The sequence below is a fragment of the Ixodes scapularis genome, unplaced genomic scaffold (genome assembly GCF_016920785.2).
Source record: "Ixodes scapularis isolate PalLabHiFi unplaced genomic scaffold, ASM1692078v2 PGA_scaffold4__175_contigs__length_147842914, whole genome shotgun sequence".
In the NCBI taxonomy this organism is placed as follows: Eukaryota; Metazoa; Arthropoda; class Arachnida; order Ixodida; family Ixodidae; genus Ixodes; species Ixodes scapularis.
Window position 1 is genome coordinate 110,373,500 of NW_024609879.1, and position 268,600 is coordinate 110,642,099.

At 46.7% G+C, this 268,600-nt stretch overlaps 9 protein-coding genes across 13 annotated transcripts; 4 read left to right on the forward strand and 5 right to left on the reverse strand.

Moving 5' to 3' along the window:
• Positions 1-42,294: 42,294 nt before the first annotated feature.
• LOC120838743 (TAF6-like RNA polymerase II p300/CBP-associated factor-associated factor 65 kDa subunit 6L) lies at positions 42,295-73,420 on the reverse strand. Its single transcript, XM_040208784.3, has 12 exons — positions 73,018-73,420; positions 64,073-64,159; positions 59,960-60,110; positions 58,738-58,940; positions 57,061-57,138; positions 56,521-56,622; positions 53,763-53,887; positions 51,362-51,506; positions 48,542-48,658; positions 46,708-46,866; positions 44,863-45,187; positions 42,295-43,417 (listed from the first exon to the last, which is right to left on the reverse strand). Exons 1-12 carry the CDS (start codon positions 73,204-73,206, stop codon positions 43,248-43,250), a joined length of 1,851 nt encoding a protein of 616 aa, XP_040064718.1. The 5' UTR covers positions 73,207-73,420; the 3' UTR covers positions 42,295-43,247.
• Positions 73,421-73,643: 223 nt separating this feature from the next.
• LOC120838742 (polypeptide N-acetylgalactosaminyltransferase 2-like) lies at positions 73,644-96,097 on the forward strand. The gene is made up of 12 exons (XM_040208783.3): positions 73,644-74,246; positions 75,248-75,576; positions 83,520-83,587; positions 83,659-83,724; positions 84,575-84,784; positions 85,684-85,771; positions 87,036-87,139; positions 88,462-88,588; positions 88,656-88,748; positions 88,947-89,030; positions 91,319-91,574; positions 95,754-96,097. The coding sequence occupies exons 1-12, from the start codon at positions 74,148-74,150 to the stop codon at positions 95,883-95,885; spliced, it is 1,656 nt and encodes a 551-aa protein (XP_040064717.1). The 5' UTR covers positions 73,644-74,147; the 3' UTR covers positions 95,886-96,097.
• A 3,579-nt stretch (positions 96,098-99,676) lies between these two features.
• Positions 99,677-140,998, reverse strand: LOC120838740 (transcriptional-regulating factor 1). Its single transcript, XM_040208782.3, has 16 exons — positions 140,724-140,998; positions 136,324-136,529; positions 134,786-134,976; positions 133,625-133,879; positions 126,890-127,324; positions 124,219-124,416; positions 115,747-116,091; positions 114,375-114,806; positions 112,601-112,847; positions 110,771-110,897; positions 110,650-110,699; positions 110,453-110,533; positions 109,717-109,820; positions 108,527-108,691; positions 107,152-107,423; positions 99,677-102,144 (listed from the first exon to the last, which is right to left on the reverse strand). The coding sequence occupies exons 1-16, from the start codon at positions 140,960-140,962 to the stop codon at positions 102,057-102,059; spliced, it is 3,435 nt and encodes a 1,144-aa protein (XP_040064716.1). The 5' UTR covers positions 140,963-140,998; the 3' UTR covers positions 99,677-102,056.
• Positions 140,999-145,626: 4,628 nt separating this feature from the next.
• Positions 145,627-150,236, forward strand: LOC120838744 (WD repeat-containing protein 25). Of its 2 annotated transcripts, none has more exons than XM_040208785.2 (2): positions 145,627-147,096; positions 149,545-150,236. In XM_040208785.2, exons 1-2 carry the CDS (start codon positions 146,343-146,345, stop codon positions 150,132-150,134), a joined length of 1,344 nt encoding a protein of 447 aa, XP_040064719.1. In that variant the 5' UTR covers positions 145,627-146,342; the 3' UTR covers positions 150,135-150,236. The 2 variants fall into 2 exon arrangements, with proteins under 2 accessions (XP_040064719.1, XP_040356355.1); XM_040500421.2 differs by having other exon boundaries at positions 149,552-150,236.
• Positions 150,237-150,562: 326 nt separating this feature from the next.
• Positions 150,563-175,773, reverse strand: LOC120838746 (tight junction-associated protein 1). 3 transcript variants are annotated; one of them, XM_040208791.2, is made up of 8 exons: positions 175,679-175,773; positions 173,829-173,916; positions 167,685-167,810; positions 166,961-167,077; positions 162,126-162,269; positions 159,380-159,463; positions 157,429-157,638; positions 150,563-151,659 (listed from the first exon to the last, which is right to left on the reverse strand). In XM_040208791.2, the coding sequence occupies exons 2-8, from the start codon at positions 173,853-173,855 to the stop codon at positions 151,519-151,521; spliced, it is 849 nt and encodes a 282-aa protein (XP_040064725.1). In that variant the 5' UTR covers positions 173,856-173,916; positions 175,679-175,773; the 3' UTR covers positions 150,563-151,518. The 3 variants fall into 3 exon arrangements, with proteins under 3 accessions (XP_040064725.1, XP_040064723.1, XP_040064724.1); XM_040208789.2 differs by lacking the exon at positions 175,679-175,773 and adding an exon at positions 174,731-174,972; XM_040208790.2 differs by lacking the exon at positions 175,679-175,773 and adding an exon at positions 174,731-174,914 and having other exon boundaries at positions 173,829-173,943.
• LOC120838745 (protein FAM50 homolog) lies at positions 175,203-182,609 on the forward strand. Of its 2 annotated transcripts, none has more exons than XM_040208787.2 (7): positions 175,203-175,424; positions 176,981-177,253; positions 177,811-177,936; positions 178,867-179,070; positions 179,509-179,637; positions 180,403-180,531; positions 181,201-182,609. In XM_040208787.2, the coding sequence occupies exons 2-7, from the start codon at positions 177,035-177,037 to the stop codon at positions 181,417-181,419; spliced, it is 1,026 nt and encodes a 341-aa protein (XP_040064721.1). In that variant the 5' UTR covers positions 175,203-175,424; positions 176,981-177,034; the 3' UTR covers positions 181,420-182,609. The 2 variants fall into 2 exon arrangements, with proteins under 2 accessions (XP_040064721.1, XP_040064722.1); XM_040208788.1 differs by having other exon boundaries at positions 175,220-175,277.
• A 1,575-nt stretch (positions 182,610-184,184) lies between these two features.
• LOC120838739 (adenylyltransferase and sulfurtransferase MOCS3) lies at positions 184,185-207,175 on the reverse strand. The gene is made up of 12 exons (XM_040208781.3): positions 206,902-207,175; positions 199,626-199,713; positions 198,499-198,591; positions 196,706-196,826; positions 196,088-196,162; positions 193,669-193,895; positions 191,912-191,974; positions 190,021-190,184; positions 186,815-186,862; positions 186,365-186,461; positions 185,400-185,474; positions 184,185-184,722 (listed from the first exon to the last, which is right to left on the reverse strand). The coding sequence occupies exons 1-12, from the start codon at positions 206,995-206,997 to the stop codon at positions 184,562-184,564; spliced, it is 1,308 nt and encodes a 435-aa protein (XP_040064715.1). The 5' UTR covers positions 206,998-207,175; the 3' UTR covers positions 184,185-184,561.
• LOC120838738 (mannosyl-oligosaccharide glucosidase-like) lies at positions 206,632-212,062 on the forward strand. The gene is made up of 3 exons (XM_040208780.3): positions 206,632-206,908; positions 209,456-210,018; positions 210,083-212,062. Exons 2-3 carry the CDS (start codon positions 209,461-209,463, stop codon positions 211,979-211,981), a joined length of 2,457 nt encoding a protein of 818 aa, XP_040064714.1. The 5' UTR covers positions 206,632-206,908; positions 209,456-209,460; the 3' UTR covers positions 211,982-212,062.
• A 4,190-nt stretch (positions 212,063-216,252) lies between these two features.
• Positions 216,253-243,117, reverse strand: LOC120838747 (C-1-tetrahydrofolate synthase, cytoplasmic). The gene is made up of 14 exons (XM_040208792.3): positions 242,737-243,117; positions 239,844-239,928; positions 239,012-239,125; positions 238,236-238,372; positions 237,175-237,275; positions 236,115-236,251; positions 235,134-235,245; positions 233,193-233,365; position 231,650; positions 227,244-227,936; positions 224,917-224,993; positions 224,212-224,352; positions 218,426-218,606; positions 216,253-217,913 (listed from the first exon to the last, which is right to left on the reverse strand). Exons 1-14 carry the CDS (start codon positions 242,787-242,789, stop codon positions 217,099-217,101), a joined length of 2,820 nt encoding a protein of 939 aa, XP_040064726.1. The 5' UTR covers positions 242,790-243,117; the 3' UTR covers positions 216,253-217,098.
• Between the last annotated feature and the right edge of the window lie 25,483 nt (positions 243,118-268,600).

Consider the following 268,600-nt stretch of genomic DNA (forward strand, 5'->3'; position numbering starts at 1 on the left):
GGCACTGCGGTAAGTGAGCACGCCCGCATTCCACCGCGCCGCGGCGTACCTCCTAGGTATTCGCGACTCCAGCAAAACGGACGCCGCCAAGCGGGAAAACCGGGAACCAGTCGGTCCAGGTCGCTCCGCGCCCCGCCGCGTCTCTGATGGCTTTCGCGGACACGTGCTGTCGGCGCGGGGGCGAGCAATGTAATTTGACGAAGGTCCGAAAATTTTTTAAGTTTGCCAGAGCGTTCATTAGTGTAGAGGAGCCTCAGCAGATTGTTTCTTTCCATCACGTGTTTGAAAGCCCGTTTACTCCACGGCACACGGTCGAGTGCTTTCAATTTTTTGGATGGGGAGGAATCACGGAAAAACGTTTGATTTCTTATCTGTCTCTAATCACATTCAAATTGACGACTACTTGGTAACTGATAAGTGGTTTCTTTATAAGGATCTAGAACAGTGGACTGAGGTCGACAGACCGAAGTGTTTCACTGGAGGGAAAACCAATGTTGCAGTCAAGTGAATGGGAAGGTTCGATAGCTGTTTTTCTTCAGTTTGGTTGTGCTCGATTAGCTTCAAGTTTGAGCCACTAACGCCGGCCGGTGCATTGGCTATTCTTCTTGGCTGCTTTTCGCCGAACAAGACCACACTGAAGGAGTTGGGTTGATTTCGCAATTACTTGATTCAGAAAACCTGCTCGCTGCATAAGATTAAGGGAAATTATCTGTTTTCAAAAGGTGAGGGACGCGTCTCGCAAAGTTAGAAGCTGTCACGGCATTAGGATCTATCGCGCCCTTCAATATTTATATTATAACCCCTGTCGAAGCCAGCAGCATTATACGTCTGCATTGCTCAGGTTGACCGGCCACAAAAAATACTCATTTTATCCGTTCAGGATTCGAAGTCAAGTTCATTGCAGAGAGGTCTGAGTGAATCTCCGATGAAGACTCTCCTCAGTTTGTCCGCATTCGTCTCCGTTCTACCGGCTAGAACCATTTGGCTAAGTTTAAGTAGTATCTCTCTGTCTGTCAAATATACTTTTATTCAGCAGTTCACCTAATAGTTAGTCAACTAAGTTCATATTTCAACCCGAAGAATATACTAATATCGCTTTAGTGGGGCATTGTACGTAATATAATACATAATCCGCCTATTCGTCAAAATGACTTCTCGATTGCTACTGAAACCTGAATTTAAATACGAGTATCAGCTGCTTAGTGAAGCGCCAGCGGGTTAACATGCTCTTTGGCTCAAGAAGCGCTTGCTTAATTTTCGTAATTTTTCTGCAGCCTGTGTTCTCGACCGAGCACGCGACTGGAGCTGTTTCTTGAAACGCGGACACGCACAAAAGCTCAATTTCGCGGACAGATAAGTTGCATGGTCGAGGCATGCGAGTTAGGTAAAAATTACTCTCGGTGGAACAATTTTGTAGCCATCGCCGCTTTCCTCAGATAATCAAAACTAATTAGAGTCTATTACCGTTTCTCCGGAGCCCATAGTTTCGGTTTTGAACGAAATCTCCGAAACGAAAGTTTGACATGAAAAGAACAAAAAACACCGGCAAAACAAAACTATGCTCGGCAAGTTTATGCGCACCGGCTACACTTAACCGTCTCAGTTCAAATACCCATAAAATTGGGCATTAAACAAAAGAAAATCTGTTAAATTGAATGTGACACCCATTCAGGCGGCCCGGCCGAGCCGACGCGACCTGGACCCAGCCGCCATGTTTGTTTGGTGGTGGCGCCCCCTATAGGTCGCTGGAGTCGCGAATAAACGCCGTAGTGCTGAATGATATTGCGTCATCAGAGAAGGCCAACGCTGGGCACAGATTGGACACGACGATTGCGTCAACGTTTGGCTCAAACTTGACTCGAAGCCGAGCGCTGACGCAGCACTCGTTTTCAATCTGTGTCCAGCGTCGGCCTTCTCTGATGACCCAATCTCATTCAGTTTTGTTATCTAGGAGGTGTTGCGCCACCCTTCCTTCTCTTTGGCTCCGCACCAGCTGTGCGCGTGACTCTGCCGAAAACCAAAAGGCTCGTTTTGACAAAAACCGGGCGGTGTCTGTCAGTTTGTCAGCTACGGGGAGAGAGGGAGAAGTTGGAGAATAAATTGACGCGTGCCGACGTCAGCACTTCGGACTAATGGGAGCGTCGTATGGGTCACCTTCTCCCCCTCCTTCTCACTCTCTCTTCATGTAGCTGACAAACGACGGACACCGCTGGGGTTTTATCAAAACGAGCGTTTTAATGCTAATGCATTAAAAAGCATTTGATGCTTTAAAAACACGCCGTTCCCTGAAGAGACAGGAGGAAAAAATGATCTGCCGACACGGCCTCGGGAACGTTCATGGCCTGTTTTGCTCTTGACACATGTACGATTCGAACATGTTTGAACACGTTTATGTAATGAGCGACGTGGCGGAACCGTCGTTATACAAGGACCAAACACGCCCCACACAGCGTCTTCAGACTCCCCTTTGTATGACGCGCTAACACCGCGACTTAAGTGGCTGCCGCAGACTGTCTGAAGCACATGTGAATTTGACATCACCCGAATTATTTGTCAAACCTTTGAAAAGTTGTTCGCGAAAAGGTTTTTAGATCATGGTAATTATTGTCGCATTTCTGGGTCAATTTCTACAAAAAATTTTCGCCTCTATTTTTTTTGTGTTGCTTTTTTTAATAACTTTTTGCGCAAATAACTCTTATAACCCTCCCTGCCACAACTTGCATAAGAAGGTTAGCAGTATCTGTAAATAAAAAAATATATATTAATAAACTTGAAACCAGTATTTTTTTTTTTTTTTTGTTTGCCTACTTTATCTCAGCGATAATATCTGAGGAAAAAAAGGAGACTGCAGGAGGTACGTGCAAAAGGCAGAGACGGATGACTCACGTCTATTCGAACGAAAATTGGGCATCATTATATTCGCCCGGTCGGCGTGGGGATACAAACTGGCGCGAGCCCTGCACCGACGCGTGGTTGGGCATGCAAGAAAGAGCACTTGGACTCCATCCAATACGGGCAGAAACTGAAGGAGAGGAGGGGAGAAGAACACGCGGGAACCCCGGAGCGCCGAGATCCGACCGGAATAATTAGTGGGTTAGAAGCAAAGCTATGTCGTCTCTACTCACTTTTCGAGCACGTTTGAGTGTCGAAAACCAAATGCCGGCGTTCGGTGTTCGAGTGCGTTCGAAGATTGAGTAGAAACAAAGGCAGCTAGCTTTGCTTCCAACGCACGAATCATTGTAACTAAAGCTCGGTGTGCCTCAACGTCCACCCAGCGCGCTCTCATCTATTCTCCCTCAGTTATTATCGTTGCTAGTTCAAGTTGGTTACCATCCGACACCGGCGAACGGCAGAAACTCTTACTGCATGAACTAGCGCATAATTTGGTCCGAAACGAATGTGTCTACGGGAGGGTCGCACAAAAAAAAAAACTCGGGGACACTGACAGGAAAATTGGGCGGTTCGGAGAGCCGAGCCACGGACTAATGAGCCCGTTTCTACTAACGAACACCGTCTGTCGACATTCCGCACACTATACAAATGCAGTGTAAGCCTGGCACGTTTCTGCCTGTTGAGACACATTGAAGTCGTTCTGTTATTACGAAGTTCCTGTATTTTTGTGTTGTTGTCTATCTGTGACTTTTTTTTTTTTGTTATCTTTTGCGGCCATTTGCTTCGGAAAATACGCCCGACTTTTGGGCGACAGTAGTAGTTGAACATTTGATCTGTGTTGCCAATGCTGCCCTGACTTCCTAGTCATAGTACTATACTCTTCTCGATAATCATGGGCATACTGACTGGATTTAGAGTGGTTACATTCCATTTCACATTAAGTTCGACCACGGCGAACGCTAAGATGCAATGGTGTCAATCAAGCAGCTCAAAACAAAAATAAAAAAAAAACATCGTCATGGCGCTTGTTGTGTTTGTTCCTTTGCTCTCATCAGCTATTCCATAGCCTCCTCTGTACTCACAAAGCCTTGCAGTTCGATGACGGAGCCATAGAGCGCACGGTCGCAGATTGGAGCGCAAGGATCTGGTAGCTCAGAGTATCAAAGAGCCATCTCTCGGGGAACCTGGCGTCAGCGTCAGCGCACAGCTTTTGCAGCGGCGACGACCCGAAACACACTTGTTCGCTCCATGGCCTCCGAGATGTGGTTCGCTCGGGAGAAATGTGCTGTTTCGGGCGTCTCGCCGAAGCGGCGCGCCAGTCACGTGGCTCTCTTCTGATCCGTTGTCTGCCACTCCACCTTTTCCCTTTCGGCGGCCGCTTCTCGTGGCGATCTGCCAGGCTTTGTCAGTATATAAAAGGTTATGAGCGAGCTCACCCCATTGTTTTTGTGTGTGATCTCTTTGTGACAAGAGCGAGATAAAGCGAAGCGAAAGCCGACTGCACCATTCGCTGGCAATGAACCTTGGCTAATACTGCAGCGACCACGACGAATTTTCTCCGAAGCGACCGGAAAGGGCCCCAGGCGTTTTCTCGAATTTTGCGTTAGGTGCATTGGGTAAGGGGCGAGCGCCAACCCAAAACCCAAGACTCAGTTTGGGTTCGACGCATGCGCAGTGGGAGACCCCTATTTCCGTAGGGCCCCCAAGCTTTAAGGAGCCCTATTCTAATATTCTAAAAAAAAAATTAAAAAAGTATGTCGAGCGTTTGATCGTGCTTCTCAGTGAACTAACTTACAGGCCTTCTTTTACCACCATCAAACGTATTGTAATCAGTTAGGAACGTGGTTTACTCCCCACTTTGTAGCATTTCAGTCGTCACACTTCAGTGTTACCAGTAAGGGCTTTCGGTTTGGATAACACGATGAGATCGAAATTCAAAAATTGAAAACTTTGCGAATTTCTTTTTTTTTTTTTTTTCACAATACTTTGGGAGCCGGCAAACTTGGGAGGTAATCCGTTACAAGTAACGGATTACTTGTAATCTGTTACTTTTTAAGTAATTTTGTAATTGCCACATAGTTTTTTTTCGGACCTAATTTGTAATGTAATTTCGTTACAGAGTATTGGTAACAGATTACTTTAATTACTCGTTACTTTTTTTAAAAAATATGAGCAGAATTCAGTAACTGGAGCAATACGAGCAGAACATTCAGCACCATAAAGAAAGCAAGTTCAACAAAATAGAAAATATCAGGAAGGGGAAAATAGCCGGAAAGAAAACAGGATTTTTTGTTTGGCCGTTCACTAGAGAAATACGGGCAGGGCATGTACAAATATACGAAAGACAAAGACCAAGTAAGACAACGCCCAGTAGTCTCTCCGACGCCTTCCATCGTGTTTTTCTTCGTCTCCCGGGCAGGAAAAAGCTCTTCATGTTGATTTTTTTTTTTTTTTTTTTTTTTTACTTTGACATTGTTTTACCCTTTCCAACTTCTTCGACGTCTCCCGCCACCTGCACACACATCAAACGCGGGTTCGTACACCTTCGATTCACGGGTTCAAAACTACCGTAACAGACCTTGTAGCCTCGCGCGAGGGGGTCGAATTCTCTGTCTTTGATGTGCGCTACTGTGTTCTAGCACGCTCTTGAGGCACGGGTGAAAAGCTCCCGGCGCGAGGCTAAGAGCATCGTCTTCGAGGGTACGGACGACACTTCTTTTTGTTTACTTGTCTGGGCATGGTGGACGAGTCCACTCCTCACTTTACAGTCAACTGTCAACATAAAGGGAGAAAGGATTGGGGGGGGGGGGGGGGGGGGAGTTAGGCCATCTAAGGAGTGCTGACAGAGAGAGAGAGAGAGAACACGTAGAAGTGGTGTGATCCTCTATTGTTTTGTGAGACCGAGGGCCACCGCTTTTCTCGCTCTCTATGACTTACCCTCCCCTGGCTTCACGGATATTGGTATGAACGTGAGCACCGAATTACGATCGATAACCTGTAATAGCCACTTTTTCTCTTACTGGCCAAGTTTTCCGTCATGGAGTGCCCGTCGTCTCCATGGCCATCTCTTAATGAGATGTTCAAAATTCAGGGCATTAAGAAAAACGGAAAACTAGAGTTTCAGTGCATACTTTGCTTGCCAAAAAATACATTGTCACCAGCAAGAACAACAAACTCTAATCTACGGAAACACATCAAGGTAAGCTGGGACACCTGCATTCTGCATTGGCTTTACAATGTAACGTTAGAACGTATAAGAAATAAAAAAGTTACGTTGTAGAACATTTTTTTTTAAATATCAAAATTTTTTCTATAGTTTTTTTGGATATGTGTATAAAAAAGTAACGTGAAAGTAATTCGTAACGTAAGGAGTAAATCCGTTACTTTTCGGCGAAAGTAATTTGTAACGGCAATCCATTACATTTGAGGCTCGGTAATTTGTAATTGTAATCTATTACATTTTTCAAGTAACGAGCACAACTCTGGGGGCCGGTAGAGCCGTGTCTATAGGTGTGCTGAGTCAATTTTGAAGCAAATTAACCACCATAAAAAAATGTGCTGCAAAAAATCGCCAAATTTTGCCCGGTGGCATTTCTCTCTGCGCGTGACATCAGCGTCGCATAATTCGCTCCATTAAGTTCAGCCTTTCGGCAGCTTCTTTTTTCCATAAGAAGGTACGAGATTCTATATTCTAATTAAATTGTCCCATCCAAAGCACTACGCGTCGAACTAAAGACGCAGTCCCATTGCTCGTACGTCACACAAAAGATCCGCGGAGTTTCTCCGCAGAGATGTATGAGAAAATCAACCGCGGATACGCCTCAGAGAGCCTCTGCATACTGCCTTTTGTAAGAAGTATTCAGCAGTGTGATCACGGTTTAAAACTTTACGAGGTAATATATAGCGTGCTCGTCAAAAGCCTAATTACCTATTCTCGCGAGAAACCTTTTTTTTCTTACCTTGGTGATTTTTTTTTTCTTTTTGCTGGCTGTTTTTTGTTGCATGAAATGCGCTCCGGATGCCCGACTCAAGACATTTGACGAAGGCTCCCTACAACGGCTTATTCTCGGTGACAAATTGCCAACGGGTCAAGGGCCGCTGACGAAAGACTTCGCAACACGTATTGGTGGAATCTCAACTTCTTCTTGTTTTTCTGCTTTTTTTGCAAAAAAGCAAAAAAAAAACGCTTTAAAGGCAATAAAACGGGGTTTTCTGTGTGCGTGTGTGTGTTTTTTTTTTGTTTTTTTTTTTTGAGATGGTAAGTACGATCTTTTCGGAATGTCATCGAATAACCAACTCGACTGCAGTTTGATTTATGAAAATATGTATTGCTGCTGTAACTTATAAAAAGCGCTTTAGACGTGTCTGGAAGGCATTCCTCTAATATTGGCGAAAATTCAATGGAAACTTTAGGCTCATGCCCCCCTCCCCCCCCACACGTCTTTCCGATTAAACGCGGAACTTTATAAGCCGATGAATTCAATTCTTATTCAATATATTACAAACTATGTATATAGTTCATTTTTACACACATTTGGCAAGGTGTAATTTATGTTTGGGCGCTCAGAAAGGTCACCAGAAAATAAAATCGTTCTTTGAGCCGTCATTCAATACACCTTCGAGGGTTATTTTTCACTCGAAGCAGTACTAATTATGACTTTCCCGGGTGAAAGAGAAACCTGACTAGCGTTTACGAAGGTGACAAAATTAAAAATATATATATATATATGATTACGTAAATACAGTCGTTTAGTCAAAACACGCATCTACTCATTGGACCGTATAGTGCGTATACCAACACGGCAACGAATATTGTTCGCTTCATAAAACAAAATAATAAAAAAATTGGGCAGAAACCTTTGCCTCCAATGTCTTAAAATGCATGAAATGCATTATAGGGAATCGGAATTGGTGTGTGACGTGATGTGTATTTCCCCGCTAAAGTATAGAGGAGACACTGAACGGTCGTATGTGTCACGTGACCTCAGGATACATGACGTCAATTTCCCCCGCTAAATTTAGCGAGGAAACTGGATTAGTAGGGACTTTTTGTTGGTCGTTTCTTACGTACCGCAACGCACTCCGCCACCCGCTACAATATTCTGTACCATGCACTGAAGGCCAGCGCACCAAAGGCGTCCTCGTTGCGGAGAGCGTAGCGGAGGGGGGAAAACGATGCACGGAAACTCTATAGTGTCCGGGTCACGAGACGTGAATTTTTTCCGCTAAATTTAGCGGGGTAATGAATTGGTGTATAGGCCACGGGACGTCGATTTTCCGCTAAATTTAGAGGGGGAAACTGGGTTAACGTATAGATCACCTGCCGTCGATTTTCTCAAGTTGTATAGGTCACGCGACACCACTTTCCCCCCTAAATTTAGCGGAAAACACGCGGACGGACGGACGGACGGACAAAACTTTGGGTTCGGGAGGAGTAGCGTAAAAAAGCATTTTATGCTTTAAGGCGATGCGTTTGAGCGTATTTAGGTGTACAAAGGATAGTGTCCAAAGCAAAAAAAAAAAAAACGCAACATCGTTTTTTTTTTTTTTTTTAAGTTCTAATAACGCACGGGACAAATATGTCTTCTTGTGCGTCTGCTTTGGCAAGATCTTATTTAAGCTGCGGTCAGACTACTCGCACATCCCACAGAAGACACGGAGTTCTCTGAACAAAACACGACGACACAATTATGTGCGGGCATATTCCTCGTGCGTGTTCGAATCACGTTGGCTTCATGCACACGCTTTTTTCGGACATCTCAGCAGAGAGTTTTTTTTTTTTCTTTTTTTGCGATTTATGCGACAGTATTTCATACAAGAAAAGCATGGATGGATGGATGTTAATGGCTATACGCTTTGTAACGGGCGGTAGCTTGCGCCACCTAGCCTAAGTCTAAAAAGACAAACAGGCCTCAGAGGGTGTTTGCAGACTGTCTTTTGGATGATGTAAAATTTTCAGTGTACACGATGTCATTGATCTGCCGCGGTTAATAGGGCCAAAGAACGCGATTGTGCACGCGCGCGTTGCTGCGCACACCGGAAGTAAGTAAGACGTTTCTGGGGATTAATTTCCGGTGGCCCGGAAGAGGGGCCGACCGCTCTCGACCGTTGTTGGGATAGCCCTGAATTGCAAATCCGGAGGGCTTTCCTTTGAGGTAGGGTTTGACGCGTTGTCTATTTGAGCAAACTGCGCCTCTGCGGGGGAATATCTGAATATATATTTCGTCATTGTCCCGGCAAATTGAGATTTCCGAAGTGGAAGGTACACATCCGGGATCTCCAAAGGATATATGTTTATTTAAACTTTCTTCTTTCTTCTTTTTTTTAGAGCGCAGCTTTTAGGCGTTCGTTTCCGGTTTGAGCGGCGTCGGCGTCGCCTTCGGCGTAACCGTAATGCGTTGGCGTAACGCGTCGGCGTGGCGCGTCGGCGTCGCCGTAACCGTAACAGGTTTGCGTAATGTGTCTGCGTGACTTGTCGGCGTCGCCTTAACCCTAACCGCCTTAACCGTCGGCGTCTGGAGGGAGAAGGGGGAGGGGGAGGAGGAGAGGTACAAAAAAGGTGAGGAGGAGTATGAAGGAGGAGAAGGGAAGGGGAGAAGGAGGGGAGGATGGAGGAGGAGGAGCGGTGAGGAGGAGGGCTTGAGCGGCGAGGAGGCGGGGAGAAAGAGGGAGGAGGAGGAGGCGGATAAGGGAAGGGGAGGAAGTGGATGAGGGAAGGAGAGGAAGGGAGGAGGTTGAAGGATGAGGGTAGAAGGAGGAGGTGAAAGAGGAGAAGGAGGGCAGGAGTAAGAGGGGAGGAGGAGGGCACGGAGGAGAAGGAGGAAAGGTAGGGAGGAGGGGCGAAGGAGTAGCAGGGAGGATGAGGAGAGAAAAGTGGTATACCCTCCCCCTCCCTTCAGTACCCTTCCTTCCTCCTCCTCAAGAGCTGCGCTCTAATTCGGCGTTACAGGGAGTGGGAAGCGACTCTTTTTTTCTAGTTTCCCTTATATATATATATATATATATATATATATATAAGTATAAGATGAGTCATACGGCCTCCCTGGCCGTATGACTCATCTGCACGGACCACATATGGCTTTAAAAAAAAGAAGAGCCTGTGAAACCCAGAAAAAACAACTTATATATATATATATATATATATATATATATATATATATATATATATATAAGCTGTTTTTTCTGGGTTTCACAGGCTGTTCTTTTTTTTAAGCCATATGTGGTCCGTGCAGATGATTCATACGGCCAGGGAGGCATATACTAGTAGGCTAATCGTCAGGATAAGTCGGTGTTGTAACAATAAAAAGTTATTTACCTTTCTTTTTTTCTTTTTTGATGAGGGAAGATAAACACATGGTTTCAATTACAAGCTTGCTGGGCGTCATTGAAAACTGGTCAAACGGTCAATTTGGTAAAGGTTTTGGTGCTCATGGGAAGCGTGGGGCTGCACTAAGGTTACCACTCGTGCTGCAGGCACGAGGCCGCAAACGCAAAAACGCACCCGCGTTTTTTTTTTTTTTTCTATTATTTTTGTTTTGCACTACCAGCTTTGCGCCTGTTGCACGAGTAACTTCAGAGCACCACCGCGTGCCACTCACTTAGTAACTTTTTAAAGTTTACTGGTTTTCAATGACAGTCAGCAAGTTTCTAATAGACCGATCTCACCAGCCCGTCTGACTACGCCACCGCTGCCGCAATGCATCCAGGGAACTTCCGTCTTTTGGGCTCGTGCGACAATCTCGCTGGAGCTCTGCGCATGTAGAGCACGAGACGGCCCGAGCCCTCTCGTGCACTGCCGGCCCCCTCCTGTGAACTAGAGTTATGGCGGCGTCACGCGTGCGTCGAACGTGCGTCGAACGTGCGTCGAACGTTGAGATCGGTCTATTGGAACCATACATTTATTTTCACTAATTAAAAAGTTACACAGATTTCAGTTGAGTACCTGACTAACCTGACAGTTAGCCTGCAATATTATGTCCCCCTGTCCGTAAAGCTCACCAGCACAAACAACATTAATGCAGCTTTCGCGTTTTTTTTAAACAAATACGTAAGCCTAGAAATAAATACTTTGTATATATGCCTAAGATAATTTTTCTTTACTTATGAAAGTGACGGGCTTTTTATTTAGTTTCATTTTATTTATTTTTTATTTATTTATTTGTTACACTGCAGGCCTTTTTCAGGCCCTGGCAGGTTACATTACATTTGACACAATGCACAAATACACAACAACGAACAAAATAGTACTATATTCTTATGGCATTATATAAAATTTCAATCAAGCAATGATGCAGAAATTAAACACAGTTTAATCTCGTTCGACAAGGGTACTGTACACAAACACACGCTTGTATCAGCTTATATTCAACAAATGCTAATACAGTAAAAAAGAGTGAATGGTTTGAAGGAAAATCAACGATAGTGTGGATTATAAAATTTCCTGAAAGTGCTTAGTTAAGTTATCCAGGAACGACTGCGTTTCACAAATTGTGATTAATTCCTCCGGCAATAAGTTCCAATCTTCAATGCAATGAACGAAGAATGAATATTTGAACGTGTCCTAATTGCTGATGTACGGTCTGATCATCTTAGTATGGTTAGTTCGATTTTAGTGACTGTGTGTGTGTGCGTATGTATGTGCGTGCGTGTGTGCGCGTGTGTGTCTGTGTTTGTTTCAAATAATAATATTCAGCGCTCATTGTAAAGCTTTAAGCGCGGAATAATCTGTCTAACTCCAAGACCTTGCAATTTCGATTAATTAAGCGAATTGGACATGCTCTCTACGCGCCTATATTTGGAAAAAAATCGTAAGCCCCAGTTTTGAATAATTATCTAAATCGTACGATAGATATAATTGGTGAGGGTCCCAAACAACGCTCGCGTGTTCTAATGCAGGCCGAATTAATTTCTTATAGGCGGTTATCTTGCATTATAGTGTTGTATTTTAACTGTCTTTTCAGGAAGCCCAATTTTTTTAGAGCAATATTACATACATAATTAACATCTGTATCCCATTTTAAGTCCCGTGTTATTTGAACTGCCAGGTATTTAACTTGATCTGTTTTTATTAAGGGGTGGAACAGGTCTTATACGGAAATTCAAGGAGTTCTTTTTTGTGGGTTATTTTCATTGCTAGCAATTTCTGGTAATTAATATTCATTCCCCATTCCACGCACCATTGTGATAAGTATTTAATGACGAATTCAGATTTTTATGATCGTTCCGGTTGGTTATATTAGAACACAAAACGCAGTCGTCCGCGAAGGGTCCGACCTTTGTAGATGGTTAAAAAATAATCGCCTATGTCATTTAGATAGATGAGAAAAAGCACAGTCAAAGCTACGAGCCGATGAGACCAATCAAAGGGCACGAAATCGCAATGTCACAGCGTTATTCTTTGTACAGCGACAGCCGCGAAAACTTCCAGCGACGTCATCAGCTACGTCATCAATCACGTGATCACTTCCAGCCAAAGAACTCTGCAGCGTCTAGTTTCCCACAAAGGACTTTGGAGAACCAATCGCTGCAATCTACGAACAGAGCTTTTTGAGAACATGTTTAGGCCTTTAAAAAGAAAAACGGTTTTCGCATTCGCGTTGAACATGGTGAAACATCTTGGTCAATGACAAACCACAATCTTTCTTTTCTTTTTTTTTAAGCATATTTTTAGTTTTGTACAAGTAAACACAAACGTCGGGCGTCTCATAAAAAAAGAAAAACTAAAGTTGACAAGAACTACTTCCAATCAGCGGGTTGCGTCAAAACCAACGCGCCTAATGTGCAATACTCGTTTTCATTTTATGTTTTTTTTTTTTCGTTCGTTGCTTTTTTTATTTATATTTTTTTTTCGGGACCACCGATTTCAGCGCTAACGACATGCCAGGCTCCACGCCCGTCTTTAGCCAACTGGGATGTAGACTGATGCTCCCTCGATGGCGTCTGCGTGAGTGCTCCCTCATGTTCGACCCACGCGTTTCGCAAAGCAAAAGCCGGGTGTTCCGCCAGTGATTGCATGTGACTATGGCTCCTGCACTAAGTTACTTCTACTCCATATGCATACAGCGAATTTTTATTTTCTTTGAAACTCATTTATCAGCCGTTTGCAAATCGTCAACCATGCACCACAAGTTACGTTCATGTTTATTTATTGATGAAGAAATGCTGTCGGGTTCAGAAAGCTGTAGTGTACAGCTTGACAAGCCTTCGTAACCTTACTGTAATCAACAACAAGCAAACAAAAATACACAAAAAAAAAAACGCGAGGAGACTAAAAGCAAAATCGTGTGCACACAGCAGTCGAAGTCGCGCTCCAGGCTGTGTAGTTGTACCCGTAGCCTGGACACAGCAGACTTCTGACATCAGCAGGCGTCTGTGCCCACGATAGGAGGTATCCATTGGACGCCATATTTGAGGGTGCTGTTTAGAGCGCATGCTCAGAACGAGCCCACATTAATAGGCTGCTAAGACGGGCAACCTTGATGGTGTTAAATGCACGCTCCAAAAAAACTGCGGAAGCTCGCCGTAAGCACGCGCTCAGCAGCAGCGCACACGGATATGGCCGCCAATATGTTGCGTCTTGCGTTGCGGTGGTCGTTTTATTGCGCCGGTCGCTGGTTTGGGACGTGATCACCACTTTCCTTTCAGATTCTTGAGGTATTTGCTGGCGATATTGCCTACACTCTTGAACGCATTCTTCCCCTAAACAGTTGGCAATCTACGGTTGCTGAGAGCAAAAGGCACGGAATTCGTCCAAGAAATAGTCGAAAGAATGCCCTTTTGCCAAAGCTTATTTTGTTGCTGGTTTTTTGTTTCCCTGATTTGCTGCCAACATTGTTTTTTTTTTTTTTTTTTTTATGTTCTCTGAACCATTTTGTTTACTTCGTCGCAAGTACTGTCCCACTCGAGAAAAAAAGAAGCCAAAAGACGTGTCGCTACCGAACGTTATAGTAAATCCAACTATTAATGTTCTATCTTTTCCCTTCTTTTTTCTATTTCTTGTTCATTTTCCTTCTGATTTTTTTAAGCGCTTGTTATTTTAGCGAGGCGGACGCCTTGGTCCCAAGACATCCGAACGCTCCACATTAAAAAATTACAATTTTTTTTTTTTTGAGACAGACATTTAGTTGATTCCATTTAGTGGACTCATTCTCACAGCGAGATGTCGTCAGGACATAGACGTTCGCTGGTTGTCTCGCAATACTATTTCGACTCCCCAACCGGCTACTTTTGTGCAGAGACGGAGTAGATATTTCGTGGAGAGAAACAAAACAAAAGCGAAGAGTGGAGACGAAGAAAGTTTTGACAGATACTTTGACGCTTATTTGTTTTCCGCCATGGACCCGCCCAGTTTCTGAAAGGAAAGATGGAGTATAAGCGCCATACATAGCGACGTTGTAGACCAGATTACTTTTGCGACGCAGATATAGCTAAATGATCCGCAGTCGGCACGGCATTGTCGTACAAGCAACTGCTGTGGTAAACTAATTCCAAGATAAATAATATTTTAAGGACACAACGGCCTACGAGTTGAATAAAACAAAAAAGATATCGGTGTTTTTCAAAGGGCGTTTAGAGGCGAACATTGGACGACGCTGAAGTTCAAACACAGGAAGTCAATCTGCTCATGAAATGTTGGCGCTACCGGTGCCCCTTTTGTGAAGAAGCAGGTTATTCGGTGCAGTGTAACTGCTAAGTTAGGGATAAATTTCAAGGGCACGCATCGACCGCGTTCACTGCGACTGCCGTGACAGCGGGTTGCGAATTCGGCAACCGCACGTCGCGCACCCTATACGCACTTGTTCCTTGCAAGCGGAGCAAAGAGTAGATTCAGTCCGCATAATTTGCCGATTGTCCAGTCAATAATTAAACGGAAACTGAAGCGGTTCCAAATCTGAGGAACAACCCTTCAATCGTCTTTATTTGGCCTCCAAGAACACGAATAGCGAGATTAATTTTCAGTTTGGTGCACGAAGGCTGCATAAAATCGTTATCAATGTACCACCGAAGCTCCTCCTTCCTGCAGCGTGACGTCATGTCCAGAGTTTTCGATATCTCCCCTCTCGGACATCTTCGGGGCTTATCAAAGCTATGTACGCGCACTCTGGCTATTTCCAAAAAAAGCCACAGGCGCAACACGCGCTTCGCGACCGAAGGATCTGGGTATGACGCAACGATTAGTCAGAGGTTTTTCGTGCTTTCTCGCGTTTAGTTACATCTACGAGGAAAACGAACGTGATATTCAGATTCAAGGGATAAAAAAATACACTTCGGGAAGATAATCGTCTTAGTGCTCCTCCTCTCGTAAGCTCCGAGGGGAGCCAAGATAAGGTTGACGGTAAACAGCGGAGATGATATAGAAAGGGAGGAGGTGAGCACGAGAGAGTACGTCAGCTTAGAAGAGGGGCAGCGCCAAGAGGATTGGCTTCCCTGCAGAAAACCGAAGTTTTTATACGTCGGCCTTTAAGAGCATGTTAACCAAGTCCTTTTTCAACTTTTTTTTTTTTTTTTTTGCCCCGCAAGAACGGTGTTGGTTTGACATTGGGCCAAATGATAGCAATTACGCAGTTAACATTTCCTCTGCTCCGTTTCCACCGCGGCCAACGCTAGGATCCGATAGGGCCAATCAGTCAGCGCCAACGGTACACGGCGCTTGTCGTCTTTGAGCGTCTTGTATCACCGGCTAGACCAATCACTCACAGTGAAGGCGCCGCGATCGTGCACTTGATCCTGTGCGTGATTGGCTGAGCCGGTGACATAGAGAAATATAGTACTGCGTTAAGAGCGGACACTTCCATAGGCCCCAGCGGCCCAATTCAGCGTCAGCGAGCGCACCCAGCGGGCAGTAAAGTCCCTAGTTGAGTGTTGAATGGATGGATACACGTAGTAACAGCTGGTCAGATGAATAAGTGGATTCAAGGCGAATTCTGGCGGTATTTTTGTATCGGGCAGTAGCATACGCCCTCTAGTTTAACGAGTCAGTGTTATTCTGACTAGCATGGTTTTCGTTTAAAATAGAATTGTTTTATATGCGTATCTTAATTGTACTGCAGAAGAAAAGTCATCCAGCGCTACATATAATTTAAACTGACCGCACACCGAGAAGGATATTTTCACATTTGTGCTAACTCTCTTGAAGGGACGACATGGGACGACACCAGGGATTGACACACAAAAATATTAATTCTTGTAACAATAACAAGCAAAGCAAACATCAACTCTGAAGACAAGCAGCGATGTATGTTATTCATACATTACAAAAATAAGAATACACTTGCAAAATGTATGAATAACGCGTCAGCAGTTGTACACTAAAGAAAAAAAGTACTGTATTACAGCGAGACCTACAAAGACAAATGCAATATGATGGAGGGCATTTAAAAAAATTACCGTCCAAGTTCCATGAAAGGCGCTTGCACATATGACTGGCCCACTGGCTTCTAAATTCAGTGACCGAATGCAAATGTCCGTCAACAAAAAAAAAAAACTACAGTCGCAATACTTCTTACGCATACCGTATACCATGACCGCAACGCAAGAATGACTAGAAACCCGCACGAGACAACAAGCTGCGGAACCAACTCAACCCAGACAACGAGGCAAGAGACACAAACCAAGCAGCCGTAGCAGCGGAAGCAGCCGAATCCGCCCTCCGTCGAGTCCACGACTTCAAAGCCAACCGTCGTGCCGCAGCCATAGCCACAGCCGTTGAAGTCGTTTTTGAAAGTTTTCAAAGTTCGTAATAATTTTAAAAGTTTACTCTATACAACGAAGTTATTTATTAATATTATATATCTGACAAATGTTCAAAATTAGTGTCACTGTTGCGCCTACTAACGGCCAGTAGAGTCCCTAACTCCGGGGCCGCGAAACGGCTTGAGTGGCCACTCTTGACGTAGTATTTCTCTACGCCAGTGATACCAAACGCAAGACAAACGACGAGCGATGCGACGGTGCACGTTTGCTGCTTCCTGATTGGCTCCACCAGGTTTGATAATCTGATTGGGTGCAAGCGTCGTTCCTCGCTAGATTAGTGAAATCCAATCGGGGTGTCCACGATTGGATTACACACTCGATGCGAAGAACGACGCAGCGCTCGCGCCAAACCGGTTTATCGAAATCGGGCAAAGTGAACTGATTCTTCTTTTTCTCTTTTGCGTTTAGAGCTGAAGAATTTAAAAATCTTGCGTTCTAGATGGCATTGGTATCGCTCCCTTTTTTTTTTTTTTTTTGCCATCAACCTGGCGGCGTCATTTCTTTGGGACAGGCCCTCGTGCATTGATTACGCATTACAACGGACGATGACTATTCATATTCACCAAATGAGTACGCCGCATTATCTACACAATGACGTCACCGCTCAATGACGTGATTTCGTGAGAAACAAAATGGCGTATTTTTCAGGGGCACTATAAATTCTTAACGAGAAAAATAATCGAAATCCACGTTGTTGGTTGGTTTTGTTTCCCGAGAAACATGCAGAGTTACGCATACTCTTTAATCGAGTCGGTGTTTTGGGGCATCTAATAAAATCCCCCCCCCCCCCCCTCCTTTACCACAGTTTGTAGAGACCCTCCGCAACTTATGAGAAACTTTGAGCACTGCCTGTTGGTGAACAAAGATGTATATTCCACAACCTTTATTTATTCTCTCTCTATATATCTTAAATCCATCCCCGTTAAAGCTGTCGTCGGTCTTTTGTATGTCGGCAGAAACCGTCAGCCAGCTGCCGTTTTAACAAGATGCGAGTTTTCAATAGAAAACACGTACGAACGGGAGAACACGCGAAAGTCGGTTGGATATACATGTCTACAAGAAAGTCCGTCCACAATCGCGTGACGTTTTCAGGACTCGTCGATCCTGTTCGCGGACGTCGATGAGACTGTTCTTCTTCCGAGTAGGAAACAATAGAGCCGCGTTGACAATATTGAAAGGGAACCGTTCAAAGGGTAGTGATGAATGGTTTGGACTCGGCAAGTTCGGTTCGACATACGGAGCTTTTGTTTCAACTCGTAGTGCACTCGGTGATGCTCCCGTAATTTTACGCCGACGCCCTATTTACAGACAAGCCCGCGTTTTTCCACAGTGCAGTGCGTGGGACGTGTCAAATGGTGCGTTTTGCGACCTATCTCGTCCATAGATCAAAACAGGGTGTCAAGAAATGACGTCACAGAAACCGGCGTGCAACGTCACTATAGTCCGTTGTAACTCAAGAAGGTAGGGCGAGAAAAAGGAAGGCCGGGGAGGAGGAAATAGACGAAACGCTAGAGAGAGGAGAAGGTTTTCCCCTCTCTTCTCCAGCTTTCCTTTTGCTTCCTCCTCCCCGGCCTTCCATTTCATCGCCCTAGCTTCTTGAGTTGCAACGAAGGCGAATTCTACTGGTCGTTTTGGAACGCGCCGGGATCGATTTCTTTGTGGTCCGCCAATTTCATGGGCCATCAGGATCGAGACGGACGTGTTCCACTTGTCGTTTAAGATCAGCTCTCGCTCCAGATCACGATCCGAATCCTAGAAAAGTCGCCCCTCCAATTTCAGCGGATTCAATCGGAAGCCATTCTGGCCAGCCTGGGCCAGTCCTCGGCGCGCACATGTGACTTCCTTTCTCGCCGGGCATCTCGCCTCGGAAGAGTTCGTAATGGCCGCTCGCGAAAGGCCGCCCGCTTTACTACTGCTGCTTCTTGATGACAGGTCGTCGTCAAGTTGCTCGAGCAGCTCATCCAGGAGCAGCGGCGCGAGTAGCAGCGACGATAAGGACTGCTCGTACGTCCCGCATGGATTCAACTGCCGTTTCGGACCTCCGCATAAGAGGCCGAAAATCGAGACGTACTTGGACACCGTTCACGAGTATTCCTATGAAAAGACAAGTGCGCTGCGCTGATGCACGCCACTTAAAGACACGCATCTTTCACATCATGATTAACTTCGCTCCTGCGTTGAACACGTGTTATTACCGCCGCGATTGTGAAAACATGTGCTTCGACCTCCGGGACCGCGAAATGGGATTCCCGGGAGGGTGAATGACGTGAAGGCATCCGCCGATCTGGCAGGAGTGGTCATGTTCTACTGGGGATCCGGAGGCGGAGCGACTCCGCGGTTCAGATCGCGTGCTCCATCTCGGATCTGGTCTACTGATCCCGACGCGCTTCAAAACGACCAGAGGAGTTCGCCATCAGTTGTGGAACTCCCGCGAAGGGGAGTTCCTTACTCACTTTAGTCCGCCTCGCGTCGTTTGAAGCGCCATCTAGATTTTCGTTTCAAAACAGTGTGCAGGGCCGACCCTAGGAGTGGGCGACATGGGCGGTCGCCCAGACCGCCATCAAAAGGGGCGCACTGCCGCACCCCTATTTAAATGCTTTATAGTTTTTTTGGTTTATTCAAAACATGGCGCCCGACACGACGCTATATGCTTGATCGCCGTCGTTTTTAGGATGCGGTTCTCGTCTGACAAAACACTCGTGTTCGGCCACTACTTACAAGTTTGCTAACAACGGTATGTCGTACCTATACTCCGTGTCACTAGTTGCGTGCAGCACAGGTGAAGGCAGCACCGGACGAGGGGAGAAAGGGCAACCACTAGAAAGGCCGAGAAAAAGGAGAGAAACCTCTTCCCTCTAACGTTCCTAGCGCTGTAAAAGGGTCGCAGCGCTCTGTGTGCGCACACCTTCTCTGTCCGTGTCGTTTTTCGCGGCTTTTTTTTTTTTTTTGCCTTTTTACAATGCTACACCAACTATCCCAACTTACCACTGCTACATTTCCTAGTGCTCTCCCTTTCTCCTCTCGCCCTTCATCGTCCTCCTCTCCCGTCCCGCCTTCCTTGTACTTGCCCTTTCTCTCTTGGCCTAACGTTGCCTTCACCTGCACTGCACACAACTAGTGACGTATAAAAGGGGCGTGGGGGAGAGGGGGGAGGGGGCGTCACTGCCGGGGTTTTCCCTGGGCGTTTGATGGTGTAGGGCCGGCCCTGAGACAGTGCGTTCTATAGAGTACAGTGGACCGCCATCTAGACGCTGTGCTTCGAAATGTACGCATTTCATAAAATACACTGCCAAAACCCCCTCCACAATCATCTTTTTGTCCTATTGGGAGTAGAGCCGTCATACTTAACTGAAGCAAATCCTCAACCTGCCCTCGGCTATTTTAGTATTTTGTTTGTTTTTCCCCACGTGGTCGTACATAATTCGACGCCAGTGTCTTTTTTTATTTGTGTTCATCGTGCCTTACTGCATCCGTGCTATATATTGGTTCACATAAATGTGACGCAGTGCTTTTATATTGTACTTGTTTTCAACATAATTCACTCTTATATTCTAGCTAAGTGTGACGGGGACTGTGCTTTTGTGCAAATAAGGCGCTAGATGAAACCACGCGCTCGCACCAGTAGCTTTGATAGAATTGTAGCCTAAGAGTGAAACAGGATAGGCAACAAGCCGATATAGGGCATAGATGATGCACGGCCGACATTCTTGCACTATTTTTCAAATTTCATCAGATATGAGTTGAGCTCTAAAACAAAATGGCATTTAACTTTAAAAAGCGACGTTCAAGTTCCCTTTTTCAGGTATCAAGGTTTGAAATAAAATTTCGCTAGGCGTGTCGAATGTGCTGTTTTTTGGGGGGGCTGCATCCTTTACAATCGAGAACGTATTTGTCATGCTTAAACCCGAACTCACTCCGATTTTTATTGTTGTGTTTCTATGTTGTTGTTTTTTTGTTTTTCTTGCAACCACCCGACGGCGTCTTCCATGGCCATTTTGCTAGCCGACGAGCCGACGTCTCCAGCGCCGGCTCGTCTGAAGTCCTAATATAGACAGGAATGTATAAAACCCGAGCCCCAGCCAAAGTTCCCTCACGTTTCCGACCACCTTGGCCGGCGCAGTCGATCTCACGACGCGAAAGAACTCGAGCGATCTTGAAAACACTGTTTCCGGGCATTAAAAGACAAAACGGACAAAGGACGAAAGCAGACGACTGTCACCGACATGAATTCTGGGGGAGATTTCAAGCTGGGTGCGTATTTGAATCGTGGTTCCGTGCAACTTGCAAGCATCCTATAATATAAATCAAATAGTTCTTAATTAAATCGAAAATCCTAACGGTGTTTTTTTTTTCTATTTCGAACGTTTATTTTTGACCAATATTAATTTAGTATCTACACTCTAAGAAAAGCTCGTGCGTCTACTTTCCCGAACAACACTCGGAGAGCCAATCTCCGCAACTTCCGGAGGCAACAAGCGAATGACGATGCCGAAAGATGTTTAGACCAAAAAACGCAGTCTGAGTTGTGACATTAAGCAATGCCAGCATGACGTTTTGCATTGCTTAATGTCACAACACAGCCTGCGTTTTTTTTAGTATAAACATATGTTTCGGTGCCGTCATTCGCTGAGCTGCCTCCGTAAGTTGCGGTGATTGGCTCTCCGAGTGTTCTGCGGGAAAGTAGACGCACGGGATTTTTTTAGGGTGTATGTTTTATTATTTATTGTCATTTTTTTTTTTGCAGATACGTGCACCGCCATTATTCACACACACCCAAAAAGTTAAAAATCGAGATCAATACAAAAAGTGTATATTGGAATTAATTATAGGAAATAAAATTAATCTCTTCGTGATCTGTAAGCACGCATATTTCTGATATGCTAATTAACAAACGATATTAACAAAACGAGAACAGCTAGTATGTGTGTTTCGAGACAAGAATCGGGTCGCGGATCCGAATCCCGGCCATGAAACACATTGTTTTTATATGGTTTTTTTATGTCGTCTGACTGACACTGTTTACGAATCCACATATCCAGATTCGTCGCTTTATATATATATAGATGTTTGATTTATATTATTTGTTTTGTTTTATATGAGGGTAGGTCAGAGAGGACGAGGAGGGTACGCTGGTGGGAGCCCCAGAATGCAACGCTGTGAAGCCACATCTGGTGAATTATTTATATATATATATATATATATATATATATATATATATATATATATATATATATATATATATATATATATATATATATATATATATATATATATATATATATATAATCTGGATATGGCCTTTTGTACGGATCACATTAAACTCCGAAATATAAATAAAAATGTGGGCAACCCGGCGCTGCTTACGTGGTTCAAATTGAATGCAGCAAAATAATATATATATATATCAGGGTGTCGAACCGGAACCGAACCGAACCGAAAACCGGAACCGAACCGGTATTTTTTCCGGAACTGAACCCGAACCCGAACCGTTATATTGTTATCGCGATGAACCCGAACCGGAACTGAACCGGAAAAAAAATAACGGTTACCGGCTCATGTCAAAACGGTTCGGCCACGCGCTGTTGACAATGAATGTGCTATCAATGCCATTTGTTTTTTAAGTGCGTATAGGCACTTAGAAGCTAACATATTTGTGAGACAGCGAACTCTTCTATTTTAATATTTATCCTATTACGTCCTTCTGGCGTTGCGTTCGGTGAAGTGTTTTTCATATTCCGTATCTTGTTTAATGAAAACTTCTTTAAGGGTCTAATTTGAGTTACCGAAGGCTAGTTCAAATAAAGAAAGCTGCATTTTCTCCCCCACTATTGCTTCAATTGCTCACACGCCGAGGTGGCGGGATAGTTAGCAAGTTCTACTTGTAAGTGGGTTTGTAAGGAGGTCGCGGATTTTACAGCTACTGCGTCGGACCCAATTAGATGAAGTCCGAATGCGTAAACGTCGGTGAGGTAACCTTTGAGTGCACATAAAGAAACCATTCCTGGTAGAAATCCCTGAGCCTTACACTAAGATGTACCCTGTTTCGTATGTGCTGATTTCAGATGTTTTATTTGTAATTTATTTTGATGTTGCAATTTGTCATTTATAATTTCCGAACCGGTTCGCGGATCGAATTAATCGAACCGGAACTGAACCGGAACAAAATAAATTTACCTGAACCTGAACCGTAACCGAACCCGTATTTTTTTCGGTTCGACACACTGATATATTTATATATATATATATATATATATATATATATATATATTCAATACACATTTGGTGGCGTCTTAGGCTTTGCTCTTCTAAGTACAGTTATTATTTAGTTTTACCTCCGTAGTAGGCATTGTTAAAGGGGCGATGCAACGATTTTTGTATTTTGCGCAAATACCGCTTAGAACGGATCTTTGACGTTAATGACCTGTGAAATACCCGTTCGTTTTTCACTACACGCAATCGAAGTTGCAGAAAAAAATTAAGAAAAACGAGCAGAGTTCACCCCCTCAACTCGCACCCAGAACAAGCGGCCACGTGATCTGGAGCCGATTATATGCCGCCAATGTGGATCATAGCCATGCGCTGGGGTTATCAAGGCACAGGACACGTGCTGAGTTCCAGACATTGTTATGGTTCGGCTGTTGTCGTCATTGCAGCGATTGGACACAGGACACTACCCGAATGCTTCTCGAGCTATCGGTTATCACGAGCCCAAATCGAGTGTCCACGCCATGCTCGGGTCCAATCTATGAGCCGCATTCAAATATCGTCACTGGGCGGTACTTCTACCGCCCAGTTACGTCATCAGGTTCTGCGAAGGAGAGATTGAATGGAAACACTCGGTTTTGTCCTTGAAATTGCACCGCAACAAAGGAGTTTCTTGGTCAGTGGCGTTGCGTGCGAGTATCCTTGAGTCCCACTAGTGCCAGTAAGCTCGTGTAGAGTGAAAAACATTCCAATTGAATATCGTTGCGCCGCCCCTTTAAAACACAAACCTATAAAACGGACACCCTGCAGTCAGCTTCCCCGCACTATACGTCGTACAGTGGGAAAGCACGCTTTACAGAACGCTTTCGGTTACTTGTGAAAACACTGTATTTATTCTGATTTCTTGCGTAATTATACGCGCTGAATCCGAATATTAAGCTCATTCGTTGCGTAGAGGTTAGCTTACCGGAGCACAAAAAAATGGCTGTCAATTCCCATCGCCAACTGTGAAACTTCCGGTAATTCCAAAGCCGCCATCGCACTCTAATATATAATAAACACAATTTCAATACCACCAGGACCATATAAATAACCAAACGAACAAAAAAAATTGCAGACACCCCTGATGCGTGTTTATTTCTTGTACGAGGGCCCTAGCCAGATTGATCTTAAAAAAAAAACGCACTGCAGTAATGTTCAAAGCACACTTATGTACTTACGAAAGCTTCGGAAATGCCCGAGTCGTTTCCGCAGGTAATTCTCTCATGCATCTCTGCAGAGAACTCCGCGGGTCTTTTGTATCTGCTCTTTCTCTTTTCTTTGTTTCCCTTCTCCATTTTTGCTCATTAAACAATGACGTTGCTTAAATAAAAAAAACTTTCCTTGAACACAGTTGGACGCCAAATTACAAACAAGATTTTAATGATCGGGGAGCCACCCTGGAAAACCGGAAGATAATCTTGTCGTTTTTTACTGACAAATTCAGTTTGCCCGCTAAATTTGGCGGAAAAATTGACAGGCTGTCGCGTGACCTCTGCTCACGTGACACGATGTCACTGACAACTGAAGAAATACAGCCAATGAGGTTTCGTTCCTTGAGCTCCGCGGCCAACGAGGTTGCGACGTTGGCCAATTAGAACCGCTTAACAACCAATCTCCAAGCAAGACGCTTCGTGACTTGCTTCGCCACACTCAGTATTAGAAAGAGGGAAAAAAGATGATAGCCATTTTTTGTGACTTCTAAAAAACAGCAATTACGTTGACTGAAAAAAGCAAATGTTGCGTAGAGAACCGGAAGCGCTCTGTGCTTTAACTGCGCAATTCTCTGCATAGCGACGAATCGCGGAAGTCGCGGGCTGGACGGCTGAACGAAGCGGACGCTGCGGACGACGGGCGTGCCTCTACTTCAAAACTGTCGTTCGCGGTACCGGCGAATCTGTCAGGCTTCGAAAGATAAATCATTTACCGATCAAAACAATTAGGATTTATAGGAGCCTTCCCGACCACCAAGCTGATGCGCACGAAGACGTCGCCGAGTCGTCGCCCATCCTTCTGGCTGGAAACATCGCTCGCCTTAGACTCATATTTTGATGAATCTACGGCTAGATGCCTTAAGGTCTGCCCACTATATATATATATTTTTTTTTCAGTCAGCCAATAAGAGTTTGGAATTCTGACATCATCGCAACCCCTCTGCAAGAGGCAGACGAACTTGCGCTCCATGCTACGACCAGATCCTGGGAAGGAAATTGAAACCGGACGAAGATGCCGTTCGGAGGTCATTAAGAGTAATTTCGCAATATGTTTTGAGCGCGTGTTTGCGTAATATGTCAAGAGATTTGCATCATTGTGACTCGCGAATCTCATGTGTTATAAGCACCCATAAACAAAAAATTCAACTTTGCTTGGAGTGCTGATTTCGCTGGCTCGCGTGTCATACCTTACAAGAATGTCTGAACGTCGCTATTTACAGGGCGTTAGCAATCTAGGGGTTCGCTCTCATATGAGTCTCAACAATTGACGCCTGCGTTTCACAAGCTCAAATGTTCGCTAAGGTCGTACTGTGTGTTGTATACTAGTCAACGCTTCGATCCCGCTTTGGACGGTCCCCGAAAAAGTGGTTTCTCAACGTATCGCGCTGGGAATTTCTGCAGAGGTGTCCGGAGGTGGTGCATTCATTAATTGAGAGTATGAATACAAGAAACCTCAAGGAGTCAAAAGAAAGATAATAGAAACTGGTTTTATCTATGAAAAAATTATCGTCAAGCCTTTTTAGAGAGCAGCACTTCGGCGCCCGTTTCCGGGTCGAGCGGCGTCGGCGTCGGCGAAACCGCACGCGTTGCATTGTGGGACGTTTCCCCGTTAAATCTAGCGGGAAAATTTTCCCGCTAAATTTAGTGGGGGAAATTTCTTCGCTAACTTTAGCGGATTAAGTTTCCCCGCTAAATTTAGCGGAGAAATTGACGTCACGTGACCTCAACATCAATTCAGTTTCCCCGCTAAATTTAGCGGGGATGAGGACGCCACGACTTCGTGTCACGTCACCCATGAAGAAATTAGCGGCAGGAGGAGGGGGAGGGGGGGATGAGGGGAAGATGAGGAGAGGAAAGGAGAAGGAAAGGAGGAGGAGGAGAGAAGGAGGGGTATACCCTCCCCTCCACCTCCTCAAGAGCTGCGCTCTAGTTTCGCATTACAGAGATTTATTTATTTATTTATTTATTTCAATACCTTCAAGGCCACACGGCATTACAGAAGGGAGTGGGGGAAAAACAAAAGTACAAAAAATAGAATTCAACACATATTAGTTAACATAATAGTTTTCAATGGCAGACTTGAATGCAGGAGCGTCTGTGATTGTGGCGATGGAGGTGGGCAGGTGGTTCCAGTCATTAGTAGTTCTTGGGATAAAAGAATCAAAAAAGAGCTTCGTGCGACTGAAAGGAACGTTGACTTTATGGTGATGATCATTTCGATGGGATACATACGATGGTTCAGAAAAAAGCTCTTCACTTAGATGCTGGTTGTGATGATAAATTTTGTGAAATAAGGACAAACGAGATAATTTTCTACGCAATGAAAGATTCGGAAGATGTAAAGTTAGTTTCATGGATGATACACTGGAAAAACGCGAGAAATTAGACAATATAAAACGTGCGCCACGATTTTGTACGGATTCAATTTGATTAATTAGAAATTCATGGCCTGGGTCCCACACCGAACTCGCATACTCAAGCTTGGATCTAACGACGGTCTTGTACAGTAGTAGTTTTAATGATGAAGGAGCTCTTGAAAGTTGCGGCGTAAGTAACCTAGCATGCGATTAGCGTTGTTAGCAATAAAATTAATGTGAGTTTGCCAGGAGAGGTCAGATGTTATATGGACACCTAGGTACTTGTACGATGTCACCTGCTCAAGAACAGAACCAATGTTGTATTGAGGAAAGTTAGTACAGGCAGCTTTCCGTGAAATTCTCATTACTTTACATTTACTGGCATTAAGGCGCATTTTCCAGACGTCACACCAGTTAGTAATGGAATTTAGGTCAGTCTGAAGAAAAGACGTATCAGTATCAGAATAGATTACACGATAAATGACACAATCATCTGCAAACAACCTTATGGATGACTGGACATTGTTAACGAGGTCATTTATGTATATGAGGAAAAGAAGGGGGCCGAGGACGGAACCTTGCGGCACACCCGAAGTAACAGGGCAGGGAAGAGAGTCTGAGTCGTTTGCAGTTACAAACTGTGTTCTGTTAGAGAGAAAATTTTCGATCCATGCAAGGATGTTAGAGTCAATGTTGAGTTTTTTTTTAATTTTAAGCAGAGCAGTTGGTGAGGGACTAAATCAAAGGCTTTCGAAAAATCAAGAAATATGCAGTCGATTGAAAGGTTATTGTCTAGCGCAGAGAGAACATCGTTCGTGAAACAAACCAGTTGCGTTTCACATGAGAATGATTTACGAAAACCATGCTGACGATATGTGAAAAATGAGTTGGATTCAAGAAAGTTAACTAGGTTAGAATAGATGATATGCTCCAACATTTTACATGGGACACTAGTTAAAGATATAGGCCTGTAATTAAGAGGAGAGTGAGCATCACCTGATTTAAACAAAGGTACCACCTTACCCACCTTCCAATCGCTGGGCAACAAACAAAGATCTAGGGACTGCGAGAAAAGTTTAGACAGTATTACAGAAGAGAGCATTTCAGTGTTCTTCAGAAATTTAGAATTAATCCCGTCAGTTCCAGATGAAGAAGAAACTTTTAAATTTTTTATTATGCTAAGCACACCAATGCAATCAATTATAACAGGATCCATAAGTGGAAAGGCTGCAAGATTATATTCAGGGCAAGAAACAAAAGACTGTGGCATAAAAGACTGAGAAAACACATCATTTAGTAAATATGAACATTCCGACCTTGGAACTGAGACTCCATTATCGTTGATTAGCGATATCACACTCTCTTTTTGTCCACCAATTATTTTCCAAAATGTCTTAGTGTCATTTGTCAATAAGGATGGTAGGGTATCATTAAAAAATATGTTTTTGGCTTTTACCACTTCATTCTTAAAGAGGGTTGCAACATTCTGATACGCACACAACAAGTCCGGTTTATTGAACTGCTTTGCTTTGCGGAACAGTCGTTTCTTTTTATTTCGCAGGTGCTTTAAAGAAACAGTAAACCAAGGGGACCTGTTCTTGTACGGTATAATTCGTAGGGGTACGTATTTGTTTACAAGATAATTAACTTTGACTTTAAAAATAGACCAATTGGATTCTATAGTGCGATTAGAAAAATTCTGCATATATTCGTCCAGAAATTGCGCCAATTCATCATTGATGGCAGGGTAGTTAGCTTTGCTGTAATCACGTATACGTTTAGGCATACTCTTAATTTAGGCATACTCTTAAGATTTGTAAACGTCTTTCATTTTTCTCAAAATTATCTACAAATCGTTCTGGGCTATTTTGTCGTTTATTACGACCGAAAAAAAAAGGTGAAATAGAAAGAAAATCTAATTGGCTTCCCTATTTTTCACTTCATTTGGTCCATATAAGCGCAACAATGACAAAAAATATTAAGTGTACAAGCATAGTATAAGGAAAACATCGTTCTTTTTAAATTTCGTAATTTACTCAGGTGAGCCAATCTTTACACAATTTTAGCGAAAAGTTCCACTTCCCTCGGTCACCCCTATAGTAAATCCCAGCGCGATACGATAAGAACCCGATTTACGCGGCCCATCCAAAGTGGGATCGGAGCATTAGTGTACACGCTGTATTTCAGAAGTGAGACATCACCAAGAAGTAGAGGCTGGACAAGTCGTTCTAACTTCCGCTGCCCCGATGCCCAGGCCCATATTCAACCCCCCTCCCAAGCTCCCCCATCTCTTGTGGACGCGCAAGGCCCATAAAGACCACTGGCCCGATGCCATCCCAGCCCTTAATCCAGAGGACGGTCCTACCATGCCCGAAGACCCCTATAGCCGACGGGGGACACCAACCGGAAGAAACAGGGACCGTGCTCGAGTATTTGAGGCTGACCGGACTCAATACCTACCTCCGAGTCGGGGTTCTTTCTGCAAACCCCGCCGAAGCGCGATAGTTTGACTCCTACGTATGATAATAAAAGTTTGTTTGTTTGTTTACCCACTTCGCTCCCGGAGTCCCGGAGCACGTTTGCCGGAGCACGGCCGATTTTCGAGTGAACAGTTTTCAGGCGGCGGCAACGGCAGTCCCGAGAGTAAGGCACGGAAACACGCCATCGTCGCTCGCGAGGTGCTCTGACGCCACTGCCGTGGTGGTTTGCCTGGCGCCATCTGGTGAAGATGAAAGGCAACAATACGGGAAGCGCGCCCGTCTCGAACGAAAGGTAACAAGTGGTAGTCTCATCGAAGAAGCTTTGCTCACGTCATCTTCCAGACAACAACAACAACACTGGGAAAATTGCCCCGTGACGCCCCGCTGCTTTTGTTTCCAGTGCGCAAAAAGACGTTAGCGCTTATCGATATTACCGGGTCAACGTTTGGTCTACGGGCTGCCGTCGTCTAAACGAGTAGACGCCAACAGGCAGAAACGTTTGAAAGAGCGGACGACACTTCGAATGATCAGGCAGCCGTCTGAACTTGAAAATGCACTGAACGCAGTCCGCAGGTGGTCCGTACAACTTGGCGGCATTCCCGCGTTCGTGTTGGAACAAGACAAAGAAGTATCCGTGAATTCAACCCAAAGTGCTTCCCACGCAAGCCGTCAACGGGCGCGTTAAGTCGGCGCTCCTTTACTCCTACTCCGGCGCTCCGAGTTTCATACTCCGAGCGCAGCAACTGAACGGAGCACAATGTACAGAGGCGCGACACACCGAAAGGCTCACTGAAGAAAATGTTGGTTTCGGGGAGCTTTTTATCGTTTGGGTGTGACGTCTAAGTCAATCACGTGACCTGTGACTCTTCATGGAACGATGACTGGCAAGGCGACAGGTTGACATGTGAAGCCACGGAACAGCAACGTTGCACCGCCAGTTTAATTGTCCCCCGACGTACTCCTGAACGGAATCGTTGACGTGCCGCGGTTGCCGACTAAGCAGGACCAAGCTTCCGTCGGTAGCGTCAGAAAGGCTGTCGAAGAATGGCAGGAGGCAGGCAAGAAATGTCGCCTGCACGAAAGGCGATGCCAATGAAGCGGAGCCATCGCTGTCGTGCCGCCCAGCCCAGTGATATGACAATACTGGCTCTAATTGGGTATTACTTAGGAGATAGTTAGGAGAGCCATGAAATTGGCGAGACACCCGCATGGCCTTGCCTTTGTTAGCGTTAATACTCATAGACCATGCATTGCACCGTTGGTAGACAGCGTTAACGTCTGATTTGACTCTAATTGGGCATTACTTAGGAGATAGTTAGGAGAGTCATGCAATTGGCGAGACACCCGCATGGCCTTGCCTTTGTTAGCGTTAAGACTCATAGACCATGCATGGCACCGTTGGTAGACAGCGTTATCGTCTGATTGGAGTTTAGAAGTATCATTATGGTCTAGAATTTCACGATAAATAACGCAGTCATCAGCGAACAAACAGATAGATGAGGAGACATTAGTGGGAAGGTCGTTAATATATATTAAAAAAAGTACGGGTTCTTAAGACTGATTTCTGTGGAACCCCGGAAGCAACAGTGACGAAGGAGGAGTTACTATTATTGACAACAACACATTGCGTGACCTTTGAATTAGGAAATATTCAATCCATGCAAGAACGTTAGCGCATATATTAAGTTTGGAGAGTTTTAATAGCAACAGTTTGTGAGAGACTTCATCGAAGGACCTTGCGACATCCAGAAAAATGCAGTCCGCCTGGGATCCTCGGTCTAGAATGCTGTGAAGATCATGAGTGAATGATAATAGCTGCGTCTCACATTAACACTTTTTTTTTTAAACCATGTTGGGCAGTGCTAAAAAAGTTGTTGGATTCTAAAAAATTGACAAGGTTAGAGATGACATGCTCCAGAAGTTTACAAGTGTCAGCGGTGGCCGGGTGCTGACGTTCCGATATTTAATAATGCGACGTTGAGTGAAAAAAATGAAATAGCGTTTATTATACTAGATTAACTTCTGATTACATGGTCTCCTTTGCGTGCGTATACGTGGCGTGCCTCCGGTCGTTCTGTCTAGCGGTTTCTGCCCACGCAAGCACAAGCGGTCTCTTCTTCCCAGGCAGGCGCTATGGGCGAAGTTCAGTTCACGCTCTCTCGAAGCGTAAACAAGCTGGGCCCGCAACCCCGTGCGCTCGCTGCGCTCGCAAAAGTCACGTATTGAGGATCCATTACAGATCCCGCCGAGGCAAGACAAACAAGTATAGACAAACGAGCTGGGCCAAGCTAACACAAGGAACACATGCTATAAAAATCGGACAGTAACTGAGAGGGAAATGTTTGTCGCCAGCCTTGTGAATGGGTACTACCTTTCTACCTTCCAGTCTAGACGAAGAATAGTTTGTTGAATAGATTGCTTAAATAATTTTGTTACAACAATAGAAGAGTAATGATCCCGGCCGAGGTGCCCGCAATCTGACGGAGGCTTATTGAGGAGGAGGCGTCGTGTTACCGAGCTTTCGGTGGCACGTCAAAAGATCCCCAGGTGGTCGAAATTAATCCTCAGTCCTCCGCTGGGGCGTGCCAGATGCCCGTCGTAGGTTTGGCACGTAAAACCCCCAAATTTGATTTAGAAGAGTAATGTTTAGAGTTCTTCAAAAACTTCTATGAAATCCGTCCATTCCTGCTGAAGATGGCAATCTGAGCTTTTCGACGATACGTACAGTTCCAACATAATCGAGAAAAATAGGTTCCATAGGCAGATAATCAACAGAGTCTAGCAGTGGAAAGTCCTGCACGTGGGTGACAAGAAAAATGATTCCGCGAAAGTAGCATTTAATAAACTAGCAGACATATTACTGGGCGTATGATCGCCATTTGTATCTTTTAGTGTAAGAGATCAATGCTTTTTATGGTTCATTATGTTCCAAAATTGTTTAGGATTGCTGATTAACATAGTGGGAAGGGTGTAAGACATGAGTTCTGCCTTGGCGTTATCAATTGCTTTTTTATACTCCTCAGCAGCAGTGTGATAACGAAACCCATCCTCCTCACGCGTAGATAACTTTGCAATGCAAAAAATGACGCTTTTGAAAAAAAGAGAGAGACGTTTTAGAGGTCTGGTAAACCAGAGTGACTGCGAGTTTCCTATTACAGTTCTTAAAGGAAGGTGCTGATTTAGTAGTCTATGTACTTCGATTTTGAACATTTGCCAGTTTTTTTTTTTTTTTTTTTTTTTTCCACTGTACGACTCGAGAAGCGTGCTAAATATTCACCAAGAAAAATAGCCAGATCATGGTTAATATTTTCGAAGTCAGCCCTAGCGTACTCACGAATTTGTTTGGTATGCGTTGATGGTTTAGGCACTGCTGTTTTAACATTAAAATGCAATGCGGAATGTTCACTAATTCCCGGCAGATACGATATGGGTGAAACATGTTCAGGATGAGTTGACAAAATAAAATCCAACACGTTTGCTGTCAAAGAGACTCTTGACGAATTGGGTAAAGTTAAAATCTGGACAAAGGCTTACAAAATCATGGCATTCAGATGAAGACGTACTTGCAACTGCGGTAATGTCATTCCGACGCTATAGCAGGATAATTCAAATCACCCAATAGAAAAATCGGCGGACTGGGGGAGCGAATGACGACTGCATTTATTAAGTCCTGCAAGGCTTTGACGAAATATGAAGAACTTGAGGATGGTCTATAACAAACTCCCATAATCCACTTCTTGTGGTTAGAACCAATACACAGTCAAATAATCTGTAAATCGATCATTATGTTTATACAAAAAGAATCAATATGGCTTGCAACAGCAAGCAGACAGCTTGCTGTTGCAAGCTGTCTGCTGCTGCTGCTGTAGCTTGCAACAGCAGACAAAATAGATGCGGCGGAGGTGCCTTAAGGCACCTCCGCCGCATTCATTATGTCTATCGTTCCTGCAGATGCTAAACTTTTTAAGTCCTAAAAAAAGTTCACTGTCGCGCACCCTCGCAGAGAGCCGAGTCTCCGTTAAAACTATTACACCAGCGTCTGCAGAATCAATGACTGACGACAAAACGTCTCTCTAATTAAACTTCTAATATTTGTGAAAAGTACAGACAGGCGAGCTAAACGTTCCTGCAGCTGAGAAGCACCAACGGCAGTTTGGGAGTCACGTGTCACAGGAGCAGTAGCCACCAAGATGGCCGGAGGGACCAACCTCATACACATTTTCGCTCACTGGATAGTAAACGCAGCATATATTGTTAATGTGAATTATGTTATGTCGCAGTCTAAAAGTGGCGTTTTTCTTTTTTTTTTTTTTTTTTATTCGCGAAATCAATTTGTTTTTCCGTATAATACGCGTGCCATTTTAATAGTCCTCGCTTATACGGTTATGCGGTCAGATTTAAGTAAATTCCTAGAGAGCAAGATTTTGTCTTGTATTTTGTAAGATGTAAGTTTCACAATGACTAGACGGCATTTATTTTGACAAAACCTGCCGATTCTATGGGCCCGAAATATAGCTCCTTCCGATATGTGTAGGTTAAAGAGGCCCTGCAACAACCTTATGACTTTTTTTTTTTTTTAATTTGCGTCGAACTTGAGCGCACTGAATGAAACTTTTCTTTTCTCGAATTTCGCCTTATTTTAGGAGTTATAGGGAACTTAAAATTACAAAAACAAGCAAAAAATAACCTCCCTCATGACGTCCTTGGTCCTGGCTTGAGTGGCCGTTAAAGGGATACTTCAACAAATTTTGAAATATTCCCGTCGTGTTCAAAAATAGGTTGAATATGATCCACAATATCCGTAAATGACAATCGCACGTTTGAGCCTGGCGGCTGTATTTTTCGTTATAAACGGCCCACTCTGGCAAGCGCTCGGAGAAGGCCCAGCGGAGACCACGTGACATCCAACGCAATCGTGACGTAGGTCGTCTCAGGACGAGCAAACTACGGCGAGGCTGACGTCGAGAGGATGGCCTAGTCATTCCAGCCACCGAAGCGGCTGCTTTTGTACTAATTTTGAGTGACGGGTTAATCTTCTGTAATCTTGTAGGGCGACAATAGCGACCTCTGCGACACACAAAAGGCATTCTCGGGAAGAGGGGAGTTCCTCCTGCCGCTCTTCTCTCGTCGTGGCCGGAGGCGAGACAACCTCCGTCACTAGCTGTCAAGGTTCGTAGACGGGTATTACAAGCGAGGCGTTAGCGACATCCACCAGGTACTCTTTGCTAATCGTCTTATTCGTTTTAAAAATCCTTTTGTGACTTTTTTTTTAAATATTGGTATGTTCGGATGTGGTGCTGCTTTTAGAGCGCAGCTCTTAGGGGCCCGTTCCCGGCTTGACCGACGTCGGCGTAACCAAGGTCACCTCAAGGTCACCCCAAGGTCACGTGACCCCCCACCCGAGGTCACGTGACCCCCCCCCCCCCCAGGGTCACGTGACCCCACCCGCCGAGGTCACGTGATCACACCCCGATGACGCCATCGTCACTGATGACGTCACCGGCATCCGCATCGTCATCATCACTGATGACGTCACCAGTGACGTCACTGATGACGCCACCGGCATCCGCATCATCACTGATGACGTCATCAGTGACGTCACTGATGACGTCCCCAGCATCCGCATCGTCATCGCCATCACCACTGATGACGTCATCAGTGACGTCACCGGCATCCGCATCGTCATCATCACAGATGACGTCATCAGTGACGTCACTGATGACGTCACTGACATTTGCATCGTCATCGTCATCATCGCTGATGACGTCATCAGTGACGTCACTGATGGCATCATCGGCATCGTCACGTGACCCCCAAGGTCACGTGACCTCCCCCCCCAGTACCCTTCCCCCCTCCTCCTCAAGAGCTGCGCTCTAATTCGGTGTTACAGGGAGTTGTAAACGGCTTCCACTTTTTTTTTTCAATTCCGCGATAGTGGTTACATGATTTACAGGCCGTGTACCACGTACGTGACTCACTGCTCCAGTGCTGCAAGCGTACCGCGTACGTGACTCACTGCTCCCCTACAGAACGTCATTAGATTGGCTGAGATGACCCCCTCCATCATAAGGAGCTGGAACCTGAAGCGATGCCAACGCTGCCCTTGACGAGCTCAAAGTACCTGGCGCCAGGAACACTGGACCAGTTTGCAAAGGTGTCCAAGTCTCTGATACTGTTTCCTCGGCATGTCTCCCATCTCCATAGTTTCGTATGTTCATCTTCGCCCCGTAATCGCAGTGCAGGGTAGCCAGCTCTGTGTCATTCCAGTGAACCGACGGGGTTCTTGCAAAGAGCGTGCGCTCAGCCCCGTGTCGGTCTCTACCTCGCAGCTGCAGCAAAAGCTGCACCGGGTGCAAGAGGAGATCCAGAGGGTGCGTCAGCAGCTGGACGCCCTACAGCTGGAGCAGGGTGAGCCCAGGGCGCCCCAGGCCCCGCCCAGTCCCGAACAGGCGGCCCTCTCCATCCGCCTCCGAGAACTCCAGGAGACTGGGCATCAGGCGCCGCAAGTCTCTCGCCACCGACGGGACGCTGCTGGACGTTGAGGTACTCCATCTTACAGTAGCTTAGCAAACGGGCAAAGGTGCGATCGTGTCGGAACGAGAAACAGGGTCGGTGGCAAATTGATGCTCATTGATTTTTTATAAAATTGTAACCCTGTACTAAATATCCGCCCGTGAGTATGTCTACAAAATATTTAATCAAAATATTAATTGACTCGAGAGAATGAATTTCGAAGTCTACGCGTGCACCTCCAAATTACTTTCTGCCGCTCTACTGGCAACAACAAGCAGGGACACTCGTGACGTGACATGTTGTATCCGAAAGCAGACGACGCTCCCTGCTCCTCGGCGTTGTGCGTTCTATTGATAGTGATCATCTGTGGTTTTGCGAATGGCGTCTGGTTTAGGCTGTTTGCGGCATGCGATGGAGGGTGGGAGATTTGGTGATTGGCTGTGGGGTGCAATAACACCACGAAGAAATGCAGCAGAGTGGCATCTTATTGGTATTAAACCGAGAAGTCTCTGCGACGGAAGGGGGTCCGAGCAGTCCGACGTGAACGCTGGCTCCTAGCGTCCGCGTCGTGCTAGAAAACAGTTCACACCTTGCGAGGAAATAAATCTTTTTTGAACACATATAGACTAAAAAATGAGCGCCGAAATTTCGTTGTAGTATCCCTTTAAAGACCGACGGCCAGTTCGCGCTTTCCACTTTTCCCCGGCTTCCTCCTCTACCCCCCCCCCCCCCCTTCCGCCCTGTCCACCGTCGCCTGTTTCCTCCTCCCCCATGGTGAGAAGGATCTTCTGCCTTGCATAATCTCGGGTCTGGTCGTCGGCCTTTAACTAGCGAGCTCCGCGAGCGCTCACGGCTACCGCACTCCGTGTCGACGGCTCGATAGGGCGCCACTAAACCATGTGCTGGATAGGCTGGATCATAGACTCACGAAGCCGGGCAGCTCGACGACGGAGCCATAGGGTGCCCGGTCGCAGATTTGGAGCGCGAGATCTGGTAGCACAGAGCATTTCTCGGGGAGCCTGTAGTCAGCGCACAGCTTTTGCAGCGGCGAGGACCCGAGACATGGTTTTCAAACCCGACGAGAAAAGAAGCGGTAGCCCGAGGCGAGGAACGCGAGCACGAGCGGACATTTCATCGGTCAGGAAAAGTGTGCTTCGGCGTCTCGCCGCAGCGGGGCGCCCCACCCCCCCATCCAAAACTAGGTATTTTCTTATCCACTGATGGCAAGGGGGTTTCATAGCCTCACTTTCTTTGCACTGCGGAGTGAATATAGATTTCACATTTAAATATTCTAAGCTTAAATGGTAAAACAAAATGGCTAGGTGGCGTAAGCTACCGCCCGATCCAAAGGGCTCAGCCGTATTCATCCATCCATCCATCCAAGGTAGCGCAAACCATTGTCTGAAATGGGGAAGAGAAATTTCTCCTCGCCGATGCCCTTCCCCTCTCAAAAGCTCTCTTTCCCCTCGCTTTAATTGTATCTCGCGCGACACGTCACCCTTGTCTTCCCATGATCCCGCGCGATTCGGTCGTCTGCTCGAAACCAACGCTAGGGTGTACTCCTTCTAGTACACCCTACCAACGCCATCACTGGGCCAGGCGTAGCGGCGACTCCGTTGTTCGCGGCCCGGCCGTAGGTTTTTTATATAATTTACCAGAACCTCGGCGGGCAACGCGATGCCATCATGCTGCGCTGCATATTGCACAAACAGCGTTATGAAAGGAAAGAAGCATTTTTGCCATCCCGACGGGAAAGGAAAATCTTCAACGGCGAAGACAATGGCTCCACCGGATCGGTCGGAAAAGTTTCGAGTGCCTTCGAGGGAGACTTTGCGAGGTAAGTCATTGTCAAACTCTGAATCGTATTACGTGTCTCTTTCGGTCTCGCCGATGAATATCGCGTAGTACGGCCATGTGACGAGACAAACACGGAAGGACTTAGACACGTCCTTCCGCGCGTGTTTGAGCATAAAAACTGACTCGCTCACTCTTAGCTCGCTTGCATTGAGTCGGCCGAGTTTGGAACGATGCACGAGAGGGTGCCACTAAAATAAAAAAAAGTTGTAGTGTTACCTCGTGCATCTTGCGTCAGTGAAGGGAGAGTCACCAACGATCGAGCCCCTCACGATTTTGTTTGTGCAAAATATTTCCGCGATTGGTGCTTCACAAATGGCAACTAAAAATATGCGATGCTGCATTTATTTTTCAGGATCACTTCACGAACGATCAGTTCGTGCCAGTGATCTTGGCAAAGACTGGCCTCAAGAAACTCAAGCCATATGCAGATCCTTCTATTTTTTCGCGCCGACCTCTTCCGAATGTGCAATATATTGCCTTGTAGCAATAAATATTTTCTTGTCTTTATCTTTGTATGTGATTTGTCTTGTGATTAATAAAACATCAATTATTGACAATAAAAAGATTCTCTCGTATTTAAAAGGCTTTGCTGAAGGATCTCTCTGTGTTCGTTTTGTAAATTACACAGTAAGGTACGCCCGCGGGTGTGCGGCAAAGCTTATGCGCTTTGAGAGGGAACTCAGGGTGTACTTTGCGCGTGAGAACGTCAAAGCACTAATATATGTGATAAATGAGAAACGTGCTGGCGAGGCAACCGAGCACACGCCACTTTTCATTTTAACGGAGGGGATACAAGCGAGTGTATTTGATTATTTGACGGGTAGTTTTATGCACGAGGCGCGTAAACAGCAGACGTCGCATGTGCGCGTGTGCACAGCTGCAGGTAGTATTCGACGCTTATAAAATGTGTATGAAGTAAACCAAGCTCCTGGATTGACAAAACGATCGGTGATGCTAAAAATTACCGAAAAGTCCTGTTTTACACGCATAGTGGTGTCATTTATTTGCCTAACTCCAGCGATGCCGATTCTCCAAATGCACTTCGTTCAAGATACTAAAACGTTTTCGTAGAGCGTACGCTAAGGATTGCGAGCCTTGCGGGGGCATGCCCAATTGATGCTCAAAGCGACGGCACGAGCTCCCGCTAGCAACGCAGTCCTTGTCCACGAAACTATTTAGACACAAGGAAAGGTTCATTCTATCGTGTGCCAGGTCTCAGCTTTTGCTGCAGTAAACGAAATATATTTTCGCAGTGCATGCCGATGATCCAAAAAACTCAACTTTTTTTTTTTTTTTTTTTTTTTTGTAATTGTTTGCGTTTAGCGGAATAGGCGAAAGCTCGTCTTCACGCCCGAGCAATTCCAACTCTGCTCGTGCTATTATATTTGCCGATAGTGACATCTTTCCGTACTTTATAACTCCAATAAAGATTAACAAACGCTAGTTTCCTCATGTTAGAAAAGAAAACTCTATATTTGAAAAAAAAAAAAAAAAACTAGTCCGCCGTATTAGTAACATGTCGATGCATAAAGTGTCTCACAACATTAAAAAGATAGCTAGTAGATACGATGTAAATGTTGTTTTTTCAGCCCCTTGCAAGCTCTCAAAAATCTGTTCGATGCTTACACGGCAGAAAAAAAGCACTCTGTTCTAAAAAGCACGCTGTACAGTACACTGAATGTGTGACCTAGAGTGCCTTCATGTGCGCTTTGCATAAGGTGATGCCAACTGCCTGTTTCCCTTTCCCACACCCTCTTCCACCGCCATTTTGTTTCTCTCATTGTTTCCCCGTGCGCCGGAAAGTGACCTTTGTGTCCATCGGTAATCCCATCCGAGGGGGAAATGCTAATCCTCCCTCCGTGGGTTCCACAACGCTGCTCCGAACTTCTGAGATAATGTGCTTGTTTCCGGGAGGGTTATAAGCCCCACGGATTATCGCCGAGGAACAAAATGGCTGCTGGTTTGTCGGCGAGTGGTATTACAAAGGGTGGCATCACCCTAGCAAAGCGCACAGGAAGGCTCCCTAGTGTGACCAATGTTGTCTATGAGATTCCATTAAGATGTGGAAAAGTTTATATTGGACAAACCGGGCGCTGTTTTAACGATAGGGCGCGTGAGCATAATCTTTCTGTGCAGAACAACGCGGGGGACACCTGGCAGACCACTGCAGGCGATGTGCTGACTGTAAGCCTCTTTTGGCTGAAACAAAGTTTTTACAGAAATCAAAAGATAAGACCGAGAGAGAGATTATAGAGGCGTTTTATATCAAAAGGAAGATGACAAATCCGTTAGCGTGCCTTCTCTCTTTTTGCTTCAGAAAGAAGTAATGTTTCTAGATAGCTGCTTGTGAGGGTGGTGATTGGTTGCAGTGTGGGTTTGGCATACGATCTTGTGTATAAAAGTGACAGTGTTGTTTCTAATAAAATCAGTTGTGAGTTAGCGCCCGTCCTGTCGTCTTTGTGTCTTTATTGTCCTTGTTGTGTTGCGCGTTTTAACCTTTTAAATCAGTATGAACCAACTCGCCCAAACACAAGTTTGGAGGATCCCGAAGCCCCACGTGACCATAGCGGTCATTTTTCCGGGGGCTTCCTCGGACGCAAACTACAGATTCGTTTCGAGCTGTAAATATAGCTCTAAAATTTGTTTTTTGTTGTAAATTCGTTTTATGACATCTTTTTTCCATCCAGGCTGTTAAAAAAAAAAAGTTTTTTTGTTATTTGACGGATTCCCAATCCCAAAATTCTGCCCTTTCATGCATTTCCTGCTACATTTGACGGGTAAATTTATGTCCCGAGACCTAGAGTCACTAAATACCGTGACTTATACACCAATTCGGTGTCGACGCTAAATTTAGCAGAGAAACTGATGTCGCTTGACCTATACATCAATTCAGTTTCCCCGCTAAATTTAGCTGGAAAGTTCACGTCATGACCTATGAACCAATCGAGTCCCCCGTTAAATTTAGTGGGGAAATATAAAAAAATATGGCTTCTGCTCCGCTCCCCAAAACAGCTGTTTAAGGGGTAGGGAAACGAAATTTCAGCGCTCATTTTCTAGCTTGAATGTGTTGCATGTTGCACCCTAACCTCAAAAACACCAGTTTTCCGTTGAAAGGCACAAGAAAACTAATTTTAAAGCTAAATAAACGATATTTCAATATGCACCTGGTGGATGCATGCGGAGCCTATTTGGGAGGTAATCTAGCAACGTTGGGGAACTTGCTACGTATTGTGACATAGCAGATTCCTTCGGAGCAGCGCCGCCTTTTGGAATTTCAACGTTTTCCTTCTTGGCTTTCCTCCTAGCTGAAATCACAACTCGCGCATTCTACCGAACGGTCCAAGAAGACGGAAAGGAAGGACTCCCCTCTTTCTCAGACCCTCCTTCGTGCAACCGGAAACAGCCATTCTCCTCCTAGAAGATTAACCCGTCGCTCAAAACTCGAACAAAAGTTGCTCCCGTTCGGCCCTAAGCTGACAGTGTTGTGGAAGCTATGTGCTCCTTGGGCCAGCCACACGCTCGTCACCCCACGGGTACTTCGAACGGCTCGGTTGTAACGCGCTCCATTAAGGTCATAGCAGAGAGGGTAAAAAGAGAAAAAAAAAAAAAAAAGCCCTCCCCCTCTCACCCGCATCCGCCGAGTGGGGTGTACCGCCGAGTGGGGTGCACTCCGCTCCGCCGAGTGGGCTGTACCTAGCATCCGGCTGGCGCACAAACTCTGTTTAAAATGGCGTCATTTTGGAAATTTGAAGCGCAGATGCGCAAATTTCGGTATGCCAGTTATCGTGCAATACTATGCTAGATAAAAACTAACAGGGTCCAATTACGCAATTACCTGCGTGCAAATAAAAAAAAGAAATAGGGAAAACTGTGTCAGATTGGCCGGTCTCTCCGGCGAAAAGTGAATCCGGTTGCTGAACCTTTTTTACTATACAAAGTTTGTACTGGTGTAGGCCTTTAGCAACTATGAGTGGACGTCTGAACTAATAAATAAAAACGTGCTCCCCTGCCGCAACACACACAGTAGTTGAGGGTAGCACTGCCCGCTGACTCAACTGCTATTTAAGTAACGGAAAAAATATATGCTAGTTGATCATTTACCAAAATAGAACAACAAAGAACTCTAAGCTGATTTTGGAGCAGCCATAACTATTCTCAGCACGCGAACCACTTCACAACGGGAGCCACGAGCGAGAGTTTGATGTTCCGTACAGCCCGCCGGTACACCCCAAAGATGGAGAATGGCAACCTCCCGGTTTGTCGTCTGGTAGCGGAGTCGGGCGTCGGGCCGAACCCGCTGAATTTCCTGGATGTATGGAAAGGACGCTGCTGTCGAACAAAATGGTTCCGCCCAGAGAGCGCTAAATGGAATGACCACACAGCGCTGACAACCCCACCAAGGGCAAAGCTCATAACCACGCTAGCCTTGCTACGTCACGAATGCGGAAAATCTTTTCTTTCTGTTTTCATTTGCACCGGATATTGCATGACGCACTGCGCTCTTCGTTCGCTTCTCTTCGAGCGCTTGCTCGAGTGCACTGTTTGGAACGAAAAATATAGCCAGCCGTTCAAAATACAAACGTGCGATTATCATTTACGGTTATTATCCGTCATGCTTGACTTATTTTCGAACAAAATTTGAATATTTCGATTTTTGTTTCCGTACCCCCTTTAATGTCTTCCTAACAAATTCAAACAATCGCTCCTTTGACAGTACATTTTACGCATTATAGGACCTTAAAGATACAGGTCGCTGCCAATATTTTTTTAGCAAATACTATTGGTCGAGTGTGTTTTTTCGGCAATGCATCGACAAACCTCTACCTTGATTCACCATATTTTATTAACTGTATACAAGCCATGAACATGGTGAGAACATAACTTCTTTATACACAAATCTCACAATACCATTGCAGAAAATGCTGATGCAGCATACCCCTAATGGGAGGACTGATAAGAAAACAGATCACCTCAACATTCATCTAGAAAAAAAAAAAGAGATAAAAGACATAAAAGATCAGCATACACAATACCATCTCCTAACTAGACACAGTTGTGGATTCTCGAATAACCATGACATGGTAAACTGAAAAAAGATGCTAGTAAATCTCCCCGGAGTTTCTCCGGCCGTTAACTCTGTTTTACACCACACCATGCCAATGTTGTATCCACAGGCACACTGCCTTTTTGAACCTATATCTTAACGCATCTTATACCACTTTTGGCACTAAAGAAACTGAAGTTAGAATAACCTATAGACATCTACGAGACCATCTTTACAAGAAGCCTACAAGTCGTCTTGCCAAAATAAGACATCTTAATGTCTTACAATTGGGAAGTTTTATAGATGTCTTAGAGTTGAATGGCTCAGTTGAGCTGAAGTTTGAAGTCCATAGGTAGTCTCTAAGATGTCTAAGGCTTATTAGATATCTTGCCAATACGTCTCATAAATGTCACTTTGACATCTTAGAGAAGTCATGTAGGCATATTAGTATTTAGCAGTCTCACACTTATTAAATCTAGAAGTAGTCACACTCTAAGATGTTGTCTATAAGATACCTGCCAGAACATCTTATAGATGTCTTAAAACTATTGCTTAACTGATGTTTTATGGAAGTCTTGTAGGTTTCTTAGAGTTCAGCAGGCTCAGTCTTGCCGAAGTTAGAAGTCTAGATGCCTAAAGTCTATAGTCTCAATATGTCTAAAGTCTTTAAGACATCTTGCCAAGACATCTAATAAACGTCTCACAGATGTCCTGTAAATGCCCAAATGACATTTTAAGAGGTCTTGCAGACGTTTTAGCGTTCAACCTGCTCACTGCCTTGCCAAAGTCTGACACTGAAAGTTCGCAGATCCTGCTGGCTGGAAACCATCGCTGCTGGAAGCACAGGATCCATTGAGAAAAAGCACCAAAGTGTCTACACACTACACGGCTCACTTCAGAGAAGCGAGTCAATGCCAGCGCCCAGGTGTCGGGAGCGGAAGGGTGCCACCTTGCGTCTTCGGCTTCGACCCACCCTGCCCATGCGGCGGCTGAGCTGCGCCATCCTGCATTCGGGCACTGGCACAACGGGCTCTTCCTTGGCACGGGGAAGCAAGGGTGTCGCACCTTCGAGAATAAAAAAGCGATTGGCCAGGTTCGTAATGAGAGTCTCTCAGACTTTTAAAAAATTTCACCGAATCATGCCACAGCATACAGTCGCAAACCAATTATTTGGATTCTATCGGGATCGTGCAGAAGTCCAAACATAATCAATCAATCCGAAAGAATTAATTCACTAGAAAAACCTCTGTATTGGCACATTATATATGAAACGGCTGGAGAAACAGGTCGATGGTTTGCTGGACTGTGTTTCGCCTCCACAAGATCAGATAGTTTCGCATTTCAGCAATCTGCGTTGGACGGCCGCACGATAATCGGCACGGAGCAAGTGCACTGTCCATGTCCGCGAAATTCTTGAAACTCACGACAGCGTCAGTCAAGTTGCACGTAAATGAAACCATGAACCCTAAGAATCCCCTAAGAATACCACACATCAAATATTACAACCTAGTTCTGTCTAAATGTTTCTTAAACGGTGCGGCACACTTCGGAACGTGCCAAGTTGCCAAAATCGGCCGACTCTAGCGGGCGAATTGAAGTGCAATCAACAGCACAATCAAGACTACAGTGTTGGTGTAGCCAGCATTGATCTAAATGTCATCAACATTGCTGCTTTTTGTTTGTTTGTACTTCTCCGGGCAAGCATAACAGGTGACGTCAGCACCGTCACCTCTCGGCGCTCAGTGGTGTCCACGTGATTTGAGTAATGTGCCTGTGCAGCGGGCTTCTCAGCCTTTAAAAGTGTCCCGCCTGCCACCGCCGTTTCCCGCATCACAATCGCCGTCGCTGTCTCGCTGTTTTTCATTACTGTCTCTCGAAGTTCCGTTCACACTATCTGAACGAACTGACGGCGCAGTTGTGCTGACGTCGTTGAATATCGTAGACACCAAAACATGGTGAAGGCTGCGATGCGGACGACACTTGCGCCTAGCACATGCCTATCCCAATGGTGGCCCGCCCCGATCCCGCCCATCGTCGTTTAGAGGATCACATAAACCACACGGTCGCCATGTTTTTTGCGGCCCGAGTGTTGCCGAAGTTTCGGTTTCGGTTTCTGCTCATGTTGAAAGTAAGATTTCACAAAATATATTATTTTTCGTAAAGCAAATGACGTCGTGCCTTTTATTAGTACCTCTTAACGTGAAATCACTCATAATCCCCAAGTTTCTGAGATGAGCAGAGTTGCCCGGTAAACAAATTTTTGACGATTTCCCCGACCATTCACTAACTTTACCATGGGCTTTGAAAATTCCCGACAATCACAGGTAATCACAGGTTTTCTAGGTAGGCAGACAGCCTAAACTCAAACGGAAGGCACACACACAGAATCACAGCTTCAGCGGTTTTGCATGAACATCAACTCGATAGCTCGACACGACTCGGGCAGCTCGCCCCAAAAGTGACGACATCAATCGCGTGACACGGACAAACGCGTCGTCGCCGGCACTCACCCTCGAAGCAGATGACCACGTGCCCGCGCTTCCGCGGCAGCACGAGCGGCACCGCCTCGAAGGGCGGCTCCCTGGGATCCGGCGTCCGCTTGCGCTTTGCCTTGGGCGGATCCGCGGTGGGCCTCCGCAGGGCGATGGTGAGCCGGATGCCCCTGGCTGGATCCGAGATGGTACTCTTGACCTGCGGGTGCAGCGCTCCCGGCGGCGGGCCGCTCAGTCCACTGTCCTCCGAGTTGTTGTCCTCGTCCGCCGACATGCTGTGCTCGTCTTCGTAGAACGCCTCCAGCAGCTGCTCTCCGGTGGGACTCGACGTGCCAGCTGGCTCCTGCGGGCCGAGCAAGCTCCATCATGAACCACTCGTTGGGAAACTGGTTCTGCAAATCATGCGAGTCCTGCCAAGGCATCTTCCGTAAAGCTCTAGCTCGTCCGTCAAAAATAAGATTACTACCTTCGGTTTGAATAGGGAATGTGTCGGATATTGAGATTGTAAGAAGATTGGCTCTATTTCAAATAAATGGGTAGTCACCGCTTTGCTTGCTATGTTGCACCAGGTTTTTTCCACTCATCTTATCAGGGCATTTTATTTCTAAATACAAGTAGATGCGTCAAATATTTCTCACGAACTAAAACCCACCCTTTTCGTTCATATGCTTTTAAAAAAGCTTCCAGCTTTTCCACTCTGGTGAAGAAGGAAGACCAGCGAAGCTTTACTATGGTGGGACGACCTCAAGGAAGACTTTTTGGACGACATCAAGGATGACACCCAGAGGACGACGTCTAGGACGACTTCAAGAACGACGTCTAGAATGACTTCTAGGACGACCTCAAGGACGACGCTTAGAGGATGACGCCTAGGACGACCTCAGGGACGATGTCTAGGATGACCTCAAGGACGACACCTAGGACAACCTCAGGAACGACGTCTAGGACGACCTTAAGGACAACCTCAAGGACGACTTCTAGGACGACCTCGAGGACGACCTCGAGGACGACCTCAAGGATGACTTCTAGGATGATTCCTACTCCTAAGGACGGCTTTCTAGACTGTCATTCGAAGTGGATCAATGTTTCCGTAGACTAAATATATTGGGAGAGGCTTAGAGCTACCGAGGCCAGCGGGGAGGAATGAGTAGTCTCCCACAACATGAAAGATCCACTGGGAGCGTGTACGTGCCAATCGCATAAGCTCCGTTGGCGTAAGCGCCGGTCACGTAAGCTCCATTCAGACAAGCTCTGTTTGCGCAAGCGCCACTCGCGTAAGCTTCGTTCGTGTAAGCTCCGGATACTTAAGCGGCATTAGCTGAAGCTGACGTGACCTGACATCCTTGACATCGTCCTAGAAGTCATTCTTGAGGTTGCCCTACACGTTGTTCTTCACGTAATCCTTAAGGTCATCCTAGATGTCGTCCTCGACAATTTCCTTTCCTATGTTTTTACTCACGACGTTCTTGTAAACCTACTGCACTTCATCACATTTGGTCGAATAAACAAAGCTGCAACCAATTTTTGCGAGTTCAAGACCCCTTTTGATGCACGGGCAGAATAGGTCGCTAAATACGCCAGCTGGAGTCGCGTTACAGGCACCATACTTACGTTAAAGGCTGACGTACAACCTCATTTTTCCACAGGGAAGATAATCCTCTTAGCGCTCCCCTCTCCTAAGCTTCAAGGGGAGCCAAGTTGAGGCAAGGTAAAAAATGGAGAGGACATAGCAAAGGAAGAGACGGGCAAAAGTGGACAGCACGAAGTGTACGTCAGCCTTTCAAAATACATTCTCCATTAAAAAAAGATGAGGTAGGTGGCGTATTTAAAAAAAAAAAAAAAGAGGCCGCAGGCATTGCTCACTTTCCGTGCCGTGTACATCAGGTGCGACACCTGCAGGGTGGGTAGCCTCGTGGCCAGGGCGTCACCAAAGCACTCGTAGAGCTGGGCGTAGCTTGCAAGTCCCGCCTCGCTCCGCGGCAACTCCTTGTGGCGCTGAAGGAGTAATAGCTCCGCCGCCAGCTGCGGTAATGACAGCATTTTGAGGTGGGCCGAGAACTCTGCCTTTGAAGCTCGCAAGACACGCCATTCGCGGAGTTGGCGAGGACCGATACCGAAATCACCATAATGTCTCGTACGAACACCCACCCCCAAGAGATCGCCCATCCCGTACGTAAAAATGAGAAAACATCGCCCACCCCACAATTTCCACTGGATATTGAATGTCCAACGTGAACCCCGTTGATAGCTTGACCTGCAGTGCCGGTACATATGACAGGCAAGTTTAAAACTATTTCCCGCATGTTTGTCGTACCACAAAATGCGAATCTGCTGCGTCTGCAATCTGCGGTATCCGTTGCCATGACGTGCGAGCATGTGGCAGGTTTCTCGTTTTTTATTAAATTTTGCAGTCGCATCCCCAAGGATCGTCCACCCCATATTTTTCATCACTTATCTCTTCATTTTGGATAAGCATTTTTACCAGATCTTACTGGGCTCATAGGCACATTGTTTACGAACAAAACCTGTGGGTCCGGTTTCCCATAGAGCGGACGGGTAGCCAATCGCCGCGATCGACAAGATGCCAGCGATTTACGGTACAGGGTTAATGTCTTCCTGCAAAAAGACTATCTGCTCAGATTGCATTTTTGCAAGAAACAGTTATCCCAACCTCGTTACTGACTATATTTCTCATGAACAGAATGCGATGACTGGCGGTAGGCATGTCCTGCAGGAAAGTAGACCCAAGGGCCTCGTTCGTAAGTAGTGCATTTATAACTCAAGTAAATACGGTGAATCACTCGGGGTTTGCATAATGTGGCTAATGTAGAGCTTCTGCCTTGTATCGATTAGCTTCTTTTACAAATGATCGTTTTAAACACGTTGGCACTGGCTGTGCAGTGCCAGTTACTCCATTAGCTGCAAGCTGTTTTTTTTTTTTTTTTTTTGTAAATATACACATTTTATGAAAGGAAATGCAGTTATCCTGGCTGAGGAGACATCAGCTTGTTGCGCAAAAAGGTAGATCCAGTCTCCATACCATCAACTGATATAGCGATGGTATGAATGTAGTGAAGCAAAACTGAAGCATACTTGTATAACACTTCAAATATATTGGTAAGTGCAGGTATTTTAATGTTAAAGAAACTAACTTCAGGTGGATCCACTTCTATAAACATTTAAAAAAATATGTAAATAAGATACGGAACACCTCGGACACAGACAGATCGCAACACTTTGAGTTTGGTGGGATCACACTGCTGCACCAACCTCGAAATTGGTGAAATGTTGTAACAACATGCACTCTTCTTCCTTTTCTTTTTTTTTTTTGTAATGATGATAATGATGTATTTCACACACCTCATAGCCAGATTGCAACACACTACATACCCAAAAGTCTTTGTTACACGGCGACGTCGCTTCTATGCAAACGTCCTCATGTCTTATCACAGATTTATTGACAATACAGTAAAACCTCGTTATAACAAAATGGGATATAACAAACTAATGGATATAACAAAGCAATCATAATTCCCCTTGCCTGCTATAGTGGGAAGAAATGGACATTGGCTATAACAAACTAATGGTTATAACAAAATAATTATGACCGCTCCTTCAACTTTGTTATAACGAGGTTTTACTGTAGTAGACAAATAAATTGGAACGGCTTCGTACGCGATACGATGGCCAGACCTACCAGCATTGCACCATGAACCTTTGTGGCGTCGCTCTGCATCTGGGTGCTGGAGGGGCGGCTGTCGGCCAACACTGCCTCGAGCTGTGGCCAGTAGGTGGTGAGTGCCGGACAGAACACCTGAGAGACAAAGCAACAGACGGAAGCAAGGTCCCGCAAGAGCGGAAGGTGAGGCATGAAAGAATCACGAGCGCTGCTCCTACATACTGCACGGCACTAATTCAGCGTCGAAAAAAAAATTGGGGTTGTGTGTGTGTTTATACAGCCTAGAACTTGGTCTGCCTCACAGGGGCGACGAGTCTCCCAGCTGTAGATGAGAAATTTAGCCAGTGCGGTACAGCCGCTAGCCTGGGGTCTTTAACGTGCATCACGCAGTAGTGATACACGACCGCACGCCGGTACGATGCTCATCCAGATCGAAACGGGCAGGGGTGGGGCTCGAACCCAGGATCCCTGGGTTCTGCAGCGCGAGCTTTCGCTCCACGTGCTCCGAGTTGGTGTGCGCTAGACCACTCGGCCACCGATCCCCCCTAGCGTCGAAAACCATGTGGATTAGTACTGACGAAGCACCGATTAAGTGCTGAATTTCCACGAGTTAAGGCAACAAAGTAAACAGTGAGAGGAGAAAAAGAGACCAGCGATTTCGGTTCAGTTTTGGGCACTCCATACCTGGGACGTTGCATGAGATGGAAGAAGAAAAAGAACAAAATCACAACAAAGAAAAAAAAAGTTTTTAGAGCTATATTTACGGCACGAAACGAATTTGTAGTTGGCACCCGTGGGAGCCACCGCTGGTCACATCCTAGACCTGTGCGCCGCCGCGCTGTATCAAATTCCTGTGCGCTGCCTCAAATTCACGCCACCGCCGCACACTGAGCGTGGTGCGCCGACGGTTAAATGTGTTTCTCCACGCCGCCGCCGCCGCCGCCGAAAGGGAACACTGTGGCGCACCACCAACATCAATTTCTGGCTGGCGCAGAGGTTTATTACGTGGTGCTTATGCTCTTTCAGAAGCTTGCTTTAGGCTCTAAAAGTTACTTATTCATCTTTGTTTATTGTTGCACTTCAAACAAAGATGAATAAGTAACTTTTAGAGACCATAGGAAGCCTCCGCGGGAGTGCAAGCACCACGTAATAAATAGCGGCCAGTCACATGATAAATAGCAACCACTTTTCCGCGGGCGCCCAGAGGCACCAACTACCTATAAATATGTTTCATGACGTAAATATAGGTTAAAATATTTTTACAGTTTGTTGTAAATTCGTTTTACAACTTCCTTTTCCCAGCCAGCTGTTTAAAAATTTTTTTCCTCCCCTCTGCATGTGTTTTAGTGGGGCACTGACAGGTCAAAATCATTTTTTTTTATTATCGGAAAAAATTTAAAATGATGCCTGGACATTACCCTCAAAATTCGAAGATTGAGAACTCAGTATTTGTGAAGTCAAAAAAACAATTTCCAAAAGCCAAACTTGAAGTTCCCGCACGATCCGCTCCAGTGCAGCGACGTCAAAAATTGAGTTGTCCTGTAACTCGAGTGTTTCTCCCGCCTCCAAAACGTGCTCACCCGCGACCGCGCCTGCCACCTATCGCTGTGAGCAGACAACGCTTCGCTTTCGAGTTTAAAGTTCTTTTAGAACTCTTTCAGCAATCTCAAATCCTTTGAAACGGTGCGGGGTCGAAGGTGACACGCACAGGTTCCCGAAGTGAGTGACTTGAGGGGCCATGTCACACCGGCGCTGTGTAAAAGGCTGCCCCGCCGCGGAATCACAACCGCAAGTATGCTGCACAGGTTCCCAAAGAATGGATGAGAGGAGGCAGCCTAGCTAAAACCGATTCCTGAAAGACCCCTGGAGGTTTTCGGATCGAAGTCCTTTACTTGTTCTCGACACTCTGTCAACGAAGGTTATGAGGTCAGCCCAAGCGTCTCCAGAGCGTTGGGGGCTCTAACTTCAAGTGGTTCCTTGGTTGAGGCTTTGTGTCATTCCAACAAACTTCCCGCAGCAGGTCACATCACGCAAATCAAAACATCCAAGGCCAGAGGTAAGTCTAACAAACATAGAGAATTTGGACCAATTCCTTGACTCCCTGATAACCCTCACTGCTACAAGTGCTGAGCACCGCCACGTTTTCCAAGGAAGGATAAATAGCCAGGAGGCGACATCACTTCCGGACTCCGATTTGAGATATTTTGATATTGTGAACGCACTTGCGTTCACAATTGCGTTAAAAAACCATGTTTTACGAATGCCGTTACTAAATATTATAGCAATCTCGCTTACAAAGCTTCTAAATTTGATGTTCGATTATGTCACAAATGAAAAGAAGCAAGGAGGTAAAAAAAAGACGAGAAAAGCAAAAAAAAAAAAAAAAAAAGCGCACATGCGCATAAAATATTTTTTTTTTCGTTGTGGTATTTTTTGTTTGTCTATGACTACAATTTGCATCGTATTAGACGGCAAAAAGATAATTCAACCTTTAGGGTGCCAGTGTCCCTGGCTGGTTTAGCTCCGAATAAACATAGGCAGAGTAAGGCCGCTCCAAAGAGTGAGCTTGGTGTGCAAGATTGAGGTGCAACTGCGTAGTACCGTGTCTCAAAAGTACAATACGAGAAATCTGTCGTAGGTTAAAGGCGCGCAGACGTCAATTAACTTTTCGCCCACAAAATAGTGCATCCTTTATAAGTAAATATTCTTCACAGAGCACGCTACGGTGCTACCGTGACCAAAGTCTGCGTTTGGCAAGCAGGAAAAACAAATCCCGGCACAAACAATTTAGCGGGCTAAATTGCGAGAGTAAGGGGGCGGAAGAGACGTGCCACGCACCTGACGAAGCACCGGAACGCCCAGCGCGATGAGGCCGGACACGGCACCGTACTGGGCACACAGCGGCTTGGACGGTTCTCTCAGGCACTCTCCGAGGGCTTCGAGCACCTGGGTGTGGAGGCTGTAGGCACGGTCGCCCCACTTCCTGCGGATGAAACTCTTTACAGACGGCTCAGAGCCCCATTGCAGACGTGCCTGCAAAAATCTCAAAGGGTGGGGCGAGTAGTGATTTAGAAGAGACTTTCGAAGAGTTTGTAGACAGTTCTTTTGTGATGGCAACCATGTCGAATCTTGATGTAGTCGAGTTGGGGAAAAATAGCACATCGCTTTATTTGCCGAATGGAAGGCACTAGAATTCGAGGAGTTTGTACCAATAATTCTACTTTTTCCTTGACTATACAGCGTAGACCGCATATAACGTATGTCGCGAGGGTCGTGAAAATCCGCACTATAAGCGGTACCGCGTTATAACCAAAACATCAATTTTTCAGGCCAAAATACATGCCATGAGACAACTTATCTTTGTAAAACAAATTTATTTTATATTAGACGAAGAGGAGTCTTTATTTCACCAGACTAGTACAGTTCTCTTTTAAGTGTGTCAATTTTGAAAGAAATGAGTGACTTTTGCCTGGCGCAGCCTTTTAACAGCGTCGCTGGTTGCGGACGGACGATGCGAGCGTTCAGGATTGCTAACCCTAATCACTTTTCTCCGGTGATGAAGACGCGTGAACATTCGCATCCTTTATACGATACGCGCCAGTAATACTTTCAACTTTAGCACAGGCGTGAAATGCTCCAAATAAGAAATCCGAGCGATGTTCGAAAACACAAATGCTTAGAAAGCACCACTGTAGTCGAAGTAAACAAACACGACGACACGGGCGTCTCTGCCGTCTTGAGAGTGCCGCCACGACGTCGCCGCACGAGTAGGTGGATCTTTCCCTTCTAGTACGTGCTGGGTTATCATAGCGGCACAAAACGAAAATTCACAGTCAAGGATAGCGCTTTTACGCGGAACGATCGCAACCGACGCCATGTTTGCGGATAGAAGCCGGCCCGCGACCGGCATGCAACGTGCTCGAACCCTTCTCCTAGACCTGCGATTGGTCTGTCGTTGCAGTTGTTTCCAACGCCAACGCAGCGGAGGCGGCGGAGGGACGCACGCACGTGAACGACACGTGCGTGCGTCCCTCCGTCGGTATGGCAACTGAAGCCTCTCTCTTCGCTTCTCTCCGCTTCTTGGAGCCATGACTTCGAGCAACTCCTTACCCCGCGAGCGCCGCTTGCGGCTAGCCAGGCTAGCGCCGTTATCTAGTGTCGCACAGGGAAGCATGCTGGCTGCGCCGGTCAATTGGTGCGCTCAGCGCGCTGTTTTAGAAACCACACTATAACCGGTATTTCCCTTCGCGCGCCTGCATTTTAAGCGGTATGTAATTACATGGAGTTCTATGGGAGGCGAACCGGTGGTTTAAAAAAGCCGCGTTATACCCGGTCCTGCACTATAAGCGGCTACGTTGTAAGTGGTCTATACTGTACTCTTTTTATTGCAGTTACGCTTAAACGTTGCTCAACCCAACTAGGTCGTGTCTCAGCATGGTAACGATCACACGAAAACAGTCTACGCTATAAGTTTGGACCCCGTCTGGGGGTGGACTGGAGGGTATTAGGGGGTGTGTCTCTAAATTGCTAGCCCTAAATGCCCTTTTAAACGAGAACTTAAAAGATATCTGTAACACGTTTGCGAAGTGCAGACGTAACCTGGACAGCACGGATGTTTTTAGATAGGTGCACTCCGCATACGAATCAGCTAGTGTGCGTGTTTGTAGTCGTTGACGGGACAAGAAGGGCAAGGTCTCTCTTTCAGAAAGTCCGGAATCCGGCCCGCATCCACTGCCCTACGTCGTGCCTCGGCTGACCACGCAAACACATGGCTTACGAGACGCTCAAGTGTTATTGGAGGTAGGAAGCTGCCGCTGGAGGCGGGACAACCGACAGACCTCCCTGCCGTTTTCATCCTGTCAGGAACTAGAACAATTTTTCCAAATTTCTATGAAATAAATTGCAGAAAATTGGCCCCAGAACTGCAATTGGTTAAATATCCAGCAGTGGCCAGAGGCCAGACTGGCAGTGCACTATAATTGAGCTATCCCGCTTTAGCAAAACCCAGCAATTCGACTCACGAATATTTCTTCGGAAGTTGTTGAGGCTGACCTACTGAATGCCAGTAGCCACGCGGACGTTCTCGAATCTGTTCCCTAGCATCCATGTCCGTAAATCGCTTCCAGTCTTGAGGTACACTTCTGCACCACCGTCGTGCTTGAGCAGGCGTATTTGAGATGACTCGAAACAGCGCCCTCCTAACTAATTCTGAAAACTCGCACGACTGTTCAAGACTCACTTGAGAAGGGAGGCGAGAAGTCTCGCCGCACTGTCCCTGAGAGCCCAGTGGTCGTTGACGGGGTTGATGGCGGCTGCCAGCGGCTCCAGCAAGCAGAACAGCAGCGCCTGCACCAGCAGGGTCGGCTGCGAGAACGAGACGAAACACTGACCCCTGCCTCACCGTTGCCAAACTGGCTGCCTCACTGCAAACAAACTGTCGGCGTCTTCCGCAGAACTACACTGGTCGTCTGCTCTTGTGGGCACGCCAAGCGAAACAACGGTGATCCGAGCCAAATGCGACTTCTTCGCAACAAACTCCACTGTTACGCGAATGGCGTTTGCAATGTAGATACCGTATTTACTCGCAGAATTAACGCACTTTTTTTTCCGAAAAATCGATGCAAAGTTGGGGGGGGGGGGGGGGGGGGGGGGGGGGGGCGGCGTTCATTACGCGAAGTAAAATTTTTGCGTCCGTATTCGTATTTACTCTATTTACTCGCATAATGAACAACCTTTTATCCCCAAAAATGGAAGTAACTTCTTATCTCTTTGCCCGCCGCACGCGGTCCAGTAAACAAACTAAGCTGTGCAAAAAAAAAACTGCTTTTGCCTTTTCTTAGTTTCTTAGGTTGTTTTTTGTTTTTTTTTCGTTCGCAAGCTGTTTTGTTTGCTTGGGCGTTGCTTAGGCGAGGGCTCTCCGCTTATCTTTCTTATCTCCTTGCGCGCGGCGCGGGAACGCACGACCCTCCGTAACCAAACTGCGCTGTGCAAAAAAAAAAAAAAAAAAAGGTTGTTTTGATTGCTTTAAGGGCTTCTCCGCTCCTTTTTCTTACCTTCTTGCGCGCGGCGCGTGACCCCCCGTAACCAAACTGCGCTGTGCAAAAAAAGAGAAAAAAAAAAAAAAAAGCTCCTCTTTGTTTTTGTTTTTTCTTAATTCCGTAATGTTTTTTTTTTTTTTTTTTTTTTTTGCAGGCTGTTTCGTTCGCTTAGAGCGCTTCTCTTTCTTACCTCCTTGCGCGCGGTCGCGCGCGAACCCAAAGTGCAGACTGCGCTGTGCACAAAAAAAAAAAAAAAAACTCCTCTCCATGTTTTTTTTTTTCTTGCTTCCGTTGGATCTTTGCGAATTTTTTTAACGCGTTTTGCAAGGCGTTTTGTTCGCCCACGCTGCCCATGCATGCGCGACCTCGCTGCACCAGGATAAAAAAAGTGCGTTCATTTCGCGCGCGTGGGGGGAGGGGGTCAAAATTTTGACGTCCGAGTTGGGGGTGCGTTTATTACGCGAGTGAAAAAAAGTCAAAATTTTGAGAGCCGACTTGGGGGGTGCGCTCATTACGCGGGTGCGTTCATTGTGCGAGTAAATACGGTAGTAGTATGTTTGTCTAAGTCGACTGCCATTCACACGTGGCTAGCCTTACTATAAATTTGGCGCTTTCTCCCTGAGCATTTGTTATATCACATGTTATGAAAGATGATAATTGTTGCTTTTTTTCCCTTAGCTAACCCATGTCCCCAGATTTCCTGTGTCCTAAAAAGTGCCCGTTCCATATTTTTTGCAGCGATAGATACTATTATGCGCTCTTCCCACTCACTACTGGAAATAACATCCGTTGTTGATGTTGTAGTTGTAGTAGTTCTTTACGTTTTAGTTGGCATTGTAGGACGTCTGTTTTCGATGTTGCTAAGTCCTTAAAGAAGACTGCCCGCCGCCCGCGGTAATTGAACCTCGGTCCGCTGTGTGCGAAGCAGACGTGTCACCACTGAGCTACGTTGCAGCGTTAAAAACCCGCTCCATACTTGGGGTTTTTGTAGTACACAATGTCCACTGCACACGCTTTCTGACAGAAAAAAAATTGCCGATAACAAAATGTTGTTGTAGCACTGTCAATGCCAAGAGCTTGTACCGGGAGACGAGCTTTCACGCACTTCGGAAAAAAAAAAAGAAACAAACGCATTTGGAAAAGAATGGTCAGATGTCTATTTTGTTCCAAACGTTTGTGTTTAGCCCACCGACTTCACTGTGACTTGTCGCAGCTGTGACTGCACCGTGAATTAACACGGAACTGCTCAATTTTTTTTTTGTAGAACCCCGCACTTTGAACGACCGCTGCGTCCTAAAAGATTGGCACACGCAGCCCTATTCGTCGTTAAAACGGAAAGTGTGGACAACAAACGCCTGTCCGTTGTCCACACTATTCGTTACCACAACCTGAACCGAACAATTGATGTGCCAAAATGCTAAGTTTCGGTCGTCCGAACAGAAACGTAAAAAAAAGTGCGCGACCAGTCGACGCCTTCCCCAAATACTTCCAGACTCCCACGACTTTTCGGCCAAACCTGGAGCGAATTCCCCGAATTTTTTCCATCCGACCGGACATCGCTGACCGCTCCCTGTCTTCCAGGTTCTTTCCCCCGTCGGTAACGTAGTCACACCTTGATCGGGCACACACACTAAACCGACGCAACTACGTAAAGAAAAATGGGCTCTCTTTAGCATTTCCCAAAAGCACTGCAAATGCTTAGCCTTCAGAGTGCCTCGAACCTTTGCGAAACCGCAGTCGGTCGAACGCATCGCACACTACACCGAACCGATTGTCGGTGAGCCAGTAACGACAACTGCACACTCGGCAACTGCACACCCTATCGAGACTACATTCCGCACTCGGACATTAAATTGCCAAGAGCTGGTTCCATAAATGCCGTACGTTTAAGACTGAATCGGACGAGGAGGGAACGATCTTTGGTTATAACAAGCAAGAAAGCGACGTCTCCGCACGTACGTAGGGCCTGGTGTTGAGGAAGAGATTCGGGTTGTGAGCGAGGGCGTGCACAGTCCGCAGCAGACGATCCAGATTGGCCAGGTCGTGGCTCAGCTTCCGGACCTGGGACACAGAATGGGACGGTGCGTCGGCGACTTGCCCGACTTGGTTGAACGGCCATGGCAGACACCCAAAGTGCCGTCGGCGGTCTCTCGTGCACTCAAACTGCCTTCACGACCCACCCCAAGTGAAAGCTTCCAACCAAGCTGGTTCGCACATTTGCAGGTCACCGACTACTACTTTGCCCCCACTTGCGACTGCTTACGCATTCATGTGCGTAGTATCATACCATTTTGGACTTTTGCGAGTACTGAAAACGAACTAAAAGTTAACAGATGCTCATTCTAGTCAATTAATACATTAGCAGTTGCTTTCAAAAGAACTTCTACTTGTACATCGAATATTATCCGTTAGGGTCTGTATGCAACTTGCGTTGTAAACGTTTTAACTTGGCTCGACGTGATCGCGCATGCCCGCGGCGGGTTTGTTGGCGATGCTTACCCCGAGCGAGATGAAATGAACCAGGTATGGCAGCAGGGGACTGAGGCACGGATTGCTCGCCAGGTCTTCCAGAGATGCCTGGGTGGTCGTCAACAACATCAACACATCACTCTATCGTGAATCATTGGCAAAGCTCGCAAAAGCAAAATTGCAGTTGTATTTCGATCTGTCAATCAAACCGTCTTACGCAGAATTTATGCATTTCTACGACGCGTCCTCTCCTTGTCCTTTCCTGCCGCTGAACACGCAGTCTTGGGAAGTACCAAATTACTGTAACACTGTTACTTTATTGGTAGCTTTTAAGTGTAATGAGTTCATTTCTTTAAATGTAACTCTAACTGTATTTCTATAACTTTTTCTGAAGTAACAGTGAAAGTAACTGTCTTACTTTTGTCATCACTTTTCACAGTTTCATGAGGATTAAGATTAATTGAATAAGTCCAATCCAGCCGTTCCTTGCACTTTCCAAATGACATGTTCTGACATTTCGAGTATCGTGTACGCCGTGCACAAAAGTGAAACCCGTGTAGAACAAACCCATGTTTTATAACAAGCAACATATTCGCTATATCAAACTTTTTCCTTCCGGGAAGGCTTCCAAAAACGCTCGAACAATCGTCTTCTAACCTGTCCCTTCCTCCAAAAAAGAAGTAAGAAAGAAAGAAAGTCCCAAAACCTGAAGTTGCGAACAAAATTGAGCGAAGAGAAGCGATTCAGAAGGGGAGAAAGCTAAAATACAGTAAAACCTCGTTATAACAAAATGGGATATAACAAACTAATGGATATAACAAAGCAATCATAATTCCCCTTGTTGCTAATAGTGGGAAGAAATGGACATTGGCTATAACGAACTAATGGTTATAACGAAATAATTACGACTGCTCCTTCAACTTTGTTATAACGAGGTTTTACTGTATACTCTGCACACACGAACAGGAAAAAAAATGTTTCATCCCAAAGCGTCTGCTTACGAAGAGAAACGATTCAGAACGGGAGATAAGCTAAAAGAACAAACTCTGCACGCATGCAAAAAAACGTAAAAATCTTTTTAGCACGTTACAAGTTACAAGGCGGAAGCGGAGAGAGGAGAAAGAAAGAGAAGCTCTCGCCTTACAACGAACTCATCCTGGAAGTTTGTTGTATATGCTTTCTGCTATATCGAACTACTTGCTATATCGAACTGATAGTAGCATTTCCGGCTGTTCGTTATAAACGGGTTTGACTGTACTTGTGAATATGTAGTTTCTCACGAGTCACTACCTGGCCACGTGTGAATGTGACGCAAAAAAACCTCGTTATATTTACATGAAGTAATGCACATACTTGTATACTTCATGCAATAAATGTTAGTATCTGTGTGGGGGGGGGGCAACATTTGGTATCTACTTTTGATTTCTTTGTGTTGTGAAAAAGTAACTTCAAAGTAATGCCTTTACTTTTTTAAGGTAACCGTAACGAGTTAGTTTTTCGTTACAGTAGCTTCAACAGCAGCTTTGCTACTTTTTTTTAAGTAATTGCAACTGTAGTAAACTACTTTTTGAAAGCAACTTACCCAAGACTGTGTACATGTACGACAGTGACCACCAGAAGGGTTAACTCGTTCAAACACTTTTAGGGAACCACCCTTGTGCTTTGAGACGCCGAGTGCTATGATAATGCGCAGCCCGTACGACTCACCTCCACCAGCTGTTCATCACTACCGAGGAGAGCGACAGTCACCTCCTCGTAGTATTGCATGTGCGACGGCGTCACCTGCGTCTGCACCGCGTTCTGGCCAGTGCTGGCAACGCCGCTGTCGCGGTTCAGACTGGAGGCACTGCCCTTGACTGCTCCCGTTGGCTCGGCACCTATCGCGACGCCTTCCACGACGAGCCACCGACCTGAAAGCATGACCCGATCACAATCACGACCTAATCACAATCATAATCCAATCCCAACAGCCTCGTCCTGTCGTATTTGTTTCCACACTTCGTCCTCATTCGTTTGTGCAGTTTAGATCCCTGAAAGCATGACCCAATCACCAGTCAGTCACAACAAATCCATGAAAGCGACCCGATCACGATCATGATACAATCACAATCATGAGCTGATAAGTAAAAAATCTTTGAAAATGGCACCCAATCACGATCATGACTCAATCCCAATCACGAGCCGATTTCAAAAGATCCTTTCTATAATTCAGACTCACCTTTTTTATATTTTATCAAGGTCAATGCATATGGTGCCAATACCCAAGCGGGTGGCACGAGCCCTGGTCATTCACCTAAGATGACAATATGCCCACCTCAGACGGGGCAATTTTCCCCACTATTCCGGGGCTGCTGACGAGTTGTTGGAATTGATCTGGGTGGAAGCCGATGACAACTCAACGGCTGCAACTCGGGAACGCTTGGGGATGCAGCAGCCGATCAGCAATGCAATATTTTCGTGTAGTGGCGGCGGCAATGGCGAAAGACGAGATGCTACTTTGTTCTAGCTTGCTATGAATCATTTTTGCTAGCTTGTGGTCTCGGGGGCAGGATCGGCATGCACAATGTTATTATTTAAAGCTATAAAGTATGTTAATCTTAGGCAATGTCTTAACTAAATACTGAAAGAGAATTGCAATTTCAACGAGAATCACAACGTATTGCACGCTGGAACAGTTGTTGCTGCATGCGAATGCAGGAGACAGGAATCGATTTTCTGTCTCGTTCACGCGGAGCACCTTTTCTCGGCAGTGTCGAGAAAAGTTGCTCCCCGTGAAACCAGCCTCACAAGGCTCCTCCCGGGCCTCTAAACATTGCAAGCACAAAGATGCACGAAAACCGTGACATTTGTGACTTCGCAAAGTGACCTGCTAAACGACCAATGGCAGATGAAGAAAAATCTCGTGGATAGAGAGATCGAGACGACTTGCCTTGGAGGCTGGGCTGCCGAGGAATCTGCAGCTGCAGGGGCGACTCCAGTTCCTCCAGCAGGTCGACCGTGTGGTCGTCGGTGCAGTAGACCTCAGCCTCCCTGACGTGGCGGAAGGGCAGGGGGTCCGGGCCACTGCAGCCGTAGACGGGCTGCAGAATGGCACAGTCAGTCCCCAGATGCTGAGTCAGGTGAGTTTGGCAACCAACAACGCTAAGCCATACTCTGCAGATACATTTGTCCCACCCGACTCGCCGCAGGGGGATTGAAAACCGAGCGCGTTGACATGCCGCAGCGTGGACTACGTAGAGAGAAAGCTTGCACTCAGAACCCCAAGGTTCTGAATTCTATCCCCTCCTGTGCCCAATTTCGACCTAGACTAACGTTGTGCCGACGCGCATTCATGAATCGCTATCGCGTAATGCATGTGGAAACCTCCAGGCGGCTAGCGGTCGTACTGCACTGGCTGAATTTCTCGTCTAAAGCGGAGATGCCAGACGCCCACTGGGGCTGACTTCGTGCACTCTAAACACATTAACAACATAATTACTGGATCACCGCAATTCATGTTGCTCAACATTTCAGGCGCTACCCCATTTCCCCATGCGTAAGTCGTAGTCTTTTTCTGAAATTTCCATCACACATCCTAACGCTGGCGCGAGTAATATCAGTTCCTTTATGAGCATGGATTTTAACTGTGCGAAATGCAGGTCGCACCGACATTTACAACAGAGGAGGAATGCCAGAGGACCCAAAAATGGCCTGCTCTTCTGGCAGTCCAAAGACATTCCGAATCGAGGTGGCACCGACAGTACGAAGAAGTGCAACTACGTACCAACTTTTTCCTGAAAATGATAACTTGCGACTAAAACATTGCGGCTTATAGACAGCAAAATATGGTACTCGGGCATCTAACAGTCTCAAATACCACAACGCAAACACCCGAGACTGTGGTGCGAAGAAATTATGGAACTTTCTAGTCAAAGCTAATGACAATGATTCTCCTACTGTTGTCTTTTTCTTTGATGGATGGATGGATGGGTATTGGCTGTTCCTTTTATATCGGGTGGTAGCCTGCGCCACCTAGCCTTAAATTATTAATTAAGAAATTTGTTTTTCCTTTTTTCTTATATTCTTTTTTTCCCTTTACCTCTCTGCAAACATCACCGGGCAGGTAGAGTACTTTCCAGAAAGACCTTTGGGGGATCGGGAAAAAAAAATTAAACACCACCCCCCTCTCCCTCCCCCGGGCGAGGGAGCTGCCAATTTTCCTCTGGTCAACCTCGTCAGTGTTCCTCCTTAAACCACACCCACTGGGGGTCAGGTGTGAGACTTTGGGCAGGAGCCACGCCGGAGGGAGTCCCAATATTCCTTTGTCCCTCCTGACCCCCAGCTGTGCTAATTGTTCGTCCTTGTTTCATTTTCCCTAGACTGTATCCACCAGTTTTCCAATCTCCTTTTTGTGATGGTAACCCTTTTTTTCTCCATACCTCCATCCTCGTCCGCAAAACCGAGCACCCCCGCCAAATCCGCCGACCCCTCCGGGAGAGCAGGACGAAGCCTCGTACATTCTAAAATAAGATATTCTATTGTTTCGTTCTCATTTTGGCAAATGGCACATAATCTGTCCATTTTCTCGAATTTAGCCCTATACGTTTTGGTTCTTAAAACCCCCGTTCTAGCCTCAAACAGTAGGGAACTACCCAGTGAATTATCAAAAACCTGTTCTTTTCTTATTTCCTTCTTATGTGACCTATAAATTGTTAAAGCTGATTTTCCTTGCATCCTACCACTCCACATTTTTCTTTCGGCTTCTTTTACGCCCTTTTTTATCGTTGTGTTCCGCTCAGTCTCCTCCCTAGATGACAGATATTTAAATTTTAGTTTTCTCGTTCGGTTCGTCCATTTTGTATTCAAACTCTTCATGTATAAATACTTGTACACCTTCCTCGCTCATCGTACGTCCTCCATTTTTGTTAGTCTTTGATCAAATTTCAATTTGCTGATTGTCTCTCTACTCTCAAAAGACGACCAGCCCATGTCCCCTTGTACCCCTTCATTTGGCGTGTTCCCATGCGCACCCAGTGCCAACCTGTCTACACTTCTCTGTCTGACCTCCAATCCTGTCTGAACCTCTGAACGCATGCACAACACTGCATTACCAAACGACAAACCTGGCACCATGACTCCTTTCCAAATGCCTCGAACTACTTCATATCTATTATAATTCCATAGTGCTCTATGCTTCATAATAGCCGAATTTCTTTTCCCCTTTTTTATTATATTTTCCTCATGTTTCTCTAAATATTTCTTTCCCTGTTTCATCCAGACCCCCAGATATTTGTACTTATCTACATAGTCTATTTCAAAGTTCTGAATTATCAGTGGCTCCCCCTTTTCGTCATTAAAAACAATCACTCCAGATTTTTCTCTACTGAAATTCAGACCAAGCTTGTCGCCCTCTCCTCCACATATCCCAATTAGTTTGTCCAATATTTCCCGGCTATCTGCTATAAGTATGATGTCGTCTGCATACATCAGTCCAGGTATGTCTTGGTTTACTTTACTCCCTCCCTCCATATACATCAGATCAAATCCCAAGTTGCTCTGCTCTAATTTGTTTTCCAATTCGCTTAGGTATACCATGAAGAGCAGTGGTGACAGGGGACAACCCTGTCTAAGCCCTCTTTTTATTGCTGCTGGTCTTGTAGTTTCTGCCTCCCACTTTATAACCACCTCATTATTTGTATACAATTCTTGCGAGAATCTAATCAAATATGCATCTAGCTCATACCTCCTCAGCAGTTCCCAGAGTTTTTCCTGACCCACATTGTCGTATGCCCCCTTGATATCTAAAAATGCTACCCATAATGGTCTATGGTTTGTCGCTGCAATTTCTATGCACTGGGTGGCTATAAATAAATTACCTTCAAGCCTTCTATCCCTTCGGAAACCATTTTGGGGCTCACCCAGAATCTGCGTGCTTTCTGCCCACTCTTCCATTCTTCTCTTCACTATCTGCATAGCTAGCCTGTATATGACCAAAGTTACTATTATTGGGCGATATGATTTAATACTATCTTTATTACCTTTGCCTTTATATATTAGTCTCATCTTGCTTAGTTTCCAATCATTGGGCACATCCCCCCCCTTTAATTATTTGGTCTATCACCTGTTTTAGCTTCCATTTGCTTGCTTTACCTAGAGCCTTTATTAGTCTGATTGGAATGTCATCTGGACCTGTTGCTGTTCCTCCTGGAATCTTACTTTCCGCTCTGCCCCATTCTCCTATAGTAGTTCCCATTGTTTTGGCTCTCTCTTCCTCCTGCACGTTACTGTGATTGGTGCTCTCCAGTTTTTCATCTGGTTCTAACTCCAAAAAAGCTTCTTCAATTGTCCTCCTGATGTATTCTCGAGCCTCTTTCCCCTCAACGTTTATCCCTTCCTGCAAGGTGAGTGAGTGCTGGCACAACTCCGTCTTTTTTCCCTGTGCCTTAATGTGCTCCCAAAATCTTTTTGTTGCATTTCTGTCGTTCTGATTTATCTCCATCATCCACTGAGCCCCTGAGCTGCCAATTTTAGTCTGTATGAGAGCTGATGCCTCCCTTTTTCAGCTTTGGGGACATGAGGCAATAGTCTATTGTTGAGTGAGAGGCGTTTCTCTCCCACATGATTTTTCCATCGCATTTTACTTGAGCATTAACTTAAAGTTCCTTAATTGTTGCATGCCAGACTCTCGGGCATTACATTATGATTAACTATCACTGGCTCACCTGCACACCCACTGTTTATTCGATTATTAAATCAAATGTTTGCCCGACTGGTTCATACGGGGCCAGATGAGTGACTGTTCCAATATCTTTGTGACGTTGCTCATGCTTTCCCACGGACGGTCTGTACAATGCTGGCAGAAAGCTTACAATATATGGTGAAACCACCCTTTAAATTTTAATGCTTGTGTAAAAAGATGTTTAAAAAAAATGTCACTCCGGTAAAAACAAAAAAGCAATACAGAATGCCTTTTTTACATCATCATAACTCTGCTCTAAGAGAGATGTGTTCATTAGGTATTCATATCTCTACAAAGTCAAGTTAGGGATGGGCAAAATGTCACCTCGGTATCGCTCCAACGCATGGCCCTTTGGACGTCCTCGCACATCAGCTTCCTCCGTTTGGAGTGTCGCATGAACTGGCCGCTGTTCTGCAAGCGGGGGAACGACGCTTGTAATTTGTCGATGTACATCACTGCAGCGCCACGTATTGGCTGTAAACAGAACCAATCTTCCTCGTGGCAGTAACAATGCGAATGAACAGGTGTCGCATTCGTTTGAGTTCCGAGTTACGTTGTAAACCCGCAGCTCACACACGAATCTACCCAATTGGCCCGTGATAAGAAGTTCACAGTTGACACATAAGCGCACACCACTCAGTAATTGCACAAAATGGTGACTGCTACTGTATTCGCTGACACGAGACTGGCCAGGCGTCTCTTTCAGATGCCCGGCCTCCAGAACGCGCTTGCCGCCATCCACCGTGCCTTGGCTGCGTGTGCAAGCTTGAGGCTCGTGTAAGAAACTGAAGCATTATCGAAGATGGAAAGCTCACGCTGAATGGAGGAAACTGAAGGATCCCAGAGCCGTGTATATAGAGGGTTTGGTCAATGGGAGGTGCGGGCAGAGCCAGGGCATGCACCAGACTCGGAAAGAGGGCTTGGCATGCTCTCTTGACCAACCAGGAGCCGAAAAGAATTCCTTATCGGTGGTAGCGAGAAACAGTTCTGATCAAAGGTATATGTTCGTAAATGGTTTTAATAAGCGCATAAGAGTGAAGTGTAGTAACTCTTTGTGGTTGAAAATAGGGTGCATGTGTTGTTTTAATCATGATCATGCAGAAAGATGTAAGAAACGAATGCGCCGCTCAGCTCTGTTTTGCTCAGACAGTGTGTGACCGCTCGGACGGCAGATTCCCGGCCCTCGGCGCTTGGCGTACGGATTATGTCGATCGTTCCTCTAGTCGCACTTTTCCACCATCATTTTAGATGAGCGTATATTTTCAGTCACCGAGAGTCACTCCGATGCAGTTATCAAATTTGTTTCTCGCGACCACCGCCAGGGTATTATTTCCGGCTTCTGGTTGGTCACATTCGAATTTCTGATGTCGCCCTGGAATATGCCCAGCCCGCTTTCGGCCAATGGCGCCTCCTTATTTGTCTCCTATACTTCTTAACGAATGGCCAAACTCTCTACATATACGGCTCTGAAGGACCCCCCTGCCGGTGACTATACCTGTAGTTACATTACTGGCACTACCTGTGACCACATTAACGGCTTAGCTTGGTGCACCATAAGCCCATTTCTCTCAGTCAGCAGGAGCAAGCGCGTCCTCGAGACGTGCCTACGTAGTGCTGGCTGTGGCGTCTGCAAGACACAACCGTGAAGCTGGCACTGTAGCATCCGATAACGCACGGTTCAAACACAAGCATTTGTGCTGTCAGCTCTAACAGAACGCCTATAAAAAAAAGTATGCAGCTCATGGCCTCAAGGTTTCCTTGGAATGCCACAAACACATTCTTTTTAGCCGTCTTGTTTCTTTTCTTCCTTTGTTTCATAGCACCCGTTAGCAACAAAAAAGGCCTGTCCAAACGGGAAACTTCAAAGCGCGTGGGTCCACACAACTACGCCATATAGCGCATGCTGATCTGCTTTTTTTTTTCTTTTTTTTTTTTTTTGGGGGGGGGGGGGGGAGTTCTTTTTTGTTCTCGTCGTCGAAGGAGGCCCAGAGCGTGCTCATCACGTGGGTCCGGATAGCCACCCACATGCTCTGTTGGCTATTGGACAAGGCCCCCGCTGTTATTCACGTCCAAGCTTCCTGAAATTGGGAAAGGGAAGGATACGAGGGCAAGGAGGTCAAGCCTCTTCGCACAAGCCAAACCCTGAATGGCCCGACGCAACAACGGTCACGGGTTGCGGTGCAACAGATGGGCAGCACGCCATTGGTAGGTCGCATGTGACATCAAGCCCAATGAGAACTGAAGTCACTGAAGGGCAGCGGAGGTGAGGAGAAAAGCCGTGCTGCTGGAGCGGTTGATGTCCAAGCAGAAGACAGACAGCCGGACTTCAACTTTAACTTCATATGCTGGTGAAGTGTCGCTTCGCACGTTCTGAAGTATCCTGTTAGGACCAGTGTTGTGGAATGGGCAACCCCATTCCATTCCAGTTCCATTTCGGGGAATTAGAGTTTTTGATAATTCCATTCCTTTCAACTCCTAGGAATGGGGACACTGGGCCCATTCCCACTCCTGGAATGGCTGAGTCGCTCCATTCCATTCCTCTAATTCCTAAACGTTAAAAGTGTCACTTGACAGTTGCATTACGTTGCAGGGTTGGGCAGAAATAGTCAGAAATGTATTTGGAAATACAAATACTGGGATAGATGACAATAGTTGCTAAGATACTGATACTCAAGTCTCAAATATATCTATAAAAATGTACCATGATAAGTATCAGAAATACATTTTAAAAAGAGGCAAAAAGTCTTTGGAAATACAAATACAAGAATACATTTTAGGGACGGCAGAAATATAAATACTGATAATACAATACATTTTTCAAATTTCTTTGAGATGCCAACTGAGATGAGGCTTTAAGTTTGAAGTGGAAGTTTCTTTTTTTTGGTCCCGAAATTACTTTTCCGCAGGCTTGGCACTTCGCCTTGAAGGTAGTGGTTCCGGACGAAGAGTCCTAAATGGGTTTAAAAAACGTTCCATCGAGGATTGACCGCGGTCCCTTCCCTGGCATACTGCCTGACTGACCAGTGATGCGAAAAGACTTCGACCTCTAAAATAAATTCCATCAAGAAATCAACACTTCCCTGTCCAATAAGGGCGCCCCTGTCAGCACTGCATGACGTCACGGTGGGATGAACCAGTATTCTTGAATCTGTAGGTGTTGCCTTGAACATGAAACTTTACCCACACTGCTGTATGAAAGGTCAATACATCCTTTCGTTGTATCTGACCTCGTTGAAGACCATGCAGGCAGTTGCATTTGGAATTTTCGAGAAAAATGGACCACCTGAAGCATCCTGAAGCACATGTATTATCTTCTGTTACGGTTGAAAAATCGATACGGTGGCCCCTGTTGTGACGGTCTTTCCTCCCGACTCTCCGCCTCCAATGCACAAGTGGCAGTCTTCAAGTTTCGCCTAGCATCATTCAAACAGGGACCTCGTGGATTGCGACCTGAGATGGCCGGCACAGGTGCGAGCTCTTTGAGAAACAGCGCGCTCGAGACGAGTCGAAAGTGTACAAAGTCTGGGTCCGCACAGCGAGGCCACGTCTGGCCTCCTTCCTGGGTATCGGATCACCAGAGCAGCAGGTCCCGTTCACGTCGGCTGATGACGTACCAGCCGTGTAATATAACAGGCGCAGACGCATTCGGATATGTGTCGAACTTCACTAGTGAAAGCCGCCACCGCCGCCCCCCCCCCCCCCCTTTCCCCCCTCTGTTTGTTGCTTTGACACTTGCTTTTTCCATTGCATTTTTTTCTTCTGCGCATAGTCTGCTAGGGCCTTACGCGGGTTCGCAGTTTCCCGCTCATTTTATTTCTGAACAACCGACTGACTCCCTGACTGGCTCAATATAGCTGAACGTAAAAAAAAAAATAAAAAAAATAAATAGATAAATAAATAGATAAATAAATAGATAAATAAATAAATAAAATATAAAGAACCTGGCCCATTCCATTCCCATTCCATTCCGGGCAAAAGGCATCTAATTCCATTCCTATTCCATTCCCCTGAACGTTGCCGCCATTCCATTCCCATTCCATTCCGGGGTCGTGAAAATGCGGAATGATTCCAGAATCATTCCAACTCCGGAGTGGCAACTCCGCAACACTGGTAGGACACCCCTTAAAGGGCGGCTCTCAGAAATATCTCCTGTCTTGCGGAAGTTTCCCTCCCTCTTCCTTCTTCCCCCTTCCTCTTCCTCGCTTTTCACATCCTTATCGCACGACTGCTAAGGGGCTTGGCGGTCCCCGGACAAAACCTTTGTAACTCTTGAAGGTTCTCTGCCTCAACACCAAAAAAAAGGGATTAGTTAGGCAGGCCGGACATGAGCTCGGAAGGGGCCAGGCTACAGACTGGCTCGCTTTTCTTATTTTTCTTTGACTTGCTCCCAGCAGTTCTAGAACACACTCACATTCCCCCCCCTACGGCCACATACGCTACGACATCCCATATTTCTCCCGAGCGAATGAAACTTAAACACGGACAATTCGAGGACTGCCAAGCTACTTTTAGTGTCCGCAAAACGCACGTTAGCAGTCAAGCCTGGAAACAAAATTTTAATGTTTCGTATTACTGACCACAAGCATCCAACTTCTGGGTGATTTCTTTCAGCAAATGCAACTGAGAAAAGTCTACTTCACACTAGCACTCAGCAAACAAAAATTTCCTTTGACGCATCCATAATCACCCAATACGTTCCCCCTTCCCCTCATCATGGATGGGGTCCTCCATCACCTCCGCCGTTTCCCGAAACGTCAATGGTTTATAACCACCAGCTTATAGAAAGCTATCCTTTAAATAGCAAAAAAAGCCGCTCATACTTTCCGCTGTCTCGGCATCCATGCCACGAATTCGCCTAAACAACAAAAGATGCCATGTGAGAGATTCAGAACAAAATAGATAGTTCAGTGACTACCTTTTTTGAACAGAACAACCTGTTACCGATATTCTTACTCCTACTCTAAAAATAAAAGTTCCTTATCAATCAAGGCCCCCCCCCCCCCCCATTGACGGCTCTGGCTCACTTACAGACTTATCAGGACCCCTTGTTTTTATCTCATATGCCTCAGGAATTTATCTGGTAGTTTTCTCACTGCGTTACCCCAGAACATGCAGCCTCCTTAAAGCAGTCACCTCGAGGGTGACTGCTTTAAGGAGGCTGCATGTTCTCTAGAGCGGTCATTCATATGACGCCCAGTTCAGTCCACATAGGAGCGCCCGCAGAAAACTGGAATGTCATAGAGACGCTTTAAACATGCGGCAGACTGAGCGACCATTGCCGACCTTCTCTTGTCTTACCGAGATTTTGAGCCTCTGAAGTGGGCAATGACGAGCCTCCGCAAAGGCCTAGGCTAAGGAGAAGGAAACAGTAGCACCTGAAGTGGCAATGACCTGTCCTGCTGTGGCAATAATGAAGCAAAGCGAACGGAATAAGAGGTAACAATAACTGAAGGTCGCTTATGGCGGTGCCCATGCACAGTTGCCTGAAAGCGTCTATACAACCCTAGTTTTGCATTCCAAAACCTTGTTTCTGTGCTTGGTCTTACAATCATCTCTCTCTTCTTCTGGGACATTAATTTTTTTGCATAACTCGGAGAGCTCGTAAGGGGCCGAAAAGACAACCAGAACGTTCTAACGTTCTGCAACTGTCTACAAGTTGCGAGAGGTTTTTTTGGTGGTGAAGTTTTTTTTGCAGAAACAAGGTATCTGCATTGGCTAAAACGAATTGTAAAATTCGTTTTAGCCAATGACATATTTCCAGATATGTCAATAATTACTTCGTCATTGTCCGCCCACGTGATGAGCTCACGGATAAGATGGTGCATGACTTGAAGGACCTGTTTGCGTCCTGCTCTAATGGTTTGAAGTTTACATATGGGAGGACCTTGGGGGGCAGTTTACAGTTCTTGGATTTAAAACCTAAATTCTTGGACCACATCTGCCAGGCTTACGAACCCCTCCCTAAGAAAGGTGCGTTTCCTTTCAACTCCACACACACAGAGTTAGTTAAACGAACCATTGCCTCATTGTGCCTAGGAGCTGCTTTGGAAAAGAGCTGTCCAGATAAAATGGGCAGGAACTTTCTCAAACAAGTTGATCGGCTCATGAATGCAGGTTTTCCGCAGAAGTCCTTAGTAGAAGCTGCGGAGGACCTAAACAAAAAACATAGAGGCACAGAGAGAAATGCTGGTGAATGCCAGAAAATAAGGCCTGCAGTAATTTCTTATATTCACGCGATCTCCCACAACTTGAAAAAAGTTAAGGAACATTACAACGATCTGGTCGTCTTTTCGACCCTTTCCAAGCTCTCCGCGCTATGTAAAAAAATCAATGCACCAGAGGACGAGTGTGATGATGGCAAGACGAAGCATAGAAACAAGATTATGAAATGCAAAACTAGGGTTGCATATGACATTCCACTTTTCTACAGATGCTCGTAAGTGGGCCAAACAGGGTGTTGTATGAATGACTGCTCTAGAAAACGTGCAGCCATTTTAAAGCAGTTACCTTCAGGACATATAGCAGTTCACTGCAACCCATGAGAATGCACTCCATGTTTTCCTGACACAACGACTCTGGAGCGACAGCAAAAAGAACTACGAGAGAAATCCATGAGGCATACGTAATAAAAACGAGGGGTCTTGATAAGTATGTTGGCAAGTTGTCATTGGCCTTGATTGATAAGGAACTGTTATTTAAAGTGCGCGGGTGGGCATCTTGTAAATGACCTTTTTTTTTAACGCGGTGTTTAGCATTACATTCGACGGAACCCGAAATAAAAAGTTACGTCCGACATAACTTAATGTGAAAATTAAAGTTATGTACGTCAGAACTCAAAATAATAACTAAAGTTACGTCCGACGTAACTTTACCCCAAGGTTTCGAGTTATGTCTGACGGAAATGAAATTAAGTTATGTCCTGTGTAACCTACGCAACCTTAATGAATGTTACACTTTACGGCCGATACATGACGTAAACACAAACATATCATGAATTATAACTATGTTACGTCCGATGCAGCATTCTTTAATTGGTTCAAATCGTGACTCCATCTCTACCTTCAGGCAGAGCCGTGCATACAGAGAGTTTGGTCAATGGGAGGCGCGGGCAGAGCCAGGGCATGCACCAGACGCAGAAGAGGGTTTGGCCTGCTCTCTTGGCCAACCAGAAGCCTGAGAGAATGCCCTAGAGGTGGTAGCGAGAAACAGTTTTAATCGTATGAATATGTTGGTATATATTTTTTGGGTTTTAATCAGCAAATAAGAGTGAAGTGTAGTAACCCTTAATGGTTGAAAATAGGGTGCACATGATGAGTGGTTGTTTGGGCGAGTTGGTTTGACATCTTATACAATCGTGTGCGCAACAAAGACGAGGACAAAAGCAGAGAAGGGGACACAACAAGGCGCAACTTTCAACTGAATTTTCAATAAAATTCAGTTGAAAGTTGCGCCTTGTTGTGTCCCCTTCTCTGCTTTTGTCCTCGTCTTTGTTGCGCACACGATTGTATAAGGTGCACATGATGTTTCGATCATGATCATGCAGAAAGACGTAAGAAACGAATGTGTCGCTCAACTCTGATTTGCTCGGACAGAGTGTGACCACTCGGACGGCAGATTCCCAACCATCGGCGCCTGGCATACAGATTATGTTGATTGTCCCGCTAGTCGTACCCTTCCACCATGATTTTGGATGACCGTGATTGGAACATCACGTGCACCATATTTTCAATCACCGAGAGTTACTCCGACGCACTTGCTAAGTTTGTTTCTTGCGACCACCGCCAAGGTATTATTTCCGGCTACTGGCTGGCCACATTTGAATTTTCGAAGGTGCCCTGGAACACACCCAGCCCACTTCCGGCCAATGGTGCCGCCTCATTTGTCTCCTATACTTCCCAACGAATGGCCACACTCTGTACATATACGACTCCTTTTCAGGTACAGATGCCCAGCACAATCACATACCACTCAAGTCGCCACGCACGCTACCTTTGGCAGTGTTTTGTTCCAGACTGCCTTAAATCAACTGCTGCTTCGAGGGTGCCACACGGGTGTGAGAATGACAATAGACCTTCGGCCCTTAGCCATATCAACTCTGCTCTCAGCACGAGCCAGCAAAGGCTACAAGCAGGTATAACAAACACGGCAAGGATAACAAAAAGTGTTTTTGTATCGAAAAAAAAAAAGAAATGCAATCAATTGTCTTAAAGGAGGAGAAATAAGAGAGAGAAAAAAAATTATATGTGACGAGCATCGAACCCACCCAGCTTCAGCAGCCTTGATGTGCGAGGATCACACTCCAGCCCCCTCAACAAAGTTGGAGGTATGGATAGAGCCGAGATTTTAACCTATTCACGAATGCTGCATCGGACGTAACGCAGTAATACACAATATTTTTGTATTGATGTGTTTACGTCATGTATCGGCCATAAAGCGAAACATAGGTTGCGTAAGTTACACAAGACATAACTTTAACCTCTATTTCAGGTTCCGGCCAACGTAAATCTAATTTTCATATTGGGTTACGTCTAACAGACGCAACTTTAATTTTTGTATTGGGTTACGCCGGACGTAACTCGAAACCTTAAAATGAAGTTACATGGGACGTAAGTTTAATTTTTATTTCGGGTTCCGTCAGACGTGACGCTAGACACTGCATTTTTTTAAATGGTATTTAAGCCACTGTATTTCAAATCAAATTTCAGCTGCGAGTGCGCCTTGTATTGTCGCCATTCTTGACTCTGTCCTTGTTCTTTGGCGCTGAAATGCGAGTTCGGGGGAAGCTCCTCCCACCTCCTTCACCTTTATCAGTGAACACTTGAGAGGAGGCGACCTCCTCTCGAGCATTCGCTCCGCTAAAGCGGGAAGAGGTGCGAGGAGCTTCCCCTGAACTCTTAACCTGTCACCGAGTATAATCACCATCGCATCACTGGCACTACCCGTAACCCCATTACATAAAGCACTAACAGCTCCTGGCAGGATGAGAACAGCAGGGAGGTGTTTTCCGTCTCCAGCGAGAACTTCCTACCTGGGATAACGCTTCGGTGTCTCGCGAGCCTCGAGCGAGCATGCACAGCCAAAGCAATGCGGGATGGAAACCGGCTGTTCGAAAGAGACGCCCGCCGTTCTCATTCTATCAGTGACTACAGGTAATGGCGTGAAAGAGTAACTTGAACTACTAATATCTGTAACCGCATTGCGTAGGTCATCACATAAAGCAGCTGTCAGCAACGTTTGAAGCCATAAGCGCGACGGTTGTTTTGAGCTACCTGTGCCAGTTCCCGAAGCCTGTAGTTGAGATCTTCCGTGAGGACGGCCAAGGCCTGCTGCGAGACGTCGGAGATGCCGTACGACTCGGCGAAGAGAAGGATCGAGTCCCTTGAGAACTGGCTGTATCGCTTTTCTTCCACTTTCTTGCCGTCGGAGTTCTGACCGGCGGTGCGTCGGGTAGTCGCCATTTCAAAGACGCCGACAAACCCTCAAATTCGTCTGCACGCAAAAACGAGAAGGGCTTAAAATCCCACAAAATTTCCACACACGGTAAACTGCTAGACGAGGCTCGTGCAAGTGCCGTTCATCGTCTGACATTTTGGCGGACATTCAAAAAGGTTTTCTGTCCAGCGCGCGATTTGAGAGCTGTCCATCGTGCACCTTGTTTTGGTTGCTATCTATTATTTCCCACCACTGTCCATACGCTCAAATACTGCGTTGAGAAGTAAAAAGGCGGATCAATCGCCTACGCATAAGAATTAAGTTCATAACTTTATTCGCTAAAAAGATTTTGTGGACGGTGTTATAAAACTTTACGTGCAGAAACAATGTCACGTAAGGCTTTTCAGTATATACGGTGGACTAGATTTGTTTTTCTTAGTTTTGGAACAAACGGTAACGTTTCAGTCACGTGTCACATCCGGGGCTTGCAACAAGCATCGCGGCGCTACTCGCGTGGAGCTGTCTGCTACGTGGTGTACTACGCCTAAAACAAACAATCGCCTTCTAGTCCAGCGAGCTTCCAAGCGCTTGTTCAAGTTTACTCAACTTTTGGAGTCTTTTCTTGCAAACCTGAAACGCCGGTGGTGTTACAGAAGTCGCGATCGCACGACGGAAACTATACGCCGAGTTGTGACCTCCGTGAATGAAACGAGAGATCTTGATCACACACTTCGCAGCTGGACATAAACATTTGCGACTGCATGACTCTGCTCAACGCTTTGCGGTGATGTTTCGAGTGATTCACTAGTAATCGCGCCTGGCTGTTAACTTAGCCCACCCTCGCGGGATGTTTCGCGACGCCAACGATGTTGTGGCGGCTGTGCCACGGCGCAGTTGTGTGGAAGCTTCTACGGCTATGACCCCTGCCGATGCTCTGAGGCCGACAGCACTCGGCTGCTAAGAGGAGATGCTGCCAAAGAAAAAACTCAAATGGCTCCTTCTAGTTGCCATCGTGTGGGTCGGAGGGGTCGGTTACTACGCCTACAGGAGCGGACACTTTAAACAGGTAAACAGGACGCCTGCTTATCTGCCTTTAGATATCCGGCCCATACCCCTACCATGCAGATTGTTCAACTTTGCTGCACATACACCGATCTCTGCTGGAAATGTGTGTGTATATATATATATATATATATATATATATATATATATATATATATATATATATATATATATATATATATATATTCTGAACAAAAATGGGAGAAACTGATGTTATTCAATTTATTGCATGGTTAGGCGAAGGGAAAGGGAAAGAGCTGGCGAAAAATTGGGCCTGGATATATATGTATATACCTATATATATCATAGGAAACCAGTAAAGCAGATTCGTTTGCTTGGTTTCTGTTCATAAAAAGCGTGAAATATTCGTGTATGGACAACTGCTTGTTACAACAACCTTTCCGGCTACAGTTAAGATACTAGTCTGACATTTGCAAGCCAGTCACGTGTTGCACAGCCTTACTGGCCCCTACGTCTCTTTAGTTCAAATTAACGCTCATCAGGCATGCAATCACACGTGCCATCTCGGAATGTTCAGTGTTTGTAAAGTTTTCAGTCTTTTGAATTCAGACTAGCCATTTTCAGAAAACAACAAGTTACGATGGTACCAACGTGATGATTGACCCCCGGCGTAAAAATAGAACCCCTTGCGGAGTCCAATCTCTTAAATCATTAGGTTCGTCAATTTCAGAAAACAGCAAGTCACCACTTGGCATGGAGATCGAACCACAGCGTGGTCATAGAACCCTTGCAAAGTTTTCAGTCTCTCAAAAATTTTGAATCCATCAATTAAAAAAAAACAAAAAAACAGGAAGTCACAGTTACTGCTTAGCATCGGGATAGAAGCCGAGTCTGGTGTTGGAACCCTCACGCCTTCAGTCTCCTAAACAACTATAGCCATCAATTTCAGAGACCAGCGAGTCGTGGGCACCGGTGATGGTTGAACCCCAGTGTGGGAACTAAAACCCAGCATGGTGATAGAACCTTGCTTCACCATCCTTGCAGTCGGAAACTGGCAACGAAGCGCTGAGGCTGAAACCCTCAGCCACCGCGGCACTGCAGCACTACCCCGGCCGCCAAGTGTCGTGGCGCTACTTCGACGAGAAGGCCTACGTGGCGCAGTCGCAGGTGCCAGGCAGCGACCCTTATCAGCGTCACAAGTTCAACCAGGAGGCCAGCGATGCTCTGGCCAGCAACAGGGCCATCCCCGACACACGCCACCCTCAGTGCGCCAAGGAGGGACTCCTCAAGCCACAGGAGGAGTTACCTGCCACCAGCGTGGTCATCACCTTCCACAACGAAGCACGCTCAGCTCTCCTCCGGACCATCGTCAGGTGAGGAAGCACGCTGGTCACGCCGCAGAAGTCTCAAGAGACCATTAATTCAAGCTCCAGGAAACCACGCATTTTGTTTGAATTAATCAAAAAGTCTTCTAAATATGATGCAAGATAAAATTAGGATTTGTTATATGGACCAAAGCCGAACCCAAAGCCAGAGCGAGACCTTTATTTTTGATTGAACCGGAACGAAACCATAACCGAAATCAAACATGCGATATTCAACCCGAACCGGAACGAAATTGTAATTTCATGTATCGGTCACATGGTTCATTAGGAAACGGTTCGGCGTAATAAAATGTGAGCCCCGCATGCTTTTTGCAGGCGGCGGCATGAAGTCAAATATTCGCGATGGTGGCATCGGCAGCACAGTGTTGTCTGAACAAACGGCAGCAACGTGGAGATGGTACGATAACAATGAAACAAATTTCCCGTCTGTGTGCAGCATGACCCAGCATCGGTGCAGAGGTGTACACTTTACTCCGTTTCCCCTTATAATGGATCGCGACCCATACATTTCTATAGTTTCACACACCACCACCTGTGCCCTTCTACGTGTAAATAAAATTATTATATTAATATTATTACTCGTTATTTCAACCTTGAAATATAAAATATTGGTTCATTCGACCTAGAGAGTATTGGCGGTGAGCAAATTACAAGCGTGGTCGGCTGCGCCCGTTGGCTAAAAAACCCGTTTTCAAACTTTGAAGCGTGCGCCGAATGAAGAGAGAGAAAAAGGGAGCACATGTTGAGACACGGGACACGGCCGGGTCTTAACACAAAATCATTGCAGCACTGCTGCAGAGCAACGAGTGCTACTTTGCAGTAGGGATGTCGCGAACCACCCTAGGTTCGATTTCAAAAGGTTTCGATATTTTCGAAGCGAACTGAGGTTCGAATTTGCAAAATTTCAATATTTTCCTACCGACCGAGATTCGAACCTGAAAAATTCGCAACTTTCGATCACACTGCAGTTTCGAATTCGATCACACTGCAGTTTCGAATTCGAAGCTTTCACGGTTTCTAAAATTTCGGGTTTGAATATTTTGAATATATTTTTACTTGAGGTTCGATAAATTCGAAGATTTCTAACTTTCCTAACTTGAAACTCAAGATATTAGAAAATTTAGAATTTCTTGAGGTCTGAATATGAAAAATTCTAAATTCTTTGGATATAAAATTCAAAAATTTCGAACGCTTCAAATTTTTAAAGACATAAAGTTCGAAAAATTCGAAGATTTTGAACTTTTCCTACATAAAGTTCGAAGGTTTCGATTCTCTCTTAAAACTAAATTCAAAAAAAAAAAAAAAAAAAAAAAAAAACTTTAAAGATGTCAAATTTCTTTTAGGTCCAAGTTTTCAAAGTTTGAAGTCCAGTTTCCATGTTCCTCCACAGTTTCAGTTTCAAATAACGTTTTCACGACTCATTGGTTTTCACGAAATCAGGTGTAGAAAAGTTAGGGTGTGATATTTAGACTCCGCACAGTTGGGTCAGGCAATGAAATGAGACGACGAGTGTCCCGGATGTGCTGGAATATTTGCCAGTGCAGTGTGACATGTGACCATAGATCAGTAATTGTGACCGCCAGCCCGGGGGGAGGGGGGGGTGTCTTTAACGTGCATCACACAGTAGTGATCACACAAACGCACTGTTTTACGATACTCATCCCGTTCGAAACAGGCAGGGGCGGACAGGAGGTTGTAGCTCAGAAAAACCTTGAAGCGACCTGGCAAACTACCTCCCTACCCTTTGCACGCTGGGAGTAACCCGATCAAAGGCCACTCGAGTGACGCTGGCACATAGTAAATTAAGTTTGTAATTGTCCTGGAGGTTTATTTTCCGGGACGGAGGAAACGCCTTGCAAAAAGCACAGAAGCCGACACAACTCGAGTTCGAGGAGTGTTCTACAATACCAGTAGCGTCGGAAAAGGAAAAACGGGGGGGGGGGGGGGGGGGGGGGGGGAGGGGGGGAGGGGGGAGGGGGGAGGGAGGAGGGAGGGTTCCAGCCTCCCTTTTTCCCTTCCAGATATTTCGGACTGTTAAAGAAAACAATATGGGGAAAGAGGGCATGGTCGAGGTTATTTTAATCTGAAATTATTACGCATATGTATAGCTACTGTTGCTCTTCACTGCATAAAAGATAGTGTAGATCAGGGGTCTCAAACACACGGGCCACATGCGGCCTGCGACTCACTGAGAAGCGGCCCACGGGCAAACGGCTGTAAGTCCCGGTTTCCATGTCTCGAGCGCTAAAAATGACATGTGTCATAGTGATTTCATCGCGTCAATTCATTTTCGCTCGGAAAGTAGCTCCGCTTTTTTCACCTCTTTATATAGTTTATACTAATCTGTCTTCATTTGCTCTTTGTTTCGCTTTATTCCTTGCTTCCCAGCCTTTTTGTAATGTACAACAATTCCGCTACTTGTCTGCAACCTCGAGCTATTCGTTGAAGGAAGCATGTCGGCTGCGCAAACTCTCGCTTAGTAGGAGTAAGTGCCAAAGATTAAGCTATAAGCTCAAAATTCCCATCCTAAAAAAAAAAAAAAAAAAAAAATGTCACATTTAAAAGACGAGTATTTGTTCAGAGTGTTATAATAAAAATTGTGAGTAATTCAAGAACTGCCAAATTAAATTATTGTTTTTAAAGCTATGTTGAGCTGGGAATGATAGATTACTTGCTCTCCCATTCCACTAAAAAGGCCAACACGTTGGCGGGGGCAGTGTAATTTTAATTTCTGTTATCACATCAGGTCAGGGCCCAAAGTTGTCATGTATACAAATCAAATTTAAAAATGTCACTGGCAAAACTGTGAGTTTACGAAAAGCATAGGGCACGGGGTCTCTTCTCATCCATCCATTCCCCCCCCCCCCCATCCCCGTCTCACGGTGGCTCTCAAACTTTCCGGTATGAGCTATCTGGCCCCCAAACTCAGATGAGTTTGAGACCACTGGCGTAGATGGTCATTCTCGAAAACTCGTTGTCAGAAGGCACTACTTGTCACATGCTTAGTGGTTTGGAAGTTCACAGCTATGTCTTTTCGACCTAAATAACTGTGCCATTGATAAAAAAAATAAAATTAAAATAAACATAATAATAACTGCGGGGATAAAAAGCTACAGAAAAAAAAAAAAAAACTATCAAGAATTCGCCGGAAATGTTGTGTTCTTGCATATTCACGGGCTCAGAACTTCGAAACAAGTTTCTCCTACCAAAATGCGTACAGGCTAAAAGAAACTCAACCCAAGAACGTAAAATGTGAAAAAACAAATGTTTATTTTTTAATGACATGCTGAACTTGAACAATATTAGATATCTTCTCCCATGAGTTAATTTATTCCTGAACGTGAAAAAAAAATAAATGCATTATTTTGTATTCTGCAGATGGCAATGATAAGTACTGTCTGTAGTGTTAATTTAAATGCGATACCTCGAACAACTTAGACGAAAAAAAAGTAATACCAAGTTTAGGGCATAATTACCCGTAGATACATGTTTGGACATTTCTTCGAAACTTATCTTGAATAAGAATAATCACATCTTAAGACGACACTTACCTAAGCTATACATAGATCATTCTTAAGAAGTTTAACATCTCTGCCATAAATAGCTTCGACTAAAGCGCGCTTCAAACATGGCACAAACGACAATCGTCAAAAAACCGTCGTCCTTCCTCACCCCTTCGGGAATTTTTTTTTTTTTTTGCTAAGCATGCTAGAACATTAAAATAAACGGCATTGTCTTTCGTAAGGAACGCAGCACCGCATGTAAAAATTCGAGAAATAAATTACGAATGTACCTCACTACTTGAATTCAAATGAAACCGTCCGCCGGTCTTTCGAAGTTCGATGAATGTCGAACTTTTACCCTAAAAGTTTGAAGTTCGTCGAACTTTTGACATTTTAGGATTCGAAAGTTCGAAACTTTTCGAATTCTCTTGATAAATAGGTTCGAGAGTTCGAAAATTATTGAATTTCTTAGCGTAGGAAATTCGGAAAGCTGCAAACTTTTTAATGCAAGAAGTTCAAAAGTTCGAAAATCATCGATTTTTTTGTCTATCAAGTTTGAAAGTTGGACAAGCATTGAATTTTGCAGCATAATAAGTTTGAAAGTTCGAAAAGAATCAAATTTTTTTAAGGTCATAAGTTCGACGGCGTCAAACTTCTTAGTTTAACAAGTTCGAAAACTCGACTTCCGTCGAATTTTACAATATAGAAAGTTCGAAAAATTGAAATCTTTCGAACCTTTCGAACCGCTTGATTCGATAGTCGAAACTTCGGTTCGAAAAAAGTTTGCGGCATCCCGACTCTGCAGAAGTGGTCCCGGCCACCGGTCACCACTGCTGTCACCACACCAAGCACGCAAAGGACATACCCAGTTGCTGCCATTGCAATACAGCATTATACGGCAGCTCATTATAGAAATGTTAGCCCACCTGATCTAAAGCGTTGGATATTAAGAATTTTGCACGCATCTTTTAATTGGACTTTCGGATAATTCGACCCAATTTCACATGTCCCGTCTAGGTCGAATTAACAAAGTCGACTTACTTCAAAACAGAAAGCAAACATAAAAATATGAAAAGGTCCAATGTCTGTCAGTGTTCGCTTCGGTTGTTCCGCAGTGGCAAAAACTAGAACCGCCACTGGAGAGGCGAAGTGACGTAAAAGAAATGCTATCCCATTTAAAAACAAAATTAAGCATTAACCATATTGAATCAACCTGAGACTGGGGTAGAGGAGAAACATCAAAATGTGGAAGGGACAGAAAATAGATGACATCTTGTCTATTTTCTGTCCCTTCTACGTTTTGATGTTTCTCTTCTACCCCAGTCTCAGGTTAATTCAACAGGGTTAATATTCACCAGCTCGCCTGCACCCTTACTATATTTTCTCTGAAATTATGCATCTCTTTGTTTTTATTTCTAATATTGAGTGTGTGTCCTCAATGACCCACCCCTTTGATTATCTTTGGTGGTTGTGTCTAAACCATAAAAAATGGCACGTGACCACAGAGAAGAGAGTGAGCGCAACTCAAACCAACCAGTTCTCGATTAGCAGTTTTCAGGCAAAAAGAAAACGAATTTCGAACCGCAAATTTTGTTCTGGGTAGTTGGGCTCTCGTATGTCATGTACAAATAAAAACCTTGGTGAGCATAAATACCCTGTCAGTGTCTCTTTAACTACTGGGAGATTTGAATTTTGTGTTTTCTTTAGCACAGAAAATCCACGGGAAAGCGGGGGTGGGGGGAGATCACCTAAGATAGAGTTATGAACCGGTTCGATCCAGTTTACTCTTGTTGAAACCGGTAACAGAAGCGATACCAAAGCAATATTTCAAATGCATCACTGAACCAGAGCCAAATTGGAACAAAATGCAATGTTACTGAACCCGAACCTGAACCGAACCGGAATATTACCGGTTCGACATCCTGGGTAAAATGTAGGAAATAAGTTTATTCATCCCTTGAAAATGTTGTATATCATGGACTGTTTAGACAGCGCATGACACCTCAAAATAAAATTTAAGTTTGTTCCCCGTGGAGTGCGCTTCTTTTCGAGCCCCGGTGCACTGCGGAGAGGAAACACCCCCGAAAGCGAGCTCTTCGAGTGTTGCTTTTCCGCAGCGCACAGGTGCTCGGAAAGAAGTGAGCTCAACGGGTCGCGAGAGTTGAGCTCGCGAGAACAGAAGTTTATGACTTATACGAAAACGTCGTTTGCATTAAGTGGCTTATAAATACATAAAAAACATAGCAGAACAACCAAAATTTTGAAATTTGTTTGAATTAACTGAAAGTATGAAATATCCCAGTTTGAATTACAATCTCAAGCTTACGGTAGTAAAGTCAATAAAAGTACCAGAGAACGGGACAAGAAAGGACACAAGACGCTTTGTCGTCTTTTCTTTTGTAGCACTTTGTCTCTTTCTTGAGGATTTTGTTGCACCGCAGAAGTCTCAAGAAACAACCTATGGTACTATAAACGCTTTGCAGAAGCTGTGCATAGGTGCTGCCATAACTAACCTTAAATTTTTGTTTCCTCTTATCATCTTTATTTCACTTCATCATGACCATAGAAGGGCAAGTTATTGCCATTTTAGATTCTACTGTGTCCTTCTCCCCAGCATTGGCCTTTGTGGAAGCTCGTCAACGTCTGCTTCACGGGTGCTCCATCTGGGTAAGACAAAAGAATGTCAGCAATGGCGGCTGTAATCTGGCACATGTGCAGAGCGTCTAAGGTCATCAGCCATTAAAGCACCAGAAAACGGGACAAGAAGGGACGCAAACAAAGCACTTTGCTGTCCCCCTTCTTGTTCTGTTCTCTGGCATTTTTATTGTTGATGGAACATACTAACTGGGACCTCTTCCCATTCTACTGCTAGTAAGGTCAGTTGAAGGCTTACGGAAATTCTGAAAATGAATTTACCGTAACAACAGTGGCCGAACGTGCATCCTTTTCTTGCCAAATTTAGAAGGAAAATTTGCCACGTCATATGACGGGCATTTTTTTTAGCAGTTAAAGGTGCGGTGAGGCTACCATTGTCTTTCTCCCAATTTTTGTTGTTTTCCTAAACACTTACACGTGGCTACCTGTCACATGGGGACAGAGACTTCAGTTCCACGGAAGTTGAGGTGCTTTGCGAAACTTCCAATAATATAATCTAAACATGATTGAAAGAACCAGACATTCTCGATGAAAGTGAAGAAACACAGGCAAGCTGGTGAACTAACCCCATAACGATAAACTGGGGACTGGGAACCAATTAAAAAAAGGCTTGATTTACACCTAAGCTCTTCTTATGAGTTATGAATGCAAAAGCATGCTTGTCATTTTTTCGCTCCCTTGTTTCATCTGTGGCGTATGTGCTTTGGGCAAGCACGCACTATCCCAGCTCTCCTCGCCGCTCTGACCTTGGACGCTTCGTGTTACCGGCACGCTCGTGGCACAGACACGCAGCACCATGAGGTGGCTGTCGTTGAAACTGACGCGCAGCGGCCAATGGGAGCCTCGTTCGTTGAAACTGTGACACGCCAGCCAATGGGACCAAAGCCGAAATCAGCTTCACTCCGCTCCTTTGGAATCGGGGAAACTAGGTGCCGTTTGGCTAGGCTTTTCGCATGGTTTCAAAGCTGGGAGATTGCGGCTTTACTCGGCAAAAGAAGTTGAGGTGCCGTTTGGCGCAGCTTCAAAGCTGATGATATCGGCTCTCTCCATGGGACAGTTAATGCTTTCGCATAAAAAAACTGACAACCACACGCACCATCTCAAACATTCTCCTTTCTTTTCTTTTTGATTGGATGGGTTTTCACCACATTGGTGTACAATAACAATACACAATAAATAACATGGTCATTTTCCCCCACAGACACTGCTGCACTGCTGATAAAGCTTTGTGAGGTAAAAATGTGCTTGCTCCTCAGCACAAATTAATCTTGTTGAGTATTATAGCAATATGCCCCCCACCCCAAAGATAGACTTGCTGCCAAATTAAAGTGGATTTCAAACAGCATAGGCAATGTTCACAATGTTCGGGAGGGTTGTTGCCAAACCAGAAACATGCTTGCTCTGGTGTCCTCTTGAAAGTGTATAATAGTTCTAAGTGGCACCACTTTGAAACTTGGACATAGACTACAAATGACAAGTTCTTAAACTGTGCTGTTTCTTAAAATGTTCTCTTTCTGAAGCTGTATTTTCCCCTTAATTTAAGCACATCTCGCTCGACTACCCATCACTGCCAAGTCATCGAACCTTGTGCAGCTAACATTAGCTTGCCACGGGTTTCCTTATGGGTGTCACTCCAATGAAGAAAGGTGGTGGGAACGATTGTAGCGTTTTGTGTCGAGGCAGCAAAGTTATATGTCTGTCGTAAAGATTACAGTGAATGAAAAGTCGTTCGTCTAACGCTTTCGGTACTCCGTTTCTGGTTTCACGCTGCAGTGTGCTAAACCGGAGCCCCGCGGAGCTCATTGAGGAAATCATTCTGGTCGACGACTTCAGCGACGATCGTGAGTTCCCGTGATGTTTTAGGACCACAAGCGGGGGTGGCCAGATGCTCAACTTCCTTCGTTTTTCGCAGCTTCCGACGGTGAAGAGCTGGCGAAAATCCAGAAGATCCGCCTGTTGCGCAACACTCAGAGAGAGGGTGAGCTGTGACTAAACTTTGAGCTTTACGGTAGATGGACCACCATAATGCTCCTATACTATCATATGCAGATGGGGCAAATCATTCCTACTGTATGATTTGCCCCATATGCTTTCTGCTCTTTCACCTGACCTTTTCACTCTTTGACGGGTTTTTTCACGATCATCTCTCACTTTTGGGCGGGCGCTTATTCGGTATCTTATGGTAACTAAAGTATTTAGTTTACCATAATTAGTTACGATTTCAGTACAAATTCATACTTTTGATGTTACGACAAGATCACACGTCCCTTAGTCACATTTTCGAAGTGACTAGAAACTTGGTTCATTAACAGCTACTTATTAAAATGATGTTGACAAATACAATACACAAATTTGCCACAATTTAGTTTCAACTTCAACGCCACGTGTTGTCACTACCTCAAGCGCTTCCTCAGGTAGAACGCCAATCAAAAGTTGACTGTTGAAAACCGAATCGTTGGTTAGTACGCACCCGACGTCGCGGGATATCGTAAAAGTGCCATCGGAATGGAACCTAGTCACCTTTTGCAAGTAATCATAACTATGAGGGATTTGTAAAAATGTAATGACCTGTAACTTAGCTACACTAGAGCACGAGTGAGCACAAAAGCTTTTTCGCGCATTTGCAATGGATGTGACCAACCGCATCGCAACTTTTTGTGACTGCTCACAACATGGTAACAACCCAGCGCCATGCATCGGGTCGCTTCGGGACCACCTTTAATGCCTGGGCAGAACGGGGCACCAAACATACCAGTCAGAGAAGTGGTCCGGGCACCATAGGGCCGCCGTCCCTGTTCACTGCATAAACGGCCATCTCCGATTGGCAGGGCTGGTGCGGAGTCGCGTGCGTGGAGCCAGGGCGGCCAAGGCCCCGGTGCTGACGTTCCTCGACAGCCACTGCGAGTGCAACCAGGGTTGGCTGCCTCCGCTGCTCCGCCGAGTGAAGGAGGACCCCCGGCGAGTCGTCTGCCCCGTCATCGACGTCATCAACCTCGAGAGCTTCAAGTACTTCGGCGCCTCATCTGACCTCAGAGGCGGTGTGTAAAGCTGGCCGCCAGTCCTCCTTTTTGTTTGTTTATGTTTTGATTAAGGTTCCACGTTACAGGGTCAACTCTGTTGTGGAACTCCCATGGAGAAGCAAACCCGCCTCCCGAAGCATCTGGGATGTCCTTAATGATAATAATAATAATAATAATAATAATTGCGACAGTGTGATGTCTTTGTGATTGCCCTCTTCCAGGGTTCAACATGCAACAAAAGAGATCTTAGATTGGCCTTCGGGGGACATCTGTGTCCTTTCTATGATCGGGCTTAGTGTGTCAAGTTCCCGGTCCTAAAAGACAAGTTCTGATGTGGGCTAGTATAATATTTCTCGCTTTATGCCCTTCGGAGGACATCGAGGAAAGCTGTTAATACCTTTCCTAACAGTCTTTCTCAAACTTCCTTTTGGTTCAGAACATAAATACAATGGATTTTTTTTGCCCTTTTTTGGGGGAAATAAATATACACCGAAAAAAAAATTGAATTTTAAAGTAAACACCGAAAAAGTATGCTGAATTTTGAAAAAATAAAAACCGAAAACGCGGAACCCTAGTCATACCTTACATTTGTGGCTCACTGACGAAATGCTGTTGGCCACCCAGATTTCGGTGCAGGACTGTTGGCCGCTAAGCGTAAAGCTCCTCAATGTGTTTGTGCTTGTCTTACAAGTAGAGTCAAATGTGCCAATGCACAAGACCCATGCTTCGTGCGGCCCTTGAAAGCAAGTGATGCAGCAGTGCTCGCTCGTGGCACGTGCCTCAAGTATTTGCACAACAATGTTGTCAGTACTTGTAAAAAACATGTGAAGAGTGAATTTCATCTAGAGACTTTAGCTGAACGAACTGTTGCTGTTCGTTCGGCGGCACGCGCTTGATTTCAGTGACTGATTGTGCAGGGTTCAACTGGAACTTGGTCTTCAAGTGGGAATTTTTGTCTAACAAGGAACGGGAGGAGCGGGCTAACAATCCAACACTGCCCATCAGGTGATTTTTTTATATTTTTTAAATTTTTTTTTCTCTTGACAAAGAAATGTTGCGAACAACTCGAAGTTTGAGTGCAAAAAGGTTCGACGCTCGCCGGCCTCGCTGAGATTCAGACTCGCAGAGTTCGAAGAGAACGTACCTCGCCTGGGTTTGAATTTTCGGATTCCGAGGCTTTCGAGGTTTCGGAAAGTTGTAGGTTATAGTGTACTAGCACGGCCCAAAGATAAATTCTGGCATCTAAGAACGGAATACTTTTGCCATCGTCGCCAAACAAGTGCCTGCATTCATGCAATACCTTATTCGTAGTGAAATTAATAAAAAAAGAACAAACACAGAGCAATCAATGAATAGATGTCATGCTACATTCTTGTTCGAGTATTGTCTTTTCCGGCCTATGTCACAGACCCTTTAAAAATAGCTGTTTTTGGAAAAAAGGTTGGTACATAAGTCGCACCCATGTCATTTGTACGGTCGACGCAGCGAAACTGCATTAAAAAGCTCGCATCTGTCTATTATGATCGCAACACATTCACTAGCAAGAGCAAACCTCAATATTCTCGTAAACGAATCACGATACACAACACCCGTGGCAAATTTTCGCAGCAAGGGTTCATACTCTTAGAAAATAAATGCGTACAAGGAACTCGCCAACCTCATAGAGACGCGCGTGTTTGTCCCTCGTCCCCTTTTTGTCCGTCGTCTTCGGTTAGAATCTCGTATAGTCAATGGAAATTTCGGGAAAACGTTGCGACTTATTCGCTGGAAACTATGGTACGCTATTTTCGCAGGTTAGATATTCATTGAATCCAGCAATAACATAAAAGAACACAAAACAGACTCGCATTCCGGGTTTGTCATATTTGATTCCTAGCCGTAACAAGCTAAACAATTCCGGGCTTTCTAACTCGTTAGTTCATTATTCCAACATCCCACTCTAAACCAAACAGGCAGTCTTTTTGGTATGTATCCCAAAGCACTCTAAACGCAGAGCATTTAGAGTCGACCGTGTCACATAAAATGGCATGACCCGAGAGTTTCTTCTATTAGGTCTCGTCACTGTTCTAGCACCACAGTCATACACCGATTGTCGTGAGTGCCCCGACATCATCAGAGTGACGTCACCATCAAGGCTGCATGTGAGCATGAACACGAAGACCCTAGGAGCCGGCTCTGTCAATGCTATGCATTTAAAACAAACGTACGACTTTGGCGGGGGAACCGGTCAAAGTGTCGAGATCCTCACGGGATACGTCTTTCTCCGCAGGACCCCCATGATAGCGGGCGGCCTATTCGTGGTAGATCGAGCCCAGTTCGAGCGCCTCGGTGCCTACGACACAGCCATGGACATCTGGGGTGGCGAGAACCTTGGTGAGGTTGCGTCACACCCTTTCAGTGACCGGGTTTTCACTTTTTGACGGATGTTATTTTTTGCATACAGAGAGCGGCCAACCACAAAGACTAGTGCGTTTGGCATGCCATGCAAAATTTGAATTCCAAACATACCTGAAATTTGGCATGCAGGTCTAGTTTTTAGAGGTCAACTTGGGTGGTGAAATACTAAAAATACTGGAGCAAAAACGGTGGGCTTGCATTTACTGTCGTATATCAGCCTTCTTGTCATCTGCACACTGGTTTTGAAGCTCGCTTCCAGGTGACTTGCTGAGCACAAAAACGCTGAGAACGCCATAATAGCTAGAGGCTGGTGGCTAGCAAAATAATCTAGGTAAGTAATTTAACAAATCATATGAACGACGACCATCTGGGAGCAAGCCAGTGTGCAGACGACAGACATTCAGTATAAGAAGTGGGAAATGTGTGGCTGCCATTTTTGCTTTCTTTTTTATACTTCACCAACTCCGAGTTGATGTCGAGATAAAATACACATAAAACATTTGCGAAATGACGTTTGTGTGTCTAATTTCAGGTACGTACGCTTAGAATTTGAATTTCGCAAGTCGTGCCAAATGTGCCGGTTCTTGCAACTGCCCCCACACATTTCTGATTGTGGGGAAACACTCGAGGTTAGACAGGAGTTTGATGCTCTCAGGCTTCGTATCTTTTCTCTAATTGAGCGGTAAAAGCTAGCTTGTTATTTTTTTTATTTTTTTGTTACCGGAAAACTTGGGGAGAAAACTCAATTCTCACTTTTTGGGGTCAATCAACCGAGTAAGCATTTTGAAAAAGGTATCCTTAGGGAATTCATTTGCATGAAAAGTGGAGCAATAAAACCTTAGCTTCTTTCTTTTTATTTTTTTTTACTTACCCACTTTGCGCATCCTAGTCTCGTGTCATTGAGCGATATCCTGGACTCATTTGATTCACCTGGACCAGCTTCACTCGGTGCACACCTCCGTATTCGATTTACGAGTGCAGCCTGTCTCAAAACACTACCAGAAGTAGACTGCCTCACATTTTCCTTCACCGCACTACACCTTTCTACACCGGTGCAAGCCGCTGCAGGTAAATCGAACGAGCCCACCATTTCTTGGTCCGCAAACCAAAGAAAAAAGTCGGCCCGTGTCCGGATTCCCAAATTTGGAGTGCTAACAAAGTCGCAACCCCAATTTCCTCAGTAACGTATTTGGGCATGCAGACTGCATGGCCAGCCACCGTCCCGTCACCTCCACCACCGGCGTCAAGACCAATTTCTCGCATCGCGAACTACGACGTGGACTCGCATCCTGTTGCAGAGCTCTCGTTCCGAGCGTGGCAGTGCGGCGGCAGCCTCGAGATCCTGCCGTGCAGCCGAGTTGGCCACGTCTTCCGCAAGCAGCACCCCTACTCCTTCCCCGGAGGGAGCGGCAACGTCTTCGCCAGGCAAGCGTTTCCCCCCCAGACGTCGCTTGTTCGCACGACACGCGACTAACTGCTGCCGCCCTCGCAGGAACACGCGTCGGGCTGCCGAAGTTTGGATGGACGACTACAAGAAGTACTACTATGCCACAGTGCCCGTCGCCCGCAACGTGCCCATGGGCAGGTGAAGCTTTCTCCTTCGTTTGGGAGTTAAAAAACTTTTGGGTGGCCTTGATGGCACAAAACCGCTCGTGGGAATGCATGCCCCATCAAACCAGGCTTCATCACACTGCGTACCTGTCGCACGGTGTGGCTGTCGCTTTGCGTCGCTCCGTGGTGTCCCTACCTCGGACTCAATGCGTGTTTTCGACTCCGCTTTCAGCGTTGAAGAACGGCTGAACCTACGTAAAAGCTTGGGATGCCACTCTTTCCAGTGGTACCTGGACAACGTTTACCCGGAACTCAAGTGAGTCGAAGTTGCATGGAAGTTGGCTTTGTGGCAAGGCGTTGTTGTGGAGCTGGAAAGCTCGGGGCTACTTCGAATATTTGCATTCTAATGCTACTGGCTGCGTTACGACTTCTTGTACTCCGCTAAGGTGCTTTGAGCAGACCTAGGTTGTCATAGCAACGACCTCCTCGTCGGCAGCGAGGCGGTTGGTCAAATTCGAATGCAAATGTCTGAAGCATCCTTCACTCGCTCAGAAGTTTCTCGTGCTTTGATTCACGGGACAGTGCGACTGCAGAGCACTGCATTACTTTCCTGACATTGGTGCTATAATATTCCACACGATAGCAAAAGTTTTCACGATAGCATGAGCTTTTGTATGCATGCAGGAGCCCAAAGATCCGTGTGACTGGAATACAATAAACTAATCATTAAAATAAAGCGTGTTCTTCTTAAGGTGCACGTCATCTGGTCATACTGCACCACGTCTTGCATTTTGTGAAGCCGGATTGAGAGGTTAAAATTTGAGCTCGTCTTGGCGCTGATGTCTCCACTGTGAAATGCCAAACCTCTTCTCTGTTGCCCTAAGCTCCAGAAAGAGCTTCTGGACTTTGTGCATTAAAAGTAAGGGTCAAGTTCTGCTTTTTGATCTGGACGAGGAGTTGCAGCAACGAAAATAGTCACTGCTAGGCTCGTTTTTCAACCTGCCAACCTTGGCATGCAGAGATGTCACTTGAGCTAAGCACATTTTATAATATGAAGCATTTTTTTTTTTTATATGAAAGCATTAATTATTTCATGGAGCGAACCGGCGTTATCAGCTTTTGAAGCCGTGCCAAACGGCACCTAAATTCCCCTGTCTCATGGAGCGGAGCCTGTAGTCAGTAGCAGCCACCCGATTGGCTGGCGTGCGCCATAGTTCCAAGGAGCGCCATGGCGCAGCGGCCCAGCCGCCGGAAAAGCACGGAACACATGAGCGGTGAAAGTGGGCATCATGCTGCACTTGCAGCTCAGCGCGCCACAGGTGCACTGCGCCACTTTATCTGTATTGACCAGATCCAAGCGACGCCGCGCCACACGGAAGTGTCATTAGGAGGCCAGCACCGGTTGCTATGATACTACCGCTCGACGCCCGTTTTCATCACTCATGTGTCCCTTGTATAAGAGGGAGTGGCTGGCCGCAGAGCAAGCAGAGCCCACCCAGGCAGACTCCGGAGAGGCCACACGGCCGAGCTCAGTGCGACGCGCAGCTTGTAGCAATACGCTAGATATACGAATGCCTTTGCATTCCGACACATTAGCAGTCTTAAGTGTTTTTGTAGGTTTTTCTAAACTTGATCCCTTAAAATGCTCACCACGAGTTACGTTTGTATTCACATTATAAGGATAAAAGTGCACGGGAAATTGCTAGGCAATTGTGTTGCATACGTGAATCGTTCTAGCATCACAAACATTTATACCGTCGTTTAGCAACACGTCTAGTTCGCTGAGCCAGACACCTACATTCACAGTGCTCTTCATTGGATAATTTAACTCGTGGCACGCATACACTTGAAACGATAAACCTGGTGATGTCCTCCTCTCCCACCTTGCTTACCTCTCCTCACTTTGCCCCTGGTCACACGACCTCCCTGTTAACCTATCGGCGTCGAGCACCTTGCCCCTCCTCTTCCAATTGTCACCCAATCGGCTTCGAGCCTCGCGGCCACGCTTTTATCTGGGCTTCACTTTTGGACTTCACGAAGTGTGGAACACCTAGCCAAAGAACACTTCACGGAAGTAATTGTTTTCCACGTTTGTTTCGACAACTGAAAGTTAGTCAGTCCCAATGGCTGCCAGGTGTCTGCGCTGTGTCTCCTCTGTAGATGAGAAATCTATTGAGTGCAGTAGGACAGCCGGCCCGAGGGTCTCCAACATGCAGTAATACACAAACGCTAGCTGGTATGGTGTTCGTCCAGATCGAAATGGACAGGGGTGGGAAATGAAGCTGGGATTCCCACATTCCGCAGCAAGAGCTTTTGCTCTGGACGTCTCGAGCCAGCCACCAATCCCCCTTACACGCCTGCCAAAAAAGTGAAATGGCTGTCGTCACTGACAAAATGAGGACAGTAGGGAGGAGCTTCACTTGTTCTGCCTGCAGCGCGAGCCTCCTAGCTTGGCAGCGCCGAAGGCGGGGCATTCAAAAGGGACGTCCCGTCATCCTCGCTGTCTTCGATCATAACTACAAACGCGAGGAGATTATTTGAACGCTCTACTGACGGCGGGATCGGTGTCGTCGTAACCTGCAACGGTGCTCGTTCGACACGCAGGGTGCCGGCGGCCGGGGGTGAACGCCTCGCGTCCTTGCGTCAGGGCCAGATGTGCCTGGACACCCTCGGAGGCAGCGAGGGAAACCCCGTAGGGCTCTTCACCTGCCACGGGTCTGGGGGCAACCAGCAGTGGAGCTTGGCCTCGCGACTCATAGCTCACGGTGGTCTCTGCATCACAGTCGACACGGAGGCGCCTTCCGGCGCGGCGCGAAGTCACCCCCTGGTCTTGCGGCCGTGCGGCGGACACCCCTCACAGGTAAAACTTGTCGTTCAGTCCCATAATTCTTTTTACAGCGGAGCTGTTAACCCCTTAACTGGGGAGCGCGTCTTTCGACACGCATCAATTTTGACTGCAGATTGGGGGGCGCGTCTATAGATGCGCTACACTTCCTTTGCTGTTGGGAAGCGCCATCTATCCTTGTGTATCGGAAACATTTTTAGCTTTAAAAATAATGCATACATGGCAGCACAAAAAAAGGTTGAAGACTCCCGTATGACACCTTTGACTGTCTGTTTGAAAAATGGCATCCAGCAAACGCCAGCGTGTCCTTTGACCGACGAAGAAATCGCTGAGGTACTGCAAAATGCTCGCAAGGACAGCGACTGCGATGTTGATTTCTCGAGTTCGATGGAATGCTCCCCGGGATCAGACACGAAATTTCAAAATGACTCAGCGGAATAATTGTTTATAAAAACAGCATCAATTTCGGCGTCTGCTGCTACCTCGCAAGACGCCAGCATCTATTTCGGATTGTAGAAAGTGCAGGGTGTACATCCAACTTGATATACCAAATAAATTTGTTTTATTTTTTGAGATAATTGTTATACCTTCGGGGGCTAGAAGCAAATTAAAAAAAACTCTCCATTTTACAGATATTTTTAGTAAAAACAGTCCCTAGTTAAGGGGTTAACAAGGGCTAGTTTTTCCAGGATTGTGTCTGGTACCAAACAAATGTCGACACCCGTGGTCGACACAACACCCTGGTTGCCGCCGTTGCTTGTTGATGGCGGCAACATTTCTTCGGAGGAAGAAGAGCTGGAACGGAACAAGTAGCGATGTGCGCATTAGCGCGAATAGTTCCGCAACCGCCGCGAGGCTGCTATCGCCTAAAGTTCCGCTGCGTCAAGTGCTTCAGATTCCCTTGCGAAAGAAGAGCAGATTGTTAGTCCGGAAAGCCACCGCCGAGAACAGAAGCTACAGCTCTGCCGTTCTTCCTTCTTCACTAAAATGAAAAAGCTGAAAGTTTTATTTTTTTTTATTTTATTTTTTTTTCACATCTTGCATGTATGGGTTTAAATAGAGATGAAACATTAATCACTCAAATTGTCACTTCTGGTTTCACCCTGTGGTGCATGTTTTCATCTTGGTTGGTGTTTAAGCTGGTTCGCACACTTGCAACTTTCAGTTTCTGTATTCAGTCGCCGACTGATTTTTCGGACTTCGCAGGGAGTGAAAAAATGTCCGAATAATACAACAGTCCGAAAAATCAGCAGATTAAAAAACTTGCTTTTATTACATCTAAGTGGGCTTAAAGGTGCGACGCAAAGATTTTTAGACTTTGTCCATTTAAACTGCAGAAATGAATCTGTGTCACCTATGAAACAAAGAACAGAAAATCGTATTTTCTTGCGAGCGCTAGTTTTTATTTTAAAAAATGAAACAAATCGAAAGTCAAGGTGCCTCTCAACTCCGCGTCGCCTTTTGAGGGACGTACTCTGGGGGGGATCACATAGTTTCCCCTTGGGTTCTCTCTTCAGAGACCCCAGCCACTTCCTCCGCGACTGTCTACTTTTAAAGGATTAGCATCGTCGAGGATTAGCATCGTCGAAGGTCGTGGCAAGCGATCGACACAGAAGACGGTTTGCCACGGCGCTGACGGGAAGTGTAGCAGCGAAGGGGGATAGGTTTTTGTTGACTTCCGCGTATCCCCCAGAGACGCTGCCACCGTAGTTCCTGTAACCATCACATGTGGCTGCTTATCAACAAATAGTTTTTTTTTTTTTTTTTTTGTGATTACGCTGTGGAATAGCAGTTTTTCGGGGCAAGGTGACGTGTTTTTGGTCACTTGTGCTTGGATAAACAATATAAAAAATACAAACTGCCAATTCTTGCAACATTAAAATTGTTGCACTACCCCTTTAAAAAAAGTCATCAATAGTGCCTTGCTTTAGGTTACGCCTCCGCTTGCATTTGGCCGCTTTCTATTAGCTTGAGGATCGCCGCCTTCTTTTCTAGCGTTAAGGTCGAGTACTTTCCGCGCTTGCATTTCGCCGCGGCAGAGGAACAGATAGGGCCATGACGTTCCAGCCAGCGTAGCCTGAAGACATGATTCACCGAGACGAGATGAGAGGCACGAGTCCACAACTGCAGAATGACAAATGAACAAAACAAAATGGTAACAGTGGTGATGTTAATGACGCGTAGCTAGAGAAAAAAGAAGCTGTGGCATAGCATCACCTAGCGGTAGGACTTAGCAGAACTGAAGTAGCGCTGCCAAACCAAGCGAATCCATGCTCAAGAGAACATAGAATCTAAAATGGTGGCTTCTCGGTGGTGTTTCCTGCTGATCGCTCGCAACAATTTTGGCCGAAAAATTTCACTTTCATACTTCAAGCTTGAAACATTGGTCGTGAACATGCACTCTTTCTATCCTCCCTTAGGTCCAAAACATCAAACAAGTTCGAATTATCGGTGTCCGAAAAATCGGTCGGAGTGTATTTCCTATTTTTTCGTGCATCAATATCTTTTTTTAGGCTCGAAAAACTTTTGACGATGTTATAAGTAGGGTTCGGAGTTTTCGGTTTAAACCGATAAAACCCGATAAAAGTACGCCGAATTCATTTTCGGAAATTCGGTTTTAACCGAAAAGGTCAGTTTTTAGGTTCGGCATTTTCAATTTAAACCAATAAAAACCGATAAAAGTACGTCGAATCCATTTTCTAAAAGTCAGTTTTAACCGGAAAAGGTCACTTCAACCTTCCAGTCGTACCGCAGAGCTGTGGCGAAAAAGTGGAACGACAGTGTCTATCGAAAAGTGTCCGAATGTATGGGATACACGGATGCCATCACGAAATTTTGGTTTAATGTGCGCATCATCGATCGGAACGTGAAGTCCGAAAGGCCCCATGACTTCGCCATGTACGAGCGTGTTTTCAAACTCGTTGTAAGGAAGAATGACTTGATGCGAGCTCTGCATGTTGTGTTGTCCTTTAAAACGTCGCACCGTGTCTCTTTTGGCGGTCACAATTGGTTGATTGGCTGATTTTGGCTCAGGCAGCGCTTCATCTCCTCAGTTTGCAGTGTCCAGTGTTAGCGTTGAGAGGGCATTCTCGAAGCTCAGGGTCATATTAACACGAAGGAAAGAGTGCGGATCAACGAGGAAAACCTGGAAAGTATATGTGTGTGTACTATAATAAGATCAGGTAATCCTGATTTACAGAAGGTAAAGTTCCATTTTTTTTTTTTTTTGGGGGGGGGGGGGGGGGGGGGGCATAGTTTTCATATATGAATAGTTTGTACAGCTGTGTTTTTTCTTGATTCTTTTTCAGTTGCACACGTTTGCCAAAGAAAGTGTCCATTTCTTTTTCAATGTATTTGTGCCGTTATTCTTTGAGTGATCACAAATATCAGAGCTACAAGGATTATCTGATCCGGTGTCCGTTGGTGTTGATTTTATATTCACCGAAAAAAGCTGATAAACTTTTGTGGGCATAAATATACGCCGAAAAAAAACGAAATTTGAATTTCAAAATAAGCACCGAAAAAAGTACGCCGAATTTTGAAAAAATAGAAACCGAAAACGCGGAACCCTAGTTATAAGCAACCACATGTTATAGATAGTATGTACATTTTGCAAGGAGCTAGTGGTGGCGGTGACGACCGGAGCCATGCAGGGACTCCGCAGGCTCTGCACGATACCCAGAGAGGGCGCGGGCGTTCCCTTTTGGAGTTCCCAGGAGAGACTCGAGAGGGCCTCAAGTCTTGAAGGGGGGGTTGAGGTGAGGGATTGACGGGACAAGAGGGGAACGCAGCATGTGGCAGCCGCAGCGAGTTTGAAAGTAAAGGAGCGCTTTTACTTTACGACGTCGGTCCTTGTGTATCGAAGGCTTCGGTGCCGTCACGTCGTGCGGGGACGTCACACGGGGACGTGCGTTCTTGTCTCCTCCTTTCCCTCAGTTTTCTATTCGTATAGCCATTCCCTTTTGTGGTGTCTTGACTGCATCATTGAGGGCAGAGAGCTTGTGTTGCCAGTGGCACAGCAACCGAAAGAACTCCATTGTTTCATGAAAACGTTTGTGGCTACGGTAGAAATGTCTTGCCGGCTTGGCGCTGCTCAACGGGGTCACCCCATTAACACGAGTTTATAGAGTCGAAATCTATGTTCACGACATTGCCCATGTTTCTTGCTCATCTTCGTTGCTGATGTCGTTGCAGAGATGGCTGTGGCGCGACCAGCGTCTGGAACAGCCCGGCGGAAAGCTCTGCCTCGACGGTGGCGGAGACCAAGTGGCGGCGAGACCGTGCCGACGTGGCGCCACCTCGCAGCTCTGGGCGCTATCCAACTGAACGGCTCGGAACGGTCGGCGTGCCAAAACACAAACTAAGAAAAACAATGCCTCGGTAAACAGACGTGCCGCGGCAGCGTTGGTGCTGCGTTGAAGGCTTTACAGGAAAAGAGAAGACGAACGGCTAGCACTTAAGACAAGGTATCGATTCATATCCCACGTGCAATCCCGCAAATATTTAATGGTACAAATAAATGAATGGTTCTAAACCGATCTGTAACTCTATGGCGTTTTTTATTGGACCTTCGCTGTATGTCAGTGGATAGAGCTGTTAAGGAGCGACAGAAAACGTGACCCAGAAAGAGTAATTTGTTAATCCGTTCAAATGATGTCGGCCTTCATCATTGGAGGCACCGTTCCAATTTAGACACAATTTAGATAATTGAAGAAAAGTCCCTCCTGGAAGCCTCGGAATGGCAAAAAGTCTCCCCTTGGCCCCCCTCCCCAAAGCTTGTTTCCTAGTTTTTTTTTTTGTTTTTTTTTTTTAATTTTTGATAATGTGTGGTCAAAAAGTGCAGGACCAGTGTCCCTTTCTGCGGTACAAATCGGCATCCGTCACACCAGAAAGTTCCGGACATGTTTCAAGGCTCGTTTGAGGTGCACAAGATGTTGAAGCATTGTCAAAGGTAGGAGGTTCGCATGAAGACGGGACTATCAAAACTCCTCCCTGCCGCTCTCACCTCATCAGTGGCTAGAGAGACCCTTAACCCTTCGACGATTATACATTTGAAAGTGCCCACCTAAATGCAAAACTGCAGGCATCGCAGAAGATGTTGCTATTTGTTGCCTTTGGAGAACTGTACAGTATAACCCCATTGCAACAAATCTTGTTTCAGCAGAGATTCGGTCATAACATACCAATTTGTTAAGTTTGGTTAGTCTTCCTATTTATGCCATTGATTTAGCTTTGCTTACTACTGTAACATAGGTACATTTGGATATAATGGACTATATTGAGGAGTTTTGTTAGTTCACCATTCCGTTATAGCAGACTTTTTTAAGCTAGCAGGTATCTGCTAGCTTAATATTTTGAAAAACTAAAGTCACCTGTAACTGCCAAAAAAGAAACTACCTATAAATTCTTTATTATATAGTGGATTAACCCCACTGCTGTCTTAAATTATGATCTTGTTCAGGGACTGATTCATTGTAAAAGTTGAAATAGCAAGAACCAAACATGTTAGTCTAAGCTCATTACAGCAGATATTTGGATATAACATACCAATTTGTGAAGTTTAGTTGGTTTTCCTCTATGTACCATTGACTTAACTTTATATCTGCATACAACATACTCCTTTTACAATGGACCGAAATGTTTGTCAAAATCAAGGTCTTTTACAACGAGCTTACACTGTAATATTGATTATTGCGAGTCAGTTTCTCAAATTATCCAGATTCACTACTGTAAACAACACAATGTCTTATAAAAAATCTATGTTAATTTAAAGGCACACTAAGTTCCTTTTAAATATTTTTCTAATTTTGTAAATTAATGACGAAGTAATGGCATTACTTTAGTGAAGTAACTGTAACAAGTTACTCTTTCAACCTTACAACTGTAGCAGGGTTACTTTTTCCCCGTAACTGTTACTGTAACACTGTTACATTTTAGCAGTAACGTGCCCATGACTGAGTATACGTTATACTCCGTTCACCTCCAAGCCGAGACTGTGGTGGAAGCTACGAGCACGTTGGACCAGTCATACGTCGATCCTTCGCCACGTGATCACGCCCTCGCCCACATTCTTTCACAGAGCTGGGCCAGGTGAGGGAAGGGAGGCCGTTTATTGGTCCAGTTAAAGCATAGCTCCCACCGCTGCCTCAGCTTAGGGGTGAACAGAGTGTAGGTTGCGACGTCTTGACAACCCACTTTCACCAATCGTGCTTGTTTTTATTTTTACAGCGGAGCTCTTAAGGGCTGGGTTCCCCAGGATTGTGTCCGGTGTCAAACGCCCGTCGACACAAACCTACCTGGACACCTACCGCCATCTATAAGCGACGGCAGCAAGCACACAACCAGTCTGCTTGCCGCTGTCGCTCGTAGATGGCGGCAACCTTTCCAGCTATCGTAGAAGAATGGATAGTTGGGCGCGTTAGTGGGAATTCATCGTAGGAAACAGCGCAAAAAACAGACGACTACAAAGAAAAATCGCATGCAACGAGCGCAGCGCTCGTCACATGTGTTTCTTCATCCTCATCTGTTTTGCGCGCTGTTTCCTACGCTCTTATCAGTTTCGGTTGGACTTGGGATGGGTCGGCCGCGCGCCCTTTCGGGGGAAGAAGACTGGCTGCGGAAGGAGCGGCGACGTACGCAGCAGCGCGAATGGGGCTGCAACCGCCGCAAAGCCGCTGTTGTCTCGACTTCCACAGCATCGAGCGCTTCAGATTCCCTTGCCAAAGAAGAGCACATCGCTCGCCTGGAAAGCCGCCGCCGAGAACAGAACCAGCAATGTAAAGGGCGTCGGCGGGCCAACGCCATGGACGATGATTGCACCACGGAGGCCAAGCGCAAGCGCGAGGCCCGGCGACGACTGCACTCCACGCCGGCTGAACAGTTCCCGGGCACAACGGCAAGGTTCCCACGATCACTGCATCATAGTTCTGCTCTCGCAGACATCACCGTTCAAGACTAACGCATCAAATTGAAACTGTCGGTTGGAAACGACGTAATAAAGTTGCGATGTGAGGCTACTTTCTTGAAGAAACTTAATTATCACACGTTAGGCGAGATATCGTCTGAAAATTCAAGCAATGTTGGCGATCAATCCGCCAGTGCATCAATCGGCCAGTGCGGTTGACGAGTAATCTCTGTACTTCATTTCACCTTAATTTAAAGAGCAGTCGGCACTAGGAGCCATTGGGACCAACCAAACAGCGTCAAAGCGCGACATAATATCAATCGTTCATTTTCCTGTAAGTGTTTTATTGACTAAACCAATTAGTGAAGCGAATGTCCTGCGATTTGCTCTTTTAGAATGTGTTTGTGCTTGTGTGTTCCAGCCTTCGACTGTGCTCCGACCCAAGATGAAACTAACCATGTGGTGATTAGAGACGCTGTGAAATACATATTCCTACCATTTTTCTTTCCTCCTAATTTTCTGAATATTAAGGTTGACCAACAATGAAATATTTTTATTACTTCGATTAATCCCTTTTCAGCACAGGTGTGATGCAATTCTTAGCCAAAATGGCACTTTGGCACAAGTTGTAGGAGACTTTCGTTCATGGCGCAGCACTTTCGTCACTGAACTATTAAGCAAAGGACACATGAACGATTAAAATGGGCACCGCACGGCAGTTTTCATAGCAACTTGTGCGGACGCTGTGACATGGACCTATGCCATGCCGCCATGTCACAGCGTCTGCGCAAGCTGCTATGAAATTTCAGAGTGGTGCCTGTTTTCATAGCTCACGGTGCCCTGCTTGAGCCCCGTTGAGTGCGCTTTTCACCCAGCACCGGTGTACTGCAGAGTATCAACACCCGTGAAAGCAAGCTTCACGGGTGTTGCCTCTCTGAAGTGCACCGGTGCTCGGAAAGAAGCGCACTCAACGGGGCCGCAAAAACAAAATGTATTACACGGAAACGCCGTTGGAATTAAGCGGCCTTATGAATACATAAAAAACATACCGGGACAACCAAAATTTTTAAATTTGTTTGAATTAGCCAGAAGTATGAAATATCCGAGCTTGAATTATTGCGAGCCTGATGTAGCATTTCTTTGAAAACAAAACCCGACCACTAAGAAACATCTTTTGGGGAAAAAAGCTCGACCGTCAAAGGGTTAAAAATTGGCGTCGACAGAGAACACATGAGACAGTGGTGTCCAACAGCCGTTTAATCGATGACGCACCTCGCGAGTACAAAAATACGACGGCCCATCGCACGGCCGGCTCGAGAACAAGAAAAAGGGCCAATGAAAAATCAACCTAGTATTTACAGTCATGTACACAAAAACATGCAGACGTACACATGTGCGCACGCACGCTTGAGCAATTGCAGCCTTGGCAAAAAAACTACCGCCACGTGGAAGGGGACGCGGGCTCTGAGAAATGCCATTTGCCGCCGAGCAATAAGTTCTACTCCAGCTCCCCGGCCCCCTCGTGCGCGGGATGCTGCTTGCCAGTCCGTAAACTGAAACATAGTTTGACACAGCCGACGCGTCTAGACTCCTCGACTTTTTATGTACATACACGTCACTTGCCGGGCCGCCTCTTGGCTCGTAAAGTGCGCCCGACGCGTTGACATCCATAACCGTAAGGTACTTTGCACGCCGAGCCAGCTTAGCGCTTTGGATTAAGCGGTACGCAGGTTGAAACCTGCGCAATCAGGTTTTGTGCTCTGCTCGCACGGGCGGTCTAGAGATAGTCGTGGACGAAACAAACCAGAAGACATAACCGCTTCGTCCGTCGCGTTGACGCAGTTGGGTGGTGGCACATCTAACTGTGCAGCCAAGTGTCGAGCGTGTGATCCCTCGTTTGGACGAACGTCGCTCCTAACGCCACGTGTCGGCACATTCGAGTTTCTCGTGTCCGTGGCTGTACCCTCTAATTCAGGAAATCGGTCTGCACCTCAAAGCAGACCATTTTTCAGTTTAGGTCTTGGGTTGCACTATGGTGCCTGGGACAAGCGTCCAAATGATCTGTTTGCCATGTCCCTCATTCTTATCTCCTTAATTTCCTGCCAATGACATTTTGTGTAATGCTGCTGTTCGCCACGATTCCGGAGGTGGCACAGCAGCGAAACTGGATACAGCGGACGCTTGTTCTGCTGTAGCTTGCTCCGCAGCCCGACAGTCGACGGAAACTATGGGAACCACGAGCTGGGATGCCGCAATGACGGCGACGCTCACCTCTTTGGCCAGCACTCCTGCAACCAACCGACAGAATTGTGACAACCGACGACATGACACGTCGGCTCCCACGCCTCTTGCGCTGCTTTTTGTTGCCACTTCAGAACCGCTCCTGTCGCACGGGCGATGTAGGACGCTAAGCACGCCAGTCGGAGACACATTCCAGACACTAGCTATGCCGCACATGGGACTTGCCATAACATACATGAGCCTAGATCTTGGCATGTCGGCTTAGCGAGTCTCGGCTTGGGCTAAGCTGTATATTGGATGAAAACCGTCGGCCTCAACCCTAGGATGTGCCTGTTAGCCCTTTGAACCTGTCGGTCTCTTTTGAAAATGATTGTGTCCATAGATATACACACGTGCTGCGAGACCATTACGCACACGCATTATTAGATCAATACACCGATGGACAGCATCGACGGAATAGGCTAAAAGCTTTTGTCTATCAAAATTTTCGTAAAGGGAGGCTATTCGCGCAAGATGTCGTCTGCCAGTCTAAATTTTAAGCTGGTCGACACCTGACATGCGGCACGCCGGTCCAGGTTTTCAGCTGCTCTCGCATGGGCAACAGAGCAGCTGAGCAGTCTGCAAACCTTAAATGCCAAGCCATGCTGTGTACAGGCCTACTGTCGGACTTCTTGCTCCTCAGCTGGCAAGTTTGTTAGCCTTGGTCTCTGTACAAAGAATGCCATTCGCCAACTCGAATCTCTGTGCCCACTACATGGCATGGCTGTAGGTGACATTCGGCGCAAGAAGTCGTCCGCCGGCCTCGGGTTTCACCGCGAGCACACCGTCGTCCGCATGCTTGGAAGTTAGAACCGCCTCACGTACCGCATACCGTCAACCCTGGGCAATCCCGCGCACTGTATTTGTTCCAAAGGCTTAGGCCCTGGTACGTCCCACGCAGAATTAGCAACCTGCCAGTCGTGCTCGTAGCCTACGATAGTTGGGCATGTTCTCTTGTACATACGGTGTCCCTCGCTAGACAGGATTACGGTGTCTGGTACGTGTCTCCGACTGGTGCAGTTGGGACGTCGCTTCATTTGGGCAGTTGGGACGATGCAGCAGCTTCAGTCGTGTCATTTGTTGCCACTTCGGGACTACTTCTGACGTGTGGGCAGGACGGGACGCTGAATGCACCGGACGAAGTCACGTTCCCGGCACCGTACACGTGGACGTTGGCTGATCCGGTCGCCGGTAGTCATCGGCCGGCCCGGCTCGTAGACGCCGTCCGTAGCGACACGGTTGGCAGGACCTCCAGCTCTGCGAGCGGGATCGACGGCGAGTCCTTGGGAAAGTTTCACGTCCTTACGTGCGTCTCAGAACTCGAACCGGCTACTTCCGACGGCGCGTGATGCACCGTGGCTCTTCATATGGGCGTTTCGGCTCTTCACCTTGGCAAACACCCTGCAAGTGAAACCGAGCATTAATTGGAAGCGAGTGGCATCAATAAAAAGATTTGTTTACTTCTTTTTTTTTTTCAAAGTGTGCAGGAAAGTTGATCAGCGCCGCCAAATATTGCCACAGTGTATGTACCGCACTCTAGAAGACTAAGAAAGGTAAAAGAATAAAGCTTCCTACGTCTGTTCCTTGTGCTGCAATTTATTTATACACTTATTTATGTATTTCAGCATACCGCGACCTCAGTTGAGGTCTTTGCAGGCAGGAGTGGAATACACAGGTGAAAACAGACAAGTAGTACTAACAATAAACGAGAACATATACAAAAAAAATTATTCACCAGTCACGCATGAAACAAAATAAAGTTTCACAATTTCTAAAACAAAGTCGTCGTACTGAAGCATACATGTAGATCCATTAATACCAATCCACAACTCAACCGTGCGCGGAAAGGAATTTTTAAAACAATATGAGACTGAAGGGGATCGCCTAGTGGGTGACCCATCCTTTATTGCAACATCCCGCAGTGCCACTATCTTCATTAACAATTCTAATAATAATAATAATAATAATAATAATAATAATAATAATAATCTTTATTTGCACAGACAGGTGTTTTCCTGGGGGCGTGCGAGGCGAAACAGAAAGGCGGAAGCCCGTACGCTGGTGCGTCTGTTGGCCCAACCCCCAGGAAACGAAAACAAAGTTCAACATAACAAACAAAACAACGCACAATACTAAAAAAAAAAAAAATAATAATAATAACAATAATAAAAGGGGGGGGGGGGGGGGGGGGGGAGTTACGAAATCGGTCGCATTTACGAGGCCCTAGCACGGCCCGAGTGTCCTCAGAGGGCGTCCAAACCGAAATCGCGAAGCGCGCGCGACTCCCATCGCCGCGACGGGGGGCCCTGCCAGGAGGGAGAGACCGAGAAAGGCCCAACACCTTGGGAGGGCGAGCCAGGTCCCGATCCCAATCACCCCCTCCCCCGCGACAGGGCCCCCCATCACGGCAACAGTCGAGGGCAACGCGCGTCCCGCAATCCCGGGTTGAACGCAACTTCCCCACACAATCAATTCCGCGCCCGCGAAAAGGCTCGGCACAGAAGCGCGGATCCCGCCCGGTCTTCTGGGATGGGGAAGCGCACATCCAGGGGTGCCGAGAGGAAGGCCTCGATCGCAGCTGGAAGAAACGTGCGGCTATGGCGAACTGTGCGAGCCCGTAGCTGCTCGGGTTGTCCGGACCGCTTACTAATGCGGAGGACCGAGTTGAGATAAGTGTTCTCTAGTGAACCGTCCAGGAGGCGACACAACAGTCTCACACGCGCAACGACCCGTCGATGGTCTAATGTCTGCCAGCTGAGGCGCCTCAGTCGATCCTCATAGGTCTGGGGGGTGACCAGCGTCCGGTCCGTCCGCGACAGGAGAGTTCGTGTTGCGCGACGCTGGACCCCCTCCAGACGCTGAGAGAGGTGGGCTTGGTAGGGGCTCCAGATGGAAGCGCAGTATTCTAAACGCGGGAGCACCAGAGCGGTATAGAGGATCCGAAAGGCCTCCGGACCGCAGGAGCGCGACACCCTTGTGACGAACCCGAGGGTTCGACGTGCCTTTGCCACGATGTTGGAAATATGTAAGGTAAAATCCAAAGTAGGTGCAAGGGTCACCCCCAGAATTTGAAGGTGTGTGGCGACGGACACAGGAGTGCCAGAGAAAGAATAGCAAGGGGGGTCAACACTCTTCTTCTTACTGAAGCGCATAGCAGCACTTTTGGTGAGGCTAAGTCGTAGATAGTTGGCAGCAGACAAGTCTGCAATCAGGGAGATGTGGTCTTGAAGGCGGGAGCTAGAAGAAGGGTGGTTCAAACGGGACAAAATGGTTGTGTCGTCGGCGTATTGGATAAGCAGGGTGTTCTCCGTCTTCGGCATGCCATTAACATACACTGAGAAAAGAGTGGGTCCCAGCACAGAGCCTTGTGGCACACCCGAGGAAATGGAGAAGTCCTCAGACGAAGACCCGTGGAACACCACCTTGTGAGAGCGACCAATAAGGAAGCGAGCTATCCAACGTAGCAGGGAGCCATGTACACCAACCCCTGCGAGCTTCTGGAGAAGAAGGTGATGGTCCAGCGTGTCAAACGCATTGCTATAGTCTAGTTGGATGAGGTCCGTGGAAGTGTGGTCATCCAGCGCATCGCTTATGTAGTGCGTGATGGTGGCCAGGGCAGTTTCGCAACTTCTTCCTGGCCTAAATCCATGCTGCGACGAGGAGAGTATGTTGCTGGCGGACAGATAATCTAGAAGGGTACGATTTAGCATCCGCTCAAAAGTTCTGCACAGGATCGAAGTGACTGAGACTGGCCGATACGATGAGACGTCATTCACAGGCTTGCCTTTCCCTTTGTGGATAGGCTTCACCAAGGCCCGCTTCCAGAGGTCTGGAACAGCAGCCGTGTCCAGGAAAGACTGGAATATTGATAACAAAGATGGGGATACCCGCGGGCAGAGCCGTTTATACTGAGAGAGTTTGGCCGATGGGCGGAGCTTGTTGGCCGCTAGAACCAGCGGATTTCGCGATAACACAATATGGCGTTACTTCTTTGTCTTGTTCATTCCTGTGAAATCGCGTAGAGTTCCTATGAGTCAGATCCACAATATGGCGGACGGAAGTAGTCATCCCCCGGTTGTCAGACTACGCTGCTGTGGTTGTCAGACTGCCAAAATCTCCTTAAGAAGGCCAAACTCTCTCAGTATAAACGGCTCTGCCCGCGGGCAGAGCAGCCTGAGGAATGCCGGTGGGAAGTTGTCAGGGCCTGGTGAGAGCGAGGGCTTAATTTGTCGAAAAGCTTCATGAAGGTGCTCGAGTGACAGAGTTATGTCAGGCATCAGGAGGCTAGGGCATGGCGTGTTCTCCTCAATGTTTTGCACAAGGCGGTCAATGTCTGGTGTGGGCTCAGCAGCGTTGAAAACACCGGCGAAGTGCTGGGCGAACGACTGTGCAATATCCCGTGGGGATGTGAGAGGGACGCTGTTGTTCACGAAGGTTGGCTTGTTGCTACTGGTCTGTAACCTGCTCATGTACGACCAGAACAGCTTTGGGTCATCCCTGGCCTTGAGTGCGACGTTGCGGGCATAGCTGATGTGAGAAGTGTGGATGGCAGCTTTCAGCGTTCTCTGAAGGTCCTTTGCTGCCCGGAGTGTCTCTGCACACTGCAGCCGCGCTGCCTTCTTGAAAAGCGCTCTTTTCTGACTGGCCGCTTTTATAATCTCGTGCGTAATCCAGGGAGCCCTCTTCCTCCGGGTAGAACGAAGTGAATGAGGAATGGACTCGCGCTGGATGGCACTCGCAAAATCACACCATAAGTCAAAGTCTGAAACACAGTCACTTCCCCCAGTGGTCATGCACCAAGGCGCGAGATGAGCTAGATTAGCAAGGTGAGAATGGTCGGTTTCATGAAATCTCCAAGTAGTACGAGCAAAGTGGCCCTTTCTGGGCAAGGAGGTTGCGAAAGACACCTCCACAGCCATATGGTCGCTACCACTAAGGCCGGGATAAACATCACAGGAGAGGACCTTTGTGATGTCCGTAGTGAAGACCAAGTCGAGGAAACTGCTCCGAGGCAGGTAAGTGGGGCTGTGGCAGACTTGCAGAAGCTATGTAGCATTTTCAACCGCTCAACAGTTTGCATAAAAGACAGAGTCTCTAGCCCTAATGTTGGCATAGTGGATAAAGGTGAAAAGTGTCAATCATATATATTGGAAATAAATCGGACCACTTAGGCCTGAATAGAGCCGTTCAGGCCAAAGGAATCGTTTATCTTAGAACGTTGGAAAGAGTTGATTGTAGGGTTGCGCGAATATTCGAAATTTCGAATATAGTAGTTTCCAATAACACACTATTCGATATTCGCTTCAAGAAGAACTGCGCTATTCACATTTTTGAAAGTGCTGATTGAGTGCGCTTCTTACCGAGCACCGGTGCTGCGGAGAAGCAACACCCACGGAAGCAAGCTTTGCGGGTGTTGCTTCTCCGCATTACGTCGATACTCGGTAAGAAGCGCACTCAACGGGGTAACCCAATGCGATGAACACTTGGAAAAGTATGAATATCTGCAATTGCGTGCTTGAAAGAAAACCATACATTCAAAGCGGGATGGCCCACGCATGTCGGCTGTATATGAAAATAAATGGAAACTTCATGGATGTGTATACTGTAAAACCCTTCATTTTTGCGGCCCCTATTTTTTGCGAATCGGTCACAGACGACATAGTCGCAGACACTAAATTTCGCAAATTCCAGAGACCTGCATTGAAATTCTTAAGGACCGAAATTTTCGCGTACCTTTAAATTTCGCGAATTTTGCAATTGGCGATATTTGCGAAATTTAAGGGCTCGCAAACATCAAGGATTTCACAGTACCTACATTATAGTAGAAGTTTCAAAATTAAACTGACTGTTTTGCAAATGTCAATGAGTAGGTATAGCTGGGCATCTCAAGGTTAAATTTTATGTCAAATGTGTGAGTTACTAGCTATCCCACTGTAGGCATTAGACTTTCTGAGGCTACATCTATAAATGTAGTTGGATTACAGTTAGCTTAAAAATGGACAGGTGCAAGCTCGAGAACAGCCTTGTCAGGTTTATCTGGGTTTTTTGAGACTTTGTTGTGCTTGTCCCTTCCTTTTCCCTTGTCTCTGGATTTTTTCAAGTAGATCTGATGATTTCACCGAACACTCCCACCCTCCTCCAAGGACCAAGAACCGCACACGCAAGTAGATAGAACGATCGGCAATGCCAGAAGGCTCGCCGCATACCACAATTCCTGTCCAGCTCCGCTTAGACGCTAACTCCACCGTTACAATGCACAGAAGCAGTCCCATTTTCGGAATTCTCGAATACATGGCTAATTCTCCCCAGTTCTGTGCAAATTTAGTGCCTGGTACACATCTGTGCGAAACCCGGAGACACACTCCGGGTACCGCACTGCAGCGATATGACCCGCCTCTCCGAGCTCACCTGCCGCACAGTCGACAGGGAAACTCCTGCGGGGGCTCGCAATGCTGTGGGAGCTCCGGCGGTGGGGGCTGGGCGGCGAGGGGGCTGTTGGGTGGTGCGTCCTGGCTCCCGCCCTCCTCTCCTTCTTCGTCGTCCGGCAACACTGTGTCGGGCGCCACGGCTTCGAGCTCCCTCCGCCGGCGCGTGCAGCACAGCCGCCGGTACTCCTCGGGCGCCACCTTCTTCCAGACATAGTACAGCTCCACGCATTGCTGCACGCTCTTGCTGCCCACCTGCGATGTGACGAGAAAAACGGGTTGGGCGGGTGGCATCTCACCAACACCGCGTAGAATAATCAAGGCCCGCGTACTAGCATTTCGACGTCGTCGCGGCGAGATAGAGTGTAGGCGCAGATTGGACACAAGTGCTGCGTTGGCATTCGACTGTCAAAGGACGCTCGGCGTAGGGCTCAGGCCCAATTGTTGGCACCATCCGAGTGGCACCATCCGAGTGCGATTACTTTACGAGGAGGTACAGAAGGCTTTTCACGGGCTCGGACTACTCTAGGTGATGTTGGCCCGACGCGGCTGTGCTTCCGAAATCTCCGACTCTTTGGCCAGACCGCAGCCAGACCCACTCATTTATGTCGACGGTATGTTTTAGGTGAACTGGCACGCATGGCAAGGCTGCTCCTAAAGCCTGCTCGAAAATTCCAGTTTGTAAATGTGTTCATTTCAGCCACATTTGCTGAAGTCTCTGCGTAGGAAGACTGCTTCAAACTTTGACGGGAGTTCGTCGCAGTAACGCTCAACAGTTACTGCAAGCAGGTTCAACTGTGTTTCAACGAGACACCTTTTCCAAATTTACACATCTAGAACAATCTACCGTGGAAATTATGCGTCAAACTTCACATTACAAAGTTCACAAAGATTAATTCGTAATCATAGTCAGCGACAATAGAAAAATGTTTTGTCAGTTAGTGGCCTGTTGTGCCCTATATAACTAACGCCCCTCAGCCCCCTCCCACGCCCCATCGAAATGCAGTCAATCCTAACATGTATCCAAATAAAATTCTATTCAAATTCAATTTGTATTCAAATCATTCTATTCAAACTCAATTGTGCTTAAATCAAATTTTATTTGAATTGAGTATGTTTTCCAATCAAATTCTATTCAAATTAAATCTGGAATTGATAAAACTTACATCTGAATATACTGATATCTACACACTCCTACTATATCCTCTGGGATAACGTAAAGCGAAGTCATACTTAGCGGTAGCCCCTGAAGAGCTATTGCGTGAAAAAGTAATTGGGGTCAGGGAAAAAAACAAGTTCCCTCAAGCTGAAAAGGCAGCGACAATATACCGCAGTACCGCCCATGACTAGCGTCCCACCTTGGAAGCGACATGAAGGAAGTCCTTGTCGAAGGTTGCCAGCGCGTCTTGGAAGCGTTCCACTTCCTCCCTACTCCAGCGGTGACACTCGGCGTAGCGGTATGTGAGGAGCGGATGGCCACCTGGCAACATTGGCTGGCGGTCCATGAGCCGCAGTGTTGCCTCCTAAAAGGAAGAAGAAATGTACCATCGGCTCAAACCGGCTCAAACCAGCTTCTTGTTCAGACGAGTAAAAATAGTGAGGAATAACATACCATAGTTACGTGGATATAAGTCAACATTTTTTGGCACCATTCTTTAAAATGAAGGATCAACCTATAGTCGTTACCACACAATTTATGGCAGTACTTTGGTCGTATGTGACAAAAATGTCACAAGTATACTCAGTCTCACGGTAACTTAGCAAACGGCAACGGCTACAATCCCGGTCAGCTAGTCAGCACGTTGGAGAAAGATGCATGACTATACTCTACTTCACTACAGTAGGCTAACGATAATTCAAACTCGGGTATTTCATACTTCCGGTTATTTCAGACAGATTTTAAAATGTTAGTTGTCCTTCTATGTTTTTGCGTATTTATCTGATTAGTTTGAACGGCACTTTCATGGAAGCACTGGAGAACCTTCCAGAACCCCAAAGCGACAGAGAAACTGCTGCTGCATAGGCGGCGGCAAAAGGGGGGGGGGGGAAGAGGGAGCGATAGCACGTCTTGCCATAGATGACGTGACTGTGCAAGGGGCAACAGCGACGATACGGCATGTGGGCTTTTGTGTACAGACGTTGCCGGATTTCGCCGGAAAGGGGCGAAATCCGCTGCCGCTGTAAAACACTGCTGGGCACAGTAGCACAAAAATGTAGTGTGCAGCCCTCGAGCCAAGTAAAAATCCAGAAGACACAAACAAAAAGGCCAGGCAACATAAAAGAGCAGATCAATGCATTGCACAAGACGAAGGCTACAAATCAAGAACCACGGGAAAAACGCACCTCTGGCAGGACTCTCAGTCCACAACCCCAAAATGTATGCAGTAATCGAGAGGCAGAGCTGCTGGGTCGTTTTCCTCAGCCCAGGGTTGCGCTTGTAATTTCAATATTTCAAGCTCTTGGTGCCTTATGGTCTTGGACACTGGTGCGCCATCAACCCCCAATCAATCGAACAATCAATACCTCGGCCCCAAGGTTTGGACCTCACCTGCAGGTTCCCTTGGCACAGCGCCAGGAGGTGAAAGGCGTATTCGCGGTTCCGACCGCCACCCGGCACCACCGCAGAGCTCGCAAGCTCCAGGTATGCGTCGACTGCACAGAGAGCCAAGCTAAGACACTTATGAATCTCTAGGCAGGTGGTCAGGGCATCTCTAGGCAGAGATGCCCTGACAACCTACATTCATCATTCGTGATTCTTTCTTTATCAAATTCGAGACTGAAGGGTATTTGCATACTGCAAGGTTTGTACATCCACTCAATTAAGTACAGCTGGGTATGTCGATAGGTTTAACTTTATATCAAATCCATCATTTACTCGCCATCCCATGGCATCGGATTTTTCGAGGTCACAGTATATGAATATAGTTATATTAAAATTGGCTTATAAATGGACAAATAAAGGCTTGGGAACAACCTTCACAAGTTCAGCTGTGATTTTGTTGTTTAAGCATGGTGCAATAGTAGTGAAAGGCTCGGAGAAGTTATTCAATATTCAATTCAGAAATATTCGGCCAAAACCCTCTTATTCGCTTCGGGTTCGCTTCAAACTCAAAACCCACCATTCGCACACGACTAACATTTAGCCTGATACTAAAAATTCTGTAACAACTCTAGTACAAGTACTTCTGGCCAAAACTCCGGCCAAATGATGTTAGCTTAATTCCAGCAAACAAGCGACAGGGAATAAACATAAAGAAACGCGCACGGAGACGCTCTGCACTCACGCTCGTCGTCGCAGAGGTGATCGCAGTTTCGCGGGTCCCAAACCATGTCGGCCTTGTGCTCGGCCTCCAGGGCTGATTTTACTGCAAAGCACAAGCAGACCCCAAGAAAAGAACACGCCAATCAGAGACGCGTTCCAAGCGCCACGACTCCATCAAAACTTCAATCGAGGTTCGGAGAAAGTGACCCCTTTTCTTACCGTCTAAGGGTGGAAGCCTCGCTTGAAACTGGGGCCCCACGTTGACGTGACTGCAAAGGAACGATGCCCCTCAACGATCGACTAGAAGTCTGAGCGGACATTACGACGGTCCAAAACTCACGGGAGGATGTCCGTCTCGGGTGCGAGCTCTTCTTCTTCGTCCGAGAGGGGAGCTTCACCCAGAGCCTCGACGGGCGACGGAGAAACGCCGGCGGTCATGCCGGCAACGTGCACCGTGGCAGTTCGGTCTGCAGTGAAGACGTGGTTAGTGCTGCTGTTAGGCATGTGCTTTGGAGGCTCTCGGGGTTCGTCAAACCTCCTTTGCCGGGGGACCTTTGTGCGTCGGTTGACCAAGCGTCTGCGCTATGGGCTAAGCATAGCCCACTTGGAATCGTCAAATGATGCGGCGGGACAGTGTGGCATTTGTTTTGGCAAAATGAGCGGGACAAAATGCGAGCCAATTTTGTGACTTTTTCTTCCCATCCGTATGTTTCCCAAAGTAGTCAATGTCACAACGGCCCACACTGCCATTCGATTATTTCACGACGAAGACTCATCTGGGCGCCGGTCTATAGGAACAATAATGTTTGTCTTCTATGTTTTTGGCTTGGAGGAGCTCATACCTTTCTGCTTTGAAGCGATAAACGCACCACCAACAGGCACCTCTGCGGTAGGTTGTGGCGCGACATGTCGAGAAACCAATTTGTGTGGTTCCTAGAGAGGGCCAACACATCCTCTGATCTACGCTGCAAAAATGCAGAACACCCTGTCGGACGGCCGACGGATAGACAGACGGACGCACGCAGCCGAGCCCTTTGAATTGGGTGGTGGCTTGGGCAACCTAGCCGACAGTTTGAAAGTGCGACAAAATGCCACGGAAACCATTACAAAACGTGTACATGTACTTTGAAGGACAATCTGTACAGAAGAGCATTACATTGAGAAGAGAGAAGTAAATTCCAAATGCGCCCCAATGGGAATCAAACCCACGACCACATGGCTGCACGCTCGACATTCTACCACCGCCCTAATCGGTGGGTAGACGCAAAGCCAGCTGGCTTTGCCTCACGACGGTGGTCTCTACTACCCGCTTGAAAGCAAACTCCAATCACAGGATGCTGGCATTACGTAGTAAGGTGAACTCTGTAAAAATTTACGGGAAGAGACGAGAAGTTCGAGGGGGCACCCCTCACATAAGAAAGGACAGAGTTTAGAATAAAATAACCAGAGAAAAATCTAAAAAAAAGACCGCAACGTCCATCGCAAGCGCTAAAGACTGCCGCGAAAACAGATTTTGTGCATGCCGACTCTATCCGCAGGATCGAGATAAATCTATTTTAGTAAAATTTATGGCAAATTGCTAGCCATTCTGTTGCATACAGGAAACGTTTCAGCACCACTAACGTTTAGCGGTACTCCGAGTTGCCAGACGCCTACGTTCACAACGCTCTTCATGAGAGTTTAACGCTTGCCGCGTGTACACTTTATAGTTGTTCCTCGAATAGAGCGATACTACCGCGAATCGGGCCGATAAACCTGGCGATCTTTCAGAGTCTTTCAAACTCTCGAGCTCCTCTCCCTCAGTGTACACAGGTAGTCGAGCTCCTCCTCGCCTACCTCACTCCTTGCCCACCCCTCAGCGTCGAACACCTCACTCCTCCTCTCCCATCCGTCAACCAGTCATTGTCGAGGCTTGCGGCCACGCTTTTGTCCGGGCTTCACAAAATGCCAAACGCCTATAGCCTGTTGCAACTCAAGAAGGTAGGACGAGGGAAAGAAAGGCTAAGGAGAAGCAGACGGAACGCTGGAGAAGAGAGGGGGAAACCTCCTCCCCTCTTTGGTGTTTCGTCTGCTTCCTCCTCCCCCAGCCTTCCTTTCCCTCACTTTACCTTCTTGACTTGCAGCGGACTATAGCCAAAGAATGTTTCGCGTTTACAAGGTGCGCACCCACCTCTGGGCGTCCCAGTGTGGGGGGTGGCAGGTCCCGCCGATCGGGGCCCCGGGTACACGTGCCAGAAGAGCCCTGAGCCCGACCGGAGGGGGCTCAGCATGGGCGGAGGGGTGTAGGGCGGGGGCGACGCACCGGTGCCCCCCACGGCGCTCTTGTGGCCTGCCTCGGCGCAGGGGTCCCACAGGCGCGGGGAGCGCAGCCGGCTCGGGAACCCGATGGCGTTCACGTGCGGGGGTATGTACAGGGGCTGCACAAGAGGTCAGTGGAAGACGTTAAATGCCGTTACTAGGGCTGGGACAACACTTAGGACAACCTCTAGGACAACCTCGAGGACGATCTCAAGAAGGACTTCTAGGATGACCTCTAGAACAACTACTCGGACGACCTCAAGGACAACCTCAAGGACGGCGTCTAGGATGACCTCAAGGAATTTGTCTAAGACGACCTCAGGGACGACTTCTAGAAAAATTTAGCCTTTACACTCTGCTCAGAACCAGAGTCGAAAGGCTGGAAAGGTTGCTGCCATCTATGAGCAACAGTGACAACCAGACAATCGGCAAGATGGCTGTCTGGCTGCCACCGTCACTTATAGATGGCAATAGCTGTCCAGAGCTTTGTGTTAACATTTATTTGGTGACGGACACGAAAATGGAGAAACTAGCCTTCGACAGCTCCGCTGTATTGATGTCCTACTGCAAGAAAATAAGAACGCAAAAAGAAGGCAATAAAGCTTTTTCCCTAACTAAGATTTCAAGCTGTTTTTGTCCTACTATAGTGGGGTTTACTCAATAAGTTGTTAATTAAACTGTACCAATTTACTGTAGTTCATTCCTCTGCAATGTTTTCAGTGATTGGATGAATTGACCGATCAATATCTCATGTTTAAAAATACGTCTAGTCATTAAGAAGCATTATTTCGTAGCTACAGTCATTTAAATAAAATAAATTTGATTTACCTTACTTAATTTTTTTAATCATGTTTTTTTTATTTTGTTGTGGAGTTCCATGTGACATCATGTGACACTGATATAATTTGACACTGATACATAATGTACACTGTGGCATAATGCGATACTGTCTTGTGACAGTGTGAGATCATGTCACACCAAGTAATGTGACCACGTGACACAACGCCGTCATGTCATATGATGCCAGGTTAGGTGACGCATGTGAGGTCACTTCCACATTAAGCGAGCCGACATCACCCCTGTTGTCCGTCAAGATGTGTATCACTTACGGTGTACACTGTTCAAGAATCAAAGCACAAGTTTCAGCAAGAAGCATATAATACGGCATAGTTTTTTTTCAATAAAAAGCCAGCATTCTGTCAAGAAAGGACGCGGCACGGTGGCAACGGCACACAACTACCACGGGACCAAAATGTGGCAAAAATGTCCCCGCGTCCAGAATTTTTTGACCCCTTCCCTCGACTCGTGCAATCTTTTCTTTCCCTTTCCTCGAGGGCAGTTCGACAGGAAACAAGTGGCTTTCGAAGTCACCATGCTGCAAGCATGCAGCTGATTGGCCGGTCACCTCATACCCATCGTTAAATGCTCACACGTTTCCCAGAAACGTCACAAAACTTAATTTTCATTTCCCTATTTCTAAACTGAACCTGTCCACAACTTTTTATAAAGAACAAATTTCTTGAAAGTGTTCCTCTCACATGTTACCATCTTCCTAGAGACCCGTTGCTGCATAAACTCGAGAAAGCAATCCAACATTCCGACATGGACACAGTCAAAGACATAACTATGGCACATCGCCACCCTACCTCGGGCCGATGCTTCCGCCGGCTCCGCAGCGGACTCGTGGGAATCGGGCTCAGGAAAACGTCGTCGTCATCAAAGTCCGGCGCCTTGCAGACGGGCGCCTCCGTCGCGATCGCATCTTCCGACGGATCGTGCATACTCCTGGGTGGACTGTCGTCGATGCCTTGCTGGCCGCTCGGCGAAGGCGGCGGTGAGGAACTGTCGACGGGTGGCGACGCAGGTACCATGATTACGTCGTCGTCTTGCTCGACAATTTGAAGCTCGTTCGGTGGCGAGGGGCTTTCGACGAAAGTGCATGATTCATGCTGCGGCTGCGATTTCTCTTCGAACGTTTCGTCGAGACCCGAGAATGGGTCATCCTCTTGCGGATCTTCGTACGGGATGGCGTCGGGCGGCGAGGGTACTAGGGAGCTCCGGCCAGACGTTACCAAACCCTGCAAGCAACCCCGGCCCCAACGAATGGTATATGTCGGTCCCTGTCGGCACAGCCTCGATCCTAACGATCCCTGTGAGCACAGACTCAAACTTGATGATTGCTTTCCAAGGTACGGCAAGCTCAGAACTCGAAACCCTAGGTGCTCCCGATGCTGCGGTTTAAGTGTGACGAGGCCACCTCTGCGTTTCTTCAAGCAAAACCCTCACCTTTTTTTTTTTGTCTGTGTGTAGGATTTAACGTTTATAGTCAACGCAATCAGTATTTTGAATGCTGTGAAGTACATATGTGGGGCATGACACAGTTGCACAAACAAGGAGTAGCCAATTTTTGTAGCATTCATCTTATAACTAAAAGGCTGCCATCGCAACTACCAGATGGTGGAATGCACTTGTCCTAAACAACTCGGGCAATGGAACTTAAACTTGGCATTAATTCTTTTGTCTTCTCTTGTCAAAGCAGGCTTAGTTTCCCCAGTCAGTGGCACCAGAACAAGGCAGAGGAGGGGGGGGTCAGTCACCCGTTAGACGTTTTAGATTTTCCCATTAAACAATCCAGGAGAAGGGGAGGAAAATCACCCTCAACCTCCTGTCGCCCCCTACCTCCCAAACACTTCCGACGTCCCTGTTTACAGTGCTGCTGCCCCGCACTGCACGCTACTCGAGCACGTGGCCTTGTCTTGCATTTCATTTGCCTGCACTCACACAAGCAGCTTTGACAACGCTGCAGAAACTAGGCTAGCCTCGACAACATCATAACACAAAATGGTTGACATCAACCGTAGTGCTCGTCTCTGCCCGCGAAAAAGGAAGACAAAAAAGTGCCGATGCGATGCAAACTTACGTATAGTTGCAAGGACAGAACACGGAGGAGCAAAGATGTCTTTCCTGCCTTTCCATCCATCCCCCGAACCTCCGCGTCTACAAAAAACATTGCCTCACCTGCAAGTGTGCAAAGGACGGCAGTGGTTCCAACCCCGGATCTGAGCCGACGCGCGCCGTCCGCCGCGGACCCAGCAGCAGGTCTGCCAACAGTCCGCCGCTGCCCCTCTCAAACGCCAAGTGATCCGAATCAGAGTGCCGCCGCCGCTCGCTGCCAACGCTCGGACGAAGGACGCGCGCGGCCGACCAGGCACTCAGCGGCGGCAGTGGCGCCCTCGGCTGGTTCGCCATCATTTCCTCCTCTTCCTCTTCCTCCGACAGGGTGGGCACCCTCGGATTCGCAGTGGCGCATCGGGGTGGCTCCGCCCGCAGCGGCTGGCACGGCACCGGTTCGCTTTTTATGTCCTGCGATCGTCAGAAAAGTGGCCATCGTCGTCACAGCTAGTGGGTGGCGTTGCAAGTGGCGTGCAACCAAACGGCCACAACAAAACTACAGAGCAATCTCCTTATAACGGTAACAAGAAACTCAGAAATTTCAATCGTTATAACTAATTATCGTTGTATTGGAACTACAAACTGATTGTTTGTAGTCTATCAACTCTGGAAACTGATCATTATATTAAAACTGGGGTTTGGGCTAGTTGGTCCATTACTGAATAAAAGGTTAAAAAGCGCAAACAAATGAGGACAATAAAAAAACACAAACGACCAGGACAGGCGCTTCACTCTCAACTCCACTCTCAACTGAGAGTGGAGTTGTCTCAGCTTCGCTCTCAACTCAATTGAGAGTGAAGTGTCTCGCGGGGAAGGAGCGACCAGCCACACCGGAGCCCGGAACCCAAGAATTTCATTATCACTTCTCTCGAACTGAAGATAACCCCGAGCATGCGCACTAGCATGGACGCGTTGCTGCGGGGCACGCAAGTGAGAACTGTCGTGTCATCACTACATCCCCCCTTCTAAGTTTTACAAGTCCAAACGTATGGGTCGCCTAACTTGGCGGCCCGACCGAGTCAATCTTATCGGCGTATTGTCCGTCGACGTTGATGTTGAAGGGGAGTTTGTCAAGTTCGTCGGCGCTGCTGTTGGTGCAGGCTCAACTGCGGTCGGCTGTTGTTGGCTCCCTGCACCCAAACTTGCTCTTGCCGTTGAGACCGCCGGACTGGCTGGAGCCGTAGCAGTAATCTCATCGGTCAAACTGCCGGGATCCGAAGCGTCGGAGACCGCCGGAGACGCATCGAATGGTACCAGGTGCCGGCGGTTGCGTAGCAGGACTCCTGTCCCGGTCTCGACTACGTAGGAGCGCGGCCGCTTCGCTGGACTGAGGACTGTTGCTCGGCACCGCACGTCTTGTACCCACACGTCCTCTCCTACAAACAGTGGGCAAAGTTAATGAGCGGCGTGACGGCGATTGAAGTCCTTTCGCTGGCGTCTTCGGGCCTCCCCGTCTTTTCTTTTGAAGTCCCGTCGTGATGGCCACCCCAGCTGCAACGTCTCTGGCATCTCCGGTACCTTTGTCTGCAACCGTCTGCCCATTAGCAGTTGGGACGGGCTGTAGCCGGTCACTCCAGGGGTGTCTCGATACACCAGGAGGGCCATGTGCGGGTCCCTTGACTTGTAGAACAACTCTTTCAGGGTCCGCACCATACGCTCCGCTTCCCCATTCGCCTGCGGGTAGCGTGGGCTGCTCGTGACATGGTGGAAACTGTAGCTCTGGGCGAACTCGGCGAACTCTCTTGAAGAGAACTGCGGCCCATTGTCCGATACCAGCACGTCGGAGATCCTAAACCGGGCGAATGTGCTCTTGACTGCTGCGACAACGGACGTTGAAGTCGTCGACGTCAAGCTGATGACCTCTGGGAAGCGGGAATAATAGTCCACGACGAGCACGTACTGTCTCCACTCGAGCTTGAACAGATCCGCACCGACCCTCTGCCACGGACGACTGCGAGTCGGTGTGCTGATGAGTGGCTCGGAGCGCTGTACTCTTGTTTGGGCGCACCGCTCGCAGGCTGTCACAAGTTGCTCTATTTCGCTGTTTAGAGTAGGCCACCAAACTGCGTCCCTTGCTCTTGCCTCGCAGCGTCCGATGCCCTATGACCTTCATGTATCAGCTGCAGTATCTCGTGTCGCAGCAAGCGCGGAATGAAGATGCGGCGGTCTTTGAGTAATAAGCCATCGCACACGTTGATGTTCCCACGTTCCTTCCAGTACTCTCGTAGATGAACAGGAACTCTGGACACATGTTCTGGCCATCCCTTTTTACAGAAGCATTGCAAGCCCGAGCAGATGCAGTCTTCCGCTTGGTGCTTTCGTAGGGCTTCCAGGTGGGATGACACGAAATCAGCGGCTGCTGAAACCACTTCGCCAACGAGGAGTTTTATGGAGTCCACCCGACGTTGGCAGTACCGATCCAGTTCCTGCACCGGGGCCCTTGACAGGGTGTTTGCCGTAGCTAAAAGTTTGCCGGGGACATAAAGAACGGTGAACTGGTAGCGCATGAGGCGGATGCATAGTCGCTGAATTCAAGATGGCATCAGATCCAACTCCGCAGATCCCAAGAGCGTGACGAGGGGGCGATGATCCGTTTCGACTTGGAAGTCGATGCCTCTCAAAAACTGATCGAGGCGCTCGACCGCCCACGTTACAGCCAGGGCTTCTTTTTCGGTCTGGCTGTAGCGAGCTTCAGCGGTTGTGAGAGCCCTTGATACGTAGGCCACTGCCATCTCTCGTCAGAAGGCTGATCTTGAAGCATGACAGCCCCGAGTCCGTAAGAGCTTGCATTAGCTGAAACTACTGTTAGGTAGGACGGGTCGTACTTGGCCAAGCAGATATGAGAGCTAAGCATGTTCTTTAGCTTCTGAAAGGCAGCTTGCTTGCTTGGTCCCCAGCCAAAAGGCAGCCTGCGGAAACAGAACCTTCCCATCGGGGTTATGAACGTCGCCAGCTCCCGACTTTCTTCGGAAAGCCTCACTTGGTGGAAGCTTGCAGTGGCGTCCAGCTTCGAGAAAACCTTCGCTTGCCTGGGACGTCTGAGGATGTTCTCAACCGAAGGTAAAATGTGACGCTCCCTCAGTACGACTTTGTTGAGGCGCGTGAGGTTTACGCAGATGCGGTAGCCTCCTCCTTTCTTCGGAACGACGACCATGCCCGTGCACCAGTCTGTGGGGCGGTCAACCTTGCGGATGACTCCTTCAGACTCTAGCTTCTTGAGCTCACCACCAACAACGTCGTGCAGCGAGATCGGGACCCTCCTCGGCACGCTTAGAGCAAAGGGCTTGAAGCCAGGTCGAAGCCGGATGACGTACTCCTCCTCTTTAGCTCCCCCAGACCGTCGAAAAGCCTGTCTCTCCGCAGCACCGCTGGTGTCGCCGCATTGTCGACAAACTGAATGACTCCCAGCGCTTGTATTGCTGGGAAGCCGAGAAAAGGGGGGTGTTGTGATGGCATGACGTAAATGTCCTGTCCGGTCGACTTGCCCCTCAATTGCAGCGTTGCGGGAAACGTGCCCAGTACTTTTAGGGGGTGATTTCCGGGGCCCGTGAGCTCACCTGGTGCACGAAGCTTTTTGCGGTACTCCAGGGAATGAACTCGACACCACGGTCACCTCCGCTCCAGAGTCCACTTTGAAGTTCACGTTGTGTCCGTTGACAGCCACAGTTGCGAACTTGGCTCTGGTACGGGTGCCTGCCGCAACTGTGTGCAGCTCAACAGATGCCATGGCTTTTTTTCTCGCAGACGGTTTCGAAGTGTCCAACTTTCTTGCACCACCCGCATCTTGCCTCTTTTGCAGGACAGTCGGAGCAGGGGTGAGATGCCCTGCCGCAGAACCTGCAGCGTCCGTTGCTAGTGCAAGGCTTGGAAGTCCTTGCTGCGCCCTCCCCCGCCGAGTCGGAACGCCGTTGTGACTTCGGAACACGTTTTCAGACTTTTGCTTCGGAGACCACAATGCCAGGATTTGGTTCCTTCTGGAAAACTTCAGAACGGGCCTTCACGGCGTCTTCGTGAATACGGGCCTGAAGTCTCGCGTCTTCGAGCGCGAGCCTTGGCATGCGACATAGCTTGTCTACCAGCTTAGAGTCCAGAAAACCGACGACGAATCTATCGCGGACGAGGCGTTCTTCGACTTTCGCGGAGGCGCAAACGCACTTTGTGACGAGCGTACGTAGTGCGGTGTAAAAGTACTCTACTGACTTGCCTTCAGCCTGGACGCGACGGTGAAAGCGCTTGCTTTCGTAGACTTCGTTGACCGGGTGGATGAAGTGGTCGGTGAGCTTCGTCTTCACCGCTTCAAAACAATGTGAAGTGTTGGGCTAGTTGATTTTAGGTGAACACCTTAAGAAGAAAAAGCAGCAAAAAACACTTGGACAATAGTAAAGAAACATACGCGACAGGACAGTGCCATGCTGTCGTGCATGTTTCTTTACTATTGTCCATATTTTTTTTTGCCACTGTTTCTTCCTAAGATGTTCACCTCAATAAAACACGTTAACTAAACAGAAAATTCATAAAACCGATTATTTGTCGAACAATCTCAGCTACATGTCATCTGCTTTTTGCGTGACCAGGCAGTAGGCTTGAGCCAGGGCCACTGCCACCATTGTCAGCTGTCGCAACAGTCAGAGGGTGCGAGGATAGCAGACGGGCGCCCCAGGCAGGAAAAGTCAGTTGTTTTTTTACTTTTCACTCGGGTAAGTTTGTTCTTTGAAATTTTCATGCGACGCTTCCACCACCTTCGGGCGGCTCTGTGGTAAATTGTAGCACGATACGTTACCGAGCTGATTTATACGGTCACTTTAAAGGCTTCATCTGGATTCGTGGGCAGGCTGTATGTTTATTGAGTGTAGCTTCAGAAAGCCAAATGCCTACATTAATATTAAACCTAGATATGCCCAGCTATTCCTATTCATTTTTCTTAAATCTAGAATATGATAAAAGAAAAAAAAAAGAGAATTATGAATTATGAATGCAGGTTGTCAGGACACCTCTGCCTAACATATACACTTGTATAATAGCCAGTTTAATTTGGAAAATTTAAATGTAGCCTAGATATCATCATTCACCAAGTTCTTGTTTTTTTTAAGGAGCGCCAGACAACTGCATGCGCCATCCCACTTTAAAGGCGTGCTTTCATTCTGAGCACGCACAACTGCAATACAGAAGTTCCTCATTATAACGAAATCACTCTTTTCAAATTATTGCTCCTATCAAAGTTCAACGTAGTCCCGACAGAAATGCACGTATTCTTAACCAGATTCTTGTAAGTGTATCGGCAGGCAACCACGCTTATTACGAAGGCTGTGGTGCCGACAGCACGCGAAACTACACAGGGGCGCACAGTGACCCTCGCGTTTCCTCCCCCTTCTCCATCAAAAAAACACGGCAAACTGGGAAAACAGCAAACAAGAAAACGGAGTAAACAGGTGACGGAGGGCAGAGCTCCGCTTCCGACGTAGGCAGGGAGCAGTGGCGCATAGGGAACAGCGTTCACGTTCAGACGCTACTCACGACGCCAGCGGCAGACGCTGCCCGACTTTTGTCACAATCGGGTGAAGGGAGCTATGGAGCCCGGAAGAGATCATCCTTTCAACTTCCCCCGACGCAAGCGCCTGTGGCGTACTACATGCACTGGTGCGTCGTATGGGAGATTGACAGTGTCTACCGCAAGGCGCTTAGATCTTCGAGGTTGAGAAAAGTGGCTGGCCCAAGTTCAAAAGCGCCAAAGAATTCGACATTTCGGCATCGACTGTTCGACACTGCCCACCCTTTTGCACTACAAGCAAGGTATTGGACGGGTTCGAGAAGTTTCTCATGCAAGAGAATGCGCACCTGCGAGTGAAAGATGAAAGATCGTCAACTGCTTTGAGACCGTCGGATTTTCTCTCGCAAGCATCTGAGAATCTCTCGCAAGCTCTGAGAATCGAGCTGGCGCGCGATTCTCAGAGCTGCAACGATCTCGATACACGTCTGTGAAAACATGTTGGCAGAGCCACCGAGGATAACTTTGATTTGTTTGTGCTTGTCGATGCAGACGTTCCCGTCGTTGCTCCTGCCACAGATGTTGCGATGGTAGACCTTGCGTGCAGCCAAGGTAAACACAAAGCGATGTCGGAGAGGCACCTCGGGGAAACGCCGACGACTGCAGGGACGCGAAACATTCTATGGCTGCTTCGAAACAAAGTGGAGTGCAGCGGCGGTGACTGTGTTCTTGCAATGCCTGGAGGAGGTCGAGAACTGATGCCCGGATGAAATCATTGGAAAACTCCACTTAATTATTTTTTTACTCGATAAAGCTTTTGCGAGTTGTTCATAACTAGGGTGTGTACTTTCCGGTGTTTATTTGTGAGAAAAATCGGCGGATGTTTTTCGGTGTTTATTTATTTTCAAAACACCGGTGTATTTCGGTGGAACGTCTCACGACGAGGCTAAAATCGGTGATTATCGGTGAAAAAACAAAGCGATTGATCACAGACAGGGAGTTCCAATTTTATTCACATAGTTCATATACTTCTTCTCTAGGAAGCCACTATTTCTCACACTTGGTTATTATAGTAGATGCAAGCATACTTTCATGCTTGCATCTACACGCAAGGAACGTGCTGCCGTCATGGCAGCACGTTCCTTGCGGTTCGCAACCCGCAATTATGAAAACGCACGCTCTTGTATGACACGGACCTTGGCATTGTCTTCCAGGAACCACAGCAACCTCTGAATACATGGCTTGCACCGACATCACTTGGCCAGACACAATGAGGAAAAGGCACGTGAGAGCCTACCCTCCACTGCGTTAATTTTTCCCCAAAAGGGGGCTATCGGAGACACAATGGGGGAAAGGCGTATGAGAGCTTAGCTTCCACTGCGTTCACTAGACGCTTTTGACCCCCAGAAAGGAGGGCGGACTGACGCCACCTGCAAGCCATGTATAAACACTGGAAGAATGCAGGATCCACGAGATAACACGTTTGACGAACCTCTACGGGGAAAGGGTTTCGCTAGGTCGCAAACTAGCAACAACCGGTGTTTTTCGGTTTTAACCAGGGCGAACATGTCCAACCACCGGTGTTTTTCGGTTTTAACCGATTTTATATTTTCGTCACCGACGGATGTTTATCGGTGTTTTTCGGTTAAAACCGGAAAATGCACACCCTATTCATAACCAAGGTTTGTTTGATTAAATATATGGTCAGAGTGTACCATAGTTTCCCCATCCACCTTCAAGGCTGCTGGCACTTTTTTTCGCACTGTCGCTTTTATCAAATTACCGCTTATATAAAATTTTTTTGCCGTCCCGTTGACTTCGTTATAACAATGAATTACTGTATTTGTACTTTTAGAAATGATGATCGTAGTGCACTGCATCGGTGCTCTGCAAGCACAGCGAGCTCCGCAGGTGTTGCTTCTCTGCAGTGCTCCCTTGCTCATTGAGAAGCGTGCTCAATGGGTCCAGCCCACTCTGATCAACACTCCGAAAAATAAAAATATTGCAGTTTGTCTCGAAGCAAATATCAAATAGCGTATTATTTGAAACAACTACTTGAAAATTCTAATATTCGCGCAGCACACGTAGCTTGCATTGATGTGACATCAGCGTGGCCTTGCAGCTGGGCACGCTATGCATTTCACGCCACCATATTTGTTCTTCGTGGCAAGAACAAGTTGAAATGACCTCCAACATGGTACAATAAGTCACGTGCAAGCTATGCAAAGGTACTGTCTTCTTTGTCCAAACTAAACAGAAATTTTGACACATTTTTGGAACTTTCCAGTTTATCTGCCTTCATTTCAAGGTGCACTGACATCTTCCCTCTATGTAACTTCAAGACATAAAAGAAAAGATTGATAGCTGTAGAAAAGTAGAGTACAAAAAACATGGAACTCTCAGCAGAGAGAAGTACCTCCAACTTTTCAGCGTGTCGGTTGGACCCACAACCGCGTTGTACTGTACCACTATCTCAAGCTGCTTCCATGCCATGGCTGCTGAAGGTGACAGCACTTTTTATAGTAGCTTTGAAGAATGACCCCTTCAATATCGGGAACCCACTTTGTGGAGAAGGTGTAGAGGAGTGCGGAGGTGTACAGAAAGTGTAGAGTTTAGAGAATGTGTAGAGGAGTGTAGAAAAGTGTAAAGAGAAGTGTAGAGAAGCTTAAAGTCTAGAGAACGTGTAGAGAAAGTGTAGGGAGATGTAAAGTATGGAAAAGGTGTAAAAAAAAGTGTAGAGAAGTGTAAAAAAAAAGTGTAGAGAAAGTCTAGAGAAGTGTGAGGAGAAATGAGGAGTGTAAAAGAAGAGTAGAGGGGGTTGTAGACAGGGCGTAGATAAGGTGTCAAGAAAGTGTAGACAAGTATAAAGGGGTAATATACCAGGTGCTCTATTCCTCAGGCTCTTCATTTTGCATCACAAGGCTCATGAGAAGTGTAAAGTGCAGAGAAGAACACATGGAGGAGTGTAAAGCTAAAGAGCTCCACTCAATTAATGAGAGCCCGAGTTGCAATGCACAGAGCCGATTCGAGCAAGGAAAGCCAGAGAGTCCCACCTCCTGGAAGACAGTGCCACTCTCGGCCATGCCGTGGCTGTGGTGCAACCGCACGTGGGCCTCGAGTTCGGCCAACCCCCGGAACTTGCGGCGGCAGAGGGTGCACTCCGAGAGGGTGGCCTCCAGGGCCGCCTCCACCTCCATGCCTCCGGGCGAGAGATCGCCCAGGTTGCTCAGAGAATCCGTCGAGTAAGTCACCTGCAGGCACGGAACTCTCTCTGAGCCTGGGCACAGGCCTCCCCCACACTTTTGCTTCAATCCCACGTTCGGGCTAATTGCTCGTTTGGGCTAATCTTGTTCTGGCTAATCGTCCATTCGGGCTAATTGAGCATATAGGCTAATGCCAGTCTGGGCTAATTCCATTCAGACTAATTCAGTACATAGGCACAGCAAATGCCACACCTGGGCTAATTCTATTCAGGCAAATCCCTCAGCCAGGTTATTTTGACATATGGGATAATGCTACGTCTGGGCTAATCTTTTACTTTTCTAATCTCTCATTCAGGCTAGCTCGGCATATGGCCTGATGCCACATCAGAGCTAATCCTATTCAGGCTAATTCAAAATATAGTTTTTTTTTTTTTTTTTTTTTTACTAAAATTACTTTTTTTTTTTTTTTCTTTTTTTTAAGGGGAACTTTTACGAGGTTTTTTAAAGCCCTTGGGATAGGTTCGGGTCTCCGAGGGCAAGTAGAAAAGAGGCAAAGTTGGTTAATTAGTTAGCTACGTAATTACCTAAAAAAGTTTTTATCAACTTTTTAAATTTTCATTCCTTGGATCATAGTGTAGTTGAAGAATTGTGACGCTCGACCTCATCATGGCCCAACCGTGAATCAAACGTTCTATTAAAAGATTCATAGCGAGCATTATGGGGCGAGAAATCTCATCCTTGAAAACGACTTCAAGCTAAAACTCGGCCAGTGAAGAGTGCCCACGACGTTCATCCTCTGCCCTGCACTGCTTCTGCAGCCCGCATGCCCATGCCGCAGTAACTTGAGCAGTGCAATGCAAGCGCAGGACGGAGCAATCAATGTCACGGGTCTTCTCACAAGCCGAGTGTCAGTTTGTGGCTGTGAACAAGGATTACATTCTTCACCCTGCAGTGCCTACAGCTAATTCTTTAGTCGAAGTTTCCTGTCATGACCACACTATAACGAGGTCGAGCATCGATTCTCCGACTAATCTATACTCCCCATGTCACAAGACATCGTGATGTCAAGGTGTCATATGATGCAATCACATGACACCGTGACATCATGTGACATCACGTGACATATTGATGTCACATGGCACCAACAATATTAGACCAACTCAGTTGTGGAACTCCCGTCATTGATTGATTTTCCAACACGCCCTCACTCAAGAAAAATCCTCCTCGTCCTCTTCAAAGTTCTCCTTTCCACTGAGCGGCCGTCCAGTTTCAGTTCGCCACTTCCATCTGCCATTTGTGCACAACCGTGTCGCGACCTCGCATTCTCCGGCGGCGAGCATACGTATGCATACTACATTGCCGGCTGCCCATCGAAGCTTTTTTTATCGGCAGAGCGTATGCCGCATGTTGTGCTTTTGGAAACACCGTACGAATTGCTGCCAAGACGCGGCGTAACTACATAAATCCTTTGCGCGTGTTTGGGAATCAATCATTCTCGTTGTCGTCATCACTTCGGCGTGCAAAGGCAGAAATAAAAAGGCGCAAGCAGTGATAATATTTGCTGTCGACTGTTTTGGAAGCGAGCGAGTCGGGGACACAGAAACTACAGTGTGCTTTGCTCCGTACACAGCATACAGATCGCGGCTTCGCATTCGTAACAGAAACGTGTGCGCACTTGTCACATTGGCACCCCGTCTGCCGAAAAGAAATAGGATTAGAGCGATCTGTCTCACAGTTCAATTTTATCGTAAAAATGTTTATAAGGCCGAATAATGCATCCGATCTCGAACTGAATGATCCAAGCAGCCACACAGCCGAAGCCTCAACAAAAGTCGCACGCCCGCTCTACATACTTGAAGCAATGAAAAAACATAACCAGTAGCTAACATGTCAGGGACTACGGCAACTCACATCCTAGCAAAAACACGAAAGCTGAGAGTCAAAATACTGCAGAAAAGCCCCGTCTAGCGAGGGTTTGCCAGCAGTCACCTGTCGCGGCGCTCAGCGGAAAGACAGCCTGGGAGGCACCGGCGTCAAAACGAGAGAAGAAGAAACTCGCAGAGAGGAGGCAAGAGCGAAAGATTCTCGAGGCAAAGAGGTCTTGGCACTACTTTCAGTATAGAGGGGCTTTAGCCAGTCGTCGTCTGAAGCGCCATTTAGAGGCTGCTTTTCAAGGCTGCATCCTTCGAAGACGCTATGGTGAAGCACCTTCTAGACACCATGCTCCGAAACGTGCGTAACTGTAGCTACCGTAGCAGCCGTCCTCCCAAGAAACAGCGGCGCAGCCAACCATGGCAGGTGTACATCAAGGGGAAAGGGGGGGTGTACTGCCGGTGGAAGCAGCGTCCATGGGCAGTTCCGCAACTGATTTGATGTAATAACGTTGCGTGGCACTATGGCATCACGCGGCACTGTAATGTCATGATGTAACATGATCGCAAGACGCTATGACGTCGAGGATCTGTAAATGCTACGCGTTAGGGAAGCCCTTCAGTTATTTTTACGCATTGAGTTTCCCCACCTGCACATGGGCACGTTCAATCACGGTTGTGGGCAGGGCCTGCCAGGACTTGCTGGGCTCCAGTAGCTGCTGAAGAAGCGGAGGAGGTGCAGCCCCGTCCTGTAACTGGTGCTGCTGATGAAGTTGCTGCTGTTGCTGTTGCTGTTGCTGCTGTTGCTGTTGCCGCTGTTGCTGTTGCTGCTGCTGCTGCTGCTGCTGCTGCTGTTGCTGTTGCTGCTGCTGCTGTTGCTGTTGCTGTTGCTGTTGCTGTTGCTGTTGCTGTTGCTGCTGCTGCTGCTGCGGCTGGGGAGACGGCCGGGGGGGCGTGGGATTCCGGGAGGGGACCAGCCCTTCCTGGGGGGCCACCAGCAGGGACCCCGGCTGGGACGCCCAGAAGGGGCCCCTCTCGTCCGAGGGGAAGGAGACCAGCTGCAGCTGGGGAGGGAGAGGGATGGCCTGCGCACCAGGCAGTAACAATATGTATACGCCGGAATCAGTCAATAGGAAACACAGTATTGTCTTTTCTGGTGTATAAAATGAATTTTTTTTTCCCAATTTTTCGTTGGTGCGCTTTGTGGAACTGTGTGACTCTTAGGCATTTTTTCCATAAGTATGGACCTTAAAGCAATACTGAGGCACTTTCTTCTGAAACTTCTGAAACTTGAAAAACACACTAAGAAACATCGCTGAAATAATAAATCAAATATTGGGCCAAAATATTTTTTTTTTCAGAGATATTGTATTTAGAGTTTTAGACCTCACCAAGTTTCTTAAAGCGAAAGTCTCAACTGGCAACAACGAAAAAGTGACGTCAGCAAAAGGCAGGGGTTCACTCTTTAGACTACAGACTGTTCCCCACTGCTTACAGGCGGTTCACGGTGTCAAATGAGTGCTTTGGAAGCCCACTCCAGCACTCCCGCAGCAGCACGAAACAAATGCTCGGCATAGTCCATTTTTAGACCGCCTGCTTGACCTGCAAGCTTGCCTTCCACTGACGTCACATGGCAGCGAAAAGCGCGGGTATATTTGGATGTTGGTTTTGGCATTGTCTTCACTTGCCGATTTCACAATAACTATTCTGAATTTGGCGATACTAAATAACATACTGAAAAGAGTAAAGGCCAGTGATTCCAAAAATAAAGTTAGATGGGGTAGCTGGAAGAATCGCCGGAGTGCCCCTTTTAACTTCGCAAGACGTAGGCGCATCGGCTTTCAAGACACAAGAGGAAAGGCAGAGCAACCTACTGTGGTCAGCCCTTCTGGCATTCGCAGCTACACCGCCGACCATACAAAGAAGTGTGACCTATACAATGGCACGACTACATGACAACTTTCTTCTGAAAACGGATGTTTATAGTGGGGTGCGACTTACGCAACAGTGCAACATAGACCGAAAAATAAGGTAGCATACATGCACGAAAAGGCATCTTTCCTGTCTGTACCAACGAAAACTCGAGACTGAGGAACACATAGAAAAGAGGACAAAACAGCCTGCACAGGCTCGTCCCCTTCTCCTCAGGACTTATTTTACGAACTCTACGCATTAAATTTACCCCTTTCCTACACTATCGTGGCAAAAGCAGTGGGTAACACAGAAGGTATAGTGCGTTGCTTTGCAACAATGTTGCGAACACACTACGCATCTCGTGCCACGACGGCGCAAACATTGTCGCGCGTGGCGTCTCTGAATGCGGGGGCATCGGAATATGAAAACAATTGCCCTCACAGATATTTAAAAATTTTTTTGTAAAACATACGGAAGAGGGAGCGGAAAATTGCTGCCACCTCACTCCGTCCCGTCCCGTCCCGTCCCGTCCCGTCCCGTCCCGTCCCGTCCCGTCCCGTCCCGTCCCGTCCCGTCCCGTCCCGTCCCGTCCCGTCCCGTCCCGTCCCGTCCCGTCCCGTCCCGTCCCGTCCCGTCCCGTCCCGTCCCGTCCCGTCCCGTCCCGTCCCGTCCCGTCCCGTCCCGTCCCGTCCCGTCCCGTCCCGTCCCGTCCCGTCCCGTCCCGTCCCGTCCCGTCCCGTCCCGTCCCGTCCCGTCCCGTCCCGTCCCGTCCCGTCCCGTCCCGTCCCGTCCCGTCCCGTCCCGTCCCGTCCCGTCCCGTCCCGTCCCGTCCCGTCCCGTCCCGTCCCGTCCCGTCCCGTCCCGTCCCGTCCCGTCCCGTCCCGTCCCGTCCCGTCCCGTCCCGTCCCGTCCCGTCCCGTCCCGTCCCGTCCCGTCCCGTCCCGTCCCGTCCCGTCCCGTCCCTACGAATGGTTCCGACACCTCCGTCCGAAAAAAAGCCCTTGCCAAAGCCGGTGCTTCGCGGAACATGAAGTTTGCGTCTCTCTCAGTCAAAGGGTGCTTGTTCCTGTATTCCTCGCCTCCCACACACCGTCCCGCTATTTGCGCGAGTGCGCTCGCTCCACGCCTCCCGGACAACGGGGTTGTAGCACGAGACTTTCTATGTCACCCACCCGAGGCCAGCACATGGCACAAACAGGGCACGAGCGCTGCGCCGCCGTTCCGTTGCGACTCGTGTTCCTCTAGCGCGGGCACTCCGGTAACGCTCCTCCGTTACTATAGTCGGATGCAAGCTGAGAACAATCTTTTAGCTCCACCCACAAGCGCAATGCGCCCATCTGAAGTGCCTCCGCCGTCGAGAAAGTAGTTCGCTAGCAACGTTGCTTTTTCTTTCTCCAGGAAACATGTCTTAAACTACTACAATATTTAATTCATTCAGGACATTTAAATAAGTTAAAATATGTTTTTGTCAACGAAATAGCTGTTTAGTAAAGAAAGAAAGTCATGTCCAATGTACCGTCTTCCCAATTCATTTTCTGTCCAAGATACTGTCTAACATATCGTCTTCCAGCGCCTTCGATTGAGGGAGAGCGAAGCACTTATAGTTTCTGCAAATAATAAATATTTAGGAATTTACTTAGTCTTGTGGGCTTTGCGCACGAAATGTGTGCCTTTATTTTGTTGGATGAATAGAAAACAAGAATAATTATACTTTTCGGGTTTTGACAAACCGGCACCCTCCCAAGTCATCGACACCTGCCCCGCTCTCTTTGTCTTCCGTCATTGATCCCACTGAGGTGACATCGGAAAGCGAATTGAAGCAGCGGTGCCGGTACTATGTTGAGTAGCAACGTGGGGCAGAGGCGACAGAAATCCAACGAAGCAGACAACGTCCGGCGTAGCTTCTCACCTCTCAGCAGTGCTAAGCCTCGCGCCCGCTTCGAAATTTTCGTTGGCGATAGCGTTGCTGGATTCTCACGTTGTCGTGCAAAAACTGCTGCAAACGCAAGCCGATAGCATTAAGATTTCGTGGCGTAATCTCGGGCACGTAAAACACAGTGCAAAAAAGCAGAATAATTGTCACGAGAAACTAGCATCGCGTTGCTAAAGCCAGCAGCCATGTTGAGCTTTTTTTTTTTTTCAAAAGGATCGCGATTGGTCCACGGAATCGTGACGTCATGAAAACATTTGGCTGGCGTTTCTCGGCGTAGGATTACATTTTCCTCTGAAAGGCATTTCCGGTTTTTTTCTTAGCTTGCAACCGACTATAGAGTGCGTCGCAGCGTGGGTTCTCAAACCGAGTTTCTGGAAACCCTCCCCAGAGTACCACCACGGGTTCCCTGAGAGTGCCCTTTGTCCACCGCCCTTTGGCAACAGGTTCCTCTAGTTCGGAGGTTCCCAAGCTTTTCAATCTCGGGGAGCCCTTAATCACCGACATAGGTAGCTGAGGGACCCTCCCCGTTTTCGACGGTGGTGTGCCGAAGCAGTTTGGGAGCCTACAGACCTTGTAAACAGCAATTCATTCACTAAGAGGTGTTTGCCCCACGGTTCTGCATCAAAGGCCCCAAGGCAGTGAACAGGAGGCACCTCAGTCGGCTGGTAGTCAGCGTGGCTGGTGACCAAAACGGCAGCTTTGGCAATGCCAAAGCAACTTTGGCAAGGCAACTTTGGCAAGGCCATGTCACCAAGCGGTTGGACACGAGCACTACATCACAGTTCGCAATGGCGCTCGGAGATTCGAGCTCGAGATTGGGTCCAAAGATTGCAACCACGGGCCGTCTCAGAGTCTCAAAAATTTCCCATAGGATGGCGCCGCTTGTCGAATCAAACTTCATTGCCCGGTGGGTACGGATGGCTTAGATCTGCTAAAGCAACGCTTAAACTGGGAAAACCACTATATTTAGGGACTGTCGAGGAAATTTGGCTGTGTGGGGAACCCACCCCAGGGAATACCAGTGTTCCTAGAAACCCAGTTTGAGAACCTGAGTTCTGGTTTAAAGTTTTATTTTACCATATTTAAGTCACCCCCTTAAGGCATAACTATGAGCTAACGCTCCCTAGTATGCGCAGTATTGTCAGCACACTCCAAAGCCTTCTGCGATGCTTCGCCACATAGATGCCGAAGCCGGGTCATGTTCCTCGACTGTCAATCCAGAAGGATGGGGATCCTCAATACGAAAAAGAGTTCCAGAACCTCCACATTAAAGGAAGCGGCTAGGAGTCAGCCATCAAAGTCAAACTTGGGGGCTTCACGTGCCAAACCGACAAAGGGCAAGTGGCACGCCCCAGTGGAAGACTGAGAGTTAATTTTTACCACCTGGGTATCTTTTGAAGTGCAACCAAAATCTCGGTTACCTCTCCACAGTGAGCCTCCGTCAGACTGCAGGCACCTCGGCAAGGATTCGAACCTGTCACCCAGGGATATGTAGGCCGACACTTCGCCTTGGAGCCACCGAGGCAGTCTAAGAGTCGGCCGTTTGATGCATTTCTTGAGGTGGGATAAAAGGAGACCTATCCACATTCTTCGACTCATTCCATCCCAGCAGTACAGTCGAATCTCGTTAGTTCGAACTCCCTTAATTCAAACTGGCGGATAATTCAAACAAACATGCAGGTCCTGTCCTATGGGTTTCTAGGAAGAAAACTCTTGGTAATTCAAACTTCTCATTATTCAAACAAAGTTTTGGTCCCCCTCAGGTTCAAATTAACGAGACTTCACTGTACGCAATACAAGCTTTGTCGTGGCTCTTGTAAAACACCACGGTCAAGGACGAACTATGGAACGCATCAATTGGCATGCTTAATACCCAATTTTCAAAACTAACGTCCAGCCATCTTAGAAGTTATGCGCAACGGTGGCTCGAGGCGCAGCTTTAAAAATACTAATCTTAAAAACCACCCTTCTATCGTGCCACATGAATTAAATATGTTAACGTGTCTTGACTTTGTCTTCTTGATTGCCGAGATGAACCCCTATGCTTGAATTCTGTATAATCTCGTACACTTTTTTTGAGTGACCATTGCACGAGGTATGTTATTACGTTTTTGTTACAAACTCATGGTAATAAAAACCCGAGACTCAGGAACATAGAAGGGGACGAACACAAAACAATTGAGACGTTGTGTTGTGTTCCTCCCCTTCTGTGTTCCTGAGTCTCGGGTTTTTATCACCATGAATCATCACCAGCTCGCTTGTTTCTTAAAGGACACATGCAAAGGAAAAAAAACATTTTTTTTTAAATAGCTTAGATGGAAAAAGGATGTCATAAAACAATATTACAACGAAGAAAAAATATTTTAGAGCTATATTTACGGCGCTATATGAATTTGTAGTTGGCGCCCGTGGGCTAAGCGGAAAAGTGGCTCTAATTTATCATGTGACTGGCCCTTATTTATCACGTGGTGCTTGCGCTCTTTCGGAAGCTTTGTATGGCATCTAAAAGTAACTTATATTAATTTTTGTTTGAAGCATAACCAAAAAACTAAGACTAATAGGTAACTTTTAGAGCCCAAAGGAAACTCCTGAAAAAGCGCAAGCAGACATGATAGACCTGTGCGCCGGTCAGACGACGGCAGCGGCGCCCCGAAGCAGACGAACTTGTGCGGCGGCGGCGACGAAGCGCGGCGGCGCGCGGACCTATTACGTGACCAGCAGCGGCTCCCATGGGCGCCAACTACAAATTTGTATAGCGCCGTAAATATAGCTCTAAAAATGTTTTTTCTTCGTTGTAAAATCGCTGACATCCTTTTTCCATCTAAGCTGTTTAAAAAAAATGTTTTTTTCCTTTGCATGTGTCCTTTAAGTATTATTGTTGTTACAAACTGTTGTTTTACTGGGGTTTTTTTGCATTTCTTATTGGTCTTTTCCTTTTCCTCTGATGTTGTTTTGTTGTTGACCGCTGAGAAGTGTAAACGGGTAGCAAGACCTAGTCAGGCAGAGGAAATCTGCCTTTTGCCTTGCTACCCTTGACCTTCTGTCTGGATAAAAAAAAACATTATGGCAAATTGGTAAACAATTATGTTGCACACACAAATATTCTGGCATCACAAACGTTTATATCATCGTTTAGCAGCACGTCTAATTTATTTAGCCAGACGCCTATGTTCACGACACTCTTTGTCGGATAATTTAAACGTGACATGAGTACACTTGGAATAACCCACATGGTAATTTTCCAGAACCTTCTAACCCACTTATTCTTTCCCATTTCACCTCCTCACCTACCTCTCCTCACTCCACCCCTGGTCACGTGACCTCCCCGTTAACCAATCAGCTTTGAGCACCTCTCTCCTCCTCTCCCACCCGTCAACCAATCAGCGTTGAGCCTCTTGGCCCCGCTTTTATCCGGGCTTCACTTTTGGGCTTCACAAAATGCCGAACACCTAACCAAAAAACGTCCCACGTTAACAAAAAAGAAGAAGATGGTTGACCCAGGTTTTTGAATTAGCAGCAGCAGAGGGGGTGGTCTCACCTGAAAGGGCAGCACGGTGAGCGCCACGGAGGCATGGTGGTTCTCCTTGTGGCGCCGGAGGGACCGGGCGTCGCAGTAGCTCTTATCGCAGCCGTCCACATCGCACTGGTATGGCTTCTTGTTGCGGTGCGTGAGCAGGTGCCCGTTGAGGTGGTCCTGCCGTTTGAACGCCTTGTTGCACTGCTGGCAGACGTACTTGCGCTCATCCGAGTGAGTGAGCTTGTGCTTGGTCAGTGCGCTGGAGCTGCTGAAAACCTGTGGCGCAGGAAGCATGCGCGGCAAAAGTGGCTATCAGAAACGAGCCGGCAACACCTACGGCTCTCGTGCTCGGTGTTGCCGCCGTCCTCTAAGACTAGAAGAAACCACCGATATGGCAACAGGGACGGTTCCTGCGTACAGTGCTGCCGCCGTCTTTCCGAAGCAAAAAAAAGTAACCGACCCGGCGACACTGGCGGCTCCTGTGCCCAGTGTTGCCGCTGTCCTCCCAAAGTAAAAAAAGCCACCAAGCCAGCAACATTCACAGCTCCCGCACCCAGTGCTGCTGCTGTCGTTCCACAAAAAAAAAAATAAAAATAAATCATCAAGAAGTTAAGAAGTTTTCCATCTAACCAAGACAACAAATGAAGGCGAGGCGGTCGTTCTGGCTTTGCAGCCTTTCTCTGTCTATGCGTTTTGCTTTTGACAAGAAAAAAACATATATTCTTACGTTCAAACTTCCAATTTCTTAATCGATTCAATCTAATGCACTTTTACCGAATGAGTGGCCCACCTACCATGAAATGTTGAGCACGCACCCATGTGGCAAAGATTGCCTACCCCCCATTACTTCCACATTCAATTTAGCGGAGAAACTAAGTTGAAGTATAAGTCATGTCAGGTCACGTGACAAAAATTTTCCCACTAGATTTAGCAGGGAAACTGAAGGTTTAGGCTACATGACGTAAATTTATTCACTAAATTAAACAGGGAAACTGACGGTGTATAGGTCATGTGACATCAATTACCTCCACCAAATTTAGGGAGAAATGAATTAGTTGTATAGGTCATATAACATTGGTTTCCCCACTAAATTTAGAGCAAAATGCACAGACTGATCGACGGACAAAGTTGTGGGATGGGTGGGGTTCCCTTAAAAAGCATGCTTAAGAAAAAGCGGCTCACTTTTCCGCAGACGGGGCAGGGCTGGGCAGAGGGCGCCCTCCCGTTGCCGCCAACCTTGAGCAGAGTCCTGGCTGGGGGCTCAGCCATCGGCTGCGCCACCAGGGGCGACATGCGGTCCACCTCCTGCTTGATCAGGAGACCGCCCCCGCACGACAGAGGGCCGCTCGTCCCCGGGTCGTGACCCCCAACCCCTGCGTGACCCCAGACACGGGCGTCAACAGACCCTCTCCGAAATTCGGCCCCGTCACTTCGACTGCTATCATTGTCGATCGAGTGCAAGGCATCTCTGCCCCACCATGCTCCGTTCACCCCTGAAAAGTTTAACTTGGGTTTTGCGAGCCAAACCAACGAGGGGCATCTGGCACGCCCCAGAGGAGGACTGACGATTCATTTCTAACAACTGAGGATCCTTTGACATGCAACCGAAATCATGGTTACACGGTGCCTTCTTAACAATAAGCCTTCGTCGGACTGCGGGCAGGCACCTCAGTCAAGATTCGAACCCACCACCTAGGGATCTGTAGACCGGCGCTTTGCCTCGGACTTACCGAGACTGCAGTAAGCTTATGGGTGAACAGAGTGTGATGGCAGCCTCGAGATTGCTCATGAAGGACAAAGTTGAAAATGGGCGCCGAAGGATCCGGGACACTAGCATAATGTGACGTATGAATTAGATGCAAGCACTACGTCAGTGGTCACTTCGAACTCGAGTGTAGTTTACTTGTCGGCCAACACTCTGCTCCAAAGAGCTATCTTTATCACATTCCGTATACAGGTCTGTACGACGCTTTGTACAGAGCTTTTGTTCCCATGTCACTGCCAAAATTAAAATGAATAGAATAATTGCCGCACAGTAAACAACAGGAATTTGTGTGCTGTTGATGTACGAAAGTGACGTCCAGCAACAGAACAGTACGGTGCCATTATTGCAGTTAGTACGATGAGACTCGATGACGGGACCGATTGCCGCACTTTATGCCAAGCGTCGCAATCAATTCAACAAGCGGCGTGGCACACTGCATACAAAACACAGATGCGTCGGTAACTCGGTCGTACCATCTCGACAACTCGACGCAACACAGACAAAAATGGTCAGATGCCACTGCGCAAGCGAGCCTCAAGGGCTCAATCGTGCGCTCCCAAATGCCCGTAACACACTTGCTTTTCCTTACGACCGAGTTCTTGCAATCTCTTATGATGAGAGGACACGCTGGCACCACCTATGAGCTGACACTGGGACTACATTTCACTTGAGCAAAGGTTTCTGCAGCATTTTCAAGATCAAATGTATGTACTATTTATGAGAAATGATTGTTAATGATATTGCCGAAATTTCTTCGAGCCAAGAAAGAATGATGCGTGGAAGAAATGGGAAATGTACGGAAATTCCAAGCGTTCCACAGCTGCCCAATAGATGGTGCCAGCCTGTTCTATCGTCGCAAGAGATCCCAAGAGGTTTTACGGCGCTCCGTAGGAAGCAGTCAAAGGCGCATGAACCAGCCTTTACGATTGAATCCGAAGACGTCAGTGACGCTCACCCGTGTCGCTTCCGTGGCCGCCGAGTGATCCAACGGCGTCCGCGGCCGTTCCAAAGGACTGCGGTGACAGCTGAAGCTCCGTGTCGCCGAGGAGATCGAAAGGGGACGGATCGGCCGGAGCCGTGGCCGGCCGAGGGGGTAGCCGGAGCAAGCCGTCCAGTGAGCCAAAGGGGACCTCGAAGCCCTCTTGGAGGACCTCATCCTCCCTGAAAATTCACCAAGTGGGACCACTATTTCCCGGGCACCACTGGCAGTCTCGTCAACAAACCAGAAGAGCTAGATCCACATAAGAGAGTTGAGAGAGATATCCAGCCACCACACATACAGCACGTTCGCTAACACATCAAAACCCACTTCAAGACGGTCCACAAAAAATATGTTTCTCATTGTATCGCCCTGCGATTTACTGCGAAGGTGAAGCCAGGTGGTGGAAGCTTGGAGTAATAATATCAATGGATAAACTTACCTCGTTCAGAAAAAAAAAAAGAATAACCTGTTTCAGAAAATCTATGGCGACATTCGCAGACATTGCATGCTGTCTGCTCAATGCTGCCGACAGACGTCGGGAGCATCCAGGATGCTTGGCACTGAGCTTAGCAGACTATCTTCCGAACGTTTTGACTACGCTTCTTCAACCAGCACGTCTCTGTAATGTATGATTCTCAAAGTGCAATAATTTTATTTTTTTTTAGCTAAATATAAAAAGAGGTATTTAAATCCCCCTCTTGTACTGAGACGATCGAATGAGGCACCACATCCTCTTGTACTTCATGTTGCACCATATAATGGCAGCACTTACAAGTCGGCGAGCACCACTACAATACCGTCTGCAAGTGCCATTGTAGAATGCCCAAAACAGGTTTTTCGTTCTTTTTGAAAGAGCTAAATTTATCTGTTGATATTTTCACTCTAAACTTCCCCCACCTAGCCCCACCTCTAAAGTAAATCACAGAGTGATATGTGGAGAAACCAAATTTGCGGTTAATTTAAAGTGCATGCTGTTTACAGCATGCGCACACTGTTTACAGCATGCACTGTAAAAGGGGCATGCTGTAAATAGGCTCCAATTTTCCTTAGAAATGTGTCCGCATGGACAGCTACCATGCACAACAATATAAAAAAACAAAACGCAATAATGTTTGATTAACCTAGAGGAAAACCATGCTAAACTGTCCCAATCAAAGAAAAAATGCAGTTAGTTGGATTCAGTCTGCCTGAAAAGGTCAGCCTGATATGTTAAAATAAATATTCCGACAATAATTACTCCGAAGTGGTCATTGAAACTCCTGTGCCCCACTTGCCAGAGGAATCAGAAAAGTTTAGCAGGCAATGCACATGACACCAGATTTTTATAGGTGCTCTTTGTTTGTTTGTTTTTGCACAGAATGTGTTACATGGCTGGCACCTAACCATATCCGGTAAGGTGCCAGCGATGGGAGTCGGCAGGCCGACTGCTAGCCAGAACCCTGATGCAGCGCTCGTCTCCTCACTGATTGGAAACTACTAGTGCCAGCCAAACCCCTTTGCTCGAGTGCCTCTGTGTTACTCCCGGTGGGGGAAAAACATAACGTGTTCAGACATACAGGGGCTCTCTGCTCCGTGAAACGAGCACGCTCCAGACTTTCACAAAGAAAGAGTGTAAAAGAGAACAACAAAAGAGCGGAGAGAAAGAAAGCAGACCCCTTTGCCGCAACGGGTTGAAGTAGTTCCGAGTATTTGGTTCTCTTTTGCCGCAAGCTGATGCCAAAGCTCTGCTCGGCGCTGCCGCATTCCAATCATTCTGTTTGCCGCATGCTCCGTCTACTGCGTCTCACATTCAAGAGGCCCTGAGAAAGTCGCATTTACTCCGCAACCGCAGGTGGCACCCATAAGTAAGACATCCACGGAGCGCTCACATGCTTACTTTGAACAACAGCTTCGTGCCATTCTGTCTCCCCATCTTACCCACCTCATAGCCTGGCAAAGGATGTCTTACCGCTTCCTTTTCCAGGCTATAATCTGATAAAACACAAGAAAGACAGTGCAAGGGGGAAAAGGGCAGGAGCTAGGAGAGCTGAAGTGGATAGGAGCAACCTCCTTTCCCCAATGGCTTTTCTTGTGCGTGCCCTTTCCCCCTTGCACTGTCTTTCTTATGTTGTATCTGACTATAGTGTGGCGGAGGGGCGACTTTTTGCTTCGATTATTGCACGTACAAGTATTGAAAGTACACTGATCCCACTTTTAAATCCTCCTGGCAATCATGACATAACATGTAGGTGCCCTTTTTTTTATATATATTTACACCCGGCTCTTTCCACCTATCTTTCTGTAATCCTCACCCCCGCCCACCTCCTTGCAGACCCCAGCAATACGCGACACCGATCATGCCGCGTCAACTTTCAGTTTTGAGAATAAGTGGATATATGACACTACTGTTTCGCAACGCAATTGTTTTCAGGCAGAGAAAGAAAAGATTATGAAACATATCCCACGTGTAGCCCCCAAATTCCTAAGAAAAAGCCACTGGAATTACCCTTTTTGATTAACGAAAATGGCAATCAGAAAAGCTGAAGGATGTGTCCCCAGTACATTGTCGCCCCTTAAAAGCTGTCAAAGCATACCTCCTGCTGGAGCATGCAAAAACCAGTCACTAGGACTGACAAAACTAAACATTGTTTCAGCACGGAGTGCCTTGTTTCCTGGTCAAAACACTTGTTTCGTTGACCTCATTGTTTCTTCGATATCCCTTTGTCGATTTTGGGGAACATCTCTCAGCATTCTCTTGCCAAAGGCCAATCAACTGAGTGATTGGCTAGTCAACAATTGGCTCTTGGCATTCCTCACCAGGAGTCAAGCATTCTTGACAGGGGACACCTGTCAAGAGCAATCGGACAGTCACTGATCGGTTAGTCAGTGATCGGCTCTAGGCGTCCTCTGCTGAGAAGTAGCCAGACACGCAGGCAAATTCTGAGAAATAAGCAGGGGGCCGCAGCGCCAATCATTCTTGGCAGGGAACACCTGTCAAGAGAAATCAGCCAGCCATTGATCAGCTAGTCAGTGACTGGCTCATGGTAGGAATGTCTACCAAGGGCAATCAGCCAGTCAGTTATCAGCTAGTCTGTGATCGGCTGTACGCATTCCCTGCCGGTAAGTAGCCAAAAGCGCAGGCAGATAGACCCTTTTCAAAAGTCGATCAGCAGTCGCCATTTCGTGGCACGAAGTGTGTGACTGAACCTGAGTCTTGGCCGAACGCTGGCACAGCCCTCATTTACAATATGAGCCGAGCTGCATTCACTCCGAATGCAGACGCGACTCTCATGTCCAATGCCAGTGCCTTCTATAAACTTTCAGTGCCTGCTAAAACGGCCCACTGAGGCCATCGCGTGACCGCTTGTGGTTCCTCCATGAGGGCGCTGTGTTAACAGGATCTGCCTGGAGGAACCAAAATTAAGAGGGAACAACTGAAACCTTGGAGGACGTTAGCAATTGAATGGCGGAAACCTCTTATGCAGACTTTTCCTAACTGCACATGCGCTACATTGTCCCATGGTAAGAAAGAAAGCAGGCGGAAGGGTGGACATGCTTGCAAACGATTGACGCTTTCCTCAACCTGCTCGCAGAAAACGCGGCCCATAAACCAGGATCCAGATCGGGCCCATTGGAAACACTCTGAAATCCAGGCATGCTAGGAGGGGCCTGTGTGACCGCGTCACTGCGACGCCTGGCACTCGACATGGTTGGCGCGATTTCGCCGTGAAGATACGTTGAAACAACACACTTTCCAAGTGCTCCGATAGAAGTCGGACGAATAAGAGCCAAAAAGGATTTCTTTCATAAAGTCCCTGCTGACACTGACCCAAGAAAAGAGTGAACTTTTACTATCCGACGAAGAAGCTGCACACCAAAATTCGACGTCGTGTTACTCAAAGGTATGCAATCTGCATTTAAAGAATCAAGACAGAACATTGTCCTGGGAAGAAACCGGCGGGGACTCTGAAAAGATGCCCGTCTTTGGTGCAAACAGCGTAACAGTATATAAAAAAATTAAGTAATGATGTCAAATAATGTTACGATTTCGACACAGAGTCGAGGCGATCGCTCGCCGCCACTGCCGTGCGTGTGCAGTGGCACAGCCGTGGAAAAACAGTGGCGGCGACTGGCGACGACCAACGACCTTGTTTCAACGGCGTGCCTAGCGGCGAAATGTTTCACCCGCGCCGACGGCAGCGGCACATTGTTTTTTTTACTTTTTTGCCAGGCACTGAAAGTGTATAGGAGACACTGCCAATACATGTTCAGAGTACATGCCCAAACAACGGTGGAATTGGATAATTGACGCAGTGGCCACCAGATGGCACACACTTTGAAAAGGGTCTAATCCGAGAGCATTAGCAGGAGCACGTCACTTTTCCGCCACCCACCCGTAGTTGATGGCGCTGAGCATGGCGTCTCCGGCGTGGTCGTAGGTGGCGCGACCGTGCCTCTGCGGAGAGGAGCCCTTGTCCTTGGGGGAGAAGGGGGCCTCGGGGAAGAGGTAGAGGCCCTGGGGCCCATCCCCAAAGGGCAGCCCGAAGGCCGAGAAGTCCACCGTCATGGCCGACGAGGAGGGAGGGGGCGCCGGGGGAGGCGACTGGGGTGATGGCGCCTCCAGACCGGACATGCCCTAGAGCGGGGCACGCCTCGCTGCTCCCATCTGCAGACGGCATGCGGTCACAGGGGGAAGTTAAGGGAAATGAGGGAAGACGAGGTCGAGGCAACACCACCTTGAACTGCGCATTACGTGGTCGTTAGTGGATTCCCGGGCTGCACCAAGCAGCAAACACGTCGGAGATTGACAAGAGTGTGACGCAAAGCGGCAGACGCGTCCGCTCTGCCGTCGCCGCGTGTTAGTGTCACGCTTGTTGCAAGATGCTCTACGACACGTTGGCGGCAATGATGAAGCAAGATGGGCGGATACACCAGTGACAACGCTTGGAGATCAAAGGTGCACGTCTTGTCTTCTAGGTATTAGTCAAGGGGGCACCAGTACCAAAGTGCCGAGAGCCGAGTAGAGAGTTTGGTAAACAGAGCTTTTCCAAACGGACGTCGCCATTTTGAATGGCGGAACTGTTGGCACGTGCAGAGCCGTATATGTAGAGAGTTTGGTCAATGGGAGGCGCGGGCAGAGCTAGGGCGTGCGGCAGACTCGGAAGTAGGGCTTGGCATGCTCTCTTGACCAACCAGAAGCCGAAAAGAATCCCCTAGTGGTGGTAGCGAGAAACAGTTCTGATCAAAGGTCTATGTTCGTAAATGGTTTTAATATGCGCGTAAGAGTGAAGTAGAGTAACTCTTTGTGGTTGAAAATAGGGTGCACGTGTTGTTTGATTATGATCATGCAGGAAGATGTAAGAAACGAATGCGCCGCTCAACTCCGTTTTGCGCGGACAGAGTGTGACCGCTCGGACGGCGGATTCCCGGCCCTCGGCGTACGGATTATGTCGATTGTTTCGCTAGTCGCACTCTTCCACCATCATTTTTGATGAGCGTGATTGAAACATCCCCAAAGGGCAGCCCATCCCCAAAGGGCAGCCCGAAGGCCGAGAAGTCCACCGTCATGGCCGACGAGGAGGGAGGGGGCGCCGGGGGAGGCGACTGGGGTGATGGCGCCTCCAGACCGGACATGCCCTAGAGCGGGGCACGCCTCGCTGCTCCCATCTGCAGACGGCATGCGGTCACAGGGGGAAGTTAAGGGAAATGAGGGAAGACGAGGTCGAGGCAACACCACCTTGAACTGCGCATTACGTGGTCGTTAGTGGATTCCCGGGCTGCACCAAGCAGCAAACACGTCGGAGATTGACAAGAGTGTGACGCAAAGCGGCAGACGCGTCCGCTCTGCCGTCGCCGCGTGTTAGTGTCACGCTTGTTGCAAGATGCTCTACGACACGTTGGCGGCAATGATGAAGCAAGATGGGCGGATACACCAGTGACAACGCTTGGAGATCAAAGGTGCACGTCTTGTCTTCTAGGTATTAGTCAAGGGGGCACCAGTACCAAAGTGCCGAGAGCCGAGTAGAGAGTTTGGTAAACAGAGCTTTTCCAAACGGACGTCGCCATTTTGAATGGCGGAACTGTTGGCACGTGCAGAGCCGTATATGTAGAGAGTTTGGTCAATGGGAGGCGCGGGCAGAGCTAGGGCGTGCGGCAGACTCGGAAGTAGGGCTTGGCATGCTCTCTTGACCAACCAGAAGCCGAAAAGAATCCCCTAGTGGTGGTAGCGAGAAACAGTTCTGATCAAAGGTCTATGTTCGTAAATGGTTTTAATATGCGCGTAAGAGTGAAGTAGAGTAACTCTTTGTGGTTGAAAATAGGGTGCACGTGTTGTTTGATTATGATCATGCAGGAAGATGTAAGAAACGAATGCGCCGCTCAACTCCGTTTTGCGCGGACAGAGTGTGACCGCTCGGACGGCGGATTCCCGGCCCTCGGCGTACGGATTATGTCGATTGTTTCGCTAGTCGCACTCTTCCACCATCATTTTTGATGAGCGTGATTGAAACATCACGTGTACCATATTTTCAGCCATCGAGAGTTACTTTAATGCAGCTATCAGGTTTGTTTCTCGCGACCACCGCCAGGGTATTATTTCCAGCTTCTGGTTGGTCACATTCGAATTTCTGAAGACGCCCTGGAACACGCTCAGCCCACTTTCGGCCAATGGCGCCTTCTCATTTGTCTCCTATACTTCCCAACGAATGGCCAAACTCTCTACATATACGGTTCTGGGCACGTGGCAAAGCATCTACAGTAAACGACCTTAATTGCACAAGCTCAATATTTCGTGAATTGTGCAAAGTGTGGGTTAAGGAACATACTGCAGGCACAAAATTTCTCGATTCGAAGTGATATGCTATGTATATTTTTATGTATTTAGGTAGTCAATTTTTTTTTTATTGTTATTACTATTATTCAAGTTGAGAAATTTGCGAAAATTAGGTCTTCCTGAAAATGAAGCCGTCTACAGTATTTTTTCTCACCACGCCACTGGAACGCTCTTCCCACGCCACCGGAAGGTGTTTACATTTTAATTGAGACTGTAAGTGATTCTCGTTGTACTCTTCGACACTACATTTTACCTGCCCAAAATTGTAACATTGTTTTCTTTTTCGTCCTGCGCACCCATACATGACCTATGTGACTGAGGATAGAAGGTACTTGGAAAAAGTATGTGGACCTTTTCTGTGTGGGCATCGCCATGATAAACGGCGGAACTTTCCTGTATGCGGGAAAACAACTATTTACTCTCGCCACACCACTGGAAGGTGCTCACGCGGCAATAATGACAGTCCCACTCTGGTATTTGCCTATTTCATACCACTTTACTTGTTCCACATTGTAACGTCTTGCTTTCTTTTTTTTCGTCCCGTTTACCAGATAAGTGAACTACGTGACTGGAGATGAAGGTAAAACTAAAACGGTCCGTAGGAGGAGCAACATTTCTGCCACCAGAGCAACATATCCCTCACTCCCTCCTTTTCTGCTGTTATGGTGCACGCTAGGTATAATCCAAACAACCCATTATCTAAAACTGAAAGTAGGGCTTTCTGCAATGTCCTTTGAGGGGAAAAAGATTAACCTAAACCTTGCTTTTCTTGTGGGCACTACAATTTTGTGGTTGACCTTAGATGTTCTGAACGTTCTGTATTTCAGTACATAGCAACCTTTGCATCATGATTCTTGGTTTGTGCTACGATTAGGCGTATAAACAAAAAAATGAATGCGACATTAAAAAGACAAACGCATATGGTTTCCCATGCAAAATTGGTGCCGAGTGTTTGCACTGTTATACCCCGTCTCAGCATAACTTGGAAAAGAAGAAAAGCTACAACCATCGCAAGCCAGTTAGGACACCGGAGTGAAGTTGGCGGTTTTTCAGACGACATGCACATTGAGAGTATGTTGTTATGTACATACATGTCTCGCTCTAAAGCTCCGATTGGCTCACTGACACTGTAGTTTTCATTGTTTTCCAAGTTACGCTGAAACAAAATATAATCTGTGAGTAGACTTCTTAGCCTTAATCTTGAGACATTTAGGGACTGAAGTTCCCATTGAGTCTGTCTAAGGTCAGCAAAAAGATTAATTTCCAGCATTATCTTATTTTTATTTTTTTTTCTAAAGATAGCTGACTCTGATAGGTTGGGATTGTGCATGTACTACTGGGTCCGTGCCAGCAACGCGTAAAAGTGAGTGAAAAGGTTCCCTTCCCCGCCAAAAGTACGTGAGCACGGACGCACCAAGTTTGGTGCGCACCTAACCCCCTCGCTCGGCAATCGACATCACCTTGCTTCAAAGCGCGCAACAGTCCCAGCTGCACAAAACAGCTGCACAGCGGACCAACTACCAAGCGCACACTTTTTTTTTTTTTTTTTAATACCAATTCATTCGCAACGCAGCATCACTAACCAACGCCATGCACGAGCTTGAGGTGTATGCTGCGAGCTGGATGTATTACGGAACTGAGCAACCCGCACGCACGTACCAAATGGTCGTGCTTCCGTAAAATGCGCCGGTACTTTAAATGCACACGGCATTTTCCACCCATTATACCCGACACAGAAGCGGAAAATAACGCAGATATGACTCAGTAGGTCGTGCAAGTTGCATGGGTAGGCGCAGCTACGCGATGCATGAGATCGCAGCGAACGAGAGTCACAGCTGAGCAGTCGGCACGACGCTCTTTTAAAGGATTCGGCGCAGTAAACTCGCGGGATTCGCTGCATACGCGGCTGTCTCAAAACGTGTTGGGTTAAAATAGAAGGCGCTAGGCCAACCTTGAGAGCAATCTGTGCAGCGCGCGATAGGAGCCACCGAAGGCACCCCACCACCTCCCTTCCCCCTTGGAGACCCAGCTCCAAATATGTTTTCGCGTCGGCGCATCCCAAGGTCCGATACAGTCGGCAATGAGTGCACATCGTCGAAAACTTACCGGAGACGATTTGTGCAGGGTCGCCAATCCTAGGGCGCCGGTTGACGGGCTACAGTAACCAGAAAGTGACGGCTGTGCTTGTCAACTTTCCGCCATAGAGCTTACTTTTCCTTTATTTACTCTTTCGCGTTTCTTTTTTTGCTTGCGCGCAATTTCGATGAGCAATATGTTACCTCCATCGCGAGAAATAGTGCCAAGGCCAGTTGGGTTTTTGACGCTGCATCAAACTCGTTCTTTGAGTTATTTGGAGACTGGATGAGTTTATGACCTCTTAAAGGGGTAACTGGAGAATTCAAAGCGCAGTGGCGCGATAATTTGGGAAACGCGAGTCAATGCGCAACGCGTAGGAACATGCCGTGCATCAGAGAATGTAGTTCGTCATGTGGTGGGGTCCAGAACGGCGGCGAGAGGGCGAGAGCGATCGCCGACCTGCCGATTTTAATTAATATTATGGTTCACTGATCGGACGCATTATCACCTGTGGAAGCAGCGCGTGGGTTCATTTACTCGTTAGAAAATAATTGTTGCGTTAAAGTTACTGCACAGAGCTCGAGCGCAACCCATGACACACCGGTATTGCCGAATCGTAGCTAGACGACGTTCACAAGTGAGGAATAGTAACTTCTACCGCTTTAATTGCACCCAGTTCGGGACGCTTTTCTTCTTCGTTGCCGGTGCAACCGCACAGCTTTGCACTCTGCCCTTTAGGAACTTCGGTTCACTGCCTATGCGCGAATTTGGCGTAAATACAACCATCGTTCAGCGGTTAAAGGAAAAGGGAGAGAAAAGACGAAACCTCTCAACGCAACAGTATCCGTGTGGTAATATAGTTCTAAACTTTTAACACGCTTAAACGTTTTTGTTTTGTTTTTCAGTTGACATTCTATTTGATCCTTGTACATTTAAAAATTTGTAATAAATATTTAAAGGTCAGTGTTTACGTATATAAGTTGCAAATTATAAACTTTAGAACAGTGGAAGACTACGCGGAACAGGCGCGTGGGAAAACGGTATTAATCCGCAGATAGCGGTTGTTTGCAGTAATATTTGTTCAAGAGGCTGGGTAAACAACGCCATGTGCGCGTCCGAGTCGTCCAGCGACGACGATACAACGCTGTCGTCAGCCGATTACTTCAACTTAAACGACACGGACTGGGACGAAAGACTGCAAGAATCCGCCGATCGCGAGTACGATCAGTTACGTAGTAACCTTATGTTAAGCGAATCGGCGACAACGCTAGGAACCCGCAAGCACGGTGCTGCGCGCAAGCCTTCGCCCCAGCCCGTTGTAAAACGTTTCCGATCCCAATACTTAACTGCCGACCCAGTCAGAAAATTCCCCGAAAGTGTTGCATCATCAGCATCATCGCCGCCTCATAGGCCGCCTATTGAGACAACGAAATCAGAACAGAAAACAGTCCGCTTCGAACCTGCGCTGGCTTTCAGTGAACACGTCGTTTCGGAGAAATACGTCAGTAGAACGGCGTATAGGCCATTCTTTAAGATTACTGCACACAGTAAACCCATCACTGCCTCCTTCTGGGCTCCAGCCCCTTTCGGAGAACTGCTCCTAAGCTCGTCTCTTGACGGCTGCGTCAAGTTGTGGCACACGACCACGGGGCGTTGTCTGTACATCCGTCAGGCTGGACAGAGTATCCGCTGCGCTCGTTTCACGCTCTGCGGTCGCAAGGTGTTCCGTTGTGGATGGGACGGTCAGTTGGTGCTCTTGGACCCTGTCGGGGACGGCGCGGTCTTCGCGTGCACGCCGGATGGAGGCCCTCCTTCGTGCCTAAGGCCGGACCCCTCCAATGAAGCTCAAGTATTCGTAGGTAAATGTCAATCACGCGAATGAATATTTCGGTCTGGAAACAATGAATACTCGACTGACAGGGTACGGCGAAACAGAGAGCACATATATTCGTACATTGTAAATTCAATGGAGGCAATGCCACCCGGTGGAGATGTGAATTTACGAAATGAGGAACTGCATGCATAAACATATGTGCAATGAAAACTGGCGCCGGGAAGATACTGTGGCGGATGAGTTGTACTCCGTTACAGCTACCAGAGACTTCCTTCATTTTAAAGTGTCGAAATCTCGCGAATATCATACCACTGCCCTAAGGCAAACGTCACGGACACATGAGGGAATCTTGTTCAATGGTGCTTTTGCTTCCATTAAACTTTTTTTCCGGCAACTCTAAACATTCTATAAAAATCTGTGGCAAAAGCATAACATACAATCTCAAACATCATGAAAAAATGAGACATTTACAAATCCCTGCGATACAATATTGGACTCTTGAGGTGGAGGGGAGGGCATGCACCTCCTCCTCCATACCCTCCCCTCCTCCCAGTTTCCCCGCTAAATTAAGCGGCAAAATTGATGTTGCTTGACCTCAACACCAATTCAGTTTCCCCGCTAAATTTAGCGGGGAAACGTCACAAATGATGTCACGTCACCTGTGAACAAATTCAGTATCTCCGCTGGATTTACCTAAATCTAGCATAGAAACTGAATTTGTTCATAAGTGACGTGACATCAAGTCTCATGCGACCTCATATTCCCCGCTAAAAACCTAGCGGAGAAACTGAATTTCCCCGCTATGGCGACGCTGGCGACGCCGCAAAACCCGGAAACGGATGCCCAAGAGCTGCGCTATAAAAGAAGAAAAAATTACCCCTTTTCTTACGTTATTGTGGCCATGGCAGTGGTACCATGGAATGTGTTGCGCATCGCTTTGTGGTGATGTCGCACATGAATGCCCTTGGTGCACATTCCCGATAGCGCGACCATTGTTGTGCGTAGCATCTCTGAAAGCCCTACCAAGGTTGGCGCTCGAGGGGAACGTGAAGTTTACGTCTCTTGCAGTTGCACACTTCTGCTTTGACCCCGATATTTTAACGTGAAACATTTTTTGGCTAGGTGCTCGGCACTTCGTGAAGCCCAAAAGTGAAGTCTGGATGAAAGCGTGGCCACGAGGTTCGACACCGATTAATTGACGGGAGGGAGAGGAAGAGCGAGGTGCTCGAAGCTGATTGGTTAACGGGAAAGTCATGTGACCAAGGGTGGAGTGAGGAGAGGCAGACAAGGTGGGAGAGGAGGGGTGGGTTAGAAGGTTCTGAAGGATCACCAGGTTTCATTTCAAGTGTACACGTGCCATACGTTAAATTATCTGACGAAGAGCATTTTGAACATAGGTTGGTTGGTTAGGCATCTGACCAAACGGGCTGTAGTTGACAGGTTAAGAGTAAAGTGGAAGCTCCTCCCATCCTTTTCCACTTTAGCAGAGCGAACGTTGGAGAGGAGGCAACCTCCCCTCCAGTGTTTGCTATGCCAAAGGAAAGAGGGGTGGGAGGAGCTTCCACTTTACTTTAGACCCGTCACCAGCTGTAGACGTGCTGCTAAACGAACTTCACAAAGCGTTTACGATACCTGAACGAACGCCACTGGCCAGTGGAAGACACGACACAAGCGCCGGCATTGGCTGAAACTCGTGTCGAGGATGCGAGTTCCAGCCGAACGCTGACAATGCTCGTGTCCAATCAAGTTTCCTGCAATGCTCTTTCGTTACACGAGTGCATCTGCTGCTAGGAGTCAGCCTCTAACACTTTCTGTGTTAGAAAAAGCCATTTAACCTAAAGGCCGGCTCACAGATGCATCCCAGCACCGAGGTAATGCAGTCAGTGCTGCATCAGCACCACCGACAGTGCTGACTTGGCACGGAGTTAGAAAGTGTGCAAGATAAAGGGGGCGCATGCAGTGGGAGCACCGACATAGTGCCAAAACAATGCCGACGTAGCGCCGATGCAGCGCAAATATAGTGCCAACATAGGGCGATGTCACCGCCGTGTCTATTGCACCGAGTTAGCTCTCCAGCGTACATGTGAAGAGGCCTCAACTCTGAACCTGCCACATTCCATTCTCTATATTAATTCTTCTGTCAATTTTTGCTCTACCAGACATTTAATTTTTTTTTTTTTTTTCATATTCGTTTATTACGTAACGTTTCAGTTTTTTCTTGGAGCCAGTTACTTTGCAACGGTGTCGCCATCCCAGATCTCGACATCCGTGGGTTGGCCTGTGTTTTGCCGCCTGTCGAGCAATTCACTTTTTAGGAATTTCCATTTTTGTTTTGTACTTTTTTTTTTTCATGTCTTGAGTATGATCATGCATATTTCTGTTTCTTGCTTAGTGTTTTTGTGCAGGTGCACTAATTTAAAGACCATTGCGGTCGTTTTGGGGCACTTTAATGATCATTTATTATTATAATAAGGTTGCAGGGATGTGGCGCAACTCTGGGACACGCGCCGACCCGCCGACGCCGGCCCTGTCCGCTGCTTCCAAGCCCGCTGCGGCGACATGCTCGACCTCCTCCCCCTCCACGGCGGACTCGAGCTTGCGTGCAGCGGAGACCTCGTGGCGAGAGACTCGTGCTGCGCCGCGCTCTCAGTCTGGGACGTGGCCTCGGGGGCTCCACTTTCCGCGCAGCTCTACCAGGAACGCTACACCCTACCCTGCCTCGAAGAACTGCCTCCGGGGAACGCGTTCCTGGCGCAGTCCAACGGCAACTACGTTGCCATGTTCGACGCAGCGCGCCCGTACCGCCTCCACAAGAAGCTGCGCTATGAGGGACACACTGTAGGCGGACACGCGGTGAGGTGTAGCACATCATTGGACGGTGTTTTGCTGTGCAGCGGAGACGCAGAGGGTGTGGCACATGTGTACAAGGTACGGTCAGGTGTGGTTGCCAGTGTGGTGGCAGTGCCAGGAGGCCCGGCAGTCACACACCCGCACTGGCACCCGAGCCGGCCAGGACTGTTGGCTCTTGGCTGCGCGGACGGCTCCGTCCACTTGTGTAGGTGATCGGTCGTTTGGGCACCCGCAAACGCCAGAGTTTGTGCCTGTGAACACGACTTCTAGTTGCCTGAGTGTATATAGTGACAGTAAAAGATTTCCATTCGTCTACTGCAACATCTCCTTCCAGAAATACAAGATGAAACCCTAATGCTCCCCGAATGGTGGAGGTGTTGGCACAAGCAAACAAAACCGCATTCCAAAAACCCTACCCGACGAAAGTTGAAGCAGAACACCCCATTCTATAAGCACAAAAAAATGTTTTGTGTATTAAAAAAGATTTCTAGGGCGTTTCTAGTTCACTCGCAGTTCAAAATGGCCTCAGTTTTACAATGTTAGGAGCCAAAATTCCACATAAATACCTCCCGGATACCACAGTCACGCCTTAACTCTGGACTGGCTTCTAGTGCCGACAAAGCCAAATACAAGAGTCTCGGGGTGTTTTCATTTCTTTATGTCACTAAAACACTCATTTTTACACTGTTGTCGCTGCCGATGGCCCTTCGTGGCTTAGCACGGTGTTCGGTCTTCCTCGGTGTGTCGACCCACTAGCCGGCCGACACGGGCACAACAAAGTACACCAGAGACGCAGTGACAAAGCAGATTTTCGATCGGCCACGCATCTCTTCCGAGCTAATCAAGCTTAACCTCGACGCTCCTCAAAAGGTGGCGACGACGCGTGTCTGTCATCTCGGAAATGAGTCGTTGCACCGGTGTCGACTAGGGCCAATAAACAAGCCACGCTTCCGAGTAGCGACACGTCCGCCACCATGGTGCCTAATATCAGTCATTAGTTGTCTGAAGCTTTACCTCAAATTGCAGGAAACGATCTTCCATCCTCCAGAGATGCCGAAACGATTCGCAACGGAGAAAACCGCTGCCGTCCGAGATTCCTGATGCCGTGTTTAAAGTTCGGAGTGTCGCACTTTCAAAAGGCAACGATCGCCAATGGCCATTTCTCCAGTAAGCTTCTGTGCATGCATACGCCCTCTTTCCCGGCCCTGCTTCCCGCCGTCATTTTCGGAGGGCACCGTCCCGCCCGACCAACATATTCGGCACCTGTCTTCACACGTGTTGCATCTTCGCACTTCTTTGTTGGAGTGTCGGCAGATGTGGCATAAAAAGCAACAAAAACCGATGCAACGGCACGATGCCAATGCCTTCTGGCGGGCGGAGGCACGTTGGGCTGCCCTTCCTTTGTTCCCCAGACAATTTAGGAATTTTGGGGAGTGGAGTGTCGATGCTCTAAGCGTGGCTTTTTCAGCAGCTCTAGCGTCGGTCGGCCTCGAAGGATGGCGGCCCGTGTGCCCGGTTTTTTGGCATGAATGCCCGACGTGCGTCTTTATTGCGGCAATAAGTTAGGTGGTTGGAACAGGAACGCGTCCGCCCGCGTTCAGATGAGGGTCTCCGTTGATCGTGACGTGTCTCCCGAACTGAGTCGCACCGCCACGGGCCGTCCCGAGCAGCAGAGGCAGGCCTGGGTGCCCTTGGAAGGGTGTGACCGCCGACGCTCCCTCGCTCGTTCTTCCAGGACCTGTAAGAAAATGCGACACAAGGGGCTCGTGAAGTCGTTTTATTAACGTCTTTGGCTAAGTGTTCGGCATTTCTTGAAGCCCAAAAGTAAAGCCTGGATAAAAGTGTGGCCGTGAGGCTTGACACTGATTGGTTTTGAGAAGAGAAAGGCCATCGCACTAGAAGAGCGTTTGCACTAGGTGGGAATCAAACCCAGACCATTTAGATTAATAAAAAAACACTAACAACCTCAAAAAAAAAAAATTTTTTTGTTTTGCGATTTAGTATGGTTTCAGGAGACTACCCAACCAATATTTTGCTAAAATCGCATATATTTTTAATAAAGCAAAAAAATCTCAACTGCTTGAAACTGAAACACGAGCACCGAAGCTCATGCTGGAAGTCACGTGGTTACACTCGACTGTTTTTCTTTTCCTCCACTTCTTCGACATATAAAGCAGACGACGAAGTTGCGTGCACATTTGTTGTGCGATTGTTTCGCAGTTACGTCCCTTCCGCTTTATGATTCGCGCTTGACGATCGATTGGCCATTACCGCGAATGACAGTTCCGAAGTAGTGGCCCCATGTACGTCGCAACGTTGTTCCGTCATCCAGACCGTGGTACGTCGGCATATTGAGAATGATGTGCATGTGTGCTTCCTACAATCTGTGACACATTATTTTTCTATCAACATATTTGCAGCTTCTTGGAGGCCAGAAAAATGGGGTTTGTGTTCTTTTCTATTTTTAATATTGGATGTGTGCCTTAGATGACCCACGACTTTGAATATATCGGGACCCCATAGTTTGAATGCCACATGACCATGAAAAAGAGTGAGCACGACGTAAACGGACTAATTCTCGAACAGCTGTTTTTCGGCGGAAGAAAACATTAATTTCGAGCCGCTAATTGTGTTTTGGGTAGTTGGGCTCTTATGGGTCATATTCAAATAAAATTCTCGTCAAGCATAAATACCCTCTCAGTGTCCCTTCAACACCTTGAAGAGAGATGTGGATTTCACAAAATAGGGTAGCAGGAGTGTTCAACGGGGCGCCACAAACCCCAAAACACCACTCATAAAGCGATATCCCAAACGGATGGCCGTATTTTTGTAAAATAAGGATGCAATTGAGCGAGAATCACGACACCATGTTTCCTGCAGAATTGTTGAGGAGGAGAGGAAACGGCCTTGCTTCCTTCGCTCTTCGCAGAGCCAAAGTGAGAATAGCGACATCACGGGCTTTTTAGGCCTTGTTCAAGCGCGCTCTTCTTTCACCAAAATATGAACTTCCACTGAAGATATCGCTTTATGAAAATGCTTTCAGGTTTGTAGCGCCCCACCTAGCACTTTTGCGTTGTTTTTTAAACCAAAATTTTATTTCACCATCCTTTTAAGGGAGGACACTATCCAAAAGGGTCAACTTTTGAACCTTCGGGTTAATACAAATGAAATTTACAGTATATACTCGCAGCAAGACAGAATGCAGGGCAAAGTTCAATTTGTCTCCATGAATTGTGAAAGAAATTATAGTTTTTTTTTTTATCAGGAACACACTGACATTGTTTAGGAAAACTATGGTTAGTAAACTAATGTAATTCCCAACATTTTTCTTCACTAGATACACAGCAGAATGCCCGGAGAGTGCAAGTGTGAAAACAAATTTCCAAAAAGTAATTTATTTTATGTTAACATCGCACTAAAAATCAATTGTTCGCTTTTTTATGTTGTCAAAAGAAATTTTAACATCTTTTATAAAAGACATCCACTAAGCAAAAAAGAAACAATTCCACAGTTGCATTGCACATTAAATTCCAGCCTTTCCTTTTGTCCAGTTACCAAACGATAGTTTTCCTAAAGTGAAATTTATACTAAAAAGTGGAACGGAGAAAAACGCATTTCAAAGTGCTCGCACCTTTACCTTTTATTTAGCATCAGTGGACCGGAAATAATTTATAAAACAATAACTATGCAGTGTAAACAAATCAAACTTTCTGGGAATACTCTCTCTAGATGTTGGCAGATGCAAATATGGAATTTCACTTTTTTTTGTAGATTTTTTTTATTTTTTTGGGTAGTGTTTTCCTTTAAGTGAGTGTCTTTACAGCATGTCACAACACATCGCCTTGAATTGAGGTGCCATTTGACGAGAAAGTCCTGAAGGGCACCCTCTCTGCGTCCGGCAGATAGCAACTTAACACCCTGTCACGTTTTTAAACCCGGGTTGGTGCCGGTATCTCCATTCCAGCAACTGCTAACGAGTGTACATGCCACGCGTTAAGCCAGTCGCTAAATTAACCGATCAAGAGCATAGACACCATGCATATCATGTACAACACAATTGCCCAGCAATTCGCAATACAATTTTATGTAAGACATTGGCTTATTGTTGCCTGTGATGCCACTGCCGCATGTCTCGACCACTAAACTTCGAAAAAGTGCTTCGGGTTTGAGATGCAATAAAACACATAATGGAGAGATATACGATGTCCCATCCAAAGCTGTGAGCAAATCTATATTGTCGATATTGCATCAAAGATTTAATGAGAGCATAGCCTGAACAGCTTCAAAAATTCTCCCACGACCGATGGTGTGCACTTCCTGCTCCGTCGCTTCTCTGCGTCGCAGCAATGTACAGGGAACCTCAAGCTAAAACTTTGATTTGTTTGCTAAAACTTTGATTTGTTTACGAATGCAAACGTAATAACACCAAAAATAAACAGAAAAATCCTATCTCGAAAGTTTTAACGAAATGAAAGAAAATGTGCCAGGCCAGCATATAACATCAAAAAGCCAGGCCAATCTTTCTGTGAGTGTGAGTCTTCTGCTCTGCTGCTTCTCTGCGATGAAGTGGTGTTGGCAAGGAATGGCAATCTACTTGGAAACACTGGCTCGGAATGTTAAGATTTGCTTTTGTACATAAACAGATGACAGCAAGAAGGGTAGCAAAAATGTCTCAAGAAACAGCTCATCTGAAAGTCTTGGATGGAAAATGTGGCAGTTCAGAATGTAATTTTAGAAAATAAGGCTCCAATTTCTGCAAATAGTATGTGTGCCTGCTGTTTTGGTGCAATGCTGCAGTTAACTGTAAGGGAGCACCCTCAAGGCAGTCTGCCTTAGCATGTGCACAAGTGCCTGCCTTGTAGAGATGCCACCAGACCGCTTTGTAAAACAATGTCTCGAAAACTTTGGAGAAAGAATTATGCTCCTGCACGACCACTTGACTGCACTGCAATGGAATTTGGGGACAAAGCATTACTTCAAAACAACTGTTGCACCAGAAAAAGTTGACTTTATCTGCGGAAAGACTTGTATCTGGCAATATTGTAATATCCCCAGATATAATGCTGATACGAAAATCAAAGCAACATTATGTGAAAACATTTTGCCAAGTAAAATTTAGCCAGTGGGCTCAAAAGTTGAGGTGTGCAAATATCTAAAACTTCAAATAATTAGCAAGCAGTGTTGGCTACTTGATCTCAGCACAATTTTACTGTTTGAGGTATTCAAGTTTTTTTGTTTTTTTTAATATATTAAAAAATTATTAACGTCTTCACGATTCTCCAATTTGCTTGCATCAAGCGTCGCTGCATCGAACCAGGCTCTGGAATCAAGCTGCACCGCTTCACACTGGTGCACAGACGTGAAACTTCACTGTTTTCCACTGGCATACTAAGAGAATAGACTAACATGCCGGATCATCTCAGTTGGCTCCACGGTCTCGGAAAGTTTGCTTACTATTGTAGGCCAGCCTTCTTTGGGTGTAGGTAATTATAGTTCGACCCCTGGTTTTAAAGGACAGTGCCGAAAAATAAAGGCCTCGAGCACTATTCAAATAAGGTAGTCATTGCTTTGCTTGCCATGTTACATTATCCGTTATCCAACTAATCTTACCAGGGTATTTATTTCTTAATGCAAATATGTGAAATGTATCTCAAGTGATAAAACTTACTTTTCATTGGCACGCTTTCTAGAAAAGGTTTACGTGGAGCGAAAGCTCGCCCTGCAGAACCCAAGGATCCTAGGTTCGAGCCCCACCCCTGCCCGTTTCGATCTGGATGAGCATCGTACCGGCATGCGGTTGTGTATCACTACTGCGTGGTGCACGTTAAAGACCCCAGGCTAGCGGTTGTACTGCACTGGCTAAATTGCTCATCTACAGCTGGGAGACTCGTCGCCCCTGTGAGGCAGACCAAGTTCTAGGCTGTATAAACATACACACAACCCAATTATTATTATTAAAGGTTTACAGCTACTTAAAATATCTATGCTCAACAATTCACATTAAATGTTGAAATATTCATATTCGATTTGCAATCAAAAATTTTATATTTGTGTACCTCAACTAAAAAAGCCAGCAAAAAAAAAAAGCTGCATCTCACTTTAATGGTATGCTTAAACCTGAAAGCCAAGTGCCTTTAATGCACATACACTCCCGAAGGACTAGTTAAGTTCCCACACACCTGGTACGGTTCCGTTAGCTCTAGGTCAACTAAAATCCAGGTCAGGTTTCGGTTGGGCTCAGGTTAGGTAAAGTTTAGGTCAGGTTTCAGTTAGGATAGGTTTCAGTTCATTTAGGGGAGAGTTTTGCATTCTTTTGAACCTGCCGACAGCAACCACAGTAACAGGCAACCAGATGATAACATCTTGCCTCCACAATATTGTAACACCAAATTTCGGATTCACTCTGAATTAGGCACGCCAAGCATAAGGGGACCCGCCACTGTAATGAAAGCGCTTCTGGTTAATTTAAGCATATCTGGCGCCGTACACGCATTCAACAGCTCAAACCTGTTTATCTGCTAAAATCTCTTAAAATTATATTATCTTAAATTCATTCCTTTTTTGTCCAAAGTGAACTTAACAATACTTCAAATATTATACCACAAAAACTACCACCGCGACGGGTGCCATCTAGGAGAGGTGCCGCGAACGTGTGCACTTGAGTGCCAGATATCCTTTTTGCTCGAGAAAGCATTATTTTGTTTAAAACCGAAGAAAAAGAAACTTATTCGCAGAATTAAGTTTTTGGAGATGAAAAAACAATGACCGGCGCCCGGATACGGTGATTAATCGCAGGAATAACAAAATGTTAAGTACCAAGAAATTGTGTTTGTGAAAAAACTAACGGCAAATTCGAACTAGTGCACATAGAGCGAAGTGGCCAAAAGCAAAGACATACATATTCTGGCATCGCGAAGTCCACTTCCAACAGGCGACAGGCACTGCCCGTCGGCCGAACTCTCTCAGTATAGAAAGCCCCGAACACGATGTCGTTATCTATGAGATGACCCTAGAACTGCATTTCACTAGAGCGCAGATTTAGCAGAACTTGCAGGATCAAACGTATGTGCTATCTACGAGAAATGGTTTACAAGATTAGCATAAAGATTTTTCGGTCAAGAAAGAATGACGCACGAAAAAAGAAATATACAGGAACGGCAACTGTCCATCTGCTACTCAATAAATGGTGACAGCGTGCTCTCCTGTCAAGGACATTCCGAGAGGTTTTAAAGGCCGACCAACAAGCAGAAAGGAAACTCTCCCTCAATTTCTCCGTTCCATTTGAGAAAAAGGGGGACCCTCCTCCTCTCTACCGGGAGTAGTTCAGAGATCCGCTGCTGTGTGGAGAGGAGGGGAAAAGTGGGCGAGTGGGAATGGAGAGAAGGAAACTGGGAACTAGTTTTTCTCCGGTAGAAGACGATTCTGTAGGTCGGACTTCAAGGCACGCAGTTGTAAGCGGTCGCAGGTGCGTGAGCCCGCCTTAGGGCCCGAGCCGGGTTGAGTTTACCTTGGCCATGACGGCGGCGCTGATGTAGTCCGGCAGGGGGTTCTCTGCGGGCTCCTGCGGTGAAGGCGGCTCCTCGGGCGGCACCGAGTAGACCATGGCGGTGGGTGGGAAGGTGGGCATGGGCACCCGGATCACCCGAGCCTCCGGGGGACTACGCACGGCCCGGCTGCCCAGGTGACTGCGCACTTTCTCCTGAAGCTCGTTTGGAAGCTGCAAGCCGAGCCGCGCAGATGCGTCCTTAATTTCTATTCGTCGACGACAACGTTGCCGTCAGAACAAAACGCGGAGACGAGTCAAGCTAGCATGGTTGCCGGCGGGGCAAGAACAGCGGGGCGTCTTTTTCGAATGTCCGTCCTCCGGTGAGCACTTGCCATGGGCTGCACGTGCACACACGAAGCTCACGAGACACGGTAGTGTTTCTTTAAGGTGGGAAGCCGAAAGACGTCCCTGCCATTCTCATTTTGTCGGTGACCATAGGAATACCGTATTTACTCGCATAATGAATGCATTATTTCATCTCGATAGCTGAGAGGTGCATTCGTTTTGCGGGCTAAGATTTTGCGCACTTACACGCTTTGCGCGAACGTCTTTTTAGGTGTTGATCTGGCGCAACGGGGTACTGTGGCACGTCTCTACCGATGGAGGCGCACCCGCGGTTGGGCGCAGACGCACCGCAGTAATCGTGCCTATAAATTGCTAACCTTTTTTGAGGCGCCTTCGGCATTCCTTTTGCCGATGACACTCACAAAGTTCGTTTGGGAAGGAGAGTGACACAACCGCTTTCATGATTTCGCCGTCCAGAAGCGGACCACGGACGACGCCGTGTTCGTTTAAGTCGATGCATCCGACAGACGAAACGTATCGGGGGCCGGGCGATGCCTCGACTCTAGCTTTGCTAGCAACGTGCACTGCTTGGTTTCACCGTCAGTCACTTGTGCAACTTCACAGTTGCAGCCATCATGCACGCGTATATGTCGCTCGCACGTATACGTGTGCATGATGCCCTTCTTTCTGGTGGCCAGAAGCGCCTCGTTAACGCGGTGGAAGCTGCACTCTCACGCACCCTTTCCCCCGTTACGTCCGACCATGTGACGTCAGTGGAAGCTACGTATACTGCCATGCTTGGCTTGGCTGCCTAGTTGCAAAAAAGATTGGCTCGGTGGCTGGCCGAGCAAAAAAATTAGAGGTGCTGTTCATTACGAGCAGAAAAGAAAAAGTCCAAAGACTGATGGACTTTGGGGGGGTGCATTCATTGTGCGAGTAAACACGGTAAGTACCATATTTTTTGGTCTGTAGGTCTCACCCCAGTATATGGTAGTTTTCATAAAAAACTTTGGTACATAAGTTGCACGCAGTTACGAGTGTGCAAAGAATGGTGCACAGAGTGGCCGCACGCACAGATCAATGCCGCCAGGCCTCAAATCGTCGGAAGAGCGGGCCGTTGGCTAGTGCTCTGCCTATCCCCTTTTGTCGTAAATGTCAACATTGCCTACATCTTGCACAATGAAGGTCCGCACTTATAAAAAAAAGAAAAAAAAAGACGCACCAAAGAGATAGGAAAGGCAAATTCCACATCAGGAAATACGGCAACTGAGAAGATAGCGTTCCCATTCGTTCCAGGATGAGATCGGAAGTTATGTTTAAATGAGCGTCAAGAAAGTGAAACGTGACTGGATGTACCGGGAGTTTTTTTTTTCAATTTTCTGAATGGATGCATTTTGCTCGAGAGGAAAACCACTTACAGGACCCCAAGACAAGGGAGACAACACAACGATATCTCAAATGTGTTGTGTTGTTCCTTTTTTTTTTTTTTCTTTTTCCCCTTGTATCAAAGTGTTATAAGTATGGCCGCTCACCATCTAGCCTGTGCTATTACCCTTATTTCAGAAAAAAAACACTTTCGAAAGCAATACCTAGTGTGCGTGGTGATGACTGCTTTCACGAAACTCACAGTGCTGTACTTGGAGGACACGAAACTGGAAGGTTTGCACTGAAGCAGCTGCACTGCGACGCTGCAGTCATTGCGATACTGCTCCTGCAAAGACGGCGGCGAGGATTTGGCCAGTGAGCATGACTCTGAACGCAGGGAATCTCCAATCGATGCGTATTCAACGATCGGTTGGTCAATTAATCAATGCCCTGTCGTGCCCCAAAACAGCTGGCAGGCCTTACAATTATTACACAAAATGTCCCCCCCCCCTTCCAAAAAAAAAAAAATTACAAGTTTTTTTTTTTATTGCAAAAATAAACTAGGCATTGCTGAACGCTCATTTTCCGCCCAAAATCTAGCGCTAGTGGACCGAACCAAACGCCAAAGCTTCAGAACTAACTGTTGACTTATTCAAAAGTTGATCAGAAATTGGCGACCGAAGGAGCTCTTGAATAGATGGGGCTAAATGGCGCCAGTTACCGAAAACGACCCCATTTTCCCAGTAAAATTTTTACGAAATAGCTTATAAATTTTTAATAGGATAACGGTTAGTGCTGAAACTGGCATGGGGTATGGACCACTAGCGCTGCATTCTGGCGGAGAATGAGCATTTTGGCAATGCATAGTCTACTCTTGCAGTGAAGAAAGCACTGTAAACTTCTTTTGGGGGGACATGCTGTACATAAAGTGACATTGAAAAACAACAAACAAAACTAGTGAGAGTACGACCCGGTGGTTTTCATCCGTAGTACAGAAATTGACGTAGTGCATCCCAGAGTGACCTTTTACAGGGCCATAAGAAAGGCCAAAACAAAAGTTATTTCGAGTGACAAAAGCATTTGAATTAAGAGGGATGAGGATAGGTTTGTCTGTCCTTGTCTCTCTTCGTTTAAGTGCTTTCATCTCGTGAAGGTCTATACTATGGTGCCTGGAAGGTGTCTTCGGTTGAAGTGTTTAGCGTCCTGTTCCTCCCATACATCAAAAGTGGTCTCAAAGTGGCAACAAATGATGTCACTGAAGCCGTGCGAATTAATTCGAATAGTAGTTTCAAATAATACGCTATTCGATATTCGCGTGGAGGTGAGCTGCAATATTTGTATTTTTCGAAGTGTTGATCGCAGTAGGTTAGCCCTGTAGAGCGCTCTTCCTGCCAAGCACCGATGCGTTGCGGAAAAGCAACACTCACGGAGCTCGCTTCTGCGGGTGGTGCTTTTCTGCAGTGCACCGGTGCTGGCTAAAAAGCGCACTCAGCGGGGCTAAAACACCGCAATCAATACTGCAACAGGGAACAAATAATACAGCCACATGCTTAATTAAGAGGAAAGCTTTCAAAATAAGATAATACGCTATTCGATATTCGCGTGGAGGTGAGCTGCAATATTTGTATTTTTCGAAGTGTTGATCGCGGTAGGTTAGCCCTGTAGAGCGCTCTTCCTACCAAGCACCGATGCGTTGCGGAAAAGCAACACTCACAGAGCTCGCTTCTGCGGGTGGTGCTTTTCTGCAGTGCACCGGTGCTGGCTAAAAAGCGCACTCAGCGGGGCTAAAACACCGCAATCAATACTGCAACAGGGAACAAATAATACAGCCACATGCTTAATTAAGAGGAAAGCAAACTTTCAAAATAAGATGCACACTCCTGGTATATTTAAAAAATTACAACTTGGTGAATCTACATTGTAGTAAAATTATCAAAACTAAACTGGCTATTATGCACGAGTATGAGTTAAGCAGAGATGCCCTGACAACCCGCATTATTCATTCGTGACTGGGGAAAAGATATTTGCATATAGTGAGAACATTTATAAATCCCCCGATAAGGTATAGCTGGGCAACTCTACGGGTTTAATTTGATGACCATTGCGTCGTTTACTTGCAATCCCAATGTAGGCACTGGAGCTTGTGAACAACCTTCCCAAGTTCAGCTGGATCTTGGTTAAAGCGTGGTGCAGTAGTGAAAGGCTTAGAAAAACCATTCAACTTGAAAATATTCGGCCAAAATCACCATTCGCTTCGAACTCAAAATGCACTATTTGCACGTGCTTGCCATAACATCCCAAGAGATAGCCCACCTAAAATCAAAAGCAAATCGGGTAAAAAAGAGTAGGCTAATTTTCGGCGTGCAATAAAAAAAAAGCTGAAAAAAAAGTTAGTTTTAGATTTTGTGACCTGCGAAACTTGAAATCGCATGGAGAGGAAATGAAGCCAAAGGCGACTATCCTTCACATTCAGCAATGTTTACTTATCTCCCACTGTGGCTAAAACACCATTTCTGCCGAGGTCACCATTGGCCAGGGCACCGCAATTACTAGAAGTAAACTATCTTTCGGTGTTTTCAAATTCAAATCGTGCCAAAATAAGGGTGGGCTATCTTTCAGGGGTGGGCCATCTCTAGGGATATTACGGTGGACACCACACGAGCCCGAGAGTCATGCTGTCGGATGCTGCGATCCTAGCGTTTGGAGCTAGAAGTCCCAGCAAAAAGCACGAGCGAATGTGGGTGTCACTGTCGTCGCGTAGTCCTGACTCCCGGCTGCCAAAGGCCTCCAAGAAACCGCCAAGCAGAAGAGCTATCTGCAGCGAAACGTCATATCCACCGCCGCTCCTGCGACACTGCCAGGACCGGCAACAACACGACACTTCTACGACATCATCGGGAGGACATCAAAGGACCACTTCTACCGACGCAGTAGGCACGCTGGCCAGGGAAGCGTTCTGACACACTGTACCGACACACTCAAAGAACTCTTTGAAACAAAGGACCTACGTTTTCTTCGCGGAGCTGCGCCAGAGCCAGCTGAGCATCCACGAGCCTCGAGGTGAGCTCCTGGAGGTCCCGGTTGAGCGCATTCTTTTCTGTCTCGCATCGGTCCACCACCCGGAGTAGCTTGTCCTCCAGACCCTGGTTGACCTGTAAGCAGTTGTTTTTCGGCCTTGCGTTAGAAGGGACACCGACACGGAAGTCGTGCATGCCTTATTTCTTAGGACTGGTTCGTACATTTGAGTCTGACCAATCAAATGCATTGCAACTGCTTGTAACCGCTTACGAGAGAATATGCTGGCACCGTCTGTGGGGTGGCACTGAAGCACTTGCAACCGGTGTATATTCAATGTGTGCTATTCTTTCACTCCATGCTGGAAATAATCCTGATAATGTTGTAAGTAGGGTTTCAAGTTTTAAAATAAATAAATAAAAATTTAAAAGGACACTCGCCAAAAAAGTTTTTTAATTTAAATTTATCCAAAAAAACTCAAAATTTCCGAGTTTTGCTGGCAAAAAAAGTGTTTTACAGAAACATTTTATAAGAGCTTAGGGTTAGTTGTCCTGGAAAGAAGCCACTTTAGTTTCCTTTAAAATCTTGAACTACTGATTTAAGAAAAAATTGGAAACAAAGTAAAATTAACCCCCCAACTTCATAAAACTGGGAACCCAGGAAAAAAAAACTGATAAACCTTGATTTTTTTGCAAAAAAATGAACTCTGAAAAAACACCCTTCAGATTTTGCAAAAGAAAGGTACAAAAACACGAAATCCTAGTTGTAAGCCAGGAGTTCTCAAACCTTTTTAGTCTTGAGGAATGCCCATCTCTTCCCACGCACAGTCGAGAAACTCCTTCTAGTCTCGGCATTAATGTGACAAAGCAGTGCGGAAGCCTATAAATCTCGGAAGCAATAATGTACAATCGAAGGAAAGTCTGGCACATACCTTAAGATACTGGGGAGCACCCAGCCCACTTTCACTGAAAACTGGCATGATCTAGGCATCGGCGTTTGTACGGTCAAATCGGGCACTTAACGTATAATACTGTCCAGACCGGTTATAACAAAGTCAACGGGAATTGGAAATCGCTTCGCTATATCCACGTCGTTATATAAGAACTCGTACAAATAACATGAAAAAAAAAAAAAAGATAACGCGGACAGTCATGGGCACATGTTTATCGAGCCTAAAGAAAGTGATCGAGGGTTCCCTGCACGCGTCCTCTGCCAGATCGGAGCCGCTTCCTGCCAACTGCGACAAGCTCCAATCGAAAAAATGTCCTGCTACATACAGAGCGTGTCGACAGCTGCGACGGCGTTGAAATAGTTGGTGCGTATTTCTCCATGCCTTTCACCACTGTTACAGCATGCTTAAGGGAGGACACTGCCCAAAAAGGTCAACTTTTGAGCCTTCGGCTTAATATGAAGGAATTTTACAGTATATACTGCCAGTTCCAAGGCAGAATGCAGTGCAAAGTTTCATCTGCGAACATGAATTGTGAAATTACAGTGGTTTTTATCAGGAACACACTGATATTCTTTAGAAAAACTATCATTAGAAAACTAATATAATAACCAACATTTTCTTCACTGGATATGCATCTAATGCCTAGAGAGTGCAGCTGTGAAAAATTTTTCCAAAAAGTAATTTATTTTATGCTAACATCAAACTGAAAAATCAAATAATTTCTTGCTTTTTATCTTGTCAACAAAATCTTAACGTATTTCATAAAACACATCCACAAAGTAAGAAAACAATGCCACAGCTGCATTGCCCATTAAATTCCACTTAAGAAAAACTGAGTGTGAGCCTTTTCCTTTGTTCTGTTACCAAAAAATAGTTTTCCTAAAGTGAAAAAAAATAGAAACCGAAAAAAACATGCTCAAAGTGCTAGAATCTCTACCTTTTTTAGCACAATGGACCGAAAATAATTTATAAGAAAGTAACTATGCTGTGTAAACAAATGAAACATTTTGTGAATTCTCTCTCGATGTTGATGGATGTAGATATTGCCACGCGCATCCAGGTTCGATTCCAGGGAGCGGAATGTTCTTTATTATTTTTACTTGGTATTCTCACAAATTCGAGAAGCTTCTCGTCTGATAGAGTTATGAATGTTGTATTCGCCAAGCCTTCTACGCCAATTGTTCCAGAATCCCACGCGTGTACATAAGGGGCTCCGCATGCCAAGCCGCAGTCAGTCTCGCCCCAGTGGTTGATCTTGCTGTTTCGCCAACATCGACGCATGCGACACTAACCTTCTAGTTCACTTTCTGCACAAGCTCGCCCCATTAAAACGTTTAAACTTGGATTGAGCATGTTTATTTATTTATTTATTTATTTATTTATTGTACCCTCAGGGCCCGAGGGCATTACAGAGGGGAGTGGGTTACAAAGTAAAATCACCAAAAAACAAAATGACAACCTAAGAATAGAAACACGAACATAAGAAATTTTAACTTAGAAAAGTGGTTAAACAACGCTTAAACATGGTGGCATCTGTTACAGACACAACTGACGATGGAAGGTGGTTCCACGTGATTGTTGTTTTGGGGATGAATGAATTATAAAAAGTAGTGGTTTTACAAACAGGTAGACCGATTTTGTGTTGGTGATCGACGCGTGGCGAGACATATGAGGGAGGGGTTAGTAATTTTTGATGCAAGGAAGAATTGTGATGATAAATTTTATGAAACAGACAAAGACGGGATAACTCACGACGTGAAGAAAGGTTAGGTAGGTTTAAAAACGTTTTCATGGATGTTACGCTTGCACTACGGTGATAGTTAGTAAGAATGAAGCGAACAGATCTATTTTGAATAGCTTCGACTGCTGTTGTAAGTAAGTCAGTACCGGGATCCCATATAGGTTGATAATAGATTCAAAAATACAAGAGTTAGACAAAAAGGACGGACAGGACAAACATATTTGTCCTGTCTGCCTTCTTTGTCTAACTCTTTTGTAGAACGTTTAGTTTCCAGTTATTTTCGACCTCATCATTTGTCATTTGTGACAACACGGCATTCTTCAAAATCAACTTTTTTTAAGAAACTTTTTTTAGGTAGTGTCCTTTCTTAAGGCCCGTTCACACTCTCGCAACCTCTTAAACCTGGGTTCCTTAAAACTTCTTAAACCAGAAAACACACTGGCGCCATCTATTGGGAAGCAGTGTAAACTCGGCGGTCCAGCATATTTTTTTTTTATTTCTCGCGCATTATCCTTTCTTTCTTGGCTCGAAAAACTTTTGTCAATGTTATAAACAAGCCTTTCTATGGGTATTACGCACATTTGACCTTGGAAATCCCGCAAAACCTTCGCTCTTGTGAAATGTAGTTCCAGGGTCAACGCATAGATGGTGCCACAATGCCAGTCTGTTCCCTCATTCTAAAAACATTTAAGAAGTTTTAAAAGATCTCGTCTCTCTCAGTCGTACTCGGTCGCAAGAGTGTGAACGGGCCTTTAATCAAAAATTCAGCTAAACTCGCAAAGGTTGTTCTTAGGCTTCTAATTGCCCACTAATGAGCTCTGTTAAATTTAATCTAGCTATAGTTATGAACTGTGGCTTCAGACAGCCCAATGCCTACATTAAGATGGCAAGTAAATGACAGATTTGACATCAAATTAAACCTGCCATACCTAATTGAGCGAATTTATAAATCTTCTTCCTATATGAAATATTTTCTTCAATTCTGAATTAAAATCGAACAAGCACAAGTAATATTACTGCCTAACATACACCCTTGCATAAAAGGCACCGTTAAATTAGGAAGATTTTGCTGCAATATAAATATCACCAATAATGTTTTTTTTTATTACACTATAGGCATGAGTATGCATTATATACCACTTTGGATGTGTGTTTTTCGCCTAAGTGCACAGCTGCACTGCGGCGAAACGAGTTGCGAGACCACAGTGTCAGCTCCGCGGGTATAACTTCTCCGCAGTGCATCGGTGCTTGAGGAGAAGCGCACTCAAGGGGACTAACCCGCTGCTATCAACACTTAGAAAGGTATGAATATTGCAGTTAATTTTGGAGTGAATACCAAATAGCATATAATTTGAAACTAGTATTTGGTAATTCAAATATTCGCAAGCCCTACTCTTTGCACATAGTACTTAGACATCCGAAAAAACAACTGTACTTTCTAAATTTTCAGTGGCATCGCAAGAATGCCAAGTGCCAGACACTTTCAGTTTCCTTTATGAAAACAGCTCCCTTTGGCGCAGACATGGCGCAAATTGTGCACAAATACAACCTTTGGTGAAGCATGTCGCAGGGTTTTCGTTCTGGCACAGTTTGGCACAAAGGGCGCACCAGTTCTACCACTGCTAGTTAAGAGTAATATTGTGCAAATATTCTAATTTACAAATGGCAGTTTTTATAAATACGTTAATCGATATTCGCTTCAAAGTAACTGTAATACTCATACTTTTTCAAGTGACGATTGCGACAGGTTTTGTCCCGTTGAGGGTGCTTCTCACCAAGCACCTGTGCACTGCGGGGAAGCAATACCCGCAAAGCCCAAGAGCTCAGCAGGTATTGCTTTCCTGCAGTGCACAGGTGCTCGGCGAGAAGCGCACTCAAAGGGGCTAAAACCCACTGCGATTGTGCAAAAGTATGTTAGGCAGCGATGTCTTAACAGCCCGCATTTATTATTCATACTTGTTTTCTTTTTGTCAAATTTGAATTGGAAGAAAGAATATTTGTATATAGCAAGCAGATTTATAAAACCCCTCGATTAGGATAGCTGCAACAAATCTCTCGTTTACATGCCACAGTTTATATAGTTACATTAAGGCTCTTATGGCAGCGCCTGCCTCAAAGGGGAAGGCACGGTTCACCTTCTGAAGCTTGCGATAACCGTCCTGGAGGCGGCGCCACTTGTCCTGGCAGGTCTCCTGTCGGCACGACGTCCCCTGGACCTCTGGGGGACGTCCCTGGGGAGGACCTTCCAGTACCTGCAACAAAAACGTCCCAAACGTGAACAGTGTGTGACAATGCGCAGACAGAGAGGCAGTCGTTAAACATTTCAACATAGCCAAGCCTGACTGGAGCAAAAGTCGCAACCACAGCTACAAAATAACCAATTGCAAGTAATTAAATTATCATAGCTAATTGCATTTATAGGCTACACTTGGAATCATAGAGTTCATTTCAGTACTCATCAAACTAATTTGTAACTGCATTTTAGATACCTTCCAAATTACTTGTAGATTCCAAAACCAATGAAGTGCAGAGATTCGCTTAGACGGGAACATTGTAAGCAAACAGTCGTGCAAATCAATGAATAAGAACAAACAGGTAAGCAACAATGCAACAGCATGCAGAAAACAGGGAAAAACATTAGAAAAGACGAAAATTACACATACCATTGCCTCTCTATAAAATTCTCATGCTCTTTTCACATCCTTTCTTGGCCCCAGTGTTCCACTGTTGTATGTAATCTATATTAATGATGTTTCATTCGTGGGCCAGGTGGCACAATTGTCCACCCATTGCAAAATGTCTCAGCCACCGCCACCCAACCAGTCATGCAACAGCTGACAAACTATGAGGTGCACTGACCTGTGTCTCCATGCGTACAATGTGGCAGTCTCGCTCCAGCAGTTGCCGCTTCAGGGCCTCGATTTCCTGATGCAAGTGGAGGCTGTTGCCTCCACTGACGCAGCTCTCACACACGCACCCACACTCCTAGTTTGAAGGGACAATAAGCCATTAGACTGCAATCCTTCCCCCTTTTGACATTCGAGTTTTTTTTTAATATGTTTTAGTGGTTAAAGTTTTGTTTCCAAAGGAATATAGTATAAACGAAGGGTCAATGCACAGTATTTTTTTTTTAATTATCCAGCAGGAGCATGTACAGTGCTTGCAAGCTGTCTAAGTTTAGAAGCATCGAATGGAAATAGTGATGGGGAAACGTCACCTTTCTTCCATTCAATTTTGCTTTGGCGCACCCGCTTCCGCGACTTTCCGGCGGTCTCAGGTTCTGAACTAAAGGTACTTTACAGAGCTTTTCTAGCTGGTGGTAAGCTTTCATCCCCTGAATTCAATTCTGAGAAGCACTAAGTCTAAATCGGAAGAGCCAACGCTCCAATTGTCATGTCGGCCGCAAGAGCGGTCAACATGCGAAGCGACCATCTGCGCACATCACATTTGCAGAGCGTTTAATTACAAAGCTACAAATGGCCCCATCAAAGTAAAGCACCGTGCGAATATAACGTTTATAGTTTGCCAAAGACATCACAAATAAGCAATACCTCCTGTGGTGTGTGTGCTTGAGTGTTTAAACGGGAACTTTTAAATGTGTAATCGCAGCCATACATGTATGGCGTCAACCGTCAAATGGTTACCTTGGGCGTTTTTTGAGCTACCCAAACTAAGCATATTTTCGGAATACCCAGGCATTGCTCTTACTGGCATGCTATTTATTATCTCCAATTTCGAAATAGCTATTGCAAAAATGGCAGATAAATGTCTTACAAAAACCAATATCAAATTCCACTGCGCTTTTCAGTGGGCTAACGCTGCATGTTGTGAAACATGCAGGTCGAGCAAGCAGTAAAAAAAAAAACAATGTCACTTTTTTTTTTCTTTTCGGATGGGGCGAGTTTTTTTTGTATTCATTTCACACTATCAAACTCCATGTAACCTATCAGGAACGATCTGCACTTCCCCCATATAGGCCTCCTGCGTTGCCCAGAGGGCGCTTCGAAAAGGGACTGGCTGGGACTCGTTTTGGGTAGTACAAACTTGAGCACCTCAAACCGTCACATATATAGAAGCATGCCTGTTCTGGTGTAGAATGCGATCATGAAGAAAATACAAAGAAACAAAAAAATTTGAACGCCGTCGAAGCACAGGTCACAGCTAGGACGTGAAGACCGTGAGCCAAGAGTTCCAAAGTAAAAAGGAAAAAAATAAAAATTATAGGAGGACCCTTCGGACTGCTTACATGTAGGAAGGCAAAAGCATCATAGGCAAGCAGAAAAAATGATTTTGAGTATGTTTCAACACAAAATAAAGTTTAGGACAAAGTCCTAGAGATCACCACCAAGTATGGTGTCTAGGACGGCGTCTAGGATGACGTCTAGAACAACCTCAAGGACGACGCCAAGGATGGCATCATCCTTGAGCATATGATTGAGAGGAAAGTGCTTGATGAAGTATTTTTATGGCCATGTTTTGAGCACAATGACGCCGCTTTTCGCGTATGTGACAGGTAAGGCTTTTGCCTTAAAAAAGAAAAGAAAGCGTCGGGAAGCCAGATATTCTGACGTCACCATCCAGAGATAAGGGACGCATACGCTAGAGGTGGTGACATGAATCTGGCACCTTCCATTGTCTTACAGCTTTGAATCTAGCCGATTTCAGGAGTCGAAAGGTGTTTTTCCATTCTTCAGCTCTGCACAGAAAGAAAAAAAGCTTGGCAAAGGCGCCACGGGAGTGTGAGGCCGAGTCATGCGAGTTTGTACTACCCAAAATGAGGGCGCCACAGTTTGTTCAAATCTTAAGCGCAGAAGGCGTAATATGTCTGTTAAAAAAAAAAAGGTAAAAACCCAATTTAATAATTTCGCAAAAAACTGAAGTTTTTGCTTGTGATTCGGATTATTAGGTATAGTTTATAGATGTCTATTAATGTGTTAAACCAATTTGGAGACAAATCAACGACAATCACAGTGTAGCTAGAGTACTTTGTAAAAAAGGGCATCCGAGAGCGTACTCAGGCATTTCCAAGTTTTCACAGAAACAGCCCATAAAGACCAAACAGTCAAGACAACATATTTGAAACTTGAAATCCGAAAACACATTAATCTAAAAGAAATTTGGAAGCGTAGTCTCTGAGACCAAAACAACCCAAGTGACTTCCAAAGTCAAGGACATAACATTCCTCCATGATCGTTCACTTGTTTTGGTTCGACTTTCATTTCGTTATTCAGCAAATATGCAACTCCGCAGCAAAAATGTGATAGGATGGTGTCTCAACAGCACATTCCAATGCCTTGTAGTGAAAAAATTTATAAATTTTTAAAGGGTGTCTGAAGGTTCTTATTAGTGCCATAACCTATACCAATTTGACAGTCATAATTTCCTGCAACTTGAGCAGTGCCCACTTAAAGGTGTAATTGAAATACAATGCAATTTCTGGGAAAAGACAGAGCTAAAAGATGGTGCAAGCATTCTTCTGCCGTGGATACTACGGGACGCTAAAAAAAACACCGTCTGCCATCCTCGTTACAGGAATGCAGTGCCCTTCGTACGCTAAATTGACAGCAGACAATGCTTGGCCATTCAGCCTTCGCTTTTCTGCTCTAAAATATCCCTCAAGAAATTGTTCGCTTTGTTGAGACGTGCAGCTACGAAACCATGCACCATATTTTATTTTTCATTTATTTCACCTTAAAAGGGAACCCTGCCAATCTTTTGGTAGTCTTTGATTCGGCTGGAAATTGGCAGACCGCATCAATAACCCTTTCTAAACTGATAACCAAAATATTTCATAAAAATAAAAAATTGTCCTTGAAGTTTGTGCATTTTTAAGTTATGTTGTCCGTGTGGGTTCCAGGAGGCAATTTTCTACTGGCAACAAAGAAAAATCCCTACTTTTCCCCACCCGCATACGTCACGGATGTGCAGGCGGACGAACGACTCGAAAAGCCGCGAAGTGGCTTTCCGAGCGCCAGCAATCGGGATTATTTTTTCACAGCTTCAAGGTAGGAAGTTCTTTTGCAATGGATAGCAATCTGTGCTCCGCAGTAGATTGTAGAAGCAGTGCCGGGAAAAGGTTTTTTTACCCTTGTTTTCGAGGGAGAAAAAAAAAAAGTGTTTTACGGCAGCAATGCAGACCAGCCACGTCAAGGTGTTTTTGCGCGAGCTATGTGCCGAGAGAACTAGTGTCACGTGAAAGATTCTCACTTATGCTCGGAATACTTTATAGCCGTGTGCTGCGATTTGAGTATCCTTCTGCAGCTGGAACAGCTTCAAGAGAGGAAAGCGCAAACTCAAGCCGGCTGTGACCACTACGACATCTGTTCAAAGAGGAGCACTAATAATATAGAGAAAAATAGCACACAACCTAGCATTAAATATAGTCTACATTTTACACAATCACATTTGTTATTCACAATTGCTTCAGTGATTTTTTTTTTATTTTTATAAACACTATACTTGTTCTAATCAAATCTAGCTCGGGCGAGAATATTGGCATGCAATATTCTCGCAAAAGAAGTGATGAAAACGTCTTTAATGTATTCTTTTGAGGAGAAATTTTATATAGGACTGAAAAAGTTTCTTAAAACCATAAAAATATGAATATCATTGAAGGGAGGCATGCAAATTTACAGATGATGCAAACTGTGCTAGCCAAAACTTAATTTAATAACCGGTAATGACAATATGCCCAACGCGAAACTTAGTAGGTCTCGTATAAAACGAATGGTTACATAGAACTTCAGTTTGCAATAAAGAAAAAAAAAATTGCATAGCTTAGTGGAAAGGTGGCTGCTTCATACGTAGCGGACCCAGGTTCGATTCACAGAGCGTGCTTACTTTTTTTTTTTTCTCCGACATTTTTTTTCTGTCAAGCATTTGCATTTCCTTTTTACAATTAACACTGAAAAAAAAGAGAAAAAAACAATAATGTTGACGAAATTTTGCTGAACTGAATGGTATACGACTCCCTTTCCGGCTGCTTGGGTTAGCTTGGGTTGCCGGCTGGATGCCGCAAGCGGCGTGTACGGTGGTGCCAAGTGGGTTAATAGTTTTGTAATGAGCAGCTGCATACAGTCGTCGAGAAGCGGCGTGAACGCAGGCGAGGGATATTTACCCAGAGAGTAAAATTTAGTGCAACTAGGTGACGTTTTGAAATAACAGCAGTTATTTCATTAAATATTTTCTCCCAATCTCAACCTTTAGTACAATCCCCTCCTATCCCTACCCCTACCTCTACCCCCCCCCCCCCCCCCCCTTACCTCGCTGGGACGTCCCGTTTTCTACCTTGAAGAATATGGTCACCCTAGCACTCGTGGATGAATGTTTGAACGTGTTGCATTCTACACCGAAAGTAAAAAAAAAAAAAGAAAATAGAGAATACGGGTTCACATTTGTGTTTGAGTAACTTTTGTTAACTTATTCTGCATTAAAAGTTTTATGATGCATTTCTGTACCTTACACACTATTTTATCTTCAAGCAAATATCCTTTACTTGAAGATGAACAGTGTATTTCTGTATTTTATATGCATTCCACTGCACCTTGATGTTTGGCTTGGTGGTTGCGGAATTCTTTGAATTGTCATTTAAACACAATCTTCATGACCAGTAACCTTCCCTCTGGTCTACATGAACGTGGTTCATTCCATTCTATACATTTCATTGTTTAAGAGAATCACGGTATACATGCATTAGGTCACAGCGCAGCACGCACATGTTCGCCACTTTGAGAGGCGAGCAAAGTATGCGCCACACGCACGAACGCTAAAAATGGCACAGACCAGAAGCACTTTTCGGAAATGGTCTATAGATCTTTTGCTAAATTACTTAGGTACCAAGGAGAATATGCATGCCACAAGAGTAGTTACACGTGCTGGCACCTGCACCAGCAAGTTTTCTACAAAAAATCTAAAACAAATGGCACATTCTTTCAGGTAATACGAGTGTGTGGGGCACTTGTACCCACATTCCGAGCATTTTTCGTGGGGCTTTGGTAATTTGTCAAAAAATGTATTGCGTGACTCTTCTACCTTTCTTCGCCAGCCAGCTTCTGATAAAAAGAGAATGGATTTACTAGCGATTTCAAGAAACCAGCAAGCCGTGGCTTGAGCTAACCGAGTTGCAAAAACAGTTTTATCAAAATCCCAATTGCTTCTTTTTTGTTTTTTGTTTTTACTTTCTCATAGTTTAGCACATGGGCCAAGGTCATACTATGTGCAACTAGAGATTATCATCAACTTTAGATAGCACGAATGCCCGTTTTGTCGCTGCTTGATGCAAGACAGGCGGGCGCAAGCGTACGCGATTGCCGGCCGCGTACCTCGCTGCCCGCTGGTGACGTCACGTTTGGATGTCGAGGAAAACTGGGGAAAACCTGGAGAGGACATGTACTGGTTTTGGAAACGAACGAAGTATAATCTTTTTAAGTAACTAGAGTGAATCTGGAGGAACGAGACAGCGTTTCGGAATCAGGAAGCCATCTGAATTCAGATGATGCCTTTGCATTAGGTAGCTCGAAAAATAGGCAGAGTTGGGATGCTGAACCGAAATTTTGATTTCAAGAAACAAAGCAGAAGCTCTGGGCGGGGCACAACAAAAACGAAAACATCATTCATAAAGCCATATCTCAAACGGATGATCGTATTTTTGTGAAAGAAGAGCACGCTTGAACGAGGCCAAAAAAGCCCGTGACGTCAAGATTCTCGTTTTCTCCTCTTCTCGCTTTGACTCCGCAAGGATGCGAAAAGCGAAGGAAGCAAGGTTATTTCCCCTCCTCCTCAACAATTCCGCAAGAAACGCAACGTCACGATTCTCACTCAATCACATCCTTATTTTACAGAAATACGGCCTCCATTCGAATATTGCTTTACGAGTGGTGTTTCGGGGTTTGCGGTGTCCCGTTAAACACCCCTGCTACCTTATTTTGTGCAATCCAAATTTCGGTTCAGGATTGAATCGGCGAGCAACTAGCGAATGCACTACGAGTACATATATTTGCTCACCTGGCAAACACACTTCATGGTGCTCATCCTTTGTTACGTGGTTGCCATGAAGTTGCCTTGCTCGTTGTAACTGCAACTCCTGGTTGCCCTGCGTATTTATTTTTCCTTTTAGCCACTGAAAATATTTTAAACACACAGTTCGGAAACCAAAGAAAAGGGGAAGGGGGAGGGGATAGCTCTCTATTTACAAATATGAACATCATAATCTGTTGCTGGTTAAGAAAAGCTCAGCTCGAGATGATTGATCGTTTCCTCCTCTCCCCTCGCCTCCTCTCCAGCTTTCCCTCTGCTTAAGTGGAAAAGGATGCAGGACTTCATGAAAGTTGTCCCGTTTTTCCTAACCGGCAACAGGATGCAGCATTTTTTTCTTCGTACTGCGGCTATATTTAACGCATTTGAAAAAGACCACGTAGTAAAAAAAAAAAAAGAGATAAAAAGAAAACTCCTGCTGTTTAAATTTTTCCATTTCTATTTTCTCATATGGGCGTATTTTCATAAGCGTGCCTGGGTCCTTTTCTTTTCGCCGGCAAAATGAAAACGGAATCGTGCAGCGAATGCTCCGCCGTGCATCAGATAGTCACGTAACATTCACACAGACTACACGATTTGCGAGCAGCAACCTACTGTCAAAGTATGTATGTCGTATGTATGTCAAAAGAATCGCAGAAAACGGTCCAACGAACCACACGCGCATTCCATTACGGACGACACCAGACAAGGCACGAATTCCACAAAGCACGCAACGTAGTACACGTAGGCTACGTACTCGATAACGTGCTGGCAGAAGTTACGTGTTTAAAAACTGTCTCTTTTAATTCCGATCAAACAGGATGCTGCAAGGTTCTACCAGCCACACTCGGGATGGGCAATAAATTTGTGCGGGAAAACCACGGCCGAAATACCTGATTTCTGTGTTCCGTGCTCTCGCTTGTCACTTGAGAGCGTAACTTTTGATCCTTTGACGACGTGAACCGTGGCGACCGACACAAGGAAGAGGCCGCAGTGACGCGAACGATGATGAATACGCAGAGAGCTCACGATTTCAGCCGTTTCGGCTGCTGCGGCCACTTCGATATACACACCCTCGACTTTTCGGCACTAAAAAGAAAGATCTAGCTAGTGTTTAGTTTATAAAAACACCGCCACTAAAACTTTGGCGTTAGCTGTACTCTTTTTGATATTCGTTGGGTGAAAGGCGTGAAAGTAGACAACTCACGTAGGCAATCGAAGCTGGTACGAATAATGAAAAATAACTGACCATTTCTAACTATAAAAAGTTATTAAACACTTAATTAAAACTTTTCTTTTAAAGATACTTGTATTTGGTGCGTAGCTGGCGCTCAGATGATGAAGCGGTAGGCCGGGTTTGCAGCCGCGCAGCGCAGCCGAAGCTGGCCGAAGCGTGCCGAAGTTGCACAGTGGCCGGAGGAGCTATCTGAATTCTCTACTGCAAGTTTTTCAGCTTTCTTCATTCGTGTTCTGTGGATTCACTTGTATTTGTGTTAGTTGTCACCTGCATTTGGGGTACTCCAAGTTCCCTTTGACACCGAACGACGGGACTGTGCCAGGGATCACGACGAACGCGCGACTTGCCTGGTAACTTCTCTCGTACCTTAGAAATTTCTGGGTTGTTCCGTGTCGATTTTTAAGATGGTGATTGTTTTCTTTACAACCTCCAGTCAGGTGCTTAGAATAGCGAGATAATTCATCAACATCGCTGCCTAGAAAGTAGTAACCAAAACTGTTAGGTCATCAACCAGTTGTTCAACTCATTTTTGTCTGAAAATTTGGCACCTGCGCATAGTAAGCTCAAACTTTTGTCGAAGGCGTATTTCAATGGTGCGCCTTACCTTGTGAATTACCAAGAAGTTGTTCCGTTCCTGTGAAAAATGGGAACATCATTCTTGGAAATTTCAACGACGGACGCAGACGACCGAGCGACCGGGCCACCGGGCTGCAAGTCGCCCGATGTTTTTGATGATGAGGCTTGTGGATATACGACCAGCAAGTCGACTAAAACGCGTCAGTTCGCGCATGAGCGGGGGTATAAAAAGCTGAAAGGGAGTAATCCCGTGTGGTAGACGCTTTTTTTCGGTGGCTTTAGCAAACATCACGGCTTTGGGTTCGATCTTCACCCGTTGTGGCGCGTCTGGTAGTTGCTATAGTTAACAGGAACAATGTCATTTAACCATTTCAAGTCCCCTTTCTCAAAAGCCAAATCCTCGTTAGTAAAAAAAAACAAAAACGGTGGATTTTTGCAATTTGTAGGAAAGGCATGGCAGCTAGCAGACGACACTGGACACGGCACCCTGACCAACTGGCTCCTCCAACTGAAGGATACAGTGGGTACAGTCCCCTGTACCCTCCCATCAGAGCTTGGCACCATGATGTCACTGTACCTCTATACAGAGAGCAGACAAATTTGCTCGTTGTAGACCTTTTGAATCAAGTGGTCACATATTTGTCCTGTCCAAGCCTTTAGTCTCAAACATGGCATACTATGCGGAGCGCAAGTTCTGCTTTTTTCATGAGGTCGTGATGACTTCAGGACGCCGAGCTGCGATTGGCTCCGATTGAAATATAGTGGCTAGACCTCAGAGCAGGCTGCCTTGAGGTCTATACCGAATATCATTTTAATCAGAACTCGGCGTCTTTCCGAAGTCACCGCTACTCCTGCGTGAGAAGCAGACGACTTGCTTTCCACATTGGCCCCCTCTCTCGGTTGGCATAGCAAGTACTCTGTCAAATGCACACGACGTGATGTTCGTGGACAATCCCGAAGACTCCAGCAGGACCATGCATGCTATCGGGAGCACCAGAGGTGTTTACGTATATGTTCACAAAACTATTGCTGCATCAGCGTTTTTTGTTAGCTTAGTCCCAAGTGGCAAACATACACATTACTGCATGCACATTGCTCAGATTCAAGTTGTAGCCACTCAAAAAACAGTCTGCACAGTGCATGCTCACGCACTTCTACTACGGTGCCGAAGCACATCTCTGACTGGTGTGTTTACGGCACCTTCAAAAGTGGTCCCTCGATTTTCGCTTGATGACGTCGTTAGACAGGATAAGACGCTAAACACACCAGTCAGAGGCGCATCTCCAGGCACCGTAATGGGAGCGCCACATCATTCGGCTCTCCTTTTCAGGCGTGACCGACATCCGTCGTGTGACATCTTGAGAAGAACAGACTAAGGCCCAAGATGGCGATGTACAAAGGGGCGGCCAGCGAGGCCGGCAGGGCCATGCACCTCAAGAAGAAGCGCGAGAAGGCGCTTGAGGAGTTGGAGCTGCGAAAGAAGCGCATCGAGGATGAGCTCAAGCTGTCCACCATGGAGAACAAGTTTGCCACCCACTATGACGCCGTCGAGCAGCAACTCAAGTCTAGCACCATTGGCCTCGTCACCTTGACGGAGATGAAGGTGGGTGGCCGCTCCGAGGATACTTTAATCCTTTCCCGCAGATAGAAAAACAACTGCCCGTGTCTTTGGTATATCCCATAGACGCCCTAAATGCATAGTATTTGTAGATCCGACGTCTGGTGATGCCATGTCATATAACATTGAAGTGTGCCGTGACTCTAGGGTCATGTGACACCACGAGATCACAGTGTCATGTGTGCATCACGGTGTCACGCGACAATTGTAGTGCTGATGGAATCGCATGAAAACTGTAACTGTATCATAATCTTCACATGACATCACCAGCATGACATCACAATCGCAGCTACATTCAACAGACACGAGCCGACTCTATAAATGCATCCCATTTAAAAGAAAATGATCCAAGTTTGGTTTTCTATTCTGTGGAATACTGGTCGAGCACCTCATCTTTGCAACCCTCCTTAATTTTGTGAATTGAAAACATGGACGGAAGGTCACAACGGGATCTGAAAACGTGCCCTTGGGGTTCAAACCGTTCGAGGAGCACGGTCCTGAGCTGTGACCGGTCGTCGTCCGTTTCCAATGTCGTCTTTCAGGCGAAACAGGAAGACGTGGTGAAGGAGCGGGAGCGGCAACTGGCACAGCGGCAACAAGAAAGGGAACTTCAGCGGCAGCGCGAGATTCAGAAGAAGCGGGAGCAGCAGGAGAGGCAGAGGAGACAGGTCGGTTTTTTCGCACCAAGAGCCTCTACACTTTTTTTGTGTCATACCAAATACTGCTACCAATGGAGAGATCGGGGGTGAGGAACGGGGCCGAGATTGGGGAGCCCAGGAACAATTGGGTACTAGTAATAATTTTAAAAAATTGTGTCGCACGCATGTTTAGACAGCAAGAAGTTAGGCAGCTCCAGTGGGCGTCCGGTGTCTCCAGTGTAGATAAGAAGTTTAGCCGGCGCAGTACCATTGCTAGCCAGCTTCTGGGGTCTTTAACATGTATCATGCGGTAGCGAAGCACGAGCGCACGCCAAAACGATGCTCATCCAGATAAAAACATACAGGGGTGGGAATAATAGGATCCCTGGTTTCTCCTGCCTTAGCTTTCACTCATCACACTCCAAGCTACGATGTGTTAACACACGCGGCCACCCAGCTCTTCGAGGAGTCATCGGGGAGTTCGGAAAAATAGCACTCGGGTGGGGATAGCCTGCAAAAACGCGTGTTTGTAATACCTGCTTGTTTTTGTGTGGTGCGAAACACGCCAGTGTGTATAATGCCTGCCAACTTTTAAACTGACTGGAATGATAGTAGAGCCAAGTGTCAGAGCGTGCAATGCAGCTCTTCTGTTTGCACGTTAACGAGTTCTTAGAAACATAGCAGAGCAGAGAAAAATTTATTTGGCATAAATGGCCTATACCTCCTCACCAGCACTGGCGGTCTGCACAATTCTTTCCCGTTCAGTCTTTACCCGGTTGTCTCGGGCCATGCCAATAGTGTCTCAAATCGCACGGTTGCATGCCGTTCCTAGCCACCCGAGTGTAAAGGTGAACGAAGCATCTTCTCCTCATTGGAAATGTGGCACGGCATTACGGTTGGCGCCGCCCTCCCGTTGCTGTCTCTCTTGGTCTGCCACGTCGCACTTGCTCGCACCGCCAGATCGCCGCGCTCTCCTTCAAACTGGAGGACGAGAGCGAGGAGGAAGAAGAAGCAGCAGACGACCAGGACGAGGAAGCAGATGAGGAGGACGGCGAGCCGCCGGCCAAGCGCAAACTCGGCAAGAACCCGGATGTGGACACGAGTTTTCTGCCGGACCGGGACCGGGAAGAAGATGAGAAGGGACTGAGGGAGGAACTGCGCATGGTATGTGCTGTCGGAGTTGCTCGATATATGTTGCGAGCGCATTGCATTCCATTTCCCCTTGCCTTCCAACACACTAAAGTCTTGATCACTACCAACTAAAAAGCTTCGTAATATTGGTTCTAGAGGCTCGATTCTGTCGGCCAGGAGGGGCCGTAGCGTCCCCTAGGCACGACCACAAAAAAGGCACTGTGGCCTCCGCTAGCGTTTGCAAGACACAACCATTCGATGCGTGGGCGAGCATGACGATGCGCAGCCGAAACGCTAATAAATACGTCCGGATTCCCTCGCCCGGCACGCCGCTCAGAACTTGAGAATTACAGGCCTGTGGCAACGGTGCCAATGATGGCTTTTACCGCACCGCCGCGTCCTTCCGCGACATTTCGTTGCGATGAGCAACGGGTTTAAAGCGGGTGTACGGGTGTGCTCGTCTTTTTCCAGGAGTGGGTGCAAAAGCAGGAACGCCTCAAGAACGAAGACATAGAGATCACATTCAGTTACTGGGACGGGTCGGGTCACCGGAGAGTGGTCCGCATGAAGAAGGGAAACAGCGTCTACCAGTTCTTGCAGGTGAGGCAGTCTACAGCAGTGTTCGCAACTACATTTGACATGCCAGCGAGGACGTCACGGCCTCACTGCGTGCAACTACAAGCCGTCCTCTTGTCTAGTCTATCCAAGGTGTCCACGTCTCCCCTTGTCCAGCTTCTCGTTTTGCACAAGCTGCGTTTGCCAGGCACTTGGGTTTAGACAGTCGCTCATTGTCGGCGGTCGCCAATAATTTAAGAAACGTGGGGCACGGCGAGTCCCAGGCATATCTTATTATCGTACTGCAGCCTGTGAGACTGCAGCATCAGCCAATTAGAACCTTGCAGAACGAAGCAAGAAGCGTAAACATACGCCAAGTCGTGTGTTTATTAAGTTATTGGTGGCTACAATTGCAACGAAATGTAAGTGCAAGTTGAATGGGTTGTTCAAAACTAGCAGACATACGCTCTCTCGGTTAGGACACGAAACCGGTGTCCATTTCAGGCCGTGAATTTGCTAAATTGTATCGTGCGCTTTTACAAGCCTGAACCCATATCATGCTTGCTTTCAGTACATTTCCCAAGCAGAAGAGTTGCGATGCTTACCGTGGGATCAATGTGAACTAGAACGGAGCATGGATTTTGTATTAAAAGAGTCATCCTAGCTTTGTGTCTATGGTGACTTTAGGAATGCACCCAACTTTGGTGAAAACACAAATGATTCAATTCGCCTTTCGCCGTACGGTGGCTTGTGATCCTGTGCTCGCAGCTTCATTTCGTTCTTCCAACGCGGTTCGATTCTCCCCATCAGAAATGCATGGAGCTGCTGCGCAAGGAGTTCTACGAACTGCGAGCGGTGACGGCAGACCAGCTGATGTACGTCAAAGAGGATCTCATCATTCCTCACCACTACACCTTCTACGACTTCATCGTCACCAAGGTGAAAAAACAGCTTACCCAACACCGAGAAATACCAGATGTAAAACTTACAAAAACTTGTGAAAGACAAGAAAAAAAAAATTGCTTCCCAAAGTTATGTTAAAAAGCAAAGCGTTAATGCTGGTACTCCCTTAAAAATTTTCCTCGTGGCTTATGGTAAAAGATTTGTTCAGTAAAAGCAGACATGACAATGATACGAATGCAGCAAAGCAAAATTGCAGTACTACGCTTTTAACACATATATAGACATTGGAGCTGCTGAAATAGTGAAGATACTGGCACTACAGTAAGAGTTTTCCCCGGAAAACCTGATTTTACTATAGCAAGGTTATACTGTCATTAAAAGTGAGGATGCTACAGTTTAAAGCGTGTAATTATTATGTCAAACAAAAGGGCTTAACAGAATGTCAGCAGAATAGCACAAACGTTTTAAGCACAACATCGGGCACACTTCCTGTTTCCTCGGCACGAGCCCGCACCGTAATCGGCGACAGGTTAAAAACTTGGTAAACTTGATAACACTTTGTCGCACGTGCAGCCAAAGCATCTACCGGGTTCTTAACCCATCACCAACTATAAAAAACTAGAGACACCAACGAAGTGGGCAAAGCTGGCACGCGCATACAGAAATCGTTGCTCGCCTAATCGCTTGCCGTTTTCTCTCCCTCAGGCTCGCGGGAAAAGCGGACCGCTGTTTGCCTATGACGCCCGCGAGGACGTGCGTCTCACGAACGACGCGTCGGTGGAGAAAGAGGAGTCGCACGCGGGCAAGGTGCTGCTGCGGTCATGGTACGAGCGCAACAAGCACATCTTCCCAGCATCTCGTTGGGAGCCCTACGATCCGGCGCGATCCTACGATCGCTACACAGTCTCGGATCGTCACAAGTAGGCGCCGTGGAAGCGGCATCGATGAAGCGCCGTCCGATTCAAAATGAATGGATTCAAAACGAACGGGTGGAAACGTGGCATTTGCGTCCAAACAAACCGTCATCCGAGTCGTTATATGGAGAAGGAAAACGTTCGGCACGCAAGGTTGGATGTTGGTCCTTGCTGCGAAATTAACCAGTCACACACAACGTGTGAATCCCCGGGTTGCGCTAACATTGGTAGCGGTTCAAACCGTATAGTGCTGCATCATTTGTAGCTTTCCTGTTGCCGTAAACATGCCATCCATGTCCCCGAACGTACCAGCATATGAGTCATTATACGAAGAAGGAAAACATTCAGCGTGCAAGGGCGGAAGGTAGTGGCGGCTGCACAATGGACCAATCATGCACAATGTACAATCTTCAAGTTTCCGTGAAGAGCGGCAGTGGTTTGAATTGGACGGTGTTGCATCATTTCCAACTTTCATGGTGCTATGAGAGCCGAGACAGCTCGGTTCGATTTTGCGGTGCTAATACATTCTGCCTACTGTATCTGTAAATTCTGTTTGGCCAGTCTTGTACCCCCCTTGTCCAGTGTTCCATCTTTGCTTAGCAGACATTGCCTTGCTCTGTGCAACAGCCAAGGTCACTGTTTGAACATTATGACGAGACGAGGCTACCTAAAACTAGAACGACTCGTAGGCATATATGTAGAAGAATGTGACTTGATCCAAGATGGTTATTTTTCTCCTTTTTTGAGGCATATACATTATATTCTTTACAATATTGACCGATTGAAGGCCATTATCTTTCGAGAAAATTTAAAAACAATAACAGCACAACCGGAAACTATCACGACGATCGAATGTTTAAATACATCACGACCAACAGGCGGCAACCACGTTTCCACCCATTAGTGAAGATAAGAGTGAGATGGAGCGTCATCATCATCATCATCCAAGTATGCATAGTCGCACCGTTATTTGATGTCAGATTTGCAAGACGGTGACCGACTGTTAGCACCCTCTTTTTTACCAGAAATAGGTGAACATGTATATATGCCTGACTCACTTTGCCAAAACCAGCATTGCATCAGTTTTCATGGTTTGGCCAGTGCATTTTGTAATCTAATGTTGGAATAGTCACTGCAAACAGCAATGCCAGTTCTGCAAAGGAAAATAAAAATGCCACGGGAATGTTTACCCCTTTGGAACTCTGTTGCCGAGAAGCATGTTTCTTCAAATTGTTTAACGAGAATGGCAGCAGCATTCCGACATAGTAGGGTTTGTAGTGATATTATAAATTTAATGTTCTGCTCTAAAACGTTTCATAATACGACTAAATCCAAAAAATGCGATGTGCGCAAGGTGGTGTTGTGCAAATATTCAGAGTCGTTTATAATAATAAGGTTTCAGATATTCGCGTCAGGATGAACTGCGATATTCATACTTTTCAAAGTGTTGATTGTTGCGAGTTAGCCCCGTTGAGTGCACTTCATACCAAGCGCCTGTGCACTGCAGGGAAGCAAGACCCGCAGAGCTCGGGGGCACCGCGGCTATGGCTTCCCCGCAATGCACAAATACTCAACGAGAAGCGCACTTCACAGGGCTGTCCCGCCACGATTATGTGAGAGTATGACCACCCGCATTCATCATTCATGCTTGCTTTGTTGTTGTCTTTTTTTGTGAAATTTGAAATTGGAGAGAATATTTGCATACAGCGAGCAGATTTATAAGACCCTTCAACTAGGATAGCTGCAGCAATTTTGTTGTTTACATGCCGAAGTTCATGAATATAGCTACCGTAATATTCCGAGATGTCCCGCCCCCGAAAAGTAACCCGCCCATAGTTTTGGAATTATGTTCCATTTTTTTCAAAAACATTGAAAGATAGCCCACCTCTAGTAATTGCAGGGCCCCGGCCAATGGTGACCTCGATAGAAATGGTGTTACTTACCCACAGCAAGAGATAAGTGAATATTGCTGACTGGCAGTGGCGTCGGTACAGGTTGGGCAGGGGGTGGGTAATCGCTACTCTAGATATTTCAGAAATTTAATGGAAACAATGCGGGGGGAGGGGGCAGCAAATCACTCTTTTTCCTCCCTCCCTCCCCCCTACCACTGTCGCCCCCATCTTCCGAATAGTTCCGACGCCTGTGCTGACTGGGAATGACAGTCGAATTTGGTTAATCGCTCCTTCCTACGATCACAAATTTTGCAAGCCACAGAATTTAAAACTAGCACTTTTCAACTTTTTTTTCTTATTGCACTCCAAAAATTAGCTTCTTATTTTCACCAAATTTTTTTTTTATTTTTTGGGTGGGCTATCTTAAGATATTGAGGTACATTAAAAATAACCGAGCTTAGAAGTGGACAAGTGGAAGCGTGGGAACTTTCACGAGTTCAGCTCGGTTGCCGTCTAAGCATGGTGCAACAGTAGTGAAAGGCTTGGGGAAATTATCCTATATTCGATTCTAAACTATTCGGTCAAAAGCACTATTCGCTTTAAACTCAAAATCCGCTATTCACACATGACAAGCGCAAGGACAATGAGTGCGTGAAATGTAAGCCCAATGCCCCTGCACAGATCGCATGTTTTTAGCATAATCATATTCCGAGCTTTGTCATTTGCTGGATTCTCGTATTGTTCGCCGCGATTCGTTGTCTCTTATTCCGCGGGAAAGAGAACTCTCGAGCCTTTTCTTTTTTTTAAGCACACAGCTACATTGAAGCATTTATTTTGCGACTAATTTTTCACACAGTCACCCGAGAATAACAGTGATCGGTCAAAAAGGGTCTGGGCAACGTTTAATGCGAAAATGCAGTGTATCCTTTTCACACGACCCACGGTACTGAACACACACTAAGAAATCTGGAGTGTTTACTTTCCCACAACGTTCTTAAAACAGCCAGTCGCTGCAATCTGCGCAGAGGGCTAGACAAATGACGAGGCTTGTGATACGTTTAAACCTCATGAAACAGTCTGCGCTGAAACATCGTGCTCGGCACCAGAGTGCAGACTCTCTTTTAGGCTTAGACGTATAAACAGTCTCATCGTTCGCCGAGCTCCATCCGTAGATTGCAGTGATTGACCTTCCCGACTGCTTTGCGGGTTTGCGGACGCTCCAGACTCCTTAGAGCGTAGTTCGTTAGACAAGCGTCTCGTTCAGTACGTCGGAAAACTTGGATCCACCGTCTGGGCCCAAGATTCGAGGCCGCCTTGAATGTCGCGGACGGTGCAGGTCACGTCGCCGTGGTCTCCCAGGAGTTTCTGCAGCTTCTGTACCGCCAGCTGCGAATCGTTGCCCCTGCGGCACACGACGAGCACTGGCCGCCGAGGCGGGCCAAAGGTTAGTTTCGGAAAGGAAGTCCAGCCGAAAAGAAAACCAAAGTGAGCAGAGTAGTAGTTTTAATAACGCACAAGAGTTAGCACGGTTTCAATCAAGCTGCCAGAATTCTGAACAAAACCGGCGGACACTTCGTGTCCAAGTTCAAAGACTCCGTTAATCTGTGCTTTATTTTCAACAGCAACCAGTCGGCATAGCGAGACAAAACGCCACACAATGTCAGCTTTTATTTTTTAAGATAGGCAACGTTCGTCTTTTTTTAGAAATGACAATATCCGAGCTTCCCCAAAACACTTTCGCACATATAGCGATGCTACAAAGCAACGTTACCTTCCAGATTTGACAACTCTACAAAAGCAAACAAAAATCGGAGTTTGAGCAAAATGAAACCAGCAATTGGGATCAACTCTACATTCTTCCGCAGGGGCACATTTCAACTCTCCAGGACATGTCGAAAGATTCCGAGTTTTTTTTCATTCCTTAGTACCCAAAAGTGTGCCAAACTTGTCAGGATACTTTAGTTTGGTAGCCTCGGTACAGAAGGCTGTCATTTGTTCTCGTATACTCTAACGCATTCCAGAAGTTACGTTATAATATCCAGCGTTTTCTTTCCCTATTGCATTTGCAAGCATTCTGGTCAATAGAGGGCAGACCCACCTTCTTTGGAGCCGCTCTCGCGAAGTTTTTCAACCACAGCAATTGCCCCTTCCTCCAGGCACTCCAGAGGGACGTCTAAGGGCATTGCTGAGGATGCACTTCGCATTAGCAGACTTTCCCACCGGAGCCGACTAACCTCTAGTAAAGCCATCAGATAAGCTAAGCAGAGTAGCGGCATCCCGATCCCTGATCCTGTGGGCGCCGCCATTATGGGTGCCTAGTGCACGGCAGACGCAATCGGCGACCGTTACGGTTCGAAAATGCGACTTCCCGAGCCTTAAACGCGGTGTCGGGAACCTTGAGCGACGTCATTTCGCTCCGTAGCGAACCGTTTCAACGGTTCCAGAGGACGAAAAACCGTTTCCCGCGGTTTCGGACTTGGCTTCGAATAGCCGGCAACAATGATTTGAAGAACCAACATGGCTGAGGCGTCATTGCTCTGAAGCGTAACTTACTTTGTTGCTTAAACTCTACCACTGCGGTGCCTAAAATGAGTCTCCGACTAGCGTGTCCATTGCGTCTGAAAAAGTGGCCTCTCAATTTCCGTCCGACTTCGTCGTAAAAGTGACGCGCTGTCACAGGCCGCGATCCCTGTGGTGTCGCAACTGCGGTGGCGTATGTGTGGCAGACGCCCGTTCTTCTGCAAGTGGCTCTCAAGCTCGACGGTCCACAGAAGTTTCAGCAGCCGGGAGTTGAGGCGCCGCGACGACGGCGACATTCACGTTTGTGTTTGCTTTGGCAGAACTTCTATGCCCGACCGCCGGGGTCACGACATCCGATGGCGTGGCACTCCGGCTTTGGCAGCGTAATTTATTGCCACTTCGGATGCTAAACGTGCAGCCGGAGACGTGTTCCAGGCACCCTACCTTGCACCTAGCTGGTTGCCGTACATTTACCATCGTCGTTTAGCTACCCTCTGGGAACAAGACGTGCGTCTACGTTCTCCCTATTTCACGAAAGGATACTCGTGCTTCCGGGGATGTGGCACATCTCGAACTGAACCTCGGGCCGCACGTCCACCACCACGGGCGGACTCTCGTCTGAAAGCCGCTCTTTCAGCTCCTGGAAGCAAGCGGCGATGGTGGCCGAGTTGGAAGCGTCGTGAGAATGTTTAACGTACATAAAAGCTGGTACAATGTTTACGGGACAACTCAAAAGATAGCAAACTTTCTGGACTTTGTGGCCGTATCGGTAACGCACGTCTGTTGCATTACCTAGCATGTCTGCCCCATTTGGTATTCGAACATCTGAGAACCAAAGTCATTTCCTCATATCCTTTTAACTGCATCCAAGCTGGCTCAAAATTCGTCAACAACAAACACCGGCTTGGATATTTAGTACCTCACAAAGGTTCCCAGAAAAGTTCTACTACTACTAGTACTACAACGAGGCACTTCAGTGATGTTGCAGCGTACCTTGCAGGAGATCCGTTGCTCCTGGGGTAAGACAGAGATGCTGCATGCCTGCGAGCAAACATTGAGATACATTTCATGACAAGAATTACTCCCCAGAGGAAAGTTAGCCACACCACAGCTGTTACAGCAACACATGCTGTGGGCGCATATGAATGGCAATCTTTGGGACTGAACGTGAAATGACTAGTCATTTCTTTGAATTATACATTAAAAAGAATGCTAAAAATGTAAACTCTTTTGCGGACGAATCTCCCGCACCATCTGCTTCTTACACGGAGCAAAGATCCAATCGTTGCGACTTCCAGAAGGGGAGCTATGAAATGATCAGACCCCAATAACACTGCGACTCAGAAATGCAACCTCTGCTGGGACTCTCGAAGTGTGACTGTCATGCACAGTTACCCCCAAATACCACTTTATTCAAGGGGGGACACCACCCAGAAAAAAAACATTTCTGCAAAAAAAAAAGTTGATTTTGAGAAATGCCACATTTACATCCACTAACATCTGGAGAGTATTCACAGAAAGTTTCATTGGTTTACACTGCACAGTTATTATTTTGTAATTATTTTCAGTCCAGCTATGCTAAAGAAAAGGTAAAGGTTTGAGCCCTTTGAACACTTTTCTCCATTCCACTTTTTGGAATAAATTTCAATTTAATAAAACTATTGTTTCAGTATGAAGCTATTGAGAGGCTTAGTATTTGCGGCTTATATGCCAAAATTTTATGGAACGGTTACTATGAACTTAAATTTTGCATTTTCATGTTCCTTTATTATGAAAAATTGTACTTTTCAAAACTTGGTAAATGTTTAAAAAAAAGTTGTAGAATGCTTTTTTTTTCTTAGTAACCGACAGGGATGGGCAGTATTTCAAATAGTACAAGTATTTGAAATACTTATTTCAAATACTTTGTGTATTTTGCATTTGTATTTAAATACAAATCAGGTAATGTATTTGACGTGTGTATTTAAATACTAAAATGAGGGTATTTCAAATACAATTGCAATTAAATACAATTGTGTGGGCGAAAATACATCCCTCAAATTTATTGTCACTGTCCAGAGCAGGAAGAAAACTATGTTCTGCACCAAATGCAGTGTCTCTCGACCAAGCACAAGTGTTCTGTGATTTTGTGATTACGGTGCTAGTCCAGGGAGAATAGTGACGAAATCGACGTTCACAGGCAGACTGGCTAAATAAGTGCCTGTGACAACTTGTGATGCTTTCCAGCCTGATTTCCATCCATATTTACGCCTGGAACATTCTAAATGCGCGGGTCGTTTAGATTTTCGTAACTGGTGCGAGTTGCAACAATCAATTCTCTAGCTAGTGCTGTGCGCCTTGGTCGGCTCGGTTCTTTGCTGGTCTATACCAAAATGTAATCGACAAAAAGAGCTGCTTGAAGCTCTGTAGTTTTTTCACCTATTACGTCCAAGCTGATTACATTTTTTTTGTGATTATATTTCTATTACGTTACTGGAGCCTCGCACACTAACTCCCGAGTGTGCGATGCAAAAATTAAAATGAGATACCCAGAAACCCGTTGCAGGTGCCCTGAAGTCGCTGACGCAAATTTTGAGGAATGTATTTGGAAAAGTATTTGGAGGAGACCAAATACATTTGGTTGTATTTGTATCTTGTACTTAAATGCTTTTTTGGAAATGTAATTATATTTTTAATTAAATACATTTTTGACGAAGTATTTTGTATTTGTATTTCGATACATTTTTGCATGTATTTTGCCCATCCCTGGTAACCGACAACAGGTATTCCATTATGCATTCCACCAGAAAGATATGTGGTTATCAACACCGTTTCTCAACGATAGATTCATTAATCAGATTCCATGCAAAGCTATGCTTTACTTCATTTTGGGGGTATAGTACCTCATAAAATTGGTTCACAGGGCAAACTTTGCACGCCCCCCTTCTATATGACTACAAACACCACCTACGAATATCACGCCTATTGAGTGAGCGGTTTAAAAGTTGACATTCCCAGGTAGTGTCCCGCCTTAAAGGGATACTACAACGAAATTTCGGCGCTCATTTTCTGGTCTATATGTGTTCAAAGGAGCAGCATCACATCGAACATACCGATATCTCATTAAAAAAGTCACGAAAAGGAATTTTAAAACGAATTAAAGCTATTAGCAAAAGGCACCTGGTGAATGTTGCTAACGCCTCGCTTGTAATGCCCGTCTAGGAACCCTGACAGCTAGCGACGGAGGTTGTCTCGCCTCCGGCCACGACGAGAGAAGAGGGGCAGGAGGAACTCCCCTCTTTCCGAGAATGCCTTTTGTGTGTCGCAGAAGTCGCTATTGTCCCCCTACAAGATTACAGAAGATTATCCCGTCACTCAAAATTCGTACAAAAGCAGCCGCTTCGGTGGCTGGAACGACTGAGCCATCCTCTCGACGTCAGCCTCGCCGTAGCTTTGCTCGTCCTAAGACGACCTACGTCACGAATGCGTTGGATGTCACGTGGTCTCCGCTGGGCCTTCTCCGAGCGCTTGCCAGAGTGGGCCGTTTATAACGAAAATACAGCCACCAGGCTCAAAATACAAACGTACGATTGTCATTTACGGATATTGTGGATCATATCCAACCTATTTTTGAACACGACGGGAATATTTCAAATTTCGTTGAAGTATCCCTTTAAACTTAAAATGTCATTGCTACATCATCATTTACCGGACTCCTTCCACAAAATCTCAATGACTGGCTCTGTGAGAAACAGCATAGGCTGCCCAGATGAAGTAGTAAAATACAAATTGCAAAGCATCATCAAAGGCACAGTCTGGGACTAGTAGCATGGTGTCTCGGCAGCCACGTTGCCAGTCGTACCGATGCCGGCCTGGCAGCCGTCTGCTATTCTGATCTTCAGCTTTGGCACCTGGAATATGTCTCCGAACTTCGTCCTCAAATGTGTCCCTTGATTTCCACCTGATGACGTCGTAAAATTGTAATGCTGCGATCCCGGCAACGGCGCAGCAGCAGAGGTGAGTATAGCAGTCGCCCGTTCTACTGCAGGTTGCTGAAACTTATATGACCAACCACCAGGATTGCGACATCCAACGGGACGATACGCCGGCTTATGTGACATCATGCGTTGCCACTTCGGGATCACTTTCGAAGCGTGGGCGGCACAGGGGGCTAAACAAACCAGTTGAGGACGTGTTTCAGGCAGTCTACTTTGGCTGACCTTGTCGGTGGGACCCGACCCGCACCAGGCAGCGTAGTCCATCTGCAACGGAGCAGACGACGGATTCCGGCAGGCCTCGCAGTTGGCTGACCTGCCCCGGAGCGCCACTCGCCGCACGACCCCCGCGCTTCCGTCCAGGAGTAGCAGACGACCGGAACACACGTCTGCAAACGTCGGCCAAAGCCAAAGCCGAAAATTAGTCATTATCGTATCTGCTGCCGCGTCCTCTGGAACAACCCTTCCGTGGCATTGCTGCCGAAGCCATGGGCGCTCACGAAAGTAACTGATAGCTAGATTGCATGACAGCTTGTAGGTTGTGAGCACTGTTCCAAGGAATGCAAGCACCCCTACTTTCACTCTTCAGTGAGCTGCCACAGAAAGTTATATACCGTATTTTCCGGACTATAGTCCGCACCCGGTGTATAGTCTGCAGAGGCAAATTTGGGGTCAGAAATGAAAGTTTTTGCTTAGATAGTCCGCACCCACTGCATAGTCCGCACCCAGTGCATAGTCTGCACCTGGTGCTTAGTCGACACGAAATTCTTCTCATACGCGGCACACCTTGACATATGTATGTTTTCTTAGCTCACAAAAAAAGCCTATAATATACATAAATGATCAATAACATACTCTTTTATTCACAAAATCCGTCCCGTCTCGTCATAAAGGATTTTGAAAAACATAATTCCTTTATAGTCCGCACGCGTAGATAGTCCGCACAGCCAGAAATTTCAACTTTTAAACATGTATAGTTCGCAGACTATAGCCCGGAAAATACGGTACTTATTTAACATCGTGAATGTGACTACCCACAAAATACAAAGCAAAGAATAGATGAAATGTTAATAAAACTGCATTACTTCACAAAAAAAAAATTTTGAGGACACAAGCACTTTTTTTATATGTGAATGCGAAAGGCATGAATGTCGAATTGAACGCCGCTGAGTGCTCTTCGAGCTTTGCATTTGCGATTTTCGTCGACACCGAGAGGAGCTCGTTGACACCGACAGGAGCACCCGCTCCTCCTCCCCCCTCCCTCAGCCCTCGGGGCCTCCAGCGAGCGCACGCCACTGTGTTAACCACGTTCCTTCCACCACCGCGGGACTGCAGCGCCATGGGGTAGCGTTCCTTGAAACTAAGCCACATCGTTGTCGCAAACTACAGGCTTCACTCCATTGGGACAAGAAAATTTAGGTGCCATTTGGTGCGCGGCTTCAAGAGCTGAGAACGCCGGTTCCCTCTATGGGACCAGTTAATGCTTTCGCATTAAAAGTAAAAATAACCAGATGAAACCTGTGGCAATTGTAGAGATACAAACAAAAACAAGATTCTAAATTATATGCTAAAAGTAGAATAAATTTGCTTGTATCCAAAACAAAAACTCGTGTCTGCAAGTTACAGTAAAGGTCAAAATGTGATATGTTTTTTTTTTCGCCGATAAGTTCCTACTAGATGGACCGTGATTATACTTGTTTAGGAGCTTCAGATATTTCACGAAGAGTTTTGCCAACAAGAACTTCCTTGTTAATGTAAAGGTCACTTCAAGGTAAGACAAGCACAGTATTAAATAACAAAACGGAAACATGGCTATAACTAGTGTAGAATGGAAAACGAGGTCGATAAAACGTTACCAGTATTTTATAGCCTCCCAATTTAAAATAAAACTATCCATAAAAATAACATGCTTCTAAACTACTAAAAAGCAATGATCTAAAAACCTAACTCGCTCCATGATCTACAAGAGATGCTACTATAGCCACAAAAGCAAAAACACTCCGATGTCTTCGATGATGTCTCCCAGGAATCTAAGTAAACAGGTTTTTTCGCTCACAAATGCACTGGTAGCAGAGTTTTGCATGTGATGCATAGCTATCAAGAGGTCAATACATACCTCCACAGCCAGTCAGAATTTTCACCACTTCAAGGGCCTGTAGGCTTCCTATGATGCCTGGAACTGAAATGGATGCATCATCTTTTAGTCACTCACTCACAGTTGAAGCAAACTGAGCCTTTCTAAAAAAGATTCCATCCAATGGTAAAACATGCAGCTTTCGAACTGCCATATAAATTGCAGGCCAGGCACAATGCTGCTGGAAAATGTGATCATTAAATGAGCTTTTCCAGTTTCAAGTTTTCTGAACTCCACATTCCTTTTGATGCACACTTTACAAAAAACTACTTGGTGAACAATACAAGTGTGGCTGGTTTAGAATGGCCCCCTAAAGATTTTAAAAGGTCAAAACACTAGCTGCACTCAATTTACCTCCACCACCTGCACTGGTGCAGAAGAGTGTAGAGCAGTTTAGTACTTCCGGTATGTGTATTGAGATGCAATCGGAAGTACACCACCCTACACTTTTCTGCACCGGTGCAAGAGGTGCAGATAAACTGAATGCAGCTGATGAAAGCAATAAAAACTGATACGTTTTGGGAAAGGCATTGATGCTACTTTCTCAGGGGTCCGATTTTGGTCAAGGTGAGAGCAAGGGCAAGATCTAATTTGTCTCTCACTGAGCGAGCAAAGATAGCATTCATAGACGCTTCGTCTGCTAACATCAGCAAAGAATGCGGTTCGTCTGTTACGAAGAGCCATTCGCAGACGGAAGTAAAACAAGAAGACACCATACACCGCCTGCTAACGGACCGAGAAAAAGATGATTGTCTGCTACGAACCGAGCACCCCGGCATAGCGAGATTAGACGCGAGCAGAAATCTTGATCGTCTGCTATTTCACACTGGAAGCCATCGACAATCCGCGCTTTTTTTTGCAAACTCAAGTTGCTCCGCTGCCGTACACAAGCAGACATCGACCGGTACACAAAAGAGTACTAAGGATGAGCCCAGCGGAGGCCGCGAGACCATCCTCGCTATTTGGAAGTTGGCGAGACAATCTTGCCAGAATTCTGCCCGATCTTGAATTCGCGACCGGGTCAAAAATGTCCCATCAATCGATTACGCTCGAGCTATGGCGCACCACGCCCGATTAGAGGCTGAAAACTCTCTCGCCCTTACCTTGACCAAAATCGGACTTCAGGATCCAGTGGCTTTATAGTCCCAGACAGGACAAGAATGGCAGGAAGGACCTTAAGTTGTCCAGCCTCCAGCGCAAGCCTTCGATAACGCTTCGGCGGATCTTTGAGCATGCACACACAGCCAAAGCGCGGTGGAAGGCAAGTTCTTATCCTTTTGGTGACTCTAGGACGATATGGTGCCTTGAACGCATCTCTGACGGGCCTGTTTAGTGTCCTATTTTTGCCCACACAGCAAAAGCGGTCCCAAAGTGGTAACAATTGACGTCACAAAATCTGGAGTGTCATGCCATCGGATGTCACGATCCCGGAGTTCTGGAAAGAAGAGCACAAGAGAATGCAAGTTTCGCCGTCGTCGTGGCGTCCCAACTCCGGCTACCAAAGCTTCCGTGGACTGTCAAGCTAGAGAGCAACCTCCAGCAGAACAGGCGTCTGGCACGTACGCCATTACCGCTGCAACGCCGCAGGGATCACGGCCGGCAACGACGTGACGATTTCATGACGTCGTTGGACGGACATCGAGAGACCACGTTTTGGGGACGTGGTAAACAAACCAGTCGGAGGCGCGTTCCAGGCGCAGCGAGGAGGAAGGGGACCTGAACAGTCTGATGGCACTCACCCATTCCAAGGACGCCGCCGTCGGAGCAGTTGTCCACCGTCGCCCTCGGCGGAGGTTGGGGGAAAAGGCAGCGGTAGCAGGGGCCGCCATTGAAGTTGTACACGCAGAGCTGCCCCTCCCAACGGAGTGCGCTGCCCGACACCAGCGGGATTCCCAGACACACGCACGCGTCGCTCACCAGGTAGCGCGTCGCCACGTTGTCACTCGCATCGACTACTACCTGGTACCTGCGTTTCGATTGGTCGATTGGTTTCCCTGTGGTGCCCTTTGGTGTTGCCGAAAAATTTTAAGTGCAGCACTATCAGAAAGGTAGTCACGCATCCAAAAGTTTGAGTGCAGGAATATCTGCAGGATAGTCCTGCACCCCAAAGCTTGGATGCAGAACTATCTGCAGGATAGTCCCACACCCAAAAGTTTGGGTGCATAACTATCTGCAGGATAGTCCCACACCCAAAGGTTTGGGTGCAGAACTTCTGCAGGATAGTCCTGTGCCCAAAAGTTTGAGTGCAAAACTATCTGTTTGAGTGCAAAACTATCTGCAGGGTAGTCCTGCACCCAAAAGATTTTGGATATACCTGCAGGATAGTGTTGCACCCAAACATTAATTGAATGACAGTAAAAGTTAAATACAGATAGAACACCCAAAACAATGGGCTCTCTGTCATTAAATTGTTTGTTTAATTCCTTCGAAACACACTGCAAGTCCAATTCTGGGCCGGCTTCCCAGAAACAGTCTTAGCTGAGACTGTGTCTATGGTGTGAAAAAAAGCAGTGCCAAGGCTAGTGCACGGGCGAAGTGGAATGTAAAGTCGAGTCTCGAGCGCTTGCACGCCCCAGGCAATAACGTGGCCAAGAATGTTCTGTTCACCATGTAGCCAGGAATTGTTTTTAGGGCGCAGATCTTGGGCGCCTGTTTCCGGCTTGAACGGCATCGGCGTAATCGCATGGTGCATCATGCATTCCCACGATGACGTCACACGTGACGTCACGAGGGTCACGAGCGATGTCACCGTGCATTGCATTATAGGTAAATTTCCCTGCTAAATTTAGCGGGAAAATTTCCCCGCTAAATTCAACGGAAAATATTCCCCGCTAGATTTATAGGAAAAAATTCCCTGCTAAATTTGACTGAAAAATTTTTCCGCTAAATTTAGCAGAAAAATTTCCCTGCTAAATTTAGCAGAAAAATTTCCCAGCTAAATTTGGCGGAAAAATTCTCTCGCTAAATTTAGCAGAAATCCCCCCCCCCCCCCCCCCCCCCAAATTTAGCGGAAAAATTTTCCGCTAAATTTAGCAGAAAAATTTCCCTGCTAAATTTAGAGGAAAAATTCCCCCGCTAAGTTTAGCGGAAAATTCTCCCCCCTCCCCCCCCCCCCCCCCCAAATTTAGCAAAAAATTTTAATGGAAAATTTAGCGAAACTTTTCCGCTAAATGGGAGGCGAGCAGGACAGGAGGAGGAAAGGGTGCGTATGAGGAGGAGGGGCATACCCTCCTCTCCATACCTTCCCCTCCTCCTCCTCAAGAGCTGCGCTCTAATTCGATATTACAGGGAATTGTAAACATTTTTTTTTCTTTTATTTTTTTTTGGGGGGGGGGGGGGGGGGGTGGAGGTGGAGGTTGCTGAGGTTGGCTGGGATATCTGTGACTTGGGGTGCGAAGGGAGTGAGGGGGGTCAAAATGCATGTGTATATTATAGGGTCGGCTGGATTTCGGGGGAAGGGGGGGGGAGGGGGGGGCTGAACCCCATAAGCCTTTCCTCTGGCTACGCCCCTGGTTCGAGGCTTGGCAGGCTTTCGTTCACAGTCTTAGTTAAAACGCCGTTTCTAGCAAGTTGGCTTTGAACTTCACACAAGGGGGTACAATTACTGTAGTTCGGCTTTTATGACGTCGCACTTTTAGTAACGAACAGCAACTAACAAACACGGAATTGAAAGCAAAGTTCCAAAGAGCGGAAATATTTAAAAAAAAAACAGTAAGGCAAAAGATTCAAAAGTTAAAACTCCGTAGCCAAATATTTGTCATTCGGTAAGCTCATTTTTAGACAGCGCAGCAGTGTGGGTGCTAGTAGTACCGAATTACCTGAAAGATTCAGCTCGGGATGGCATTTTGAAGCCACAATGTTTGATGTGACTAATTTTTATAAAACCGGTCAACTATTAACTTGTCCTCTCATGCGGGGTTCCACATAGTTTCGTAAAAAGAACCGTTTATTTTTAGCTTCTTAAGCGCAAGTTGAAACGCCTCCTCGAAACACTCGCAGGTCTAGAGCTCATGGTGTGTGCAAGAACTGCCTAAAGGATCTAGAAAGTGCACAGGGCAGGAGGAAGTCAGCCCAAATCAATGTGTGACTGCACGCCGGTATGTTGACCAATGTCGTTGGCCAACGCGAAATAGCAAACAAAAGAAACTTAAAACGCACCCTCGAAGAATCTGCAGGGCATTGCTGCTGTCCAAAACACTGTTGTGACGGACATACTCTGGCTGCGAGTTGAGCCTGCGAGCAAAACAAAAGCCGTCTTGCAGGCTGGCACTACACAAACCATCATCCAAAATCCAAGCCTGGCCACTTCCGATCATAGTCACAGCCTAACCGTGGCCGGTGAGCCTGCCCTACTTCAAGAGGTGTCTGGGTTTCTCTGAGAAAACATGGACAAGATAAAAAACAGACGACAAAACGAGATTGATGATAAAGAATGTGCTATCTCTCTTGTCTGGAGAGTGTTCCTCTTTCCGTTTTGCAAATGTGCAATGCTGAACCTGCCAAACTTAATTTTATAGAGTTTATTTATGAGTCGCACATGCAAACACGATAAACACTGACACTCGTGCAGCTTGCTTATGACAAGTCAGATAACACTGATGTGGATTTCTTCACAAGCTCTGAAAAGTTCAAGAGAGGCATTTTACTCGTTATAACTTGGTCATATTTCATATTATGTTTACTTTATGTATGTGCACCCCTCCCAAGGTTTGCCCAGCTGCTTGGGGCACAATCAGGCATGATAGATTGATTGACTGGTTGATAAACAGCACATACTGCCTGAGCGCTACAGTGAGGGAGTCAACTTTGGCCATCCCCAGCTTTGCCTCTGAGTGTAGTATCTGCCGATGAAGGTTACTGCTTTCCACCACGTCATAGTCCAGCAATCCGATCTTCCCTGCAACGATTGTGGAATTACTCTGTAGCGAAATCACACACTTTGTGATCCACTCATCTGCAAAGCTAACACAATTACATTTCTTCAGCCCGTAAGTATTCTGCCATGCATGGTAATAACAATATAAAAAATTGCTACCGATAATCTGAAAAAACTGGAAAAGAAAAACACTGAAGCTTAATTTCTCAAACCGAAAAGAAAAACTTCTAAAATCCCACTTATTTTAGCATACCGCAGATATTTGGAATTGCAGATATGAACTGCTGTATATTTGTGGGCCTCGGCACTTCACAAGTATGTCACATTGTGGAATATTTTGAGAGAGTAAAATATTTTGGTTAGGGTTTGACAGTCGCTGGTTTTCGTGTATATATATGAGCCCTTTGAATTATGTGCAAGTTTAATTTTATTTACGAAATTCATGAAAAATAGCTTACCACAAAATGTCAAGCATTGACATTTCTTAAAGGTATACTTCAACGAAATTTGAAATATACCCGTTGCGTTCACAAATAGGCTGAATACGATCCACAATATTCGTAAATGACAATCGCACGTTTGCATTTTGAGCCTGGTGGCTCTATCTTTCGTTATAAACGGCCCACTCTGGCAAATGCTGGGAGAGCAGCCAGCAGAGAGCACATCGCATCCGCCGCAGTCGTGAAGTAGCTTGTTTTAGGACCCTATGTCCGGACGCAGCAGATGCTGCGAGCTATACCAGCCAATCCCACTTTGTGGACACAGCCCGTGATACGCTTTCCGCACGTCGCTGTGCCCCCTCTCCAAGGTCACGTGACATTCACACGGCCTTGGATAGGCCCCGATGGCTCGTAGCATCCGCTGAAAGCAGCCGAAGCACACCAGCGATCAGGCCACCGCAAGTAACCCCAAAGCTGCCTTTGTACAAATTTTGAGTGATCGGTTAATCTTCTATAATCTTGTAGAGAGACAACAGCGACTTCTGGGACACACAAAAGAGAGTCTTGGGGAGAGGGGAGTTCCGCTTTCAGCTCTTATCTCGTCACCACCAGTCAAGTTACCGTCACTATGTGTCAAGGTTCCTAGACGGGCATTACAAATGAGGCGTTAGCGACATCCACCAGGTGCTCTTTGCAAATCGTTTTATTTGTTTTAAAATTACTTTTCGAGTCTTTTTCTACAAGAGATTGGTATGTCTGATGTGGTAATGCTCCATTCAACATAAATAGACCAAAGAATAGGCGCCGAAATTTCTTTGTAGTTTCCCTAAATATAAGACTTCTAATATATAATAATTTTAATAGTGTTGTTGTTATATTATCATAGCCTGAAGTGCAATCACAAATGGTAGAAAGATGCAATGGGCAAGCCCCAAAGAGCAGCTGGACATAATTAGTATGATGAGTGCTTTTAGTGACAACACTTTCAGGTAGGCTTATTTAAGTCAATGGCATAAAGAACAAAACCTTGAGTAGGTTATTCATACTTTAAAAAAATGTGATCATGTGAAAGAAGCCATTTGAGTCCTTCTATGCAATCAATTTTCCAAGCGAGCATCCAGAATAAAGCTAACAGTGTTTGTCAGATTAATATGGGTATATTTTATTTTAATTACTCTTCGTAACCTGTCTTCACTGACGTGCCTCTTTTTGGGTCCTTTAAAATACCAATAAATGCAACAGAGACAACTCACCCACACCGGCAGCAGCCAAGTACGCGGCACAGGGGCACCCTAGTCCGCCGGCGCCCACTATGAGCACGGACGCCGCTTTCAGAGCTTTCTGGCCTGCGGTCGAAACCGGGGGACATAGCTCAGTGTACCAGTAAGACGGTACCATTGAATAAATCTTTAGTCATACTTTTTATTCATTCATCAATACTGCCAGCCCGTTGGGGCCAAAGCAGTAAACATCAAAAGCACCGCATATTGTATCTGGATCCTTAGCCATGTTGGCTAATTCTGGATCCATACCCAGGTGCCGTTTCAATGTGCAGCTTCCAGTTGAAAACAGAATCAAGAGTCACTCCTAGATATTTGATACTTTCTTTCTTTTGAACGGACTTATTTCCCATGCTTATGTATATTGGTTCTCTGTAGGAGTGACATTAAAAGGGGAAGCACACTATTATAATTTGTAGCTTTTATGTGTATCAGCATCGTTGGAAAGGGGAGGTGCAAAAAAGAGGGAAGTGATTGCCCCCCCCCCCCCCCCCCCCCCCCCACCCCCCAAACCGACATTTCAGACCATAAGCACGGCTCAGTCCACGGACACAGCTCAGTGGACAAGTAAAGCCGTACAAGTGGCACGTCAAAACAATTGGAGGGGGAGGGGGGGAACCTCTCCCCCCTCCAGATATTTCAGGCATTTGTATTAAACAATTAGGAGGAAGAGATCATAAATTCCCCTCCCCCACCCGTCATTTTCTCCCCCATCTCTCTATATTTTTCGACCGCACTGGGCAGTACCACTCTTGTAAGGATGGTCTACTGTATTATATGAAATGTTATGCGAATATTTTGTTTTTGGCTCTTGCAGGGTTTTAAGTGGGCCACTCCCAAAAATCACAATTGTATTTTTGGTTCATCTATGAGGAAGAACTAATATATTTTATAGCTGCAACAACAGTCATGAGTACAGCTGTATGAATCTACCGTTTTATTTTTGTGTTATTTTTCTCGAAACGAGCGGGTCCAAATTTTAACATTGAGGCAATTATTTTCTTCCGCATGTGGGAAACGTATGCGACGTAGACCTGCGCACATTGTACGCAACAGATGTCCCAAACAGATGTTGAGCATCCTGTCACTGTTATGCTCACCAGCCACTCCAAAGCCTGGCAGGATCATCTGTCGGCTGTACCGTGCGACATCCTCTTTTGTCAGGCCACCTGCTTGTCCTGTGCCCTTCTGCATTCATACACAAACATTAAAAAACAAAAAGTCACTGACAAAAAACATATTCACAAGCAAAGCCACATCCTGCCCCAGCACAAATTCCAATCCTCATGAACTATAAAGTAGCGGTAGACACTTTTTTAGAGCGCAGCTCTTAAACGCCCGTCTCCGGCTTGCGCGGCATCGCCGTAGCCGTAGCCGTCTATGTAATTGCACGTGGCATTATGGGACGTTTCCCATAATGACGTCACACAACCACTAAATTCGGCGGGACACTTTTCCGCTAAATTTAGCGGGTAAATTTTTTCGCTGAATGTAGTACGGAAATATTTTTGCCAAATTTAGGGGGCAATTTTTTCCGCAAAATTTAGCGGGAAACTTTTTCCGCCAAATCTAGCGGGGAAATTTCTCCGCTACATTTATCGGGGGAATTTACCGTGAAATTGTCCCACAATTTCCTGTTGCATTCCTCTCCGTACCCTTCCCTCCTCCTTCTAAAGAGCTGCACTCTAATTCGGGATTACAGAGAAGTGTAAACGTCTTTAATTTTTTTGCCTCTTCATTACCTGCCCGTATTCCTTCCAGCTTGGGGCACCTTAAAAAGCATGCCTGTGAAATAAAATGTCCTCCATGCTACAGCAACCACTCAGCTACTGGCAATAGTGACGCAAGTCAGTCTCTTGTAGCTCACCCCGAAATGACAATTAGAACTGAGTCGACTTTGGATAGTCTGATGTCAACGTGTTCAACACGTTTAGTTTGTTCAGCTGTACCCGAAATGTTATGGGAATTGAAGGCCCAAAACATACAAGGACAACGACAGATGTTAATTTCCACAATATACTTTAGTTCCCGTAGTATGGGAGACGGAGCATCAAGTAATACCAGCAAGACAACTGGTCTTTTGACGATCAACCTGGTTATGTCACCGAAACACGGCATAATCATAATTGTCGCTACAACTTAGGTGGCTGACGAGTTTTTTTCTTTTGATGTCTAAAACATGCAACTGCCTGTCTGTGCGTTTGATGACATGTAGCAATGCAGTTTCAGCATGTCTACATCCCATAGAATACTGTGCATCCGCCCATTTTGCACTAAGCACCCACCCGCAAAATCTGAAGCATCTGAAAATTTATGCACAGTACATATATATGTAAAATTGCTGACCTCACATGCACCCATCCCCTATTTTTTTGCGATTATCTTCATATTTTAAGTGGGCACTTGCTTAGTATTTTACGGTAGCCAGTATTAGTTAGATTTGAGCCCTTATGTCATGCCACTGTAGAAGGGCAATGAGCTTTTTGCATGTGCACAATCTCTTTCCATGTAAAAGCTAATGGTCACTCGTTATTTGGAGGACACGAGAGCAGACAGGCTGATGTTTTTAACGTGAAACGTTCATTGGCTAATTGTTCAGCATTTCGTGAAGCCCTAAGAGTGAAGCCTAGATAGAAGCATGGCTGCGAGGCTCGACACTGATTGGTTGATGGGTGAGAGAGGAGCGTGGCGCTCGACGATGATTGGTTAATGGGGAGGTCATATGACCAGAAGGTTAAGCAAGGAGGAGTGAGGTAAGCGAGGAGAAGCTCGAACACCTGTGCGCACTCAAGGAGAGGAGCTCGAGAGTATGAGAGGTTCTGGAAGATCATCAGTCAAGTTTATTAGCCCAATTAGCAGTAGTATCTCTTCATTCTAGGAACAACCATCAAGTGAACAGATGGTATGCATTGAACTATCTGATGTAGAGTGCGGTGATCGTAGGCGTCTGGAAACTCAGTATTGCTAAACGTTTGTGATGCAAGAACGTTTCACGTATGCAACACAATTGCCTAGCATTTTGCTATAAATTTTTTATTACCAAACCGCAGACAGAAAAAACTACCACCACGAGTACATAGCCCTGGCAAGAGATCCTGTTCCGTGTGTAACGATGTGATAGACGCACATCAAGAAGATTGTTTGTAACTTCCACTGTTTGGTGGTAACAGCGCAAAAAAGATGTAGGATGTGGTCGAAGAAACACACAGACAGGGCGCTGACTTACAACTTAAAGTTTACTGCTGTGCAAAAAGAGAAATAAACACAGAAAGGAGGAAGGGGAGAGAACAAATAAATCAAACTATTAACATACGGCATCACCCATGCCCACGCGCCGTCACACGAACCTGCCACACTTTCTTACAAAATCTACCTCGTCATTTGCAAGGGCAACAGAAGGAGCGCTCACACACGAGTCAGCTCCGATAGACGCCATAAAATATGCTTCGTCTATCTCCCTCGCAGTCTTGCTTTTGCAACGAGACAAAATCTTTATATCATAAAATGACGGCGTGCAGCCACACCTATCACAATGGACCGCTAGGTTCCCTGAGGGCGAGGAACGTAAAGAAAGTGAATGTTCCCTTGCCCTTACGTTTACACAACGCCCAGTCTGACCAATATACACCCTGCCGCAGGACTGGGCGTTGTGTAAACATAAGGGCAAGGGAACATTCGCTTTCTTTGCGTTCCTTGCCCTCAGGGAACCTAGCGGTCCATTGTGATAGGTGTGGCTACATGCCATCATTTCATGATATAAAGATTTCGTCTCGTCACAAAAACAAGACTGCGATGGAGATAAACAAAGCGTATTTTATGGCATCTGTTGGAGCTGACTCAAACGTGAGCGCTCCTTCTGTTGCCTTTGCAAATGACGAGGTAGATTTTGTAAAAAAGTGTGGCAGGTTCGTGTGACGGCGCGTGGGCATGGGTGATGCCGTATGTTATTGGTTTGATTTGTTTGTTCTCTCCCCTAGCTTCCTCCTTTCTGTGTTTATTTCTCTTTTTGCAGAGCAATAAACTTTAAGTTGTAAGTCAGCGCCCTGTCTGTGTGTTTCTTCGACCCCGTCCTACGTCTTTTTTGCACTGTTCCCGCCAAAGAGTATTTACCACCAACTAGCCCAACTACATGTCTTGCTGCAGTTCATTTCTCTCACATCGGGTCCTTTTCTGTGTTCTTCAAATCAAACCCATCAAGACATCTTCTACGTCAACGCCATAGCCATTGCAACCTGCAAAGCACGACAATACGGATATGCCGCCAGGAAGGGAGTCTTCCCGCGTGAGGTGGTTGCCCTTTTTGGGCTGGTGGCTCTGTCGACTGGACACGCCAAGCGCGTGTGCAAGATTCTTCGTTCAGAATCATGGAGGCAAGTGAGACTTCTACATGAGGCTTTGAGGGTTTGGTGCTTTTGAACATCGGGTGATGTGTGCGTCACTGAAAAAATCCATCGGTCGCGTAAAAGAGGGTTTGCACAAGTCGCAGATTTCTTGTGGGAGCGTCTTCGTGCCTCGTTTCCTAAGAGGCATAAGGATATCCCTAATGGAGATGGCAAGGTTGTGTTCCTGGGGGACTCTTCGGCTCCGGCCGCGATTGTGAAGGTTCTGGAAAAGGGACCAAAGTTTGCCATAGAGCCCTCAGTAAAGCCTACGGAAATGCTGGCCCTCATGCATCAGGTGTCTGAGAAGGTGACCCCAGACAACAGGGAACAGTGTGTTCTCGAATGGGTGGAAGGACTCACTAGGGAGGGCAGACGACCGGTGCGCAAGACGAAGCTAAGTGCGGTGGTGCCGTTCTTTAAGGAGTCAAAACTGAAGCTGTTGGTGTCCGATAAGGAAAACGGGTTCGTTGTGGTGCTTGATAACATGTTTTAAGAGAAATCGAGGCATGCACTGCAGAAAAATTTGAGATCCTTGTCGGGTGTGGATTTGAAGTTAAGGCGCTCTGTGTGGATCTTAATTTAAATAGGCTTCGAAAATCTGTGTCAGGAGCGAAATGTCTCAGCTTGGAAGCTTTCTTTACGGTGAAAACCTATAAGGAGTTGATGCCGTTTAGGGCTATTGTCACCCAAAAGGATTTGTGGCAGCTGCATGTGTCTTCGTTCCTTCAGCGCCACCTGTCCTCGCTCACCCTAAATGACCCTTTTTTGATACGTAATTCAAAGGCTCTGGTTGAATATTTGAGAGGGTATACAACCCATGATCCTGTGACATTGTGTCACTCGATGTTGAGAATATGTTTTATTTTATTCCCCACGGAGAGCTTATGACGGCCGTGGAGGAATGTATCCAAACCAATGGGGCCATGGCGTTCAGTAGCTCTTCAGGGGTATCAAGTGATTTGTTTCTAGAGTTACTGCATTTCTACCTCCAGTCAATCTACGTTGCCTACGAGGGTGATACCTTTTTGCAAAAGAGTGGAATTTGCATAGGGTCTAGCGTAGCACCGGTGCTTAGTGATATCTATCTGGCGAGGTGTGATAGAGGCATTGCTGGCAGACTGGACGGACGTGTTTTGAAAGAGCTAAGATATGTAAATGATTATCTCATTGTCCTTAGACCCAGCCTTGACAACGACTATGTTCAAGTGGTTAAAGAGATTGCAAACATTTTTATTGAATGTTCCCAGGGCCTCAGTTTTAAGCTCGAGGTCCCGACAGAAGGGGCTTTGCAATTTTTGGACATTAATCTTCGCCTTGGGACGTCACACATGTGCTGGGCCTATGATCCCAGATCGAAGAAGGGATTACTTCCTTATGACTCGGCTCACTCAAAATTGGTAAAAAGGGCCACTGCTGGGTCGTGCCTCAGGGCGTTTTTGTTAAAATCCTGTCACCATAGTTGTGGGTTAAGTTTTGTGACTCAGGTTGAAAGGCTTGCCTCTGCGGGCTTCCCTTTGGCGGTTGTGGTTGGTGTTGCTGAGTCTCTTGTTAGGATGTTTAGGGGGCACAATAGTCCTGGGAAAAAACAAAGGCCATCCACCAGACCTGTCGTACTCCCGTATATCCATGCCTTGTCCCAACGAATTAAGCGCGTTGCCGGTAGGTTTGAGGTGCCTGTCGTCTTTTCGGCGCCATCTAAGCTGTTACACCTTTGTGCTGCTGTGAGTAGAGAGGGACGCCCTTCCGTTCAGTGCGACGTCAAAAATCGCACCCTGTACGCCGCTTGTGCAAGCAGGGTCGTGTACCAGATCCCCCTGTAATGCGGCAGGGTGTATATTGACCAGACTGGGCGTTGTATAAACGTAAGGGCAAGGGAACATTCGCTTTCTTTGCGTTCCTCGCCCTCAGGAAACCTAGCGGTCCATTGTGATAGGTGTGGCTGCACGCCGTCATTTCATGATATAAAGATTTTGTCTCGTCACAAAAACAAGACTGCGAGGGAGATAAACGAAGCATATTTTATGGCATCTAACGGAGCTGACTCGTGTGTGAGTGCTCCTTCTCTTGCCCTTGCAAATGATGAGGTAGATTTTGTAAGAAAGTGTGGCAGGTTCGTGTGACGGCGCGTGGGCATGGGTGATGCCGTATGTTATTGGTTTGATTTGTTTGTTCTCTCTCCTTCCTCCTTTCTGTGTTTATTTCTCTTCTTGCAGAGCAGTAAACTTTCAGTTGTAACTCAGCGACCTGTCTGTGTGTTTCTTCGACCCCGCCCTATGTCTTTTGTGCGCCGTTCCCACCAAACAGTATGTACAGTCGCCGGCCATATGAGCTCCCCCGACCGAACGCCGACCGGATCAGCGAAAATCCCGCACGCGGCGCGTCGAGCGTTGCCGCATTTTGGGAGCCGGGCTATTGGGACCAAACCATGCCGTTATCAAAGGGGTGGACGCATAGCTTTTATCGGGATTCCAGCCTTCCGAAGTGTGAATCACAAAAACATGGCCGATAAGAATTGCCGTCTTCGGGTGTTGGCCCCAAGTGTTCGGAGATGATGTTATAACTGCTGATAAAGTGGAGCTTGCTTAAGGCGCAGATAAAGCAGTAGTGTTCGATCGATGCTTACAAATGTAAAAACCCTGTGTTTGATATGATATTAGGCATGACAACAATGATCCCTCGGCAAGCGAGAAGTGGCCGACCAGGAAGCCATCTGCAAAATTATCGTGTAGAAAGTCACCCTTGGCGAAACAACACGCTGCTGAGCGCAGAACAATAGAGTCTCCTCGATACAGCGCATGCATGAAAAGTGCCTGTATTTTTATTCTGCATGCTTCGACACAAATCATTTTTTTTTGCTATCTATAGGAAATCCTTATAGATTAAACAAATTATTTCAAAATCGCTTGTCATTGTCTAGTCTAGGTTTAAGAAAGATTGTAAGAAAGGGGGGGGGGGGGGGGGGGGGCTTGTGCGTAGGATTATTTCTTCAGCAGGAACCATTTAAAATGACAAACCGGTTTCGCAAATAGAAAAGTAGCATATAACACGTCAGAGATATTATGCAGTGAAGAACTTCGATAAGCCGTCTGCGTTCACCTACAACCGAAAGCGGGATTGTAATCGGCCGTGCTTCAGATTCACGTTCCAAAAAGCGGAATGCTATTAAACTTCCACCCCTTTGATAGCGGAATGGTTTGGTCCCGATAGCCCGGCTCCCAGAATACGGCAACGCTCGACGCGCCGCATGCGGGATTTTCCCTGCTCCGGTTGGCGTTCGGCCGGGGGAGCTCATATGGCCGGCGACTGTACCACCAACTAGCCCAACTACATGCCTTGCTGTTGTAACTTCCAACAGCGTCACTTTCAGATCGAACGGAGCGTTGACATTTGTGGAAGAAAGAAGTGTTGCATGCCTCAAATGAAACCAAGGTATCAAACCAATGTTATAAGAACAACTCAGTTGGGAAACTGCAATGGAGCCAGCTTTGAAAAAGTGGCTTTGATCCGTACTCGAGAACCGAACTACTGGCGATCGCAACGCCACCGTTTCTCCCGCAGTGGCCACTCGGGGAACTACACGTATCGGTTCAAGTCAAGTCGCGCAAGGGCCGGTGGCGCCATCTCGCAGGGCCATTTCACAGTAGCAGTATAAATTAACTTCCATGTTTTGACTAGTCGCTACAGGGTGGCGATCGTATTTAGTTTTGTCTCGGTGGACGCGAGTAGTCCGGGTTTTAATGGTTAATTCTCCAAATGAGTGGTTTTTAGTAACGTTGTCTCAAACTCTTTTCAGCGTTGCACAGGCTAGGTGGCGCAAGCCACCGCCCGATTAAGGGGCTTCCGCCATATTCATATATCTATTGGTAATCCTGCGTTAATCGGCAAGATCGGCAACAGGGGCAAGAGGGGCAACAGCGCGCATTCGTGAAGTATACTGTGACAACCAATAAACCACCAATCAACAAAGGCAGCGTCACAAGCACCACTGGCTTACTTTCTGGGCAAGTTGACTCTTCAACCGGCAGATTTCCTCGTCTTTCGACCGAATTTCGGCCAACAGCTCCGCCGGCGTCTTCTCAGACTCACTCATTTTTTTAGTTCCAGCCGCTCCCGCAGAATCAACGCAGCTGCGACCAACTCGCAGAGTAAAATAACTTTATGAGGCACTGGGTGAGCGAGTAAATCACGGTAAAGTCAATACATGCTGCATGCCAGCTGCAGCCGCTGCAGCTGCAGGCGACGTTGTCGACGTTGTTATGATTAGCGCGGGAGCTGAGCGGCTCTGCGGGAGCTGGATGGATGGATGCTAGCGGCTTTTATAAGGGACGGTAGCTTGCGCCACCTAGCCCAGAAAATAAACACAAAAAGTATGGTTCCATGGCCTCCGAGATCCCGAAGCACGCGGCATGCGGCCTTCGCGCGCGCGCGCTTCGGGATCTCGGAGGTTATGATGATCCCAAGATTACTCCCAATGTTGGATGTCACCACTATGATCTTTAAAGAATCGAGCAAAAGAAAACTAAAAACCCCCGCCTCTTTCCCTCGGCGAAGGAGTCGCCAATTTTCCTCTGGTCAAGCACCGGCCACGCGGGAGGGAGTTGGTCGTTTGTTTAGATATGTTTAGACCAGTTTATACAGAGTCGCTAGTGAGCTCGCCAAAAGTGTGTTGAGAATGAAACATAGAAAAAATCGGTCCTTCATTGAGCAAGCTCTGAAGATTTTATTTCCGCATGGTGGGCCCATTCTTTATGAAGAGGGGAACATTAATGATAATTAAAAAAAAAAAAAAATCTGCACTCTTGTTCCTTTTGCAGTTCCTCTACCAGCACATCTGTCCTTATTCCCATTTCTGGTTGAGTGCCACCTTTCTTCCTGTTTCACACAGATCCTGCAGGCTAAATCTGACCCCTGTGAGCGGCTGATTTGAAACGAGTTTTCAAATTCATCCAACACCACCGCTAACAAGCGTCGCAACGCGCCTTCCCTTCTACTTCCTCCTCGTCATCCTTTTCGCGCGTCGATCTCATCGGTCTCTCCACAGGGTCTCATGGTCTCGCCATCGTCTTCTACACGGCCGCCACCAATCTCCAGCGAAGAGTCACCAAATTGCGCCAAATGTTTGAAGAAAGCTTGTCACATGACCCCACTTCTATCGACGCTGCTACCACCCTATGTGCACTAGAATCCTCGTTGACTAGAACTAATGGAGGCAAAAAAAGTGAAAGCTGCTTACAACTCCCTGTAACGCCGAATTAGAGCGCAGCTCTTGAGGAGGAGGAGGGAAGGGCACTGGGGGGGGGGGGGGGGGTTAAACTAACCAGGGGGGGGGGGTCACGTGACCCCCAATGCCGATGATGTCATCACTGACGTCACTGATGACGTCATCAGTGACGATGACGATGCGGATGTCGTCACTGATGACTTCACCAGTGATGATGACGATGCGAATGTCGGTGACGTCATCAGTGACGTCGCTGATGACGTCATCAGTGACGATGACGATGCGGATGCCGGTGACGTCATCAGTGATGATGACGATGCGGATGCCGGTGACGTCATCAGTGACGATGACGATGTGGATGCCGGTGACGACATCAGTGACGTCACTGATGACGTCATCAGTGATGATGACGATGCGGATGTCGGTAACGTCATCAGTGACGATGACGATGCGGATGCCGGTGACGTCATCAGTGACGATGACGATGCCGGTGACGTCATCAGTGATGATGACGATGTGGATGACGTCATCAGTGATGATGACGATGTGGATGCCGGTGACGTCATCAGTGACGATGACGTCATTGGGGGTCACGCGACATCGGCGGGGGGTCACGTGACCTCAGGGGAGTCACGTGACTTCGGAGGGTCACGTGCCCCCCCCCACGAGGTCACGTTACCCTGGTGGGGGGCTCGCGCGGTGCATTATGGGACATTTCCCATGATGCACCGCGCGGTTACGCCGACGGCGACGCCGACGCCGCTCAAGCCGGAAACGGGCCCCTAAGAGCTGCGCTCTAAAAATAAAACTTAATTTTGCAGCAGGTTCGGGAAACAAATTCGCTGCCGCGGCGCTGCCTCGATCTCGATGGCTCGAACGAATTGTGCCTCCCTCACTGACATCCACACCACGCCATGCCACGCCGGCCTCGCCAGTGTGCCATGCCCTCATACACTTGTTTGCCGGTTTGCCAGTCATGCAGCGTGGCCAGCGTGGCTTGAGCTGTTCGGGCAGTTTGGGCGGCTTCAATAATCTTTCGTTCGACTCGACTTCGGGGTAACACCGTGGCCCCGCCGCCCCGCTGTGTAAAGCGGCTCTTCGAAGTAGAGCTCCAAAGGATCGTTCTATGCATGTGAATTACACCGACTACATGTGCAACTAGAAATCTGGGCATTAGGTAGGTTTATTGCCTTGGTTAAACTTGAACTTCGCAACAAATCCTTTACTTCAGGCATATCTGTAACCGCCTCCGGCATGCTTTATGTGACGTAGCGTCGTCGTGAACCGACTTGTCCTAACTGCCTTTCCTCCCAACATTTCTTCGCAGAAAATATGGTGCGTCAACGAAAAGTGGAAGAAAATGCGCGACTTTCACCGGCACGGCACTCAACGAAACTGGGCGGCCAGACAAAACGTGCAAGCTCGCAGCCCAAGTTCGATTCCAAGTTCACCTTGTTCATAGTTTTTAATGCAGTGCTCATTTTGTCTGTCGTTTTCTATGTTTACTACCTGCACTATCTCGAGTCATGGGTCATCCGGCCAGTGAGCCTCCCGAAGGTGGTGAAGAAAAGTGGACTGGACGTCCCAGACAGGTTCTGGGGCAGTTACCGGAGTGCACTGTACTTTGGCATGAAGACCCGGAGTGCTCAGCCATTGGTGGCAGGACTCATGTGGTTCTCCCAGGAACTAAAGAACCAGAACCTCGGCATCAGGCACTGGTGCAGCCAGTGGGATGGCCTCGAACAGTATGGATGGGTTCGACATGACGGTGTCAATTTTGGCGTACAGCGGATTGTCGACGGGGGGTACCTGATTGAGACATCGTTTGTGAAAAGAGCCGGCGGTCGCAATGGGGGAGACTGGACGGCCAGGATCGCCGTCAAGCCCAAGGTATTGACGTTTGTTTCCTAGGAGTGACTTTTAATCATTTTGCTTACGGCGCTTTCTTTTCTAGGGGGTGAACACGACAACCACTGTGCCGATCTCTCTCCTGTTCTATGTTGCGACTGACGGACAAGGGCAGCTGCTGCCAAGTGTCGCAACTAAATCTCGCCTTGAGCATGTGTCTGGGCAGACCGATGACTTGGGCAAGTTTACGGTGCACTTTTTGGACAGAGACACAAGCAATGTGGTGCAGCATACTTACCTGAGCACAGTGGCATCGGGGCTGGAGACACTGCATGAGCTGGTTTTGCGAAACTTAGTTGTTTCACAGCCAAAGAAAGGTGCCAGACGTCTGTATGTTACACGTGGAAGCAGTTTCTCATTAGAGGACAAGGAGCGTAAAAGAACACCCAACTTTGTTCTCACCCAAGTCACTGTGATGCCTCCCTACGAAATGGAAGTCGTCTTTGAGTCTGCAAGCTTTCTTGAACGTCCCAGTACCCTTTCAGGAGAAGAGTTTGACAAAGAGCTGCTTGACTACACTACTCAGTTTGACGAGAGGTTCAACAAGGTGTTCAAGCTGCCTACCAAGGGCTTCAGCAATGCAGACAATGAGGTAGCCAAAGAAATCCTGAGTAACTTGGTTGGTGGGATTGGCTACTTTCGTGGGTCTTCTCTAGTTCAATCCTCATACAACAAGGAGCCAGTGGAATACTGGAAGGCAGGTCTGTATACTGCAGTACCATCGCGGTCTTTCTTTCCACGGGGCTTTTTATGGGACGAGGGCTTCCACAACCTGCTGCTGTCACGTTGGGACCCCGACATCTCCAAGGACATAATATCCCATTGGCTAGACCTGATGAACGTAGACGGTTGGATTCCTCGCGAGCAGATCCTTGGCACAGAGGCACGCTCCCAAGTGCCAGCCCAGTACGTTGTGCAGAGGGACACCAATGCCAATCCTCCAGCAATGTTCTTTGCCCTGGAAGCACTCCTCAATCACCCGGACAGTGGTACGACCCATGGCGACTTCTTGCAGGCGACTTTCCCACGTTTTCTAAAGCTATTCGACTGGCTCAACACCACGCAGGCGGGAAAGGTCCCCGGTACGTTCCGCTGGCGGGGCCGCGATGCCACCAGCCGCAACGAGCTGAACCCAAAGACACTGACATCGGGACTTGACGACTACCCAAGGGCTTCGCACCCCACGGAAGATGAGCGCCACGTTGACTTGCGCTGCTGGTTGGCGTTTTCGTCTGGCGTGCTCTCTCGGGTAGCTGATCTGCTGAAGGACCGCAGGTCTGAGCATCTTGCAGCCACCCATAGGTGGTTGAGCGACGCTGCTGCTCTGGATCGGCTGCACCTGTCGCCCGAGTCTGGACACTACTGCGACTACGGATTGCACACGGACAGAGTGCGTCTGGTGGAACAGAAAGTGCCCCCGGGACAGCACCATGCAGCTCCGTTGCCCAAGGTGCGGCTTGCACTGGACACCCCACGACTGCAGTTTGTGCAGCACTTTGGCTATGTCAGCTTGTTCCCGCTGCTCCTAAGGCTGCTGGCACCTGAGAATCCTGCCTTGGGCAAGCTGATGACGGACCTCCGTGACCCTTCCCTGCTCTGGACGGACTTTGGCCTCCGTTCCCTGTCCAAGAACTCTCCCATGTACATGAAGTACAACACAGACACGGACCCCCCTTACTGGCGGGGGCCCATCTGGATCAACATAAACTACCTCGCAGTGCGGGCGCTGTACCACTACAGCGAACTGCCGGGGCCATTCCAGGAAAAGGCCTTTGAGCTCTACAAGGAGCTACGAGGGAACATCATTCGCAACGTGCTCAAAGAGTACTGCCGCTCCAAGTACATTTGGGAGAATTACAAGGACTCCACGGGGCAGGGGCAGGGCTCGCACCCCTTCACCGGCTGGTCAGCACTCGTGGTACTCATCATGGGAGAGATGTATTGAGGCTCACCTAGGTGGCCAGGGACCACGGTCATTTTACTTTTTATTAAAGTGCCATTTTCAAGAGGTATTTCTTGCGGTCAATAAGAAATTTGCCGGCAGCTGCTGCTGTACCCCTTCCCCGGTCAGGTAAAACAGCCTAGTGCTATACTTTGTTTTACCACAACTTGTCAAAGAGCGAGCGCTATGGTCCCTCGAGCCAATCTAAGTGACTTGCCAAATTATTGTTTTTCTTACACATCTAATGATACGCTGCAGCTTGTGTGTGCGTGCGTGTATATATATATATATATATATACATACAGGGTGAAACAAGGAGACGTTAGGCTCTTTAAATCGACTGGAAAATTCGGTTTCTTAACGTATCGCGCTATATATATATATATATATATATATATATATATATCTATATATATATATATATATATATATTAAAATTAAATGCTCACATTTAATTAACAACAAAACAAAATGAAAACATCAAACTTTTGACTTACATTTTACATGCATACAAAATTGAAGAACAAATCGCAGTTTACCATAGGAGGTAAAATTGTCGCTACTTCCCAATTGATTTTTAAACACGCATTGAACAAAGCACAAAATGAGCACAAACATTACAGTTCTTTGTGATACTGGTACCTTTGACTCTTTGCAAAAATCCCAAAAGCCCGCGCGCAACGAATAATGGGAGTCCTCGGTACGCCCCTCCTCCCGCTACCACGTGGCATACGCGAGCAGGCACAGGTTACCACGGCAACGACTTCTGAGCAGCCGAGTCGGGCGAGCGACGAGCCAATGGTGGCTGCCCCCCTTTCTCATCCCTCTCCTTTGTACCGGCTCTGTCATCTGCCACGGTTGCGGTGCAAAATAAGTGGATTCGGTGACACTTCAATACGTGAAGGTAAAGGCCCGTTCACACGATGCATTTTTCTCGGGCATCTAGTGCCGAAATAGTTGCGCCGTCTGAACAAGTCCGAAAAGGACGCGCGCATCTAAAAAAAGTTGCGCGCACACCTCGCTTCTGGAGCGAGCTTTTGCTGAAACTTTGCTGAGTCCTGTCAATCACTCTGAGGGTGCCGCCAATGGCCGCTCAGAAACGCTCTCACGTGGCCTTTGAGGGGGGAGCGAGCTGTTTGAGAAGACCACTTCACTGCCAGTGTTGTAGCCGAGCCAAATCCGAAAAAAACCCGAAACCACGAACGATGGATACTGCCGGCGCTTCCGCAAGCACGTCCAGCACCACTGAAGGAAAAGTGAGTAGCATATCGGAAAAAAATCCAGCGATGGACGAAGACGTAATTGGTGACGATGATAATTCGCGTCTATTTTTAGTCATAATTAAGAAATAAAACCTTGAGACAAGGAAACAAAAAGGGACGTACACAGTACCGTTTCAAAACCAGCACAGCGTACAGCTCTCATTTACTTCCACAACAGTCTTCTTCTTTGTCAACCTCCGTCCAAATTACACATATTCAACAGTAAAGTAAATGGCAGTAGATGACAATTCAACAACTAGTAAATGACAATTTAAGAGTAAATTAAGTAAACGGAAGTAAATGACAGCTGTATGCTGTGCAGGTTTTAAGACGGTGGTGTGTATGTCCCTTTTTTTTTCCGTGTCTTAAGGTTTCATTTCTTAATTATGATTGTTCACCAGCTCGCCTGCGTTTTGACTCTTAGAATGTGGCGGGAGATGGAGAACACGACGCTGAATGGCTAATGGTGATGATGATGTTGGCTTTCAACTGAAGCGCCACTTTATGGTCAACACCCAAACTATTTTCGCGAGTCTAAACGTCATCGTTGTTGCACGTGAAGCGGTACGTGTGAACGAGCACATTTTGCGAAACTGTTGCGCGCCTAAAAGATGCATCGTGTGAACAGACCTTAAGTTACGACGAATAACGTATTCAAACAAGTTCACCTGTCGTGATGCCTTTACGCTGTCACAAATACGGTACGCCGCCAACGACGTACGACTCGGCGGATGGGCGCGATGGCGGATGGCTGCAACAGCTGCTGGCGGTAGCTGCCGCGACGCACGCGCAGTCGCGGAGGCGCAACGAGAAAGCGCATTCGATCTGTACCGAGGTTTCCCAAAAATTCCCTGCCATCGTGGCACTGTACGTTTTGCAAAGGGTATATTGCGGGATGGAATGGCCTTCCCGGTGACATCGCAGTCATCGAGGACTCCACCACATTTCGGGAAGTGATTCAACAATATTGTAATACACACTCCCCTCGCGACGATTAGACTCGGTTAGTCTTTTTACCAAGCATAGCGTTACACGATAACTTGCATACCAAAAATCCGCGCATCTGCGCTTAAAATTTCCAAAATGACGGGATTTTAAACCGAGTTTGAACGCCAGCCGGATGTTAGGTACAGCCCACTCGGCGGAGCAGACGACGCACAGGGTGAGAGGGGGAGGGCATTTTTTCTCTCCGCTCTTCCTAGTGGTTTCGGTCTCAGGGTATAGCCATCTTATTCATCGGGGTGCGCTTGGGCACAGCCGCCTTGGCAAGGCGTCGTAATCGGATTATGACGCGTTCGAACGCACCCCAATCTAGCAAGATGGCAGCGCCCTGAAGCCGGACTTGCAAACATGCATAGTGCGATGGTGTCGCGTGAAAATCATGGCCGTGTTCCAATTTTACCCAAATGAATCCGAGTTACTCCGGCGGGTCGTGCCACGTGACAACACAGATTGAAAAACGCTGGACACGGGTAGGTTTTAGAACGCCAAGGTAAAGAACCCTTACCCTGGAGTAGGATCGAGTAAATTTTGGAACACGCCCCATGTTAAACAGTTCCGTTTCCTGGTGCAATGCGATGTTTGCAACACTAGCAAAAGTATATGTCCAAATTGCAAATTTGTGCAGTATATATAGCAATCTTGCGATGATATATGGAAGGCAAATAAAATGTTAGAGCGCATGACTGATAAAGCACAGCGTTGTAAAGCGAGAGCCAAGAACAAGTGCACGTCAAACCAAATGTAATACAGCCTCCCGAGGCGGTATTTCGCGAAGTTCATGCAAGCTGACGCCCAAATGTTGTTTATGTTAAGATTATAAGAATCTTCGTTCGTCCTTCGGGCTATTTATGTGTAATTAAAATTATCATTACATCTTTATAAATGTATTTTTGCTGTAAAGCACTGTGAATCAAATTATTTTGAAAATTTCCATTTATTACCTTTCTCTTTCTGTCCGTATTCAACTTCAGACCTATCATTTAAGCACAAAGTCCTTTTTGAAATATCGCATGACTCGATGCTTCACACTGCCAAACAGCAGGAAGAAAAGAAAACAAAAACACGTTTCCAGTTTTAACAGTTGGCGTATTTTCGAGCATTGTCCCCCCGTATCAGTCTCAAGCAGTTACGTGACATGGTAAAAGAGTAGCGCATAAAAGACGGGACAAAGAGGAAGCAAAACACACGACGAGTGCTGGCTTGCAACTAAAAGCTTTATCTGGTCTTTGTTGAGCACTACTCTTTTATTATATCTGTCAACAACCAACTATATATCTGGCGTTTTTATCCTCGATAGGCCCAAAGTGATTTGCTCTGTTCCTGACGCATATAACTTCTCAAACATATAGAAAGCTGTTATTGCCACTCATCTCATGAACAGTAATTTTATGTCTATGGGTTGGACAAAAACTAAGTACACAGGGACACGTGACGGAACTATGACGATTATGCATAACAGTCAGAAAGTGACCAATTAAGTAGCTGCCATGTCGAGTACAGCATGAAATACTATCTTGTTCTAGGAGCCACTATGAGTTCTCTCTTCAGCCAATATTTGCTCGAAATAACATTTTCAAGATATCATTTTTTCCACCCACTATCTAATTGGAACACACTGCCCTATGGTATTTTGATCTCTTCCGACTTTAAATAAAGCACTCGATGATCACCCTTTATGGTTCATGCCATTATGTTTTCTGGTACATTTTGTGTTCGGGCGTTGATTGTTTATTCCGACAGTCATTGCTTTCAGTGGCGTACTAAATTGTTTTTGAGTAAGGGCCAAACCCCCCCCCCCCCCTTTGGGGGGGGGGGGGGGGGGCGGTGCCCCTGGTATCTCTTGGGCGCCGCCGGCCAGTGTTTGCCCTGCCCAGTGGCGGCTGTTTCGAAAAGTGCAAGCAGCCCCCTTGCCCCCCCCCCCCCCCCCCCCCCCCAGTTGGTACGCCTATGATTGCTTTCCTTTATTCCGACAGTCATTGCTATTCTCCTTACTGTTGTAAAACGAGAGTCGAAATGTCTTTTTCTTTTATTTGCATCTGTAGGACCACTATCCTGCAAGGGCCTAATGGAGGCTTGCAGTATGTAACAAATAAATAAATAAAATAAAATATAAATTCGCAAGGGTAATGCTTATTTTCAAAATGAATTGACTGGCATCTTGTCAAGAACAAACCTCAACAGCCAGTATGCCATTGCCAGTTTATCCTGTACAAGAAAATTTTACCTTAGGTACGCGCTATTTTAGGCCAGATTTGATCCGAGTACGAAGGTGCGTATAAGTTATGGTAAACCATTTTGATCCTTTCAGCGTGATTATTCGCCTGGATCACGGCGCCGAGTGAAAAAAAAAATGTTGGTTAGGAAAACAAGCATTGTGATTGCCGCTCAGCGTTTCTATAAAAGGTAGACTGAAAGGGTTTGTCCTAAAACTTTCGTGATATTTTGAAAATATTATTGCTTTTAGTTCATTTGCGTCGTCATCATATACAGAGCGTGGCCATAAGGACTAACACATTTGCCACTTCGACGCATGCTATGACGCCCAGGCCCATAGTGGTAGCGGGCCCTCGAAAACAATCTGCTAAATTTGACGGGCATCTGCCATGCCCCAGCGGAGGACTGAGGTTTAATTTCAGCCACCTGGCCAGACCACGGGAAATGGCATGCCACTTTTGTTGGGTGCAGTTATGACTGCGCCATAGAAAAATTAGAGTCAATAATTCTTATACAAAGTGCATAACTGCATGGACTTGCCACATGCAGTATACTTTACGCTTGTATACGTCACATATATGTCTAGACTTTACGCATACGCACAAGATTAAGTTTGAATCACACAAAAATGATTTGAATAATTCAAAAAAGACCCGTGGGATAACCGGTCTCCAAATGGAGCTCAATGTCCATCAAGGTCGGTCTGGTCGGGAGACCAGGCATGGTTGTCACGTCTCCCGCCAGCGCGTAGACGAATCCCGCGCCAGCGCTGAGTCGCAACTCCCTCACGGGCAGCACGAAGTCCTTGGGAGCGCCCAGCAATTTAGGATCGTGGGAGAACGAGAGCGGCGTCTTGGCGATGCAGACGGCCAACTTGCCATAGCCCTGCTTCTCAAACCTCTCGGCCTGCGCCTTAGCCTCCTCCCTGAGGTCCACACCGCTAGCGCCGTAGATGGTACGCGCCACGGCGTCGATCTTCGCCATGATGTTCATATTGAGGTCGTACGCAAACCGCAGCTTGGGACGCTGCTCAGCGCAGGCCTTCATGAGGGCGCGTCCAAGGTCCAGGGCGCCCTCGCCGCCGTCGGCCCAGTGGCTACAGATCACGGCGTCTTTGGCGCCGGCCGCGAGGCTTAGCTCGCGCAGGAGTTCCAGCTCTGCCTTGCTGTCCGACGAGAAGCCGTTGATGGCGACCACGGCCGGCAGACCCAGCTTCCCGCAGTTCTCGATGTGGCGAGCCAGATTGCAGAAACCCTGGCGTAGCAGGGGGATGTTTTCGCAACCGTACTCTGGTGGCAGCGGGGACCCCAGCAAGACCGGTGGCCCGCCTCCGTGGACCTTGAGAGCCCGCAGTGTGGCGACGATCACGACGGCGCTAGGGGAGAGCCCCGACGCGCGGCACTTGATGTCGACAAACTTCTCCATGCCGTTGTCGGCGCCAAAACCCCCCTCGGTCACTGAAAAACAATCAAAACAATGTGGACGTCACTTGTAGAATAGTGTTGTGTCATGGCCGCATGATCACTGTCGGTTCCTGTTTCCTGAGTTCGACGGATGTGCAGCACAGCGGGCAGGAGCGATGATTTTGCGCACGCTCGGGTCTCGCGTCACTTTCTTTACTTCAAGTATCGCGGGAGAAGCGAACGTCGCTCTTGTAGGAAACGCGACAGGCGCGACGACATGAGGCGCGGTTCGTGCATGCGCCCTCGTGCATCTCCCGGGTCAGTGTTCGTTTAAATATCCTGCAACCCAACACCACGGTCACGCATTCTGGTGAGTAACCTCCATAAGAACCGAAAGTTGGGCTAGTATTCCTTGTGGCAAACAGCGCGAAAAATGCAGAGGACAAAAGATGATAACTTTCAGTCCTTGTCCTAGCTGTTTCCGCACTGTTTTCCATAGTGAACCTTCGTAATGATTATTGGAAACGGAACACAAGCTACAATTTTCGGCAGAGCGCATTACTGACCGACGTATCCTCGGGGGCCGACCAGCTTCAGGGCTATCCGGTCGGCGATGACGGACGAGTTGCCGTGCGCAATGTTGGCGAAGGGACCGCAATGGATGAGTACGGGGGTGCCTTCCAGGGTTTGCAGCAGCGTTGGGCACGACGCCTCTCGCAACAGCACCAACATGGCGCCCGCAGCACCCTACGCCAGACGAAACATTGAACTGCGAACCATACATATACAGCCACCGACAAAATGAGAACAGCAAGAGGGCGTCTTTCGAAAGCTCGGTCTCCAGCACGTGTGCTCGAGGTAGTTGCGTCCTCTGGTCCCTCCTGCTGTGAGCCGACCAGTGGCGTAGCCAGGAATTTTTTATGGGGGGGAGGGGGGGTGGCGGCCTGAGGTGGCTGGGATGTCTATAACTTGGGATGCAGAGAGAGGGAAAGGGGTTAAATTGCATGTGTATATTTAGGGTCGGCTGGATTTGGGGGGGGGGGGGGGCTAAAGCCCCTTAAACCACCCCCCCCCCCCCCCCCCCCCCTGAGCTACGCCCCTGCCTACTGGTAAGCATTCAGGGAGCCTAAACTCGGGCGGCCACAGGGTTTAGGCCTACTGGTAAATTTACTTGATGTGTATATACTGTAGTTTGTGTTTAATGTATAGTGTTTGTAGTGTTGGAAACTACTTTATGTACATTGTACTTAAAGCTAGTACAACTTCAATTAAATTTAGAAAACTTGTACTTCACTTGAAGTACATTATCTGAGTATATGTACTTGTACTTTCCTTAAAGGACTTTTTTCTTGTAATTTTTGAGGGAAGTACAACTCCCGACTTCACACTGCATACCCCAAATTTGGTCTTCTGCTAAATTTGTCTTACAAAATTATGCTGGTCGACTCTGAAGTGATACTGCAGGGGGGATATTCTACTCTCAGCAGAGACGCGAGCAGACGACGCATCGTTCCGGTGGCATCTGCTGTAAAACGGCGTGTAACATAAACGGCATAAACGGCATATTGTCATGTGAAAACTCGCGACTGCCTTTCGAGACGTTATCTGGTCATCTCTCCGAGTGAAGCAATGCCGGCTGTAAGACGAATACAAATAAGTGCCTTATGAGTTGATTGTGTTAAATAGTTTTTCAGCGGGAGTAAAGGAATTACTCTGTGGCCACTTGACTTTATCCACTATTCGTCGCAATTTCCGAAGATAAGTGATGCTCCCCCGATTACCCCTGAGGCAATGCATATCACTGGACGCCATATTTGAGGTAACTGCTCACAGCGCATGTTTGGGAGGAGTTTCCCGTCAGCTCTATAGCAATCACAAGAGGTGAAGGGAAGGAGAAGCTCTCTTCTCACCGGGACCTTCCTTTGTATGTCCCGGGCTTCCCCCAGATGTTGCTATTCTCTCTCTAGAGGATTATAGAAGATTAACTTTCACTCAAAATTCGTACAACAGCAGCTTTCCCCTCTCTCTCTTCCCCGGTGGTTCGAAAGCAGCAGCAAGCTCAGCTATGACCGCCAGTGAATACACCCTATAGGGCAGTGGCATCCACAAAAAAAAGGGGGAAGGAACACGCCCTGTGCAGCACTCAGAAGGGTGCAGCTGGGCAGTGAAAAGGGGGGGGGGGTCGCGGCGGGCCACCGCCCCCGGTGCCGCTGACCATATATTGACGCAACTGCTATAGGGTAATGAAAGGGCACCATGAAAGATCCTGTTAAAAAGTACTCGTTTGAAAGTATGTACATTGTATTTATAGTACTTCACTTAAAGCACAATGTGCCCGGCGTATACTTACTACTTTACTTGAAGTGCATAACCTCTCACTTAGTTTGTACTTTACTTGTTGCATCATCTCCCGATAGGCACAGCGAGCAGACGACGCACTCTGTTGTCTGCTAGCTGCGCCTATCGGAGGATGGCGCCACAAGTTAATAGTGTAGCTAACTCAGTCGTTTGCGAACGTGAGAGCAACTAACTTTGGAAAGCGTGTTGCTTTCATTTTTTCAGGAAGAAAACTGAGCCTTGAAATTTCACACGGTAAAACTGAACGACTCAGTGCACATTCGGTGAAAATGTGAGTTTTCTACGTTTTCATTTTGTTTCGTGGCACGTGAATAAATGGGAGCGGTAGTCCGCTCCCTCAACCGAATGGACGACGTTCGGTGTGTGTTTGCGACACGAGGGCCGGTTTGCCGATCAACGCGGGCATCTCTGCCGGAGGTTGACGCACCTGCAAGAGGCATTTTGGGGATCACGTGACCGACTCCGTGGGAAGAAAGCACCTAGAGTTGCAGCCGATTCCGCTCAGCAAGCATGAGCCTTGCCTGCTGTTTTCTTGTAATTCTCGATTAACACAACCTACCCCAGAAATAACTTTACATGCCGATCCTGAAGTACACGAATGCGGTTAATTACACTTACATTTCAAGCCTCTTCACACTTTTTCTGCATGCAAGATTAGACTTTAAAGGGATACTTCAACGCAAATTTGAAATATACCTGTCGTGTTCAAAAATATGTTGAGTATGAACCACAATATCCGTAAATGACAATCGCACGTTTGTATTTTGAGCCTGGTGGCTGTATTTTTTGTTACAAACAGCCCACTCGGGCAAGCGCTCGGAGAACAGCCAGCAAAGACTACGTGACATCCAACGCAATCGTGACATAGGTCGTTTCGGGACGAGCAAAGCTATGGGGAGGCTCACGTTGAGAGTATGGCCTAGTCGTTCCAGCCACCGAAGCGGCTGCTTTTGTACGAATTTTGAGTGACGGGTTAATCTTCTATAATCTAGTAGAGGGACATTAGCGACTTCTGGGTCACACAAAAGGAATTCTCGGGAAGAGCGGAGTTCCTCTTACGCCTCTTCTCTTGTCGTGGCGGGAGGCGAGACAGGTGCCGTCGCTACCTCTCAAGGTTGCTAGACGGGCATTACAGACGAGGCGTTAGTGACATCTACCAGGTGCTCTTTGCTAATCGTTTAATTCATTTTAAAATTCCTTTTCGTGACTTTTAGAGCGCAGCTCTTAGGTGCCCGTTTCCGGCTTGAGCGGCGTCGCCGTCGGCGTAACCAAGGTTATCCCAAGGTCACGTGACCCCTAAGGTCACGTGACCCCCCAAGGTGACCCCACGTGACACCCCAAAGTCACTCCACGTGACACCCCAAGGTCACGTGACACCCCAAGGTCACGTGACCCCCCCCTTCCCGAAGCCATGTGACAACCCCCCCCCCCCCGGAGCATATTAAAGAATGAGGGGAGGAAGAGGAGAAGGAGGAGGGGTCTATCCTCCCCTCAGTACCCTTCACTCCTCCTCCTCAAGAGCTGCGCTCCAATTCGGCGTTACAGGGAGTTGTAAACGGCTTTCACTTTTTTTAAACAAGATATTGCGGTGTTCGATGTGACACAGCTCCTTTGAACACATATAAACCAAAAAATAAGCGCCGAAATTTCATTGAAGTGTCCCTTTAAAAGCGAGGACGGGTCCCGGCAACCCATCCTCGAAGCCCGCGCTGAAAGCGAGGCAACCGAAGCTCCCTCCTGCCATAGTGTATGTGCTTATACCCCTTTGCTGATGTGGACAAAAGTCCGTGTTGGCGTGTTAAAGTTGTTGGAAGCTTCAAAACATCGGACAACAAAAAAGTGGGTGAACTTTGGATTTGGCAAAACGCCTTCCAAAAGCGTTTTTACTTTAAAAAGGCAGAAAAAAAAAAAAAGCTAATTGGGGGAAAAAAAGCATTTCTGACTTTATTTGTATTTTTATTGACAAAACTATCCAAAATTGACTCATTGTGTTTTCCTTTTTTTATTCCTTCAAGGCGCTGCATGGTGTTTTGCGCATCACACACTAACCAACACAATGCAAAAAAAAAAAAAAAAGTTGCAAAACACAAAAACAAGATTTGTTTTTGAGAACAGAAGGCGGAGGGGGTCTTTTAAACGCAAGTTTCCGTTCTGTGGTGCTGTCTACAATAGCATACCAGCCTTGCAGTGCTTCTGTCAAGTGTCGTCTACACAGTGTCCGTCCTATCAACCACTCTTTTGAGTGAAGCCAAGCCAGATAAAATGGGTACAGAATAGATTATTTGCTGGCTGGAGTCGACAAGTCTGAGGTTTCAGAAGTGCGCTGATAGTGTCACACATCAACAATGTCCTTCGCCATACAAAAATGTGGCAACCCGCTCTCGCCAGTTTTTTTTTTTTAATTATATTGAATAAACCTGAGACTGGGGCAGAAATGAACATATAACTTATATGTTAACTTCTGCCCCAGTATTAGGTTTATTCAAAGTGGTTAACATTCATCAGCTCGCCTGCACCCTTACTATATTATCTCTTCCTCTTTTTTTTTTTGTTTTTGTCAAAAGAATTTTTTTTTTTTTTGACAAGGTTTGTTTGTGTTTTTGATGGAGGCCTAGAGGCCTCCGGTGCTGTTCAAGTCTCGAAAACGGGAAAGGGAAAGATATGAGGGCGCAACAGAACAGATGAAGGCGGCGGTGATGCCAAGTCTGACGAGCACCGATGCCACAGAAATGCAGAGGAGTCGCGGAAAAAAGCCGTGATGTTTGCCTGATGGGTGTCCAAACAGAAGATGGACTCCCAGACTTTCACTTCACGTGGTGGAGAAGTGTCTCTTCGCGCGTTCTGAAGTATCCTGAAAATTACTGAAGAACCATCCCAGCCTCTCCTTATTCCTATTCTATTTTTCCTTTCATGCCGGGAAATTCAACATTATAAAATACAATATTTAAAAAAAATGGGCAACTGTTGACGACAGCACTGGAAGAAAGGTAAAAACAAACAACATATTATATTTTTTTTTTCTTGAGCCCTTTAGATTTGCCATCAATTATAATATCCTCATTGATTGTGCCTAACTTGTAATGCATTGTTTATATTTTTTTTCTTGCTCTCTTTTTTTAGCAATGCCTTTCGGGCCTTGAGGAAACAATAAATGAAGTATTAGGGGTATACGATACGGTGCTACTGATTTACGAATATACGATGGAGCATATACGATCGGGTGAAACAAAAGGTGACAAAATGAAAGCCTTTTACAACTCCCTGTAACGCCGAATTAGAGCGCAGCTCTTAAGGAGGAGGAGGGAAGGGTACACCCCTCCTTCCTCCTCTTCCCCTCGTGATCCTGCCTGCTACTCCCTCTCCCCTCCTCCCTCGTCCTCCTCCCCTCCTCCTCCACCCCCTCCTCCTCCCTCCCACTCCTGTCCTCCTTGGGAGGGGTCACGTGACCTCGCGGTTACGCCGACGGCGACGCCACTCAAGCCGGAAACGGGCCCCTAAGAGCTGCGCTCTAAAAATTAGAGGACACTTAGGACTGCTTACGTGTAGCAATGCGAAACCATTGCTACATGCATCGCATTCCTACAAGCAGTGCGCATGATGATTGATGATGTGCCACGTCTTCCCTTTTCACATGGCGCTCTGGCGGTGACATCACGCTTTCCCACTGCGCAGGCGCTGCGAACCCCGCCGGCTTCACGGCTTCCGTGACAATGCATCTGCGTTGCTCTGCTTTGCTTTGTGTCTTATTTCTGAAGCGCGTCCGCTCTGACCTCGAACAGCCTCGCCGGCTTCTACGACAAAGCAGCTGATATCACGCGTCGCATCCACTGGGACTTTAGGTACCGTTTCGCTCAGCCAATGGGAAAATGAATTTAGATGCCGTTTTTCACTGCTACAGATACCGCCAGCTTCCCTCCATGGGACAGTGAATGCTTTAGCATTAAAAATCTTTAGAGGACGTGAAAACAAAGAGTGAACAGGTGCGGGAAGTCACCAGATCGTCAGCGGTAACAGGCTCTCCCTGGCGGCTGGTTCCAACCACGATGCGACGAAGACGGTCGCGCAGGTCTTGCAGGTCGTTGGCCAGTGCCAGCACGGCCATCACTTCGCTTGCAGGGGTGATGTCGAACTGCGTCTACAAAGGCAAACATTGCGGACAGTCACGATTGTCTATGTACGACGTTTAGTCTATCTTAGCAGCTAACTTTACTGCCAAGGATAAAGATTTCGCGTAACCCAGTGAAATAAACCAACGAATGGAGAGCATGGAAACTGTTCGAAAAGGTGTCTAGGTGACGCATTCACCATACTCCAATTTTATTTAATTATGTGCTTTGGGAAAAGGGGGGGGGGGGGGGGGGGGTGGTATTAAGCCAAAAAAAAAAACTGTTTTTCCCCCTATGCAGAAAAAAGAAAACGGCAAAAAAAAAAAAAAAAAAAACATTCTGGTTGACATTGCTGCTCACAGATCGCAGAATTTTGATTCACAATATTTTCTTTATAATGGTAAAACCAAAAACTTGGTCGAGAAAAAAAAATCCGACTACGACGCCCTAGCAAGGTGTCTAATCGAATTATGGTCGCGCCCTGAGGCAACACCACCCTGAGGCCGTACTTGCAGACGTGGGGGAGGGAGGGAGGGGGTAAGAAGGGTAATCCCCCTGGCTACACCACTGTGGAACGGCGACCCCTCTTTTACCTCTCGCGACACCTTGCACTCAGCCGGTCCCTGGCCCACGGTGATGCGCCGCAGGAACCGATCGTTTGTGTCCATCACTGCGCAACGGCAAGATACAGTGTGGGCCAGTGTTAGTAATTAGTGGTTTTTTCACTCTAAAAATACCACTCAGTCTCCTCTGAAATGTAGCACTAAAGTCGACGCCATTTATCTCTATATGTGCATTTCAGGGGACTTAGTCGGCCGCTATTTCCTCCTTGGAAAATATTAGAACATCAACGGGCATCTTTGAAACAAATTTGGCGTCTGGGTGGAGAGTGAGTGATCGGCGATGCAAATTTTATTCTCAAGGAAATAAAACATTACACTAAAAGAAGAAAGAAAAGTATTTAATACAAATTATAGTACTTTAGAGACAATCTATTGTCAAAGTTTTCTGTTTGAGTTCCCTTTAAGCAGACCGGCTGGACTGTGTGAAATGTACTTCAGACAAGGATAAACAAGAATCGAAACGCACTTAAACTCCCAACACTGGTGCTGTCCCCAGGCTTAGGCTAGTGCAATATACATTACAGCGAAGTTGGCTGCTTTTTAAAAAAGGCGGTAGTTCGTTGGCAAACTACCACTTTTCTAAAAACCGGTAGTTCGCCACTAGCGATACCTCGAGCCCAACTTCAAAGGACCTCTAGAAACCGCAACGATTATTGATCTCGGACGCTACAAATCATCCCAGCCAATGAAGCAAAAAAAAAAAAAAAAATCAAATTGTGTTTTACCTATAAATTAACGACGGGCCCCAGCAGAGAACTGAGGATTAATTTGGACCACCTGGGGATCTTTGGACGTACGACCGAAATCACGGCGCCTTCTCCACAATAAACTTCCATCAGATTCCGCGCACCTCGGCCGGGATTTGAACCTGCCACCTGAGGATCCGTAGGCTGGCGTTTTGCTTTGCCTCGGAGCTAACGTTGGAGCCAAGGAGGATAGAAGGGTAGGAGAGCATGATGCCAGTCGCGTAGCCTCCACAAACCATGCTCCCTTGACGCCTCGCCTCTTTCTCATTTTCCTCCTTACTCTCCTCACTTATCAGGCAACGTGACCACATCAAGTGACCTTAGCTAGCCTTCGTCTAGCTATGGGGTACTACAATACACCACAGTCTAGCCTTCGATCTGATAAAACCTACCAGACGAAGCGCACGCAAGCCTGCAAGCAACGTTACTAAAACACTCAGCTGGGAAACTCGCCGTCGAAACCTGGGCTGCTGGCGTCCACCGAGACCGAGCTAAATACGACAACAGCGCCACTCCTTATCATTTATCATTTGTCTGTAGTGTGGTCACCTTGAGCTTTTAGAAAGCATGTTTTTGCGTAAAAACAAATGGAAAACACTCTTTTTGTATGAAATTTATTAGTTTAGTACAAAATGAAGGGCGCGTGATGTTTTTAGAAACTTTAGTTCGCAAGGTTTTGGGGCACAATTAATATTGCTTTGACACAACCATGCCTCAGCGGTGCTTCCAGGTAGCGCGTCCCGACCTAGGTGTATTTTAACTTCGGTAGTAAGACGCGGCGCGTTCGGCGCAAAATGGCCGATTAAAGCCACGTGCAGTTCTTCGAGTGGTGGCCGCTGTGGGAGAACTGGCGGCGTTGTGTTCGCCATTATCTCGGTGCTCGAGGACAGATCGGGGACACTTTTTCAGGGCAGTCTCTATGGCAGTTTCCCAACTGAGTGGTTTAGTAACGTTGCCTGCAAGGAATCCTTCTACAATTAACCATCCATAGATCTACGGTCACGTTGGCCACAATATCGTTTAAACTTTTTATGACTAGGCTTCACCTATATTGCAACAATGCAGTGGAAGGTACAGGCCTGCGTTCCCTCTCCCATTTTGAGCGCGCGCGGGCTCTCCTCCTCTCCCCGGAAATGGAAAGAGGTGGAGAGCCCGAGCCCGCGCAACACCTTGGCCCGCGCACAGCTTTGCTGCGCACAAAATGAGAGAGGGAACGCGTGCCTGTACCTTCCACTGCATTGCCAAGAAAAGTTCCTAGGTCGGAGCCACCGAGGCGGCACCCAGCCAATCAAGCGTTATGAACGTATGCTACAACGTCACCGTCAAGTTCGGGGCACGTTTAACCGTAGGTGGCGCGAGCTGCCGCCCAATACGAAGGGCATACAAGCTATCATTTATCCATGCATAAAAATCAATTATCATCATCATCGGTAAAACCGGTGTCTCCGCTTGTTTACAAGCAGGACGGGAGGCGGGCGTCGGCTGATTCGCCCGTGTCTACGCGTGTCCCAGCCGTTCGAGCAGCTGGTTTGAGGAAGGCAAAACGCTCACCCCTGTTCCAGGTAATGCTCGCCGGATCCACATCGAGCCTTGCGAACCGTCTCATTTGCTCGGGGCTCAGCTGGTCGGGCTCCAAATCGGTCGGGATGCCCAGCTTGGCCAGCCTCCGCTTTTGCGACTCCGTGAAGCACTTGGCGCCCTTGCGAGGCGTCACCAGCCGCGCAAACAGGGCGGCATCGCTCTGAGTCGCCTCGTGCAGCATTCTTGCATCGAGTTGGGCGGCGAGCAGATTATTCGCAGCCGTCACGGCGTGCATGTCGCCGGTGAGGTGCAAGTTGAGCTCATCCATGGGGATCACTTGAGCGTAACCGCCGCCGGCCGCCCCGCCCTTGATGCCGAACGTAGGGCCTTGCGACGGCTGTCGCAGGCAGGCGATCGCGTTTTGGCCGAGGTGCGCCCCCAGGGCCTGAACCAGCCCCACCGAAGTCGTGCTCTTGCCTTCGCCCAGCGGTGTCGGATTCACGCCGGTCACCAGAACGTAGTGCCCGTCGGCGCCTTGTCGGTCGAGGAGGGAGAGGTTGAGTTTGGCCTTGTGGCGGCCGTACGGCTCCCAGTCATCCTGACCGAGGCCCATTTCCCGGGCCAGCTCGGCGACGTCCTTGGGTCTTTGCGAGCAGGCGATGTCAATATCCGATGGAACCGGGAACTGCCGCTGGAGCGGCAGGAACCGCATAGTCCAGCTTGCTGCTGTCTGCACGCCAAAGGAATCACTGTTTCAGTGACGACCGTCGGGTCTGCGGGAAGGTTAAGGATGCATCGAACACTTACCATGGCTGAGCGCTTCAGGTCTGTGTAGTGAACGTAGCGGCGAAAAATACAGCCCGGAGTGCCGAGATCGTGTTCTTTCCCTGGCACCGATAGCGGGAATGCACTCAAGGCCACTTTATCTCCGCGAGGGCTGTTTGACGACTGTATTTTCCTTCTCCCAGTCGAGTCCACCCTGGCGATTCGTTTTGGCGCGAGATACATGACGAGTGTCGGCGTGCGTCGGTGCGTTAATTGACCTACACTCTGCGTTAACATATTTCGTGCTATATATTGCCTAGTCTAGTGTAATCCCCAGTGCTGGAGCCCTGTGGCCCTGTACTAATGCCCCCCGCCCCGCCCCCTTTTCTTTCTTTTTTTTTTTTTTTTGTTTTTTGCCAGGCGTTTTATTATGGTATCAGAAGACCACCCAGTCAATATTTTGCTGCAGCGTTACGTATATTTTTCATAACGTAAAAAAAATAAAAACGCAACTGCTCGAAACTGAAACTAGACTGGAGAGGAAGAATTCTAGAGGAGGGAAAAGTTACCAAAAATCACGTGGCTGTGCAACTTTTTTTTTTTTTTTTAAGCCACAACAGATGGGTATTATAACGTCTTTTTTTTATTTTTAGCATTGAGTGCGTGTCTTCGATGACCCACGACTTTATCTATGGTGGTCATGGTGGTTGTGTCTAAGCCATAGAAAATGGCACGTGACCATTAAGAAGAGAGTGAGCGCTACTCAAACCGGCCAGTTCTCATTCGGCGGTTTTTGGGCAGAAAGAAAACGAATTTCGAGTTGCAAATTGTGTTCTGGATAGTTGAGATCTCGTATGTCATGTACAAATAAAAACTTTATCATGTACAAATAAAAGCCTAAATACCCTGCGAGTCCGCTCCGCCTACGGATCTCCAGTGGAACTAAACTTAGGTTAGTTCCACTGGGGATCCGATGGAACTAACGGGAATGGAAGTCATCTGTGCTCGTCGAGGTTTGTGTTTGAGAAAACAATTGAATATCATTGTTATTGCCTCGAAATGCATCGTCCGTGCAACATCTGAATTTTATATGCGCCTCTGCACAAGTACTTGAATTTTAAACTGATCCAATCGCATCCTAGCGTGAAGTGCTTTTGTTGGCAACATTGAAGCTCCGACGTCACATAATGCAAAGCAAGCATTTTCGTCTCGTTTGCCTGCGAGTGAATGCAGCAGCTTGCTTCATTTTTGTTGTGCTCGACTTGTTTCGTGGATGTGTGAAATTTGTGTTGCGCGGTTGAGTGCCACAACCACCGGGCAGCAGCTGCAACCTGCAAGACGTGCAGCGATGAGCAAAATGGATCATCACGGTGCGTAGCAGCACTGGGTTTCCGTCAAGATCGAGATCCCGCTTATGCAGTAATCATTCCTTGAGGAGAGCTACCAGCCGAGCTCTAAGCGGATAGAAGGTTCGTAAGCTGAGGTGCGATATGCTGTGCCAACGATATTCAATTACTTCTGCCCACTTTTCGCGCATATTGGATCAATCGGTTTGACTATGCAGCGAAACCAAAACCAACAGCTAGACCATCTTGAAACGATGCCAAAGTTATATTTAGCACGCATACAGCCAGAATTCGTTTGACCTACGTGCGAAAATGGAGCGTGGCCACGATTCACAAAGCTCGTCAGAGTTAAGTAACGATCTGGAAATGTTACATGCATTTTGAACGACTCTCCGTTTGCCGCCGAGGGAACGACCTACAGTCGCATCAGCAATCCAGTGGATCCGCCAATATGTGGACCCAGATGCCGCTTCAGAGGAAAAATCTGTATCCTTCTCTTTGCAAGCGCCCCTTGTCCGATCAATGGCCATCGCAGTTGTGCATGTTCGAAACGGCATATGCTTGCTCGAAGCCAACGGCTGTTTTCGAGCAATATCCTGCTAAAAGGCACGACTTTTTTGCACATGCTTGGGAACTGCATTACAGGAAATGTATTTCAGTAGGATATAGCCTAGGAGGCTATACAATTCGGAACAAAACGCAAGGTATCCAATGACAAACGCTTGTTATCCCGACCATTCGACGATCCTTTGCATTATGCGACGTCACGCAGCAGCTATAGATGTCAACCATTAACTGGCGAAATTTGGGGTGCAGTTTTGTACACACACTCATGAAAGGTGCAATTAATATTGGGACATCATATATCAAAATAAAAACAATGTTTGTCTATGTGAAGGGTCCCTCAATGCAACTGGCGCATAAACGTAAGTACTTCCGGTTTCGACCAGGTAATCCCTTTAAGCCGAGACTAAAAGCTCCATCTTCAGCACAAGCTCGCTGGCTTCCGCAGGTTTTTCGGTTGCGCATGCCTGCGTGCTCACACTTATGTTAGCAAGGGCAGAAGGCTCGCTCTGAAGGCGGAACTTCTAGTCTCAGCTCAAGGGTGAACGGAGTATAGTGCATTGGCCCTACGCGCTGCCTGTGGGTGTAAGCATATGCAAACGCATAGGCATGTCTGCTCCTTGGGTACCTGCCCCACAGGAATACCGTAGAATACCGTGCATCCGCCCATATCACATTAAGCGCCTATACCCAAATTTGTAAGGTCCGAGAAAATATGCACGGTACATTTATATGTAGAATTGATGACCGGACAAGCACCCATCCCCCATTTTTTTCATGGTTACCTCAAAATTTTGGGTGGGCGCTTGCCCGGTATTTTACGGTAGACATATGCTAACAGCCCGATTTGTTTGCTTCTTTTTTTAAGTCCTACGACTACATCAGATGAAGGTTTTTAGTTGTTCACATCTACTCAATGTGTAGACAGCCCAACTAGTTTATCCGCACCTGCGTGCCGCCCCCCTCCCCACCCACACACTACTACTGACCTTAACCCTTACCCGTTGACTTTATGCTTTGTAGTTTGACAGGCAGTTTATTCTTCAATAAACATTTTTATTCATTCAAGTCCCACAGGATTTGAGACTTATTTCAAGTACCCATTTCTGGAACCACTATAATTTAATCATCCATTAATTGCCATTTTTGAAACCACTTAAAGTATTTCTTTATAACCTTACATCCTTTGACAAGAATCAGGGCCTCAAGCTCCAATTAGTAAAATAAAAAGACAACAACGCAGATGTACTTTAATATATTTATATCAACCTTGGAAATAAAACAATCCCAATGAAACGAGTATGCACGCAGTAGCAGTTTTATTGCTGTGCAGCTGGCACGTCCGGCACAGGTTCACTTCAGTATGGCAATCTAAAACTGCAAGAGAACAAAATCGTGACTTAGTACAACTCCTGCACATCTCACTTATGGAAACGTGCGGCACCGGAAGTGATCAGGAAGTGGGGATTCTGAGGGGAGGAGGGGGATTGCCTCCTCCTCTCCTTCTGTTCCAACACGCCGCAAACACCCAGGTTTCATTTCGGGGTTGGGGCCACGCAGCTACCATACTCCCTTTCACTTTACAGTGAACTGCAGCAAACGTCAGGGGTGAAGGGGGGGTTGGGGCCAAGGTGGCTGGGATGCCTATGACCTTGGGGTGTGGAGGGGGGCAGGGGCCCCTCTCCCCACCCCAAGGTCATGGGCATCCCAGCTCCACACCCCCCCACCCTGGCTACACCACCGTCCCGGAGATCACTTGACGCTACAGTCCATCGCGAGGTGAAGGTGAACTTGCGGTGCAATGTGGCATCACCGACCCGAGATCTTGTCTGTACTACAGTGCTGCTAAATTTATGTTGCAATTTTAGTGCACAATACACACTTTCAATTGCAGATTCTGGCAGCTTTGTTGAAAGTTTAAATGCTAGGCGACACAAGGATGCCTTTTAGACATAATTCTAAGCTCTGGCATAGCTTGTGAGCAAACACTGGTCATCAACTGATGGATGGTCTAAAAAGCGATAGCCAGACATCAAGAAACCGCAGCTACAGTGGCTTAAAGGGGGCAGTGTAACGAACGAAACTGGAGAAGCGGCACGGCGTTGGAAGACGGCCGCGGGTGGCGCTGGCGCTTGCAGCACCGTCGTTCTGGCTATGGCTCCGGCCGATTCGCAGCAGTCGACTACACTGCCGTCTGCTAGTTTCCCATTTTTATTTACCTACGAACACAAATCGTGTCGTGGGAAGTTCATTGGAAACAAATAATTGTTATTGAGGTATTTATATTAGTTATGAAGCGTGTTAGGGTGCCTCTATCTGCCAGCCGGTGGAGGCACCCGAACGAAGCTGCGGATCAAAGCGCCACCTACACCGTCTTCCAAAAAGTGGCCGTTCCCGATGCATGGTGAGGGCTACGCAGTAACTACACTACCATTTTTTAAGCCACTGTACCGCAGCTACAGAGGTGAGTAGCACTGCTTGTTTGCCCGTAGAAACGGCATGCGCCGAGCCCCCAGTAACAGAGATAAAAACGTTAAGACCATAGGCTAGAAAAGTCTCCAAAACTACGAACGACCTTACACAGAATTGAATACACCCAGGTTTAAACCCTGCAAAACAAGATGAAAGAGCGTGTTGGTGAAAATACAGGAGTCAAAGAAAGAATAAAAACACTTGGGGACAAGGAACTGTGCTGTCTGTCCTTGTCCCTAAGTGTTTTTATTCTTTCTTTGACTCCTGTGTTTAAACCCTGCACTTGCATTTTGGAGGTCGCAACAAAACCTTGACACCACAGAGGTATTCGAATGCCTGGAGATTTCATACCCATTTTTATCTTCAAAAAAGAGGTTGTGGATACTGCAAATTTTTATGAGGTAAAACAAATTGCTAATATACACCTTCGTTGAAAAGCTCAGTCAGCTAGGGGTGGGCGCCACATTCTATGGGGGCCAAATTGTTGATGCCACCCAAGCTTTACTTCTCTACAAAAAGAATTCAGAGTCAAAATGTTTAAAGGGCAGTTATTTTCCTCAAAGCTGTGACTTGCTTAAATTGTTCAGTAGCCATGTGCATGTTTTTGCATGCATATTTGTATATTTACAACTTGTTCACTTCTTAAATTCATGTTTCCAAATGCCAATTTACTGTGCCAGTATTGGTACTTTTCACTATTTTTCATCCCGCTTGTACATGTGCATTACAAGATAAAAAGACTAAAAAAATGTATTTTTGGAATAAAAAGCACTTTTCGTGGACATCAACAGAAACGCGGATGCCATGGGAAGCGTACCTCTTCGCCCTTGGCGGCGAGAGAGGCCTTGAGGCACCGCTTGGCAGAGTCCACCGTGTTGCTGATGAGCATGGCCACCGTCATGGGGCCCACCCCCTCCGGGACCGGCGTGATGTACGAGGCAACCTTCTTCACCTCGTCAAAGTCCACATCTCCCACCAGGCGGGACCCCGAGCTGCGCGTCGCATCTGTAACAAAGCCATGCATGCAGCACATTGCACATGCAGTACAACATGGTTTGCTCAAGCGAACCAATGTGTTCGGGTCAAACAGGGTTGTCATGGAGGAAGAAAGAATGAAACAATTAAAACGGGGACAAAACAACAACATCTTTCATCTGGTTGTGTTTTCCCCGTTTTAATTGTTTTATTCTTTCTTCATCCATGACTTGAACCAACACGCTCATCTCCCAAGCAGGGTTGTCACCTGCCCAATTTTCGACAGTTTTTTTTTTTTTTTTTTTTGATGGCAGGCTGGTTGTTGGTATATCTCAAACCAGCAGTCATTGCTGTTTTCTTAACTACTCAAACACATTTTCCGCTTCCTTTTTTTTTTTTTTTGAGGGGGGGGGGGGGGGGGGGGGCATTTATAAATATATTCTAGAACACTAATGAAAAAAAAAGGACCTGTGAGACACATGCAACTAAAGACACAAGACTGCTAAGTCCTCCCGACAGCTGCCTGCCTTCGGTGGGGAGGGGGTGAATGTTTTTTACGATTTTCAACAATTGTCCGCATGCTGACAGACACGCGTGGTGCTACCACCCTCCCACAGAGGCGGCGGCCATGGCGTTTCCACTTTCTTTCACACTTTTCTACTTGTTTTCTTTTCAGTCGCCTACATCCACATAATGTTAATTTTTTTTTTTTTTTTTATATGGCACTTTTTTGGGGTCTTTGCCTAAACACGGGGATATGTTGAAACATGTGCCGGCTGTCTATAGGAAAGGCTGACTTCTGTAACGAACTGGACCTGCGTGTGTTCCTAAGTGACAGGAGCAGCACTCAACAGAAACGGCTTGGCTCGAGCACTTTCTCATCCCTGCTGCCCATGATGAGTAGAGATGCACGATTTGTCTTTGGTGCTTTATTTTTGACTAAGTGGTACGCATCTATGAGTGTTATTCAGTTCAGTGTTGCGTATTCGTGTACTTACATGTGCTATTGTATTATCTATTTAGCACGTTAATCGAGTTCACTTTGGGAAGGTTGTGCCACAATAAATTTAATTTTTGTATTTAACTGTCAACACATTTTCTTTTTACCAGTTCACCATTTACATAACGAAGATCCAAGGAAGGACTAGATAAACAGCATAATATTCATTGAACTTTATCATTACCAGCATCATCATTCTTCGTGTCCCTGCTTAATGTATGTTTAACTATGTTAAATTCCTTTGCATTATCATGAATCATTGTGCAAGTGTCTTCCACCATAACCATTGCATATTGTCAACACTCGTTGATCATTGTCCTTAGTCTTTTGCACTGCGTGAATGTGCTAAATTCCCACACGCTTTGATTTACGCCTGGGGAGTTTTCTTGGCCACAACTGTTGCGTTAATGTCATAATTAGCTAAATATCAAATTTCAAGTTGAAGTATATATATTCATCCATATTAGCTTTTTGTTTCTTTTAATACTTCCAACATTTATTTTTGTGTCTGAATGCTTATCTAGGTTTATTTATTAAATTTTTCTCGTTTATAATTACCATTTTTTTCCAGTCCTGGCAACTGCAACAGATACCTAATTCGGGCCCTTAGCCACAAAGTTTGAAGAACCCTGAATTAGACTGACAAACCCTGTTCATCGGTTACTGTTCATCGGTTACCGGGGTACGACATTCACAGTATGCAATGCATAGTGCAGTGGCAGTTTGGTGGCAAAGTGTGCCGATGCAGCGAAACCATGCAAGGCGACACATCTCGCTGACGCTCGCAGGCTTACTTACCAGGAATGGCGTTGATTCCACAGTCTATGACCACAGCTCCCGGCTTGACCCAGTCTGCCTTGACCATCCGTGGCCGGCCAATGGCGACCACCAAAATGTCTGCTTCACGGCACTGCATCCAATGCAAAGCACAGCCATTGGGCAAAGGCCACATATACCTCTAACTTGTCCATCTATTTAGTGACTGTCCCCTTCTTCCCTTTTATAGGTCACACCCCTTTTTTTGGGTAATGACTGACCTAAAAGTCCAGCTTTCAACTTTCCTTGGTTCAGCCTAATTACGTTTCAAGAAAAACCACATCAAAACCTTGTTCAACCCAATTACCTTTCAAGAAAAACCACATTGAAACCTTCTTCAACCCAATCACCTTTCAAGAAAAACCGCATCAAAACAACTATTTTAGTGGTAGATTTGAAACAAGTGCCTGCCAAATGTGCCAATTAGGTAACAAAGGAAGTCCAGCTGTTGCATCTGGGAGACCTAAGCTGGTCATGGCCGCCTCGTCTGATGAGGAGGACCTACGTGCTCGGGCTACTTCGCGTGGGTCATAGCGTAGTCCAAAACTGGGACCCGCCGGTGAAGGAAACGACGTCTTTCTCAGTCGGGCTCAGAACAAGACTGCTTCGTCTTTCTCTTTACCTCATATCCATGCATCTGTGCATAGCAATGACTACCATATTTGTTTGCATGTAGCTTGAGGCTTTCTTTGCTGGCAGTGCCCTTTAAAAAGACCATCAAGCCAACTGACACACTCCAACACGTCAGCTTATTCTCCAAGCACACCGGCACGAAGTGAAGCTGCTTCGCACCGGCGTTTCAGCCTTTCTGCACGAAACCAAAGAATTCTGAAGACATTACTCGTCACTTTCAAAAATACTTAACAGCCAAACCATGCTGCAAGTAGAATCGAATAGCAAACAACTATTCGCAAATCATTCGGGATTTCAAATATTTGCGCACCTTAGCTTCCCCCCACATACCCTGGCAGCCAGGTCCTTGGTTTTGGAGTGGCAGGTGGTCACAGTAGCGTGGCTCCACAGCAGCAGGGCGGACATGGGCGAGCCGACAATCTTGCTACGTCCAAGCACCACTGCCCGGGATCCAGCAATGGTCACGCCTGTATTGCATAGAAAGAATATAACTACACTCGCAGTGCAGATGCCAAGTTCAGAGTTTAAGAGCATCCGTGGACACTCTTGATAGGGTGTTTGTGTCATGACCCTGCATTTCTCGAGTCTTTTGGCACTCTTCGATTGAAACAATCAAGCAATAGTGGTGCACCATGAGACAGTGCATTTCATGCACGAGTCTGTCGCCTGGTATGTCTTGGTTGCTGCAACATAGCTAAACGAAGAACAGGCTAAATGCACTACTGACTAGACATATACAAGTCACTCAAGAAAAGTAGTTAGGTTAAGGAGTACCGGCCTCAAAGTTAATTTGAGTAGAATAGAAATGACTGAATTGGAAAGTAATTGAGTTCTAAGTACCGTAAGAAAAGTATAGCGAATTACTTTTGAAGCTACTACTTGTACTTTTCAGTGTAGCGAGAAAATACGGAGGTTTTGATCCATTGGCAAAATCATGCTAGCCTAATAGGAAGACAGCCACTTTCTGACTTCTGTTTGCACTAATATTCTTTATTAGCTCGAAGAACCAATTTGCTCTCAAGCTCTTGTCAGAATGGTCTCTTTCTGCACGCCTTATTGTTTCTTTTTTTTTTTTTTAAAGACATACTGAGGATGTAGCAACTACTTATAGGTTTTGTACTGTCTGAGCTTGGTTTTGAAGCCCAAATTCGCTTGTTTATTGTTTTTATGTAAAGAAGTTTGGGGGATTACAATGGTTTCCCGAACGACTTTCGAACCTTGAAAAAGACTTGCATATTCCAAGGTCTCGGAGGATAGGGCAATACACAGGTAACCTTTGTGATGTTTAGCATGCAATTCTTCAAGTACGGCAAAAATACACAGGAGCAGCACACTGGCTTTGGAGCAGGCACTGTATTGCTGAACAATGGTGTTGCAGCGAAAAACTCGCCTGAACGCTTGATGAGCTCCAGACAGCCCCTTGGGGTGCAGGGTACAAAAAAACCCTCAAGCTCGCCGTGAGCCAAGCGCCCTGCGTTTTGATCGTGAATCCTGAAAGCATGAGACAAACAAGCGTCTCAGAAAGAATGCTCATTTCCATCATCACAGCAGTTTGATTTGTCACATGCCACCCCAACCAGACGCTTTAGGCGGCCCGTCCCAATAAGGAGCGCCCCAAACAAACCTGTCTCGATTTTTCACGGCCCGTCCCAAACTTGACCCGTTTCAAACTTGACCCGCCCCAAGCTTGATCCGCCCCAACTTGACCCGCCCCAACTTGACCCGCCCCAACTTGACCCGCCCCAACTTGACCCGCCCCAACTTGACCCGCCCCAACTTGACCCGCCCCAACTTGACCCGCCCCAACTTGACCCGTCCCAACTTGACCCGTCCCAACTTGACCCGTCCCAACTTGACCCGTCCCAACTTGATCCGTCCCGATATGACATAAGCTTACATTCCATCCGACTCCAGACTAAGTTTGGATATTGGCTTGTCGGGCTACATTTACAACTGATGCTAAATGTCTGGTATCCAACGCTCTCAAGAAAATGGCATTGGAAAGAACTTGGGATGATGCACACGACACCAACATTGCACAAGGCTAACATAAATGAACTCCAAGAAAGCCCAAAACAATTCGGCAAGAAAGAGAGAAAATGGCACCGTAGTGTTTTTTCCCCGATTTTTTAACTCGCTATGTTTCTTCGGAACAATAAATGGGTAAAAAAATATCTTTGCAAAACGGCAAAAACAAAATCTCTTCTGACGATTCCTAGTTGCACCAACGTAAATCAAAATCCCAAAACAAATTTGCTCCAACTTCACCCAAGTATAGCTATTCCCTCCATATCGCACCCCCTTCTTTTTTTTTTTTTTTTTGCAACTAGAGGGAACAAAAGTAACCAGAGAAAGCCTAAAAGCAACGCCCATCGAAAAGGTTTTTCAGAAACCAAATTATCTTTCACTTCGTTGTTGCAAAACAAATTAGGGCTCAAAAGAATTACTGACCCGTCAACATCTTTGTCGGGCGAGACTGCGTTCGTGATGCGGTTGGAATCAATTGTGTTCTCCGAGTCCAGCGGAAGCTGTACGATAATCCCGTGAATGTTGGGGTCGCGGTTCAGAGCTTCCACTTCTTTCACGAGCTGAAATAAGAAAAAGAAGAGAATCAAGTCCCGCAAAAAGTTCATTAGGCAGGTTCCATACCGTGCAATGTACCAGTCAAACACAATAGCGTAATTTCGGCATTAAAAAGGGCACAAACTGCACACGAAGATATTATTTCAGTTTACACCCACAGATGGCGTAACCATGCACTAGAATAGAAGCTCGTAATTTTTTGAAGCCATTCTTTTGTCATTGTGTTCGTAAGTACACTAAGACTTGGCTTTATGCCATGAGGTGCACCTGGGCAAAGGGTTCATAACACTGAACAGAATGTTACCTCGTCTCCTTTCAAGGGCTCTATCTCAACTCGTGAAAATTCCGGAACCTGAACCACTGTTTCATGCAAGAGCCATATGAATGAGTCGTTGAGCGGTTGTGACGCTTAACAGCCCGACAACAGCATAGCTGAGAAAATGAACTGAAAAGTTAGACAAAACAATTTAAAGGTGAAGTAATTAACTCCTTCCCTGACTGCACCACCTAGACGATAAACATGTCAACAAGGTGCGATGGCATATTAACTATGTGGTTGCCCGACCCAACCATGTGCCTAGCATCCCAGTTTCCAAGCTTGCGGTCCTTAGTTTTTGATCGGAACGTAACCGGACAATGCATACCTCTTCTTCAGTGATGCTCCTGGGGAACTTGACATGCTGAGAATCACAGCCAACCTCTTCGGCAGCACGACGCTTCATGCGGATGTAGACATTAGAGTCTTCCCGTCCGCCCACCTGCATTATAAAAAAAAAGCATTGCTTCATGCTTCAGAACACTGGTGTCCACCATAATTAACATTTACCAATTTCACAAAATTGCCGGGTTTTCCACAGTACCAAAGTTTCCCCAACTAAATATCTCAGAAAATAGAGCTGTCAAATTATCCCCACTGATGGTAAGGATTCACCACTGCAGACAGGGGCCACCTGTGAGCTCAAGATGGAAAATAAATAAAAACTAGAGAACTACACTTGCACATAGAAAATTTGTGTTTGAATCATCTCAATACATGTCTGTGCTTCAAAGAAAGTGCATGACAAAGTAACATTCATTGAGAAATTGCCCTGAAATATTTCAGGTCCTTCCTGGCAGAAGACACACTGGCCGTTTAAGTTAATCAAACTACTTTAAACATTCAAAAACTCCCCTGAAAATTTTCAGGTCTTTTCTGGCAGCAGATATGCTAGCTGTTTAAATTATCACACTACCTCAAAAAAGTATCCGACACCAATGTATTTTTTCCCAAAAATATAGCTGTCAAATGCTGAGTCACAACGAAAATTATTTCAAAAAGCCTAGCACATGTCAACAAGAACTGTTACCTGTTCCGTGGCTTATGCATGTAAAGAGTTCTTTATCTAAACACTATTTACCCCCCCCCCCCCCCAAAAAAAAAAAAAAAAATTGCTCATGGTTCCTTTGACATTACACTTCTAAATACTAAATTCCTACCTGAACAATGGTCAGGAGAGGCTTGAATTCTGGGTGCTTAGCCTTAATCTCCTTCACGTCAACGGCCAACTTTTCACGGATCTCTCTGAAACAGATTCATACCCCGACATTAGTTTTCTTGGCTTGAGAACAAGATGGTGTAGTTCAAGAACTCTGAAACAAATCTCGAGTCTTTGCCCAGAATTCAATGCTACGAATAAAAAAACCACGTCAGAGCCCGCAGTGCTGACGGCGAGGCACAGGACAGGATGAATCGTGCGATACATCATGCAGTTGCGCCCTCTAGCTCTGCACATGCAGTCACATGGTTAAAGGGGCCCTGCAATCATATTTAAGCGTCTACCTTTTATGCGGTTTCCACGTCCCTTGGGGTTCGGGCAAGCCAGAGGGCACGGAAAGAGTAGCTAAATATCAGTGCGCCATATTTTAACCGGACGACACGGAAACCTCCTCCACCGATGAGGGCGACCCGCGGTACCGAAAGCGCGCAAAATGTGACGTCTTTGGTCCTGGGCTTACTACTAATCAGAGCCACTAAAAACTTCTTTTTGGTCGAAATACAAAATATAAGTGGCGCGAACCGTTTCAATTATTTATAAAAATAGTTTTTGTTCACTATTATAGATGAAAAAAAGAAAGAAATGCAGTTTATAAAGTACGGAAACAAGAAATGACCCGTCGACATACCCGCCGCCAAGCAGTGGAAAAGGCGGCGCATACTAGAAAGGAGTAGTGGGATAAGGCGCCGACACGGAAAAATCCCGGATGTACGCGGTGGCGCTGCAGTCGTATGGACAAGAGGATACGACCGGCTCCGAGCCTTCCCGAAGGCCTTCGGCGAGAGGCTTTGTCTTGCGGTTTGGCCGTTTCGCGGTATGGCAGCGCGAAGTGGCTCCCATTCTGAACTGATCTTTACCCCGTGTTTGCTGTCATTTGTGGCCAATGAAGTGTCATGCCGAATTAGTGTTTAATCGCGCCGCAAACGCAATGAAAGCCGCCTTGGCTGCCCGCTGCATACAGCCTATCCAGAACATGCTTTAGTGGCGCCCTCTGGCGCCGTCGACACAGAGTGCGGCGGCCGCGAGCGCTCGAAGAGCTCACTATTCGTCCTCTAGTTCACGGCCACTCAAGCCAGGACTAGAGCCACTAAATAAGCTGCGCTTAGAGTATCGGCACACCGTTCCCCTACATTCTTGTGGGCACCGCCATTTTGGCTCGTATGCAGAGCAGACGCAACTGCCGATCGTCATGATTCGAAAGTGTGACTTCCTCAGCATTAGATCCGGTGTTAGGAAGGTCATGTAATATTGCTTTGCTCTGCCGCAAACTGTCTAAACATTTGCGGAGGACAGAAAAGCGTTTCCTATGATTTCAGATAATGCTTCAGATAACTGGCAACCATGATTTTAAGACACAATATGGCCAAGTGTCGTTACTCTGAAGCGTAGCTTATTTAGTGGCACTAGCCAGGACCTACGACGTCATGAAGGAGGTTATTTTTTACTTGTTTCTGTAATTCTAAATTGCCAATAACTTTTAAAATAAAGCGAATTTCGCAAAAAGAGAAGTTTCACTAGGTTACTATATACGTTCAGTGCGCTCAGGTTCGGTGCAAATTAAAAAACAGTAAAAAGTCCTTGCAGGGCCCCTTTAAAGTCGACAGTCAATGGACCAATTTCACTATGTGTTTGGCGCATGCGTGACGCCACCATAACTTTGGTTCACAGGACGCAGATGGCCGTGCATGCTTGTGCCGTCTCATGCTCCACTCGCGCAAAGCTCGAATGCACTACGGCAGCAGTGGCGTAGTCAAACTGACTGTTGAGATCGATCTATTGGCCCAGCCGGCATGCACCTTCGCTGCAAGTTAGGACTGGTTGAGGTCAGCCATCCTCAATGCGCACGGCCAATCACCTTGCACTTCAAACAAACTGCTTCACTCTCTCTCTCTCTCTCTTCCCATCATTGCAGATGATCTAAATGGGTCCTGGCATTTAGGAGAACAAGGTACCCATCATTGGTGGCAAAAATGGATAATGCAGCCCAAAAGATATCATTCTATGTGCCAGAGAAAAGGAACACGTTAAATGCTTCTAGCATAAATGTATTTAACGCATACGGGCACGCAGTACACGATGACTTGCAATTTATTCTCAAGAAATGCGACTCTTCTCGATTGACAAGGCAGTCTGATACGTGCATATCAGTTAAACTCGTGGCAATTTCCACACGTCCAGCGCGATGGCGAGCGTCGCGCCATAAAGCCATCAAGATTAAAAAGAGCACGCTTCTTATCGTGCACGTCTGGGCAGACCGCGTCGCCGGTTGGCGGGGCCCATCCCACAAGGACACGACCTCAACATCTGATAGAGATAAGATGATGAAACAGACAGCCAAGGCATAAACCGCCTCGATTGAAAATTGTCGCTTGCACAACTGCTGTCCAGACACAACGACGCACAGGCTGACGGACTCAATCAAAATTGACTCAATCCGACTTAAAACCGTTAAAACCATGCCTCCGCCTAAGTGGACCCAAAGTTAAAACAAGGCAGCCCAAGCGCGATGGCTCTACCAACGACCACAACTCAAGCGGGATTTATTTCTTGAAAGAGACCGGTTAATACACCTAAGGGCAAGAGGACGAAGCAATACAAACAAACGTGCATTCAATGGGAACAGTAGAAAACTTTTGCGAAGACAGGAACGAAGTGAGAAGAGTTGGCGGACAGTGCTCATTTTCGGTTTCAGCGCCCTCACCCAACCCCGACCCAAACTCCGCGCCAGAAACGCGAAGCAACAGGTTGCATCTCCGCGCACTTCCGCAAAGTTAGCCCTTTTCTTTTTCGCTTGTTTGTATTCTTTGCAGGCGCGGTGACGGCGACGAACTTACTTGGCTATTTGCCGACCGGACAGGATAACTGCTTCTCCCGACGCGTCCGACATGCTTGCTGGAACTGCTAGCCGCTGATGACCGGAGACCAGCAGAAGGCCGTTGAGGACTGAAACAGATTAGTCGGCGTGCCCGAAAACGACGAGGCTTGACGGCGGCGCTATCGAGTTTTCCTCGTAGTACGGCTTCTTGGAGCTCGCTGCCCCTCCGGCGACGATAACGAGACCAACACCGACACGTGATAAGGTGGAAAGAGAGGAACCAGTCCGAGATGAGCGTCGGGCGGCGTGCGGTCAAGAAGCAAAAACAGATCGGCATCTCTAATAGCTGTCTCGAACTGCGCGATCATCATTAGGTCTTGCTTTTTTTATTCAAGGGGTGCCCAACTTTGGGGTGGCTCGGGGTGGTTGGGGCGACGGCAGTGAGCGTTGGACGCGTTGGAGGCTGCGACAGCTGCGAGCCGCGAGGTCTGAAATCGATTTTGCCCTCAACGAGCATGGCGTCGCCCACAGTACGTAATAAAGTAGTGGATGTAGTGCAATGCGTGGCTTGGTTTCGGTTTCAGTTTCATTTCTTTTTTTGCGTTTAAAATATAAAATATTATGTAAAAAAAAAAAACAGATAAAAAAATAAAAAAACCTCGGTAGTTATTTTGAATTTGTTTATGTGACTGCTTTATATTTCTTTAAAGATGATTGCATTAATTTCTTTCTATTTCCAAGTTAAAGTACAGTCATGTTGACAGAACAGAGGATTGATGAGTCAAGCTGTGCAAACTTAATCAAAACAAATCATGCAAACCCATTCCAACGGTTCACAGACACTCCCCACGCGCAGACGCAGCCAGGGGTCTAGCCATCCGTACACAAACTCCAAGTAAAAAAATTTCACCTTGATCGAAAGAAGCATAATAGCGTGTCACTTCGTGATGTTCGCTGTTCGTGATGAGGACGCCCGTTTACTTTTACTTTTATGACGCTGATAACTGAACAAGCCCCACGACCCCCAGTGGACGTGACGAGTTGACTACTAACGTTGTTTAAAAGCTCTTCAATTTCCGCTTAGCAGCCTTATTAATATTTTTGTTTTAAATTTATTTATTATTATTTTTTAGAGGTTTTACTTTGAAGTTTTTCACCTTAGGAAAAGCTCTGGCGTCGGCGGATCTTTGCCGTTGAATATCGACACTTTATCCGTATCTCTCTCCCACCGAGACTGGCAATTCTGCGGATCCGCCACCCGTGCGTTTGCATAGGCAGGGGCGTGGACAGGCAGGGGCTTGGGTCAGAGCACTTTCTTTAAATATATTTTTTTTTCTTTCTTGCTCACATTATAAAAATGTGAAGGTGGGTTCATACCAGCGGCGTAGGCAAGGGGGGGGGGGGGGGTTTGGGGGGTCGAACCCTCCCCCCCCCCCCCCCCCCCCCCTCTTCCGAAATGCCAAAGCTAGCTAGCAGAAATTTGGTAAACCTTTAATAGATAATAGATTTTGGTTTTGTGATAGTTCACAACTACCCTCGCCCTGTATATGGGCCCTATAGTGTTTGTAATTTTCCAGCATCGAGATTTTTTTTTTTTTTGCTGTTTAATATTTTGTGACAATATAGCCTGCCGGTAACAGCTAGGCAGTGCTAGTAGGGTGAGAGCCCAAGGTTACACCCTGCCTCGGTTCTAGGCAAAACAAGCACATTGAAACTAAGGCAGGTGATTGACCAGATACTTATGGGAGGGGAAGTACCTAGTGACTGGAAATTGAGCAGGATGAGATTATTATATAAAAGCAAGGGAGACAAAAACAGTATCAAATTATACCGATCAATCACAGTAACTTCAGTAATATACAGCTATGCAAATTGTAAAAATAAGAATAGAAGAATGGGCAGAGATGAAGCAGATCCTGGGGGAGCTTCAAAACGGTTTCAGGAGGGATAGACGCCTAGATGATAACTTATTCACAATCACTCAGTGCATAGAGATAGCGATGACAAGTCAAAGGCCATTATGGGTACCATTTTGGGACATCAAAAGGGCATATGAGAATGTGAATCAGGAAAAGCTCTGGGACCAATTGAAGGGATATGGGCTCGGGGGAACCATGGTTAAGAATAGGGTGGTTATGACATTGGAAGCCGAAACTACAAGACCAGCAGCAATAAAAAGAGGACTTAGACAGGGTTGCCCATTGTCTCCCCTGCTCTTCATGACATACCTCAGTAAGATGGAAAAAAGGTTAGAGCAGTGCAACCTCGGTCGGTTTTGATCTCACTTATATGGAGGAAGGACATAAAGTAAATCAAGTATCGTCAGGGTTGATGTATGCAGATGACATTGCACTCGTAGCTGAAAGTCGTGAGACAATACAGGAACTGGTTAGGATTTGCAGCAGGGAAGGCCTAAACTTCAGTAGGGACAAGTCGGGTATAGGATGTTTTAAAGGGCAACTCCGCTTCTTTTCCAGTAGTGCAAAACTATATAGTTCTCTTTGTTATCATCTACAAAACCCCCATGGCAAATATTACGACGAAATTCCGCCTAGAAGTTCATTACAATCGCTTTCAAAGTTTGACAAGCACGAATCCGCTGGTTTTGGATGAGACGTGCGGGCCAGACAACACTGCCCGGCTGCATTTCCGCTTCCTCCAAATTCCTTCTCCCGGCACGTCCGCGACGTCATCAAGCATGTACAGTTTCTTTTTTTTTTTTTTTTTTCAATTTTGTTTTCTTTCCCGGGGAGAGCACGGGTGGCGCCAGCGCCGTGAAAGACGTGAGTGACGCGCTCGGCCGGCCCGGCGCTCGACTATTGATACTACTGATAAGCCGATCGCCTCGTTGAGCGCGGCCTTGTGTTACATCGCATACTTTTGAACACCAAGTAAAAGGAGGAGAGGGAAGCTGCTTTTGTAAGAATTTTGAGTGACAGGTTAATCTTCTATAATCTTCTGGGAGGAGAATAGCGACGCCTGGTGCTAATCCAGGAGGCACAAAGGAGAATCCTGATAAGAGGGAAGCTCCTTCTTCCCCTTGTATATCACGTGGGTGTACATGCTTAGTGATGCCGAATATACAATGTTGTCCGGCTTTGCCACCGTTTCGGTTTCGGTTTGTGATCAGGGCTAGAGTAAAATTACACGAAAAATATTTTATTTTTTGCGAAACAAAGGATTGGGGATTGTTTTTGAGTGCTTCAAAAAGCCAAATCGGCCACTATCTCAAAAATTTTGAAATTAAGCGGAGTTGCCCTTTAAAGGGATACTACAACAAAATTTCGGCGCTCATTTTTTGGTCTATATGTGTTCAAAAGAGCAGTATCACATGGAACATACCAATATATTGTTAAAAAAGTCTCGAAAAGGAATTTTAAAACGAATTAAACGATTTGCAAAGAGCACCTGGTGGATGTCGCAAACGCCTCGTTTGTAATGCTCGTCTAGGAACCTTGACAGGTAGTGACGGAGGTTGTCTCATATCCGGCCATGACGAGAGAAGGGGGGAAGGAGGAACTCCCCTTTTCCTGAGAATCCCTTTTGTGTGTAGCAGAAGTAGCTATTGTCCCCCTAGAAGATTATAGAAGATTAACCCGTCACTCAAAATTCGTACAAAAGCAGCCACTTCGGTGGCTGGAACGACTAGGCCATCGTCTCGACGTCAGCCTCGCCGTAGCTTTGCTCGTCTTGAGACGACCTACGTCACGATTGCGTTGGATGTCACGTGCTCTAAGCTGGGCCTTCTCCGAGCGCTTGCCAGAGTGGGCCGTTTATAACAAAAAATACAGCCACCAGGCTTAGAATACGAACGTGCGATTGTCATTTACGGATATTGTGTATCATATTCAACCTACTTTTGAACACGACGGGAATATTTCAAATTTCGTTGAAGTATCCCTTTAAGATAAGATCGGCATTTTAAAATCAACTGATATTTTATATGTCATTGTCTAGTGCCTGGTATAAACAAATCCACACTTTGTTTTGACAAGAAAAACAAATGGGGACAGGGAACGTCATAAGGCACGAAGAGGGGGACAGTTGCATTAACGCGCACTGATGGAGGGGGCGCGTTTGAAAGTGAATAACTAAAACGATAAAATTAGCAGAATTTTAATACTTTTTTAGAAACAAACTATGTGTACAGCTTCCTTGTAATATAGAGTAGTAATATTTATTTACATTATATTCCTTTTTCTAAAAATTTCCAAGCATGCCTGCTCGAACGATAAATGGAAAAATTTGGAGGCCGTATCATCATGAAATAATTCAATCACCATCATATACTTTTCAGGTGGTATTCTACTTATATATGGACATTATTTAAAATATATATTACGTATCTCAGTGATACGATAGTCGGGTTTAAGGAAACAATGTAAAAAAATCAAACAAAACATTTTAATGCAAAAAAAACAACTTCGATTTCTTTTTCTTTTTTTTATTTGGGTACCCTGTCATACTCTATTTCGGCATTTATTTCTGTTTTAACACATGTTGCATTATTTGATTGAGAAAGAAGACATAACTAGCTCCCCAAAGTTGGGTCTTTTTTCAAAGCCTACACTTAACCGTGCCCTATACGAGAAGTGACTCTGAGTTCCAGTTTCATGAAACGAACACACATCTTTCAGATATTTGTATTCAGATGAGGCCATTGACAACTAGAGCAATCGGTCACACAGTAAAAGTGAGGAGAAAAGATGATGCAGCGTGAAGTTTTATTTTCCGGTATATTTTATATTTAGAATAAAAAACATAACTACTTCCACTCACAAAAAATAAAGGTAGAATACTAAAATTGTTTAGGTTGGCTACTTATATCCGGGTACAAACGATATACAGTATTTTATCCTCCGCGAGGATAACGATTCGTGATTCTCGTGTGGTTATCAGATAAAGATTTTAAGCAATCACCAAGTAAAACAGTAGGTTAAATACCCCGCGAAGAAAACTGTGATAAATAAGATGTCACTGCATTCAAAATGAGCAATCCTTGGGGAATCAAATTCGGCACTTTACGCTAAGGTTTTTCTCGCTGTACCATTTAATAAAGTTTCCTCTATACAGATCCGACTGTCCGTGCTACATATATATCACTCACCACGTGGAGATGCGGTAAATTTTCCATCATCCTGGAAACCAGTGCATAAAAGTGGTAATGTCTGTAACGTAAATAACTACCGACCGATATCTTTGCTGTGCGCCTTTTCGAAGGTATTTGAGATGGTCATCTACACTCGTGTTTCGTATTACTTTAGACGGAAATTTAGTAGTGCTCAACATGGTTTTATAAAGGGACGCTCCGTGGAAACTAATCTTTGTTCATTTCTTGGTTACTCAGTTCCTATAGTTCTTTCTCGAGGCCAGGTCGATACTGTTTATTTTCATATGACAAAAGCCTTCGTCAAAGTTAATCATGATTTACTATTGCTGAAGCTCTCATTGTATGGAGTATCGCCGACCCTTTTGAATTGGTTTAAGATGAGAATTGCGAATAGCTATTCCGACACTTTCATCCCGACGTCTGGGGACCGTCAAGGATCTAACCGCAGGTCCCTACTGTTCCTCGTATTCATCAACGACATTGAAAAGTATATAAAAATTTCACACTTGCTTTTGTTTGCTGATGAAATCAAGATTTTCACGAATATAAGATCATTTGACGATTGCAGTGTATAGCAAGATGACATTTTAAGCATATCTGAGTGGTGCTCCGCAAACTTGTTGGTGCTTAACAATGACAAAACAAGATTCTTATCAATGTCTCATAAACGCTATATATTATCTTACTCATATGTTCTTAAATAAGCTACCACCCTACGAGTCACCGAGGTTCGCGACCTTGGGATCTATTTTGACACTAGACTTTCCTTTTCTTACCATATTTCAAAGATTGTTGCCTCTTCTGTCCGAATGATGGGTTTGCTATAGACGCTTTACACACGCGCCAAATTATATCCGCCATTTCTGACCTTCTTCTGTCTTACCCAGATGCCGAGCAACTGAAACGGTAGTTGACGATCCTCTACAAAGGCCGATGCTTTAGAAAAGGACACAGTTGAATCTAATATGGCAATAACCTGGCCTGCTATGGTAATGGTGAAGTGAAATAAACGAAATAAGAGGAAACAAAAACTGAAGGTCAGTTATGGCGGCGGCCATGCACAGCTGCTGCAAAGCGTCTATACCGCTTATCATGCGACTTTAAGAATCATTTATGCCTTGTCCGAGTGTTCTTGCCTGGTACGTGCAAAACTTGAGTTTGGTAGCGTCGCATGGAATTCGCTGACTGCCACTAATGCGCCACGGCTAGAAAATGCGCAGAAGCGTTTTATTCGTCTTGTCTATGATAAGTATTTTGGTAGAATGTTCTATTATGACTACGACGACATTCTTAAGGGGCTAGGTTTACAGAATTTATTGAAGCGAAGACTCTCTCGTGATATTTTATTTTTACATAAAGTAATTAACGGTCACAACGACGCTGATCTTTGAGGCTCAGTGAATTTTCATGCTCGCCTGCTCGATCTTGTAGACATCGTTCCTTGTTTTACCCTCACTTTCAAGAAACATTAATGTTGATTGGGGCGAAGGTCGGGTGGTGCTGATGATACTGATTTTGGTCATAGGTAGTGCTGATGGTGCCGTTTTCATTCATGTCAGTAGGAGAATCTTGTCTGAGGGTGAAGACATCCATTGTTGCCCTGAATGTGCCAGCGCGTGACGCTCTCGCGCACTCGGTGCGTGACTTGGGCGGTAAAATGGCGTCTATGCATCAGCCAAAGCTACGCGCTCGAGCTGAGTGACACCGGATTGTGCGCGCTTCGAAATGCATAAAAAAACTATTGGGCGGAAAAATGGCTGAGATGTCACCACTCAGGCAAAAGCGCGCGTGTGTATGAAGGGACTCTAGAGAATGTGTTTTTCTTCTTTTTCTTTTTTTAAGAAGACAGATGGGATGGCAACTCAGAACCCCCTACTCTTCTTTTTCTTGATACTGATTTTGGTCATAGGTAGTGCTGATGGTGCCGTTTTCATTCATGTCAGTGGGAGGATGTGTGGTTTTCTTCTTTTTCTTTTTTTAAGAAGACATGGAATGGCAACTCAGAACCTCCTACTCTTTTTTTTTTTCTTCTTTTTCTTGATAATGATTTTGGTCATAGTTAGTGCTGATGGTGCCGTTTTCAATCATGTCAGTAGATTTTTTTTTTATTGATGGGGTAAAAGGAAACCAGAGAAATTAGCCGGGAGGTATCTCCTGACTGGCTACTCTGGGAAGGGTGGGGAAGAGAGGTAAAAAGATGTGAAGAAAGTTAAAGGCACGCACACAAAAAAAAAAGAGCAAAGAGAAAAAAAAGAAAAAGCAGCATAAACTTATCTTACATTAAAGTTTCTTGATGAGGCCAGTCGTCGTCAGGAATCGGAAGAGGGACTTTGTCGCAAGTGTGGCGGTGGCTTCGTTTCTCCATGGTCCTAGTATCTTGTCGAGGGTGAGGTTTTCTTGAGGGGATAACTTAATATGTGTTCTTAGTTGTGTGCGTTCAGTTTCATAGTCGGGACAATCCAGCATAATGTGTATCAAATCTTCCGGAGTTTTGCAGTTCGCGCAGTCTGGCGAATTAAGTCTTCCTATGATAAACAAGTAGTTATTTGTGTGTGCAACGTTTAAGCGTATTCGATGTAGCACAGCTTGACGCCGTCGGGTGAGACCTCGAGGTGCATGAAACATTAGGTGCGGGTCGATAGTGCGTAGCCGTGTCCCTTGATCGGTGGCGTCGTCCCACAGACGTTTGTTTATGCTCTTCCCCAGTATACTCACCGTTGCTTTTATATCTGATCTTGTACATGGGGCTTGTACTTCATTGACAAAGTTACGGGCATCTGCTGCTACAGCGTCGGCTGATTCATTTCCTGGGACGCCGCAATGACTTGGTATCCACTGGAGGCATACTGAATGACCGTTGCGTATTGCGTCCCAGTGCAATTCGAGGATGTCCAATAGTAGTTGCCTGTTTGGGCTCTTCAGGCGTTGGAACTGGAGTGATTGAAGGGATGATCTAGAGTCAGTTACTATTGTCCAGGAACGAGGGGGCATTGCCTGAATGTATTTTAACGCCTCGCGAATAGCTACTAGCTCAGCAAGTGTCGAGGGCATCCTATGAGAAAGTTTATAACCAATTTTAAGCGAAAATGCGGGGATTACAATACCAATGGAGGACTGGTTAAATGTTGTGGACGCGTCGGTGTATATGTGACACGTAGAACGGTGCTCATAATGTATGTATGATAAGGACAGTTGCCTCAGGACGACAGCGGGGAGCTCTTCTCAATTCCCGGAATAGTACTGTAGATTTTGATTTGAGGTAGTGTCCATGGGGGAATGTCGAGTATCTTATGACATTGAAAAGATGCTGGGAGAACGTGCTTGTGATCAAGGATCACTTGGGCAATACGGCTGTAGAAGCATCTTTCGGAGATGTTCGCTAGATGGTGGGTCCTATGCCGTGCCAGATGTCGCATATGATTCCGGAGCGTCTCCTGTGTGCGAAGAGATATTATAGAAAGTCTGTGAGATTCTGCTATTGTATCTGTGGTGGATGTGCATTTTGGAACGCCAAAACATACTCTAAGTGCCTGTGCTTGAAGTGACTGGAGCTTTCTCATGTTAGTCGGACTCAAACCATGCAGTACAGGAAGGCAGTAACGAAGAATGCCAACAAACAAGCTGCTATAGAGGCAGAGAAGTGCACTTGTTGCAGCTCCCCAGGTCGTGCCACTTATAAAGCGTCCAAGGTTAACAAATGATGACAATTTGACGTGAAGATGAGCCAACTGGGCGTTCCAAATCAGGCCACGATCGATAAAAATCCCAAGAAATTTGTGAGAGGATACATAGGGAATTGCAGTACCGCTAATTTTTAACGGGTATCGGTCTGTCTTCATCCGCGTAAAGGCAAGAGCGGCAGATTTTTCAGGTGACCACTCAAGCCCACGCTTTGTTAGAAACTCAGACACGCGCTTGTGAGCGCACAAAGCAGACGAGTCTGTATACACTCAAGGGAAATTGCGGATGTCCATAGGCATATATCATCGGCATATAAAGTAATGTGGATAGATTTTGATACAACCTCAGTAATACCAATGAGGGAAATGTTAAATAAAACGGGACTCAAGACCCCACCTTGCGGTACTCCCTTCTTTATAAAGTATTGGCTTGTATCTCCTTCGTTCGTGTGCATGAAAATCGTCCTGTTATGTAGGTAATTAGCAATCCAGTTATAGAGATGGAATGGAAAGACATGGAATGGCAACTCAGAACCTCCTACTCTTTTTTTTTTTTTTTTTTCTTTTTCTTGATACTGATTTTGGTCATAGGTAGTGCTGATGGTGCCGTTTTCAATCATGTCAGTAGATTTTTTTTTTTTTTTTTTTTTTTTTTTGATGTAGAGAAAGGAAATCAGAGATGTTAGCCTGGAGTTGATCTCCTGACTGGCTACTCTGAGTGGGGAGGGGAGTTAGGGAATGAAAGATATAAGTATGAAAAGAAGGCGTTCCATCTCAGGCCCACTCACACACTCACACGCACGCGCTGTACATAAATTAGAAAATAAAAAAAAAAGGCGGGCAACGTTTGCGACCTTAGGTCAGAGTCTTTTGTCAAGGCCTGTTGCTGACAGGAACTTTAGAAGGGCATTCGTTGACTTCGCAGCGTGGCTTTCGTCATCCCATGGTCCGAGAAGATGTTGAAGAGTGAGGGCTGATCCAGTTGTCTGATGAATGTCTTTGTAGAGCTGGTGCCGATTATCAGTATACTTAGGGCATTCAAGTAATACGTGTTTGATGTCTTCAATGGTTCCGCATAGGGGACAGTTGGGTGATTCGAGCTTTCCGATGAGATGAAGGTAGTAGTTTGTGTAAGACACTTTTAGGCGCATTCTATGAAGGACTGCCTCCCGTCGCCTCTTGAGACCGCGTGGAACTTGGAACGTTAAATTTGGGTCAATTATTTTTAAGGACGAGCTCTGGTGGGCGACCGCTTTCCAATGACGCGCTGCAGTAGACCTCCCCAGGAGTGCCACAGCTGCACGAATGTCTGATCTTGTAAATGGAGCCATAACTTGCTGAACGTGGTCATGGCCACGTGCAGCCATAGCATCAGCCATTTCATTTCCTTGTAGGCCACAGTGGCTAGGTATCCATTGGAAAGAAATTGAATGTCCTAAAAGGTTAGCATCTGCATGAACTTTCAGAATTTGTAGAACTAATTGCCTATTTGGACTCTTTCTACGTGGAGACTGCAGCGATTGGAGAGCTGACTTAGAGTCAGTAATAACTGTCCAAGTGCGAGGAGACACATCTAATATGTAAGAAAGCGCCTCACGAATGGCTACCAACTCTGCCGCAGTGGAGCACATTCTGTGAGACAACTTGTGGCCCGCGCTCAGACAGAGCGCCGGGGACGCCAATCCAATCGATGATCCTTCATGTGTAGTCGATGCATCTGTGTATAAATGGCAGGAGGAAGAGTGCCGCGTATATAAAACAGACAAAGAAAGCTGACGAAGAACAACTGGAGGGAGCGCTGATTTTTTAATTATTCCTGGGATGTCTGTGTGGAGCACAAGAGGGGGCAACAACCAAGGAGGCGTAGCGAGGATGAGAGAGTCCTGATATGCATCTGGAATGTTCTCTTTGTGATCAATAATGGCCTGTGCAATGCGGCTGTAGAAACACCTCTCCGGTATGTCCGCTAGGTGGTGCGAGTCATGCCGTGTAAGGTGCCTTATGTGATTTCGTAGAGTCTCCTGAACGCGAATGGCTCTGATAGGTAGGCAGTGAGTTTCAGCTATTGTATCAATGGTCGAGGTTGAACGAGGTACCCCAAGGCATACTCTGAGCGCCTGTGCTTGAAGAGATTCAAGCTTTTTCATGTTTGTGGGACTTAAACCATGCATAACTGGCAAGCTGTAGCGGAGAACGCCAACGAATAAGCTGTTATATAAACGCAGAAGTCCAGCTACGGATGTCCCCCAGGTTGTGCCGCTTATAAACCTCCCTAAACTAATAAATGCAGAAAGCTTCGTCTTAAGATGTTTTAGTTGCGGATTCCATGTTAGGCCCCTGTCTATATAAACTCCGAGAAAAAGATGATTTGGAGTGTAAGGAATGTCTGTACCATGGAGGGAAAGAGGGTAACGGCTCATTTTCATCCTCGTGAAAGCTACAGCTGCTGATTTTGTTGGAGCAATTTCAAGCCCCCGATCGTAAAGAAATTGGGATACTTGAAAAAGTGCCTTCTGTAGTTGAGCATGTACCTGCTTAAGAGAGGCAGCGGTTGCCCATAGGCAGATGTCGTCGGCATAAAGTGTAAGGTGCACGGAATCTGGTACAGCCTTCGTAAGCCCGATAAGCGCGATGTTAAAAAGAACCGGACTAAGAACGCCCCCTTGGGGTACGCCCTTCGTTAAAACATGATATGAGGTGTCGCCTTCTTTGGTGTGCATGTAGATGGTTCGATTATGGAGGTAGTCAGCAACCCAGTCAAACAGTCGCCCACTAATTCCAACTGATTGGAGTCCTTGTAGAACGGCTGAATGTCGGATATTGTCGAAAGCTCCACGTACATCGAGAAACACTGCTATAGTAAACTTTCCCCGAAGCTTCTGGTCTTCAACATGGGCTACAAGATCGATGACGTTGTCAATCGAGCTACGGCTTTGCCTGAACCCCGTCATTGTAGCTGGATATGCTGAGCTTGATTCGAGGAACCACTCCAGCCGTGACAGAATTAACCGCTCCATGCATTTGCCGACGCAGCTAGTTAAAGAAATTGGCCGGTAAGACTTCAAATCAAGAGGAGACTTACCCGCTTTGAGTACGGGAACGATGTTCGCAATTTTCCACGCTTGTGGAACACGACAGTTTGTCCATGAGTCATTAAATATCTGAAGCAGCAGCTGGCGAGCTGCTGGTCCTAGGTGGGCAAGTGTACCGTAAGTGATTTTATCTGGACCAGGCGAAGAAGAGTGATCAAGGGAGGCTAAAACTTCATCTAGTTCTGGCGCACTGAAGATGGCATTCATGGGAGCTGAAAAAGAAGTATGTTCAGCGCTTAAATGCAGTGAAACATCGTCGTTTAAGGCTGGTAGAACGAGTGAAGCGCAAAACTCTTCAGCGATGTCACGTGGCGAGCGACCTGTGTGGAGTGATAACGCAAGAAAAGGCGTTTTTTGTTGCGGTTTGGATCTTAGTCCGCGAGCAACGTGCCATATTTTTGACAGTGGAGCACGGGGATCAAATGAGGAAGCACATGTTTTTCTCCACTTCTTCCGACCTAGTTTATCCAAGTGACGGCGGATATGTTTTTGAGTGCGCCTGTCTACTCTTACGTCAGCAGCTAATTTGGTTCGTCGAGCGCGACGCTCTGCCCGTCGACGAATCGCTCGAAGTTTTTCGTATTCCGCATCCACAACGGTGCGCGAGGCTGGGAGACGGACAGTCCTGGTCGCTTCCGTCGCTGATAGCTCTATCGTTGAGACAAACTTCTCGTAAGTGCTTGTTCCTTGCAGGCGCAGTTCCACATTGTCTCGAAAACATGGCCAATCTATATATGAAGTGAGAACATGATTATAATAATTTGCTTGGAACCCTCTGACCGTTATGTAGGTAGGCATATGGTCACTGCCATGAGTCTCTATATCAACAAGCCAGGAGTTTTGGGACAGGAGCTCGCGCGACATGAACGCAACATCTAAACAACTACTGCAGCGACTACCTCGAATGAACGTAGGTGAACCATCATTCAGGAGACATAGGTCGTAAGAGTCCGCCAGATCGAGTAGCTCTCGTCCCCGTGGCGTCGTCCTTACACTGCCCCACGCCACATTATGGGCATTGAAATCACCTACTAACAAAATGTGGGATTTGCATTGTCGAATAATATTATCTAATCTCGAGATATCGAAGCCGCAGGCCGGAGCTATGTATACAGCAATAACGGTGAATGTAACTTTCCCTTTTCGAACTGTGACACTCACATACTCATTGTCCGGATGAGGGGTGATATCATGTGACACATAGGTTAGGTCTTTCCGGAGCGCAAGAAAAACTCTACTAATGCCATTAGGACGAACCGACTGAAATATTTCATATCCCGAAAGTCGAAAGTCGGATGGAACGCGTGATTCGCTGATAGCTAAGATAGGAAAGTGATATTTGAACATGAGCTGTCGGAAGTCGGAAAGCCGAGGACGAAGTCCTCTCGCGTTCCACTGAAAAACGGTCGCATTTTTAAGACTCTCTTGGAATGACGAAACGTCAACCATTATTCTGATGCGAATTTCCTGCCATCGCGATAACTGCGGGTTCGAATACTAGGATTCCTTGCAGAATGCTTTTGAAGGCACATGGTGGTAGTTGTGCCGTGAAACTTCGTAGGGCAGAGAAGACAAGGCAGATGATATCGCCAATTGTCATGGAGCAGAATACGGAAGGTGCAGGTTGCTGGGGACGCTTATCAGCTTTGACAACGTCGCTGTATGTGCGCCTGTTGGTCGTGCGGGAAGATACGTCTGTAGCTTTGAGCTCATCTGTAGAGGTAGCGGGCTTGCGAGGAGGTCCTTGGTTTGGCGTTGGTGGGATTGTTGTAGATGCCCGAGTCTTCTTCTTGGTCTTCTGTGGCGGCCCCTTAGGCTTCGCACCTTGTTCGGCAACGCTAGGCGTTTCTTGGGCATCTGCAGTGTCCGTTGCACTAAAAGTAGCGCTTTTTGGAATTGTGTTCTCGTTCGATGGCGAAGCGAGCTTTGGTCCATGAACAAACTGCTTTGTTCTGGCTAGGGCTCTGAGGCGCACCTTGCAATTTACATAGTCTGCAGGGTGTTCACCACCGCAGTTTGCACACTTGACTGCCGTTTCTCCCGGGCAGTCCCTCGTTAAGTGTGGTTGAGCACACTTCTTGCACTTGGCGTCTCCTTTGCAATATTTTGCAACATGGCCAAGCACTTGACACTTGAAGCACCTGGTCGGCGCTTCGATGTACTCGCTGACCTCGTGTTTGGTGAATCCGAGGCTTATTCTGCATGGGCGGTCTGTGTTGGGGCGGAAAGTTAAGACTGCCTTGTCTGTTGGTTGGGCAGCTTCCCCAGGTTTACCTCGACGTCGGTAGAGTCGACGGGCTGCAATGACCCCGTCTTGCTGCAGGAACGTGGCCAGCTCGGCGTCCGTGTGCCAAAGGGGTACGCCTCTGATTATGCCACAGTTCTGCAGATATGTTCTGGGCACCGTGGCTTGAACGGGAACTCCGCCGAGGCAGCGAACCTTCAAAAGGCGGTCCACTGTGGCGGTTTCAGCGACTTCTACTAGAAGTCCGCCTCTGGCAGTGAAACGATGTCTTATTATGGCAGCCGCCGCCTCTGCGTTTACCTCGGCGCTCAAGCTCAATGGATTTTGATGTTGCAAACGATGTCCTTCATTTGCAGGCACAAAGAGGACAGGGATTCCAGTTGTTCTCTGACGGCGATGCTCAACGAGAACGAACCCCTCAAGATCGCCCTCGATGAGCTCTTGTTCCATCGAGTCGCTCTCCGCCGCCAGTTGTTTGGCAGGTGTTAAAGCAGAATTGTCGCCTTCACCGCCGCGTCGTTTACCGAGAGTAGAGCGCGCGGATGGAGTGTCTTGAGTGACGTACGTGTCTTGAGTGACGTACGTGTGGTCTTCGTTTGGAGATGTCTGTGAAAAACATGAAGATCCGGTCGCAGATGCCAGTGCAGAAGTACCGGGTTGAGAGGTCATGTCGTATTTCGGGTTCCCCGAAGGGACCCTGCCGTGAGGAGCTGCAACCGGTTGACCCTGGCCACGGCTGGTGCTTTCGGGTCTCTTCTCCTTATGTCCGAGCGTATCCAAATGTATTCAAAGCTTGAAATACTCAAAAACGTGAGGGCAGAGAAAAGAACGGTAATTACTTCTTGAATCGTCGTCTTCCTTCCATGTCAGTAGAAGAATGTGTGGTTTTCTTCTTTTTCTTTTTTTTTTTTTTTAAGAATACAGAAAGGATGGCGTCTCAGAGCCCCCTATTTTTTTTTCTTTTTTTTTTGGATCTTTTTTTTTCTTTTCTTTTTTTTTTTTCTTCTTTTTTTGCTCTCGCTGCTGAACTCACGTGCAGGAGCTCGTGAGCTCCTGCTCGTGAGCTCACGAGCAGGGGAACGCCGGACGGCGGACGAACATACGGACATGGCTAGCCTATTCGCGACTCCAGCGACCTATAGGGGGCGCCACCACCAAACAAACATGGCGGCTGAGTTCAGGTCGCGTCGGCTCGGCCGGGCCGCCTGAATGGGTGGCGCATTCAATTTAACAAATTTTCTTTTGTTGAATGCCCAATTTTATGGGTATTTGAACTGAGACAGTTAAGTGTAGCCGGTGCGCATAAACTTGCCGAGCATAGTTTTGTTTTGCCGGTGTTTCTTGTTCTTTTCATGTCAAACTTTCGTTTCGGAGACTTCGGTCAAAACCGAAACTATGGGCTCCGGAGAAACGTAATAGACTCTAATTAGTTTTGATCATCTAAGGAAAGCGGCGAGGGCTACAAAATTGTTCCACCGAGAGTAATTTTTAGCTAACTCGCATGCCTCGACCATGCGACTTATCTGTCCGCGAAATTGAGCTTTTGTGCCTGTCCGCGTTTCAAGAAACAGCTCCAGTCGTGTGCTCGGTCAAGAACACAGGCTGCAGGAAAATTACGAAAATTAAGCAAGCGCTTCTTGAGCCAAGGAGCATGTCAACTCGCTGGCGCTTCACTAAGCAGCTGATACTCGTATTCCAATTCAAGTTTTAGTAGCAATCGAGAAGTCATTTTCACGAATATGCGGATTATGTATTATATTACGTACTATGGGGTCCCACTAAAGCGATATTAGAATATTCTTCGGGTTGAAATATGAACTTAGTTGACTAACTATTAGGTGAACTGCAGAATAAAAGTATATTTGACAGACAGAGAGATACTACTTAAACTTAGCCATATGGTTCTAGCCGGTAGAACGGAGACGAATGCGGACAAACTGAGGAGAGTCTTCATCGGAGATTCACTTAGACCTCTCTCATGAACTTGACTTCAAATCCTGAACGGATAAAATGAGTATTTTTTGTGGCCGGTCAACCTGAGCAATGTAGACGTATATTGCTGCTGGCTTCGACAGGGCTTATAATATCAAAAATTGGAGGCGCGATATATCCTAATGACGTGACAGCTTCTAACATTGCGAGACGTGCCCCCCACCTTTTGAAAGCAGATAATTTCCCTCATTAATCATATGCAGCGAGCAGGTTTTCTGAATCAAGTAATTGCGAAATTAGCCCAACTCCTTCAATGTGGTCTTTTTCGGCGAAAAGCCGCCAACATGAATAGCCAACGCACCGGCCAGCGTTAGTGGCTCAAATTAACTTGAATCTAATCGAGCACAACCAAACTCAAGGAAAGCAGCTATCGAACCTTCCCACTCACTTGACTGCAACATTGGTGTTCCCTTCATTGAAACACTTCGTCTGTCGACCTCAGTCCATTGTTCTACATCCTTATAAAGAAACCACTTATCAGTTACCAAGCAGTCGTCACTTTGAATGTGATTAGAGACAGACGAGAAATCAAAACGTTTTTCCGTGATTCCTCCTCATCCAAAAAATTGAAAGCACGCGACCGTGTGTTGTGGAGTAAACGGGCTTTCAAACACTTGATGGAAAGAAACAATCTACTGAGGCTTCACCACACTAATGAACACTCAGGCAAACTTAAGAAATTTTCGGACCTTCGTCAAATTACATTGCTCGCCCCCGCGCCGACAGCACGTGTCCGCGAAAGCCATCAGAGACGCGGCGGGGCGCGGAGCGACCTGGACCGACTGGTTCCCGGTTTTCCCGCTTGGCGGCGTCCGTTTTGCTGGAGTCGCGATATATAGGAGCTTCGCCCCTAAAGGTGTATCCACCCGACGGACCGGGCCGCGGACCGATTGATCACGTGATACGCGGCCCGCGGGCCGCCCGGCTGCAATGAGCATCCACACGGCGGACCAAAAGAGCAGACGACAGAGCGAACGGGCCGGTCTAACCCTCGACCTCACAGCTCGGCCAAACGCATGCAGCGAGCTGCTTTGAGGCTATTTGTAAGGAGCCAAGATGGGGGTTGAACGAAAGAGACGTTTGGCCGCGGTGGCCCTGGCGTAAGTGAAGCGAAAAAGGCACGGGGACGTCTTTAGATGATTATTTGAGTAGTCGTCGCGAATATTGTCCCACAGAGCGGGGAATTGCCCCACGAGCGCGATGAAGTAAAAAGTTCCATCGTCGCACAACAAAAGGTTCGTCTTCTTCGTCTTCAACAGTTGGCGCCAAAAGAAAACGACTTTGGATTTGGATTCCAATCCAAACAACAAAAGTCAGCTTGTTGCCAGACTTAGCACTTCAATTATACTAAAAACGCCGCGGTCCGCCGCCAAGGTCCGGGCGAAAAAAGCGCTTGGCATTTCTCACAAGCGCGGGCCGCGGACCGCCGGCGGACCTCGAAAAGCGGTGACGTAAGATCACGTGATGCGCGGCCCGCGGACCAAAACAGCATTTTGGTCCGTCGTGTGGATACACCTTGGACGCAGAGCGTTCTTCTTCGTCTCCGGGCCCTCGGATTTCTCTCGCTCGTAATAGAGACGGCTACATAATAGGGAGTTTTCGTAGATCGTTTCCGCTGTCCCGCAACGCTCTCCGCAAGCAGTTACGCTAGCCGGAACTCCACAGTCAAGGCCATCGGCGCGCCGGCGCAGTAGCGGCTGCTTCGTTGCGGAGGGCTTAGCGGAGGGGGAAACGCGGTCTACGAAAACTCCCTATTATTGCCGTTTCCATACATTACCTGTGCCTCCGCCACGCTCGCTCGCGCGCAGTGTTGTCGAGGCCGGAACAGTCTCTTTTAAACAGCACTTTTCAACGAGAGGTTAAATATGTGATTTAAGATGGGGGCTATTAGGTGTGCACACCCCTTGATAATAAAATTTGGTATCATATATATTCCCACTGACAACTTCGACTTCAGTTTTGATATCGCTTCTAGAACTTCAACTGTGTCAATAGAGGTAATTGTCAGAAAATCGTGGTAACCAGTATTGTCAGAAGGGGTATAACTCGAGAACGAATCTGAGGAGTAGCATTCACAAAAATGACCCCGAAAAATATAGGCTATACGTCCAGAGGAGACGATACATATCCAGTGTCGCCCCGTAGACATATACTGTCGCTTCTTGTTTTTGTATGCTGCTTTACAAATTTCCAGAACTCGTCAGGCTTTCAATATAGACAGCTTTCAATTCTTTGTTTATAAACCTGTTTGTTATACTTGAATAACTTTTTAGCTAGCGTCCGATAGATACTGAACGTTGTGTACCATAAATCAACACCGCTTTGTTGATAAAGTTTATGGAAGTGTCTTTGCCTGCGTATATAGTATTTTAATTCTCTTGAGAACCGATGGGGATACCCGGAGCGTTTCGATGAACGCTTTGGAATGAATATATCCATCCCATTTATGGCAGTGCGGGTTAAGGAATCCGTAGCAGTGTCCACGTTTTGATCATTTAACACTGTTGACCAATGATGATCTCTTAGAAACTCATAGAATCCCAGGTAATCACCAGCACTGTAATTGTACTTGGGATAACTTTGTCTAGAACACTGATATCGCAAGATGTAGTAGGTTACAGAAAAAGGCGGATGGAAAACATCAGGATGAATTAGCGCGTCAGTGGCGGCTTCAATGCATTCAATGGGGCTGTTTGAAAGAAAGAGGCCAAGAATGTTCCCAGGATTGTTTGCATTGTGATTGAGTTGAATAAAACCATTAAAATTAATAAAGTTCATCAAGGAAACAGCTTTCTTTGAAGCATGCAAGTTTCCGCTGGTGGCGTTGCGAGATGACCAGTCTATACCTGGAAGATTAAAATCGCCGTAGATATGCACGTGATATTTTGAAAAGTCGATTTTTTTTTTTCAAGACTGGAAAGATGATTACTGAAATCACTGTGATCGAAAAGAGAGGGAAAGTAAAGGTTGCCAATGAGATGATTTACGCCTCCTTTTGATAAAACTTCGATCCAAACATATTCTGGGCAGGTTTCCAAATCCTGCCTCCGTCAAGACGTCACTGACTCATCCACCGCGATTAAAACACTGTTGCCAAATTTCTGGCCAGTCGAAGCGTAATCCCTGTCTCTCCCGTAAACGTTGTAAAAAACAGGAAAATATGCAATGCTGGGAATTTCGTCTTACAGCGAGGTCTCACTTCAACAGATAATATTGTAAGAATCAGCGACAACATTTGACTTACATTCGTCGGCTTTTGTACGCAAACCGCGAACATTCTGATAGTAAGTTTTAAAGACGCGAGCCATTTTCTGGGGAGTTAGTGGATTCCGACTCAAAAGAACGTGCGCTGTCAAGCTTTCCGAAGAACTGGTTAAATATGCAGCCCTCAGGCCAGACTTCAGGGTTGTCAATCAAATCAAATGAAACATCGTCTACAGAAACGTAAAATGAAGAATAGGACGAAAACTTCCTATTTAGCTTCGTGAACAACACCTAGTTCGTCCAGAACACAACATTCACGGCTTTCAGTTTCTCGGATAGAACGCTCGCCATTGTCCTGGCCGTCTGAATTGCGTTTTTTGAACGTTCTCTCAGGTTGTTCAGCGTGGCCTGGCGCTTCACGAGTCCGCCAACTCCGCCGCATGCATTTTCCCATGTCTAGATGCAGAAAATAACCACTGGGCTTGTGGGGAATCGTTCTGCGCAAACTGGTGAAGTTGGTAGCGATTTTTAAAATGACTGGCGGCCCCGCCACTATACGTCAACTCTCACTTTCCTAGAGCCAAGCACGTGTGAGCGGCGGCGTCACACAGGTCCTCACTGATGATAGCAAAGCTGTTCGTAGATTTCCTTGTCGTCACTACACATGTAAATATCAAAACTTTTTTTAGTGGTATGCTTGAATTTTGCCAGGAAGCATGATGGTCCAGGTTTCAGCAAAGTCCAAATGAAAAACAATGCTCCCGCGTTGCATGCACTGCTTTTCACCGTAGATTGCTTTACCTTGCGTTTGTCGGAAATGGTTATGAAATATACAACTTTCAACCGTTACTTGAACAACTTTTAAAAAAAATCTCAAGATCCAATTTTTTTTTTTTTTTACAAGGTCGTTGGATTTTTATGTTGTAAGCACAATCTCTTCATCCTCTGGGATATGAAGTTCCTCGAGTATAAGAGACTGGCCTTTTGGGCGGTGATCACAGCCTCCTTAAAGACAGACCTGTTAGTGGGTCGCAGGGGAAAGCTGAGTTCATCTCACCAGAGTTGAATGCTGAGCCTTTGACGTTCTCTACAGCGGCAATACAAATTGGCGCAACGCACACAAACGCACACTTCCTGGTGTGGAATACATTTGACCCATCTAGGGCTCAATGAATAAAATTTCGTTAGACCAACGCCGGAATAAGGATGCTTGTCTTTGTATCAGGCACGTAGCCAGGTTTTTTGTTTCGGGGGGGCGGGGGGGGGGGGGGGGGGGGCATCCATGACAAAATGCTGTATGAGGGGGAGGGGGGAGAGGAGGCCCCAGCAAAATGGAAGATTTCGGGGGGGGGGGGGGGGGGGGAGCCGGGCCCCTTGGACCTCCTCCCTGGCTACGTGCCTGCTCCGTATACAAGGAAGGCCTCTCGGATTGAGCGTGTCAGGAAGCGCTTTGGCACGAACGTTTTCTCCCCATCGAGCATGACAGAGATCACGTCCTTCTGGTTGGGACCTTGGCGCGAACATTGTAGCTCGTCTTTCCTAAAGTACTCTAGCGCAGCAGAGAGGTTTTCAAAGCTCACCTTGCACCTCGTGTGAGGGTCCACCTCATACCACATGCCATGGTTTTCCTTACCCAGAGCGTAAACACTGTCGCCATGTTAACCTAGGAAAGGTAAACATGGCGAGCTCGAGTATTTGGGCATTCTGCTGTCTGTCGGTGTGCCCCTTTGTGCCTGATATTATCGCCCGTGACGCCAGCGAGTGAGATGGCGACAGGCACATACTGCTGAATAAACAGGCATCGGCGGCCATATTTTGCTGGTTAAAGCGAACCTCCTTATCCTTGACAGCGAGCGGGGAAGTGCGAAAAAAGAGTACGACCGAGTACGACCGAGAGAGACCAGAACGGTTTTTAAGCCTCTTGCGATCTCTTATAGGACTAGCTCCGCTGCAGCGGAGCAGGTCCGAAGACGTCGCAAGAGGCTTAAAAACCGGTCTGGTCTGTCTCTGTCTTACTCGGTCGCATACGCTTTAAGCCTCTTGCGATCTCTTGGGAACAGCTCCGCTGCAGCGCATCCGGACCTAAGAAGTCGCAAAAGGCTTCAAAACCGGTCAGTCTCTCTCGATCTTACTCGGTCGCAAGAGCGTGAACGGCGCTTATATCGGTCGTTTTCCAAAAACTAGCGAGGAGTGTCGTCTGCTATACTTCCGTCAACTATTGCGCCATAAGAGTGATCTTCGCGAGGAAATGATTGTCGCTAGCAACATAACTCTATAACGCATAAAGGCAGGGATATATATATATATAAGAGAGAGAGAAAGATGGAGATAGAGGGGAAGAGAGAGGAGCATATGATGTCGTAAGACAAAAGTAAACAAAGTTTCCAGTGGCCGATGGCTGCAGGATCTTTTCTCGGATCACTAGTCCGCAATACGACACCTCTTTGTACACAGTAGTTTCTCCTCATCTGAACAAAAATATATAAAAGATGTAGCACGCAGCCAGGGGAAAAGGGGCCATGCCCCCCCCCCCCCCCCCCCTTTGGCTACGTGCCTGCAGGGTACCCAAATAAAAAAAAAAAATCGAAGTTTTTTTGTTTTTATTTGCTATCGAAATTTTTTGTTGTTACACTTTTCCCAATGTCTCCCTAAATATATCACGACTACCGTATCACTGATCTATCTAATTATATCTAATAAATAATAGCCATATATAAGTAGAATACTGTCTGAAAAGTATATGATGGTGATTAAATTATTTCATAGATACAAGCCTCCACATTTTGCCATTTATCGTACGAGCAGGCATGCATGGCGATTTTTAGAAACAGGAATATAATGTAAATAAATATTATTACTATATATTACAAGTAAGCTGTACCCAAAGTCTGTTTCTAAAAAGTATTAGAATTCTGCCAAGCGCAAGGAAGTTTTGAGACGCCACGGTACGAAACCTTTACTCCGGAGTCGGATCGAGTAAATTTTGGAACACAGCCTAAATGAGCTACCTCTGTTTCCCGATATTGTTGTGTGCGCCGCCATCTTGATGCTTGTACAGAGGAGACGCAACCGCCGATCGTCATGATTCAAAAGTGCCGCTTCCTCAGCGTTAGATTCGATGTTAGGAAGCTCGTGTAATTCTCTGCTCTGTCGCGAACTGTTCAAACATCTGTGTAGGACAGAGAAGCGTTTCCTGCGGTATCAGATGCCAGATAACTGGCAACCATGATTTTAAGCCACAAGATGGGTAACTGTTGTTACCCTGAAGCGTAGCTTATTTCGCCGCACCATACACGTTTGCAAGTCCGACCTCAGGGCGCCGCCATCTTGCTCGGTTGGGGTGCGCTTGGACGCGTCATAACCCGAACGAAGCCTTGCTAAGGCGTCGTAACCAGATTATGGCCGCGCACAAGCGCACGCCACTGAGCAAGATGGCGGCGCCCTGAGACCGGACTTGCAAACGGGGCGAAAAATGCTGAGTCACTGAGCTGTGGAGGTATGCGCAGCGTCCGAAATAGCGCACCGCAGATCAACAGTGCATGCTCAGAAGTCGTTCCACAGCCCGGCAGACAGAGATGGCAGCTCGCAGAAGGCGACTTTTGCAGAGGTCTATACGCCAACCCAATTAGAAAAGTAATCCCCCCGGTCAGAACTTCTGGCTACGCCACTGCACGTACTACGTAGGCACCTTGTCACAACTTCGCGTGTCAAAAATTGCGTGTACCTTTGTTGAAAATTCGCTGCATGCTTGCGTCTCTCCGGGCCGTCAGCGAGTGGCATGACGTCTTGCCACCAGCGGCGCGGGGAAAGGGGCATGCACAAGCCACAAGTGTTTCTATTTCACGGGGGATGGTAGCCTATATACACCAAGTAACAGTATACGCGTACACTTTAATCTAGATTTTTAAGCGGTGCGACGCTGCACATGCGGCAGCGCGTGACAAACACGGGTGGTACGTAATCGTTCACGTCTTTTACAATTTATATTAGCGCCGATATATTTCGGTGGAGCCCTCTTACGGTTTCCTTTCGTGACGTCACGATCATGATTTACCCAACGTTGGATTTGAATCGCCATGACGTCACGAGCTGGGATCCTGGATACTCGACCATCATTTGCGAACTACCAGCTCGCAGTGGTCTGCGTGAAAAAAGCACGATGGACGCTCGGAGCCAAAGCCGTCAAAGTTGGCAGTCCGACGTTGCTCTCATTGCCGTCGATGAAAGAAACATTAATCAAAAATAAAGTCGCCATTCGAACGCCCGGCTTCCAGCTAGCACGTGCTTCGTGCCTTCCGTCGTGCTTTGGTTACGCGCGCTTGAGGTGCATGAGACGCCGATCGAAGCATTGTCGATGGCGGAAAAGGCTCGCTCCGAAAGTGGGAATCCCTGCCGTTGGCTTTATTTTATTGTTCCGCAAAACAGGAAACAGGGATCGTGGCATGTCCTATCTATTTTTATGTTTCCACAACGGCGTAAGCTATTTTTAAGAAAAGAGCACTTGGAATAAATAAACGATTCCTTGAGAATAACGTTGTCGACCGCGTTGGACGTCTGGTCAAATGAAAAGGGAAGCAGAAATCACCTAAACTCTACCGAACAAATTTTGAAATACTATTCACCTTACCTGGCAAATTTCGCCTAGATATTTTGGCCGGTGATCTAAACATGCTATATATCAATTTATACAAAACCCCAAACCCGTTGTCAGATCGGCTCGCGATAACTGGCTATTGAAAATTCTCATTTGTATGAGAAATTTATGTGTCTAATAAACACATATGGATCATACAAGATATATAAGAGCATATAAGAACCGTATAAAGAACCATAAAATAACTATATAAGATATATGAGAACATGCAAGCACCATATAAGAAACTAGTGGGAAGTTTCTTGTAAGTTTCTTATGGGGTTCTTATATATCTTATATAATTCTCATATAGTTCTCCCATAATTCTTATATGGTTCTTATATGTTCTTATATATCTTGTATGATTCATATGTGTTTATTGGACACACAAGAAATTTCTCATACAAATGATTTTTTTACTATAGGGTATAGTCACGGCTGCTGCGGATGATGACGTCACTTCAGGGTGAAATTTCCGTCGAAGGCTGACGCAGCACACTCGTCTTATTTCTGCCCTCCGACGGCCTCTTGTGGTTACTTCACTTTATCCCAGGACAGTTCATTCCGGACACTTCGTACCAAAAACGTTTTATTCCTATATGTTTTACCCCCATGACCTTTTTATCCCAGGACCGCTTTATACCACATTTCATGGCAGCAGATCATGATCGTACTTCGTTTAACGAGGTAATAAGACCACTCAAGCAGCGTCCAAAGCGCGAATCGCTGTAGGCCTTTTTTGTTTATGATTGGTTCAGCGATGAACAGAAACGCCACGTCGACTTACAGAAACCGATGGGAACATAAAATGGGTCCCATCAGTTCGTAGCGTCGGCGCCCACTTCATCCCAGATTATTTTATCCTGGACAGTGAATTCCGAAAACCTTATCTTAAAGACCGACGACCAGTTCGCGCTTTCCACTTTTCCCTGGCTTCCTCCTCTGCCCCCTTCTAACCCTGTCCACACTTGCCTGTTTCCTCCTCCCCCGTGGTGAGGAAGATCTTCTGCCTTGCAGAATCTCTAGTCTGGTCGTCGGCCTTTAAAGTCAGTGCATCCCAAGACGTTTCATATCAAGGCACTATTCAAAGATTTGCGAGCAACAAACCTCTCGCCGCGGTTCGTTGATTACAACCTCGCTTGTTGTGCACCGGTCTCGGCGGCTGACGACGTGAGCATGGGCGTGCCAACTGGGGGGGACAAGGGGGGCGCTTACCCCCCCCCCCCCCCCAGCCCCCTCCCCCCCAGCTCTCAGAGGGGGGGGGGGGGGGGGGGGCAAGGCAGTAATGGAACAATCAAGCAGCATTAAAAGCGCTAGTCATTAGGCCTTTTCTGCTTTTAGGACTGGTTCAACGATGATAAATTACGTGCAGAAACATGACGAACACAATAGGTAGCGCCTGAAGGGCTTGAATTGCAGGCCGCCCCAGCAAAGGGTGTTTTAGTTGGTCGGACACATAGATGATTTCTCTAGTAGTGCGCCCATTCCAGGTATTAGCCCCGAGAGCGAACACAAGCGTCGCTGCGGTCGCCGCGCCCGGATTGGTTGAGGTGTATACCAAGACGTCAGAGGGAGGACTCCGCTCCGCAATCTCGCATCGGCTCGCTTCCCAGCACCGGTTTCCTGGTTTGGCGTTGTGTGCCGCAAGCGCTTCGAGGAGCTGGACTTCGTTTACCCGGTGTGCAAGACGTTGAGTTAGACCGATATTGACGTGCTTCCGTACATTTTATGAGCCTGCCTGTCCCTTTTACCTTTAAAATTGGGTTACAAATCCCGAAAGCTATCGGCCGAGGCAATTCCGCTGATGAACCTCCCCCGTCCGTCCACTCGACACAAGGCAGTCTTGCGAGGGATCGGTGAAGCGGTGGCGCAAGTGTTTCAGACGCTGGAATTCTGTTCCTTGTATGTTTATGATTTAGGACGATAT

Coding starts and splice junctions, on each gene's coding strand:
- LOC120838743 (XM_040208784.3), bottom strand. CDS start 73,206: ATGGCGACTACCCGACGCACCGCCGGTCAGAACTCCGACGGCAAGAAA. Junction 58,941..59,959: donor TCGGCAGCCCAGCCTCCAAG/GCAAGTCGTCTC, acceptor TCATGCTTTCAG/GTCGGTGGCTCGTCGTGGAA. Junction 53,888..56,520: donor TCCTCAACACCAGGCCCTAC/GTACGTGCGGAG, acceptor TCGTTCTCGCAG/CCGACCCTGCTGGTGCAGGC.
- LOC120838747 (XM_040208792.3), bottom strand. CDS start 242,789: ATGTCGGACGCGTCGGGAGAAGCAGTTATCCTGTCCGGTCGGCAAATA. Junction 239,929..242,736: donor TCCGGTCGGCAAATAGCCAA/GTAAGTTCGTCG, acceptor AATCTGTTTCAG/AGAGATCCGTGAAAAGTTGG. Junction 218,607..224,211: donor CTGTTACCGCTGACGATCTG/GTGACTTCCCGC, acceptor CGTCTGGCGTAG/GGTGCTGCGGGCGCCATGTT.
- LOC120838744 (XM_040208785.2), top strand. CDS start 146,343: ATGTGCGCGTCCGAGTCGTCCAGCGACGACGATACAACGCTGTCGTCA. Junction 147,097..149,544: donor TGAAGCTCAAGTATTCGTAG/GTAAATGTCAAT, acceptor TATTATAATAAG/GTTGCAGGGATGTGGCGCAA.
- LOC120838746 (XM_040208791.2), bottom strand. CDS start 173,855: ATGAGCACCATGAAGTGTGTTTGCCAG. Junction 167,811..173,828: donor CCATGAAGTGTGTTTGCCAG/GTGAGCAAATAT, acceptor CCTTCAAACTAG/GAGTGTGGGTGCGTGTGTGA. Junction 157,639..159,379: donor TGTCCTCCAAGTACAGCACT/GTGAGTTTCGTG, acceptor CTCGGCTTGCAG/CTTCCAAACGAGCTTCAGGA.
- LOC120838738 (XM_040208780.3), top strand. CDS start 209,461: ATGGTGCGTCAACGAAAAGTGGAAGAAAATGCGCGACTTTCACCGGCA. Junction 210,019..210,082: donor GGATCGCCGTCAAGCCCAAG/GTATTGACGTTT, acceptor TTTCTTTTCTAG/GGGGTGAACACGACAACCAC.
- LOC120838739 (XM_040208781.3), bottom strand. CDS start 206,997: ATGAGTGAGTCTGAGAAGACGCCGGCGGAGCTGTTGGCCGAAATTCGG. Junction 199,714..206,901: donor AGAGTCAACTTGCCCAGAAA/GTAAGCCAGTGG, acceptor GTATGAATGCAG/AAGGGCACAGGACAAGCAGG. Junction 190,185..191,911: donor AATTCTGACTGGCTGTGGAG/GTATGTATTGAC, acceptor CGACGTTTGCAG/ACGTGTGTTCCGGTCGTCTG.
- LOC120838740 (XM_040208782.3), bottom strand. CDS start 140,962: ATGTCCGGTCTGGAGGCGCCATCACCCCAGTCGCCTCCCCCGGCGCCC. Junction 134,977..136,323: donor CGGCCACGGAAGCGACACGG/GTGAGCGTCACT, acceptor GGGGTCACGCAG/GGGTTGGGGGTCACGACCCG. Junction 133,880..134,785: donor CCTGCCCCGTCTGCGGAAAA/GTGAGCCGCTTT, acceptor CCTGCGCCACAG/GTTTTCAGCAGCTCCAGCGC.
- LOC120838745 (XM_040208787.2), top strand. CDS start 177,035: ATGGCGATGTACAAAGGGGCGGCCAGCGAGGCCGGCAGGGCCATGCAC. Junction 177,937..178,866: donor AGGAGAGGCAGAGGAGACAG/GTCGGTTTTTTC, acceptor TCGCACCGCCAG/ATCGCCGCGCTCTCCTTCAA. Junction 179,638..180,402: donor GCGTCTACCAGTTCTTGCAG/GTGAGGCAGTCT, acceptor TCTCCCCATCAG/AAATGCATGGAGCTGCTGCG.
- LOC120838742 (XM_040208783.3), top strand. CDS start 74,148: ATGCTGCCAAAGAAAAAACTCAAATGGCTCCTTCTAGTTGCCATCGTG. Junction 83,588..83,658: donor CGACGACTTCAGCGACGATC/GTGAGTTCCCGT, acceptor CGTTTTTCGCAG/CTTCCGACGGTGAAGAGCTG. Junction 89,031..91,318: donor AACGTTTACCCGGAACTCAA/GTGAGTCGAAGT, acceptor TTCGACACGCAG/GGTGCCGGCGGCCGGGGGTG.